Below are 288,358 nucleotides of genomic sequence, written 5' to 3' on the forward strand. Positions count from 1 at the left end.
AATAATGTAAAGCACTAACGAATGTTGTAGAACGTATTCTGGTTCCAATCAGTGCTAGCTTTATCTTCCAAGACATTCTTTCCTGCCTCATATGAAAGTTCTTCACTTGTATTCTTTCTATTCTCACAGTGATTTCCTTTGAATATTCATATGCCTTTTCTCGAAGAAGTAATTTGTACCTTTCTACCTGTGGTCTGCTGTACCTCAGGTTAAAATTACCAATGGAGTATGCGTGATGAAAATAGTAATTTTATGGACGGTAATGTTAAGATATCTAGCTTTAAATAATGCGTGCAGTTTCAGCATAAAGAGTACAACTGAAATGCAATGCACTTCCCTGATATTAAGATAAAGTTTCAGAAGTTCCTTCCCGATTTATTCAAAGGACAGGGGTTCTTTCGTCATTGGGGCTGTAAAATCTTTACGAAAGTGTGCAAAGGTGAGATTTATGTCAAGCGATAGACAATATATTCCTGAATGAATTGAAATATGAAGTAAAATCACAGATCATAGGTTTACAGAAAATTGTTAAAAATTATTTTATAGCTCCAAAAGTATGCCGTTCGTTGCCACTAATAATTGGTATCTTTTAATCTAGTGATAATTTGCATACTCCATGGGGATTTGCATGAGAAAAAGATATATGTTGTTATTTGTTTCTTTAACCGTAACATACCTAATTCTAACAATAATATATACACTTGTAACACTTCTATGCAAATTATATATAATCATTAGAGAATTAAACAGGAAAAGCAAGTAAGATTAAGTTAATGAAAATGAACTTGTTTTACCATTTCTTGGCGTGGTTTCGTGGTAAGCATACCATATTTCAATGATGCAGGTTAAGATTTAAATTGTGTTATATCAATCTTTATTTTAAGTTTTGTTTTTCCATTTGGGAACAGTATTGTAGAAAAGTTAATAGATATCGCGAGTTATCATCAAAAACTACCATCAAAGTAATGATTTTGCTATCTTATATAAGTAACGATTATGTTTCAGACATATAGCTACAGCTTTGATCCACATAGAGTCCTTATTTGAAAAATTGGAAAGTTCCGATTAAAATATTTCTGTAGATAATTCACCATACTTCAAGGGTAAACATGTGTGGGCTGACAAAGTATATTTGGTAAGTTCGTGAAGGATTCCAATCCGACTTATCCCCATCAAAGATTAGGGCTGGAGGAATGCGCCTCTTCAAATTACACTTACAACCTGCATTACTGCTACGTTTTATACAGATATTTTTTTATTCATACTTATCAAGTTACCCCTCTTGTATACCTAATAAATCAACTAGAGTATTTGATGACATTGTAACAAAGAAATTTAACTAACTTTAGTTTTATTTCTGAACATCAAGCTTATTCGTATCACTTCCGGAAAAATAACCAATACCTTGATTGGTATTTATTGCGGCAAGACTAGACGAATTGTTCTATAAATGGATTTTTTGAAACCATTTTTTAAATTTATAGCCTGATCAATAGAATGAAGAGATTAGGAAATATGTGCTACTAAAAATCGCCAATGTACAAAAATTGGAAATATCTGAGTTCCAGTGTACCATACAGCGTTTAGATGTGGGACTTGATGCGATCTCGAATGTGTTGAAGCGCATTAAAAAGTACGTTGTAGTGAAATATGCATCTTTTCAGTCACTTACCAGTGCAAATTCAGATTTCACACGCTATTTATATGAATTCAGAATAGTAAATAGCTTCACTGATTGATACCTACGTCCCCTTTCTGGATACTGCTCACTTATTCACTTGACCCATCCTGCGTGAGAATTCAATACATTCCTTTCATTCACACTGCGAAAATAACGAAATGGTACTTTGCATACTGGTCGCAGACAACGTCCTTCCTTCTCCAATCTTTTCTCCCTCCCCAATTATTCGGCCAATGCGATTGCCGAGCGTTTCAAACGTTATGAGGTAACATGAATATAGCTGTCGAAAGCCCATAAATTAAATTCCCAATTCCATACTCTCATGTATAATTCTTACTGCTGTAATGTATTTTTAAAGTAACAACGTAGCAAACTTATTACTTTAATTTAGCATTATTTGTTTGATATTAGCATTTCACAATATCTTGTACGTCTAAACTTTCCACTCTAATTTAATATTCTTCCCGAACGTAGTATCAAAGAAGAAAAGTAATTTTGGCTAGAATTCGAATTCTCTATTGTGCAGAAATTCGTAAGCTAACCATCAAACTGTGTTAATAATGCAGAGAAGAATTTCGTTGTGCTACCCTTCACCCCTCTCTCTTTTTTCCCGTATGAATTTTTGATATGCTGAAGTAATGTGTGTTTAACTATTAGAAGCATGTGTACTGTCAGTGAAAGAACAAACAATAGTGAATTATTAAATCTGATTTATCAACTCATCACTTGCAAGAATTGCTATAATTTAAGGTAAAACATTGCGATAAATGTCGCCAAGGCTGCTTGATAGCTTTGCCTTCCATGTGGTTGCTAACTTCTCTGATTCAATACAATATTGTTATCCAAGTTTCGACTTAAATTCGTTGTATCTGTGAGCTTGCAGTAGATTGTTCATTTCTTCTTAATATCTCATTCAACAATTGTTATCGATATTGTTCTCTTTAAACATACAAATTTATATATCTCTCTTTAGATTACATGAAGTAACAACAGGGTTATTTACTTTATATGTCATTTTTCCTCATGACAAGAGAGATACGATAAAAACTAAATTTCATTTCAGATCAGTACTATCGAATTTAATCGCTGAGTAGTAACACGCATTAACATGCCAAAGAAATTATTTAGGTTAGTCAAAAGTACAGTGTGCTTACTTGCTGAGAGAATGGCTGTTTCGATTGAGGATGGTTATACGTAGTGTGGTTAGAAAGTTATAATACAAGACCCGCCATTGCTCAATAGGAGAAGGTAGGTTTTCCATTGTTATGAAAGACTACATTTATACCATCCTTGGAACGTCCTGCAAGAATCATCGCTATATCTATGTTCAGAAGAGATGGCAACCAATAGTGAAGATAACTATTTTTTTCGGTGGATTAGTGATGTAAAATCGATGAAAAACGAGAATATGTGGAAATATTGTTTTAAATTAGCAAATCAACTTAGAAGCCGTATGAACACAATTAGCTTTATGTGATAAATGGCCGAGATGATGAAATGTCTATCTGGTGCAACAAGCTCAAAGATGACCCCCGATCACGAAAGACTTCCGCTCAGGGAAAAAACGAAAACGTTGTAAAAGTTGGTGATGTATTCGCTCTGATCAAAAATCTATAATAAGGAAGATGGTTTCTGAATTTAATTTTGAATATGGTTCAATCAATTTTAGCTGAATATTTGAACATGTATTTAGTGTCCACGAAATGCATTCTGAAGTTATTTGACAGACCAACTGAAACAACACCTACTTGAAATGGCCAAGAACTGCTTAATTGGACCGAAACTGAAAACTATTTGACAAATTACATGCTACCAATCAGAGGTATGGAAATGACCAAGAGACAATGACAATGATCATAGTGAAGGGATCCAGTTCTTCTCGTGCGAAATAAAAAGCAAAAACGTTGGTCGAGCATGAAGTCATTATTGTTGTATTTTTCGATTGTGACTATGAATTTGTCAGAAAGAGACATATATTTCATTCTATAAGGATACCTTAGAAACCTAATTAGGAATACTATTAAAATATCATTTGGTACTTGCGCAAAAGTGTGTGAAAGGAAATGCATGCAGTGGGTGCATACTTGTCGTGGTCAGAATTCATGGTCATAGAATTTTGTTAAATTTCAAGTTCCTGTGCTATCGCCAGCTCCTTATTGCTCTTAAGTAGCCCCTTCCGACGTCTACGTGTTTACAAAATTAAAATCGTATTTGGAAGAAAACACTTTGACTCCATTGAAGATATTCAGGCAAATAAGGAAAAGGTTCTGCAGAGTCTTAGGATTTTTTTTTCAAAATTCCTTTCAAAAGTGGAATGATTATTGAAGACAATTCGTTGAGTCGGGAGGGAAATGCATTGAAGAGTGTCCATCGAAATAGATTGGCAGCACCGTCATTTTAAATGTGAAATCCCCAATGTTAGAACCTTCTAATTATACGACGTATGGCTCTGAAAATTACAGTCTGTTTAGTAGGTTACACTTGTACCTTTTCAAACATTGGTAATAGTTTATACAAAAACAATTGTTTGATAAAGACATTAATGTTGTGTTGAATGTATTTTCGCTACATTCTTCAGTACAGAGTTTCGTAGATATTCTAAACTTATGAACAATGATGTGAAAATAAAAAAAAATCCTGAAGAGGACGGGAGAGCCATCGTTTCAGAAAACTATAGAAAGGACAGCTTAACATTCCGCTGTGGTCGTAAATCGAATAACTGTGCAAGATTCAGAATTTGGAAGAAGGCACTAGCAGATGGAAACTAGCTATGAGTTGAAGATCGTACGCTCTGCTTTAATATTAAATACAGAGAAAAATGGTCAGCCCATAAATATAAGTTTTTTTTTTCAGAAACCAAAAGACTTTGAATGCGGCTTTGGATATACCATATGTTTATCTACATAATTGTGATAAAAATATATCCACCTTATTCCTAGTGATTTCAGAGATTGTTTCGATGAGCACCTGCATACGCGGATGTACCACAAATGCATTTTTATGAGCTTCCGTTATTAAAAAGACCATTTTATCGTCCAGATCCGCACACACTCAAGAGGTGTTTGAAAGCATATATAGAGAAATGAACAGCGCTAATTAAATTGTGCTTGAATATGTCATCCTTTAATGGAAATTAAGATGAGGGTATAGCTGACAGAAGTGGTTTGGACATCTAGAACAAAACGCTAGTGACGTCGCACTATTTCCAAGGCTTATAAGGATGTTGTATTCATTATCGCAAGCTTGACACATGTTTCTGATCAGTCATGAATTTTATTCTTATATTTACCAACTCTACAGCGTATAAAAAATGTATTTAAAATAACCAGTACTGGCCAATTAACAATATTCTGTTTGTAGTATAAAATTACTTAGCACGTGTATGTAATTTTATGCAGTATTTTATAGGAAAAAAAGCGCTTAAATAAACATGTGGTATGAATTGTATACAAATTGTAGTCAAAACTTTCTTTACTGTTACATAAAATATGGTAAGTCAATGAGTGATTCTAATCATGGGATGGGGCCACACGGATTCGTGTTAGAGGATCAAAACATGAGCCAGTTCCCTTCTTCTGTCTAACAAGTAAATCTTACGTTTGGGTGAATCGAGTTGCTGACTGAGACACATATGAGAAAGTAGTACTAGATGTGGTCAGTATTTCAGTGAAGTTATAGGTGCGAAGCTCCAGGGGTTTAGGAGATATAGCTACCAGAACATCACATCGAAGTATAGAATAGTCTTCATACAGTTGGAGGTAAAAGCTCTGTAAGACCTCTTGTAACGACAAAAGGTGAATAAAAAATATATGGGTACATATTAGGACTTGGTGGAAGTCATATAGTAAGGGTATCCTTGACGGCGGCCATCTTGAAATCCGCCATTTTGAATTAAGGTTAAGTTTTTAAAATAGGAATAGGGTCATGTGATACATGATTTAAGGCGCAAATTTAATCAGAAGAACAATGGTGACGTTAATTTCGATTTACGCGCAATTGGTAAAAAGTTACAGGGAAATTAAATATTGCTGTAGCATATGTATTAGATCTTTACCCCACCTTGTAAATTTTGTGTTAATAATAATAATTAAATAAAAAGCAGGTGGATAAATATTAGGTCTATGGTAAGAGTTGCCTTGATGGCGGCCATGTTCAAATCCACCATTTTGAATCAGACAAAAATGTTAAACAAAACGCATAACAGTGACATCTTATTAATAGCAAGTTTTACCATAACTCCAACAGTATAACCATTTTTGCTTTATCATTAACCAGCACAAAATTAAATGGATCGCTCCTTACGACTACTGCTTTGACAGACATGTTAACGACAAATGTGTCAAGTGTAACTCGATTGCCTTTGTCAGGTGTGCTCACTGTGAGCAGAGCATTTGTGCAAGTCATGCACTCTTTTCTGAACTATATATTAATTGTACTAATTGAGGACTTTTCTGGAAAAAAGACCCAAGTTCAATTATGACTCAATTCCACTTTGGTCATTTTTCCTTAAATTAGCAACTTGTTTATGCGATAACAAATGCTGGTTAATGATAAAGCAAAAATGGTTATACCATTGGATTTATGGTAAAATTTGCTATTAATAAGGTGTCAATTTTATGTGTTCAGTTTAAAACTTTTGTCTGATTCAAAATGGCGGATTTGAACATGGCCGCCATCAAAGCAACTCTTACCATAGACCTAATATTTATCCCCCTGCTTTTTATTTAATTATTATCATTAACACAAAATTTACAAGGTGAGGTAAAGGACTAATACATATGCTGCAACAATATTTAATTTCCCTGTAACTCTTTACCAATTGCGCGTAAATCGAAATTAACGTCACCATTGTTCTTCTGATTAAATTTGCGCCTTAAATCATGTATCACATGACCCTATTCCTATTTTAAAAACTTAACCTTAATTAAAATGGCGGATTTCAAGATGGCCGCCGTCAAGGATACCCTTACTATATGACTTCCACCTAGTCCTAATATGTACCCATATATTTTTTATTCACCTTTTGTCGTTACAAGAGGTCTTACAGAGCTTTTACCTCCAACTGTATGAAGACTATTCTGTACTTCGATGTGATGTTCTGGTAGCTATATCTCCTAAACCCCTGGAGCTTCGCACCTATAACTTCACTGAAATACTGACCACATCTAGTACTACTTTCTCATATGTGTCTCAGTCAGCAACTCGATTCACCCAAACGTAAGGTTTACTTGTAAGTATAACAGATTAATTTTAGATTACTTTCTTGTTAACTAAACTACTCTTAAAAATCATCACGTTCATAGATTTAAAACTTGGTAGCTAAATAAAAAAAACTACCAACAAGATGTAAGTATATTTCCTGTGGTAAATATAATTCACAAAATCAGATGAAACGTTGGCTTTGAGATATCATTAAGGATCTGATGCAAGTTTTCTGACAATCGAAATTGCAAAATAATATGAAATAAGATGAGAGGTTTGAGGTGTAATGTAAAAAAGAACATTCTACATTAAATAAAGTCCTAAGGAAATTAAGTTTGCTTCAGAGTATTGAAACCTTCTGAAGATTCCAATATCCTACTTCATTTCTAGAGATTTGTTTTGTGTTCGTTAAGTAAGGACAATACATGTAGCTCTCTTTCATTGTCAGACTATGCCACATCTTTATTATCGAGAATACAGTAAATGTATGTCTTTATGCATTTTCATTTAAGGATTTACTTATTTTTTAATATCTGAAAATAGTAGAGTCTGACGTTATCTGACTTACTGACGTTCGAAGTGTGCACTTCTTAACACCTTCCTATAGATAACAGACTTGAATGCTGTTGACGTCAGTGATTATACTTACGTTGGATAGCAAAATTATTTTGATTTAAGTTGTAAGAAACTGACAATAATTATGTTTCTAAATTGATTTAATTAAATTTGGTAAACTTTCTTAATTTCTTAGAATCTGGATATACTATCGTGATAACCGCCAATTTACAAGCGTGTACAAGCATCACATATGCATATTCTAATACGTTGTTATGTCCAATTGTAGCGTTGAGGAAACTCTCTGGCTTTGGTGCCAGGGTTTCTGAGTTGGATTACCGGTGGGGTCACTCAGTTGAGAAGGTATAACATCGCATTCAGTCCAAGCATCATGAGTGAGCTTTTTCTTTTTTCCCCAGTCACACCATTCTAATACCCGGATGATAACTATCATACAAGTCTGAGACTGGTTTCTTCTTTGTTAATTCCTCTCTTCCTTCCTCTTCCTTGAATAGTTTGCACGCCGAGTTATATCATACTTTCAGTGTGATAGGTTTAAGGCTACACATGCCGGTAATGTTCTGAAATATGTATAAATAAGTCAATTAAATGTCAAGGAAAGCACGAACCAGTCTTGTTCACAGAAGAATAGATTGCTCTCAGATATTGGAAAGAATGGTTGAATCTCACGTTGATAATACATACTTAGTTAAGAATCTAAATATTTTGACATGTTTACATAGTCATCATATAGTTTAGAATTTAATAATTTCTGTTATATGTATCACTGTCTTGCTTTAACTGTATTATATAAACGTACATAAAGGGTTTCCAATGTGTTGTAGATATGAATAACATGTAACCAGTAATTCGACTATTCTTGGTGGTTGGTTATTTTAAATTTTAGTACCAAGAATATTGTAATTACAAATGTATGTTAGGTTGATATAATTTCAAAGAGAAAAGGAAGATGAAAATCAAATCTTAAAATTGAACAAAATTTAGGAAAATATAGTCTAATTATAATAGAACATACTCAAGATACCATATCGTCAGAAACAGGATTAAGAGAGGTTCCATTTATGAACAGTCTTAACCAAAATTATTATTCGTAGTCTTTAGACCCAATTTCACCATTAATATCAGAATAGTTTTCGTCTCTCCTATTGTCCATCATTTGTAGGTAGTTTTAATTAATTAGTTAGTAGAAAATTTACATGCATACACACATGACAAAAGATATAACTAATCACACCTCTAGTGCAAACTTTACCGTTTTTTAATAATATTTTTGCGTTCAGATGCCAAACCGAATATCTCTATCCTTCCTTCAGTAGAGACTTTTCAGTAGAGAACATTTAAGTAACTTAGATACAACGTGTTTAATTGAGAGTGGTCAGAACGTTTACCCGCCTTAGTGGCAAATTGTTAAACTATGGAGTTAATCGAGTTTGTTTGCGGAAACAACATCTTTCCAAGTCAAAAATGTAGAGAACTAAACAAAACTACAAAAACTGGAGTTAATTGGTATGGCTTTTGAATTTTGAAGGAATCACACCTCAATATCCGTTGAATTTCAAGAGAAAATAACATGGACTTGAAAATATGGAACACAAATTCTGTATAAAATATGTTATTTTCCTTTCTATCGGCTGTACAAGTATATATATATACTTGAAAACGGAAGTGTATCCTGAATGTTTGTCTTCTACTCTGCGATAACAAATTAAAGCTGAGATCTTTTTCACTCGAGTAATCAAAGTTGAAATAAAGAATGACAAATGTAATACTAGTGTAGTTTCAACAATATACTTTTACTTCAAAGCGTCATACAATGAATTCTACTATACAAAGGTGATTACTTTTTTCTTACTTAATTACAACTGTTGGAATTCAATATTGATAATAATCATCTACAGGCTCGGTCACAATAGCTGTGACTGTGACATCGGGAATGTTTCCATCTGGGCAGTTAGCTGTAAAGACTCCATCTGCGAAATCACTTGTTAGACGATGCGATCCGCCAAATTCGTCTGCACAATAAACTCTTGTTACCCTAGAAAAAGAGAAATGATACTTTTTAATTTGGAATTGAAATGATGGTGCTTTATTCATATTAACCACTTTGTGATTATAATGCTCCAGTAGAATTTTGTACCATAATTGTGTTTTACTCATGCGAGTAAAACAAAACTCAATAGTGTTTTGTTTATTTAAATTCTATAGCATAAAACAAAGTTAATTGAAACATTGGGACAGTGTTCATACACTTAGTACAACTGTACCAAATTTAGCCTTTTTTGTTATTCACGGCCAGTTGGTACCACGCTGGCATTTTCAGCCCCTTTTGTGAAAAAGTTGGTACAATTCTACCCAATTCAGCACCGTTTATCAAATACTTGTCATATTTTTAAAAATGTTAGTAAGACTTTTCCTACACATCACGTTACTCATACTGTGTGTTGAAGTTAAAAAATGCTGTTGAACATTCTTTCTTTGAAGTTAGAAATAATGGATACCATTGTGACTTAAATTATTAATAATATGTTGTGATGGGTTTCAGGGAAGGTTCTAAGACCCTGGACCGGTTTTACCTTTTTTACAAATGCCAGTTTATTTACCTTATATTCTTATAACCGTCTATTAACCTCCTTCATTGTGAAATAAGCGATAGTAAGGTGCAATAATTTCAATTTTAATATTTCATTATAACGTACTGTTTACACACGAACTCGGACATGATTGATTTGTTCATCATTTCATATATTTTCTTATATATAGCCATAATATAATTTAGGTTTATTGGTCACTTTGAAAAAGAAGCGCATTTGGTTTCCTTCCAACACATACGAAAGATAACTGTTTTCCCTTTTAATTTGCGCGCTCTGCTAAACTTCCTATGTGCGAGAAAACTTTCGTTTACTTTCATGGTTGTTCGGGTCCTATTTGGATGTTTTTAAAACATGTAATTTTTAGAAAGAACACTTTTTTGATTAGGACTCTTGGAAGAGCGGGGAGTGTTCTAGAATTTTATCTCTTTTAGTTTCGTATTCGTGTTATAGATCCATGTACTACACTGGGATAAAATATTTAATTCAGCCATTTTTTCAATTTGGTACTATTTTTCACCCTATTCTACAACTAGGACTGTGGTAACACTGCATTTGGATGTAGAATATAGGAGCATGGCATTAAAATAACCAATCTTCGCGTACCAGTCTTTCACTTAGTAAAACTAACTTAAAATATAGTGCTGATAGATGTACTTCCTATTTACGCTTTTCATTTGATGGGGCCTTGAATACATTTTAACTGTGGTATTATTAAAACGAGCGTTAGTGAACCTTCTATATTTGACTTGGTAGAACTTGTGTCTCTCTCCATTTTTCAACAATAACACTCATTTTTTGGACTTTAATGAAATTTGGAATGAACCTACAAGAAAATATGGTGCATATAACACTCCTAGATCGAAATGGTTTCGTTAAATTCGGGTTCCAAAAGGTGTCATATTATAACTTTGTAAAATGGAATTCGAGAGGGAGTGACAAAATATTAAGTTTTCCCAGTCAACTATGGACAGAGGTGAAGAAACAAGACCAAAATTGCACGTAATATTAAATTTCAGACGTACCTTTATTTTTCCACATAATTACGACGTGCGTTGTGACATTTGTCATACCGATCTAAAAACTTGAAAAATGCTTCGAGTAAATATTCAGGGCTCTATACACGAAATAAGTGTCGAACACCTTCTGTGACTTCAGCATTGCTTCCAAAGTGCCTGCCGCCTAGAGCCTTTTTCAAAGCGAGAAACATATGGAAGTGATTAGGAGCGAGATCAGGACTGTATCGCACTCCTACAAAAGAGTTAGAATACGGTTTTGCGTTGCGGTGCTGAGTTCGGACTCGCATCATCATCCAACAGCAGGAAGGGATCAGTTGGTCTTGTTTTTGCGCATGCGCAGTAGCGTCACTGTTCCGGCTACAGTTACGGTTCCGATTCTAATTCCACTTAGAGTTACAATCCCGATTTCGACTCCGGTTTCAGGTCCGGTTCCGACTCCCTTTCCCATTTAGTGGAAATTACATATTCTGGGGAGTGTACTCGTTGTCTTTTACAAACCCTATTTAGTATATGATAGATTACACAAAAAAGTTATAAGCATTGTTTTATCAATATTTAACATAGAAGAGAATGCCTAAGTGTATTAACACATATTCCAATTCCTATTAAACATAACAGAAATTTCACACAATTTAGAAATTCTATGACTACATGTAGAAATTACATAATAAAGAATATAGCATTTTTCCTCGACTATTTAACATAGTAGAAATTTTGAAAGACTATGCCATGGCTTTAACCGCTATTTAATATAGCAGAAATTACATAAGAAAGGCTACAAGCATTATTCCCAACCCCTATATAGCGAAGCAGTAATTAAAGACTACGAACACATATTCCAACATAGCAACCTTTCAACCTCGACTGGACACATAGGGGTGTACTCGTTCTATTTTTCGGTATCTTTTTCGCAGCCTTATTTAACATAACAGAAATTATAGAAGACTCTGTTCTTTTCATTCAACGACTATTACCAAAAGCTACAAGCAGTGGTATTTAACCCTATGTAACATAGTAGAGCTAATAAAAGATAATGATTTACTTTTTAGCCCCTACATAAGAAATGCTATGACCAACATTTTATCCCCTATAACAAAGACTGTAATCACCTTTTCACCCCTTACGTGCCGAATTTCGCAAATAAGAACTTGTTCCTTTTTTCCAACCTCTATTTAGCATAGCAATAGTGAATTCATACGGCTACTGTATATTTTCGAAATTCCTATTTAATATAGCATAAATTAAAGAGTACGAACATATATTCCAACCCGTATTCAAAGGAGTTTCTGTAAAGTATATTTTGTAGAGCTTATAAAAGAGGCTTATAGTTTTTTTAATTAGCTATATAATTTTTGCTATGTTACATAGAGGTCGTTAGAAGGGTCGTAGTGTTCCATGTGAAATTTCTACTGTAATCAATAAAAGTCTACAAAGAGGCTATACAAGGCCACATGTGCCCTCACTCTACGGTAATGTTTGCCTTTCCTGCTATGTTAAATAAGAAAAGACAAAGCTATCATTCTCTTATAACAAATGACTTACGGTCACTGCATTCTTCACATAAACTATTTGCTGTTATTATACTGGAAACTGCAAACAGAATTTCAATATGTTGTACTGTTTACAACGTACGCTTTTTGACCTTTGTCTTGAAGTTACAAATTCTTTCGTCGATATCCCATTGCTAACTGTGAAAACATAATTTTAGTATTTTATTCAATTTACAAGTTGTACACGGTTAAATATTTGATCTTTGATCCCGAGGTGACCAAATGTTCTCAAATTTTTGCGTGTAAGGTGTTGAAAGTTTTACAGTTCCTTTACATATGGGCTGCAAAAATATGCGTGTAAGAGGTTGAAAGGTGCTCATAGTCTTTTATTAGACTGCGCGTTATTCCTGCATATATAGTGTCGAGAAAGTAGTCATATATTTTTTATGTAAGATGTAATGTTATATACGTGTTGGAATATGTATTCGTACTATTGATTTCTGGTATTATAAATAGGAATTCTGCAAATATGCCGTAGCCTCATGCATTCACTGCTAGTACGGTAAATAGGAGTTGAAAGAAGAATTTCGTATGTGCGAAAGTCCACGTGAAAGAAGTTAAAAGGTAATTATAGCCCTTCTTACATTGAAATTGTAGTTTTTGCTATGTTGCATAGGGGTTAAAAAGTTAGTCATAGTATTTTCTATGTAGACGTTAAAAATGAATCATTCTCTTTTATTAGTTCTGCTTTGTTACATAGGGATTTCGCAAGGTATTAGTGCACATTTAAAGTGTTAAACTGGGAGAGCGCAATAGCCCGAAATACAGGGTGTCCAATATACAACGCAACCCTGAGTTTAGGATAGTACAATTTTTGCACCTGAAATAATACAAAAATAATGGTTATACCAAAATGAAGCCTTGCTTATTTATATATTTTTAAACTGGTAAGCAACGATTGAAGTTTACTAACAACCGCAGAGTGTTGCCAGATGTAACCGAAGGTGTAAATCAATTTATTTGCAGAACGCGGATATTGACTAAGAAAAAAGTATGTTCTGTCGTTAATTTTCAGTTTGTTTAGTTGGAGGAGCTTGTAAAATCCTTATAACTTGCTTACTTCTTAATTTTAATATATATATATATATATATATATATATATATATATATATATATATATGTGTGTGTGTGTGTGTGTGTGTGTGTGTGGAAATATGTGTCTCCTGCATATTTCCAAGAAAACATGTGACAATTTGGATCATAAGAAAGAGAGCTATTCTCATTTGTGTAATTTCTAAAGTCATGCGACATTAATTCTGGACAGAAATGTCTAGAGAGATCTGTGCCTCTCTCAACCGTTTTTTCCAGGAATGTACGAAGCATGTATTAACTTATTTTACGCCTACAATATCTCTGCACATTCTCATTGACTTCGTTCCACTTCGTCTTGCCTTTCAGCTGTCAACTTTCAATTCTGGAAACCGTGGCCATTGAAGAAAGCCGTGCCGTTCAATAGTAATTGATCGTGGTTTCTAGTAGAAAATTACAAGACTGAAATTGTAAATATACAAAACGACTGCCATGAGGAGAGTGCACACTTGTTTCACAACAACAACTATAGATGTCCGTATTCTCATACACTTTCGGGTCCTGTAATACTGCACATTAACATTCAATGCAAATGAGACCAGCTTCAATATAGCAATAAATTTTCTCTTTCGGTGCAGGTGTCAACGGATGATCATCTCCGGGTAAGAAGATTACAATTCGCCCAGCAACAAGCAGGAAAGCACCGTGATTATTGGAACAATTTTGTTTGGAGTGACGAAAAAGTATTTTGTACGGACGAAAGTGGTTCGCTTTTCGTCTGGCGACCAGGCAACGTAAGATTATTCCCTGGACATTGTTTGCAACAACATAGACAAGTAAGAATGGAGTCAGAGAATTGATCATAACAACTCCAAGGATGAATGCCGAGGAATACACATCAAACCTGGAAACACATTTACTTCATAGTTTTAGAACAATACATCCCCGAGAAGAAGTACCCACACTTCATTTTGTTCATGACAAGTCCAGTGTACGCACTGCGCATCACACTAGCAAGTGGTAATTACAACATCCAGAAATCGAAGTTTAGCTGCTGCCATCAAAAACATCTGACCTAAACCCCATTGAAAATCTTTGGGCCATAATGATTAGAGATTGGGATCCAGGTCAAAGACAAACAAGGGCGGGATTGGTACACGTGTTTGACGCTTGGGAATCGCTGCGACGTCGTCCCGAAATATGCAGCAGGCTAGTTGGCAGCATGCGTCAGCGACTTCAAGACGTTTTCGACAACGATGGGTAGTATAACATTACTAAGTGGGGTACGTATGAAACATCTTTGTTAGTCTTTTCATCTGTTGAAAGTAAACATTCAATCCTCCGATGTCTGTACACAAACTGAAAACAAAGGTAAATGAACAGAAAACAAGTAGGCATTTCGTAGAAATTAGAAAATTTCTTTTAATATGCACAGCATGTGATATTTATACAAATGTACAGAAAGTTTCATAATATTGTAGTTTGTATTTTTAATATTTTTTTTTATTTCACGTCCCATTTTTTGTTAAGTAGTTCAAGTTTGGGTGATCAGAGAATAAAGGTGATTGACGGAAATAACTATATTGATATGGAAATGTATAATAATAAAAATAACAACTACAACAAATGATTACCCTGACATATATTTCTACTGTTCCAATGAACCACTTAATAATGTCTTGAGTGGACAATTATTCAATTATTAGGGTCTAGGTCAAAACCCCCACAGCCAAAACCCCCACACTGAAGAAATGTCAAAACGCCCACACGATCGGTCATAACTCCCACACAAATGGACAAATCCCCCAAACGCAAGAACGGTCAAAACCCCCACAGCCAAAACCCCCCACACTCAAGAAATGTCAAAACGCCCACATGATCGGTCATAACTCCCACACAAATGGACAAATCTCCCAAACGCACGAACGGTCAAAACCCCTACAGCCAAAACCCCCACACTCAAGAAATGTCAAAACGCCCACACGATCGGTCATAACTCCCACACAAATGGACAAATCCCCCAAACGCACGAACGGTCAAAACCCCCACACCCAAAACCCCCACACTCAAGAAATGTCAAAACGCCCACAAAATCGGTCAAAACTCCCACACAAATGGACAAAACTCCCACACATAGCAACGGTCACAATCCCCACATAAATGGACAAAACCCCCACACAAACGGACAAAACTTCTACATGCAGAAATTGTCACAGCTGCCACACAAATGGACAAAACCCCCACACAATCGAACAAATCACCCACACTCTGAAATGAACGTGATTGCACGTCTTTGTTTAGTATTACCGCCCACTTTAGTGTTTCTGTCATTACAAAACAGTGCAAGAAGAATAGTTGCATTATCAGTTTAAGTGGAATAAAAAGTGTTATTAAAAAGTACAAGGGCAATATACAACCAGGCTCATTTCAGAGTGTGGGAGATTTGTCCGATTGTTTGGGGTTTTTGTCCATTTGTGTGGCAGTTGTGACAATTTCTGCACGTGGGTGTTTTGTCCATTTGTGTGGGGGTTTTGTCATTTATGTGGGGATTGTGACCGTTGCTATGTGTGGCTGTTTTGTCCATTTGTGTGGGTGTTAAGACCGTTGGAGGTTATGACCGATTACCAGTGTGGGGGTTTTGGCTTGGGGGTTATGACCGTTCGTGTATTTGGTAGATTTGACCATTTGTGTGGGGGTTATGACCAATCGTGTGGGCGTTGTGACATTTCTTAAGTGTGGGGGTTTTGGCTGTGGGGGTTATGACCGTTCGTGTGTTTGGGAGATTTGTCCATTTGTGTGGGGGTTATGACCGTTTGTGTGGGCGTTTTGATATTTCTTGAGTGTGGGTGTTTTGGCTGTGGGGGTTTTGACCGGTTCCCAATTATTATACGGTATGATACTACGGTAAGGCTCAGCAAGAGAGAATAACTAATAAGGGTATTATTATTATTATTATTATTATTATTCGCCCGAGACCAGGTTTCTTCTATTGCCACCGTCATTCATAAAACCAATCAGTAGTTTCATAGTGAACAAGAATGAGATTGAACACAAAATACTTCATGTCAGGTTACTATTTTCTTTGTGAAATCAATGGAAATATACAGGATGCACGAATTCACAGAGCACTGCAATTACATCGTTGTGAATGAATAACATTACTCTTATTTTAAAAACAATTTGTGATGTGGTGCTGCAACCAGGCGTTTCATGCTGAAACTATGTGTCTGCTGGTGATAGGACTGCTGTTGGTCCGTGATTGGTGGTGTGAGTGTTACCAAATGGCGACGAAAAACAACCGGTGTTGGCAGGTAGTTATTGCTCTTTTTTGTGTTTTCGTGCATATGTATTGTGAAAATGTGTCGGGAGAATGGGATTAACACTCAGTGAGACTACTGCGAAATCTATTGTGGTTCGTTACACACAACAGGAACCTCTTGCGAAACACTCACCCACAAAAACCTACAACAGAAGGGCTGCAATCAGAGTGACACCCATAGAGTTAATCCGTCGATTGACATGACCAGAGAATTAAATCAACATGATATGGGTCAATAATTTCACCTCGCTCCGTCAACTGTGAACAAAACAATTCCCAAGGGACTCCGGTTGAAGTGTGTGTGTGAATAGATACCTGACGGGTTCCAAATGGAAGAAAGTCGTCACAGTGGATAAATCTTTTGTACATCTCACTGCACAGTGTTCAAAATAGCCATCTGTTCACCATGGATGATCTATGGAATTCTTTTGGGAAGGAGTGGAACAGAATTCCCATGCTTGTACTGCACCAGTGGTATTTGCAGTGCAAACGGAGATGCCTTGCGATAGTCCACAATGCTAGGAGTTCCATAGAACATGATGGGCTGTGGCAGCACGGTATATCTAAGGGTGAGTACCTGTCAAAATGGTCGGACATAAAGCGAACAACCTTCTGTACTATACTCGTTTCATCAACGGCATTTGGGCAATGTTTTAAAACTAGGGGTAATGACTTGGCAGAATTGCCGAGGTATGTTCGTTGTTTTCTTATTCTCAAACAATTATTATGTCGCCCTGAAAGTTGTAGGTTGCTCAAACTTCGTATACTAGCTGTATTTTCTTGTGATTAATTTGCACTCAGATATAAAGCAGTTGTATAACCAGGTACTGGGCAATAAGAGAGAGTGTGTGTGTGTGTGTGTGAGAGAGAAGGCTTCTTGTACGAATCTGACGTTACCCGAATTAGAACCCAGCATGAAAGAGACCTGAAAAGGGCTACAAGAGAGCAGCCGATACCGGGTGAGGCATTTAAAACTGTTTTTGGAAATATCTGGAAAACCACAAATCTGATTTTAAAAAAGGTGTAACAAAAGTTGTTCGTCTTAAAGGGGACATCCAATGATACCACACTCGACCCCCTACACCCACCCCCGGGGGCGGGAGGGGGGTCAACTTTGAAATTTTAAATAGAAACCACCATTTTTTATTGCATGTTCTGATTTTCCGTGAAAAAATACGTAAGTTTTATTTCGAACATTTTTTCGTTGTGTGATAGATGGCGTTGTAATCGACAAAAATCAAAATGGCTTACAAACGAAAAATGAGGCATTTAAAACTGTTTTTCAGAATATCAGGAAAACTACAAATCGGATTTTAAAAAAGTTGTAATAAAAGTTGTTCGTCTCGAAAAGTGACACCCAATGATACCACACTCGACCCCCTACCCTCAAGCCCCGGGGGTGAAAGGGGGGTCAACTTTGAAATCTTAATGAGAAACCACCATTTTTTATTGCATATTCTGATTCTCCGTGAAAAAATACGTAACTTTTGTTTCAAACATTTTTTTCGTTGCGTGATAGATGGCGCTGTAATCGACAAAAATCAAAATGGCTTACAAATCCGTACTATGCGATTTAGTTTCGGAAGAAATAAATTAAGATATATGTAATAAGGACATGTAATTTGTGTTAAAAAAAAACGTTTTTTTCTTAACGTTTAGTTATTTTAAAAATGTGACTTAAAGTGTATACAACACTAAACATATTTTCATTTTTGCATTTTCTTTTTCCGTAATAAATTATTAAAACGAATGTTACAAAACATAGGAAATGTTTATTAAGTAATGAATAAGAGCTGTTTTTGGAATAAAAATCAAGTTTTTAATGCTATGGGTGGGTGTTTCAGGAAGTGAGTATTTATTGAATGCTTTTTTGCTATTCGATCTGCCCATTAGGCCGGATAGTTGAAACTATTGTATTAACAGAAAGTTATTTCAGATTTCATAAAAATAGGCACTAGCTATTCATTGAAATAGGAGGAGTGGTCCAAATAAAATTTACTGTAGGCAGCTTGTGACACCCCAAACTAAACTTCTGTCGTTTATAATATATCTAACATAAAGGAACGATATTGATCGAGTTGGCAGTTTATTGATGCACTTCGAAGGACAGAAAAAAGAACTCAGTGTACGAGGCAATGCTTCGAGAAGAAACCTTTCCATGGAAAGATGAAAATATATTCGGGCAGATGAAAAATTCGTACTGTTGTACAGAAATTTTGAAACTGTTGATATTGTAGAATACCGTAAGTCACTTTGCACAAAATATGAAGAGTTTCACAGTTCTCTGCCGGCAAAAAATGAACAGAAAACAGAAAGTTTCAACTGGTACCGTAAGATAGAACATCTAACTGTATTTTGGCTATAATGTTGGTGGTTAACATCAGTTCCAATTACCGAGAGGGTTCATTGTTGTAGAGGTATGGAAAGCAGTCACTGTAAAGGCCGCCAAAATTTGAAAGATATCACGTACAAGATTTTCCGTCAAAGTTAAGTCAGTTTCGTAGAACACTACCGTGTATAATGGAACTTTGATGCAATAGTTGAAATTAAAATGTGAAACACTTTAAAGTCATAAAAAAAGTAAAATTGGGAGAAGGGAGTTTCAGTCTGTACTCGGGGTTACTTTGCACCGGTCCAAAATACCGCTTAGATAGGAAATTATTACTACTGGAACCTCCTGCATTCTAAATTTAGGTAAATATCCTATTGAGGAAGATGCTGGAATGAATTTCTTGTTGGAAAATAAATTATGAACAATGGCGGATCCAGGAAAGTAGTTTGAGAGAGGCTTTACTCACAAATACTCCGTTTTTTTTTTGTTTTTTTTAATGACTAGGATTTCAGCTTATACCCATAGGAATGACTAACATTAGATTTTTAAAAAAAGAAATCGTGCAATTTGGGTGGGTTTCAACCTGAAAGTCCCAAATCCCGTAAATCTCCCACTAATTTTCTTTAAAATAGCTTAAATCTTGTGCAAAGTAGCCCCGTCTTACGGTACTTGCTGGGTTTGGCCCATAATTCCGTCATGCAATGATAATGTTATGGTAAATGTAACATAAGATTTTTTCCTTCTGAATTAGGCATATACAACAATTTACTAGAACAAAACTAGGCCTAAGCATTTGATGCAACTGAGACTGTTTACCATAGGGCATATTGTATTAACGTAACGAAAATTACTTTTTGAAGATTTTTTTTTTTTTTTTTTTTTGAAAATTGATGTCAAATTTCATCTTGCTGAATTTCTTATGTTGTGTAGTTATTTTTTATGACAGAGTATTTGTGATATTAGTGTCTATTTTCAAGGTTTTTAGTGCGAAAACATCCGTGTTCTCGTTATGAAATACATTATAATTATAGCCTATTTAAGTAGATTAACCTATTTAGATATACGGCTTTGAGCCAAACATCTTGCGCCGAAACGGCCTTACGCCCAAACGCCCTGCTCCGGATGGTGAGAGGCAAGGGAACTCATAAAATAAACGCATCCCGAAGGTAACAAATTATTACTACATCCACGTCGTTGTTCCTGAGAAACGCTAAAACTAGATTTTAATACATTGATAAAAACAAACCTTAAGTGTTTCCAAATGCTCTCTCTTTAAGTGACATCTGTGACAGAAATTACACTAACAATGTGGACATAGTAATGTATTAAGTTCTGGAGGATCAAGTGTTTTTGCTATAAAACACCGGTTTATCATTACAGATTTTAGAATAACTGCCTTTCTAATATGAGATTGTAGAGGGAGAATCAACTATGGTGTAATTTGGTAGTATTTCCGAAAATATCACAAGTACTAACTTTTCTAATCTGATGTGTATTTTGTAAATTACTTTAATTTTGCCGTGTGTTTGTAACCCATCTTTATTTTGTACATTACAACACCATCTATCACGCAACGAAAAAATGTTCAATACAAAGATTACGTATATTTTCACGGAGAATCAGAATATGCAATGAAAAATGGTGGTTCCTATTCAAGATTTCAAAGTTGACGCCCCTGCCGCCCCCGGGGCTTGGGGTAAGGGGTCGAGTGTGGTATCATTGGATGTCCCGCTTCGAGGCGAACAACTTTTATTACAACTCTTTTTTAAATCCGATTTGTAGTTTTCCTGATATTCTGAAAAACAGTTTTAAATGCCTCATTTTTTGTTTGTAAGCCATTTTGATTTTTGTCGATTACAGCGCCATCTATCACGCTACAAAAAAAAATGTTCGAAACAAAAGTTACATATTTTTTCACGGAGAATCAGAATATGCAATAGAAAATGGTGGTTCCTATTTAACATTTCAAAATTTACCTCCTCCCGCCCCCGGGAGGTGGGGGTAAGGGTCGAGTGTGGTATCATTGGATGTCCCCCTTCGAGGCGAACAACTTTTATTACAACTTTTTTAAAATCCGATTTGTAGTTTACCTGATATTCTGAAAAACAATTTTAAATTCCTCATTTTTCGTGTTTGTAAGCCATTTTGATTTTTGTCGATTACAACGCCATCTATCACGCAACGAAAAAATGTTCAATACATAAGTTACGTATTTTTTCACGGAGAATCAGAATATGCAATAAAAAATGGTGGTTTCTATTTAAGATTTCAAAGTTGACGCCCCTGTCGCCCCCGGGGCTTGGGGTAAGGGGTCGAGTGTGGTATCATTGGATGTCCCGCTTCGAGGCGAACAACTTTTATTACAACTCTTTTTTAAATCCGATTTGTAGTTTTCCTGATATTCTGAAAAACAGTTTTAAATGCCTCATTTTTTGTTTGTAAGCCATTTTGATTTTTGTCGATTACAGCGCCATATATCACGCTACAAAAAAAAATGTTCGAAACAAAAGTTACATATTTTTTCACGGAGAATCAGAATATGCAATAAAAAATGGTGGTTTCTATTTAAGATTTCAAAGTTGACCCCCCTCCGGCCCAAGGGTTGGGGGTAGGGGGTCAAGTGTGGTATCATTGGATGTCCCCCTTCGAGATGAACAACTTTTATTACAACTTTTTTCAAACTCCGATTTGTGGTTTTCCAGATATTTACAAAAACAGTTTTAAATGCCTCACCCGGTATATATATATATATATATATATATATATATATATATATATATATATATATATATATATATATATATATATATATATATATATATCATTTACTGTACTTACATTTATGGGTAATGCAAACAGTCACGAGTGTTGGACACGAACTTTTTAATGCAAAATGCACCATCATCACTTACGCGTTCGCAACGCAAATTTACTACAATGACGGACTGATGAAATTATTTCAAACTATATGGGTAATATTGTTTACAACAAACTGTCCAATAACTTTTCTTCAAAGAAAACATGGACAAATAAATGACGTGAAACTACTGTTTCCCTCTGGTCGTTTTATTGGTGAGATCAGTGGAAAGGAAGCCACTAACAGCTCACTCAGATATGTCGGTAAGATGTATGAAATGCCTTATAATCGAATTCAGCTTGCACACTATCGTTGTTGAATAGGACACTTCTGAATCCTGCATTGTTATTTTTTGCATGGAACTGACGGATGTCTACGTTGCAGCTATTTTCAAGAAGGATGTCTTTTTGTGAGGAAAAAATTGAAGCTACACTACTGTAGATTTGCACCCGAGTCAGCCGAGCGGGATTTATGTTGTTTAACCAGTACACTATACACATGTTGTGTTGAGCTGGGAGAAGCTTCGCTACTGTTTCTTTACCGCTGTTTCGTTTTTTTCTCTCGCAACAGATTTCAGTGTTCTAACAGAACGCTAGTATGATAAAATAGCTAACATAAAATTGCTAACAAGGTGATTGTATTACATATTATGAATGTTAGTGCTCAATAAACAAAATGATTCCTCACTGTTACGTGTAATAGATAATTTTGTGGTTCGAAATAATTGAATACGCACGTTCCAAAGTAGTTGTCTCTTAGTCGTGTGATTAGAGTGGCTGTCTCAAGTTTCGAAGGTGCTAGGTTCTGTGAAGTGTCTTTCTGCTTTTTTCTAATCGTCAGACATTTCTGACATTGTTCATGTTCGTGAGAAAAAATATTATACGTTTCCACGTGAATTGCAATTCGGAAGGAAGAAATCGTGTGATTATGTTTGTGGGAAAGTTGTACGCTATTTTTTTCAAAATGTAAAGAATATAAATTAAATGTGTCTCGGACTGTCGTAATGGCGTATTGGAAAACTCCTTGCTTTCCAATCAGCAGACCCGCGTTTGAGTTTCATTCTATTATTATATTCTTTTTTCAATTGAGTGATAAAATTATACTTGGTTTTACTGTGATGCAGATTTCTGTCTCATGAAACTCAATGGAAAATGAATTAGGAAGTATGGTCACTGAAATTGCTTTTTGAGAAACGTGACGAAATCTAAGTTACGAATACACAGACTTTGACGCACATAATACTTAATATAAAATGAAATCTTGCAGGTTTACGTCCCATGATTATCCAGAGTAGAATAAGGGAGATAGTGACGATGAAAAGAATGAAATGGTGAAATCAAAAGGGTGGGAGGAAACAGTATAACCGCAAGAAAACCTAACAGATCGTGTTTGTCTACTACAGAGAGCACTTGGTATGAGATGGGATCGCACTAAGGACTCCACTTAGAAGAGGTGATAGCTCTATCATTGCGCCATAGCGGCCTCGTAATACTTAATATAAAATAGCTATTATTTACGCACATTATACAACTACAGTAAATAATTTCAATACTATAGTATGTAAGTGAATCTACGCAATGTTTTGACACATATCTGGAAAGAACAGAAATTGTTTTTCAAATCGATAGTGGGGGCAACTTCTACCCCTGTCCTCGCTGTTTGTTGATTTTAGAAAGGCTTACGACTCGGTTAGAAGAGAAACATCATACAACATTCTTACAAAAGTTGGAATACGGAAGGGTCGCGGTGGCTCAGTGCTAGAGCGAAACTTAAAATATACAAAAAATAATCATGTCTGTTGTTCTCTATGGTTGCGAAACATGGTCGCTTGCTCCGAAGAACCTAGACTGAAAATATTTGAAGGATCCTGGGGAAGAAACTGATAAGTCCAAAAATCGACATTTTTTGTTTTTGGTACAGTGTTTTCCCCTCGGACGTTTCTGTTGATTTAATGACGAGGGGAACACTATGATAAGTCCGAAAATATTTACCAGTAAAGAAAACCCATCCTGGGGAAGAATATGTTAAGTCCAGACCTTCTGGGGAAAACGCTGTTAAGTCCAGGTTATTGTTGTGTTGTACAACTGGCAGCATTGATATCAGCCATTTACGAAATTACTTGTTCACAGTCTGCGTTCAGAAACGTGCTCTAGTTACGTGAAGTTTACAATAAAACGTGGGTTTCTTTAGCTGTTGTTGTCAGTGGTAATGATCAACAAAGCATGGATGATTTCCTGAGTGAAGAAGAATCTGCTCCACTTTCAACTTCTAAGAAAAAAACCTTCATATGGAAGAATTCGAAATGTAATGCAAAACTCAAACGACAGAGCCATGAGACCGGCCCACAGGGCACCTGCAAATGACGTTTTGAGAAGGTTAATGATGTAGGAAAACAAGAAATCATTAGAAGAATGAACGAAATGGTGTCAAATGATGAAATTAACATATACCTGTGAGGCCTAATTGTAATAGTACCTGTGCAGAGACGTAGGCCTAGGAAAAACGAGAGTGAAGCGTCTTATTGTGATGCATCATATTCATACCGACTGCGGGTGGTACAAGAAGAATAGACAGAGTAGGTCACTGTTTGTAAAGCTGCATTCTCTTCACCTCACGGTATTGGTCGCGGGAAAGTTGATGATCTTACGAAACATTTGAAAAATACTAGTAATCCTCGGTCTATGGTGGTAAGTTTTCACGTATTACACGTTACAAAATAACTAACGTAACCTACTCTAACGTAAACTAGCCTACAAATGTTTAACTTAGCTTATAAACAGTGCTCTTAATCGGGTCGATTCCGTTTCAAGCCGGTCCAGCTATTTTTGGGCCACTGGTTGGGGCAGCTCGAGTCATGAGTAGATTCAACTAGGGTCGTGTTACGGGTCGGTCGAGTCAGCTCAGGTCAGGTTAGGTCAAACATTTTTTTTTTTGTGTCGGTTCAAGTTGACCCAAAATCCGACCGGAACCTTACCCGAAACAAAAATTTTCGAACCAACCTGACACGTGACCGGATCCGAACTGACTCGACTGACCCGTAACACGACCTTGGCTGACTATCCATGACCCGAGCTGAGCAACCAGTGACTTGAGAAGAGCTGGGGGGCCGCGGTGGTTCAATGGTAAAGCGTTCACCTCTGGTGCTTGGGGCCTGGGTACGATTCCAGCCCACGCCAAGTGAACTTTGTAGTGGACAAACACCGTGTGCATGGGTTTTCTCAGGGTTCTCCCGTTTCCTCCCACTTTCTTCATTCCACCATTTCATTCATCACTCATCATCACCGTCTCCTTTAGCCTAACCGGCATAAGCGTGGGACGTAAAACTCAAAGATTTCATTTTTCATTTTTGAAAAGAGCTGACCCGATTCAGGTCAGAATCGACCCGATTCACAGCACTACTTCTATATGCTGTCTTTAACCTATCTTGTTTTCACCTCAACTAATTTTAAGAGCACAACTCATCTAGGCCTATCATTTTTTAGGGTTCCTGGAGATATCTCAAGAAAAATATGCACATTTGCAGTCACTGAAAAACTATTGCTCTTTAAAGGCAGTGGAGTACTACAAAAACCTTCCAAAGGCACAGTAAATCAACAAACCACCATTGAAAAAACTTCATAATATGTACAAGTGTTACAAAGATGTGTTTTTCTTATATTTCTTACATCTATCTTGTAAATAAAATAATCATCAGTGTCAGGACAGTACTGATTGTTTGGGGAAAACTCTGATACGTCTGATAAACAGAGCACAGTATTTACTTTTTTATTGTTAAAAAAGTATTGCTTTTATATTATTTTTCATACTTTATAATATCCAATCACAATAAGATATAAGTAAAATAAATGTTAATAATAATAAGCATTGCATTGTAATGACATTTTGAAAAATATATAACTTCAAACTTTAAATTTGTTCTACTGTAAAATTTGCAAAATGTGACATATCATATTGTTCCCCTGGACACTTCATTTGAGAACAAGATCCTGAGACGAATATTCGGATCCAAGGGGAGCGGGAATGAGAAATAGCGGAAACTTCACAACGAGGAACTACATAATTAATACGGTTTACCAAACAATGTTAGAGTCATCAAGTCTAGGAGGCTTAGGTGGGCAGGTCATGTAGCTAGGATGAAAGAAAGTAGAAACGCATTCAAAGTTTTGACTGGAAGAACAATCGGAAAACGACCATTAGGTAGACCTAGGAGAAGATGGGAGAACAATATTAAGATGGATCTCACAGAGATGGGAATCCAAAGTAGAAACTGGATCCAGTTGGCTAAGGTTGGAAGTCATTGAAGACTTTTGTGAACGCGGCATTGAACCTCCGGGTTCCATAAGCCATATAGTTAGTTAGCTATTCTTTATGTCTGATTATTTGTCAATAGTGTTTAGCGGACGGTTCTTCCAAATGAAACTTAACTAACACAGTAGTAACCAAGGTTTTGTTTACTGATTTTCTAGAGGGGAAATAACTTAAACTCTTGACAACTTAAAAATTGCAGCTCCTCCTGCTGGACCAGAAGTGATGATTACTCAAAGTGCTTGGGCGAAATTTCTCCCACATTTATCTTTGTCCTCCTCCCCACCAGAAAAAGAGTGCCTAAATTGTGATCGAAATTTCTCCCCTCCTCTAATGAATTCCACACTGATTTGTGTGTCACATACATAGGAGAGCAGAGACGTAACCAGCATTTGATTTTGGGGAGTCTGTTGTTAAACGGTCATTTGTGGGGAGGTTGGTGTCAACCCCGGGAAAGAATTAAAAAACCGAAATCTTAAGATAGAGACATTCATGAGAGACCTCGCGATCGAGGTCGAGGTTTAAGTGGTGATCCCTACCTCGATGTCTGGTTCTAGGTGGATGAAGGGCGCACATAGCAAAGAGGTCGAACCCTTGCTATAAATCCTCAATTTGAGGAGAAACATTACTGTAACGCGTCTGAAATGATTGTATAAAAGTAATTGCTAAACACCATTTGGAAACTGAAAGAACTAAGCAGTTTATAAAGAGATGGATGCCAGACGAGACATGAGAATTACTAAAGCCTTGTTTCTTGTTTCGCAAAAATACTTGAGTGTCATCTCTGGTCCATCTCTATCAATAAACCAAAGATTTTTTTTTTCATTTTTTTAATTTTCTGTGAAAAAAATGATCTCATTCAGCACTCAGGCGAGAAATAATTTTCCAGTATTTTTTCTTAAAAGATACAGGGATTTATTCAGTTTTCGATTTGGAGGCGGTATTAACTTCAGCAAATGAAGTTTCGCCGCTGCGATTCCATTATTCGATATTTCCGCCCTATGGGTATATGCCTGTCTTTACATGTATTTCTTTACCTTATATCAGTAACGAATTTAGATGAAACCCTTTTTTAAAATTAATCTCGGAATTAGAGGGAGGACTAGAGTTTTTAAGCGTAGATATAAGGATGAACAGTAGCTTCTTTTTTTTTAGAATTTCTACATATTACGGACTTCAGCCTCAAAGCCCTATCGCTGTAACCGCCACTGCCTTATATAATAATAAGCTACAGTATAATTCTCAAATAAATATGAATAACGTATCTAACATTCACATTGCAGTTGCTGTTTTCTTCCATTCTCTATCTAAAACCTTTCTAATATGATGTTTTTTGTGTTTCATATCCCATATTGCTGGAACATTCCTCACTAGTTCTATTAATATGTCTTTCATAATCAAATTCAGTATTGCAGCAAAAGGTCTCGAGTATAGACATACAGAATCCTCTCCAGACGAAATTCTAAAGAAATGAGGACTTTATTCCCCGCAGCGCTTCAGGGAGAAGCAAAGAGAACACGTGCGAAAGCGACGCTTCCGCTGAACACCGATGTAGGAACAAACTCGGTTGTTTATCATCGCGACCACTAATTCACCCTCGGGGTCCACCTCTAGATCGAGATGTAGCGTACAGCTACGGCATGCGCATACCCATCTGAGTCCCTGTTTTTGTGCCAGTATCGAGGGTGCGACCGCGACTTAAACATCGACATCGATCGCAAGGTCTCTTCGGTATGTTTCTACACTTAGGCCTTATTTTAACAGCTTATACAAACGTCGGAGGTTCTATACCTCCTGGCTACGCCACTGCTTCGTAGTATCTCTTGTTCCTAAACATAATCAATCTTGGTTTCCATCTTCAGCCATAATTCTTTCAAGCCAAAGAAATTAGATTCGTTTTCCTTAGGATTTGGCGTTTTTAAAATAAAACTATTGTATAATTAAGTGTGCGATTTTGCTATTTTGAATGTAAATATATGTACGTTGCCCCCCAAAACAAGTCTCATGGGTTCAACGTGCTTCCTCAAGCCTGTGTGTATGCTCCCCTGGTTCCAAATAGAAAAACTTGAATTTGAATATTTTATGCAAGATTATATTCCATACAATGTACATCTGTTTGCTTGGTACTGGAATTAATAGAACTGGTGGTAATTGTTTTGTGTAAGCGTAATTGTGCAGAAGAGCCATGAATAAATGTCTGGTGCTGCAAAAATGTGAAACTTGTTAGGAAAATTTCTAGAGGGATGGAAAATATTCTTTCCAGGCTGGGACAACAGTAATTAAGTTGGTGTCTCTGAAAGAACAACTAGAGACGAGGAATTTCCCTAGCTTTTCCCCTTACAGATAGACGTTTTGTGTCCGACGTGTGAGTACCTATCGTTCTGTGTGGCTCCGTGGATAAATGAGTAGAGTCGTTGTTTTGTAACCGTGAGGTTCATGGATTGAATCCCGTCCAGGAGAGTTGAATTTTTTTCATTCTTTGTTTCCCATATTTTAAGATGTTTCTCCTTCCCCATAAATCTTCTGATGCTCTTAAATGAGTTCTCGACTTGAATTCAACAATTGGCAGTGGGATGCTCAAGGTTGGGGAGAGCTTTTACATGTCTACTTACAAAATCAAAATTTGCGACAAAATATGGATGCTATCCGATCATTTTGTCTCAAGTTCTAAATTTGCACATGTGACTGTATATCCCTTTCATCATATTTGCATCTTTCGTTCTCCAATGTCATCAGCTACGACATAAGACGGCTTGGGAGCAAAACTTGAAATTATAAGAGCGCTTTACCAATGTACTTACTCTCAGTAAGCATTCGATTAAATGTATGGGTTTTCACATTGTAGGAGGGGGGTATTCGTTGTTCCTACCCTCCTGAAGTGACAATATTTATTCAGGCTTTGCAAAGTCATTTGAGATCAAACGCCTGAAATAGTGTTCATTCCAACAGCAACAGAATTGGACTCTAACTTTTTATTGCACTTTAACTTCAAGAATAAGACAAACATGAAGTAATATGTTTGCCATTAGAACTACGCGTCTGAGATTCGTCTCATTTTGGAGAAATGCTGCTGTAGACGGTAGTGGGAACTTCGCACAAGTGTACGGGAATTTTCAGTGCCTGGTGATTATGCCACGAACCTTCCTGTAAAGCTAATTCCGTTGCAATACTTCCCGGCAAGTGCTTCGGACTCAACTGGTGGAACACTTTTGCCGTAAATCTCCATATGACTGTACTATCCAGAAGTGCCCCTTACTGTACAGTATATTTAAAAATTTAGGTCTGAGAAATATGGTTGTGTATTTAATAATTTACTGCCCGAGCCCGACGTTCGGGCCGGTTCGTGCTTATTCTCGAAGGTTCCTATCGAGCCTGTGCAGACCTCTAATAACTGCGTGCCATTTTACAGAGAATGTCTACAATGAGAACTACTTCTGACGCCTAATGGTGTCAATGGCACACAGCAATAAGTATGAATGACGCCATATTGCGACAAATGGCAGCGAACGAGCTAAAGCAGAACCAAGTTGACTCGAACGGGAATCGAACCTAGGACTCTTTGCACGTGAGTGGTAGATGCACCTTACTCTGCCACGTAGTCACTTAATAACTTTACGCGTCGTATCGTATATGTGTCGAGTCGGAAAATTTAAGACACTTTTCCTCCAGTATTTCTGGCTATTGTGCTCCCTCATTTTGTAATGTTAATACTTTAAATCTGCACTATGAACTAGCGAAAGATGACTACGAAATTCGTTTACCAGAATGTGCTTTCCCCTTGTTAGATGTAACACAATCTAGTTCTGTATTTTTTCTGAGAATAGAAACTACAATACTTAACAATTACCTATCATACTTTCGTCTGCAAAATAACATGTTTTCAATACTACATAGATGAAGTGCCCTGTAATATTTGGCCCCTCAAATTTCCCATTCTTTCCAACAAAACTTTCTGTTTGAATATCTGAAGGTAACTAGATTTGCTAGTAAGATCTCTCAAGCTTTGCTTCAGATACTTGTTCGGTTTCCTTGCATTGTCATCGGTAAAACTTGGACGGTTACCTACGTTACTTCTTTTCTCATTAGTTTCAAAGCATGTAAGCCGATATGATAACAGTTCTCTCAAACTTGCATATATACACACATGTATAAAGCATTGAACACAACAAGTTTTTCAGATTTATGTCACTTTTCCTGTTGACTATATATTTTCTTCAAATCACTTACCCATTTGGTGGAGTCACACGCACAGTTTTAACTGCCGGATATTCTCCGTTTGTTGATTCAAACCTCAGCGCTACACTGACTACATTTCCAAGTAGTTCATCATTGGTCACCTTCACACTATAATTATTGTGTGCATCATAGGAGCCAGGTTCCCTTGAAAATATGAAACATACTATCATATTACGTTCATTTTAACTTATTTTGTAATTAATAGAATAGTAATTGTGTTGAAGGACATAAACATGGTTTGAAGACATCTGTACATTTACTTTTGAGAAAATCACTTTAAAAAATCTTATATATTTAACATATCCTGTGTAATTAATTATTGGGTACCGATTCTGTAGAAGAAAGGGCACAAATTTTAAAATTAAACTAAAACCAAATCACTAATTAAGATATGTAATGAAAGCCTATTACCAGTGCACCATTCAAATGTACAGCGTATTAGTTACTGAAATCATTTCTCTATTTACAGATTGTAAAGGCAGGTAAGCATATATCAGCTTCATGAAGAAACATAATTTTCACAACGGATAATGTATTTGAAAATTTGGAGACATCTGTCAATTAGTACGCAATGTTTTATTCTCAAATTAAGAGGCTGACAAACGAACCAACGATAGAAACTATAGCCAGACTTCGAATGGATGAGCACATGAAAATGGTTCGAAATGTATATAACAGAGAGTTTACCTTAATATGAGATGTATCCCTTACCGCTAGGATAATGGCTAATGCGTGCGTGCTTGATACATATGGTCGCAGGTTCGATTCCCGGTAGGAGACATTTTAATTCTAATGCATAATGATGGTTCAAGTTAGAGCTTAAATTGCACTTCTCATATTGTTTTAGGGGTGAAAAACGCTTAACTTCGAGAAACAAGCAATCAAGACATTTAAAGTCCTCTGTTTAACATGGGAAAAGACCCAGCCTGCTACTGTCCCGACAGAAGGACGTGTTAAGATGCCCGATCATTTTGGTATTTCCGTACCTCCTATGTGATGTGAAGGCACACTGAAGAAAAATCTCAAATTGAAAATATGAGACACCTCATCGAATAACCGAATCTTCTTTGGAAATTAATGGAATTCAATTAAACTGCAAACTTTAATCAACTTTAACTCCTCTGTCCCCGTCATAGATTTTCTTATACTGTTTTTTCGGGCTCAAAAAATCTCGCGTCGACTCAACGTATCTATCAGTGTTTGCTTCATTGGCCGCAGACAGTGGCGCTCTCTCCCGGTGGCGCTCTCTACCTCGAGCTGAGTGTAACTTTGTTCCGCAAGAGTCGTTGAAGTGGAAGCACTGTTACGGTGATATGTTTGGTGTTTCTATTCCGAAATGGACTCAAGCGAAGCAACCGAAGAACAACAGAAGCGGAAGGGACGCAAAAGAAAGGAAAATTGTCAACTTTGGCAAAGGATTGTTTGAAGGAGCCCTCACCTTCAGGACAAAAAAATGGTGGAAAAACTGTGCAAAAAACACGTTTGTTTTCAGTTTTATTTATTTTTGAGAATGTTGCCACCACTTTCAGGCCCTGAAAGAAAATGTATGTTGTACCTAAGGGTATAACAAATTTTTAACCAAAAAATCAGCGACGTGTCCCCCGTAAAATGTTTTCCTACAATGTTTTGAAATTTTCAACATGCAAAAAAATATGAAAATACCCATCTATGATTTTGAAAAAAAATGCACACTTACATCTAAAAAGAAATAATATCTACAATCTGTGAAACTTTCAAAATTTTTCGATCACCCTCACCAAAAAAAAAAAAATCAATTTTGAGCATGTATGATACGATAATTCGGTAAGGGGAGGGGATGGTGGTCAAAATTTTTTTGAGATAGTTTTAGGTCAAGGGTAACCTTTTGGATCAATAGCGACCCAATTTGTATCAAGGGCCGATTTCACTATCTTATTAGGAAAGACCCTTTAAAATTTCGCGACACACTCTATCGGACTGTGTGAACAGACCAGTGCGTTACGGAATACCACATACTGTGCTATGGGACTGTTTGAGCACACTAGAGTACCGTGATTTGCTTTTTCAACAGCCTGGCCTAATATCTAACCTACTGCTAGCTTAGCCGTTAACATATGTCATTCAGCGATGAATTTGATTAGGTTTGCATCTCTCAGATGTCGGGAGCTCTCTCCTTCAACCCGATCTCCATGTTTATTGCCATTTTCTTCAGTTATCAGTACCATAACCATTAGGTTTACCACCTTTCCAAAGCAAAATATCAAAACTTGTACTATTCGCATGCATGGGGAAGTGTACCAGCGTATCTTATTTCTATAATAGTGTAATACATTTCTTTCTAGAGTGACCAGCGAATAATATGAATATAATAGATAAATGGAAAGTCAGAAATTTTAAATCATATAGATCCTAAAAAAATGTATAATGAATAATGGCCGATTTCAATAATACAAGCCTATATAGCAGTCATCGTGTTATTTAGGTAAATACAAGCAAATTAAAATATAGAAATAGTTAACATTCCAACAGATCAACATAAAGTTTGCTGTACGTAGGAGTAGTACCGTTTATTATTACTTCTTCAGCTGCTGCCAGTCTTAATTCTGTTGATGCTCGAACATGAAATATATATTTCTGGGTATTTCTTGATACCTTGAGAAGTCGATTTTAAAACGAACAAAGTAAACTTAGACTTTCTGTTATTAACCACATTGCTACCTGCTTCCTCGAGTTGTTATGATGTTTCTTCTTATTTGAAGACAGCATAATAATGTGGAAAGTGAGTTCCAATAATAATAGGAAGGATAACAGCTACCAATTTGATCAATAAATATAGGATTCAGACCTTTTTAAGATCTCAAAAAGAGTCACACCGGGATGTGGGACATTTTATCCAAAATCGAGATATCCGATTAGACGCTGGACGGATGGTGACCCTACTGATGACAAAAGAAAAAGTGTAGTACATGATGAACAATTGTAGCTATCAAGTACAAAAAAAAATAAGATTTTAAACAATGATTTTAATTATTTTAAACAACTACAGCCACAGAAACACTGTTTTCAATTAAGCCTTGTGGTTTACTCAGGGATGGATAAGTTTACCCTTCCCCTAAAACGAGCTATTATAATTTTGTAAACAGATGTTTCTCTAATCACTACAACGTGATTACTCAATCTAAGATATGGAAAGCAAGAAGCCTTCGTGTTGGTCCTTACCTTTTTATATTTCGGATGAAAGAATGTGATCATTTTCGGCTCTTTTTTTAAACCATATTATTCCAAAACTCGAAGTCACTTAGGTTGACCTTGGAATGCAGTTAATAAGAATCAATAAAATAATCCGTTATTGCGCCGTATGGAAATCAGGTACTGATTTCTACTGATATGTTTTCTTCCGTCACTTTACACAAATTTGAGATACAAACTGCGTACCTTAAGTTACAAATTGGCGTTATCTGTACCAGGATTTCGTCATATATAAATTCGTGGTTCCGCTCAGGACTTAGGAGATTTAGATTTGTCTGAAGATAAGTAAACAATCTCCTAGATAACTAGCTCCAGGATTGCAGATTGATTTTAAGGTTACGTAATAATTTTATTAAATATATCAAAGGAATATACTTTATGAGGGAGTGGAAGAAATTTTTTTAGAAACATCAAAATGAGTCTTCCTGGTATTGAAAATATTACTGAATCTAATGGTAACTGGGAGATGAACTTCTCTGACGTAACCGACCTCATTAAACAGCAGATTGGACAACTGAGGCAAGATTTTGGTGAGCGAATGAATCAACAAATGGAACAAATGAATCAGCAGATGGGACAATTAAGGTAAGATCCCGGTGAACAGATGAAACAACTCGACAGTAAAATCGACAGTAACAGTCAACATTTATCAGAACAAATTAATCAGACAAATCAACGAATTGAACAAAGTGACCTTAAAATCGAACAGATTAGACGTAGGTTTACCGAGGTGCGAAATTCCGTTGAAGTAATAAAAACTATAGTTGATGAAAACACCAGCCAAATAAGTGAACCAGAACCTTCCACAGAAACTACAGAGAATATAGATCCTGAGTTTGCATTGATGAAATTTGCTGATTGTTCGCAAAAACGTACTCCGGTATTGATTGAATTAGATTATTCAGATTTCTCTCTTTGTTCGAGTGTTTTTGATTGTCTTACTGATGCTGATGTAACGAAGATTTTAGTATGCATCAATATGCGAAAATTTATGGTCATTTTCGTCTATTGAATACTATTGGTTGCTTGTATTCACAGTACGTTCAACATATTAATTCTGGAGATTAAGTAATTGTAATAGAATCGTTTAATGGTATGTACACGACTTTGGTTCATGTAGCAGGAAGAATATTGATTCCAGTATTCGTGAAAGTCAGAAAGAGAACGTGTGTTCCCACCATTGGTTGTACTGATTGGTCGATTGAGTTGGAGCTGTTGAAATGTTCTCTCAACGAAAAGACCAAAATGATAATAGTGAACAATGCGATGGTGCTTTTACAGAACGTGATGCAATGCGTTGACTTCAATTATCTAGGTATGACATTGCAAAACATTGAAAGTTCATTAATGGTGCAATACAATACCAACCTGAACCAAACTAGCCTTAATCGGAACCAAGTTCGAAATATCCATGTGAGATTAAAGTGTGATTCCAATGTAAAAAGTAATGTTAAATTCACGTGTACAGTGAATTTAACCAAATCTAATCGTAGTAACAACTGTAATAGTAATCGTACTACACTTAGGAAAGATGTAATCATTAGATCTAATTTCCTCGAATTGGATTTCGTAGAAATTTCATAGGTGGCAAAAATTCTCAATATAAGAAACAAAGAACTGTAGAAAGTAATAACATGCAAGACTGTATTCCGATTTACGATTTTCAATTCAACTTAAACGAATTCGTTAGTCATGTAACCTAAGCTAATGTTGTGTTGTCCGAAAGAATATATTCAATTGATCCTTGCTTTATTTCACTGTAAATACCGTTATGATTTCGTTTGTTATTTGCACTTTATTTGAATTCTATGAAGATAGTATGAATAATAATAACACATTTAGGTATCAAACAAATTAGTCTTAGAGTTTTCGAACTTTGGGTTCACGCAATATTGATGAACTTAAGTTATGGCGTCCTTCAAAGTATGCTAAAAGTAAATGGATGCAATTAGTTAAAACATTAGTTTCCTCTGGCTGATTATCTTGTTTTGTTCTAGATATTGTCGATATTTCAATTTTAATTTGTATTTTGTTTGAATTTATCATATATTTGATCCTTAATTGTTTAAAAGAACAATCATGTAAATGTCATAATGATATCGTTTTCACAATCTTCTTAGTTTTGCCCGATAAAATAATATAGATTTAGTTAACCTTCAACTTGTAGTACGTATCAATGGCTCCAAAAGGACCTAAAATTAAACAACTTCTATGCCGTTATCTGAATGTACCTTTTTTTTATCGACATTGAGGTGTATAAATATTTGAAATGAAATTAATTAAGAGAATTAAGATAAAATATGAAAATAATATTGATTAAAAATAAATATGATATATGCGTATATGAAATGTAATTTTTATATATATACGAGGGTCATTCAGAAACTTAAGTAATTAGTATGTAATAGTTAACGGTCCAGGACTTCTCTTTTTTTATTTATTTTTAGAGAAAAAGGTCCTATTGTCCAGGCCCCACATACAATGATACTTCTATATTTTAAAACATCTTTATTTGTACTTATCGGCAAAATGTACTTTCAAAATATGGACAGGTTGTTCAAGAAAGAAGAAGAAGAATATGAAAAGAGAAAGAGAAGTAATTTATTTTCTATTGTTATGCGATGATATTTTGTTATGATAGTGTTTTGACGATGTGAGTTTAGTTTGTCATAGAAACGAAAATAAATAATATATAAACGAAGGATCCATGTCGTGAAAACTGTATGTACAATTTTTAAAAATGTGTAAATGTTTAACTGTTACGTACTACAATAAAAAGGTAATATAATACAGTGTTTGGATGTATTTTGATAAATCAGAATCTTGGTTCATATAAATATACAAACTGCGGACCTTACACTACAAATTGGCGTTGTCTGTACCAGGATTTCGTCACAAGGTTCCATCATATCTCTGCATGGAAGGCCATTTTGGGGGACCAGCTACTACCCATGGTCCAAATATTGTTGCCTGATGGTGATGGCGTCTACCAAGATCATTTGGCACCCTGTCATACTGCAAAAACGGTGAAATCATGATTTGAGGAGCATGACCAGAAGCCATCAAACCTCCCGTGGGTTCCAGAATCACCAGATCTGAACATCATTGAGCCATTGTGGTCTGAGTTAGAAAGGCGTGTTCGGTCTCATTACCCTCCACCAGTATCCCTTAAGGAACTGGAGCATGTTTTGGAGAAAGAATGGTACAACATTCCACACACCACGATTCATGAGCTGTACACGTCCATTCCATGTCGGATGTAAGCTGTTTTTGACGCTAACGGAGACCCAAAAGATACTAGGTACGATTTTCAGACTTTTGCAAACTTTTTAGATTTTTTGTCCAACCCCTATCCAAGCCAACTCATCTTGACGAACGAAAGTGGTCGGTAGCGAAAGGGGTTTATTTCTTCCAACTTTTTTTTTTTCGTACAGGGTTGGGTACTAGCGAGTTCGAGCGAGTTTTCTTTAAAACTCGACTCGACTGGAAGCAGACTCTTTGAGCTCGACTCTAAAACTCGGCTTGAAAACTTTCCTCCAACTCGATGAGAATTCGAGTCGAGTCGAATCAATTCGAGCTAAATCGTTTTTGTAGTTCCAAGTACTACTCTCGTAAAGTATCCTTCGTAGACAATATCATTATATTTAATACTACTACTACTACAACTACTGCTACCACTATTATTATTATTATTATTATTATTATTATTATTATTATTATTATTATTATTATTATTAGTAGTAGTAGTAGTAGTAGTAGTAGTAGTAGTAGTAGTAGTAGTAGTAGTATAGCAAGACCGTGTATAAACAGGGAACATAGGCGGTTTTTACCTAAAAACTAGTTGACTGACGATCTCGTCGTCGAGAATCCTTAGGGAGGCAAGGACATCGTTCACGAGGTTCTGGGTTTGAGTTCAGGATTAGCAGGTATTCGTGATCAAGCCAAAACTATTAAATGTTATAGGGTGCCGGCCAAACATGTTGAAAACTGCTCGACCCGGGTTTAGGGTTATCAACGACTCAAGAGGCTCTGCTCTCAGCTCATTCACTATCGAGCGAAACCAAGAAGTGAGCCGAGCCAACAGCTCACCCAACCGAGCCAGCTCGAAGCGATCACTCCCCGAGCGGAACCGAACCGAGCTGTTTGCTCACTCCAACCGAGCCGGTTGGAACCATTGGCTCAGTTGAGCTGACTCGAACCGAGTCGATGGACTCGTTTCAAGGGAGCTGGCTCGAGCCATCGGCTCCAATTGAGCCAAGTCGGTGACTTGTTCCTACTGAGCAGGCTCAAGTCATGGACTCAATTGAGCAAAGCCGATGGCTCATCCCGACGAAATCTTTCGTCCTCTCGTTATCGAGACGAGACGAGACACTAAAAGTACGAGACAAGATGCACCCCTGTCGAGAGCAACACTAGAAGTATTCCACATTACTGCTTACCTTTCTCATGGCTTTCGCTTTCCAGTATAATCAGGCTATGATTTTAAAACGAGTTAAAACGAGTTAAACGAGGAAGCTATTTATCAAACTGGGCTCGACCCAAAACTCTACTTCAATTTAGGGAGCTAAATATTAACAGAACGTATCCTAGCATTTTTTAAATTTCTTTTACAGGGGGACACTTTCTACACATGGGAACTGATAGTGGATAGATTTGTAAAACTAATCGAAAACAATCAATATTCGTTGAGAAACAAATTGAGTTTTTAGCATTATATATCCACTGCTTTCTACTGTAATAATTGCTGAAGCTTGTGTTTAGCGTTCAGAGCGCAAGAGAACCAAGCCATACAATTGTGAGAAAAATATAAATAAAATTTGTATTTAATTTAAGCTTAATTACATGGAATTTTTAAAGTTTGTACAGTACGCTTAATTATATGGAAAATTTTACACTTCTCTCCTTTACGTTGGTCTACTTTGATTTGGGTCTTTCAAATTTCATTTTTTGCGACTGAAAAGCATCTATAATTAAAGAAGGAAATTATCTATATAATGGAAGGCAGGGCGGAGCGAGGTACGTTACATAAATGGCTATGTAAGGGTAATAAAAATGACAAGTGAATGTTCAAAATGAAGTTAACATATTATTTGAAGTTTTACGTGCAAAGAGCTCCTGTAGTTGGTTAATGTGTGTGTGTTAATTAAGACGCGCACGCGATTATCGAAAGTAATGTTTTTACGAAGGGACGTGAATACACGGGGCACAATGGGGTGCATCGAATTAAGGCTGGCAGTACTTACAAACGCAAACTTCTTTGTTGTCGTCATTATGTACACATATACATGAATTATGTGACTTCAATTTGCACAGCATACATGCAATCCATCCCTAGTTGGATTTGGAATACCACCCAGTACAATAAAGGCGTGTACTTTCTTCTAATAAATAGCGCTCAATTTATTCTCTTTATTGCTCTGTGAGCTCTCCTCCATACCCAAGTGTGTGATCCATCCTCTTCGCCAGCTTCTCCTTGCCCTGCTGCTTCCTCTTCTTCCTTCTATCTTTTGTTTCCTCTTTCTTGACTCTTGTTTCTAATGTTGCTCTATACGTCGATGATGTGAATGTTGCTGTTTTTTTCTCGTCTTCTGGTCCGTGTCCAGCCACCAGTCTTAACTCTGGGTAAAGGTAAAATATCCTTCGAGGACATGTGTAAAAAGGTTGTCATATCTGGAATGTCTGTTCCTGTGGTTGATGTCGAATGTCCTCGAATGCATTCATCAAGGAATCTACTTCCTGAAAACCTAGTAACATCTGGGAGATGTGGTTCTGTGAATGACGTGAAGATCCTGGATTCGGTGCTGCATGGCGACAACTTCCTGGAACACTTTGTAGACATTTCTCATTGGTTTGTGTTTCTTCTGTTGGTTGTAATGTGATATTAGTAGCCCATTCCACCCCTACCCCGTTCCGCCCCGATACACATGTTGGTGCTTCATATAGTGTCAGCCGTAACTACGTGGGAATGTATCCATATTATAGTCACTAAAACTTACCACAACCATGATACTCTGAAACTATAATTAGGACTTCAGCATTCTGTTTATTCTTATTTGATATTACATGAGTTTTGTTTCCATTGATGTTGCAACAGGCGTCGAAAACAAGAGAGATAACTCTAAAACGATTCGTATGTACCACACGCCTTTTGCAATACTGACGCTGCTTGCTCAATGCATGGGTGGGGAGTCGACATTCAGTTTTCTGCTGCTTCTGCAAGGCTGCAGAACCATAGCTGGGAAATAGGAAGAGTACATTGTTCTGCCCCGCTTACCCGTTCTGCCCTGCTTTCCTCTAATCGAATTCAACGTAATTTGGTCCATGACAAACACTTTACCATTTTGTTTCGTAAAAGTCAGATCCAACGTTATTGTAATAGGGCGGTGCTTGAGCGATTAATCGTAGAAATTCGAACTCCAATGACTGATTTTTTCAAAGCCTTGTTTTATTACAACTGTAAACTCTTTAATTAGTAGAGAAGAGGGCGTGGATCATAGGTCAGAGTTGATGACGATGGGTTTTGTTGGTTTTGTGGGTCACAGTGGGTGAGAGTGGTTCAGGGTGGACGGTGGGTCGGAGTGGTTCATGTTGGATGGTGGGTCAGTTGGTCGTGGGTAAAGTTTTCATTGACCCACACATTCTCTGAACTACAGTGTTGAAAATTAATCAGTGAAATTGAATAGCAATTGATCAATCAGTTGAAAGTAATTGCTTTGGAAATCAATTCTAATTGAATTAATAGCCAATTAATTTCAATTGCAATTGAATACTGAATTCAATTTCAATTACTTTCCACTGCAATTAATTTCAATCGATTGATTAATTTCAATTGATTCTCATTTATTAATAGCCAACTGCAATTAACAATTAACCATTACTTATTTCAATTTTTAATTACAATTAACAATTAAATTTAGAGATTAATTGTTTATTGTTAATTCAATTGAAATTTGCCCAACAGTGTATGTGCTTAAGTTAACTTTTCGGTATTTTATTTACTTAGTTATAAGTCTCGTATACTTGTTGATCTTTGCCTAGGAGGTAGCAATTTCCGCCCTGATCCGCCGATCTTGGAATGCTGAAAGTTGTTCTCAATTCTTTACTTCGTGATAAACACAGATGAATGGTATGTCTTAACGTCATTTTACTTTTTCCGTAGTAATACGTGAAAGAATATAAATAAATAAAAAAACAAAAGCTAACATTGTAAAAATTTCAACCAATAATGACAACAGTAAACAAGTGTTACATTTTTTCACATTATGTTATGTGTGATATATTTCTTTATATAAACTGAAAGAACATTTGTTTGAAGTAGTAATGAAGGAATTTGATCAAACGACTTCAATACATGTTGTACTCATCTTAAAATAATAAGTTTCAAGATTTACTTTTCCGGGCGTCTACGTTTCCTTACTACGTGGGAATGTACAGCGTTTAAAATTGAACTAAATTAATTCAAAGCTGGATAAATTCATATAAATTCATATTCCCACGAGCAAACATGTTAACAGTAATCCGTTTTGCCCTTCATGATCCTGTAAATTAACAGTAGATGTTAAACTGGGCTTTCTCAACTTAGGGGTCGGGGCCCCTAAGGGAGTCAGGAGAGGAATTTATGAATATTGTCAACGGAGGTGAAAAAATAAACGTATGTTTTAAAGCAGAAAAATTAAAATGATTTTGAATTTCTGTTTGATAAGATTTATTTGTTTTCATACTTAAAGGTAGTGAAGTGCAGCTAATAACAGTAATTAAACAAAATATTAAATTGAAAAAAAAACTAGCAAAAATTAGAGAAATTACTGTAAATTCCTTATGCGGATTGCTGGCAGGACAGACTGATGAAAGGAGATTGTGACATAAAATAGGTTGGTAAATCTGATCTAAACTACTTAAATAAACAACAGAAATGAAAACAATAACAACACTTATTAGATTATAAATTCTTACGATTGTCCCAGATACAGAGCGCGATCTCCAGTCACATCAAAGTACAAAACGCCTTCAGCAGGAACGCCTGACGATAGATATGGTTCCAATTCGAAATGCAATGTGTAAGGGTAAGATCCTGTAATAAAAGTAAATTCTCACTTCAATATACATAAATGTATTACTTTTATGACTAGCATAGATTTGTGTTTGGTGGAGATATTTACCTCTTAAGCTCGAGAGGTTTTCAAAAAACCTGTACATCAACAAGCATTTGTGCATGCAATAGTAGAAAAAATACAGTATAACCTCGTTAACACGAACTCGCTTAAGCCGAACACTCGGTTAGGACGAACAAAATTTCGGTCCCGGCATCGCTGTGCGTTATCTTATAGGAAGTTTTATCGGTTAACACGAATTTCGGTTAGCACGAATTACGAACTAATTTTTAGTCCCTTGACTCAGTAAAAGTTTTCATTTAACACGAACACTTTCAATTTTTTTTGTTTATTTGTTTCTTTTTGGATTATTTTTCTTATTTCAGATTTCATTCCAGATCGTTTTTTGTCATACAGTATTTATACAGACGAAAATTGCCTTGTAAATAAGAGAAAAACCAGAAACAGGTATCTTTCCTCTCTTATGAGGTGTTGATTCTGTCCTCCGTCAAACGATGAACATGCAGGTGCTTGGCAGACGAGCTGCTGACGACAGCTCGAAACAAAACATATTCTTTCCCCTGTAACTCCAAACTGGTGACAGCAGTCATAAATACCTTTCCGTTACTAGCGGTACCCAACCTGCTAGCGAAGTTATCAATTTTATAACTTGACCTGGATTTTCTGCGAGGAAACTTTTTTTTTAAATCTTCGAAGATATAATAATAAACTTACTGTACTGTTTTCACTTTTCTCGATCTCGATCTTAACTCGAATTTGAGACCGAGTCGTGCTTTTCGAAATCGAGACGAGACCGAAACTGTCAGTCTCGTCTCGATACAATTCTGTGGATGGTATCAAGACGGAGAATAGTCTTGGTCTTGTCTCGAATTTGGAACCGAGAGGAGACCAAGACTACTCAGTCTCATCTCGATACTATCTCTAGTGTTTTCTATGACATACATAATAAACTGTAGTGGTATGTATAGTCTGTATACTGTAGTGCGTATGTATGGAGAAAATGTATTCGAATAATAAAATTTGCGTCCCCGGTTAACACGAATTTTTTTTAACACGAACTCCTGATTTTTCAGTCCCTTGGAATTCGTGTTAACGTGGGTTTACTGTATTTTAATCACACTACAGATGAACTACAGTATTTGTGTTAATAAGAAACAATTACAGGTATTAAATATATTTAGAATTTTATTACGCGTTTTAAAAAGAAAAGAAGTTACAAATAACCGTTGTTATTGTTGTAATTGACTATTAGTACTCAAATAACAAATGAATATATACAAAGAAATTAAGATTAACTGGAGACAGTGGCTTAACTACAATGAAGCGAATGGAGAAGTTGCTCCACGGCGCAAGAGCGAGAAAAAAGAATACGGAAAACCGTTCCTGATGCACAGAACGTTTTGTGAAGATATGTGTATTTGGACACATGGCAAAGTATCTTATTTGGAACAATGGGACATTTTATTTTAAAAGAACATTACAGTGAAAAGAATAACCATTCGTTTTAAGTTAAATCACCTTTCGACTTTTTTTTCTAAGTTCATTTGCCTTTGCTGTCTGTCATTTACTTCTACGTTTGTACTTTCTTAATTAATAAAATAACAGATTGCTTCCCCATCCGCATTCCTATCATCACCTTACCTTGGTTAATCTACGAGCACGCACTTTTTTTATCGAGACGCAAATCAGAGTGAATAACCGAGGATATGAAAGTATTGCAAAATGTATGTTACGACTATTACCAGTTAATTGGCAAAAAACGATACCGGAAGAGAATCGGTCTGAAACTTTTTAGATGGGGCGCAGGTCTGAAAATAAACTTGAGACATTTTTCGATATTGGGTTTGCTAACTAAAACTGTGGATAGCAGTTGCTTCATAATACGTATTTTTCTCCGCCCTTCTGAAGGTGGCATTGAAAAAATCCATGTTGTTCAACCGAGAGACTCCAGGATTATTATGAACTTGAAACGCACGCATTATCTGCAATGAGTTGAGAACGCACTCAGAATCTTCCTTTTGATAGAAATTTTCAAAATTTTTCCCACATGCTTTGAACAAGTACTTCATTAGGGAGTAATTCACTCCTCAGGGAGAGGCGCACGGGCATCGCGGCCCTTTTCTGGATCCCGTTAGGCGATACCGGACAATAGCGACAACTTACGAAAAAGATAAATACATATATGAAATGCGTGGGACAGGGGGTATGTGTAAATCGATGATCGATAGATCCAGAGCTCAGTAAAACTAGTTACGCCAGTGACTTGAGAATATAAATTAATAAAACTACATACGGGTGGAAAATGTAAAGTAATAATAATGCTAACATTTTTCTTAAACTACCAAATTTTACATTCTAGCTCATGGTAATGGAATTAGAATGGGAGTATTCCCTGGTTCACACGGACTGACCTACATTCTTTGAACATTCTTTAAGCATTCTGTTCGTCATAGAATGTTCAGAAAATGCTGATACTCAGCTGAAAGGAATATTGTATAGTTGTTCAGTTAGCATGGGCGATTGTCATCTTAAGGTAGTAGCGTACATAGGGCAGCAAATACTAAAGGGACGTAGAATGCCCTCTTTATCAAATTGACATGATAAATATTCAGATGGAAGTATGCATTACCTATATTCCAAAATTAATTAAAAACACTACTGCCATTCTAAACACATAACGTGCTGTACTTACATATAATGAAATCCAAATTTATAATCGAAAGTGGCATTTACCTATTCTTTTAATAAATAATTTTGAATAAGGTCAAATTTTAAAGATTGTAACTTTGTTCCTATTCATTCAAAAATGGTCCAATCATTCTCATAGTACTTAAGGTATTTTAGATGTGCATTTATCCATCTATACCACTTGCTTTATAACTATTGTACAGACCTACATTATGCAGATGTTGATGGCATCTTAACCTCCTTAGTATAAAACACCGTCCAGAATAAACAGCATTAAAACTATTCGTTTTAAATATATAACCTGAAGTAGTGATATTTGAAAAATGTAACTTTAATATAAGTTAGTAACACTGTTAAATTATTGGAATAGCATAGCCACAAACAGTAACCATCTGGCGACATTTAGGTAATTTCGTGTTGCGATACACACACCTCCCAGATGTATTTTATATGACCATAAACATGCATTAGTGAAACAACAGCTCTCTACGAGAACGTTAACCCGTGCCAACTTGACGACAAATCATGAAATGGCGTTTCCATATTATATCATTTAGAATTTCCAACCGTGATAACGGAGAAACTAAAAGAGACAGAGAAACAAAACTTTGCACGGAGCAACTAGAGAAAGGGCGACATCTGCTCTTGTGTTGACAAACACACCGGATGAATAGTGTTGCCAACCCAAGGGAAAGTTTTGTTTTGGTAAATAGAATGACCTAAATTTAACATCATCATTGGAAGCAGCGATGAAAATAAAGGCAAGAAAGATTGTAAAGGTAGATCAGTGTTGCAAACTTTTCGAGAAATAACGTGTAACATGTGTTGGCGCATACAGGGATTGAGGTACTAACGTTTTGTACACCTTCAATCAGATATTGATAAGAATTGCTTGCGTTGACTCGAAGTCTAGAAGAATACACTGAACAGTGTTGCCGCCAACAAAAGAGAAAAATGAGTTTTGAAGGGACACAATAACTCGGAAAATTTCACTAGTGCTCTATGCTTTAAAGCCTATAATGCAAAGCAGAAGAGCATCAGGAGTAGCCGTGGTTATGTGGGATTGATAACTCACGTACTGACATATATATTCGGTATCTTGTTAAAGCAGAGAACTAAGGTTTGTAAAAGATGGCAACGCTGCACAGCAGCGGCTTTTTTACTCTTGATTTTATCATGGTTATCAGCGTCCTCAAAATCCACGAGTACGTAAAGGAATGCAATTGAACTCTGTTTTTATATTTTAACCAGGTTATTGGGATTCCAACCCGCTGTGCAGCGTTGCCACCTTACACAAACCTTACTTGTCAGCTTTTACAAGATATCGTATATCTCAGTCAGTTATCGATCTCACATAACCACGATATATATATTCAGTGGCGTATTTGGGATTTTGTTTCGGGGAGGGTTACGAACAACAGGTGAATAGGAATTTATGTTTTCCATTTCGGTGCGGACAAATTTTAATGAAGTTTCGCATATAACAAATGTATTTCGGGGTGCTTGAGCCCGATAGCATATAACTGAAAGTTGGATCATCGATAATTGGTTCATCGCTGTGATGTTTCTAGCCTGCATAAAATGTAGTTAACTGGAAGATATATATATATATGTTTGACTTACTTTCGATTTTCAAATTTGGGCGACTTCGACAGATTAGATTTTATTTCGTTGTGATTATTAATACTGTGCATATCAAAAATAGTAAAATAGTATTTAATACATAGGGAAGACAATGTCTGAATCCTTTTTCGAGTGCAACATTGTTCGAAGTTACATACATAAACCATGAGACGCTCTAAGAATCTGAACACAATGGAAGCAGGTATAGAGGCCGTAAACGATGAAATCTCCTTGCCACTAAAGTGAGATTTTTTGAAGTACCTCGGAATACATTACGTGAGGGACTTTCCAAAATTAAATTGAATAAGCATTTACGTGGACACGTTGCATTTTCTGGAGAAAACCAGCATTCGTTAAGAGAAAGACGCGTATGGATTCAAATTTACACTTCGAGATTTCAGTCTTGTTACGTTTCAGTATCTGAAAAGTAAAACAAAAAGACTTAGCAAAGTAACGAAACTAGCAGGCTGAGATTGAGTCTACAATTCCATGAAACAATATTCAAATTTGATAATCAAGGAGGCATAGAATCTATTCTTTGCCAGGGGAAGAGGTTTGGGGAAAGAAGTTGTGGGTCAATTCTAATTTTAAGTTTTGTTCTACATGTGAAGAGATGTTTGGAAGAGTGAAACTTTGGAATAAACCTCAGCGGATTTTCAACTGCGATGAAATTGGTCTTCAAGTCACTTACAAATCAGGAAAAGGAATAACAGTGAAAGTGGAAAAGAATGCTTTTGTACAAGGAACACAGATAAAAAATAGACAGTTACCATTCTGGCTTGCTTAATTCCCTTCGGGCAATTAATTCCGTGATTTATTGTGATGAAGTGAAAGCGGATGAAAATAGAACTCTTGCAACTGACATGCCGTCAGGTTCGTCTGTTTCTTAACAGGTTGGCTGCAAAAGTGATTTGAGGGAACTCGTCCCACGAGGCCAATACAATTTCTGCTTACATTTGGGTCGAATTTGGATAGTTATATCACATTGTTGTCGCAATATTTTGTTTTTCCCGAAAATGTCGAAAATGTACCAATAGAAGCCTAGTACCATATGTGATGCTCATGTCTCCTGACACTAATTTTTGAAAATGACTATCATATATGATGCTCAAAAATCTTTTTGAGCATCATCTATGGTGCTCATGGTTCCACACAGAAAAAATATGAGCAGTATGCTAATGCCAGTCAACCTGTCAACCCGACTCTGATTACGTAGTATTAGACGCATTTGCTTCCTCCGTAAATCATTTTGCAAAACTTAAACGTCCAGAGGATGTTTTATTGCTTCTGCATGAACATGACCAATTGTGTCATTATCTTAACCTAAGATTTTAATGGTGGAATCCATCTCTTCTTCCTGCCACCATATTCCATGCATCGCTTTCACCACTAGATGTAGCTTCATTCAAACTATTGTAGCAGTATTATAATGCAATGTGACATTTATGGATGAAAGCATAATGAACGATGTCACTTACAAAGGTAACTTTAGGAAGTGGTTTCAAAGAAGCATAGGTAAGATCAGCGACTCCGCGAATCGCTCTAAATGGTTTTGAGGTCTGCGGTACTCTTCCGGTTGACCTAAACGAGATTGCTCCGTATTATTTACTCCCATCTTCACCATATTAAATTACATTTTTGAACAAAGCAGGCGAAGTTCATCCGAAGAGCAGCACACATTAAGACTCTAGAACCATTGGTGATTTCCACTTACAATACGCAGTAACTCGTGGTATGTCTTCTTGAGCTACTGTAGAATCTAAAAAGCGTCAAATATGAGGAAGAGAAGTAGTACTATTAAGAGGGAATTGTGACAAACAAATGATTGTTGAAAGAACGATTATAATCACTGAAAATATATTATAATAATGTAAAACAAATGGACAATAGTGCCAAGCTTTGAGTACCTACAACATTTATCGAATTTGTCATAGAAAAATATAGTAAAATATGAAACTTTAAAGGTTGTAAAACACAAAAGAATGTTCAGGTATGTGGAAAAATTTCGTACGCACAGTATAAAAATGAGAAAACTCATAAGCAAAATTATGGTGCTATCTGACGTGATCACTTTTGCGAGAGAAACGTTGCACAGATTGGGTGCAATGTATAATTTTGATTTAGTTGTTTCATTAGGGCTGTGTTCTTTATTCAGACCACTGTTTTATGTTTGAACATTGTAAAATCTGAGACAAACATGGGTAGAGTTTTTGTACTTTCCTACATATGAAGAGAACGCTAATATTTTAATGTTTCCCTATAAAGTGGATAACGTCACATTTAATATAAATTAACGAACATTTTTGTATGCTATGTGGAATTTTCATCTTCTCTCCACTACCCCGCATTAACCATTTTTTTTGTATAAAAAGTTCATGTTTCGTACATTTTATGTTACAACACTTTTTGTTGTTTCTCTCGTTTGTAATTCATTACAATTTTCATATATCTTTTAGTTATAAATAGCGGTATATTTTAACCCTAAACTTTCAGATTTCCGTATATCTATAAACTACATGAATAGTTCACGAACAGTAATATGTGTTGTGGAATTATTAATGACCTTCTCATAGCACGAAAGATGTACAAGTTTTATGTTGAAGTTGACCTAGTAACCTGTCTTCCCCACAGGGCTGAGAAAATCCGACTCTTCTCTATGGTTTGTTTTGATTGCGACTTCACAGCAACACGAATCTTTTATGTGACAATTGTGAATGACAAACATTTCATATAGTGCACATAATTGTATGCTATAATCGTTAGTTTAGTAATTTATTACTATATTTTTTGTAGTGCTATTGGCCTTAGAGTGTTGGTGTTGCCCCAATTAACACAATTTTAACGCCTATTCTGATGCTTGGGTTGGCAACGGTCAGACGGCGACAGTGCAGCTAGGATCTTTGTGGTGATGTATTAGGGCAAATATTGTACTACTTGACAAGCAATACAATGGCAATATGCAGTGAACTGAGCAGACTATTTTTGTATAAAACGGGAGATCTCTCTTATTTCCCAACAGGACAAATTAGTGGCGCTTGGTTATGTAAAGCGAGCGTGACCAAAGTACTAATGTATTGGGTATGTCGGGAGAGAAGGTGTCCAAGGTCATGACAGTCTATTAAATTCACACCAAAAGAACATCACCAAAGAGGAACAGTGGTCAGAAGAAAATCACAAGTGAAAGTTACCATAAAGAATTAAACTAAACTATAACTTACATTCGTCTTATAACTTTGGTGCAAATGATGGAGGAAGTTAAACAAAGCTTCCCACAGCTCATGTCGAAAATCACACTAAGATTCGAGTTATATATCATTGACATGAAGGGTCAGTTTGCAGGGAGAACCAGCTGATAATGGACCATATGTTTCAGGAGAACACCGATACTACCGCAAAGAAGCAATATGGATTCCTGATTAGTTGAAACGTTTGATATAGTCGTGTGAATCATCGTTCAATTTATTTTAAACTATGATCTTTATTTATGCGTGATGAACGGGCAAAGGAACGTATGATTGCAGCCTGTCGACCTATTTGCGAAACATGACAACGGATCCGTGATGTTGTGGGCTGCAATATTCTGGTATCCAATGAATCTTGAGCTGATGCTTGCGTGTCGCATCACTTCTGCCTGATTGTGTCGCATTTTATGGAACTATGTCCTCTTATGTTTCAGATGCTTTTTACACGAGAAATGACACCGTATTCAGAGGTGATAAAGCGTCCATTCACTTGCTGAAACCATGGCGATGTGATTTCAGCAACATTGGGAGTGGAGTTGATTACCTTGCTGGTCCACCTCAAACCTGGACCTAAACCTAGTCTCACGGAACTGAGTTATGTACACTGATCACGTATTATGAAAATCATACCTCCTGCCATTCAAGACCTGTACAACTTCATTCCTCTTTCCATCAGCATTGTCGTGATGGTGAAAAATTACTTCAAGTAATCTAATTAAGAGCATAAACATGAAAATTATGTCGGTTTCCTTGCTCTCCTGCTAATCATTTGGAAAATTGTGGTGGAAGAGGAAAGTACTTAACGAGTTATATGTCCCGAAAAAATTATAGTAAAATTATCACCTTAGTATCTTGAAACATAAAACTTGAAATTATTTATGAAATAAAGGAGCATTTCTAGTTATAGCGCATTCTACGCTTGATATAAGCTATCTAGATCTAGATGAATTACATTGTGCTATTTTGAATATGATGGTGAACTAGTAGCAGATTTCTGCGTTTCATTCCAAACATTACTCAGCATGATCAGCTAGAAGAGGCCGTGTTAACCATCAACAACACTAAATATTTGCTTATCAATAATCGTCATGGTAATCATTACAATATTTCTTCCAATATGACAGAAGCTTGCATAATATGATTACAGCAGAAAAGATGTAAATTCTGATAAGGAGTTCGTGGTGCCTTGCCTGTACACTCTTTAAATCTTGTGGAAAAGTCTGCTGGAGGAAGAAGTTTTCAAAGTGCTTAGATTTCTTTAATTTTACAGGAATTATATATATATTCATGAAGTATATATATATACATTTGCAACAACTGAAAGATTAGAAAGACTTAAATCAAACGAACCTGCAAATATTGCTCTAAAATGACTCTCGGAAACGAGACTATCAACGAGAGATGATGCTTGAAAGGTTTTGACTATGTCTTGCAAACCAATCTACAAACTTTGGCTTTCATTTGACAAACCTCTTGTGAACATAAATTGCTTTCATTGATCAAGACCATTGAAAGAATTGGAAAATTTGGAAACAGGGAATTGGCTATGTTTCGGTTTTCGATGCTGGAAATTTGGAATGCTGGATGTATCTTACTCACAAATTAAAAAAGAAATTACTTTTGAAAGTAAATAAAGAGAAGATGTCTTTCTCCGATGACAGCGAGGAAAACACGAGGAGGTATAAGAAGTTAAGAAACCTTGAAAAAGCAGTATTCCTTCGCACCATTGCAAAGCTGAGGACAAAAATTGATAGGGGTTGCTACTTTGAAACAATAATTTTCAAAACTTTTCTCTGTTTACAAGTATTTTTGAGTTACATACAGGTGCACTGAGTCAGTCAAAGATGCGGAATAACTTAGTATTATTACCCAGAGAACTTAGAAGAATTCCTTGTGGATGAGTCTTTCCATTTCTAAGCTCATCAGAAATCCGTGAATGTAAATCAGAATATTGAAATTACTCTGGCTACAGGAAAGAAGAAGAAATATGTCCAATAACAAAAGAAGGAAGCAAGCGAAAATAGTCCATGAACCATGCAAGATAAAGGGAACATCTCTTCGACTGCCAACATTAATGAAAGAAAAGGATTTTCAATCTATTTATCAAAAATGTTGGCACTGTTCTTGAGGTATTACTGATCACTGTTACTTCAAATGTGTCGGATTCTGTTTTAAAAAGAATAGAAAAGTATTCAAGACCCGCATTAACAGAAAACTATTTCAACAACTTAGTAATTTCGTATATTGAAGACGAAGTTACATCAAGTAATATAACAGTTTTGTTAGAAGATTTTCGAGAAACGATTCAAAATGTAAGTCTTAAGATGTGTTACTTAAACTTTAAGACCGAGGATTGAAATGTGATGTTTAGTATATAAATGTTAAGTATATTTGCAATTACGATCTTGTTCGTTTCGTAAATGTAACATTTTTCCCTTTCCTAAGTCACACTAAGGACCAATCAATCACAACCTTTGATTTTATATAATAATAATAAGTGCTACTGTAAATTAATTGATTAAGCTTAAAGTTTATCTGACTAAGAATAAAGCACTTACTACTTCTTTATCAGGGGCGTTAAATATGTGCTATGCCAATGTGCTCAAATTACATAAAACCCCCGTATATATAACGAACAAAGACTTTAAATTTAGACTATGCCAGTGGATAAATGTCAAATGATTTTATCTTCTAAAATGTGAAAAGCAAACCATATTGCCTCTTAAAGTATGAACTACTTGATAAACACAATTTGGTGTTGATTTTCTTACCATGGCTACCGCCGTTTCCGGCATCTGAAGTCTCTGTAGTAGGATTCTGATTACCATTATTATTATTATTTCCATCCCCGTTTCCATAATCATTACCATTATTGTTTCCGTTGTCGTTACCATTCGCATAATCGGCGTTGTCACCATCGTGATGATGATTTCTATTTTGCCAGTCTTTACTATCTTGCGAACCTTTATCACAGAATGGAGTGGACGCTCCCGTCATCAAATAGAATGTTTGATTTGTGTAGGCGTTATGTGGATACTCTGGGGCTGGATCGCCCATTGGCGCACACTGTGTATCATCATAGCAACCTACGCATATTCCCTACAATAGAAAATTCATTAAAATACAACTCTCTTTTATAGATATACATACATACATACATACACACACACACACACACACACACATACACACGTATATATATACTTTAACTTCCAATAGTAATACTTACCGAAAAAGCAAACTATTTCCGTTTCCTGAAGCAATCACAGTAAATAATAATTACGGACACTTTATTTATCTACACAACGATCATTTGAAACTAAAGCATGGGAAAACATTAATAGGCGAAAACCAACATAATGTAACAGAACACAAACACGTTTTTACGTAGCAATATCCATAACTTAATTTTGCACGATGGCGATTGACAAATTCTTTTAGAAGTTCAGATATCCATCTATCTTTTGATTGAGTCACTTCAGTTCAGTGTGATCTTTCGTTTAATGCAAGTCTGTGTACTCGGAAATTCAATGTGGTAGGTAGAAAGCTTAGGGTTTCTTTGGCTTCCATCCTCTTCAATAACAATCTCACAAGTGTCTACTATTTAAAAGAAAATCGAAAGTTGACAGAAATTATTATATTCTATACCATCAAGTACTGTCGTATCATGTTTATACCAACAGATACTAAAATTGATGCTATTATTGGAAATATATAAAGTTAAACTGGATTTTGATAGGGATAGTTATAATTGGGCTTATAAACTATAACCCTTACTCTTAAATCTCGATTTCGTTAAACAGCCTATATTGCTTAATCAGACCATTTTTACAACGTAACTTTCCAATATGTGATATATTGATAATTATACTCGTATCTTTTATATTAGGAAGTCACTTATGTACAAAATTTCTGATGTGGCTGAGCGAGTAAAGTTCCACAGAAGAATAGTTTATTGCTTTATTATTTCACACTTTTATTTCAGCTAAGATCAGCTACTCGAGTGGAATAAATATACAAAACTAAGGTAATGAGATCTAATATTACTAGATATGAGAGCCAAAACTGCTTCATGAAGAGGGCCACTTGAAACTCAAAATTTTGTCTGCTGTCGTTCAACTTGTTCTTGATTAGAGTCCATATAACCTCAGTGCTCGAAAAAACGCTAAACTTCAATCAATCGACAAATTACTTGGGAAACAAATGTTGAACTCTGGTTATTGGCACTTTTGTGAATATGTATAGTATCAAAATTACTGGAAGTCGTTACTTAGATTAGTGCTTACCTAATGCATATCTGTGTTGACAACGATAAGGCGAAGCTCACGGGACGGATTGCTGGTAGTGACTTAGGGCAAAGTTCCTACTACATGCAAAACGCTAGCACGCTGGAGTACAATGAAAAAAAGTGATAATGTACAATTGGTGACTTGTAATTTCTTAAGAGATTAAATAGCAGGTTCTCGGTTATTTAATATAAGCATGACGAAAGTTAAAAGTTGGGTTCGTTTCGCGAGGTTGATTGTACAAAATGATGACCATCTATTAAAATTGTACCAAAACTACATACGTAAAGAGGAACGGTGCTCAGAATTAAACTTCCAGTGACAGGTTCCATCGAATATTAAAGTGAATTGTCACTCAGAACCACAGCATGATTAAAATGCAAGGGAAGTAAGAACTAAAACCCTCTCGACGATCACAGTTCTCTGTGGCTTACATGGATGGAAAAACAGGTACGGATTACACAAGCGAAAGTAGTGATAACGGGTCATAAAACTTTTAAGACGCCAATGGTACCAGAAAAATACAACACGGACCTTTTGAAACATGTGATGTGGACGCACGAGTCATTGTTTAATTTCTTTCAAATCATGTGTTGCATTTTTGTCGGGTGCACGCCCATAAAAGTGTATGATCTGCAGTATATATTCAGAACTGTGAAACATGACTGCAATTTTATCGGGCCCATATCCTGGTTTTCACTGCTCGTTTTCTGTTAGTTACTAGGCGCATTACTATTGACGATTATACAGAAATTTATGTAATTACATGTGTCCTATACTCCAGATGTTTCCAAGCAATGACATATATTTCTAGTGGTGAGCGGAAAAGTCTTGGTCTTGCAGTTTTTGCAAGACTCTTGCAAAAACTGCAAGACCAAGACCAAGACCAAGACCAAGACCAAGACCAAGACCAAGACCAAGACCAAGACCAAGACCAAGACCAAGACCAAGACCAAGACCAAGGGGTGCAAGACCAAGACCAAGGCCAAGAGTCTTGCACAAGTACCAGGTCAGTGGTAGAGCGTTCACCTTTGGTGCTGGGGTCCCTGATTCGATCCCAGCTTGCACCATGTGACCTTCATTGGTGGATAGAGACCGTGTCGATAGGTTTTCTCGGGGTTTTCCCGTTTCCTCCTACTTTCTTCATTCCACCATTTCATTCATTTCACATCACCAAAATCTCTCTTACACGTGTTAACCTCGATGCATAACGTGGCACGTTAAACTAGATATTACATCATTTCAAAACATATTAGTGGTGTTCTTTTTCTAAAACTGAAGAGAAATGTACTATTGAACATCGGTAATTCTGTACACCATAGGTGTTGACTACATGGGTATGGCCTTGGCTCCAATGATCAAGCACCCGTTAGAAATTTTTAATATGTGCTCAAAAAATTAATATTAAAAAACATTTTCATGACATAAACTTGTGTATATGACCGCAAGTTTGATTTCACGGGCGAGTGCTTATACGTTGTATAATTGTTTTATAAGTACTTATAAAACAATTATAATAAGCACTAATAATATAAGTGCTTATACGTGTACTATCATCATTCCTACACGAAGGTAAACTATTTCATTTAGAAACATACATTGTATTTCCGTTACTATTGGCGCATTATAGAATTTATCCAGAGTATAATTTACGTATGAAAAGAATAAAATTTCTTAAAAGCAAAACTTGCAAGACTCTTGCAGCAAGACCAAGATCAAGACCATGACTGGGTGTGCAAGACCAACAGCATGACCAAGACCAAATTTTCCAGTGCAAGACCAAGGCCAAGACTAGATATGCAAGACCAAGACCAACCGGGTCTTGGTCTTGGTCTTGCATTTGTACATCACTATATATTTCAGACAATAATCCACACGCTCACACAGCTAAAGGTGTCGTATCGTGGTTACAAGAATATAGTGATAGAATCTTTCACCTGTCCAATATTTGAACATGAACCTGATTGAACATCGGTCGTTTGTTTTGAATAAACGATCTGATGAAGACATCCGCCTTCTTTTCATCTCATGAGACTACGTTATGCACTGTAGGTGGACTAATATTGTGAAGATATGTGTATTTGGACATATGGAAAAGTTTCTTATTTTGAACAATGGGACATTTTATTTTAAAAGAACATTTCAGTCAAAAGCATCATCATTCGTTTCAAATTAAATCACCTATCGACTTGTTTTTCTAAGTTCATTTGCCTTTGCTGTCTGCCATTCATTTCTTACGTTGTAAATTTTTCAATTAATAAAATAACAGATTGCTTCCCCGTCCGCATTCCTATCATCACTTTACCTTGGTTAATCTACGAGCATGCACTTTTTTCATCGAGACACAAATCAAAGTGAATAACCGAGGATATGAACCCGGAAGGAACGCCAGACAAAAGGGATTGAGAGACTATTGGAAGGGACAGTCGACATGGAGCGAGAGACGAGTTAGAATGTAGACCGCTAGCTTCATTTGAAATTTACGATTAATAGCCTTGCTCTGTCTTAGAGAGTACCTTTGATTCAACGACGATGTATTGCTTTTTAAGGAGAAGTTTTAAGTTTATCTAAAGTTGCGGACTTCGTGAAGTTGGTTACTCAGTCCGGGTTTCGCCGACTCTTAACCTTGGTTACTTGAACGACCAGCCAGCCAAACAGAGGGATGGACGGATGTCGGCCCGTTGGAGGAATCGTCGAGAGGACAACGATCAGATCAGCAAGTAAGTGCGAGTAGATTAACCTATCCCGAAAGTTACTCCCTTCTTGCCCCTTTTCACCCCCTTTAACATCACAATCTGTTTCTTTTATACTTGTCACATTTTATTTAAATGCAACCCAGGTTGGATCCCGTACCTCACATTTTGTTAAGTTCTATATTTACAAAATCCTGGGCGCAACTTGTCGGATCTGACATCCCCAAACACGTCAATTATTAAATCATCATCTGAGCTCTCACACCGACAAGGGGCAACTGCACATGGCGGAGATGTGGTTTTAACTTGTGTGAATGCACACATGTCTGCGACCCTCGATTCACTTTGCATTAATTTGTTTGCCGCCCACCGTTAGAATTTGATGAAATTCTATTTGGTTTACCACCCTCCCTCCACCCTCTCAATTTGTTGTGTTATTTTGTTTTATGGGCTTTTTAGTTACATTATTTAGATATATTTAGAGAAAATGGTGAATACTAGCATTATGGCACAAGCTCGACTTACGTCTCTAGATTCTATTGTGCGCCCCACATTTTTTCACGGCAAGTATGGGGAAGACGTCATTCGTTTTTTTGAGTATTTCGAATCTTACTCCGTCATTTATGAGTTCAATGCAGTAAAGAAGCGTCATTTGCTTCCATACCTATTAAGGGACGGAGCCTTAGCGTGGTTTCTAGCTTTAACTAGGACAGACGAATTTGTGAACTTGTCGTATGTAGACATAAAGAGACGAATGATCACATTATTTGGTGGTTTTGTGGTTAAGAAGGTGACGGAACACACCATTCGTTCTAGAGATCAAAAAGAAGGGGAACCTATTATGACATATATTTATGAGAAGCTAGATCTCATACTTAGTTTTGATAAAGCCATGCCTATTCTACAACAAATTAATTTCCTTATTGAAGGGTTATTGCCTCAGTATTTTAAGCTTACATGCAACAAATCGTTTCCATCTGTTGATGCGTTATGTGAGTTTTTATTACAAGAACAGTCAGCTGAGTTAATAGTAAATTACAAGACGCTCATTAAATCTAATTCGAAAGAACAAATCTTGCAGTATAGTACACCGGAATTTATCGCTAAGATAGCTGATGTTTCATTGCGCGATATATCTCATGTTTCATTTCCTCTCGAAGAACAACGGGAAAAAAAAGAAATGCTTGCACGTTTGCATTATGATATCTTATCCGCTGAGAAAGAATGCGGTGATCAACAGTCTGTAGATTCTATTCCGCCTCATCAACAGAAATGTAACTCTTTTTTTTTTCTTTTTGTTCCTCTGAATGTAAAAGTGCCGAGAATAATAATAATATGCATGATAGAATGGGCTCTGTGACGAATACTTCTGTTATTGCTAAGAACGAACAGAACAAGCGCAAACAGAATCATAGTACGTCTCACGTGAATAACAAAATACACTGTCCGGCCAAAGCATTAGAGTGCAACATGGCGCAAGTCAGGAGAAGTAATAATTGTAATGTTTTACATAGCGGAAATAGTTCAGGGAATGGTGAAAGACCTGTTTTTAAGACTCACACGATAACTACGCCTATTGTTAGGTATAGGATTCTGCCTTGTATCAAAATTAGTATTGGCAACAAAGAGTATAAAGCGTTGTTGGACTCTGGGAGTCAAATTTCAATTTGTACTAGAGAGCTCCTTCCTCCGAACACTAGACTTGTTAAAAGACGTACTATTATCCGTGGCATCTCGGGTAAAGGACTTGAAACTAACACGTTAGCTGTGCTGAAGTTCAAAATTGACGGCTATTCATTTACGCATACTTTTAGAGTTGTTGACAAATTTGCATCTTCTGTTTTGTTGGGAAATGATTGGTTACTTCCTCAACATGTCACTATTAACCAGGATATTCACGTAGTTCATATAGTTAGGTTTGGGAAGCCTACTGATCACGCTTTACCTGAAAGTCATGCTATAGGCACAATTTCTGAACAAACAGCGAACCTAATGCAAGCGTATTTCATAACGGCGAAATCTGTTACTTTGCCACCAAATTCCAGTGTTTCAGTACCTGTTCGTAAAATTAATGATTTAGTGGGACTTAAAAATGTTTTGCAACCCAATGAGAAAATCTGTTCTAAAGCCGAAATTTTTGTTAATGAGTGTAGAGTGGATCCTGTTAATCCTGTCATTAGAGTAGTCAACCCAACCAACAAAAAGTTGTGTTTAGAGAAAAATCTTCATTTAGGTGAAGCCATTGACATTAGGCCGGGTGCTCATTACCCAAATGATACAGATAGTGTTCAAAATAATGGTATTAACCAGTAAACAAGACAACAATAACTTTCCTGCTGGTTTTGATGTCAAGCGTGTGGACATTAACCCTCAACTTTCGGACGATCAGAAGCAAATGTTTTATTCTGTTATAGACGAGTATAAGGATTGTTTTTTCTTGGTCAGAGGATGATTTTGGAGTGGTCAAGGGCTACGTACATGAAATTAAAATGCTAGATAACGTCCCAGTTCACACCAATCAGTTTCCTATCCCCTTCCATTTAAGAGAAGAAGTTAAAAAACAGATTGATACTTTGCTCAAACAAAAGGTTATTAGGAGGTGCATCTCGAGTTATAACTCGCCTATTCTTCTCGTGAAAAACAAGTCTGGATCTTATAGATTTTGTTTGGATTGTAGAGCGATCAATTTACACATTGCACCAGACAGTTTTCCTGTACCGTCGATAGAAGACATTCTTTCGCGGCTTAGTAAGTGTCGCTACCTGTGCTGTTCGGACTTGCTCAGTGGTTTTTTTCAAGTGAAAATCGCGGAAGAATACCAACACGTCACTGCCTTTTCAATCCCAGGAGCGGGTTCTTTTTGTTTTACAGCAATTCCTCAAGGCCTTATCACTAGTTCCGCTGGTTTAAACAGATTAGTGAAAATGACATTGGAAGGATTAGAATCTGAACAAATTTTCGGGTACCTTGATGATTTTTTGGGGGTGGAAACACTTTTGAGGATGTTATCAATCTCACCAAGAAGTTATTTCAACGAATTAGAGAACGTGGTCTTAAACTTGCACCAGAAAAAACGAAATTGGCTTATTTTTCATTAACAGTTTTGGGACACAATATTTCGTACGATGGCTTGCGAATTTCCAAGAAAATAACTGACTCCATTAGTAATTATGAACGTCCGAAGACGAAAAAACATGTGAAAAATTTTCTAGGATTAGCTAGCTTTGTAAGACGATTCTTACCTAATTTTTCTGAAATTGCGGAGCCTTTGAATTCACTTCTCAGAAAGGATGTACCGTTTAAGTGGACACAAAAACAAGATGCTTTTGAGAAAATTAAAGATCTTATCATAAAATCGCCATATTTGATGCATTATAATCCGAAACACCCTGTATACTTGTTCTGTGATGCATCAACTCGCGGTCTGGCTGCCGTGCTCAAACAACCTATATCCTCTCCAGATGACCCAGAGTTAGCACCCATTGCTTATTGTAGCCGTAGCTTAAATAAAAGCGAGAAGTCTAGACACCCTTATGAACTTGAACTTTTGAGTATCATATATGCCTTTAGATCCTTTCGTTACTTTTTGCTAGGACGTCACTTTTTTTTGAAAACCGATTGTAAGAGTCTTTTGTTTTTAAAGCAGACAAAAAATGTAGGCAAATTTGCTAGGTGGCTTAGTTTTATTGAACAGTATAACTTTACTGTAACACACATATCTGGGGTATCTAACATAGAAGCCGATGCACTTTCACGTTTTTCTCGTGCCCCCAGGGACATTTCTGATGAGCAACAAAATGAGGAAGACCCTCGAGTATTTTCTTCCACTGTTACAGAGTGTAACAATATGCTAAGTGACGAGCCTTCTCTTAGAGATGAACAAATGAAGGACCCGTTTTATAAGGATATTTTTGATTGGTTAGAAAACAAGGAAAAGAAAAATCCCAAAATTGAAAGACAGGCATTTTATTTCACGGTTAAGGAAGGAATCTTGTATAGAAAACAAAAAACATCTAGTGGTATGAAATTTTTAGTTGCTGTACCTGTTTCATTACGCTATAAAGTTTTTGATGCGGCTCATACTTCTGCCATTGGTTCAAGTCACGGAGGCTTTTCTAAGACATATGATCTTTTAGTGAAATCTGTGTATTTTCCTAATATGAAACAATATATCTATCAGAAGTGCAAAGAATGTTTAATTTGCCAGTCCAGCAAAAATAAACCTGGTTCTGCTTATGGTACATTGCAAACGTATCCTCAAGTGCCGCCCTTCTATCGCATTTTCGTAGACATTGGAGGGGTGTACTTCTCGAGTAATATTTTGAGACACAAGTATTTGATTGTCGTAGTCGATGCAGCTACTCGGTATAGTATTTGTGGTTCATTAGCAGATATAACAACGTCTTCTGTAAGTAGTTTTCTTTATGAAAATGTAATTTTGAAATACGGTATTTTCAAAGAATTAGTCACAGACAAAGGTCCATGTTTTACAAGTAACCTATTCAAGGAGTTGTGTGCAATGATTGGAGCTAAGATTCGATTTGTAAATGTTCAAGCTCATTACGCTAACGGGACTGCTGAGATAGCTATCCGAAACATTGAACAGAGACTGAAATCTGCGTTGTGTAATAAAGATCAAGGAAAATGGGTCGAACTGCTGCCATCTATTGTGTTAGCCCACAATTTAACTGTTAACTTATCATCTGGATACAGCCCCTTTGAACGTTTGCATGGATTCAGATGTAGAATGCTACACGAAGCAATTTTGGACACCCCTTGTCAATTTCAGGACAATGCTGAACGTTTACAGCAACTTGGAGAAATACGAGACAAAGCCCATGATAAATGGTTCCAGAGATATAAGACGGCAACGAAATTTTATGACAAACGTCATTCGAAACCCAATTTCAAAGTCGGAGACAAGGTATGGATTTTGGACAGCACCATGAAGAAAGGATCCGCCAGAGCTTTCAGTGGACGTTATTTTGGTCCAGGAATCATTCAAGATATTGACCACCCAAATTCCTATTTTGTTAAGTTCAAGACTGCGCGAGGAAGATTCAAGGTTGATTCGATTGCAGTACAAAGATTGAAGAAGTACTACGAGAAACAGGAGAAGGAAAACGAGGGAGATGAAGAAGAAGATGATGTTGACTTGGATATACAAGACGTTGTCGAGGATGCTATTGCGAATGCCTGCTGTGCCGAAGAACAGGAAGGAAGAAATAAGAGAGAGAAAGAAAAAGAAGAACACTATGAAATTATTTTTAATCCTTCGGTAAACATGATAGAAAAAGAAGAAGATATTCCATCTGTGAATCTTCGTGAGGTTGTGATTGCCAACCAATTACCTACTTGGGCTGAAACAGGGAAGAATTGTTCCAGTTTGAAACCGAAGTTTGGTGCCAATTCTGCAATCAACAAGAAAATCAGTGTTTTTCGAGGAGATATCGCTATGATTAAAGCTGATGCCGTTGTCAATCCCACGAATGAATTACTTATTCCATTAGGAGGAGCAGATAGAAGTATCCAAGAAGCTGCAGGAGAAGAATTTCGTAAAGATTGTGAGAAAATACGTTCTTTAAAACCAGGACAAGTGAAGATTGCTCCAGGCTATAATCTCCCCGCTGATCATGTATTATTGACGTGTGGTCCCAGAGATGCGAACAAGAAGACTTTGGAGAATTGTTATAACAATTGTTTTGATTTTGTGTTGAAAAATCAGTTTTCAACTGTGGCTTTTCCTTGCATCGCTGCTGGTGCATTTCATTTCCCTAAGGAACCTGCTGCGAGAATTGCATTGTTGAGTACACGAAAATTTTTAGAGGATCATGTGGACAACGTAGACCGTATTGTATTGTGTATTTTCGACAAGGAGAATTGGGATCTCTATCAGCGTCTTTTACCTGTGTATTTTCCCTTGGAAGAAGGAAAAGAAGTGGAAGCTGTTTCTTTGCAATGAAGCTTTTTTTTAAAAAAAAAGAGGAAAAAAGAAGACGGTTCTCAAAGGAAGATTTGATGGATTAGGAACATCTGTGAAGTTGGTGACGAATTTTGTTTTGACACTGGCCATGTCATTATGGAATTTGTTTTGGTTTGTTTGTATTTCTAAGTCTTGCCGGCAATAACAATTACAACGAAGATAAGGAGAAAAAGGAGTACTCATATAGACATCATTGTTTTTTCAGTTACTTAGAACTGTTGGTTAACTTTGTAGAACACGTTCTTTTTCTTGGTCATCTAATCAACATCTTATTGATACATTATGTTTTGCAGAAGAAAACTGGGGAGATAGACGCAACTATGAATTGATATTTGTATACTATCTATGTTATGATAGTGATGAAGAAGGAATCCCTACGTTTTTTGCATTTTTCAAGATGCATTTTATAACCCAAATGTGGATGTAAAGAAGAATGAAGTTTTTCTTTCCCTGGATTTTTGATTCGATACTACGATTTGTTATTAGTTATTGAGAACATACTCAGTCAATGTATTCTTTTCAAAGGAATATACACTGTTATAACCTCTTGTGTGATTTTAGTGATCTTTTGGAATGATCATTTTTTCATCGTCTGCAGTGTATATAGTAAACTTGCGTATTTCATCATGAAGATGACTTGGGATTTATGTATGACGAAGATTTGTACTTATTTGATATATACTTTTGTATATTTGAAGATTTGATTTGATTCTACATTTTCCTGTGGGTATACGTACTTTTACTTTCATATAAGAAGAAAGAAGTTTCTTTTCTTTTAGCGCATAATTAGTTAGGGATTTAGGAATATGTTTGGTGATAGTCTGTCATGTTGATTTTTTCTTTAAGGTTTTAATAGCCAGTGCAGAGGGCTATAACTCTGCCAACACGTCGGTCATTGTGGAACTAAATTCTCCACAATTCGTTTTTCTAAAACCTGTAATCAACATTCTTTTGTGTTGTTTCATCAGTTTTTTCTATGGGTAGCTAGATTAATTTTTCTTCTACCGCGTAATGATTATTTTGATTATAGAGTTACAATTTTATTGGAATTGGAGTTTTTATTTAGTATATATAGATATATACGTATGGATTATGGTTTAGTTATTACTTTTGCTTTTTTCCCCCTGATTTTTCGTCGATTTTTATTCATTCCATCATTTTATCCAATTATTGTCCCTATTTTCGTATATTACGTGTTTTGGGCAGTCATTGACTGTATCCCTTAAATTTTGTGATGTTACTATCATATACCTGTCTACCCTACTCCTATAATCTACTTGTACTGAATGAACTTTCCAGTTATGTGATGTGTAAGGACATTGTACCTGAGATATCCAGACCTACATTTGTGCTTAGTGATGCTGTGTTTACAAGATCGACGTTGCTGTGCTTACGTCATTTGGCATTGACTGTTCTGCTGTCAACTGTGTTAGTGTGTGAACATTTCTGCTGTACTCATCATTTCTTATCATATGATTCTTTCCAGACTATATTTGCTGCTGTGTTTTTATCATGAACATTGAATGAAACTACAAAGATGCTTAAGCTTTTTTTTTTAAACAGAAATTCTAAAAAGTGATTTTTTTTGTTTGTCTCCGAAATGTTTTCATTCGGGACTTTGATTTCAGGGGGGGGGATGTGAAGATATGTGTATTTGGACATATGGAAAAGTTTCTTATTTCGAACAATGGGACATTTTATTTTAAAAGAACATTTCAGTCAAAAGCATCATCATTCGTTTCAAATTAAATCACCTATCGACTTGTTTTTCTAAGTTCATTTGCCTTTGCTGTCTGCCATTCATTTCTTACGTTGTAAATTTTTCAATTAATAAAATAACAGATTGCTTCCCCGTCCGCATTCCTATCATCACTTTACCTTGGTTAATCTACGAGCATGCACTTTTTTCATCGAGACACAAATCAAAGTGAATAACCGAGGATATGAACCCGGAAGGAACGCCAGACAAAAGGGATTGAGAGACTATTGGAAGGGACAGTCGACATGGAGCGAGAGACGAGTTAGAATGTAGACCGCTAGCTTCATTTGAAATTTACGATTAATAGCCTTGCTCTGTCTTAGAGAGTACCTTTGATTCAACGACGATGTATTGCTTTTTAAGGAGAAGTTTTAAGTTTATCTAAAGTTGCGGACTTCGTGAAGTTGGTTACTCAGTCCGGGTTTCGCCGACTCTTAACCTTGGTTACTTGAACGACCAGCCAGCCAAACAGAGGGATGGACGGATGTCGGCCCGTTGGAGGAATCGTCGAGAGGACAACGATCAGATCAGCAAGTAAGTGCGAGTAGATTAACCTATCCCGAAAGTTACTCCCTTCTTGCCCCTTTTCACCCCCTTTAACATCACAATCTGTTTCTTTTATACTTGTCACACTTTATTTAAATGCAACCCAGGTTGGATACCGTACCTCACATTTTGTTAAGTTCTATATTTACAAAATCCTGGGCGCAACTTGTCGGATCTGACATCCCCAAACACGTCAATTATTAAATCATCATCTGAGCTCTCAGACCGACAAGGGGCAACTGCACAATATAGTATTCCACTTCCACAATTCAATATATCATTAAATCTATTACACATCGCGTCAGTTATTCTTAGAGCGGAAGGTGGTCAATGCCAAATTAATGTGATAGATTGCACCTTTTTCACGTTTCTGCTAAATTAACACATAAGCATAAATCTCTGTCACTAGTGGTGTGACACTTTAGATATTACAAACGTAACACCTGTACGGAGTACTCACATCAAAATATGTTTCTAGCACCCTTGTTTGTGAGAAGGGATTTCAATAAATTGATATAGAATTTTATATAGAAGTAATACAGAATTTTAAAAATTTTAAAAATGGAGAATGCACCAATTTTTTTTCCCATTTTGTTCTCAAGCAATGATTAACTTGATCTCTTGTACGGTACATGAACTTGATAGATACTCGTAGTCGCTTGCCTATAATATTGAAAAATTTCCAGTCATATTATATCAAAAAATAATCTAACATATAATTATGCATAATAATAATAGTCTGTGATAGAATGAATATTGTGCTCAACTTCATGTGTGGAGACTTCATATTGCATATCTGGAGACTTTAATCCTAGAGATGAAACACTGTTCTCTCAGTGGGCGTTCTTTTTTTATTTCTATAATTCCTGGAGTTTTCCAAGTCTCCACATTGATACGTTTCACTCCGAGTTGTGTAACCTTGGATGCAATATTTATACATGCGTAATGTGCAGGCTTTACTTTCTTGAATTTAGGTTCCAAATTGATCACACTGAAGTTATTCTTTCATCTAATCTCGTAAGAGAATGGTGTAATATTGGTATTACTTAGAGCAAAGAGTCGTCTAGTTTTGCAAAGTGGTTTATTAATCACCATAGCTTATCATTTTCTTCCCAGAAGCAGGTAAGTGATTTGCACCATTGGTGCTACTTAATAAAACGTGGTATTATTACTGTATAAGGTGAGTGTATATAAGCTTATGCATTACTACAGTATCAAAATGTTAGAATTAATTTCGTTGTAAGAATTCTTGAACGCCATTACCCTTCAGAACCTCTCCAGTAAATGTCATTAACTTTGCCAACTCCGTATGTTTTGACCTGATCACTGTACTTGAAATCCAAGGAAACTACCAGTACCAAAAATGAAGCGTCTATCTCAAGAAATGGTTAGTTCAGACCGTCTATAAAATATGTTCAATTTTGAACTTTAAAGCTCGTAATTCAAAAACGCTTACGATCGGGATTTCTCAGTTTGAGTAATTGCTTCATATGCAAAAACGAGTCGACTGAGCATAGTATCTACATGAAGTCAGAGTAATGACCCGCCACCTTCTTTATATAGGATGAAGACAGTAAGTTCTGGCTCAGCGAGACAATAGTACCACCCATCTAGTAACTTGTAACTGATGCTTTAATGCGGATGAATCATTGAAATGTAGGTATATGTCAATGCATTAAATGATACAGTTGTAATCTCCAGCGGGCGGGGCAAGATGACTGAATGATTGAGAACTTAATTCTGGTGCGTGGGACCCTGGTTCAATCCTCGTCCAAGGAAGTAAGTGGTTGAAAACATCGTGTCCATGAGTTCTCTCAGGATTCTCAAGTTTCCTCAGACATTCTTCTTCCACCAATTATTCCATCATTCACTTCCTTAATCATCTGCCTCTCTTAGCCTAACGGGCATAAATGTTAGACATTAAACTGGTGATTTCAGTTGCATATTATTTTCTGAAATCCCGAGCAAAAATACATGGTGAACGAATATTATAGAATACTTGAGTACTTCAGTTGCATTATTCTGCTCCCAGTTATACGAAAACTCTTGTTTATCAGAGACATTACACAAAAGAATACCTTGCAAATTCCCTGTCCAGCTACGATCATTTGGATGTTGTAAAAATTCGATGAGCTAACATAGCTGCAGTAAATAATGGCAAATTCAAATTCCGTTTCAGTAATTCTTTTAACATAAAGACTATTTGGAAAGTAACGAAAATGTGTTATTGCATCTTCCCATGCTAATAAAAACCAAATAAATATCTACAATACGAACTAATGGAATCATCAAGTGACGGTTCAAGTGTTCCATCGTTTGAATCAACCGAATCAGATAAATCTAATACCACTAGGAATGATTCAGTTGCCAACATTAGTAGGCCTAGTAATGGCCATGCATCTACTACTACTAAATCTACGAATGTGTTACCATGTCCTCACTGTGGAAAACATTATGCGAATTCCAGAGGATTAGCTATACACCTAGGTAAAAAGCATCAGGTTATAAATGGGGACGAAGACTGTTGTCATGTCGATAATAATAGCTATCCTGATTATAAAACTACATGTACTAACATCTCTAACCGCAATAAAGGCACACAGAAATTATCGTTGTCTAACCTGGGCAAAATGTTAATATCGTTAAGGTCCTCAACACACATTTTAAGGCGTGTCTCTCGAGGTGCTCGAGCTGCAGTTGGTGATGCACTTGCCGATGTGCTACTTCAAGTAACTATTTCAAACGATGAAAAAGATTGGATCAACTTGTTTCTATTTCCATTAGTTGAACTAACTGCTCCCAAAAAATCAGAAAATGTAAAAAACCTTACCTCCTGGGTAAAACAAAGAGTTCGTCTTTGGTGTGATAAAGGTATTGACGCCTTAATCTGGCGTCCAAGGAAGATCAAGAAATCTCTTCCAAAACAGAATGTTTCCAATCTTAAGATTGTAGAAAACAAACTTGCAGATGGTGACATCCGTGGAGCAGTCCGCCTACTAATGACAGATGACCGTTCTTGACATAGTATATATGTTCAATACATATATACTATTTTCCATAGGCGTTCATCTGTCCACTCAGTCTATTTTGACTTTTCCAAAGCATTTGACAAGATTGATCATACAATACTATTGGATAAACTTGATAAATTTGGATTATGTTCACAATATATAAAACTCTTCCGATCGTACCTTACGGATCGAGTGCAATATGTGATGTACAAACAATTTAAGTCCGTAGAATATAGATGTAATACTGGAGTACCTCAAGGATCCAACCTTGGACCTCTTCTTTTTATATTATATATTAATGATATATTTAATACTGTTAAATATGCCAACTGCCTAATGTACGCAGATGATATTAAATTATTTATCGAAGTAAATAATCAAAGAGATAGCCTATATCTACAACAGGACATTGATGAATTGTATAACTGGTCAGTAAGAAATAGACTTCAATTTAATGTTAAGAAATGTAATTATATTGTGTTTAGTAATATTAAGCACAGCCCGGAAGTTCAATATACAATTAATAAACAGTTAGTTCAGAGGGTAAATTATGTTAAAGATTTGGGTGTAATATTAGATTCAAAACTTACGTTTAACAATCACCTGGATTATATAGTTAAATGTGCATACAAACAATTAGGTTTTATCATCAGAAACGCTGCAAACTTTAGAACTATTAATTCTAGTAAAGTTTTATTTAATAGTCTAGTAAGAAGTAAGTTGGAATACGGATCCTTAATATGGAAAACTTCTACATTCTCCCATTCCAATAAAATAGAAGCAGTTCAGAAACGTTTTCTACGTTATTTATATTTCCGGAAATACCACATCTCAGCTACAAGACATAGAATATCATACCAGCATTTGCTAAATGAATTTGATTATACTAAATTATCTAATAGACAAAAACTACATGAACAAATATTTTTATACAAACTGATTAAAGGTATATACGATAACAGTTCGTTTCTGGGACTATTAAAATTTAACACAAAAATGGCTAATACTCGACAGAGGTGCTTATTATTATATGATACACCTAGAACGGAGCATTACAGCAGTTCACCATTGATCCGAATGTGCAAAACATATAATATTATATCACAAAAATTGCCGTATTTAGATTTTAATATGTCATTTCGAACCTATTGTGAATTGTTGCGACAAAATGTTTTATGAATTCCTAAAAGCATATTCACATGTTTATGTATAAGCGTCTTAATTTCATGTATTTCTGCTACTGTAGCTATTTCACTTTTAAATAGTTTGTTACAAAATTAATTGTATATATTTATCTATATTCTTATTACTTTGTTTATTATTTTTCTTTTAAATCTATTACAATAGTAAACTTGTAAAATATATTGTACAGGTCTTCTGTAATTGGAGAATGTATTCTCTGTTGAAGACAATAAATAAATAAATAAATAAATAAATAAATGATACTGTTGCAACCCCGGAAATTACTGTGTTTGAGACGCTATTGGAGAAGCATTCAGCCCACCCTAGTGAATTTATTTTACCAAATCTTCCGGATGACCCAAAGAGCTGTCAAGGAGTTTCGATTAATGAAGTTAAGGTAGCTATTAATTCTTTTCCATCTGGTAGCGCGGGAGGTCTCGATGCTCTTCGCCCTTCGATTCTCAAAGATCTACTATCCTGTCAAGTACTTGAATCGAAGGAAAAGCTCTTAAAATCAATATGCGATCTGTTCAATTTAATTATTGCAGGAAAAGTCCCCTTGGAAGTTCGGCCATTGTTTTTCGGAACCAAACTTACTGCTCTTAAAAAGAAATATGGTGGAATTAGACATATCGCAGTTGGTAATGTCTGGCGCAGAACATCAGCCAAAATTATATGCTTCAGAACACGGGAGCATTTTAAGGACTTTTTGTCTCCCCACCAACTTGGTGTTTGTATCCCAAACGGAGCCGAAGCAGCTGTACACGCAACCCGAGTTTATTTTACCTCCATTCACAATGCTCCTAAAGCTATCTTAAAGCTAGATTTTCGCAACGCATTTAACGAGCTTCGCCGGGACTCCATGCTCACTACAGTGTTGAATGAATTTTCTTCAATCTATCCATATGTTTACCAATGTTACGCTCAATCCAGTGATCTATTCTTAGGTGAAGACACTATTTCATTCCAGAGAGAAGTACAACAAGGCGATCCCCTGGGCCCAGCACTCTTTGCTATGACCATTCATTCCTTAGTTAAATCAATCAACACTGATTTAAACATCTGGTACCTGGATGATGGGACTATCGCTGATGAACCTGATGTAGTTCTTTCAACTCTAGTACAAATAAATGAGAAGGCATGCGCACTTGGTCTACATTTGAATTTTTCAAAGTGTGAAGTCGGATTTCTTGGGTCAGATAAAGCCAAATTCGACCTATTATTTAAAAAATTTGACGAAGCTGCCCCAGGAATACGTCTTCCAACTAACTAAGGTACTTGTCTTCTAGGCGCCCCTTTCACACAGGAAGCACTTACCAATGTCCTGTTAAGCAAAATATCGAAGTTAGAATATTTTTTATCTCGTCTCGCCTCGATTTCTGTCCATACTGCTTCCTTTCTTCTACGTGCCTCTTTATCGATCCCTCGTTTAAACTACTTCTTAAGATGCTTTCCATCTTGGAATGAGACTCCACTACTGGAAAAATATGATCTTATCCTTAAAATGGGTCTGGAGTCAATTTTGAACTGCTCCTTGAGTGACGACTCTTGGATGCAAGCATCCTTACCTGTTGGGTTAGGAGATCTTGGTATTCGACGAACCGTTGACATGGCGATTCCTACCTTTTTAGCGTCCTACCACGGATCTCTTCGTTTAATCGAGGCTTTCCTTCCACAAGGTTACCACCTGGACCCAGATGAAATAGTTCAAGAAGTCTCAAGTAAATGGATAAATACAACATATACGGACCTTCCAGAAATCAGCAAAAGAGGTTTTCAGGCATCTTGGTACACACCAATAGCAGCACATTTTCATGAACTTCATTTACAATCCGTCACTGTTCCAGAGGATAAAGCTAGGCTTCTTGGTGCGTCATCTCCCCATGCTGGGGCATGGTTAAATGCGTTACCTTCCCACAAATTAGCTCTTCACATGTCTAATGAAACCTTTCGAATCGCAGCAGCTTTAAGACTAGGTTCAGATGTTTCTGAGCCACATCGCTGTCCAGCTTGCGGGGATCCAGTTACCCTACGCGACCTGCATGACCTCTCATGCATGAAGAGCATAGGCAGGAACACCAGACATTCATCTGTTAATGACATCATTTTGCGAGCCCTCACAACGGCAGGAATTCCTTCCATTCGTGAACCGTCAGGTTGTTGTCGTTCTGATGGTAAACAACCTGACGGCATGACATTAATACCTTGGATGAGAGGCAAATCACTAGTATGGGATTTTACATGTTCGGACACATTTGCCCATTCAAGCCTTCCATTTACTGTTATGAATGCTGGAAAATTTGCTAGACGTAGAGAGGCAGAAAAGGAAAGGAAATACAACAATCTCCTCGACAAATTTATTTTTCCTGCAATAGCTATCGAGACTATGGGGTATGGGGTTCTAGAAGCATTGATTTTATCAGAGAGGTAGGCAGACGCATATCTATCGTTTCTGGAGATGTTCGTTCAGTGTCCTCCTTAATGCAACATATATCCATTGCGGTCCAACGTGGCTACGTTTCGTCAGTTCTTGGTACGTTGCCGCCTGGAAAGGAACTGGAGGAGATATTTCTTCTCTAGTAGAGTAAAGCGGGGCAAAAGACAGCACTTAATGTTCAGCATGCTATTGCTGCTATACCAAAAACAATATTGAGATGATCCATAATATTATTTTTTCTCCAAAGCCATGTGAAATGAATCTTTTTATAAAGCATATACAAATATTCTAGAAAGTTAAAATGGCAAGTTGATTAGATATCAACCGAAGATAGTGTGTAAATTGTTATTTGCTAATGTATAATATATATATTGATATGTAAACTATTTAGTCCCTGGATCTAAGTATCGAAGACGACCCAATTGCATAATTAGGATTATTTACATTTGTTTTGATCTAAATATATATGTAGAACCAGCAACCAGACGAAGAGTGTACAATATTATGGAATCGTGTGTTTGTATGTATTAATACAATATTTTAGAATTCAAAAGTAAATTTCTACTTTGCGAATAAATTCGTTGACAAGGGGAAAATAAATTTTATTTAATTGATAGTCGAAAGACGAAAAGTAAACATAAACAAAGGTAATTAAAAGAAATATATAAGTATAACGAAACGTTATAAATAAAACTTAATATTACTGCAAAATTAGAAAACTAGAAAATATAGGTCGACAGAGCGGTGAGCAGGTCGTGCCCACAAGTGGAACTAACACCAAAAATAATTTCTCTTTCCAGCGGGGTTACCAACAGTAGAATATGTTTTAAAAACTGCGTCTCAAGTAAAATACAATCCACGTATTTTTGTTTGATCGAATGTCATGTGAAATGTACATAAATTGTGAAATATTATTCAGTACATTATTAATTTAATAATGTTGTACAATACCATTTAATATTGTATTTAGAGGGAATTTGAAAAATTTAACCGGATGGCTGCTAATTTATTTCGCCAGTAACATTGATTTATAATCTATAGTTCGTGGAACAATAGTTCTTACTATAAAGAGACGATTCTAGGAATTGAACCTAAGAATTCAGCAATTTTGAAACAAGGATGCCAAAAGCTATGTTTCACTTGTTCTACTTTGTTTACGCATACCGAGAACACAAAACACAACTCGATACGGATTACGGACACTAGTTACAATGAGATATCAACGCAGAGTTCACTAAGACTACACCACACGTTCCGTTTAATCACTCGTATAGTTTCACGCTCTGTCACTAGTATGGTAATTGTGCGAACCGGTTGATCTTACTGAAATTTCGAATGTTTTCACGAAAAAAATAGTATGACAAGGAGTTCTCAGGTGTTTCTAGTTCACTGAAATCTGGCGGTGCATGCATGCACCACCTGAACATTCCTCTCAACCTCTGCTTCATTCCTTATCTACCTGATTTATCTCCTTTGTTTCCGGAAAAGAACCAAAAATAAAAACAAAATCAGTCGGCAGCCAAGTCATAGTAAAATATGAGAGGTTTTCAAAAATGATACACTGCAGCATAACATTATACATGCGTTGGACAGAAGCATTTTTCGAACCCTGCATATTATAAAGAAATTAATTCCAATTTATTATGGCAATATAGAGCTAGCTGCTTACTAAATTCTTGCTCATTGCCTGTCGCCTATGTTAGGGGCCTAATATTACAAGAATAGATGATAAGTTTATCTCAAGGCACCATTATATGAACAAATCCGAATTCGTAATTGTTTGAATTTACATGGAATAGATAGGTCTTTATAAAATCAGTGTCAAATTGTAATTAGGCTTTTCGGATTTCTGAGACCCTGAGTCATTGCCCAGAACTTGCGACGTTACTGACACAACAAATGTATTTTTAAATAATAATAATAATAATAATAATAATAATAATAATAATAATAATAATAATAATAATAATAATAATAATAATAATAATAATAATAATAATAATAAAAAATATTTATTGTTTTCAACTGATCATGACTCTTTTTTAATATTAGAAGAAAGCGCAAGTTTTTTTTTTTTTATTTCTGAAATAATAATTCTTTCTGATGATCTTATTCCAATCGTTTAAGATAAGATAAGATACCAAGCACTAACAAGATGTATTATCTGCTATCGATAGCGCATCTTCCTCTAAATTGCTTTATGATTTTGTCTCTGATACTTTTACTTTCCTAACGCTTTAAGCCGTTATCAATTCTGTAAAATCACCGTCTGCTACCAAGCGATGCTAGCGGCATCGGTAAAAGGGAGCCAGCGCTTGGTCGCACTTTAACAAAAATTCAATGCTAGGGCAGAGCTTTATCATTTCGAATTAAGGAAAATGTGAGTAGCGAGAAGATTAAGGATTCATCTCAATGTCTTGGAGAGCAAATTTGTCTGCAAAAAAGAAGCGACAAAGAAACAAAATGCTGATCCAAAATCTTTTATTTTGGACGGAGGAAGAGAATGTAAGAAGAATGAACATATTTTATACATCTATATAATTTAAGATGGTTAAATGACCCCCCAATTAGGTCTTCACATGTCTAATGAAACCTTTCGAATCGTAGTAGCCTTAAGACTAGGTTCAGATGTTTGTGAGCCACATCGCTGTCCAGCTTGCGGTGATCAAGTTACCCAACGTGGCCTGCATGGCTTCTCATGCATGAAGAGCATTGGCAGAGACACCGGACATTCATTTGTTAATGACATTATTTTGCGAGCCCTCACAACAGCAGAAATTCCTTCCATTTGTGAACCGTCAGGCTGTCGTCGTTCTGATGGTAAACGACCTGACGGCATGACATTAATACCTTGGATGAGAGGCAAATCACTAGTATGGGATTTTACATGTTCGGATACATTTGCCCATTCAAGCCTTCCATTTACTGTTATGAATGCTGGAAAATTTGCTAGACGTAGAGAGGCAGAAAAGGAAAGGAAATACAATAATCTCCTCAATAAATTTATATTTGCTCCAATAGCCATCGAGACCAGTGGAGTATGCGGTTTTAGAAGTCTTGATTTTATCAGAGAGGTAGGCAGACGCAAATCTATCGTTTCTGGATATGATCGTCCAGCATCCTTCTTAATCCAACGTATATCCATTGCAGTCCAACGTTGCAACGTTTCGTCAGTTCTTGGTACGTTGCCGCCTGGAAGGGAACTGGACGAGATATTTCTTCTCTAGTAGAGTAAAGCGGGGCAAAAGTCCACACTTAATGTTCACCATGCTATTGGTGCTATACCCAAAAACAATATTGAGATGATCCATTTAAGATGCCTAAAACAATTTGATATATACATGCGTATATTAAGTTAAAAATTGAGTCACATTGAATTTATCTGTTAATGATTTTTATGGTTGTTTAGTCATGCTTTCCATACAGATTTATAGCAGCAATCACAAATTGGGATTTCTCATAATAGAAATTATTTTTGGTGAATATTATGGTTGTTTGGATGTAAATACAATATATTAAACAAACGTGTGTTAGAGAGAGAGACTTGACCAGGTATTAGACAGGTGAACAGCCATCATTTTAGCCTCTCAGACAAATCAAAATTGAAAATTTGTTTTCTCAATGTGTTTAGTGCTTTACATTTAATTTCTTTCTACCTAGGTAGATATTAAAATCGGAATTACTCTGTTTAACCACCCTTGTTTGCATTCTTGTGTTAAAAATGACTCTCAAATTGTCTGTTTTCCTCATTTCCTCGAGTTTATTTTCTCTGTATACGTAAATGTATACACGACTCCAAAAGTGCATTACCACCTGCAATTCTCCTTTTCCTGCAATAGCAGGCAACCCAAAAATCTCGGCGGTTGGGTTGGTTGCGAATTCAAAAGGCGTTGGACAAAACCTCAATTTAGTCACAAATATATCAGTGTGGCAAACTGCAAATAAGGGAATAAAATAAATTGTTAAGAATGACAATTTTATTATTGTGATGGAGTTGGATGACATCAAAAAAAAATGAAATTTTGAGTTTTACGTCCCACGGTTATGCCGGTTAGGCTAAAGGAGACGGTGATAATGAGTAATGAATGAAATGGTGGAATGAAGAAAGTGGGAGGAAACGGGAGAACCCCGAGAAAACCCATGCAACACGGGATGACATCAAAAGTTACAAAATGACTTACTTAAGCAGTTCAAACAAGATGAATGATAAGAAACAGATATCAGAAGAAAGCATTTCTCTCTTTCCCCCCGCCCCACCCAAAAAAAAAAAGAAACTCATAAAAAGAAAAAGTTACATAATATAAAAGTTTCATATAAAAGCCTAACAGCACAAAAACAAATATCTACACGAAACGAAAAAGAGACAAACACAGAATAGGGGACACCAGTGGCGTAGCAGACTTGCGGCCTTCCCATGCAAGATAAAGAGACAAGACCCTAGTTGTAAACCCCATTGTTATAATAATAATAATAATAATAATAATAATAATAATAATAATAATTATTATTATTATTATTATTATTATTATTATTATTAAAAAGTCGTTTCCTTTTCTAAATCTCTGACTCTGCCTGAGAGCATAAATGCATATAGCGATCATGTGTGCACCTTTTGTCAATTAGCGGTCCCAAAGGCCAAAAGGGATGGAAATCTCCAAGGAAGAGAAACAAAAAAACTTTCTTACGGTAAATTCTCGTTCAAAGTTCGAAGTACTTGCTTTTCCACGTGATTTTTTGTTTCTTTCTTCAGGGAACAAAAAAGTTTTAGCGCCTAAGAAATTACATCATATAATATTGCAAATTTGCAAGTGGATGTATTTACATTGCAATGTTTGGTAATAAAGATATTATGATGAGAAAACAATCTTGCAAAAAGTAAGTTTAATTTCTTCATCCATCGCAAGTCTTAGGGGACCTTTATACCTCGCATCCCCACTCCCCGAATATCGATATCAAAAATTTAGAATGATTATATTCATGTCCATATATTTGCGATATCGAATGTTGATATATGATAATATAGATATCGATAATAGCGATATATCGACATATCACAGGCTCAGATTCCGAGAAGTGATGCTTGAGATATACTGGAATCAACAATCAAATTCTAAATAAGTTTTTCATTTCCGTATCCAATGTTGAGGGGGAAGGGTGGGAGTCTACTTAGCTACAGAGGCCATATCAATTGTGTTCTCAAACCAGCCATTACAACAGCTATTATCAAAGTGTTAAGTCAGCCATTGTCTGCGAGTTACCCCAGTTCCATTTGAAGTTTGAATTGAAAACCTGAATTACAAAACATCCCAAGTCCACTCTTTTTCTTCGTATTTTTCGTTTTCTGTTTCTTATGTTAGCATCTATGTTTCAGGGCTATTCACTTGCATAATACGTAAGTCCAAGTCAAAACTTTTTTAAAAAATAAATCAAAATAATTTCAGCTAAACAGAATAGCATTCCAAGTATAATCTTCTTGTCTTTCTTCTAAAAACAAAAAAGTACTCCGGTGGACTTCGGATGTTCTGCAATTCAGATCTTCAATTTTATTTACGTTCTTAACCATCTTTAACTCGCAGGCTCCTTGCTTTCATAAAAAGCATTTGTTGTGTAGATTAAAATCAAAAATGAATTAATCTATATTCTTGGGAACTTATTGTTGCATCAACACATATATATACAGGGTGTAACAAAAAGATACGGCAAAATTTCAGAGGTGGATTCCTTATGGGTAGACAAGCAAAATCGTTCATATGACCATATGTCGGGAATTGTATCATTACAGAGTTACGGCCATTGAGCCGCCTAATGGTGGAAATAGTCATATTCTGGTCGCTCCTTAATGTGACTCAATTTAAACCTCAATAACTCAGACCCTAATTTACCTAGGAAGATATTTTTGATATCTATGTATTTCTAAAGGACGATGCTTTCCGCCTATATATATAGGGTGAGTCAAAAGTCTTGGACACCTGCATAAGTTTTAAAATCGACGGGAAAAGTAAAAAGTGATTATGGGAAAAGAGGTTTGATGAGGGGCTGCAACTTTTGGAGTGTATGACATTCATGGCCGCCATCTCGAAATCCGCCATTTTGGATTCAAGTCTTTTTTTATATGGGAAAGTGTATGTCACATCAAATAACACTAGCTTGAGCTCAGAAATTTAGTAGTGTAATTTGTTTTTTTCTATCTTGTACAGTTTAGAAGTTATTAATGTTCAAAAGCGGGAAATTACCTTGATACTGACCCAGTTCTCTCTGTTCCATATGATCTAAAATAGGTCTGACACGTGAACAGAAGATCGAAATCATCCTTATATCAGTGGAACGCAGCTACCGAACAATAGCAGCTGACTACAACCGACGGCACTCAGACAGAGAACCGGTATCGCACAGCACGGTGGCTCACGTGATCACCAAATTCCGAGAGACGGGCTCTGTTCAAGATAGGGCACGCAGTGGGCGACCAAAGACTGCCACCAATGACGAAACTGCAACGGCGGTTGTTGCGTCGTTTGTGAAAAGTCCTACACGAAGTACCCGTCGTGTGTCCCTAGCATGTCCAATAAGCCAATCCTCCGTTATCCGGATATAGCACACCAATTAGTGGCATCCTTACAAGCTGCACATGCAACATAAACTGAACGAGGATAACCCTGATCGCCGGTTGGAGTTCTGGACAACACTAGATGGACTTCGTGTGGGCTACTAAACAACACGAACTGGATCCTGCATTTGTCAAGGGCATACTGTTCAGTGACGAGGCGTATCTCACTTTGAACGGGGAGGTATATCGACATAATTGTCGAAACTGGTGTGGCGCAAATCCGATCTGGGTTGACCCGAGTCGAGAACATAGTCCAGCGAAGGTGATGGTTTGGTGTGGCATATGGGAAACCCGCATCATTGGGCCATTTTTCAGTTACAACACCTTAACTGCACCACAGTATCTGATGCTGTTGTAGGACTATTTATTCCCTGCCACACTGAACGCTGACGGCATTTTCCCATCTTATTTTCAGCACGATGGACCCCTCCACACTATAGACTTGATGTCCGTCAATGGTTGGATGAACAACTGCCACGGAAGTGAATTGGTCGCCGTGGTCCCGTGGAGTGGCTGCCCAGATCCCCTGACTTAACGCCCCTTGATTTTTATCTATGGGGACATCTTAAGCAGATAGTGTATGCTGAGACAACCCGTGATTTGAGACATCTGCAGGAACGCATCCAACAAGCCTGTGACCAAACATTAGGAGACATCTCCGTGTGAGACTCCAGTCAGAGAGGTTGCAGGGACTACAGTTGTGCATTGCACGAAATGGACAACACGTAGAACATGTGTTGTAGCATTCAGTATCAAGGTAATTTCCCGCTTTTGAACATTAATAACTTCTAAACTGTACTAGATAGGAAAAACAAATTACACCACTAAATTCCTGAGCTCAAGCTAGTGTTATTTGATGGGTCATACACCCCCTTCCCATTTAAAAAAATGACGTGAATCCAAAATGGCGGATTTCAAGATGACATACACTTCAAAAGTTGCGGCCCCTCATCAAACCCCTGTTCCCATCATTACTTTTTACTTTTCCTGTCGATTTTCACTTATGCAGGTGTCCAAGGACTTTTGACTCACCCTGTATATTTTATGTATGTGTGGGAGTACCACGGTGGACATGGGAGTGTAATTACTTGTTTTTCGTTTGATTTTTGCATCAGAATTTTGGAGATGGCATTCCTTGGGGATACACTCATAAAATGCATATCAGCGGAAAGCTTAATTTTTGCACAACACGTTGCTACTAAAATTACCTTCCTATCTTAATCAGAGTTTCATATATTGAGGTTTAAATTGAGACACATTAAGGAGCGACCAGAATGTGGCTATTTCACACTAGTAGTCAGCTCAAAGGCCGTGATTCCGGAACGATGCATTTCCCGACATATGGTCATCGGAACGTTTTTGCTTGTCTACCAATAAGGAATCCACCCATGAAGTTTTCTCGTACCTTTTAGTTACAACCTCTATATACAAAATCCGTTTTGTTGATTTACGAAATCACTCTTTTTTCCTCAAACAATTTACAAAAAGGGTCTTGAATGAGGTGGTCGCACTAGTAATGACATCCCATAGCGTCGTTACGTAACACACACAGTATAAATAAAGCTTCAAAACCACAAATTGCAAGTTCTGCCGCAGATTATTCGGTAAGGTGTCTGCTTGTTGAGTGGGCAACCCAGATTCTTATCACGGCTGGTACGGTTTGCTTTTTTTTCCTTTAAAAATACGTTTCTATATGTTTATATTTCTTCTTAATAATTACTTCCTTGCAATCTTAAATTAGTCGGGGTTAAGTAGTCAGAAGATTAAAATACATGTATGACTACTTTATCCGTGTGTGTGTGTACTCATATATGTATCTTTATATATTTGTTTCTTTCTTGGGTCCGCGGCGGATCAGTGGTAGAGCGTTCAACTTTGATGCTTGGGGTCCGGGTTCGATCCCAGTCCCCGACAAGTGAACTTTGTGGTGGACAAACACCGTGTGCGTGGGGTTTTCTCGGGGTTCTTCCGCTTTGTTCATTCCACCATTTCATTCATTACTCATCATCACCGTCTCCTTTAGCCTAACCGGCATAATCATGGGACGTAAAACCCAAAGATTTCATTAGTTTCTTTCTTTCAACTAGTGTTGCCACGAGACCAGACAGAAACGTTTGATACGAGACACGAGACGAGACTGACTACTTGTCCCGTCTCGTTTCCGAGACGAGACGAGACGTCTCTTGAAATGCCTCGTATCGTCTCATATTTCAAAAATGAAAAGACAGTTTTTGAAATTCTTTAAAAATTTATTAACTCGGAATAAATTATTGCCTTCGAAAGTATACCAGCATTTATTATTTCAAATGAGGACTATCCTAAAAGAACAAGGAAGACCTAAAGTTATTTTTTAAATGATTCTTACAAACAGCTTTCATTTCTATTTTCCAACCGATTCAAGTTTAAATATTTAGTGATACTGTTCCAGATTCAAGTAAAATGTTAAACCATTCTTTGAGATCAGTGTTTCAGAATATTTCATTCCGAGGGCTGGTGGTTATATCTATGTATTTATAAAAATCCTTTATAGAAATACAAGTTCTCTTAATGCCAGTTTCATCAGCAACTAACCATTGTTCATGAGTTTTCTCGTTCCGAACAAAGGCAGAAACGTGTAGGCCTTTTCCTGTACTGAGTTTAAAAGGATACTGGTTTGACAATAAAATTTAGTTTCGTTTTATTGTTTTATGATATTATTCGAACCAAAGTCATTTTTGAAATCAGAAAGTCACATGGGCCTTCTTATATTTTGAAGTGCCGCTAGAGGTTTTGAAAAAAGGATTTCAGAATAAGTGGGGAAGGCTTGCCTTTCGACTGTACCGACGATATTGACAAATATTCCTGTCGTAATAATTCATTACTGGAAACCATTGGCGCCCGAAGAATTATTAAGGGGGTCATCTCCTTGATTGCTATATTACGCCTGATATTTAATATACGTAGTTTGCTATATTACACATATATTTTCGTGAGCAAGGGCGGCCGGGCCCCTTCCCCCTCCCTTCCGGCGCCCGTGGTCGAAACTAAGTAGTCGTTTTTTTAAGCAGTGTTTCTTCGAGACATGTTTTTGGGGTGCTGCCCCCTGCAACTCTAAGAGTACCCCTCACGGGGAGACCAAAATAATACATCTATAATAGAATAATACCAGCAGTACCCCCGGAATCCTAAATATACCCTCCCAGGAACATTTTATCTGAAAGAAACACTGATTGGAAGATTGTAGTCGTGTTGTGTGTTGTGCTGATAACCAAACAAAAGTGGTTAAAAGCTGTAATTTTAACCACTTTGTATAACAGCTCCTTTTTGTGGGCCTCATCCGCTCTAGTGTTGCCACGAGACGAGACATTTCTCGTGTCTCGTCTCACGAGACTAGACAGCTTGAAGTCTTCTCTCGTCTCATCTCGTGGAAACACTACTTTCGACCATGTGGGTTACTGCCTCGATCTTGGAAATGTCTTCGAAGGGATTGTGCTATGAATAACATATTTTATTCGAACTAATTGACTGACTCCGATGCAACATTGTTCCAATTTCGCCTATTCGCAATGTAATGGAATAGACAAACATACGTTTATATGGTTACATGAAGGCGGTCCCGTGTTCGATTCCTGGTGGGGGCACTCGGTCGAAAAATTTAAAAGTTTTTCAGGCCAGTCACCTTGAATGAGATTTTCCTTGGTTTTCCACATTCACACCAGGAAGATGCCAGGGTGATACCTTAGGTTTCAGATCAATTCCTTTCTTCCCCAATCCTTTCTTCCTTCCCTTTCCCCGGAAAGTGTGTTCGCCTAGAGATGTCATCCCTAGAACGTGACGGGTTAAATGGTCTCAGATGCCGAAAGCACAGAAATCTAAATCCTAAATCCTAAATTTATAAAGTTACTTCTGGGAAACATTGTTCTTTCATAATATATTTCTATATATTGATATTTATTATTATTAATTGCTTTCTTGCATCTTTCGTACATTATTCTAGATTAGTTACCATCAGTTAGTTTAGTCACATTATGTATAGTTAAATACGGTTACGTATGTTTACCGTTTCTTTTCTTTTTTTCAAAATACATTCCTATTTGATCACATGTATTGTTAATAATTTATTTGTTGCATTTTCAATAATTTATTTCATACACACAACAGATAAAACAACTCATACATTTTAATTACACAGCACATAGTTCTTTGACATGGAGGGAAATCTCCTTTGGCTATAGGAGCATATAGTATTACCAATGGGGATTTCCCTCATCCCCCTTGTAATTCGCACATCGTCAACAGATATAGAACATTGTTGAACATTTCTTGAACCACTTCATCACACTCCTGGCCTTGTGACATGGTGCATTATTTTGTCGAAAAATGCCACTTCCGTTGGGAAACATGGTCGTCATCAAGGGGTGTGCGTAGTCTGCAAGCAGTGTGCGATACGCATCGGCCGTCATTGTGCCTTGCTCGAGCTATACTAGATACATGGTCACGTGTATGTCCCCCAGAGCATTATTATTATTATTATTATTATCATTATTATTATTATTATATTTGAAGTACAATCAAATATCACGACATTAATTATTAGTTTTAATTAACGGAATTGAGCTGAAAATTAAATCTTGATTTTGAAAGATTAACCATTAAGTTTATGCGTTCGGTACCTTTCTAAAGTAATAAATACTGGAATTGGTTTCAAGGCTGTTTCTGACTGAATACTTTCTTCAAAATAATATTGGGTCAGTCCATATATAATCATCGAAATTAGAAAAAAATCCCAAGTCGACCATTTGGGATTTTGATTAAATTTGACACACAGGTACCTACATCCCTTGTAAGAGAGCCAGTAAGTTTTTATTAAAAAATAAAACATTACAGACTTTCTTACGATGGATGTAGGTGCTTGTGTGCCAAATTTCATCAAAATCCCAGATGATCACCTGGGGAGTGTTCGACGATTTATAATGGAATAACCCTATTAGAAATTATAGAAAGATTTTCGACACATTCGAGTCGTGTCGAGATTTTTACGAAAAGTCTCGACTCAACTCGTGTCTCGGCTCGAAAATTAGAGTCGAGAAATAAATTTGTCTTGACTCGTCTCGAATTTTACAAAGTGTGTCAACTCGAATTTCAGTGCAGATTCGAGACATGTCTCGACTCGTGCACATCCCTAAATATTCATATTTTAAATGTGCAATACTACCTCGCGAAAAATGACCCCGAAGTTAATTTACCAAAGTCTACGTTCTTCTTGTTAGATTAGTGATCGTGGTTTAGGATAGATTATGTAAAGTCAGACATGGTTATGTATGTTTACAATTTCGTTTCTTTCTTTTAAAATGCATTCCTATCTGTTCCCATTTATTATTAATAATTTATTTCTTGCATTTATTAATAACTATCAGAAAAACCCATTATTCGCATGGTGGCTGTATTTGGAAGTCAACGCCTCTATAGTATCACCGTTGATTTCAGCGAGTGCGAAAACTTTGGATTTGACATTAATATCGACCATTTTGGATTATTTTTACATGTCAGTTATCATCTCCGGTACCTCGACCCTCAACTAAGTGGGGTTAATTCGGAAGTTAATGCAATCGGAGTTTCACCATTGATCTCAGCGACCGCCAAAACTTTGAATTCGACACTAATATCGGTTATCTTCTACTACTTTTACATGTCCCTGTAAACGTCTCCTGAGACTTCCTGGTTCGATTTAAAAAAAAAAACGCTTCGTCTTGATCCGGAACCTAGGCCAAGGTACCCAAGATCAAAATTTGGTAACTCTCGGTCCTCTTGTCTGGTCTCCAGGCAGCACACAGATACATACATACAGACAGACAGACACACAAACAAACTTTTTATTTTATTTATATTAGATTAGGTGTATTTCAAACAGTGCTTCTTCCAGAAGTGTTTTTAGAGGTACTGCCCGCCCGGAGCTCTGAGAGTGCCCCCCGGAAGAGACCAAAATAATACATCTATAATATAATAAAAAATAGAAAGTTATCGATAGTGCCCCCGGAATACGAAGTGTGCCCCCCCGGAACATAGTTTCTGAAAGAAACACTGATTTCAAACACAACAGATAGAACCAACGGCGCCGACTTTCCAAAATGTATGTGGGTGCATATAAATGGCGGGACAAGTTATATGTTTTCAGGGGAGTCTCGATTTTTTGATTGATTTCTTTTTAGTTAAAATCTTTTATGAACACTGTCATAAAGGGCTGTGCTGTGATAAAGTAAAATATACCGGTAATATAAGGATAAGTTGGGACTGTCCTAGCTCAGTCGGTAACACGGCTGACTTAAACGTAAAGAAACAGGTTTCAACCCGGGTTCAAGTTTAATTCCTGTAATGCATATTCCCAACATCTATAATCGTGGTACTTAGTGTAATATAGGGAGCTAGCTTTAATGCGAGGCTGAGGAATTCAGAGTTGGTTGACAGATGCCCCACCCACGTCACCACGAAACGGCCACTCGACGGTCTTGGGCAGGGTTGCCAGTTCGTTGTAAAAAAATCACCTAATACTCACTTAATTCAAAGAGTTCATGCAAATCATGCAATCGCTATCGAAAGGTTTTTTTTTTTTTAAACTCGTCATTTACAAATTTGCATAAGCAGTTACCGTATTTGGGTACATTTTGCATATTATTCACTTCTATATTTTATAGCCACTCGCGTGGCGGAGTGGTCTAGCATTTTAGTCTTCGATTCCAACATAAAGGAATCAATTCCGCTGGGGACAGCTGAATGGAATGGTTCAAATCCCACTTTATGCAAGAAAAAGTGTAGGTTCTACATTTAGAAGCTTCTAAGCTCGTTTAGAGCGTTAATTCTTATAAATAACTAATAATAATAATAATAATAGTAATTTTAATTCTTATTAATAATAATTATATCTAAGAATATTCCGCTCTTTCGAAGATATTTTGTTGGCTCTAAAAATAACATTGTCTTTGTATAATATACAGGGGCGGATCCAGGACGGACTTCTGGGGGGGCGGTCTGTAGTAATACTGCTACTTTTAAGAGCTCCAAACTTTTTATGGATGGGTTTATTTATATATAAAATAAGAAAGTTTCCTCTTCTGGGGGGAGGCGATTGCCCCGATCGCCCCCACCCTGGATCCGCCCCTGATAATATATCTATTTACAACCTAATCACAGAGCTTATATTTAACACTTGAAATAAATAAATTATATACATTCCTATTAACACGTAACAGTTTACAAGTGCAATGAAGAATATACCGGTATGTTTTATGTTTACGTTCAATTAATCATTATCACTAGAGACCAGATGTTTAGGCATTAAAAACCTGGAAAATAGGTAGGCAAATAGGCACTTAAAATTTATAAAATAGGCACTAAAATGTAACTCAAAATAATGAAGATACGTACTCAATACAATTAAAAATAAATTCAAGTCATAGATAATGTTTAAAGAATAGGATTTGATAATAAATGCTTCAGTTTTTTCTCCCTAGCTTCTTCGTCGCACTGCACTATGACCTTCCTTATTACTTCCCTAGCTTTGCTGTGTGTAGTTTGCCCTCTCTTACGCTGTGAAGCCATTGTCAAATGACTAATAAGCAATAAAACCGCAACCACAACAGCACTCAATAAATAATCAACTCTCACGAACTCTTCAGAATGACATTCACGTGACAATTTTCTACCCCTGGCAACGCTGACATATAGAAGGAAGGTAAGGGAGTGTCGCAAGAGTCAGGCAGAAAGCATGTTGGAATTTTTCCCCCTCTACCTCAGCCCCCGCTGGTAAACAAGCTAGCTCCCTATTATATATTTTCAACAACTTACATGATGCAAAATGAGTGCAAGAGGCAGTGATATTATCAAACGTTACTAAAAGAAAATACTACATTCATAGAAATTAAAATGAAAATTTCATCATAAAAGAAAATAATTTTAATGGTATTGCAAAAAGAACTTGCAAGTATTTTGAAAATGAAATCTTTGAGTCTTGCGTCCCACGGTTATGCCGGTTAGGCTAAAGGAGACGGTGATGATGAGAGATGAATGAAATGGTGGAATGAAGAAAGTGGTAGGAAACGGGAGTGCCCCGAGAAAACCCACGAGCACGGTGTTTGTCCACCACAAGGTTCACTTGGCGGGGACTGATCGAACCCGGGATCATAAGAAGCACCAGAGGTGAATATTCTACCACTGAGCCACCGCGCCCCCTGCAAGGATTTTGTTGTGGACATAAAGTATAAAGTGACTAACTTAGTGTGTTCCTTGGTTGCCTTTGGAAAAACACATTTGAAACAATCAATTATGTTTTAGAGGTTAGAAATTTTAACTCCCATCTCTATGTTTTAATTGTTTATTTTTTAATAGTGTCAAGGGAGAAATATTTATTTTATTATGTTTATTATGTTTCGAAACTAAAAATCTTGCCCGCAGCGCCCTGACAAGATTATTTGTGTGAGTGCTTTAACCAGGGAACACCAAGGAGGCGGCGCACATAGACAGAACAACCCCTCGCATTTCTTACACAGTACAACGTTGTTTGGCATATAACGTTGCTCCTGTACTAGCGAGTTCCAGCTAGTTAGGCCTTTTATTAACAGCCGGAGGCAGCATTCTGTTATATTGTTGTAGTGAGTGGCGTGTTAAAATACTCCTAGTATCAGTTTTTTCATTGTTCGATTGACCTTGAAGGACCAACAAATGCCTTTCGAGGAATACAAGTTCCCTTTAATTCATGAAGTTAATATAGAAATGACCTTCAAACCTATGCTGTGCATAAATGCTGGAAGTCTTATAAAACGGTTTTATCCGTGTGTCTGTAGACCAGAGCCCTGCAAAGCCAGGCCCGAAGACGGCCCAGATGGATCCGTATTCTGTGTCCGTCTCGACCCGATCCGGCCCGAATCTCGAGCCGGGCAGAGAATGGGCCGGACTCTAAACTGGCCGGGCACAAAGGAGCCAGGCTCTAAACGGGCCGGGCGTAACCGGCCTGAGAACAACCAAGTTGATAAATCAAGTCAATCCTTCAATATGTAATGGAAAATGAGAAATATGTCGTCATAATATTGCACTGTCTATTTGTCCTCAAATAGGAAAATCGTGTGAAAAGTTACCCAAGGTTTGTTTTTCTATATCCCTATACTGTCTGTCTATTTGTTATTTGTGCTTGCTCTGTCCAGCTATGTTTATTATACAATAATACAGATCATGGACGTAAAAGTCTTATACTACACTCATTAATGCATTACAAGTAACAGAGAAGATGTAAAACTTCTACACCGTATGTGATACTAATACTACAACTACTACTGCTAATACTATTATTACTATTGCGATTACGAATGCTAGTGCTAATTCCACTATTGCCGCCACTGCTACTACTGTTACTATTACAACTACTGCTACTACTTATTAGTATACTAATACGACAGCGAATACCACTACTGCTATTACTAGTAATACGAAAACAAAACAATGCAAATGAAATCTTTGAGTTTTACGTCCCACAGTTATGCCGGCTAGGCTAAAGGAGACGGTGATGATGGTGGAATAAATGAAATGAAATGGTGGAATTAATAAAGTGGGAGGAAACGGGAGAACGTCGAGAACCCACACACACGGTGTTTGTCCACCACAAATTTCATTTGGCGAGACCTGGGTCGAACCAGGGACCCCATCCTCCAGTGGTGAACGCTCAATCACTGAGCCACCGTTCCAGGAACACCTAATCCGCCCTGGCGTCTTGGTGATTTATTTTATCATAATATTTTGTTATATTTGTAGTATCATACTATGATATAAAGAATACAGGAACATGTAACATCATTTGGTATTTGGCTTGCTAATTGAACATAACTACAAATTGCACTGATCTTATGAGCACGCCAGTTCACGGTTTTGGCCTCCGTGGTTTAAAGGTAGCGTACCAAATTCTACTTAGTAGGTCAAGTACTTGACTTTGTCATACGTTCTTTAGGTAACTACGGCTCAGGCTGTATGGATGATGATGGGATGAATTGGTGGAATGAAAACAGTGGGAGGAAGCGGGACCACCCCGGAAACTCCCACGCACACGGTATTTGTCCACCACAAAGCTCACATAGCATCTGGGTGGTAGTTCTGTAGGATCCAATGAACTACGGAATAACGTAGCAGAAACTCCCTACTCTGTAAATATATACTGCTAATATTCGTAAGTTTCAAGCTTGTAAAAGAACGTAGCTGTTTTGTCTTTCTATTAAGGTTTACGATATTTCTATCGTATCTTGTCTGAGCTGCAAAACGAGAGGTAATACGCTTATCGATTTATGGTTAGGGATTGGTCCTTTAAAACATTTAATTAAATCGAGAGGTGATAGAAACATACTATCCCGCGAAAAACGTACATTTTCTTTTGTGACAGATGATAACACTACTTCAAGTTTCACTATTGAATTCATATTGTTTGGAAATCTTCGTTTCATACTGTGAAACGATACTCACTTCTTTTAGTTTGGTATTGGTACTGGTAACTCCTCTAATATATGCAACAAGTTGAAACTCTTAGTCATAGATTAAAAATGTAGAAATACAAGTTGAAAACGAGCTTGGCTAACTTCAGCTACTTCTTTTTTGAATAGGAATTGGTGGAAAGTATTCTTGGGATGCTGAATTCTTGGAGGAACATTTCCTTACGACTCTGATATATTTAAAAAAGCCGTATCTTGATATCTCCTATTGTTTTGATTCCTGGAAACAAGAATTGAAATAGGAAGTAATAGTTAATTTGAACCACTTCCTGTTCCGGTAGGGTGTTGACAATAATTATGGTATGTTGCCTAGAGACGGTAAATCGTTTGGACAAAACTGTTCTATCTGTTACTGTTTTTGCTCTATGGCGAGGAACGTTCAAACAGAATATGGCTAATTTTAACAAATTCTGCTTTGATCAAAGCTGCCACGGAAATGGAGGAGGCTATTCTTGAGACGATGAATCGATTGCAAAAAGCCACTTCTTAATATCTTTTACCATTTTTGCTCTACGGAAATCAGTATTGGAACAGGAAGTACTAGTAAATTTGAACAACTTCCAGTTTTAGTAGAGTTATATGGATAGTAACGATATGTTTGTTGAGAGGCTGAATCGTTTGCTTAAAACTGTTTCTAGCTATCTGCTGCCATTTTCATTCTATAGTGATAAACGTTGAAACCGTTATTGAAACCAGAAGTTATAATAAATTCTAACTACAGCCAAATTTAGTATTGTAGATATTTGTCTTTAGACTCTAAATCGTTTGCAGAAACCACTTCTCACTACCCGTTATCATTTTCTTTATATATCGACAAACGTTGAAATCGGAAATGGCTAATTTGAAGCAATTCCGGTTTGAGTAGAAGGTTAACGGAGGAAATAAAATATATTCTTTGGATACTGAATTAATTGCAAAAGACCACATCTTGAAGCATTTACTATTTCTATTAGGCGGAAATTGGAAATTGAAACCGGAAGTAATAGTAAATTTCAACCATTTATAATTTCGGTAGAATATTTTGTGTACCCATGATGTTGACTCTAGATGATAACTCGTTTTCAAAAATTAGTTCTCGCTATGTTACCGTTTTATGCTATGACGATGAAAGTTGAAACTGTTGTTGAAACCGGAAGTAATAATAAATTTAAACCATTTTCAATTTTAGTAGAGATTCTGAATGACCATGATATGTTGCCTATACACGCGCAATCGTTTACAAAAAAAAAAAAAAAACGTTTTCATGTATGTTACCGTTTTCATCTATGGGTTAAATGTTAGAACCGGAATTTGCTAATTTGAACCACTTCTGGGTTCAATATAAAGTTAACGGATGAGATGGAACCTATTCTATTCATTGGATGAAGAATCAATAGCAGAAAACCATTTCTCTATACAGGGGCGGATCCAGGACCGACTTCTGGGGGGGGCGGTGGGTTGTCATAATGCTACTTTTAAGGGTTCCAAACTCTGGGATGGATTTTATTTATATATAAAAAATAAGAAAGTTTCCTCTTCGCCCCCCTAGGATCCGCCCCTGTCTCTATATCACTTTCTGTCTTTGCTTTGGTATCTGTCAACAGACACACGGATGAAACCACTCTATAAGATTTCCGACTTTATGCACAGCACAGTTTGGTAGTTTAAAACCTGTCTTTGGTTCCATAAATATTATTAACACTAACATATCAATGATACTCTTGTGTATGATTCAAAAAGTTAGCCGTGAAATTTAATCTAGATTGGAAATAGTTGTGGAAAGGCCTCTTGCTATAACAGATTTGTGGGTGTTCAGATAAAACCAACATAATATTTCTATTTCACAACGGGTGAGTAATGCATAGGTCATTTCTACTGTATATCAACTTCACGGACCAAAGCGACTTGTGACTTGATGTGAAACCATTTGTTAGTTCTTCAAGGTCAATAACAACAAAATAGCTAATACTAGCACTACACGCGACCCATTACTTCGATAGGAGAGGCAGATTCAATAGACGTGTTTACGTATAAAAGAAGCCTTCCGGCACTTAGGCTGGGTGGAAGCAACAACATTCTACGCGAAAGAACGCTGTTTGTTCTATCTGTTCGAGTTTGCTTGTGTGTCTGTCTGTGTGCTGCCTGGGGATCAGACGAGTTGACAAAAAGTTACTAAATTTTAATAACGGATACTTTTGTCAAGGCCCCAGACCAGGACCAAGTGGTTTTTATTTTAAAAAATCGAACCAGGGGTCTCAGGGGAGGGCGACGTTTACCGAGCCATGTAATAATATTAGAAAATTGCCGATATTTGTGTCGAATTCATAGTTTTCACGGTCACTGAGATCAATGGTGACACTTCAATTAGCGATGACTTTCAAAATCAGCTACCATTGCGTGCGGGTCGGGGTTACCGGGAGGGGGGAGATGTACAGAAACACGTAAAAATAATTCAAAATGACCTATATTAGTATCAAATCCTTAGTTTTCACGGTCGCTGAGATGAATGGTGATTCTTACAGAGGCGTTGAATTCTAAATACAGCTCCCATCGCTTGGGAGCCAGATGCGTTCTTTTTAAATTTTGAACCAGGGGGTCTCAAGGGGCGTTTCCCGCGATATGTAAAAGTAGTAGAAAATTACCGATATATTTTCGTTTCGTTGTTCAGTTTGTTTACATAGATATTTTATCTGACCCATGCAAAAAGGGGTTATTTTCAGCTAGTTATTATTAAATGCAAGAAATAAATTATTAATAATATGCAGGGTGGCCCAAAAGTACGTATACAGTACCGTACTGATCAGCTCATTGCATTTTATATAATTTCTTATTTTTATCCATCAGGTACACTTAGTTTCTTTATTATTTGTTCTTAATATGTTTTTACTTACATCTTAAGCTCAGAAGAGCCGAAGCAAATAAACTCATACACTAGAATGTTATAGTTGATCAATACAGAGGTGTATGCCTACGTTTGGACTACGGGAACAGATAGGAGTGCATTTTGAAAGAAAGAAACGAAAATGTAAACATACATAACCGTATTTGACTTTACATAATCTATCCTAAACCGCGGTCACTAATCTAAGATAATGTAGGAAAAAATACAAAAAAGTATTTAATAATAATAATAAATATGAACATATAAAAATATATTTTGAAAGAAAAAAGTTCCCCTGGCAGAACTTGTTTACTCCAGACGCCGAAACGTTAACCAGAGTTGGAGTGGGTGAGTGGGTCAGTGGGTCGGTGGGTCGAGTTTTCTGTGTGGGACGTGGGTCAACAGCATGTGACCCACCACCCACCGTGACCCACTGCGACCCATCACCCACCATGACCCACTCTGCTCACTGCATTGTAAACAGCATTTTCTGAACAGCATATTTTTTTTCACCCTCGACTCTAGCCATAGAAAGTAAAAACTAAAAAGAAGAAGAACATTGAAGAAGCAGTTGAAGTTAAATTTATATCATGGCAGTAACGGTGGTTCATATCAAGGACTGCCTAATATCAATATTAGGCAGTCAACTAATATCGATCGTTTTCGATTATTTTTAGAAATCAATCCTATATATAGAAAATACCCCCCCCCCCAACAAAAGGGAGTTCTAAAAATGATATTGAGATTAGGGCCTAACTATGTATATGCCAAATGTAATTTCAGTTGACTTTGATGTTGATGATCACACATACATAGTTATATTAAATTTTTATATAATAATTCATACATTATAGGTGATTCAAAATAAAACAAGTAGTTAGCTCCTCTAAAAACTCTTAGGCTGTGTCTGAAAAGTCAAGAAGTAAGTCCTATTGCTATTATTACAATTGCAAATATGATCAATTTCCTAAAGTTCTGCAAGAGTGCCTGAAGTTCTTTCTTCAATAGAAACAAATGAAAAAGAAGAAAAAAGAAGGCCTTGAAAGTAAAACGTAGACAAATTCACCAGTGCTCAGAAGAAGCTGTCTACAATGCACCGAGCAGAATGGGTTGGTGAGTCACAGTAGTTCGGTGGGTCAGCTTGGGTCAGAACGGATTGTTTGGTCAAAGTGGGTCACGGTGGGTTGTGTGTCGCAGTGAGTCATATCCTGTTGACCCACAACCCACTTAAAAATTTTAATCCAATTGACCCACTGACACTCCATTATTTCAGTCATTTTTACCGAAATCCAGAATATCAACATTTTCGATTACTTTCCAAAATTGGCCCTGTAGTGGCGAAACGGTCAGTGAGTAGTGGTTGTGCCTATTAAATCCTTTTCTCAGAATCACAATACCTACAACATATCACAGTTTCAGTCATTTTTATCGAAATCCAGAATATCACCATCTTTGGTTACTTTCAAGTGGCCTGGTTGTGGCCAAACGGTCAGTAATTATTTGTTGTACCCATTAGGACATTTTCTCAGAATCACAATATCTACAACATATCACAGTTTCAGTCATTTTTACCTAAATGCGGAACATCACCATTGTAGCTTACTTTCAAAAAAGTCATCTCGTAGTGTCAAAACGGCCAGTGATTATTGGCTGTGCCCATTAAGACTTTCTCTCAGAATCACAATATCTACAACATGTCACAGTTTCAGTCGTTTTTACTGAAATCCATGACATCAATATTTTCGGTTACTTTCAAGAAAGTGTCCTGTAATGGCCAAACGGAAATTGATTAGTGTGTGTGCCCATTAAGACCTTTTCTCGGAATCACAAGATTTACAACATATCACAGTTTCAGTCACTTCTGTCGAAATCCAGAACATCACCATGTTCCGTTACAATCAAGAAAGTGGCCCGGTAGTGGCCAAACGGTCAGTAATTATTAGTTGTGCCCATTAGGACATTTTCTCAGAATCACAATATCTACAACATATCACAGTTTCAGTCATTTTTACCGAAATCCAGAAAATCAACATATTCGATTACTTTCCAAAAAGTGGCCCTGTAGTTACCAAACGTTGAGTGATTAGTGGTTGTGCCCTTTTCTCAGAATCACAAGATCTACAACATATCACAGTTTTATTTTTTCGAAATCCAGAACATCATCTTCGATTACTTTCAAGAAAGTGGCCTGGTTGTGGCCAAAGGTCAGTGATTAGTTTGTGTGCCCATGGAGACCTTACAAGATCTAAAACATATCACTTTTCAGTCATTTGTACTTAAATCCAGAACATCACCATGTTCCGTTACTTTAAAAAAGTGGCCCTGTAATGGCCAAACTGTCAGTGATTAGTGGGTATGCCCATTCAGACCTTTTCTCGGAATCACAAGATCTACAACATATCACAGTTCCAGTCATTTTTACCGAAATCCAGAACATAAACATTTTCGATTACTATCCAAAAAGTGGCCCTGTAGTGGCCAAACGGTTACTGATTAGGTGTTGTACCATTTTCTCAGAATTACAAGATCTACAACATATCACAGTTTCAGTCATTTTTACCAAAATCCAGAACATCACCATCCTCGCTTACTTTCAAGAAAGTGGCCTGGTTGTGGCCAAACGGTCAGTGATTAGTGGTTGTGCCTATTAAATCCTTTTCTCAGGATCACAATATCTACAACATATCACAGTTTCAGTCATTTTTACCGAAATCCAGAAAATCAATATTTTCGATTACTTTCCAAAATTGGCCCTGTAGTGGCGAAACGGTAAGTGAGTAGTGGTAGTGCCTAATAAATCCTTTTCTCAGAATCACAACATCTACAACATATCACAGTTTCAGTCATTTTTACCGAAATCTAGAATGTCACCATCTTTGGTTACTTTCAATTGGCCTGGTTGTGGCTAAACGGTCAATAAATTTTGGATGTTCCCATTAGGACATTTTCTCATAATCACAATATCTACAATATCTCACAGTTTTAGTCATTTTACCTAATTCCAGAACATCACCATTTTAGCTTACTTTAAAAAATGTGGTCTCGTAGTGTCCAAACGGCCAGTGATTATTGGCTGTACCCATTAAGACTTTTTCTCAGAATCACAATATCTACAACGTATCACAATTTCAGTCATTTTTACCGAAATCCAGGCCATCAATATTTTCGGTTCTTCCAAGAAAGCGGCCTGCTTCTGGCCAATGGTCAGCGATTAGTGGTTGTGCCTATTAGGACCTTCCCTCAGAATCAGCAATCTACAACATATCACAGTTTCGGTCATTTTTACCGAAATCCAGGACATCACCATCTTCGGTTACTTTCAAGAAAGTGGCCTGGTTGTTGCCAAACGGTCAGTGATTAGTGGGTGTGCCCACTGAGACCTTTTCTCGGAATCAGAAGATCTTCAACATATCACAGTTTCAGTCATTTTTACCGAAATCCAGAACATCACCATGTTCCGTTACTTTCAAAAAAGTGCCCCCGTATTGTCCAAACGGCCAGTGATGATTGGCTGTGCCCATTAAGACTTTTTCTCACAATCACAATGGTTACAACATATCGCAATTTCAGTCAATTTTACCGAAATACAGGCCATCAATATTTTCGGTTACTTTCAAGAAAGTGGCCTGGTTGTGGCCGAAGGTCAGTGACTAATGGTTGTGCCTATTAAGACCTTTTCTTAGAATCACCACATCTACAACATTTCACAATTTCAGTCATTTTTACCGAAATCCAGAACATCACCATGTTCCGTTACATTCAAAAAAGTCGCCCTGTAGTGGCCAAAGTTCAATGATTAATGGTTGTGCCTATTAAGACTTTTTCTTAGAATCACCACATCTAAAACATATCACAGTTTCAGTCATTTTTACCGAAATCCAGAACATCACCATGTTCCGTTACTTTCAAAAAAGTGGCCTAACGGTCAGTAATTATTGGTTGTGCCCATTAGGACATTTTCTCAGAATCACAATATCTACAACATATCACAGTTTTAGTCATTTTTACCGAAATCAAGAACATCGCCATCTTCGGTTACTTTCAAAATAGTGGCCTCGTTGTGGCCAAACGGTCATTGATTAGTGTTTGTGCCCATTAAGACCTTTTCTCAGAATCTCAATATCTACAACATATCACAGTTTTAGTCATTTTTACCGAAATCAAGAACATCGCCATCTTCGGTTACTTTCAAGAAAGTAGCCTCGTTGTGGCCAAACGGTCATTGATTAGTGTTTGTGCCCATTAAGACCTTTTCTCAGAATTACCACATCTACAACATATCACAGTTTCAGTCATTTTACCGAAATCCAGAAAGTGGCTATCTTCGGTTACTTTCAAAATAGTGGCCTCGTGGTGGCCAAACGATCAGTGATTAGTGGTTATCCTCGTTAAGACCTTTTCTCAGAATCACAAAATCTACAAAATATCACAGTTTCAGTGATTTTACCGAAATCCAGAACATGGCCATCTTCGGTTACTTTCAAGAAAGTGGCCTCGTTGTGGCCAAACGGTCATTGATTAGTGTTTGTGCCCATTAAGACCTTTTCTCAGAATCTCAATATCTACAACATATCACAGTTTTAGTCATTTTTACCAAAATCAAGAACATCGCCATCTTCGGTTACTTTCAAAACAGTGGCCTCGTAGTGGCCAAACGATCAGTGATTAGTGGTTGTGCTCATTAAGACCTTTTCCCAGAATCACAATATCTACTACATATCACCGTTTCAAGCAATTGCTATGAAATCCAAAATAACGTTAAGTTCTGCTGTTGGCAAAAATGTGGCTCTGTAGTTACCAAACGGTCAGTGATTCGTGGTTGTGCTTATTGAGACTTTTTCTCAGGATCACAACATCTACAACCCATCACAGTTTTACTGATTTTCATTGAAATCCAGAATATCACTATGTTTGGCTGTTTTCAAAAAAGTAGCCTTGTAGTGGCCAAATATCAGTGTTTGGTGGTTATGGCCATAAGGACCTTTTCGGAATCACAATATCTACAACATCACGGTTTTAGTATTTTTGTCCAAAATCTCGAATGTCGTTTTCTTCGGCTTTTTTTTTAAGAAAGTGGTCTCATGGTGGCCAAACGGCCAACGATTTTTGGTTGTGTCCATTGAGACTTTTTCTCAGGAACATAATATCTACAACATAACACGGTTCCAAGCAATTCCACCGAAATCCAATTTCCATAAAAATTGTTCGGGGTCCTTTCTCATTTCGAAGGAGCATTGCCTCTGCAAAACTTCTCTGTGAAAAACTTCAAAACCCGTATTTTGTACTTTGAAGTCATCTTTGCATCGGCAGAGTATCGTACCTTTAATTTGGTCCTTTTAAATCAAAGGTACCCTTTTTCAAAAGGGACCCTTTGCCTCCTTTAACCTGTTCTCCGTAAGAAACAAAACAAAAAAAAAAACATGTGTGCATTTATTTTCGGTCTAGTATATATGTGCCAAGTTTGAAGAAAATCAGATGAATAGAAATCCTTGTGAAGCTATCTCCTTTATAGTTTCACTTTTTGGACTTGACAAGTCGTTTGTCCCGAAGTCCTCAATTTCTTTATTACCTCAAATTGCATTGTAAATAAATGCACTTGCAAATTTGCAATATTATATACTGTAATTTCTTAGCCGATACAATTTTCTGTCCCCGAAAAACAAGAACGCCCCCGACAGAAGCAATTCCTCGAACTTTCCCCTAGAATTTATCATAAGAAAGTTTTTTGTTCCTCTCTCTCAGAGATTTGCATCCCTTTTACCTTTAGGGCCACTCATTGACAAAAGGTACTCACATGACCGCTATATACAGACATGCTCTTAGGTAGGTCAGAGATTGGGAAAGTAGACGATTTTTAATAATAATAATAATAATAATAATAATAATAATAATAATTATTATTATTATTATTATTATTATTATTATTATTATTATTATTATTATTATTATAACAATTAGGTTTACAACTAGGGTCCCATCTCTTTATCTTGTATGAGAGGCCCGCTAGTCAGCTAAGCCATTGGCGTTCCTTATTTGTGTTTCTCTCTCTTTCTGTGTCGTGTGGATGTTTGTTTTGGGGTGTTAGGCTTTTATATTAAACCTTTGCATTATATAATCTTTTTCTTTTTTACGAGATTTTCTTTTGAAAAAGGAAAGAAACTGCTTTCCTCTTATGTGTGTTTCTTACCATTCACCTTGTTTGAACTGCTTAGGTAAGATGATTTTGTAACTTTTATGTCATCCATTGCCATCACGATAATAAAATGGTAAGTCTTAACAATTTATTTTATTCTCTTATTTGCAGTTTGCCACACTGATATATTTGTAACAAAATTGAGGTTTGGTCCAACGCCTTTCGAATGTGCAACCAACCCAAGCGCTGAGCTTTTTGGGTTGCCTGCTATTGCAGGAAAGGGAGAATTGCAGGTGGTAATGCACTTTTGGAGTCGTGTAAACATATTTCCTTCCATTAGGAATAATAAATTGAATTGAATTGAAAGTGGCTTTATTCATGAGGCGAGGTTCAGCCGTAGGCTCTTTCTTCAATCTACTCTCGGAAACTTCAGACAAAGTCTTGAAAGTGAACAGAAGCAATTCATCGATGATACGCTCTGTATCACAACTTGTTTCTTCCCTAGATAGCATGAGGAAGCACATTATCATAGTGCGTCTTTCAGCACATAACTTAATGATGTTCAACTTGTAACATTTTTCAAATAACATGGGAACAATCAAACCTGCTATCCTCTTGAACTTCGAATAGAGAACTGAAATTAATAGCTTGAAACAAACCGCATTCATTCCATATCGATACGTGAGCAAAAACAAATTCAAAAAAGATTTGGTTTCGCCCCCGATTGCTGTAGCTATGCAAAAGTGCATGAAATTCAATTTCTCTAGCACAAACACATCACGTTCTAATTCTCTCGTTCAAACTTTTACATTATTCTCATTTTTCATATTTGATATAAGGATCATCCTCTTTTGAAACACAATCACAGGAGCCATTATTATTATTATTATTATTATTATTATTATTATTATTATTATTATTATTATTATTATTATTATTATTATTATTATTATTATTATTATTGTGTGGCTCAGTGGTAGAGCGTTCACCTCCGGTGCTTGGTTTCGATCCCAGCTCTCGCCGTGTGGACTTTGTGGTGGACAAACATAGTCCTCGTGGGTTTCATCAGGGTTCTCCTCGTAATCACCGTCTTCTTTAACCTGACGGGCATAACCTTGGGAAGTAAAACTTAAAGATTTCATTTCATTTTTCCAGTATCGAATTTAAAATGTTAATTCTCTTCTCGATTTTGTTTTGTTTAAGAAACGAAGTGAAAAATTCCTCTTCTCGTGGGCAACACTAAAGAAAACCTCAATATCTTTCCAAACGTCACGTGTACGCTTGTAATGATGTGACCTGAGCGATTATGAGCTTCTAACTTATCATCTTTAAGAGATAATAACAATAACAAATTTTATTATTATTTTCTCGTAATAATAGCGTTAATAATAATAATTATTACTATTATTATTATTAATGAAGTTTTGGTAATTCAAATATTGAAACTTCCAAATATTTAAAAATATCTTAAGATAAGAAAATGTGTGACATCGCTGACCAATCACAAATCAAAAAAAAAAAATCTAAAACAAAACTCCAGAATGCCAATGAAGCGCCTAGCCCACTGAATCGCGATAACAACGCGCTAACTGATTCATATTTAGTGTGTTTAATTTAGGTTACTTTCCGCGAAATTTCAACGTTATTTTTTCTTTGTTTGAAAACTTTTTTTTGTATATCATTTATGGTGATATAAGTCAATAATTTCTTTCATAGTTTATATTAATAACTTGCATTGTTCTTAAACCTTTATCTCCTATAACCGAACTACAGATATGACAGAGTTAATTCTCATACTGTGCAGTTTGTACAAAAGATTTGCCACTAACTGCTTTTAGTCCAGTTAATAGGTAATTTTAGATTGCATTAAGTGAGGTAGTTTTAGAAACTTGATAAAAGTGTGTATTAGGATGCTCTAAATAACATAATAAATCTGCAACCTCTTGAGATTTCCGCTAGTGCCGCCATCTTGGTAAAATGACGCCTGAAACAGAATCTTCCTAAAATAGCATTATATATATATATATAATGCTATTTTAGGAAGATTCTGTTTCAGGCGTCATTTTACCAAGATGGCGGCATATATACAAATAACTCGGCTCCCTTACATTCTAGCACAAAATAAGTTGTTATCTAAACCAAAGTGCATAACATTTGCTGCAATTCTGGTCCTATACATTTTTTTCGTAGAATCAATAATTTCGATGAAACAGCCATAGGAAATTAACATTTCTTTCTGCGTACCTATAAAAGGTATTTCTTTTTGTATTTATGTCGTTTGTTCTTAGTACTTTTACCACTTTGCACTCATGTCTTTAAAATTTTAATTTTATTTTGCCTTCAGTACACAATCTCGTGGCAGAAGATGCTTAACCACCTGGATAATTCTAACGGGTCTCCGTTGTGTCGAATTGCAGTATCCGTTCTGCTAACTCTTCAAAAGGGACCACAGATGCTTGAAAACCCAGAATCTATTTCTATTCGGTAATTCACAGTCATATATTGTAAGTGAAGAATTGTGATGATGATGACTTCTGAACAGTAGTGTTTTATTTGCGAATTTATCAGAAGGTCCTGCTTGTGTAGTGAAAGAGAAATGTTAAATTCTTTTCGAGCGTATTGTGCTAAGAGAGGTGATAAGAAGATACAATTATTCAGAGGATTAACTTCCGTAATCGTTCAAGATGCGTGCCCTAAGCAAAATACGGATGAAAAGTATGTCAGATCATTTAAGCGCAAGCTTAAAACCAGAGTTCCGTCTCCTTCGCTGTGATCTAGCGAAATTACATTTGACATTTAAAAATATGCTTCTTGTGTGCAAAGGAATTAACAGAATTCTTTTAAAAAAAAAAGAAAAACAATAAAAGCTAAAGTAATCACGAAGTTGTGTACGACGTGCGAAGTTTAACTGTTAAGGACATAATCTTAAAATCCGCGAGAAACTATAATGATGAACGGACTCGTAAAATTATTGAACGAGTTGAGTTTATGCTCAATCTAGTTGCAGCAGATGCAAACCTGTGCATGCAAAAATTATCTGGAGCCCCAAGAACTGTCAAGGGGAAACATCGTCCACCGGCTACAAACGTAGATGAAACTATGGAAGCTATATGAGAGTTCCTGCATGCAAACAGTGATGAATGTCAATTTATTTTAATAGAACTTATAGATGGAATCAAACGAGAATTTTGTCCGGATCCAAAAACAGTGAAAAATAGATTGTTACAGAAATATGGTGAGCATATTCTCGTTGTCCAAACTGCTCAAAATCTCCGGTTGTTTGCTTCCGCAGTACTCGGTGTAACGCAGTTACTGACGCATGGTACGTAAATAAGAAAAACAATGAAAATGAAAAGGGTCTGAGAATAGTCGAAGTAGCAGCAGCGATTCTTTTGGAGGATACCCGAAGCAAGGTATATGAAACAATGAAACATCAACATATCCTCCTCCTAATGATTTTCTGCACGTTGTAAATGACATTGTTCCGGAATCGTTAAACGTATTCTTACGGCGAATAATTTTAACAAAAAACAAAAACAAAACCGTGGATCTTTGGAAAAAAAGGAGACAAACTGATCGCCGCATCAAAACCTCGATCATTTCTGTCACCCTTGCAAATTGGTCTCGCTTTATTTCTATTTAAAAAATACGGATCTAAAAATCTAATCAACGTTGTTTCTTATATGGGATTCTACTACAATGAGACACGACTATTTCAAATATCTAGCATCATGTACCCACCGACTTCAATAAAGGAGTGTTTATTTTCGCAATTCACTTTTGATAACACCGAGGTTACCACTAACACTTTGGATGGTTACAATATCTTCCATGCTATGCGTGGCATACACTCTATCACTCCAAGCACAGCTATTGCTCCGGAAAAAGAATACTTTGACTTTCGACAATACCATCTGCAAAAGTAATGGGGCAATTTGGACCTGTTCCTTTAACCCTTATCCGGGCAACCGGGGCCTCCCAGACCCAGTAGCTTCATTTTTCTAAAATTTCTCAATAACCATACATATTTCGAAGACATAAAATACTGAATTCTTCTATCTTTCGTCGAAGTTAAAATCATAAACATATCGAGTTGGTAAATCTTTTTTGTAAAAAAAAAATTGAAAATCTTTTTCTGACGTAACCGGGCAACCGGGGCCTAGGATGCCCCGTATAACTTTAGTGAAATTCCTGTCAAATATTAGATCAAATTGTCACATAATTATATATTGAACACGTGACTATTGTAGCCTTTAGTCGGAACAGTATGCGGCAACAGACATTGAATTTTGAGTGTTCTGCACTTAAAATATATACTGGGCATGACAGGCCCCGGTTGCTTGTTTACGTTACAAAAATGTCTGCACCGGATTTGCTATTCTGCTTGGTCGGCTTACAAAAGCGTGACACGAAGTTTCGCTACTTCACAAAAATATATACCGGTACATTCTAGACTAGTCTGAACAGTAAGTGACAATAGGCATTGATTTTGTGTATTCTGCACTTAAAATATATACTGGGCCTCACAGGCCCCTGTTGCCCGTTTACGTTACAAAAATGTCTTGTCCGGATAAGGGTTAAAGATATTTTAGCAGCGTCAGGAATCTGGTCTGAAAAAGATTATGATGATAGATTTATAAGACATGAATACTGCTTCCGATGTTGTGATGCCTTCGCCTTCAGATTTGATCTGGTTATTTGGTAAATGGACCGAAATTCCTAATATTTGTTGTTCTAATGGGTTTATGGACGAGATGACCCAGTTAAATTCGTTTTCCAAGTCAAAAGTACTATGTCTGCCATTCTTTTCTTTTCCGCTAAATGATAATGATACTATTTACACATTTTTACTATTGGCCATTAAGAAATGTAAAGAATGAAAGAAACAGACATGCTTTGTGACTTTTGATCAGCCACTTTACATTAAAGCTCAGGATATCGTTTCTTCTGTGAAGGAAAAAGACTCTTCTTTTATGAACGTTATTGTCAGACTAGGCGGTTTTCATCTTCTGATGTCTTATATGGGAGCTATTGGCTTTGTCAGCTGAGCTATTGGAGGAAGTGGTTTGAAGGAGCTTGTAAGTGTCATATATGCGCCGAAGTCGATTAATAAGATGTTGGCAGGACATGCGTATGCTCTAGCGTTAAGAGGTCACTTGTTAACACATCTTGCTTTGGGACATATAATCCTGATGTGTTTGAATTTCTCAGAACATCAATTGGCCGTGGAGAATATTCTTTGTAATTCTGACAGGTCTAGAGTTCTCTCAGTGGATGACAGTGATTTTTACGAAGTGATTGCCAAGAAATTTGAGAATATGCTTGTAAAACTAGAAAAACATGGTTCAACAATGGGTATAACATTTCAATATGGTTACACTGATTAAGCAGTTTGTTGAAGCTGAAAGAGCCGCAAACTGAAAACTGAACTTGAAACTGTTCAGAAGGTGCTCCCTTATTTCCATGCTAGTGATCATATTCATTATGCTAACAAGGAAGGGTCACGCAGTGGCTCCGCTGAGATCCGTATGAGACAATTGTGTTTGCATTTGAAATGTTATAACTAGATGAATCCCAAAGTTATACGTGTCACCGGGAGGAATATCGTGAGTTACAACATATTTTGTAATGTAAGAACTACAAACAAATTACATGGCAGAATAGTTTGAACCGAGTCATTTGTTCGGAAACGGTTGGGTAAGTGGAAAACTCGACCAACACGCATCCCATCATTTTCAACGACAACCTTTTTGGGGTAAAAATAAACTTTGCCCCAGGGTCCCCCGCAGGGTCCCAGGTGGGGTCCAACTAAAAAATATCAAATGGCAAGAGAGGTAGGACATCGTTTGAAAGCTCTTGTTAAGAGAAAGAAGATGGAGCACGTCTCGACTTTCTACGACAACCCTGTCCAAAATTGCGGTGGGTCAAAATGTAAACAAAACTTAATTGAAAAGTCCGTGGTCACCCCTATAAATCGGAAATGGTGAGACTTGAAAATAGGAAGGGAGTCTGGCATTATGTTCAAAGTACAACAATTTAAGTGAAAACGTCTTGTCCCAGGGTACCCACAGGGTCCCAGGTGGGGTCCAACTAAAAAGTTTCAAATGGCAAGAGATGTTAAGAAGCTCATCGTTTGCAAGATCTTGTTAAATGAAAGTAGATGGAGCAAGTCTTGACTTTCTACGACAACCCTGTCCAAAATTGTGGCGGGTCAAAATGTAACAACATATATATGGTTTCTTCTTAATGCACATTCGTCACGGTTCTCTCGGCATTATTTACTTGAATATAACGAATATGCGATGAACACACAACTATGACTTCCTACTGATATTTAAAAAAAAAAAAAGTTGAATACCTTCGGGTATTTTTCTAATTTTGTCATACGTAGTTCATACAGAAAGAAGTTGCTGCACCAGTAAGTTGGGGGCTCTATTGTAACGTATTGGTGATGGTTACATTTGTATGTCATTCGTTGGTTTGATCTCAATACTTCAAACAATACCAAATAAAAAAAATCATTTGCAAAATTGGCAAGTAGTACCAAACATATGTAAGTCATTTCAGTACATCGAACTGCGTCAAACTTTGTTGGCTTGGTCACAGTATTCCAAGAAATAACATGTTTATATACAAACTCATTTTTCACGCTGGCAGCCATATTGGATTACAGATTATACTCTTTGATACTTTGTGGACTATTAACCATAAACGTTCACTTCTCCAACACCAGTGGTGTGAGCTGGATATGCGTTCGATACATAGTGCGGCATTTTGAACTCAAGATGTCGCGTTTTTGAACATTTTGCATATTTTAGTCACTTACTAATCAACATTAATGCCAAATTTGTTTTCCTAGCTTCAGCAGTTTGGTATGCTTATCCTTTCGATATAGGTTTTACGCGGCCATCTTGGATTGTTTTCCAATTTGTTTACATTTTGACCCACCGCAATTTTGGACAGGGTTGTCGTAGAAAGTCGAGACGTGCTCCATCTTCTTTCTCTTAACAAGAGCTTTCAAACGATGTCCTACCTCTCTTGCCATTTGATATTTTTTAGTTGGACCCCACCTGGGACCATGTGGGGACCTGGGACAAGACGTTTTCACTTAAATCGTTATACTTTGAAAATAATACCACACGTCCTTTTCTGTTTTCACATTTGTCTCACCATTTCCGATTTATAGGGGTGACCACGGACTTTTCACTTAAGTTTTTGTTTACACTTTGACCCGTCCCGTCGCCAATTTGCACAGGGTTGTTGTAGAGAGTCGAGACCTGCTGCATTTTCTTTCATTTTACAACAGCTTTCAAATGATGTGCCACTTAACCCCCCTTGCCATTTGAAAATTTTGAGTTGGACCCCGTCTGGGACCCTGCGGGGGACCCTGGGACAAAGTTTTTTTACTCCAAAAAGTTTGTCGTTGAAAATGATGGGATACGTGTTGGCTGAGTTTTCCACTTACCCAACCGTTTCCGAACAAATGACTCGGTTCAAACTATTCTGCCATGTAATTTGTTTGTAGTTCTTACATTACAAAATATGTTGTAACTCACGATATTCCTCCCGGTGGCACGTATAACTTTGGGATTCATCTAGTTATAGCATTTCAAATGCAAACACAATTGTCTCGTTCGGATCTCAGCGGAGCCACTGCGTGACCCTTCCTTGTAAGTTTGCTCACTTATATCTACCAGAAATGTATGGTTTACAAGACAGGATGACTAATGAGGAATACGGAAATTTCAAGACAGAAGAATTCTTTACCATTAGGCGTTCAGATAAAATTTGGTCTGGGATTTTGATGGACATGACCATTCAACAAACACTTATGACGATGATGAAATGGACTGGAGGGCTAACTCATGGCCGTGGAACTGCCGACAGTGCTTTAACAATGTGGACTTGGGACTTGTATCTACGCAGAACGTTTGCGACAGTGTGGAAAAATTTTGTGATGTTTAGTTCGCATCTTCGGAAAAATATGTGGATATGATGGCTTCTCTGATTGTTTGTGATAATACTGACATGCAAAAACTACTACCGTGGCTTTTACAACATGCTCTTTTTCCAAAGCTCTCTGAACTTATGTCTATAGCCACCGGATTCAGTGGAAGTGCAAATATCAACTGCCATATGTCACTAGAAATTGGTGCGACTTTATTGTCAAAGGTACATGACAACAACTTTCGTGACATTAAATTACAAGGCAAGGATATTATTTCTGTGGCTTGGATCTAAAATGGCTAATGCCATTTTTTTAAAAAAAATGAGATAATCTTCATTTTTAAGGTCTATAAATGGATATTTTTTGTATGCAAAAGAGCAAATGTCAACACAAAATAGTTTGGCATGTATCCTATTCATATTAACATTTGTCTTTCTTGCACAAGAAAATATCTATATATAGGCGTTAAAATTGACGAACATCTCATTTTTGCAAAAGAGTGACATTGGCCCCTTTAGATACAAACCACATATTTACTTCTATTTAAAAGCTTCAGTTTCATATAATGTTAAATATTTTCTACTTCGTTGACATAGTTACTATATTTGAATATTTTATATAATCCAAAATGTAAAGTATATAAATAAGTAAAATGTGCTTATCTTTGTATGAGTAAATTATTACCTGACCAAGATATTAGTGCGGCTTTTGGCGGAAGGCGCTGGTGTTGTGTTTACATCTGTTTCTAGGTAAGCGCGGTGGAATAGGGAAGTGTGGAAGTCCTCTCCATTGGTCCATTGGCTAGTGCGTGTGCCTTTGTTGTGCGTGGTTCTGCGTTGAAATGCCAGTGAGAGCACAAAAATTAATTTTACAATCTTTCTTTTTCATTAATCATCTATCTCTTCTAGCATAAAGAGCATTATCATGGGACGTTAAACTAAAGAAATTTCATTTCATTTCTTCGAAGAATGTGAACCCTTTGGGGGAAGAGGAAGTGAAGAAGAAATTTTCCTTCCTTTCTTAAAGGGCTATGGGATTGGATAGCTTGTCTTTCGGGACTGACTTCTAAAACCCGGTTACACTGCGTTCTTCTTTTAGGATTATTATCGTACTCCAGCAATGTGAAATAAAATAATTGATAAAACATCAGCATATGGGTAATCTAAACGTAGGTATTATTGCTCCAATACATAATAAACTCACAACTTTTATTTATAAGTACAGAAATTCCTCTTGAACTCCCTCTGGATTTCTTTCAGACTCTAAGTCTCAGATGGCAAAGAATTAATTTTACTGTTTGTTTTCATACACAATATAATTTTAAAACTTGCGAGCCTAATGTTACCTTTGTGTCTGTAATACATAGTCATTTGTCGATTGACTTCAGAGGACTGAGTTTAGCCTGTAAGTACAAGTTGCATATACTTCAAACATATCAGAGGTACGGCCTTGTTTAACAAAACTTGCCCCTCCTTACCTCTGCCTGGAAAAACACAATATTGTTTCCCCATGTGCAAAGACAAAAGCAATCATCTTCAAACAGTTGTATTTTTATTTCAAGTCTAAGTATTAAAATGTGCTGCGTATGGTTGCAAGAGGTCGGGTGGCTTTTTTTTTCCTTTTTTCGCTAATACTGAACTTAGATACATAACATTGGCACATCTTCTTCGTTATGAATTCATGTAAGAAGCTGCCGCGTGATTTACGCCAATTGTTTCATCACGTGTAAATTTCAACAATGAGATAACAATGGAAGACAAACTCCGTTCTTCAAACTTGATACTTTGAATAACTTATGCAAGTGGTTTTGTTATTCAAATACATATCTATTCATTCTAATCAGTTTCAGAAGTAACATTAATTTTATAATAACGTAATGCCTTTCAGAATTACCCTGAAAACGTATTTTGTATTTCTTTTTTTAATCACTGCCGCAAATCTCGAGGGGTTAAGGAGGATATGTCCTCTCCAATCTTGGAACTGGGGGGACTGTCCCCCCAATAATCCGATTTGATTTTTTTTTTTTTTTTTTTTTTTTTAGAAATGTGATGATTTGTGTCCGAGTGTTTCAAAAGAAGGTGAGGTGAACTTGATGTCCCCTCAGAATAAGCCCCAAAGCTGCCAGCCTCCCAATGTTGAAGACAACTCTGCTCCCCTGATCTTCAACAGCATTGTTTTTCAACTTCATAAATGTTTTGAACAGTGCTTTAAAAATATGGGAATGGTCTTCCCGCACCCCCCCCCCCCCGATAATGAACTTCGAGATTTTGTTAATACGAGAAGTAGGAATTCCTTACACTTGAATGCTGCGGTCTTAGTGTTTCTTTGTACAACACTAAGGTTAGTTGTTTGCAAGTTATTGCCAAATTCCTATGAAGGGGTTGTAGGTATTTTTCTTTCTGCAGTGCCTTAAATTGTTCTGGAAATAACTTGTATAACTTTTGGAATTATGTTTAGCTAACTTTGAACAGATGCGTGAATTGGTTTATTAGAAATAGGACAAAAAGAACTGTGATAGATTAATTGAAAGTAATCTGCTTACAAACACTGTTGTTTGTATTTTAGTTCCAAAACCGGCCACCCGCACTCGTTCGCTGGTCAGGTAATATATCAAAATAATGTTTCATATATTAAAGAAAAACATTTGACAGAAACTTTATATACTTTTCAAAATTGAAACTCCTGGAGGATATTAATATAAAAAAACTAATGTGATAATGAATTTTGCGCAGAATTTCGAAATATCATGAATTATTAAATATTAATGTTGACAGACAGTGTACACGTATATCATAGATGGGGCCCGACAGCATTATTCTAGCTTTACGAGAATAAATACACCATATATCTTCGACCAAAATATTTTGAAGAATTGATTTTGCACTGTTAAAATAAACTCCATTTTTAAATAAAGTACTGATGACAATAAAACTATTTTTTTTCTTTATAGAGTTTCATAGTTTTTTATACTATCGTAATGTTAAATGCTAAGCATAATGTGCAGAATGTAATATTCTAAATGTCGTAAGGGTTGCGATAGGAATTAGCATTTCAGATAATTGTGCATAATTCTAGCAAAATGTAATAATATTTACCTGATTATATGAGTCGTAGTTCGGACAAATTTTGCCAACGAAGTAACAGGTATCAATTGACACCACAAAGTAAGTCATTGCTCTCAAATGGTTACAGAGAGCTCCTCCCCTGGCATCCATATTGCGAAATATGCTACTAACCCACGCTTTCGGACTTTTAGGACACCCAGGTTGATTGAAACCTCCGTTGACATAGAAATCTAAGTGCCCAAGTTTGCGTTGGTACCCCAATCCTGAAATAGAATATTAGATTATATTAGGGTTTTAACCTACTAAATATTTGTCTGCACGTGCTTAAATTAGTTATCCTTTTGGAACTTATTCTTTACCCGAGCCAAGAATTTTATTAAAAGGTATGTGTTTAATTATTGATTTAACAAACAAATCTGCTTTCAGGTTATCATGGTACCCTTTAATATTTAATGATAATAAAATTACTAAAGAGTATAGTGAAATTATTAGTAACGTATCTCTGTTTGAAATCTCTAGATATTAAGAACTTGAATTTAAAAATATGATGGACGAACAGCACTGAGCTGAAAATAACTTCTTACATAATCACATAACAAAAATAGCAAATGCTTCGTTTCTGTTATAAGCAATAACTCAACACAAACATGGAAGTAAACAGTATTTGTTTCCTTGGTTTTGCGTTTCAACGACTTAGAGTGAATATAGCAAACAGCGTAGGTCGTAGACTCGAGTATAACTTATTTCAATTAGTGATCAAGTGACTAACGTCAAGCATATATGTACTACTGGTATTGGATTTAATGGCAGTTGGGAATGAGCCTTGAATACAGATCTGAATAGTGCTTCGTATTCCACTTAGAACAGTAGCTTTCATTTCATTAAAAGTCAGAAAAAATGTTGGTGTATTGCACGTTTTGTAAGTTTGCTCTTGTACAATAGCCGGGAGAGTGTTAGATTGGTTGTAATTAATTGGATAACGTTTCAATATGTTGAAAGAACAGTTGCATGCCGTTTGATCGAACAAAGTGGTAATGTATTAATGGAACAGTTGAAGGGCGTTACTTTAAGTTTGTTTAGATTTTCAGGATAATGTAAATGCTTTTACAACCAACAAGAACTTTTTTTTTTTTTTAGTTTTAGTAGTTATTGGGGATAGCAGATTATTCCCTTTGAATGAAAGTGTTCCTCTTCGACAACTTGGTCACATCCTGAGATAAATAACAATGTCAAATATTTGTATGGCAATATATGTGTCGAAACTTGGTGATAACCTGAAGATCTGTTTAAATGGTGTAAGCAGAGTTTTCAGTATATAAAAGTGCTTAAGTAATCAGATCAATGTTATATAATTGTACCAGAATTTGAGCTATATTATACTAGCAATAACTAATATTCTCAAAAATACATACAGATAATTGTTTCAATAGATTGTCAGACTGAAGCAGGGATTCATGCTTCAGATTAGTCGAATTGCATCTTTCGCTACTATCAAACCTTTAGATGTAGGTATCGGGAAATATGAAATTTAACAGAAAGATTCGAGCAACTTGCATTATCGTCCGTATAGCTAGAAGACAGGAATATGTCGATACTTTATCTCCAATGGGGTGATTTACATATGAGAAAATAAGGAATTTGGTCTGCCAAGCATGTCAGCGTAAAATCGTATGAAAAGTTCAAAGATCTAGTTATAGAGCACTATGGACAGAAAACTCATGAGATAGCAGAATGGTACAAGTTGCAGATTGAATACGAAAAGGTAGCTCAGTTTGTAATAGCACTTACAAATCACGCAGCGCCCACAACAATGTTCATGCATGTCTGGAACATTCTTTTGAGAGACCAGTTTGTTATTGATCTCAAGAATCATATTTCTAGAATGCAAATATTGGCAGTGGAAAAACGGACATTTTAGAAAGCAGTAGATATTGTTACGGCGGTAGAAATAACCGAAGAGCACATGAGCTTATTCAATATCTCATGAGTTCAACGATAGCAACTTCGTTAAATTGAAAAACATTTAGTGCAGTGGAAAAAGGAAGATAGTAAAACTAGTTATATCTCTGCAGGTCAGCCAGGATTGTTTTTCGAAAATCCTGCTATTCTTCTTCCTTTGATTCTACAATCAGAGAAAAGTGTAGCAACTATCAGCTTCAGTATTTGAAAGGTGAATGTCGTGCTAATGGGGTGCGCTGCCGTAAGTGCAATGTTCTTCAAACATTAGAAGCACAAAAGATGATCTCAGATTAAAACAATTTGATGTAAAATTTTGAAGCTGATTCTAAAAAGCAAGGCCCTGCTTTTGAAGACGGCTAATTTTGCGGATGAGCTGCTTGATCATCAGTTAAACGAAGAAAGATGGCTACGGTGGCTCAGTGCTTGAGCGGTCACCTCTGGTGAATGGGGTCCTTTGTTCGATACCAGCACGCGCCAAATAAGCTTTGTGGTGGACAAACACCGTGTGCTTGAGTTTTATCGGAGTTCTCCGGTTTCCATACACTTTCTTCATTCCACTATTTCATTCTTTTGTGATCTTCACCGTCTCCTTTAGCCCAGCCTGTATAATCGTGGGACGCAAAACTTAAAGAGTTCATATCATTTCATCTTTCGAATAACTTTCTACTCCAAATATTCGATTGCAGGTTCAGGTGGGAATCAAAGGCCGTCCACAGAATAAAATATATGAGCTCAGTGATTTGAATGGAGAGTAATCCCTATTGGAGGGGAAATTCAAATGGATTTCGGCGAGGTAGAGGCGAAAACTGAAAAAGCGATAGGCGAAAAGCACATATAAAGTACTCGTTGATCTAGAAGAAGAGGGAAGTTTAAAAAAAAAACGCTGAAGCAAAGAAAATGAACGGAATTAAGTAATAAAGATCAGCAATTCCAAGAGATGTTGGATAGAGTTTCGAAGATATCAGGGAAATTAGAAAAGCTGGACGTAAAGGGAAACGATAGGAGAAAAAGAAGAAAACAATGTGAAAAGTAAAAAAAAAAAAAAAAAGGAAATGTACGATAGTATCTGTTAATGATAATGTTTTGTAGGCGATGTAATAATGTTCCATTCAGTTTAGTTCGTGGCAGTATCCGGATAACATTAGGTTCTTGTATGTTTGTGTAAATTATGTTTTAAGCAACACGCGGGACAATCTTAGGCTGATTTTAATTATTTGGACAGTGTTAATATCGTTAGTAGAAGAATTGAAGGGTGCTTAATTGGACAAAGTGGTAACATATCAATGGAACAGTTGAATGATATTAACATGAGTTGGTATAGATATTTAGAGAAATGTAAATTGTTTTTGAAACAAGACTTTTATTAGTTATTGGGAACACCATATTGTTTTACTTGAATGTAGGGGGCATAATATGAATTAGTGACATCCTGAGGTAAATAAGATTTTAAATGTATTTGTTTGTTTGGCGAAATACATGTCGATGCTTATTGTAGTAGTTTTCTATCTAAATGTTGTAAACAGAGTTCTCAGCTTATAAAAGTATTTTAGTAATCCGATGAGTGTTAGATGATTGCGTTAGCAGTTGAACTATACATTTACTAGCAGTAATCAAAATTATCAGAACTACAGTTATAAAATTGTTTAAACAGAAGATTTAAACTGCAATAAAGGAATCCAGTCCCTCAAAAATCCATGACTGTTATATTTCTACATCTATTTGTTCCATTATTGTTACTTGTATAATTTAAAATTCTTTTTCAGACTACAGTACAATGTCATAAAGCAAATAGAAACATCATTGGCATCTATATAAGCTCACTTCCTGGTTTTCGTGAACAAAAAAGCCTTAAGGTTTGTCTTCTACTTCCTTCTTGATAAATTGAGTACCTGATAATTTAAATGTGGATATTACCTCTTAGAGTAGCAATTCTACAGATTTCAACTGCACTAAAGGTGCGTCGTTTTAAAATCAAAATAGATTGTGAACGAATAGTAAGGAACAAAATAGTGAATTAAATGAAATAGAATCAGAAGTTCCACAAAAATATTCACATTATCTGATAGCTGTAATAAGGAAGTAAACCTGAGATACCTAACAGAGGGCTAGTGATGTTGCCAAATGGAAAATATGTAGAAATGGTGTGTAGATAAGAACCTTGTAAGATAAACCCTGTAAGAAGAATGTGCTCCTTGCGAAAGAAACATAGTATATATAAACGCCTTGGAGATCCCAATTAGATTAGAAATTAACATGATAGAACTCAATAAGGAGATTGATTTGGTAGATAAACTACTACTAAGCCAAAGACTTATTTAGTGTATTCCTTACGTTGCAGCAATTCAGTAATTAGTTTTTCATAACGGGAATTTATATCTGATATGGAAAAATATCATTAAGCTACTATTATCTCGTTCTCGTTCACACAGAGATGTAGCACGCGATGTGTATATTAACAAGAAAACAACTCAGAATTTTCTCAAGTATCAATAATTTTAGTTAGCATAAAGATCATCACTAACCTGTATCAAATTCATGGTGTATATAAAATTTCAATATTTAACCTCTAACCATTTACGAGATATAGGGTACTAAAATGAACCAAAATCCCAACTTTGGTACTTATTCACCCATTAAAATTTATAAGATACTTGCAGTAAATATGGAAACTTGAAATTTAGTTCAAATGTAGGATTTATGAAATACGTAGAAAAAGGTCTGAAAACTGTAAAGTACTGAAAACTGAACAGACACAACTACTAAATTATATGTAATTAAGTAACTAATGACAACGATTTAAAACCTTTAGGAAAATTAAAAATTATAGGTACAGAAAATTAAAACTTGACACGGCAATAATTCATAACATGCTTCGCAAACTTAGAACTTCAAATATGGCTTAACTGTACGATACGAGTAACTTACAGGGAAATGGAAAATAAAAACTACACATTGTTACTTCACTCAGGGCAATGATTCAAAGCGCATAACATATTTTGTAAACATGAAATCTTCAAATATGCACAAATGTAGGATTTGTCAAACTTCGAGGAAAAAGACAAACGCTACACATTGTTTCTTTACTAATGGCAACAATTCGAAAGCCATAACAAACTTCATAAACATTATCAACAATATATTACCTCAAATATGACACAAATGTAGGATTCGTGGTAAACATTAAAATTTGTTTTCTCTCCCTCCATTTTTAGCATGTCAATTGTTTTCTGCTCGACCCAGCAAATTATTTCCATCCTTGTCCACACCCACATTCCGAAAGCTTCAGGTCGGTTTTCTTCCTTTTTAAGTAATGTTCAATTTTATGATTCATACAGCACAATATCCCCACAGGAAACATTTTATCTTTTGTTCTCAACTCTTTATTAAAGGTCCCACAAAATAGTATTTTCTTACTTTTATTCCTCCTAAAGGCTTCTTTTTTCATTCGTATTATTGCTTTTATTTCGTGTTCAGATTTCATATCATCACTAATAATACCACTTATTTATCGGAAAGTAGTCACTTGTTCTATTCTCTCCCCCTCCTACTTCTATATTTGATACCGATCCCTTCGTTCCAATCACCACAACTTTTGTCTTTCCATCTCATATTATTTTCATTTATTTTCATCTCATATTCTTCATCGCCCTTCCTCTTCAGATTCTGCAATAAGCGCCGCATCATCTGCAAATCATATACACCTAATCTCTGTACCACCATCTGAAATTCCATGTTCATTTTGTAGGCTCTTTTCATTATCTCTTGTATATGTTGAATTTCTATATTGACAAAACATAAATTGACATGTTAAATGTTGTGTTGAAACAAGTCTATCTCGTCCTCCTATAATTTCAGAAAGCCACACGTCCCGTAATATCTATGTTTTAAGCAAGTGTTATTTCTGATAGAAGTAGTTAGTTGCGTTTGAAATTTCAATACCTTGTTCTAAAATGTGACTAGGATGATACTCATTTTTATTATAGTATTATTAAAATGGTATTCTGCCCAATTGAAAATGCTGCAACCACATAACTGATTTTGCAAAAATGCACGTAAGGTCCGGGTTCTACTTTGTTAGGAGAACAAGTACTTATGTCGATAATCATAGTTCTACATTTCTTACTGCCCTGATGACGAGAAAGAAGGTTAAACTCCAATTCGATCAACCCAACAATGTTTAGAAAAATATATACAACTCGTACAATTAGAAAATGGAGTACAGCAGGAACAAATTCAACCTTTTATTGATTCAATGTCCTTAAGGGACCAATTGTTTAAATTTGCTAATAGTAGGTTTACTGCTTGTAATAAAATGTTTAAACACCAGAAATACATATACCAGTGTTTCGTATCAATTCCTTGTCGGATATTTCCTTACCACATCTTTTTCTCCTGAAAAATTATCGCCCATTAAGTATAGAAGTAACACTTTAACTTTTCAGCAGAGTAAATATTGTAGATAGAAAACACCATATTAAATATCTGATTCAAAGATGCAGAAAGTTTGAAGATTAATGTTTCAATGACGCATGAGGACAGCGGAGGAGGTTGCTTACAGGTCATAATATGAAACTTCCTGAATTATATACTGAATTTTCATTCTGTATAAGACCGTCAAGCTTCCACGTGCTCGTGATTAATTGTTTTAATTTCAAATAATCCTTTACGGCTATAAAGAGTTCTCTTACACATTCGGAATTTCCAGTTAGTCAAATGTCAAAGAGGTTTTGATTTCGAAGTTTGTATGAATAACATTATAACCTTCTGCTTTGACGTTCCGTAATTAGTTAATTTATTCAGTAGTTTGAGTCGAGTTTATTTAGGTCCGAGTATATTTCCGATATCCTTGAATTCTTGAGAAACAAATAACAGAGCTTTGTTTCATATTAAAACTAGGCAGTTTCAATAAATTCAATATCAAAACCGAAGATAAATATCTATAATCTCTGGTTGCTAGGTGTAAAATAAAAGATATTACTAGATATTCGGACATTGAATTCATATTAGACCTAGTTTCTCCCTTTCTTACCAAAATTACTATATATATAGGAGCAAATGTTGAAAGTGGATATGGTCAGTATGCCTTTAGTACTTTCCGTTTAAGTAGAAGAACATAGAACTGAAACATATATTATTGTTGTGATATTAAACCCATATCAAAAAGTCATTTTTTCTATCACTAGCAGTTTTCGGTCTATTAAGTACAAATGAAACAGATAATTATTTTAGATTTCTAAATGTTTTACTTACATTTTAGGAATAGGCCTATTTGTAACCTATTTAATTAAATGTGAATAAACACTAATTTTTACTCTGTGCTACATCTTTATCACTACGGAGGTCAACGTTGAAACCAAAATTCATAGATTTTCATAATTTGGCAGCTCGAATATAGACATACTGTTCAACATGAAACTTATTCTTGGATTGATGAATCATGGCACAAATTGAATTTCCATATGCAGTCATTTCATCGCCATCATCATTAGTATTCTGCTATTATTGGCAGGCCACTTGGTGCAGTTGAGAACCTTCTACGTCGGACGGTCTTCCGCTAACCTCTTCATCTTCAAGTACGATTTTTCTGTTTTGGCATCTTCCATCAGTTTTAGTCTCCTTCGCCCCTCCCACTAAAATGTCGTCATCATTTTGTACACGAGAGACAGCTTCCCTGTCGAACTAGCCTTTCAATTGCACTCTCCGTCGTCATTTCTGTCGTACTTCTCACACTTACTGATTAATAGATTTGTTATAAGTCTTCGACAAGTCTTCGATCATTCCATTCCAGCTCAACTTTCTTTAGACAATTTCCAATTTACAAGGTCAAAAGCCTTTACTAAATCAATACATACCACATACACCTTTTACCCTTTTTCTAGGTACCTTTATCGGATCACTCTTAATAATCTAATGTAATCTTTTTTGCCTTCACCTCTCCTGAATCCGAACTGTTCTTCCTCAACTTTTTCATTTGTAGAGTAAAAATGGTAAGGTGTACTCGTATATCTTATGGTTTTTGATCTAGGGAGATCTTGTGAAATCGGAATTGTCCTACCATTTCCGATTCCATTATTTGGAACTGACTTCATATTGAAATGAGCTCATCCCTATTTTTACTGCCTGTTTGTTATGGAGAAAAGTATTAAAACTGGAAATAGGTTTGTTTACCTCTGATTTGAATGGAAATTAAACCTCAACGTGACCATTATTCTTCCAATACTGAATCTGCTTCTTGAATACTGAATCTACTAAAAACTCTATCCTACATATATTTTACCACTTTTAACCATTTAGCTTAATATTGAAATGAGAAGTTTTAGCGAAGCTATAACACTCACTTTTATTCCAAAGCGAATGGTGGAGGCAAATGCTAGAAAAATGAATCTAACCATTGGTTACAGTCTTCTTTATGACAAAACACGTTAACAGGAAATTCGATTTTTCTATAATTTCATGTTTGAATAAACTAAAGAAAATATGATGAATTAACACTTCCTTAACATTTCTCATAGTTACAGATTTCATAGTTTAGAATTCAAGACCTAAAGTTATAAAATACCCTTTATACATTCTTGAAAATAAAAAGTCATTAACTAGAATCGTATCACTTAAATTGAACAGTGTAATACCACATATTAAAGCATGCTTTTTGATGAATTCTGTGTCATTAATTTGATTTGTTTAATTTTTTATACTAGTTTATAAGAAGACAACGAAATTTGGAATCTAACATTCGTTATAACTTACCATATCGTTTGTGAGGAACGTCAGTGTGAATCACATCCACAAACAAAGCATCAGTTACATCTAAGGAATTAACACTATCCGCATTACGGTAACCACGTCTATGAGGATCCAAACCTGAAAGAAAATAAATAAACTAAATTAGCCATTTAGTAAACATTTTCTCAAAAAGAATCAAGTAAACTCACTGTTAATTTTGAATGAAATGCATAAACCAATCAAATATTTACATATTTTAAATCTTTATCTGAACTATTCAATTATCAGCTGTTTTCAGTAGTGAAAATATCCCTCAATCTAGGGCCGGGGTGGCTGAGTCATAGAGGGTTCCCTCTGGTTTGTGTTCTCCCTGGTTCCATCCCAGCTCGCTCCAAATGTACTTTGTGCGTGGTTTTACTCAGGTTTCTCCTGTTTCTTCCCACTTTCTTCATTCCACCATTTCGTTCATTTCTCATCATCACCATCTCGTATAGCCTAGCCGGCATAATCGTGCAACGTAAACTCAAAGATTTATAGATTTCCCTCAATCTATACGAGTAACAATGCGAAATACAGTTTGCGATCATGTACAGTCACGAAAGAAAAAAATCTTCAGTTCACAAAATTTATTTTCCTAATAACTCAAGAATAAATTGATCTATTAGAGTATCGATTTTGGCAAGTTGTTAAATTATAACTGTTCTAAAGAAAACAACAAAGAGATCCAGATTAATTCATGTGTTTCCGAGTTCATGGAAAAAGAGAATTTGTCAACTGACGAATACTTTCTTTTCCGTGTGTGACGTACCTATTCTTTGCACGAAAAAACATGTTTCAGAAAATATTTCATACTCCTTCCCACTTATGATATGTATGTTAACAAAAGGTTTGCCCACTCTTACGTATTTCTATGAACCTCCATAGCGTCCGTAGAAGTAAACGCCATCGATTTTTGCACCATTCATCTCAGCGACCTCGAAAACTATAGATTTGACTAACGTTGATCGTTTTCGACTCTTTTACACGTGCTTCTAAACCACTCTTACGACGCCTCTAACTCGGAATTTGAATGAAACAATTGTCTTTTTCTGGGGCCTGGTCAATGGTACTAGTGAACCAATTTTTTTAACTCTCTGTATACTCGTCTGGTCCCCAGGCCGCACACACACAGACAGGCACAGAGGCACAGACAAAGAAACGCTTTATTTTATTCATACTAGGTTATATTCATGAGTACATTCTCGTATGTTTTCATACCACAGTAGTTCCTTAGTACAGCCAGCTTCACAATTACATTTCTGCACCTTTGAATTCGAAAATTATCAAACTAGAAAGTTGAAAAAAGTTTCTTGGAGCCGGTCAAATTTGGGTTGTTCAACATGGAACAAAGTAGTTTCGTAATCCGAGTTATACAATCTAAAGTCATGTCCCATATTTGTCTTCGAAGCAAAATTTATTAATTTAGAATTTAAAGCGTGATAGGAAATCTCTAAATCCAATTGATTTATAATATGGAACTCCTCTGTTTTTGTAGATGTAACTTATAGAACAAGATCATTGATGGAAACGTAGTTTTGATGAAATGAGATTGGTGATTTCTATTCACACTTTGAAAGTTAGAATCTGTATTCATAACTCTGGTTCTAAAATTATAGATGTAGTCGAATAGTCCAAAAGCTTTCATTTGTGACTCGAATAGTTGAAACCTGCATAAAGGTTGACGACTAACGGTGACACGTTTTTTCTTATCACAATTTTTCTCCTTATCACTATTTGCTTTGTTAAAGGATGTAGTTGTGCTTTTAAACTGAGCGTTTGTGTAGTACCTGAAGGTAATTATAAATATTGAATCCAATTAATATGCAACAAAATCAATTTCAATTTGGAAATTTACTTACAACTCATATTTAAAGTCATGCTTGTCGTTACCTGATTGGCAGATTCGCTTGAATATCTATTTACAATTCTTAAAAGGTTGAAATTTTTGTTTATTATTTTGCATGGTGCAACATTTTTAGTTTGGAAATTTCTGATTAATAGTATTGTAGTGAGTGTAGTTACGATTGATAATTTAAATTAATTGGTAGGTTATTGTTTACAGTACAATATTATTGATTCATGCATTGAAATCCTTGCTTATAATTTTTGATAGCTGTTGTTTTAAAACTCCCGACTAAGATTTGAATGTGCTTAAAATTTTTAGTTTGAAATTACTTGAACATTAAGATTACAGTTACAATTGCTAGTGTAAAGTCGTTTGTACAGTTTTGTTATTAGTTTTTTTCCATTAGCTGAACAGTTCTATATCTTTGGTTATCTTTTAAACTTTGAACTCGCTTATTTAAATTGTTTAGTTTGAAAAGTTCTTTGATCGATTTTTGATTTTTAAATATTTAAATTAAAATCTTTTGAAGCTTAGAATTGCAGGTACACCTTATGGTAAAAATATTAGGATTTGAAGTTTCATTTTCCAATTTTTAAATCTTTAAAATTCTATATATCATTAATTTAACAATTACGTCTTAAGATTTAGTTGGTAATTAATAAATCCTCTTACTAAGTAAAAGTAACAATTTTACTCTCTGGACTCTAGTAATAACTGGCTCCGCAAGGTTATCATAGAAAAGTTACTCTTCCTGAAATATGATTCGCTGAACACCTCCAAATCTCCGTTTAATTTTGTTTACAGACCTTTGAAACTGGTTGAAAATGTTTAGCTTAAAACTTCTTAAATTTTACTTTCAAACTCTGTTAATTAGAAAACTACCATTTTGTTTTGTTTCAAACTTTTTGCAATCACTGAAAAAAAATAACAAGTCTAACAAAAAGAATAGATTTTAAAACGTCGGAGGAGTATAGATGAAAAAGTCAGATAATACTGTAAGTGAAACAATTAAGAATTCCGTGAACTAAGTGCTAATTCAATTGAAATATATATATATATTTGACAAAACTGAACGCTAAACTTCATGAAATTCGCTCAAAGTATTCTTAGGTTTTTAAATATAAAGGTAACCAAAAAAAGTTATGTCGGTTTGTCAACTACCACCTTCCAGCATCGACATGTCACCTAAGGCATACCTGGAAGATCAAAAATAATCCCCACCAGCATGGACGACTTCTTGCCAAAGTTCTAGGAGGCAACGGGTTCTATCACGGTAGAATTTGCTGGGCCAGGAAGGGATAAAGGTATCAAGTGCATTTTACACCTCTACTAAGGATTTGAACTGGCGTCCTCTAAGGAGATTGTTCAAGAAACGGAAGAGGTGATAATTGGACTTTCCAATGTCCTGGAAATATGGCGAATGCAACAGTGTTTCCAATCCAAGATGTAGAATGGTGACTCGGGTCGTCCTAGCCACGTGAGGCTTAGTGCTGGCCTGTAATAGGAGACTCGCATTGCGATTGAGACGTGCTGGCTCCAGAGGTTTGAGTGAACACGGCTCAAGTGTTGGCAGTACGCAGTTGTATTGATTTTCTGTCCAGCTTGTAGCAGTTTTCAATTCACGAAGCCACGAGCAGTGCACCAAACACACAAGAGTACCTTCTGCGCAGTGCTGGCTTCGGCAGTTTGGACCCGTTTCAGATAATGCTAATCAATGATAACGGCGCTATTGAGCTATGTATAGGACCCACTTCCCATTATATGTCAACGTTCTGTCCAGAAATGGCTTCTTCCTCAGACTAGTCAGCAAAGAAAAACAGGTGTCTGCTCGCGTTGCCTTCTGGCCCGGAGTCAAATCATGTGGGACCCATCGACCCAACTTGTAGTTGCTCCCAATGTTAATGGAGTTGCTGCCGAATGGTTTCTCCACTCACACTGAACTGTAGTCCCAATTCCTCATATGTCTGACCATTGTTCGCCTAAATTGCTGCCTGAAAATCTTCATTTTGTACATTTGTTGGCCTTCCGGCATGTGTTGCGTCTTCGAGTGTTTCTTTATCATCCTTAAACTTGTTAAACTACCGCTGCACTGCCCGCGTATTCACGACACAATCATCCAAGGCCTGACATCCTTTTCGCCTCGCTGCAACGAATCTTGACCCCAGTTTAATCTCCTACAAGATACACGTCCTTATGACGCTATGTAAAGGTCCCATGTTCAATCTTTCTTTACGCAAGTTCAAGATATTGCTAAAGTTCCACAACCAGGCTGTATGTTGGATATGCCCACACCAATATCTGTTTTTAGCCTTATCTTCATTCGCATTTAATTTACAGTATGAGGGCCAATTGAACACAGACCTTCGCGACAAAAGATAGAACTTTCTTTGCTACCTTTATATCATTGAGAACAAGTCATTGTTGTCTTGCGTAGTGAATGCGGACAAATTTGAAGTCTCTTTGTTGGCCCGTCTCGTGAGTGTGATCCACGAATCTAAACTATTAAGAATGAAGCAATAATAATGAAAATTCAGTAAAGAGAAACGAGAATTATATGGCGTTATAGGAAAGAGTTCGACTTTCTCTCATCATACCAGAGTCTTCACCTGTAGTAACTAAAATAGCAACTTTAACTCATGAAAGAAAACTTGTGCCTTTTACATTTCATTATGGATTATTGGAATTAATCCATAATTCATCGTACTTCGTTGACAAAAAATAGTTGAATTTAGTAGTATATTGACCGACCACATTGACAATAAACAAAGATCCGCTCCAGAAATTCTACATTTACCATCAAGCCAATAAAGACAACGTGAAAAAGCGTATCTTGTAGTTTGTGTGAATAATCTCTTTATCATGTGAAAAAACCTTGACATCACGTGATATGACACCACAGAGATCGTTGGTATCTTCATTTAGAATGAATATCTTGGTAAATATTCGATAGATCGAAAGGATCCTTAAAGTTTAGAAATTGTCAAAACAAAAAGATCTGTAAAGTTGCATAGCACCAGCGTAAGTACCTCTACAAATTTGATTGGTTCATCTCGTAAATTGGGAAATAGTCAAATTCCAGAAGTTGCTGGCCCCTTACGTCTTCAGTTGATATGACTCCATTGTATTATGCGCATACATAAATGCGAACATGTGGCAATTTTCTTTTATAGCATGTGGCTAAATTGATTATTTCTTTTTTTAAATTTGTGTTGGATATATTCGTTCAAGCCCTATTTTTGAGAATTGTCAATCGATAGGCAAATAAATAGATATTGGTGCTACTTCTTCCCCTTTATGAATAGATTGTTGCCAGAAATTTAAATGTCGAAATATTTTATACCTATTATATCATCTTTGATCCTGTTTTATCATGTTACATGGTTATATTGTCTAGTAGAGTGCTTTCGTCTTCATAGGGCACGGATACATGACGTTTCTTTCCTAAACGTTAAGGAAAATACATTGACCCAACATTTACGAAAATTCATTAACATGTAATAATTACAAATCACGTTTAAACTCTAATAATAACTTAATCCAAGGTCATTCTCAGAAAGTTGTTTTTGGTACAACCAATTCACTGATCACATTGAAATGTCTGTTTGAAATTTTTTGAAAACTTTCATTTTTAAATGGTTAGCATTGTTCGAAAATTTTCATCTTGAAATATTTTAGTTTAAATTTTTGTTTAAAACCTTTCGTGTTAAAATTTTTAGTTTATCAATTCTTACGCTGATTAAAGTAATACATCCTCCTAGCTACTGTTTTATAACTTTTTCGAGCGGTACAACACCTTACAATCTTCTTTAGGTAACTGGTCTACAGTTTAACATGTTCGAAGAAATCTTCTGTCGTTCCACCTGTTTCATATCTTGCTTTCCAGGAAAGTATTACCTTCCCTGGTGCTCGTGGCAGAAACAGTCATTTTAGAAATCTCCTTTCGGTATATACCTATTCGTTTTTTATTACAGCTGTTACCATAAGTGCTGCATATAAATTTGCTACAAGATAATTATTTAATTTAAATTATTTAAGCTCATTTAACATCTGAGTATTTAAGTAAGCTCCAAAATTTGATTTTTTCTCCTCTCCTTCCTATGCACATTAAATACCCGCACCAAATTGATTCCTTATTTGATCGGTTTACGTGGGAATATTCCACGTTTCGCCTTCAATGGGGTATCTTATGTCTCATTTATTCTCTTCTTATTAGCGCGTATTATAAATGTTGAGGTCTTTATATGATCACAGATTATCAACGCATGAAAAATGCTAGGCATACCTCATGTGTCTTCCTGAAGTTTCAGTGTTGTATATACAGATTTTGGTCTGGCAATAATTCCATCCTTGCCCGTGTTTCTGCCTGAATTAGAGGTGCCAAGCGATCAGTATTCTACTGCTTCGATGCCTAAACGTCTTTGTTATATTCTACTATAGCATGAAACCGCATGCATTATTTTTATGCCGCCATGAACATAATCTCATCATTTGCCAACTATTTGGAACATTTATGCTTTTCATCTTCGACCAAAGTGAAGTATTGTTTAACTAATATCTGTTCTTATTGGTCGGACGAGGTCTCTGTCCAGATCGACACTCTTGAATAACTATATATAACAAGTTATATGCAAAGAAAACGGTATAGAAAACTGTGTGTACTTTCCTTTTATTAATTTACCTATATTTAAGGCTTTCTTTTGCCTTTTCCCATTCCTTATTCTCCTAACTTCCAGTGGTTTCTGCCTAAAACAATTAGCAGGCATTTGCTTTCTTGAAATCACTATATTGTTTGTAGATACTTATTGAATAATATGTACACATCATCTTCGTATAGCGTATTTGAACCACGTACACAAATAATATTTTATTTTTCTGCAAGAACGCCGCTGTTTGCTAGTTCGTGCAGGGATTGCTAGGTACTTAAACTTTATTCATACCTTTGTTATCACGCTATAATCTGAGTTTTCATTTTTACCTTTCATTATGCTCTAACAATGGTTTCCAAGTTCTATAAGAGTGGCTAAAGTTCTGAATTGCCGAACAGCAGGTCAGGGTATGAATCTTATCCATTCCAAGCATTTGTTTATGTCCGGTCTTATTATTGAAGTTAATTATTGAATAGTATAGGAAACGTCATACGCTTGAGAGGTATGACTAAATGCTAGAATCGAATGAATAGGTAACTGTTTCCTGGAGAGCGATCGATACACCGGTCTACATATATATTAGATCTATTAAAAAAAACTTCATTTGCTTAATATTCAAATCTACGTTCTATAAGATTTATATCTGTATGTGTTTATCTTCAGGATACATAAGTGAAACATTCAAAGTACATTTTTTGTTTGCTAAATAATGTTACTGCTTAACAACATGAAATCTGCCTTTCACATTCTCTGTTTGAATAATATAAAATTTACAGCAGTCTACAATTATATATTTACTGATTGATTTTGTTTTAAGAACAATGTCATGTTACGTTTGAATCCTAATAGTCTAAGTGATGTTTCTCAATAAGTTTAACACAGGTGCGTATTTTACAAAATTTAAAAAAAAATGAAATGAAATCTTTGAGTTTTACGTGGGAGGAAATGGGAGAACCCCGAGAAAATCCATGAGCGCGGTGTTTGTACACCACAAGGCCCACACGGTACACGCTGGGATCGAACCTGGGATCCAAACCTCCGGAGGTGAACGCTCTACCATTGAGCCACCGTGCACCTTTTACAAAATGAGTATGCATTAAAATCCAGCCTATACTTTTAAGGTGAAGCAAATCAGCTGTTTCTGAAATGAAAATATTTTATTACGTAATATTAATGAACACGCGAACTTTAGAAAAAAACTCGGTCTGCCTCATATCAACATCTCAGTGTCAACAATCGTCCGGATAAAACGCTTGTATTTAGCAGCTCTGACCTAGGAATGACAATTCTCAGCGCTTAAGAGAAAGTTACTTTTCCGAAAGATCAAAATCTTCATAAAAGTGTTTGTGGAAATTTACAAATATTTTTTCCAGCATAAATTAACGGTTATACGCTTTCTGAGACTTTACATTAAACCTATCTTGAAAATTCATTCCTAGTATACAGTGCGTCTCTAAAGTCCCCTGACACTTAGTAAAATTGCCATTAACTTGAACCCATAACACAAGTGAATGAAGTTACCGTTTTCTACGCTGGTCGATAACCAGCCCCTATTTCAAACACTAACCTCATTCACTTGTTTTGCTGATCCAGGTAAACATCAAAGATGCATTTTCATTTAATATTGGTCACATAAAGAGTTTACAGCCCAAACGATTCAGCTGATTTTTAAAAAATGCTTCACGTTAGATTGAAAACATCATATTTGGAGACGGCTTCCTCTCTTACAAGTAGCTTGTTAACCTAACTACGAGCGCATTTCCCTTCCACCCCCTAACTACCAAAAAATTATGAACCCGCAACTAACCATTACACTTTAACACAGAAGGAACCAGTTAATTATACAAAGTTACACGGCGCAAAGTATTCCCATAACTACAATGTTAAAGTGAGATTGAATATGGTTTTATGACATTTAAAATCATAAAACTTACATCTAAAATATTACAATGAAATCCTACACAAAATATATTTATTACATCTTAATTTCCAGTTTATAAGCTTTCATTTGACACTTGAATCATGAAAATCGGTTAAAAATTAGCTTTAAAAACTCAATGAGAAAGAATACATACAACTCTGGAACAGGTGATCTGTCACTGATTCATTTTGAACGATTCCACTACCAGAACAGGACCGTCCAATCCGATTCTCCTTCTTCTGAGTATGTAATAATAACAACACCAAAACTGTCCGTCCTGGCTGTCTGTCCAGGCTGTCTGTCACGGCTTCTTGTCAGTCCCGCTTTTTTCGATTCACGATCATCACTTTGAAGAAAATTCTTGATACAAAATCTGTCCGCAACTCTCTAGCTTTTATTACTCTGAAACATACCGCATGCAACACCATCTACTGAGTGAGTGAGTAACTTATTGATCATAGTCACCTAGGTGGTAAATATAGCTAAAACATTAATGTTCAAAAAAGAAAAAATCAGTGTATCCAACTCCATATATTTTTTCGGAACGTTCCAGGATTTTAATGTTTCAAGATATCGCTTTAAAACATATCGGGATGAATTCACCCCACTACTAATAAATATGATAATTGTTAAAAGTGAGTTGGCAACACTTACAGTGCCACCCCCAAATAACGTTATTAATTAATTCCTCGGCTCCTAATTAACCGATTTTCAAAATTCAAACGGCAAATGAATACTAATAACATAACCAATTTTCTAAAATGCATAAATGGTTGCATAACCCAAAGGATACTTTTTTAAAAATATCTCCACAAAATTTCAACAAATCGAAAAAATAAAAATACTACCATAATTAGAATAAAATTTTAAGACTTTTTAAAGAATAACGTTTTCCCTAAAACTCAAAAATAAACCCGTAAAAAATTCCCGAAAGTTTGAACTTGCTATAAAATCGTCAAATATTAACCGATTTTCAAAATTCAAACGACAATCAATAGACAAATAAATTTCCTATCTACTGAATGTCTTATAATTTACATAACTCTAAGGATATAATTACAAAAAACTCAAATAAATCCCTTATTTATACATGTATCTTTAAAATTCAAATGACATTTTGTTCTAGGTCTTAGTTTTTATAGTCTGATACTATAAAAAACACTTATACACTTAAAATTACAAGTTCAGATATTGATAATGAAATCATAAAAACACTTATACACTTAAAATTACAAGTTTTATTTTTTGGATTCATTTCTAAAGTAAAACTGATGTATTTTATAACCATTATCTAAATCTTTCAAACCTTCATACTTAACAAACAGCTTATACTTTTTCAAATCTTTCAATACTTGCTCAGATTCATCATTATATCTTTGTGGTAATAGCGTCTTATATTTCTCATCTAAATGTACTAAAACTCTTTGACCATAACGCTGTGTTTGAATCAATTTCCATAATGTTATCTCGTACGCTTTACCTTTTTCTAACTCATCTATGCGAAGGAATCTCAATGCTTTAACATCATTTTTTTATTCAAATAATTAGCCATAGTTTATTTATTATAAGGAAAATGCTCGTTTTATGAGAAATTCATAAAACCAATCCTCATTTACATACATAAAATTTACATAACATTTACATAGAGAACTCAACAGTTGGATAATTATCTTTTAAACCAGTGTATTTGATTTTTATTCCATCTTTAACGATCTCATCGATCATTTTATCTGTTAAGTGTTTTGTAAATCTAGGTGGAAGAAAAACCTTGAACTCCTCACACTCAATTAATATGCTCTTTCCAAACTTAATTTTAATCTTTTCCATTTTCACAATCTTATATTCTCTATTTAATTCTAATTCTCTTAATCCAATAACTTGTTTTTGTTCAAGACTTCCAAGTTTATTTAAAGCTCAATATGACTTGACATCGTATTTATTATATAGAAAATCAACGAACACTCTTCAATTTTTATCTTCACCAAAATATATTTAATCATTTTTTATCAATTTTGTTTATGGAAAAACTTTAATACATTTAACTATCTAAAACTCTTCTACTACTTTCTCATTCTTAGGGTCATATGTAAAGTTCTTTTGTCCAATTAAAATCGCATAACATATAGTATTAGCAGCCACAGCTTCCGCAAAGTCTACTACAATCTTTATGTTTGTTCTCTCACTTACCGATACATTCTTCCTCTTACTACAATTAATCACATACTTTGGTCTGTTATCTATAAACTCTTTAGGATCATAGTATATTTCGATATTGACACATGTTATTCTCTTAAATGCAGTATAATCTTCGTACATCTTAAAATAATTCTTGTTAGCAATATCTAAGTTTCTTGATTCTTTTGGAAATACCTCATTCCTTCCATTCTTAAGATAGATATTCTTTACCTTACAATGATCAAACTTACTTGCATCTGCTGTTTGTTTACCACTTCTATCAGTTTGGAACATTACAACTACGAAATCAGGCATATCAACTTGTCTAGAATTAAATTGAGTAGTAACATCAAACTCCAAGAAAGAACCTACAACAGTCTTTTGAACACATTGATAAGTATGGAATTAAAACATGATTTTAGGTTCTTTAAGAATATTCAACTTTAACTTGTTTTCATAATTAGATTCGTATTCAACAATAGGCATTCTTATCTCCATACTTTTTATTGTTATTTTTCCATCATGAGGAGCTGCTGCACCTGCTCCTGATCCAGTCCATTTATACAAGACATCGTTATTGTTGTTAGCTTTTGTAAATGTTATTCTCAATCCACCTTTCCACATAACCTCTTTATAATCACTTAAAAAGCCAGGAATTAATCTTAATGGATATAAAACACTAAAGTCCTTTCTTAGACCAAGTTTATCATTTGTTTCAAATCCTGCTTGTTTTAGATATTCAACTTCTGGTTTGGAAATCTTTAATGTTCCGATAGCTGTAGATGTTATTCCTGGTAGCTCAACCTTGTCTATAAGAACACCATGCTTTCTAACCTCAATTTGAGAAAAGAAGAATGGTAAGAAGTTATCTACAAGTTTTATAGTATCATTTGCACCAAATGTTCCTCCAACTGATGCACCAACAACTTCAAAAGTCATATGACAATCTGCTTTGTGTGGATGTATAAAGCCATCCCCCACATCGAAATCAAACTCAATATCTTTGTTAGCTTCATTCAAATTATTAAATGTTCTTGTGTTAACTTTAAAGCTTTGTAACTCGTAACTCTCAACACTATCCATTTATTATAAAGAAAATCTTGAAACAACGCTTTTATGGGATATACCCATAAAAGAATCATACATAATAACAATTAAAAACTTATAATCCCCATCCTAACTTAACCTTAGCATTCATAGCAGTACCAACCCCAAAAGCAGCTAATCGTTCACCAATTGACGCATCACTACTAAATGCTCTTTTCCATGCTTTAGTTTCTAGTTCCTTATCTGCAATATGTCTTGACTCTGTATCTTTATTATCTCTGTAGTATATATCATGTTCTTTACAAGCCTCATCTAATGGGTTAATACCTTCATCACCTCTCTCTAACCTTTCTTGAAGCTTCGTAAAAGGCCCGCAAAATCTGAAGCCTGGTATATGTAACTCTGGTATTCCCTTCATGTTTAAAATCTTATTCATTAGTCCTTTTCCAAGCTTCTCATCATTCCAGAATCGTGGTGGTAATGTATTTAAGATCTTAATCAAATAACCTATACCTTTTGGATCATTAGGAAAAAATTGTGAAAGCTTATTATTAATCATACTCACTATACCTACTTTCTCATTATAAAAGTTATTATTACCAGCCTTTTCTTCTCCATCTATAACTATTAACCGATCAATTAACTTTCTCACATCATCCATCCATATATATTCTTTAGGTATCTCCGTATATTGTTTAATTCCTTCACCAGTCCTTTTAGGAGTTGGAGGTAAAGATGGTTTAATATAATTATCCCAAATAGGCTTGATAATATTAATGTACTTAGAACCCCTATTAGATGCTACTTTTTTATCTCGATTATATTTTTGGAAGGCAGCATCTGATTCTATTATTATTTCCTTGTACTGTTCAAAATCATCATCATCATAATCTTCAATGGTTTTATTAGTATTCATCGTTAACAATTCCCATAGACCTTCTGTTCCCTTATAAGTTTTACCATTAATTATCAAATCATCACCATTCACTTTAACTTCAGAATTTCCTATTTTATTTATTATTTTTCCATCTTCTTCTACAGTTCTTATTCCAAACACACTATCATTTCTTTTACTATAATATTTCGTTGCAATCTTACCAAATGATTGTGCTGTTGTTAAAGGCTCTACTCCTTCAACTTTGTCTTTAATTTGTTTTCTCATTTGTTTTATTTCTCCCGTTATAGGCGTATCACTACTACTTGGGGAACTATCATAAGTTATCTTTTTAGGTGTTTCTAGTAGACTAGGATCTATTGAAACCGTTTTATGTACAACTGGAACAAGTTCAGTTATTAGATTTTTATTTTGTTCTGTTACTTCTTTGATCTCACTACCCAAGTTTTGAATAGCATCAATTACAGGTTGTTCTTGTGTCTTAAATTTATCATATATACCTGCTCTTTCTTTCTTCCAAGATTTGAAGCCCTTTATCAAGAACTCCTTTAACTTGATATTCTTATTAATATCTTTCTCATCCATTTATTATTTAGAAAACGAACAAACGTCAATAAACGTCAAAGAACATAAATAAACGTCAATAAACGTCAAAGAACATAAATAAACGTCAATAAACGTCAAAGAACATAAATAAACGTCAATAAACATCAAACGTTTAAGAAGTGTTTTATCTTTTTCCTATACTTACCATTGTTTACCTTCCTTGTCATATCAATTACTATAAAACCATAATCTTCTTGCCAACATTTTGAACATATCTCTTTAAATTTATCATAAGACATATCTCCTCCAACAAACTCATTATACACATGTTTAAGATTAGTATCATCTTGTCTGAATATGCATAGGAAGTTAACGTTATCTCTTATAAGCTGTTTAGGTACTTTTGAATATGTTTGTGCAAGATAGAAACAGTCTAAATGTCTATGCCTACCTCTTGTAAAGTAATTTCTAACAGTATCTTGATTTTCCAAAATGTAATCGTCAAACACTACTTCAGAGTATTTTTCACATTCATCAATAGGTACAATAGAATCATTACCGCTTAAGAACGTTGCTATTTGTTTCTTAAACTTTAGTTCTGCCTTTTCAAATCGATCTTCTAACTGCTCATACTTTGGCTGATTCATGCTTTTAGAATATATATAGAAGTAATTATTGTTTAACCAACCTGGCTGTAGTAAAAAATTAAATAACAAAAACATCTCACCACACCCCGATGAACCTACGATAAGACAACGAATATCATCAGGTATAAGCTCTCCATTTCTTTTCTTAACTGTTGTTTCTTTTATCATCTCTTTTACATCCCAATTAATAGTTTTCTTACTCATTTATTATAGAGAAAATCGACTCTTTTATCATCTTATATCTTTAAGTTGTTCTCTGATCTTAAGCAACGTATATTTTATATATTCGTTATCCATTTCACCATTTAATGTTATTATCATCTCTCACTGTTCTTTAAATGAGTTAATACAAGTGACAATGGTTTTATATTCGTCTTTTCTTTTGCTTATGTTTAACTTAGAAGACAAACCTGTTATTATAGCACTTCTAGTTGCAAGAGACGTTGTTAATATCGAGTAAATTGTTACAGGTATAAAAATATTAATAAACCCAGTTGTTGCAGAAAATATAACTGATAACGTGATCAAAGTGTAGTATGCATATTTAACAATTCGTAGTTTTCTCTTTTTCTTCTTTAAACTGTATTCTAACTTTTGAATAACATCTTCTATTAACTTGATTACTTTCTCTCTTGGAATATCTCTAGGTAAATCAAACTCATTCATTTATTATATAATAAATGGCTAAGGTATTTAAGTTAACGAGTGATACTTCTGTTTTAAAGAAGAAACTCCATTACGAATTAGACAACAGTAGCAACTATTTAAGTATAGGACTAGTTGGGTTTTACAGTACATATCTAACTCCAAACAAAACAACACAAAAAAACAGTTTCTCATATGGTGATAGACAAGTTTTTATACCAGAAGGGCAATATAATTTAAAATCACTTAATGAATATTTAAAATCTCAATCTATCAACATAACATTATCAGAAGATCATTTAAGAAATAGAGTTAAAATTGAAACTGATAGTAATGATGTTACAATTGGGAGTATAGGTACTGTTCTCGGGTTTAATGTTTTTGAAGTTTTAGAAAAGAACAAAACACATATTGGAAGTAAGTTACCAAAGTTTCATCCGTTTGATACTATAAATGTTCACTGTAATATAGCAGATGGCATGTTTGTTAAAGATACAGAATATACACATAGGGAAACAGGAATTTTAGCATCATTCAAAACAGATGCTGAGTTCAAACATGGTATTATTAAAAGAGCCTACTTATCCATTATTTTTCCCTATATCCAAAGACAAGGTTGACAATTTTGAGATAAGGATAACAGATGAGAATGATTCCTTAATTGATTTTGGTGGAGCAACAACAACTGCATTTTTACAAACTAAGATTTTCTCTTAAATAAATAGGAAGATGTGTTCTATTAAAGGTTGTATGTTTAGTGTTCCTTATAACGAACTAAAGGATTTAAATATTGATCATGTATTAACAAAGAAACAACTTAACGATAAATCTAAGAAAATTAAAGAAGGTAAAGGAATGGATTTAACTTTAACTACTGCACAAATGAAAAAGGTTAAGAAAGAGCATATGGGTGGTTTTATCTTTACAATTCCAGCCATTTTAGCAGCTTTAGGAGCAGTCGGTTCATTAGCAGGTGGTGCAGCAGCCATTACTAAAACTGTACTGGATGCTAAGAAGAATAAACAAGAACTTGAAGAACAAAAAAGACATAATATGGCTATGGAAGAAAAGCAAGGAGCAGGTAAACCAAAGAAGTCAAAAAACTAAAACCATTGACCAACTTCGATATAGAGAGGTTGGTTAAAGAATTAAAGATAAAACAATTTAGAGGCGTATTTATGAGTGATGAACTTCCACAAAAACCCTATATAAATGAATGTGGTGTAGTTAACTTTGATAAATCAGAAAACATTGGTACTCATTGGATATGCTATTGGAAAGATAACAACATAAAGTACGTGTTCGATTCTTATGGTGGTGTTCCTCCTAAACAACTAGTACAATATCTTGGTACCAAAAACTTATTTTACAATGACGAACGAATACAAGACTTTAGTTCAGTTATATGTGGTAATCTTTGTGTTAAGGTTTTAAATCTTCTAAATCAAGGGTATTCTTTTAGTGATGCTATGTATATGATTAAAAATGATTAAATATTATTACGTTTAAGTACTTTTATGGCTTATATTCATAAAAGTTTTGTTTAAGATAAATATGGAAGCTATACACAATAGATTTTTAGATTATTTTGAGAAGCATGAGGATGAACTAGATGCACTAGATAGATATAATTTTTATCAGTATTTTAAGTATGTTAGCGAGAGAGACTTAAAAGATAAAAACAATGTATATGATTTTATTGATTTTTGGAGAATGTTAATACCTAAATTTTTGTACACGGAAGAAGAGTTGGTAAAGATACGTCCAATAATTACCTTAAAGGAGTTGTTGAAAAATTATAGTTCTAGACCATTAAAATGCAGTAATTGTGGTAGTAAGTCATTAACAAAAGGTAGGGGTACATATATTTGTGATAATTGTTGTGTAGCGAATGGTTTTGTTTACAGTACTTGTGAAGGAATGAGAGCTTGCGTAAGAAAACCATGGTATGATACTATAAAAAGATTTAAGTTACAGTTATCTCGTTTACAAGCTTTACAGTATAGAATTATTCCTGAAGAGGTGTTCAAGGTGTTAAATGATGAATTTAGAGATATATCAAAACATTTAGTATCAACAAAAGATGTTTTAGAAGTATTAAAGGAAAACAAATACACAAAATATTATGATGATGTTTATTTAATACACTATCACCTTACCGATCAAAAAATATTAAACTTACAACATATGGAAGAAACACTTATAACCGACTTCGAAAACTTATACAAAACCTTTAAAGAACAGTATCCAAAAAGAGTATTGTTTATTAACTTAAAATGTGTATTGTACTATGTGTTGAAAAAGCACGATGTTCATGTTGATATTGATTTTAAACATTCATCTAAACAAATAGAGATGTTAAAGAAATGTTTTGAAAAATTAGGATGGACATTTTCTGTATAATAAATGAGTATGGATATATTTGGTAATGTTAAAGATAATGTTGATATTAGTGAAGAAAAATTAAAATTTTTGGAGAATTTAAATGATGTTGTTAGCGTAAGTCAACTTAGATCAATAGAAGCTCATTTAGAGAACGATAGAAAACGATTTGAAGATGCATTAGAAACGTTACAAGACACATACATAAAGAAAGAGGATTTTCAAAAGATTAGGATGGATACTACTAAATTGATTATGCAGAAAGAAACTGTACCTCTACTATATCGATTAAGAGCTAAAAACGTTAAGGAGCCAATCTTTAGAATATTTAATCTCTCTAACGGTTACAAATTTCTCTATAATGGGAAAATAATGCAAATGGAATTAAGTTTGGATAAATACTTTTTAGACATATATTTAGGTGATACTTTGATTGAAAATATACCTTTTGATTTTAAGAAGAATGGTATAATAACGATTAAACCAAATAAAAATTCAGCTATGGAAGAAGGTCAATTATTGTTTGTTGTGATGTACATAGAAAGAGAGCTTTCCTAAAGACGTTTGCTATATAATAAATATGGATATTTTTGGTAATGTATCTAATGCTATTGATAAACGAGATGTTGTAACATTAGAACAGCTTGAATCAGTGAAAAAAGAGTTTAATTTACTTACAAGAAAAGAAATTTTTGAAGTTCCATGTCGGTTGGCAGAAGATGATCTTGGGAAACCAGTCTTTTTTGTACATAATTTAGCTGCTGCCTACAAATTTCTTTATAGAGGTAGGTTAATGCATATAGAATCGAGTTTTAATAAACATCTTATTGACTTATTTTTAAATGACGTTTTAGTTGAAAGTTTTCCATTACACTTTAATATAAATGATCAGTTAGCAATTAGACCATCTAAAGATTCTGAATTGAAAGAAGGTAAGTTATTATTGATTATTATGTATGTAGAAATAGAAGATGAAAACGAATCAAGTGATGATGATGATGATAATGTTAAAAGTATAGTATTAGGTAATGAAAAATTTTAATTTTTTTGTTGATTTTCTATACAATAAATAATGATGATGTATTGTGTTAAGTGTAAGAAGTTAACAGATACGGACAAAGATACCATTAGAATTGAACAAACAAAGAATGGAAGATATTTAAAGAAAGGTATTTTTTCTGTATGTGGTGTTACTAAAACTCAATTCGTTAAAAAGCCCGATTGACTATATGAAGGTGAAGGTATTAGAGAAGATATTATAGAAGAAATTCATAAACCATCTAGAAAAAACTTTGACAGATTAAGTGTAGTTATAAAAGGTATCGATGATCTTTGGCAATCTGACCTTGTTGAAATGGATAGTGGAGTATTAAAAGGTGTTTCTAAATTAAATAAAGGTTATAAGTATCTGCTAACGATTATAGATGCGTTCTCGAAATATGCGTTTGCTGTTCCTGTTAAAGATAAAAGTGGGAAAAATGTTACAGAAGCATTCGAATCCATAATAAAAAGGAGAAAACCTAGCAACTTACAAACTGATCAAGGTAAAGAGTTTTACAATAAATAGTTTAAGAAGTTAATGGATGAAAATAAGATTAATCACTACTCAACCTATAGTGGTAAGAAAGCTTCTGTTGTTGAGAGATTTAATAGAACACTTAAACAAAACATGTGGAAAAGGTTCACAACACAAGGAAATTATAAATGGATAGAGATATTACCAACACTGGTTAGTGAGTATAATAATAGAGTACATAGAACAATTGGTTTAAAACCTATAGAAGTTAATAAGAAGAATGAGCGAACAATATTGGAAAAAGTGTATAAAAAAGAATATAGGCGTGTTAAACCCAAATACAAGTTAGGTGATCATGTTCGTATAAGTAAATCGAAAGGGTTATTTGAGAAAGGATATACACCTAATTGGTCAACAGAAGTATTTGTTATTAGTGAAGTTATTCCATCTAATCCACCTACATATAGAATTAAAGATTTAGAAGAAGAGGATGTACAAGGTAGATTTTACGAACCAGAACTATTAAAGACGAAACATAAAGATGAATACTTGGTGGAGAAAGTGTTGAGAAAGAAAGGTGATAAAGTATACGTTAAATGGTTAGGTTTTGATGATTCGCACAATAGCGGGATAGATAAGAGTAATGTTGTAGTGTAAAATATAAATGTTTGTCTTTTATGGTTATTATTACATAAAAGGATAGTTTAAGATTACATAAAATAGGCAATGGGGAACGATTCTACCAACCGCTCATTTGTGTGGGTAAAAACTCCAAAATGAAGTTAAAAATAAAGATTTTCTATATAATAAATATGAGTACTATTGATAATTCTCTTAGTTTAAATGATATTTGCTATGAACAGATTAAAGATGATTACTGGTATGGTTTGTTTGGTGACTTTAAACTGATTATAGATAAGAGTACAGGATATTTCAACGTTACTAAGTTGTGTAAGACTGGAGGCAAAAAACTCGAACATTGGCTTGAAAATATACGTTCCAAAAGACGAATGAGGTACTATGAGCAGAAAATTAATCATCGGAATTCCGAGGGTTTCAAACAAGCATCATATGAAGTCAAATTAGCAAGTAACAAGATCAATAACACCATATCAGGCACATACGTTTACAAGAAGATAATAATAGACATCGCCAATTGGTTATCAGATGATTTCTATGATAAGTGTTATGATATTATTGAAGACTACTTCACACAAGACTTTAAGCAGATTCAAGAAGATCAAAAAGAGTTGCAAAAAAAGTAGAAGAAATAGAACAAACAATGCAAAGATTAAAGATTCAAAACGAGGGATTAAAAGAAATCGCAGCACCATATACAAACGATAATTCAAAAGATAATTGTCTAATCATATATAAGAAGAACAAACCTAATGATCCTTTCCCTTATTATGCTATCAGATGTCAGAAGAGAAGCCTATATAAGCCTCTTAATGAAGCAGAAGGAAAATAAACGAATCATGTAATAATATATGAAAAGTTTAGAGATCCTAACAGTATTAAGCTATTCAACCTAATGCAGCAAGAACTAGATATTCGTAAAGGTAAGGGTAATGAGTTTTGGACGCCACTATCAGAAGAAGAATTGATTAAAGAAATTGATTGTTTATATGATAGGTTATTATCTGATAATTAAGGTTAATATTAAATAATTAAAGTTACAACTTTTATGATATAATAATCATAAAAGATATTTAAGGTTAATATCTAATAATTAAGATTACGACTTTTATGATATAATAGTCATAAAAGGTAATTAGTTAAACATTAAACAAACCATCTTCTGTAACATTAAATGCTAAATTCAATATACCACCTAAATCAGGATTATTACTTTATTTTCTTATTATAACTCTCCAATCTACATAATGTCTAAATAAATATATAAACTCTACAGAGAGGTGTTGAAAAATTGAAATGTTATGCCAATGAACTCTGTCTTTAAACTCTGCAATAAATCCTTCTGTTAAATTTTGAAACAATGAAATTATTTCCCAATCTACTTTGTCAGCGTAATCTCTTATAAGGTTTTCTGATAATTGTTGAGTTCCAGATAAGCGCCACCAAGAAACTTTATCTGCATGTTTTCGTATAAAGGCTTCAGAGAGTTTGCTTCCATAAGATATAGCATCAAAATCAACTTTTTCTATAAACTCATTAATAAATTCTTCAGATAGCTTTTGGTTATACGATACTTCCTTCCAATCAACTCTATTTGCAAATTCTCTTATAAAGTCTTCTGATAAGTCTTGGCTTCCTGAAATAATCTCCCAATCAACTTTATCAGCTAATTCTCTTATAAACTCTTCCGATAAGTTTTTCCATAAACATATTTCGTTCAAATTAACTTTCTGCAGATATTTACGTATGAAGTCTTCTGTAATGTGATCATAGTTATATTCCTCCTCATAATCATCATAACCTATAGATAACCATTGTTCATTAGTCAGTGAATCTAATATCTCATCAGACAAATCCATAACGTTTGCATAGAGAATGTTTTGTATAAGAAATGAGTTGTTTTCTTTAGTGGCTTTCTTGAACAAATGATCTAACATACCTATGGTAAAGAAAAGGGAATCAAAAGATATTCCCGATTAAGAAAAGCAGAACTAATAAACCTTCTTAAACAATATGATGATGAACAAAGCAGAAGACAGATTAGAGATATATTCCCATTTAAACAAGAAGTATTTGAAGAATCAAAAGTAAAATCTGAATCAGTACCAATTGATGTAAAACTTAAAGAAACGACAATGAAATCAAGATTAGAAACATGGGAATTTACAACAGATTACAAACCACAAGATCCACTTGAACAATATATTACTGCAACATCTAAAGCTATATTAAAAAGATTACAAATTAGCTTAAGTAAACACAGTTCATTGAAAGCTAATCTTTATATAAGTTGTACATATAAGAAAGGTAAAGAAACTCAAAACTTCTATTTTAACACAGAAAACCAAGAAATATATCAATCAAGTAATTTAAAAGAAGAAATAACTAAGATGAAACAAAGATTAAGAACAAGAATGGATGAGTTCCAAGCTAGAGGTTCTGGCTGGGCTCTTATAAACATTAACTTTTTACAACTAGCAATCGTCAAATATACACCGTATAGAGGATCAACATACATAGATCTACCTGATAAAATTAAAAATAAACAAGCAATCATAAATGTAAAGAACGAAGATGAAAAATGTTTCTTATATTCAATTTGTTCTGCACTATACCCACTATACCCACTATATGCACTTAATAAAGATCCACAACGACCTTCCAAGTACAAGCAAGCTGTTAAATACTTACAAGAAAAATTAAAAAATATTCATTTCCCTGTAAAACTATGTGATATTCCAAGAGCTGAAAAATTACTTAGTATTTCTATAAATGTTTATGCATATGATAAAGACTATTCAATCTATATACTACATCACACACAAAACAAGCAAGAAAATCATGTCAATTTATTATATATAAAAGAACAAAATGAAGACCAAGTTAAAACACACTATTGTTGGATTAAGGATTTAAGCAGGCTAGTATGTGCACAGTTAACTAAATGGAGAGCTCGAAAATATTTATGTGATAGATGTTTGTTATACTTTTACTCACAAAACGCTTTAAATAAACATGAGCAAGATTGTTCGTTAAATGATCCAGTAAAAATAATAATGCCTGAAAAAGGTAAATGTGTTGAATTTAAAAACTATCAATACACAATGAAAATGCCATTTTTGATTTATGCTGATTTTGAATGTTTGCTACATAAAGTTATGGGTTGTGAAGAATGTTATCCGGATAATGAATCATATACGAAAAAATATCAACAACATAAGCCATCTGGATTTTGTTATTATGTAGTAAAGAGCGATGGAAGTAAAACTAATCTTGTTTTGTATAGAGGTAAGAACGCTGCTAATAAATTTATAAAACTAATAACAAAAGAAGCCAAACACATATCGAACATCTACAAACAAAATAACGAATTGCCATTAACAAAAAGTCAGAGAAAAGAGTTCAATGAATCTAAATGTTGTTATTACTGTAAGCAGGAGTATACTAAAGAAAATTATAAAGTTAAGCATCACGATCATATAACAGGAAAATTTATAGCACCACTATGTAATAACTGCAATTTAAAAGTTAAAGTACCAAAGTTTGTACCAGTGATCATACATAACTTAACAGGATATGACTCTCACTTGTTTATAAAAGAGCTTGGATGTAATAAAGAAGAAATAGATCTAATACCCAATAATGAAGAAAGATACATATCATTCAGTAAAAAGGTTGGAACTATTAAATTGAAATTTGTAGATTCATTTAGATTTATGGCTTCTAGTTTAGACAAATTATCATCGAACTTGAAACCTGAGCAAATGATACATACCCAACACTTTTATCCTAATCAAGAACAGTTTCAACTTGTAATAAGAAAAGGTGTTTATCCATATGATTATGTTAACAATTGGGATAGGTTTAGAGAAAGAAAATTACCGTTAAAGGAAGCATTCTTCAACAAGCTTATGAACACACATATAAGTGATGAAGATTATGAACATGCAAAGAAAGTATGGGGAACATTTGACATTAAGAATCTCGGACAATACCATGATTTATATTTGAAAACAGATGTATTATTGTTAGCAGATATGTTTAAGAACTTTAGAGAAACAAGTCTTAAAGCTTATGATCTTGATCCTGCTTGGTATATGACGGCACCAGGATTAGCTTGGGATGCAATGTTAAAGATGACAAATATAAAATTAGAATTGTTGTGGGATTATGATATGGTATTAATGGTAGAGAAAGGTATAAGAGGTGGGATTAGTCAATGCTCAAAAAGATATGTAAAAGCAAACAATAAGTATATGGAAGATTATGATCAGAATAAAGAAGATTCTTACTTAATGTATCTAGATGCTAATAACTTGTATGGGTGGGCAATGAGCCAATATTTACCGTATAAGGGATTTAGATGGTTAAGTGAAGATGAGATTGAAGAAATAGATTTTACAAGTATAACTGATGATTCTGATACCGGTTATATATTAGAAGTTGATCTTGAATATCCTAAAGAATTACATGACTATCACAAAGACTATCCATTAGCTCCTCAAAATATATGTCCGCCTGGTTCAAAACAATCGAAGCTATTAACAACCCTATATGATAAAGAAAAATATGTAATTCACTATCGAAACCTAAAACAATGTCTTTCACTTGGATTAAAACTTAACAAGATACATCGAGTAATAGAGTTCGAACAATCAGATTGCTTAAATAAATATATTGATTTAAACACACAGATGAGAACGAAAGCAACAAATGATTTTGAAAAACACTTTTATAAGCTCATGAATAATTCAGTATTTGGGAAAACTATGGAAAATATTAGAAAGAGAGTTAATATTAAACTTGTAAGTGATGAGAGAAAATACGAGAAGCTTGTAGCAAAACCGAATTATAAGAGTACTACAGTTTTTACGGAAAATTTAGTAGCAGTTCACATGAACAAGGTTAAAGTGCAATTTAACAAACCAATTTATGTTGGTATGTCAATTCTAGATTTGTCAAAATATTTAATGTACGATTTCCATTATAATGTGATGAAACCAAAATATCAAGACAAAATAGAAGTATGTTATACAGATACCGATAGTTATATATACCATATCCAAACAGAAGATGTGTACTAGGATATGAAAAATTATATTGATTACTTCGACACGAGTGATTACCCTAAAGATAACAAATATAAGATACCACAAATCAATAAGAAAATACTTGGTAAGATGAAAGATGAAATTAAAGGCACAATCATAGAAGAGTTTGTGGGTTTAAGAAGTAAGATGTACAGTATAAAAGCACCTCAAATAGATTTAACAGATAAAGACTTTAAAGGTAAGTTCGATAAAGAAAAGTGTTGTAAGAAAGCTAAAGGTGTTAGGAAGAGTGTTGTGTATAAAGAACTTACATTTAACGAATATAAGGACTGTTTGATTAGCCAAAAAGAATATTATAAGAAGATGAATTTGATTAGAAGTTATAAGCACGATTTGTACAGTATAGAAGTAAATAAGTTAGCTTTAAGTTGCGTGGATGATAAGAGATGTGTTTTAAAGGATGGGATCTATACCCTACCATGGGGTCATTATAAGTTAGAAGAGTTGTAGTTTTAGATGTAAGATTTTTAAATTGTAAGTTTCTTAGATGTAAGTTTTTATGATTTTAAATGTCATAAAAGCATATGCGATCTCACTTTGGGTTATGCAACTTAGTATTAGTTTCAAAGGGATAATATAAAAATGAAATTTAAATTTAAAAATTATTATATTTTACAAACATGAATAAGACACTTTGTGAACCATGTAACAAATACTTACTAGATATAGAAAAACATAATAAGACTAAAACACATAAAGAAAATAGTAAAACTAAAATTTGTAAGAAATGTAAAAAAGAAAAATATAAAGCTCAGTTTAGATATATAGAAAAAGATTTTCTTTGTCGTGAATGTCTGTATGAAACATTACCACCCAAAACATGTTTAATGTGTCAAAAAGAATTTAAAATAAACCCAAGATGTGTAAATGCTAAAAAATGCATAGAATGTAGAAAAAATAAACCAGACTTTAAATATACTATAATTAAAGGTACTCATTTAGAAGGGCTACAAGATATTTTTGATTATATAATTATTAATGGAGAAATTTATGCTGTTTTATCACCTAAAGAAGAGGAAGAAAAAACTTTATTAAAACTACCATCTAGATATGAAAAGCACTATGATCATCTTAAAAAAAATATTAAAAATGGAAAATTACATATATACCAGAATGAATATAATCGAAATTGTTATAGAATTATATTTATTAACTCCAAGTCTTTATGTGGTAATGAGGATTGTTTAAATTGTAAATGTATTTTCTAATCATTAAAACTTTATGGTTATAACATTATAAAGTCCTATTCAATCTCACTTTAACATTGTAGTTATGGGAATACTTTGCGCCGTGTAACTTTGTATAATTAACTGGTTCCTTCTGTGTTAAAGTGTAATGGTTAATGGCGGGTTCATAATTTTTTGGTAGTTAGGGGAAATGCGCTCGTAGTTAGGTTAACAAGCTACTCTTACATTTTGTTGTAACTCTAATAATAAAATAGTTATCCTATGTCAGGGGACTTCTGAGACATCCTATATATATAACTAAAATATTTTCTTACCTGTTATCCTGCCAATATCGTTAACAATTAACTTGGTGTAAGATGGCATATGTGCACCCACACCTTCTCCTATAATATGCACATTCGCACTGTCCAGACCATGATTATTCTAAAATTAAAGACAAGAATCTCAATTCTATCAATAGTATAATAAAATTATAAACTTCCTTTACAGTATTGAAATTTTCCTTTTAAACAAATTAGGAAAATGATTTTCCAACCATTACCAATGTATTCTTTGCTGGTAATTGAGAAAAATGTAATATATCAGAACGTGTTCTTATTAACGACTTCAAATAAAAGTGTATTCTTATTTTTAATACTTCACAATTTTGTAAATATCAAAATCATAGTACGTAATTTGAAATATTTTAGATATATCAGGGATTTTATTACTTATGTTTTAATATGAGTACGAAATACAAATACGAAAATTAGAATGAGTAAAATAAAATGTTACTAAATGGACAAGTAAGTTTTATTTACCTTTTATTGTTCTTATTTACTGATCTTTTGACATGCAAATTGCCACATACATGTCTTTGCCGATTACACACATATTAACATTATAAGAAATACCGTGCGAATTCGTTATTAAATTATATTCCTACAACAACATATTTATAGACATGCGACAGTAATTTTGGACATGAGTGTACATATGAATAATTATAAAAGCAACATCAGATCTAATAAAAATGTTACGTGATTTCTAAGATTTGAGTGTAAATGAATTTCGCTTGGAAGAACAACAGGGAGATTCCTTCGATGAAGACACCAGTAATAGTGGGACTGCAGTTCATGCGGATAAAAGTGAGTTGCAGTGTCTGAAGCTACTTTTTCGAATAAAAGAGAGGAAACAGATACAGACGCTTCCAGAAGAGATTAATCAAATATCTTTATAGCAGCTGATGGGACACTATGGAGTAAAATGGACAGAGAACAATGTTGGGCGTACTGCCTCACGAGACATCCTTCACGAGAAACTTGGTTGGAAAATTATGCGTTACATCATATTGAAGAAGTTGATTTTATTAGTGCTTTTCGCTTGTTCAAAGACAAGCGAAACAATGTTTAGAAATATTCGGATATGCACTATTATTGAAGCTCATAGACAGCGTGAGGATTCTCTTTAGCCGCTGTCAGTTGCAAACTCGTTTCATTTCTAGCAATATTGATATTTCGTGAAGTTTCATAAATACCCATAGAGGAACTATGGAACGAAAGCTATGGTCCAGTGTTTTACAGAATGATTATGAGAAAGAAGATACTTTTTGAAATAATGAAGCATCATCGATTTGATGGAATGTGCTCTGGCTCTTCAAGGCTGAAAGCGGACATTTTTTTGGGGGGGGGCATCATCTGTGTAGAACGTATTCATCGAGAATTGTATCAGGCACTATAAACCCCATGAAGGTGGTTGTGTGATGAACAGGTATTCCCTATTAAGATGAGAGGCAAATTCATACAATATGTGCCTGGATTCAAATTTTGGCTGCTTGCAGTTGTAAAAGCAGAATATGTACTAAATGGCATTTCCGACCTGGGAAAGTAGCAAGAACAACATCGGGACTTACAGTTAGTGATTGTATTGTTCTGAAGACGATGGATCCTTTTCTCAACAGAGAACTGAATGTTACTTGGGATACTTTTCTTGTAAGTTGAAACTTAGTCGAAACTTTGATAAAGAAACAAACGACCTTGATTGGTAGTATGCTTCCAAATAGAAGAAAACTTGCCAACATGTACTTGAATCAGAAAGAAAATGATATGCTCTCTACAAACGTATATGAGGATAAAATGTGAAATCCAGTCACAGCACAGAAATGTAAGCGCGAGAGAAATGTTGTATTGAGTTCAATACATACAAGTTGAAATAATAATGTATTGATAGAGTAAATTCATTTTCATGTAATAAAAAGTTCAAAATAAAAATAACTATTTTGGTGTATTATACACAACGTCTGTTATTAAAAAATAGCCAAGCAAGGTCTTCAGGGCAGGTAGGGTGATCAAGTGACTGGTAAAAAAGAATTACATACGTATCAATGTACGTATTTTTCCTTTATTTTAATTTTTCATGCAACTGACCTGTGGGCGAACTTACTATATTAATATTATATTTAATATATTGGCGGGGTTTCGTGGGCCACCCTGTACTATATCGCGAGAAATGCATGAAACATAAGGTAGTCTCTTAATCATATTAAATTACATCTAAAAGAACAGAAATATAAAGAAAAATTTTATATATATATATATATATATATATATATATATATATATATATATATGTATGTATATATCTTGCAAATAAATAGCCGTCAACGTGACGGCTCGGTACTTTTAGGGAGGTAAGAATTTTGGTCCTCCTAGTGTTTAGCTAACTACGAATCCAGTCGTAACATTTGCGCACTGGGAATTTCAGATAGAGATAATAGATTCATAGACACATACCAAAAAATTTGCATTTTCAATAATTTCATCTACGTCCACTTATAAAACTGGAGAAGCTCTCATAAGAGTGCCACGTGGTCGTTCTTTGACAAATTAGTGTTGCATATGGGGAATATATGGAAATAAATCATATATGTGTTCTCTTTTTAGTTGCCACTCGTCGTGGTTGGGTGTAATGCAGATTCTGGATAGTACATAAAGGTATCAGAGAATGAAAAGATGACTTCTTTTTTCAATGGTACACTTCTTCAAAATTTAATTACATATTTAACCCCTTTTGGACGAGTATCGCGAATTCGCGACATACGTCTTATGCTTGCTTCTACGAACCGTGGATACCGATTGCACGGATACTTCTAGACGCAGATACCGATTGCATCGAATACTCGACGTACCAGTCAACTCATCTTTGCTTACAAGGGAACACAGTAAATTGATAGTAGCATTGCCCAAGCAAACAATACGCACTCGATAGAGGGGCGAAAAAAAGTGAGAAATCCAAAGTTTTACGGGCAAATACCCAGAAACGCAGGAGATACAGAAGAAAGAAGGATCTAGAATCATGTGAAGATAGCAATTCAAAAGATACACCGACACAGAAAGAACATCAAAATGATTAAATTAATCAAAATGACATTTACACAACAGTATAGTAAACATACACATCCTCAAGGACATGCTCAATAACATCATACGTAATGCAGTTTGCCGACTGAGCACAAAATGAAGTTTTGTTAAATGGCACGAAACTAAAATTATAACATATTGAAAATATGATTAGAAGTAGAACCAAACCTGTGAAGTCTTTATGTACAGTGTTGCCAACGTTTGAGAATAGGCCTACATGAATGCCTATATGAATCTTGAATGTAGAAGAGTACATTGAGGGCACAATTCAAACCCATTGAAATTAAAATGTGAGACCACGAACAAAAATGTAATCACAAAAATACAAATATAACGGACGAAACATAGTGTTGAAGCATTGTTGCCAATGGAAAACGTCAGACTAATAGCTAAACACAGCACATAACCACTTGGTCATCAAAAGGCATGGATCATTTCAGATTATGTGCTGTGATTAGGTATTATTCTGACATTTTCCTCTGGCAACAATGCTTCAACAGTATGCTTCGTCTGTTATTTTTGTATTTCAGTGATTATATAATTTTTGTGGTCTCATATTTTGGTTTCAATCGGTTCGAATCGTGTACTCTATGTACTCTTCTACATTCAGGACCCATATAGGCATTCATGTAGGCCTATCCTCAAACGTTGGCAACACTGTACATAAAGACTTCACAGGTATGGTTCTATTTCTAATTAGATTTTCTAGATGTTATAATTTTACTTCCGTGCCATTTAACAAAACTTCATTTTATGCTCAGTCGGCAAACTGCATTACATATGATGTTATTGAGCATGTCTCTGGATACACTGTTTACTTACTATACTGTTGTGCAAAATGCCGTTTGATTACATTAATCATTTTGAAGTTCCTTCTGTGTCATCTTTTGCATTGCTATGTACACACGATTCTAGATCCTTCTTTCTTCTGTATCTCCTGTGTTTCCGGGTGTTTCGTAAAGCTTTAGAATTCCCACTTTTTTTCACTCCTCTATCGAGTGCACATTGGTTAATTGGGCAATGCTACTATCAATATAATATGTTCCCTTGTTAGTATATCATATATCGATGATTTTGTGTGCTTCGGTGAGTGGGTGGATTTTGACGGTAGCAGAGGGAGGAGTTTTTGTGCTTTTGCAGTTTCCATCTTTTACTTTACTGCAAAACAGGTAAGTGCTTTTAATATAAAAACAGTATAACACATAAATATTCAATGCTTACAGGAATATAATATTCCACATTTCGCACGAAACGTTTCTCGAAATATTACAATAATATGGTATGTCGCTTTCGGCAGTGATGACTAACATTCTAGATGGTACTGACAAATACCACTAATGATTGTTGGATATGTGATAAATACAATTATATGCACGTAGAAATTGCATATACTGCATGTTTATGCTACCAAAAAAATATTTAAGAGAAACATCGACGGAGAGGAAGGTGAGAAGTCGTGGGAAAGAAGATTCTCCACGCTTCAATTTTTTCACCTTACAAATCCCTATAAGTCACTATTTTCTCATACATATATATGTTGTTGCTTCTCTTGCCTTTCTCTATGACAATTCCCTAGACTGTTTCAGGAGGGAGGAGTCGAAATCGCGACATATCAAAAATACATAGTAAAAATTATTTTCACAGATTTATCAGTTGATTCAACTTTAGTAATCCTAATCCATGTACAATGCCTAACTGAATATTTTTACGAACTATTTTAAGTAATTGAGGCGATAAAGTGGTTAATTTTTTCATGTCTATTGAAGTTGTCAGTGAGGCAACAACGCATTACCAACACATCTTGTTGTTTGCTGCATGAACTATTCCTCTCCATATTTTGTTACTAAATGCTAGTTTTAGAACAAATCAATATAATTGCAAATGAGGAAATCTGCTCTAGTTAAAGAAAATACACACGGTTTGCGACTAAAATGAAATCGTGAAAAACGAAGAAAAGTTTATGCATTTCATTAATTATCAACAACTGAAAGATAGCTCTACAGTTGCTTCGACAACAGCAGTTCAAATCTAAACATGGGGCACATATCTTCCTTTCTTGTGTGTGCTGTTATTTGTAACTGGTTTGTGGATTAGTGTAATTGAATTTCCTAAGTTACTAACTGTGCATTGCAAGTAATTTGTTCACTTGTGTGCAACAACATATTATATTTATTGATTATTCACCCTTACTTGTAATGTTAAGATTGTACATGAGTTTATGATGCCCAATATGCATACACATAACTTTGTAATCGTTGTCAAAAGCTTACGTCTCATCATATTCATGAATGAATCGAAGACCCTTCAAGTTAACTATTGACCAAGAGTTGAATATCGAAATGGGTTTTATTCCTAATCGTTTGTACACCAAGCCCTAGTAAAGTGTTCTGCAAACGCATTCTTGCCGGTACCAATGATGGAGTGAGTAATACTAATGCAAACAGTAACCCATTTATTTGACAAACTATTTTCTTGTTCTTTCCGACGGAAGGTAAGAAATTAATCAATTGAAATTTCGTGCAGAATAAATTGTATTGTAATTATAGCTTGAAAATATTATATTTTTTGAACAGAATTAAATATACAATTAATAAAATTCTTTGAAAACTATCTTATATCACTTCTTTATGCAGCATTTATGCGGATATATTACCTTTATACGTCTCTTGTCATGTCAATTTGTACGTATCTCAGCCCACGCCTTTACATCTAAATACCGTCTTCTCTCACTTCATATTGGAAGTTCGTTTTAATTCTTTAAAACAACTTTTAAGCGACTATAATAAGATTTGTGCTTTATGAATTTATGAACTGTCACAATGATTGCACCATTGATTGACATCTAACTATTCAGTTAGAATTGATTGTATTTGAATATCTCTTGAACATAATAGCATGTATGGACAGCATAACAAATTCGAGTGTACATCATTATTCCTTAGATAGCGTAACTTCAAGTGAGGGCAATTATTATTATAATTTATTCCATTACATTATGTATTGAACTAAGTTTCAATTAAGTAAATCTCACCTGCAGGTACCGTATAAGAATACCCATTGCCATGCCAACAACTCTTCCATCCGAAACAGCTTGTTCGTAACTATCATCTGTATTCCAGGTTACAAGAACCACATTATAATGAAATTTTGTTGTGTACTTTCTGGCAATTTCCTAAAATTAAACATGTTATCAATTGATATTAATATATTTTGAATAAGTGAAATTAAATCAAGAAAGCAGTTACAAATCTTATATATATTTTAAGCACAATGCATGAATTTTACAATCTAATACTATTTATGTATATACTACAACAGTATTTATTCGTATGACTCGTATTTACTCGTATATATAAAGAAAGAAAAAAGAAAGACAGAAAGTGAGTATAGTTAGAAATACTAGAATAGACTTCTAGAGATGAATCCTTAAATTAAATAAAATAAACCGTTCCAATGAACATGGGTCGAGTAATGTTGTCTACTTTCAGAGTTCTAAGCACCTGGAAATGCGAGTGATTGTGATTTAAAGGAACATATTGAAAAAATATCGTAAGCAATTGAAGGAATCCAAGGAACCAGTATTTATCCTATTTTGTAACAATGATTCACAACACCCCAGGTAGAGAAACTGTATAATGGGAGTTAAGACAGATGGATACGCTTTTCAGTGTTCAATGAGTATGAATTACAGTATTTTAGTATATAACTTTTAAAAATCATTTTATTTATCTGCTTGCAATCCACGTTATTATCATTTTGATTCTCATGTAACAGTCAATATTACTTTTAAGAGTTTTGCTATCCCAAGCAACTTCTGTTATCTTGAAAGAAATATCGTCAATAAAGCGAAATCAAATTTCAATATTAAAATAATATCTCATACCGTTTTAAAAGACGCATTACTTGATGTGTTTCTGTGTAATTATAAATGTTACAAAAGCACGTCAGATAGTAGAGTGCCACAATGTAGGAAAATATATGATCATTACTGATTGATAAGACCATGCGATTGGAATCTAGTTGTTTGATAGGAATTACAAATATATCACAAATGTGCAACTGGCATTGAATTGCTCCCATGTCTCTCAATTGCCAACACTTACGCTACTACTAAGGCATCAGAAAAAATATATCACTTCGGTAGGATTACGAAATTCCTTCCCGCGAATGTATATGTCAGGGAAATAACCCGGGAATATTCCCATTTTTATTATCATTCCCACCGGGAATATTCCCACTGCCCATCACTATCTATGACCAACTTTTTGCATAGGGTGCAAACTTGCATAGGGTGCATACAGACTTGGAACTTGTTGCAGATTGTTTGTTTTCGCAATACCTTTCAAGTAATACCTCACCCACCTTATCATTTGAAAGTTGTGAGGTGGACCATGCCTGGGACACTACGGGGGCCCCTGGGGCTATACATTTCATTCAACATGTTTTCACCCCTAAAATAATGGGATACGTGTGCGCCGTTGTTTCCATCCACTAAAACGTTTCCTCAAAAATGTCCCCGGGTCAGAATTTATAGACGCTCAGTCAGAATGGTATGCTCTTGCAAACGTTTACACCAGATTGCAAAAAAACGGACATTATTGTTTACTTCAGGGGTGCTAACATTACACATGCTTTCATATTTGTGCGTATTTGACCGTCAAGGAAAGTACGTGAGCTCGACCGAAAAAATACGCATAGAAATAAGAGTATGAATAGTATTAGTACCCCTAAAGTGATAGGTGATGTCAGTTTGTCTGCAAGATGGTGCAAATTTGCACCAGTAGATGGCGCTACCCAGGGTCAGAGAGAGCCCACCCCATGTCTTACGCTATAACACCTTCCAACAGTAAAGCTCCAAACGATAATTCTTCGCACAAGGAAAGGTTCAACGTGTACTGGGACGTCAAATGGCACGGAGAGGGGTGATAAATCCAATGAATTTAGTGTAATTGGTTGGAGAGAAAGTGTGACGCAAGGTACGTCATTAGGAAGGAATTAATCTGGAATATGAGGCATTTGCATGTTTTCTAGAATAATTAATGATGCAAAAGTATGAAAAACATTTAGAAACCGAAAGTTTTCAAACGTTATAACACAGTGGTGAAAATTCTGTAGAGAATGAAGAGGAAGAAATGAGAACGTAAAATGACACTCTAAGTCCTGCAAGGGACAATTAAAGTAGCCAAAGTGAATACGAACCGTCTCCGAAAAGGTGTAATGTCAAGAATGCGATCACACAGCTTACTGGTATCACACTAAAGAACATATTCAAGGATTATCATGTGCTCGGATTCAGTTCATATAAAAAAACTCTGGCAACGATACCCGAAAATGAAGACAAAAAGCAACATTAAATATGTGTTACAATATATAGCAAAGAAACGGCAAGGCGTGACTGCGTTGAAACGAAATCGTACACTACAGTTAAAGACAATAAAGCATTGCACCGTAGGAAAGTTTGATGAAGCGCGACCTATGTGAGCTAACGCTCTGTAAATATGGCACACGCTGTAGACTACTTTGCCCTGTTCTTGCGGACGTTTACACCATCTTGCAGAAAAACGGACATCATTGTTTACTTCTGGGATGCTAACATTACATATGCTATGCTTTTTGTGCGTATTCAACCGTTCGAGCCCAAGTACTTTCCTTGTCAGTATATTTTTATTAAAACCCAAAGTTAAGTATACACAAAATATACACTTAAATTCTTCCTTGAACCTTTATTCTTTACCTGTACCTTTCAGTACTCTGTATACTATACAATATTTATCCACAACTATATCAATCCTTTCGTATTTCATCAAACCATATCTTAAATCAATATCAACATAACCATAATCTTCATAATCTCGTCTTGATCTATATCTTGTTTATATTCACATGCTATAAACTACTCTCAAACAAACATATCAGCATGTGCCTCATTTACAAGCACTTTGTGCCTTGTTCAAATATCTAACAATTTTGATGTGAAGTGAATTATTGTGTGGGTAGTACAGAAGTGAAAACTCTTTTGAGACAATCTTGTAACTTGATATTAGTGAAATATTATAGTCCTTTATGTGAAAATTAATGTTCTGAATGTAAAGAGAAGAGGATGAAGAATGACTTAATTATTAAAAGCTTACATTGAGAAAGACTTTTTTGTATTTCTCAAATATTAATATTATTATGTTCCTTATCATTATTAATGTTTAGTTATTCTCATTATGAAATTTATTTCTGTCCATAATATATTTGTATATATCCTGCTCTTAATTAAACATCACTTATTATGTTCAATTTCTTAATTCATGTCCAACATTATGTTTTTTTACGTTGAATTAAAATATACATACGTTAATATTTCGAAAATCAATACTTAAATTCAACGTATCAATCACCACAGAAATAAATGCACATGTAAATTAAATAACGTTTTTTACAATTAGAAATGTTACTTGTATGTTTTTATAGTCCGAGATCTAGGTTATTTTTAGAAACAAATATGCCAACTAATTACTGTTAATACACACATAAAAATAGTAAAGTAAAAAACAAACATCGCATAATCTTTAATTCTATAAATATTTATTAAATAATTTTAAAATATGTAATGCATAACAAAAAATATACGTAAACAAATCTGAATGTTGTAATGTGTTGATAATGATCATAATAATGAAAAGTTTTGAATTCATAATGACTTTTATATTAATAATCATAATAACAACATAAACGCTAGCAGTCATACCAATAGTAATCATAATGAATATAGATAATGATGTGAGGATACTGTTATCGAAAATTTTATAAACGTAAAATATAACTCCTATACCAGTTCCGATTTACGAGAACATTGTATTCATTTTTGAAATTATATAATTACTATAGTTATGAGAATCAAACGAACGCAAACAGATTTTTACATTAAAACATTTGATTTTACTCTACTTTTATTGGTTGCACTAATACAATTTACTTTTATACTATACTATTCTTTTGCGTTATATTAATGTTATAGTTTATATCAATTTAATCTTTCACCCTTCTAACGCTATGTATTAGATGTCCCCAAGGATGTGTATATATTATTAAACGGTTCTCCCACTTTTCATCGACAGCGTTTTCTTTGCAGGTCATTTTGGTTTACATGTTTAGTCTTTCACCTTAATTTTTAACAACACTACTACGTGCATTTGCTCAGCAACACATGAGTGAATGCTACACAATCATTTTTATGTAATACGCTGGTGTTGTTGGTTTTTAGCAATAGTATTTATCACAATTCAAAATTATCATGAAGCACACTAGTCGAAGGTTTACAGTTTCTCCAATGTGTCTCACCAGTAATGTCTCCATCAAGTCATGTCAGGGGGCGTTGTGGCTCACTGATAGAGCGTCCGTTTCCGGTGCTTGGTGTCCCTGGTTCTATCCCAGTTCGAGCCGTGTGGACTTAGTGGTGGAAAATCACCGTACTCGTAGGTTTTCTCGGGGTTCTCCCGTTTCCTCCCACTTTCTTCATTTCACTATTCATCTCCGTCTTTTTTAGCCTAGCCGGAATAACCGTGGGACGTAAAACTTAAAAATTTCACTTCATTTTCAAATCAAATCATATCACTCATTTATAATTTAAGACACTGTGTCTCGAGAATCATAAGATATTCCTTTCTTTTCAATCGTCACCCAAATCTCTAGTGATAACTTCCTGGTTCATTATTTCTTGCAAGTAATTTAATAGAAAATTTTTCTATTTCATAACTGATAAAATACAAAGGAAACGTTATTAAATTGTCTAAAGTATCTCATTATGCAAATTTAACTTTACTACTGCATCAAATCCTCTTCTAGTGCGAATTACAGGCTCAAAATCATTCAATATAATAAATTTAATTTGCGTTTCCGTAAAATATAATTCATGTTGAGTATTCGGCTAATACTCCTTCTTACATACCACGGTTGATACACAACCACCGCAATTGATACACCAAAAACAATGGAATGGTAAACTGGAAATCGATTTTCTACTTGAAAAAACAGAATTGGATTTATTTAGTCATTTTCTTTCGCAACTATGACGCTATCAAGTTTTTAAATTACAAATCGTGTTTCTAATGTATTTTTAAATGAAAGTAACACTTCCTCTTTGGAATTACAATAAAAATATATCATTATTAAATTCATTACTTAACAGCATTTGCTCTCCTTCTTGTAATGGTGCATACGCCTTTTTATGTATAACGTTTAACTATGTTGCAATTCATTATTATTCATATAGCGACATAATATTAAGTTTTATTTTTATATTGAAAGTGAACACCAGCTATTGAAAGCGAACTACACATACACGCGTTCGCGCAACCATAGTTTCCAGCTCTGAGATCGTATGACCTCACTCCCTTTCATTCTGTATTTCTACACACAAGTCTTCACTTATGTACTTCGGCATATTGTGTTACCTTGAAATCATTTTGTCCTACCTATATTAACATCCATGAGCTCTACGTATAAAATTGTTCCCTCAGAGTAATTTGGTACTTTCAAGATACAATTCTGGTACTTTACATTACCTTACCATGCCACTACTATTGTGGCTCTTTCTCCTTAAAACCGCAATATTGAGAAAAACTAGATAATGTGGCTGTTTATTTCTGAGCAGGATTTCACATTCCATTCTTCATCTTCCCAACTTGAAGGACTTAAGATATATTGAATTTTTCACATAAATTATGACTCTTAAGATAGGCAAGTTAATCAAATCGGCATAGTAAAAACTTAGTGCAAGGTAACTAATAACCATATTTTAAAATTCATTCAAATCGTTCAACAATTTTTCCGTTATTCGATAACAGATAGCCTAATAAAGGTTTAAATTTTAAGTATTATATTAAATATTCCCAGTGGATGAAGTGTAACGGAAAAAATATAACAACTCTATAAATGTACTCTGAGTTTAAAAATTCAGTAAACCTTATTCAAACTACCTACCTGCATATGATTATTCAATAGCCCAGCATATGCTTGTCCTGCTTTTCCAACATAACCATGAACAACAAACTTTAACGGTAAGCTCCAGTCGACATCTGTTAAATAAGATGCAATTGGTTTTACTTCTTTCTGGAACGAGAAAAGTTGATTATTTTACATTAGCATATTTTACAACGATCAGTTCTAAGGAATGGAACTCAATTAATTAATTGAAAACCCGTTAAATAATTTTGTTTGAGCTGTCAATGGAAAGTCAAATGTGGGTGTAATTAAAAGAAGAATCCAAGAAATATACAAAACAACTTATTTTTTAATTTACATATTCTACTGTTGTATTTGTTATTTTATTTAATCATAGTCCCACTCCTTCCTGTTATTCAGAGAAACTAAAATTACCCTTATGATAGTTTACTTTTCAATTTTGAAACCATAATAATCTTAATACCTGTTAAGTATTTTTTTTAAATATTTTCTTATTAAAATAAAAAGCAAAATATACTTCATGAATCAATTTATTCGTGATTACTGTATATTTTTACTTGTTACATAGAGAAGAATTTTGTTGAGACTGTTCTGACATTTCAACAGTTTACATATTCGACAATTGTAAGGTAGCTGAATCTTCGTGGGCATGGGATTCTGCGTTCCATGTCAGATATATAACTAAATTTCGCCTTGAAATCTAGGAAGAACTCTAAGGCAAATTTCTAAGACATTAGTTTGCCTTGCAACATTCACAACATGTGCTAATGTTTCTTTAGAAACAAAACATATTTGTATGTCCAGATTTATTTATCTATACGTCCTGCTACATTATATGATATGATATATAAACAACTGCAATTATATTTATCCAAATAAGCGTGTTTGTTAAAACTTCATCTGCTTGTGGCTAATCGAAAATATTGTTCATTCACGCAAGAAAATGTGTTAATGATATGATACAGAAGCATCATAATTAGTCGATTTGATAAAGTGATAAGTTGGGGGTTACAAAATAGAACTTCCTAAACATATAATCGTAACATGACATATTTCTTTCTATTTTCATAACATTAACGTAGGTGTGTTATGTAGTAATATAAGGTGAATGTAATAATGTTACTGTAAAGTTCTAGGCAATAGATTTATAATTATGATACGTTACTACAATATTAGGAATACATGATAAGTAATAAAAGATGTAAGAAGAAGAAATATTGAACTTACATAATTTGGAAAAATATGTATGTAGTGTGTCATTGCTTTAGAAAATATTTATAAATGATAAATATGACTTGCTTATGGCGGGACATCATATCCTTAAAAACTTTTGTTATCTGAACCCATGTTATATAGTATATATATAAACTACCGTTCGAATTGTTCTCCATCCTTTCCTTGTGAGTGTACATTCAAAAAAGGAATTCCCCTTTACGAGATTATCTCTGACTTCTAAAAATTACATATATATAAGTACCCTTTTAAATTCACTGTTCCTAAATCGGCAAAATTACATTTTAATTGGTTTCCAGAGCTTAGTGTAGTCGCTAGTGCTCTTGTATTCAGTAAAAGCGGTCCTATGTAATATGGTCATATTGCTTACCTAGTAGATATTTTGATGCAATGTATACCCTTCATTTTTAACTGAATTATATATGTAATAATATATCATAATATACATATAGCATTAAAAAATAAGTAAAAGAAATAAAATTTTAAAAACAGTAATTTTTACGTACAAAGACATATTGATTATATTTCGGAGTCCATGGGACTCCACGTCGATGCTTACGTGAACAATTATGACGTCGGGGATTAAGGGTTAATTCGTAATGCAGCTTCATAGTAATTCCGTACCGTAAATACGTAGTATATTGCCTATAGTTCTATAGTTAACTATAACAGAGTACAAAGCGTGTTTAATAGTGCAAAGTTTGTTTTCGTACTACCAATGTCATCTCGTGTCGGGCTATGAACTACTCCCTGCTAGTGTTTTGCTACTCAGGAACTTAAGGATCTAGCTAACTTGAGAATTACCCATATTTTGTAATTATTGATGAATAAATAATAGTTCTGGTTAATATGAATAGAGATGTAGACGAATAACATTATAATTATACTTCTCTGAAAAGCACAATCATTTACATAGTACGGTAATCGAATAATTAGAAAATTTAAATTTGCATTTTTCCTTAAACTGAAGTTTGTCTACATGGCATTATTCTGTCAGGCTGCACTTTCAAATTCTCTCATTTTTTTACGTTCGATGAACGATTGCATTGTCGATAGTTTCAGAAAATATAATTGCATTTAGTTAAGAGGATAGTTAATGATATTGAATTTTCATTGTATAAAATAATATGAAGCCGTGAGTTAAACCTACTGTAGTTTGTACTGAAAGAATCTAGTGTTAGTTCATAAAAATTCACGCGTATTGATTAGTGTATTATAGTAATTTCTTGATTTTACTATATAATGAAACTGCTTTGAACAGTCTAGGGCAGAAAGGTAGAAAAGAGTGTCTATAAATTAGTTTATGTTATAAATGATAATAAATGTAAGTGAATAAAGATAGTGACGATATATATATATTGTAGCGAGTGTGAATAAATAAAAAGACGCCCCTCCATATATGTGCCCAGTTGTAACTTTGCCACAAGGTATTGATTGTATTTATATAATAATAAATGTTCAGTACACTAACCATTACTTCAGAATTGTGTGTACGGATAGTGTCATGCAGCAAACAATGGATTGTATTTCCATTTCGTGACTCAACGTTAAATATTAATCGGATATACTAACTGATCATCCAGCCTGATGATGCAAATAGTGGTCACGTAGCAAATGATTCCAAATAGTTTCCAAGTAATCAGAGAACATAATACCTGTTTGCATAATTAGTACAGTTTAAATATATGCGTTCAGCTTACATTGTGATACTACTCTGGAACTTTAATTTTATTCACGTCACCTGATTAAGCAAAGTTCACTACTGTTTGCAAAGGTGACGAAGAGGATAGAATCGAACAATATAGAAAATTTATTACACTACAATTTCGTTATATCTTACCAGGGCATCCTTGACGCCTCAAGTTTAGTGCCTTTGTTTACTGGTAGCGACTAGTAATATTTGACAGATAAATTACTAGTGCTAAATTTATTGTATTTATTTTTTTTAAATTTTGGCAAATCCCTGTTAGGATTTTCTTTATTTTATCGAGTTTATTCTAGTTGCCGTACTTCACTCGTAACTCTTCTTAGTTTCTCAGGTGTTGGATAATTGTTTATTTCGAAATTCTAAATTAGAGGCCACACTGGCCTTCGGGTAAGGCCGGGGTCCCCAAAGGTATTGACCGGCTACCTCTCATATAAGATTTCCATAAAGCCCTTGTCTTTGTGAAAATCTTATTTTGGGCACATATTTGTCTTTACTTGGGGATTTATGTTTAGGCCTCGTATATAGTAGGCCGGATGTTTTTCGGCGTATTAAAGTATATTTAGCTGTGAATTTTCATATGTCTAAATTCGACCACTTATCTTTGTAGTGTTCAGAAAAATGAAATGAAATTTTTGAGTTTTACGTCCCACGGTTATGCCGGTTAGGCTAAAGGAGACGGTGATGATGAGCGATGAATGAAATGGTGGAATGAAAACAGTGGGAGGAAACGGAAGAACTCCGAGAAAACCCACGCACACGGTGCTTTTCCACCACAAAGTTCACTTGGCGGGAGCAGGGTTTGAACCCGGGACCCCAAGCACCAGAGGTGAACGCTCTACTACTGAACCACCGCGGCCCGCTTGTAGTGTTCAGTGTTTAGTGAGTAGATAAATATGTGTAAAATGTCTTGTTACCTATCGCGAACGGTCGTTGGTTGCCATAGTTTTGAATTTTTTGACTAGTATGAAACGTGAATTCTAAAATACCGCCGCACTGTTATATATTCTTTTTAATCTTTGTATTATAATTAATTAGCATATATAAATGTGCACATGGTTTGTTACTACACTAACTGCATGTAGCATGGAATAAGGGCAGGTCAGCGTAACCCTAATGTATTATTAAATCTACCCAAAAGTTCATGAAACTGAAATCCTTCTTTGCAATTACATTTCAATTTCATCCATTATATACGAACCCTTAACCTCAACAGTGTTTCCATCTCAATAATCGTGGTATTGAGACAAAAAGGACCCAGAAAAATTCTCGTTTCTCTATATATTGTGCGATTAGAACTATAAATGTGTGCACCTTGTGATACAAGGCGACATGTTTTAAAGGTAGTCAATAAACGAAATGATAAATAGAATGACCAGAGAAGTGACGCAGTCACCGTGGAATTAGTTATGAAATTTTGTTCCTTTAATTCCAGAAATTGAAAAATGTATAAATAAAGACGTCAACTAGTCACTGAACTAAACAGTAAATGGAATGACGTGATAAGTGACGCAGTCACCGTTGAATTAGTGACGAAATTTTGTTCCTTTAATCCTACAAATTGAAAAATGTATACATAAAGTCGTCAACAGACTGAATATGTGTTATTCACAATTTATAAATATGATCTCATGTGTGTACATTTAAATAAAATGAAGTTAATAAATGGACTCCAAAAGGAAGCTTTACAAATACGTGTGACATAACAGATCATTGGAAAGTACGAGTAAAGACTCGTGGAATTATTCTTCCTTTTAATTTTTATGTGGTACAGACACAATTTCTAACCATCATTTTAAGTTTTTATATGAAATATTATAATAGATAATTAGATATTTTTTAAATGTACAGTCTATTTTAACAAAATTTATAGTAATTATTGTTTTCATTTGCCCGCTAATATCAAATATATATGTATATTTCCATTGATGTTGTCCGATATTATATGTGAAATAATACATTTATATACATACTTATTTGAATGTTCTTACCATTTTGTGTATAATTTCTCAATAGTTGTAATAAATGATCACTACCTGTAGTTAGATGATTGTTTCTTTTAAACTGCTTTACCTATATCAATACATTTTCCTCTATGTATGTGTGTGTGAGTGTGAATAATTGAAAAATTTAGCTTGAATTGATAGCATTTAATATTGATTTACAATGATAGTATTTATAACATGCGTGTAATATTATAGTATATGTACTGGTGTATGACAGGTCATGAAAAATAACTAACTCTGAATTACTCTAAATCGACTCTGGGAGGAAAGCCAAAACAACAGGATGAGTTTTAATAACGACAGTCTTTTCAAGAATCTCGAAAACGTCTATTTGTGGAAAATATTTAAATCACTTTGATATTTTTCCTTGGCTAGTTCAAATGTGTGTTCGATTTACACTGTGGATATTCGAATACTGGATAAAGTTATTCAACATTTGGAAATGACAGACAAATAATTAAATTAAGACTTCTCATCACCTGGGCTGGGTGAGGGCAATTCCCTCTTGTGCAATTGTCTGGATCCAGGTCAGGGTAGTATGAGGGAACATGTGTTTCTTGAGGAACACTTATGAATTATCCTCAAGCAATAACATTCAATTAGGAATCACTTTTTCTACAAGTATTCAAGTTTAATTGTCATATTCTCATCATTATCCAGGAATCCTTTATCTCTAGTTCCTTCTCCTTTCTCCTTTTCCTCTTCCTCTTTTCCTCCTTCTCTCGTGCCATCTTTTCTTATTTCTTATCCTTTCTTTTCCTATTTCTAATGAAACTGAGGAGGAGTCGTGACTCTGAGTTTTCGCTATAGACACGGTCATAAGATTCTTTTGATGTTTCTGGAAGTCCGGCATAAATTAACCATTAATTAAACATACATGCAAAACAAAATACATAAATTCATTTTAATTTATAGTTAATAAATCATCAAATTGAAGATTAAAATATAGCCACACGCCATTTCCCAATCATGACTTACGCTCGTCTTCAAGGAAAGGGAAGAAGGTTGCGTACAAAATACTAGGAAAAAATGAACAACTGCATCGAGAAATGGATATTGTCAACTACATAACATCATCTGCTGATTATGTGTAGCTGCTGGACAAAAAATGCCTTAGCATTATAAAGATGTACAAAGAAAAAATAAACCTGGTTTGTACAAGATTTTGCATGTACAAATATATTGTATCCAAAAAACACATTAGTGACACTTTGAACTTAGCAGTACTATCTCCAACAACAGCTGCTGCAAATCAGCATAGTCTCCATGTGTTCTATTAAGTTCAGCATTAGAAAAATCAAGAGATTACTCCAACTGAATCATGCTCGAGAATTTGTACCGATTGCCTTCTTCCTGTAACAACATTTGAACAACTTGCTCAAGAAGATTATTAAATTGTTTAGCATGCAACTGTCAGTCGAACTGCGGAAACATGGGAAGAAGTGGTGATCATGCTGTCACCAAAAATAACTTTTTTGAGAAGGAAGTTAACGAAACTTGTGGACATTCAACTTCAAAACGACATCGACAAAAGTAAGTCTCAAAGTACACTGGTATATATAGGACTTTTGTTTAAGTTCTTTTGTCTTCACAAGGCCTTTTACGGTGCCACATAAACTGATCAGCAGTTGAATTAGACATAGCAGGACAGTTGCAGAAATCGCCCTACAAAGGTTCATCCAGTGCATGTGAATAAAATGCATCTCGAGGGTGCTTCTGCCGTGTACTTTCTTTCCCCGCATCTGTGTCAGTGCAGTGAGTGATTGACTAGAAGTAGTGCCTGAGTGCAGTTGATCGTAGTGAAATCGCATGGGCCGGACGACTGGGTGGCTGGATTACGGAAGTGGCTATCGCAAACGGATATTCAGAAACAACTGTATCAAGCCTGTTCGTGAGTACCTGACTTCCGGTAAAATCGCACTCAGACGGGCAAACTGCCGCGGTCAGGGGTGTGTCAATGACACGAGTAGACCCCGAGTGGCCCGCATCGTAACAGCTGATAGACAGGCCACAATGCATCAAATCGTGGAGAGGTTCAATACAAGACAACAACGCCGTGTCAGCAGGCATACAATTCGCAACCTTGTGCTCGCCATGGAGTACAGAAGGCATCGACTCACGCGAGTTACCCTTCTAACAGCACAACACAGGAAATAACATCTAGTATGCGCAAATAAACACTTCCTTTGGACCGTGAAAATGATGAAAAAGGTGGCCTGAACAGTTTCACATTGGTACATGTAGATAAACCGGTAAGGGTGCGTCGCAAACCGCAAGAGGAAATGAATCCATCGCGACAGTGGAGAACTGAATAAGCCGATGGTAGTCGTATTCCCATCTGAGGCATGTTTCTGTGAAATGAAGTGGGTCCCCTAACACGTCTAACACACTCCGTCACAGGTACTCACGAACCGCGATATTCTGAATGATCATGTTATGCCATTTGCTCAGCTGCTACATCCAGGTGTTGACCTCATCTTGCAGCAGGACAATGCGCCAGCCCACTGCTCCAGGATGGCAGCAAATTGGTTTGGTGAGCACTCCTCTGATTTGGCAACACTTCCCTGGCAACACGGTCAACGGACCTCAGTCCGATCTAACACATCTGGGACGCCGTGGAACGACGCCTTCGGCTGTGGATCCTCTTCTAACTAATCTATAAGCTCTCTTTGAGACTTTGCAGCAAATATGAATTGAGATTCAATAACAACATTTCATGCACCTCGTGGAGTCCACGCCGCGGCGGGTAGCCGCCTTTATCAAAGCGAAAAGCGGTGTTACAAGCTATTATTTAGGCGTCTATAATTCAATTGGTGACCAGCGTATATTGTCTTCCGTTCTATAAATACAATACTTTTAAATTTAAAAGTTTAATAGATGCCCAGAAGAATCTAAGCACATTTACAAAAGTAGTACATATAGTGTAATAGCGACAATCATGAAACAAGATATGATTGCATTTCCTACAAATCGGATGCAAAATTATCTCAAATAATTCCAGTAAGTATATTTTCGCCTTTTTAAAATAATTAATCCCTTGTTTAAAGCACCATTTTTTTCCTAAATTTATATTTTCAAGCACTAATAGATAAAACTTTAAGGTATACTGAACTTTTGATAACGAGCAGGCACGTAACCAAGCGGGAAGTCCGTGGGGTACGAACCCCCCTTCGAAACCAGAAATGACACATAGGCCTACATACAGAATGATAGTGCGAAAGTCTCCTTTCAGGGTTCTTGCACACCTCCTGCCGACGCCACTTTTTACGAATTATTTATTAAACTAGCAGGACTTCGAAACTTGTTGATACTTTCCAGAAATTACAATGAAAAGCTGTCTCAAATCAGTAAATATTTTTTTCTTCATGTTAAATGATAATTCATACGTTTCTACAGAAATTGTATATATATATCGTTTACAAGTTTATGAAATTTCCAACAACTTTCATTCTAGCACTTTTTTTTTCATATTTTTACTCTGTTAAGTTGTATGAGACACTGAAAAAATATATCCCCTAATGCAGATCCCAATTCTTCATTTTACCTTAAAGTCATTCAAAGATAGTTTACTCGGAGAAAAGTGATAACTCCTTGTTACGTTATCTATAATATTAGAAGTATAACAAAGAAACAATTACCCTTCTACATTAATTAGTTTAGAAGTTATGTCGCATAAACTAAATGCATGTGAATAATCCAAGATGACAGATTATTTATTCAATGTGGCGGAAAACCCGCAACTAGATGTTTTGGGATTTTCTGGAGTTTAATGGGGAAAAGATCACGAAGAAATTCCAGAAGGTCCCACCTTTTCCATTCTAAATGTATACCTTAAACCTTATTTTGACTGCATTAAGCTACCTCTATAAAAATCATTGCGGAACTATCTCAGGATTCTGAAGCATGGCTATTTGGAAAGTGCTTATGCTAGTTGCTAGGTGAAGTCTTGATCCAAATACGATAGATCATGTAGTATTGGAGATATGGACCTTTAATGTTCATTTTGTCATATTTTCGGCAGCCTATAAGGAAACATTTGTGCACCCAGGTTGGACTATACTTTTTGTCTTATTTTGGTGTCAAGAATGTCCTCCCAAACGTTGTTGGTGTTTATTTGAAACACCCGATATACATGTGCTAAAAAAATTTCAATTTTAGACAAGTTCTAAACTTGTAGGTAATCGTTTGTAGCCATCCCAAAATGTAAGATGAGGGCATCGAAATACTTGCGTCGTATGAAGAAAAAAAGAAGATCCATCTGTACTCATGTATATATAGCTTCACCATTTCACATGATAAAACCAAATCAAAGAAGAAAATTAGATTAATAACCGATGATATGGTACATCGTATTCCTTACGTCCATGTCCTTGACAGTTTTTACTCATAGAAAAGGACAAGCAGGAGCATCAAATTTATAGAAATATATATTCCTATACATCTGCAAACTTCGTGTTTAGTTTAAACACTACGTTGGTAAATCTGGTCAACCGTCAACATGGTTCGGAGATAAAAGTAACCAATTCTAGCTAATTTTACGGTGCTGATAACGAATATGAAAATTAGTTTTTGAAGTTCGAGTTTCGAGAAAATACGTTATCACCGGATGTGCTTCGGTGGGCAAATTAAGAGTTCGTGGCAACAGGAGCTGTCTGCTTACTCAAATAAACTTCCATTGTTTGACGGTTAGTTTCATTGCTGTCCTCAAGGACTACGTAGGGGGTGTCCTGTGGATCTTAAGCCACCAAAATTCCGATTTTCTTGTAAATTTAGTCTAATTTCAGGTGCAATTTTACAAATTTAATATAATTTAGCCTCAAATTGTATTTGGACCCCCCGAAAAGCTTAGGACACCTCCCGAAATAAATTCCTGCTTATCTGCATGAAAACATCAGAATCCTCTGGAACAGTATATTCATTGGAAAGTGACATACTATGTTGTAACAATGTAAATGTAACTGGTCTTATGAATAAACTTAACCCTTATCCGGGCAAGACATTTTTGTAACGTAAACAAGCAACCGGGGCCTGTGAGGCCCAGTACATATTTTAAGTGCAGAATACACAAAATAAATGCCTATTGTCACTTACTGTTCAGACTAGTCTAGAATGTACCGGTATATATTTTTGTCAAGTAGCGAAACTTCGTGTCATGCTTTTGTAAGCCGACCAAGCAGAATAACAAATCCGGTCCAGACATTTTTGTAACGTAAACGGGCAACCGGGGCCTGTCAGGCCCAGTATATATTTTAAGTGTAGAACACTCAAAATTCAATGTCTGTTGCCGCATACTGTTCCGACTAAAGTTTACAATAGTCACGTGTTCAATATATAATTATGTGACAATTTGATCTAATATTTGACAGAAATTTCACTAAAGTTATACGGGGCCTCCCAGGCCCCGGTTGCCCGGTTACGTCAGGAAAAGATTTTCAAATTAAAAAAAAAAAACTTTACCAACTCGATATGTTCATGATTTTAACATCGACGAAAGATAGAAGAATTTAGTATTTTATGTCTTCGAAATATGTATGATTATTGAGAAATTTAAAAAAAATGAAGCTACTGGGCCTGGAAGTCCCGGTTGCCCGGATAAGGGTTAACATAGAAGATAATCCCGGAAGTGGTGGCTATTCATAGACGAATCAAAACTATTCTTCAAATATATTCTGCGTAAACCTCCAAAATTTGCTGATACTAAAATCACATATTGATCCTTATTGGCCCTCAAATTCACTAACTGCTCAATGATCTTGAATTAATGCATTGTTAGAAGATAAATAGAGGATTGCATGGGATTCTTTCCGAAAAGTGGTGACAAATGTTTTGGCAAACGGGCGATATCAGAACTATAAGGAAGTAATAGAACACCTAATATCTTCTACCAAATAATAGGATGTAATATGTCACTAAAAATACATATGTTGCACTCTCACATAAATTTCTTCCCAGAAAATTGCGGGGCAGTCAATGACGATCATGGGGAACATTTTTACCAACTTATATCTATGATCGAGAAACGATATCAGGGCCACTGGAGTAAGTCTCCGCTTGCCGATTGTTGTTGGACAATCACTAGAGATGTTTCAGAAAAAGCGACAAGCAAGCTATATTTTATCACTTTGATTTTATATAGTTTTAATTTCTTGTTGACGCTTTTATATTATTTGAACAAACGCTGTGCCAAGCACACACAATCATTTATCATACCCTATAACCTATATGTCAAGTGTTTTTTTGTTTCATATGCAGAGGGTCTAACGTCATAATGAAACGCGTTTTCTTCTCTTTACGTACGAACATCACTTTAGACATTTTTATTTTATATCTCACTTTTCCCTATATAAAATTTGGTATTGTCAAGCATGATTGAAAATACTTTTCCCTCATACTTATTGTAGATATTGCAATGGAACTTGGCATACGCATTGCGTATGAACCACAGTAGTTTCAAAGCTGGGGACACAGCAGGGTGCACTACATTTGAAGAAAGGGATTTTTGGACGAAAAATTCCCAATTTTACCACCAATTTTCCATTTTTTCGTACATCACATACACACAAACACACACACACACACACACACATTCTCATGGTACCATTTGAAAGACCGTTTTACTCAAAAGAGAATAATTTATAAATCGCGATACTCAAATAGATAATATTGTTTTGATTCATTTTACTTTGTATTTCGCATTTCCCTATATGAAATTTGGTACTATCAAGCAGAACTGAGAAATAGTTTTTCTTCTCATAACTATTGTAGATATAACAATGAAGCTTGGCACCTGTATTACGTATAAACTACAGTAGTTTTAAAGGTATATTATATTAGCGTACCTTTTGCCGGGGCCGTACCAGGAGGTGCTACATTTGAAGAAAGGGATATTTGGAAAGGAAATTCGCAATTTTACCTTAAATTTCCCTCCACTTATAAATCATGTACACATGTGCGTAGTACCATTTGCAAGCTTGGTTTATTCTAAAGCGAATGACATATGATCCACAATACTCGGATGAACAAAATTGAAGCAATAACTACTTACGTGAAAGGTCAAATAGAAAATTCACGATTCGAAAATTGTCAACATTACATAACGCATATTTCTGTCGATTACACTTAAACTCGAACCAATTCTGCATTGTTATTGTCATTTTCGTATTCAGCATCCTCATTTCAATAAGAAAATGTACTTTGCTTTTTCGAAACATTCCAACCTGTTATATATTTCTCGATAAAAATAACTTTATTCAAGACTGCCTTATTTATTCTGGCCCACCAAGTAGATCCCGTTAAGTTTGTCAAATGATATGGGGCACAGTGAAACAGGTATACATTTTGTGTCAGTGTTCCAATAGAGTACAGTACGAAATATATTCTAAATTATTTCCAGGGTATATACTGCCCTAAGTTATCTTTGTTTCACAACAATAGAACAATATTATTTATATACCTCTCGAGACTTATTTCAAAAACTTAATATAATCTCAAAACGCACACGCAACAATTTCTGTAAAACAATTTTTTCAAAGAATAGAAATCACGAATAACTTGCATGAAAACTGAAGTATTCTAGTAGTTTTTTGCAATTATATTTACCGTCAATAGGTATTTTATTAAGAAATAAATTTACTTACCACCACCTCTCCTCCAGCTTTGTGAAGCATAAATTTAATTTGTATATTGTCATACTTCCTAGGGTAATCTATATTGAGCCATCTATCACTCCAATCCGGAACACACTGACCCTCAAGCTCTGTAGGGCATTTACGGTCCCTTCCGTCGTCTGTAAAACAAACATCCACGTTCATATAATAGGGTCCCCGAACCAAAAGTACGAAAATTAAATAGCATACGACAGTTAGAATTATAGTTAATAAGTTATAATCATCTTTCAAATTAGTTTCGATGTATGCAACAACACAGAATTATACATGATGATCTTATCGATAACAAACATTAATAACTCAAGGTAATTAAAAGAAATATACATGAATAGAGAAAGAAAAATTCAAGAATACTTACAAGTAAACCTTACGTTTGGGTGAATCGAGTTGCTGACTGAGACACATATGAGAAAGTAGTAATAAATGTGGTCAGTATTTCAGTGAAGTTGTGGGTGCGAAGCTTCAGGGGTTTAGGAGATAGAGCTAACAGAAAATCACATGGAAGTACAGAATAGTCTTTGTACAGTTGGAGGTAAAAGCCCTGTAAGACCTCTTGTAACGACAAAAGGTGAATAAAAAAAATATAGGTATATATTAGGACTAGAGGGAAGTCATAAAGTAAAGGTATACCAGACGGCATCCATCTTGAAATCCGCCATTTTGAATTAAGGTTAAGTTTTAAAATAGGAATAGGGTCATGTGATACATGATTTAAGGCGCAAATTTAATCAGAAGAACAATGGTGAGATTAATTTTGATTTACGCGCAATTGGTAAAAAGTTACAGGGAAATTGAATATTATTGCAGCATATGTATTAGTCCTTTACCCCACCTTGTAAATTTTGTGTTAATGATAATAATTAAATAAAAAGCAGGTGGATAAATATTAGGTCTATGGTAAGAGTTGACTTGATGGCGGCCATGTTCAAATCCGTCATTTTGAATCAGACAAAAGTTTTAAACAAAACGCATAACACTGACACCTTATTAATAGCAAATTTTAACATAAATCCAACGGTATAACCATTTTTGCTTTTTCCTTAACCAGCATTTGTTATCGCATAAACAAGTTGCTAATTTAAGGAAAAATGACCAAAGTGGAATTGAGTCATAATAGAACTTCGGTCTTTGTTCCAGAAAAGTCCCCAATTAGTACAATCAATATGTAGTTCAGAAAAGAGTGCATGACTTGCACAAATCTTCTACCATTACATTTTCATTAAAGAAAAACAAAATCCCTTCTACCTACTTCATTGGAGATGATCCTATTGCTAAGGTCTCATCTCAGAAGGATCTCGGGGTTGTGTTCGACGAAAGACTTCTGTTTGCTGATCATATTGCTGCCATGACCAAGAGTGCTATGCGATTATTAGGTCTCCTGTACAGGTTTACAGAGATTAGGGATATTACAGCCTTAAGTATATTCTATAAAACGTTCATTTCAACCAAAATAGAGTACTGTTCCACCATTTGGAGTATGGCTAGCGTATCAACTCTCTCTCGCATTGACTCAGTTCTAAATTTCTTTCTTGCCATTGTCAGGAAAAGAATACCTTCTGTACGCTGTTTAAGTAAACCTGAAATGTTGACTGTTCTTGGCATCCGTACACCTTCATCTCGTCGCATGCTATTTGATATGATGTTTCTTCATAGAATTCTAAATGGGAAACTTAGAACTGAAGAACTAATCTCTAAATTTAATATTCGGGTACCTGCAAGAAGAACTAGAAATAGTGAACTACTTCATTGCAACACGCCTCGATTATCAATTATTCAGCGTTCTTTGTTCTATAGACTGGCTTCTGAATTTAACTCCATTGCTTCTGACGTGGATATTTTTAAACCTGAGAATGTTTTCCGACAGGAAATTATTGCTATACTTATGGAACCTTAGTTTTATTTCAATTTGTTATTGCTATACTTATGGACCTTTATATAACTTTTTGTTTATACTTGTTATTGTTAATTTTATATTCTATGTTATATAGTTTCAGTGTAAAATGGCTGCCTTGCTGTATCTGGAACTTTGGCAAATAAATAAATAAATAAATAAATAAATGCTCTGCTCACAGTGACAAAGGCAATCAAGTTACACTTGACATATTTGTTGTTAACAATTCCGTCAAAGCAGTAGTCGTAAGGAGCGATCCATCGTCCAGGTTCTTCATTCAAATACCCAGCCTGATTGAAAGCGAATCGAATCATATTGCGAAAACGAGGAGCACTGAACTGGTAAATTGTAAACGACTGAAGTTGTATGAACCTATCACGATGCCATATGTTCACGTCACTTTGTGTTACTGCTGTATCAGTAATGAAACGAATAAATGCAATGATAAAGGATAATGATAAAGCAAAAATGGTTATACCGTTGGATATATGGTAAAATTTGCTATTAATAAGGCCTTACTGTTATGCGTTTTGTTTAAAACTTTTGTCTGATTCAAAATGGCGGATTTGAACATGGCCGCCATCAAGTCAACTCTTACCATAGACCTAATATTTATCCACCTGCTTTTTATTTAATTATTATCATTAACATAAAATTTACAAGGTGAGGTAAAGGACTAATACATATGCAGCAACAATATTTAATTTCCCTGTAACTTTTTACCAATTGTGCGTAAATCAAAATTAATGTTACCATTGTTCTTCTGATTAAATTTGCTCCTTAAATCATGTATCACATGACCCTATTCCTATTTTAAAACTTAACCTTAATTCAAAATGGCGGATTTCAAGATGGCCGCCGTCAGGTATACCCTTATTTTATGACTTCCCCCTAGTCCTAATATGTACCCATATTTTTTTTATTCACCTTTTGTCGTTACAAGAGGTCTTACAGGGCTTTTACCTCCAACTGTACAAAGACTATTCTGTACTTCCATGTGATTTTCTGGTAGCTGTATCTCCTAAACCCCTGAAGCTTCGCACCTACAACTTCACTGAAATACTGACCACATTTATTACTACTTTCTCATATGTGTCTCAGTCAGCAACTCGATTCACCCAAACGTAAGGTTTACTTGTTAGTAGCTGATAAAGCGAGAGTAGTTACTTAATCCTCCATTGGTTAACAGTAACATATGATGGATGTAAATGAAAACAGAAAATCTTTTGAGTGCTATATTTCCATTTCTCAAATTTTTTACCAGTGTTTAACGGTGTTTTACGAGTAAACGTGGCAAAGATTCTTCAAGCGATACTATTCTTAAGTAGTACTCCGATTGCGGGTAGAGTTGATTTTGAGTTTAACGTCCCCTTCAACAGAGAGGCTATATGAGACTTGACTTACGGATTAACGTGGAATCCGAACCACACGAGCTCCCTTCGAGAATCGAACCCAAGTCTCCCATTTCATAGGCGCCTACAAATACTCCGTTTATGGGCAAGAGAATGCACCCAAACCTTCCAACTGTGTCCTGCGATCTTTTTAGATACCACTAAATGTTCAAGGTAATACACGTAAATTTCACATTGATCAGAAGTTTGTGTTCTGAGTAAATTCAAATCAGTTCAAGGCAAACGTATGAAGAGAGTGGTTGTGCTCTGGAGTCAATACGTCGTTCAGGAAAAACTGCTTTAGTTTGTGCTGGTGCAAGAAGTGACCCGACATCATTTGACGTTCATCATTTTGTAATAGAACACTTTAGCGCTCCGTTTATTTAGAAGTAGCTTTGTTTCTATTATGTTATACATGTGTTACAATGGCTTCCACTTTCAGCGAACAGTAAAATATTGATCACACACTGTTACAAAAGTTTATAGCTTCCGTTTTAAAGGAAGTAAGTGATGGAGATGAACAGGATGACAAAATTCAAATTTAATTCGGAACATGACACTGGAAGTGAAGAAGATTATAACAATGCTTTGGATTTAGCAGACAAGAACAACGTAGTGGACAGTCCTCAAACTCAAATGTGGTTTTATGGACGTTTCAGGATAAAAGTAAAAATCATCCGAACTACTTATGTATGTGACGAACAGTGTAGCATGTTTACGTCAGTTTCACAACAAATCCACACAATGCATGTGAGATCAAGCAGATAATGTTCAGATCAATCTGGGATTTTCTCCACTTTTTACTTTTCCTTGTCATTCATGGACATTTACTTTCACTTACGGAATTTTCTGAATTTTTGATATTTGTCATTATGGAAATCAATGTTCTAATGGAGGCTGTGTTTCACAAACTTGCACGTCGGGAGCTTCTGTGTTCGGTACACTACTATGTTATGATGGTTGAATATTTGATATTTGTTTTGCGTGCTCTTTAATTTATTTGGAGACTGAAAACATTTTCCTCGATAACATTATTTTACACCTTACCTTTCAAATTCTATTAGAAAAGAGTATAATACGAATTGGGAACGCAAAATATCATTGCTGCGATTAAAGTGTTAAGTGTATTGAATTGACTATGTCGATACTCGTAACATAAAATCCTTTAATAACTTTTTTTTTAACAAATAGAATATCCCAATTGTTTCTTGTTTCATTTTTTCTAATGGCAAAGTCATAATTCCTTTAGGAATTAATAAAAACATAATAATAAGTGTATTGTAAATATTAGCATGTATGTTACCTAATTCCTGTGGAATGCGTATCTCAGAATAAACGAGTACTTTCTCAAATTGCACTCTACAGTACCTAGGTAAGTCCCCTCTTATACAAGTCTAATTTAAGATTTGAATTGCATAACATCCGAATTCCACCGGAGTACTTTTATGATTTTAAAAGAAAGACAAAAAGATATGCTATTCTTGTCATGCTATCCTGTCTAGCTTATATTATTTTGTATTTTCTTTTTAATGTTTAGATTTTGATTTAAGTACCATGCAAGTAAATAGCCCTTGAAACATAGACGCTAACATAAAAACAATAAACAACAAAGTACAAAGAAAAATAGTAAAGTTGGGATGTTTGCAATTCACGTCTTTAATTCTGTAAAGGGACGTTATAACTCCGATTAATCAGGCATTCAATTAGCCCAACATAGTTACGAATGTAACACACCACATCGTAAAAAAGAAAAACAAAGAATAAAAGATAGAAAGGGAAAACAAAATAGTAGTAAGAGCAAGTACATGTAATATATACAGTAGTAATAGTAATTATATATAAGTTACTTTATTCTTATATAACATTTTTTGCTTAAATTTGTTGTTTTTACTAACTTTAGTTGCTTTTCTTCCTTTAAAATATGTAATTCAAAAGATTGTGTTAATGAATGGTGTGACGAGTTTTAAGATAGAAGCTTGAACATTAGAAGCTAGACTGTTAATCCGCTGTACTCTTATTGAAGAATATGTTCCCTTGTGCAAATCAAAACATGTAAAACTGCATATTCAATAGAGTCAATGTCAGAAAATATCTCAGGAAAGCCCCCTGCAGAGTTTAACGTATTATATATATTCAGAACCTCCAACTGAGAATTTTAAATTAATAGTATGTTGAAAGCAGTATTTCAAGTAACGTTATAAAACTTTTTAAAAATTAGAGAGAAGTATTTCGGCCAAGTGAAAGTTTAAATATATCTAGCTGACATTAAATTAAATATACTTCTGGTAAAGTTTTTGTGAATTAGTTATACGTACATTAAATTTTAAGGAGTTTAAACATTTTTCGTTGTAAAGGCTGCTTTTTCTGGGTGAATACGAGAGACTGTTCTTTTATCCATTTCTTTATGTTTCTACTCACTGTAGTGCACACGCTAGCGTCTAGCGGTAAAAGTCGTTGCATATCAAGTAGCATCTAATCATCGTCCCACCTGTAATTACGTCATTATAGTGAACTGAACTCACAAGTGCGCCAAACAAGGAAGTACACAAAAAGTTACGTTGCGTGATTTTTTCCGCGTGTTAGAACGGTAGAACACGAGACGCATCACGAACTTTGACAATAGTAAATTAAAATGTGTAATATATCTTACTCACTAAAAAATAAAGTTTTAACATGTTTTGCCTTGTTCAAAACAACTGTGAGCATACTTTGAATCAATAATATATACTCTTCCAATAGACAAATAATAGTTAGTTGTTTTGTGATTTCTTGCAGTTGCCCTTCTGTAAGTCCTCTTATGGTTTGCACATGGTTCACGAAGCAATAATATTCATAAATTTATATTACATGTTACTTTTCAGTATAATTAATCTCCCATCGAAGCTGAAAAATTTTTAAAGTTATTGTTAAGAGGTTACTGTTTGTATCTTGCTTATGTGTTGCCAATGGAAGAAGCTACTACGAGAGTGATAACTTGCTTCATCATCAACACTCGAGTAAACATTCGAATATTGGCTACATAATGTAATGTTTGCTCTCGTATATCCAATGGAGTAATTATTATCCAAGTTTTGCCAGTCTCGGTATGTCTGTTTTATTTCGGCTGTGCAAAATTTGCATCGGATGGTGTGTTGATCATGTATTTTTTTCAAATTGACAAACTGTAGATCTTGTTACACGATCCATTTTTTTCTTTAGGCTTCGAGCTGCCATTCATAACTTTCTACACCTAGGTACAGAGTTATGTTGATTTATGTCAATGAGTGCAGTTACAAAATTTGTAATGCTTGTCATTTTCTAATGTAATTAATATGGAATTTGATATATTAATGAGGATGAAAAGAAATGTAGCCCGTTACAATGTTGCTCCTGTTAATTGCATAATGCTGAATTTCAGTATTTTTTTATTACTTCATTGAAACTTTATATTTGCTATCTGAAAATGCAAGGGCATAATGTGTCATAACACAGCATGTGTTTTTAAGTGTTATTTCTTGTTTGACGTTCAACTTCGATAGCACTTAAATTAGCTCACATTCACACATTGGTAGTAAACATGCGTCGCGCTTTGTACATTGATATGCAAGCAGAACACTGAAATAACATGTTCAGATTTAGACATTATATTTACTAAGTTTTGCCCCACATTGCATGCAAGCAACTAGACTGACATTCCGATAGTACTAGGTTGCTCAGGCGGCCATTCAGAGACGAAGTGCTTCAATGAGTCTTGAAACGGGCATAGTACTGTTTTTTTTGCCTTAAACATGAGTAAATACCGAAATATAACTAGATTAATATCCAGTATGTTGATAGTGTATTGTGAAATTATGTTTCTTGAGTAAGAAAATCGAAATTTATGAAACAAACAAACGTATAAAGTAGCAATTCTACACTCAAAAGATAAAAACACTAACTAAAACATTATTGGTATGTGCTTTTATATGGAATAGTATTGAATTGAAATTAATATTTGTGAATTGAAATTGAAATAATGAATTCAAATTAATATTTGCAGTGCATTTCTAATATATGTACAATTTGCAGGAAAGTGTTTGTGCTTAAATTTATTTTTATTTGTTGCATCTTTACTTTATTTGTATTTTGTATTTTTATCTTTTCTCGTTTTGTCTGTAGCTTGCTTATTTTATTTTACTTTCTTGTCTATTTTATTTTAGAATAATGGTAACGTATTAAAATATTATGTTAATAAGGCTATTGTAGGATTGTAATCCTGTATGCCTTTTACAAAATAAATAAATAAATAAATTCTTTCCATACTCCAAGATATATTTTATGAAATCTATAATTATTCCACTAGACGTATACAAATAAATAATTATCGTTTCAAAAGCACTGATTAGAGGTAGTATCAGGTAGGTATTTAAAATATGAACCTTATTTAAGATACACTATTTTAATCTGTTTCAGGTTAAATTTATAAAACACATTCAATAAGAACTGTAGAAGCAAATTCCGATAACTAGTACAATTGAATGATTTGCCAATTTACAAAATAGTAATCTCACTCGTTTTCAAGATTTGTCATGTGAATGAAAACTGATTCAAAAATTAACTCTGGTTAGCATAAGTGCATTGAACTAACTAGATATCAGTTTCCACTAACAGTCACTTTAATGAATGTCTTCTTATAATCGGACACATTTTTCAATTCAGACTGTACAAGCATTAATTGCTTAATATATATCAATTACCTTACAAGTGTGTAGGAAATGACCCATACATGTTCAATTATGTTTAGGTCCAACAAATGGACGGCAAGATAGATGTTCAATCTCATCGCTATATGAATGAAACCTGCTTGAATACCGGAATTAACATCTTGGAAAATTGAGTCATTACCCGGCAATAATATTTGAACTATGGGATGCACATATTTTTATTTAAAATGGTGACATAACCCAGGGTAGTGACACAATCGGTAAATGCCAACACACGACCATATAAAAACAAGTATATTGTGTCCACAGTTTTCACGATTTGGCGAAGACATTGGATGAATCGCTTCTTTTAGTGTCTGCCATACGTAAGCGAGTACAGTTCTATGTGACTAACTCGAGTCGCACTGTGATTATGGACAGAGATTCTGTTAAATGATGTTTGAGTTCCTCCCTCATTTGTACCGGAGTTGCAGAAAGGTTCTGATGACAAGCCGCTTTAATACTCGGCTTGACATGTCATTGAAGGTTTTGTTCCGGCCATTGTTAGCTTAGTTAATGGGTGTTTGTCCATTACCTTCATAAGCCATTTGTACGTGCCGTTGTACACTTTTTCTCATTACACACCAAATACTCACCACTCTCGTAACGCATAACCAGGAGCCAATAATTTGTCCTCTGTGGAAATCAGAGTTCGGCCACTTTATAATATCAACCATATTGGTCTCCAGGTATTACGCTGTGTGTTGTAAGACATCATCACCAACAGACCAGCACTGTTGTCGAAGCTCGACTATTATCAAAGGATTAGTTTCCAACTCGAAGTTTTCCATTAAATTGGTAAGTATCTGTATTATTTTTATGGATTTTAATTACATGTTTTATTCCCATGTTAGTTTTCATTGCTCAGCAGATGCAATTTGTACTCGCCCATCATCGTGCATAAGCTATGGCAAGTTAACTCTTATTGTACTACTATGTGGTATATATGCTTAAGACTTACAGATTGTAATAAATGTTTCAAGATCATATTAACAATAATAACATGAGGCTGTGAGTATAGGAACGACTTCAATGACATTGGCCATTGTAACGACAATGTCAAAAGGTATCTGTTCGATAAGACATTTTTTACGCAAGTACACTGAAATAATTGAAAATTTAATTCCCAGACACATTCATTGCGCACATCTACAATATATTACATAATTAAGAGAAAATTATATTATGCATATACAATTATAAACATATATATTAAAATTATATATATGTTTATGCGTCTGCATAAACATCACACACATACAAATATATACATGGTGACTGGTAATTCAATGCATTCCTTGGAAGGGGATATTGTACAAGTACTATGGAACATTTTCATCCATATGAACTGGGGATCGCAAATCAATAGTTTTTGAGTACTTTGCACATGAGTGACTTCTTTGAAATTTGCAGATTAACGAGAGATGTGCGAGAAACTTTCACCCTGACTGTTCCACAAATCGTAGAGTGATGAAATTTTACATGCGTAATTCTGCGTAACTATGTAGTTAATGTGGTAACTCGTAACTCTGCACCGTTTTGTGTTATAGTTCCGAGCATTAAGTAAGGTGTAGTTGTAAAGATCCATAAATACACCTCAGTTAGCAAACGCGGTAATATCGCATAAGAACTTCCCACAAGGAAATGACTGAATGGTTGAGAAGAAGTAGAACGAAGGATGTGTGCGGTCAATAGAAAACGCGAACTATGATTGATTTCATACCCAGGGCTTGCATCTCTTTGGCCAACATTCGAACAGTGAACGGGTGCTTTGTTTTCTAGGAGGAGGACGCCTTTTGTCAGCATACCAAAGCTCAAGGACTTCACAGAATCCCAGAACTCACGCAGCTGTGAGGCATAGTATATCCTGGCAACTGTGGTGCCCTTTCCCTGGAAAGTAAGTAGTAATAACTAATGCTGGTTGCAAATAAAATAATTATCACTTTGGACTCTCAGAGTTGAACACGGACTTCCTTTGGTGGTGATACGTCAGCACGTTGTCTTTGATTTGGCTAGGCTTACCCTGGTTTTGTTCACTCACATGAGGCGAAGGTGGAGATGGTATCTTCTGGAAAGCGAGGGACAGTTTCTCCCCCAAATCGTAAACCCACATGAAAGACCGACATGACCCCGAATTTGGAGATCGGACACCTTCCTTGAGTCATTCCCTTGCATAAATACACAATTAAACCACGCCATAAAGAAACAAATAGCAATCGAATACATCTCTTTAATAACTCACAACAAAACTACGAATATTGCCGTACCAATTGCTACAATCAGAAACTAATGCTTCAAGTATTCTACAAAGGAAAAAAAGTAAACCTTGGAAAGTCATAACAAAATAACACATTTAGCACTGTAGCACTAACATAAGCTTGTGAAAAATAGAAATAAAGCGGCGTGACACGCTGACAAAGCGTGTCCGCCTTCTGGAAAACAACCTTTCAGCGCACGATATGTTGGCCCTGTGTATAAATCCGTCATAGTTCGCGTTTTGTGTTGACCGCACACCTTCTTCATTCCACCTCTTCCCAACCATGCAGTCATTTCCTTAGAGCTAGTTCTAATGCGATGTTGGCACTCTGCATTCTGAAGTGTAGTCATGGATTTTGAACCATTACTTCTTACTTCACGTTAGAACCTAGAACACAACAACGGTGCAGAGTTACGAACTACACGTTACCACGTGAACTACATCAGTATGCAGGATTACACATGGAAAATTTCTTCGCTCTACGATATGTTGAAGTGGGTAGGGTGAAAGTTTCTGACGCGTCTCTCATTAACCGGCAAATTCCAAAGAAATCACATATGTGCAAATTAATCAGAGATATTGATTTGCGATCACCGGTACATATGAGCAAAAATGTTCCAAAGTACTTGTGTAATATCCCCTTGCAAGGAATACAGATAATTACCAGTCACCGTATATATTTGTCTGTGTGTGTGATGTTTATGCAGACGCTCTTAGTTTATAATGTGAGCCAGTAATAAACATGCAAACCAACATTGAATTTGTTGCATTTCAAATTACTACAATTGTAACATCATCACATCGTTTCTTCGCAGAGCTCTTAAGTTCATATTCATTTCTGTATTAGTTAAGTCAAGGTTATTCCGCACCACGTACTTTAGCAAGACTTCCGCATATCACGTTGGTAACTGAAGGTTTTCTGTACATATTGCAATAAGCTTCAAATGCGTATCTTCGAACTTGCCATCGGGTGCAGTTTTCCTATTCGTTTTTTGTCAGGACTACTCTTGCAATCTGAGAAGCGGCATCAAGTCATATTGCAAAATCTGGGTACAACTATATCTACACGCGCTGAGATTCATATTCAACCAAAATTTTCGTCGAACGCTGACGTCCTACATGCAAGTAAAGGAACATTTTTGTGCTAATTTCGTCTTCTTTCTACCAAAAGAGCTAATTCGAAGTACCTTGTACAGACACTAGCATAAGCATCTCCCACCCTGAGTGCACTAATTCAATTACTTGGGGTCCGGATCCTTTACAGTTTGTAAAATGCCTGACAAATGCATCCCAAGTTACACATAACTTTTCTAAGCACTGACAGCAATTGGTAGCACTGAGTCAAGTCTTTATTTAAGTAAAATTGTAAGTAGACGACGCACGACGACAAACATTTCTCCATTTTGAGATGAATCTCCATGATTCATGTTGTCCATTGAATGCCATATATTGATTTCAATATTGCTGTGTATTTTACATATTATCTCATTATATGCCGATTTTCAAAGAAATAAAACACTAACCACGCATGAATCAGAAAATGCTTGAAAGTAGGAGAGAATATCAAATGTAGAACTACTGCTGCAAATAAATTCGTAAATCACTGCCTCCATTGACACAATATCTCCAATTCTCCTCATTCCAACGTCCTATTCTTTCTGGAGAGGAGAAAAATCTTGCTTGTCACACTGAGTATGCATTGAAATTAAAATTGAAACGTTTGAAAAAGTTTGAACCTTGCGGCGACTTGAACGCGGGCCTGCCCCATGGAAATTTAATGTGCTAACCATTTACCTACCACGTCATTTCATCTTCCACCCAGTTAAAATCATTTTGAGTGAGACAATACACAAGATATCAATGCCCTATATAGAGCATTGCTTATGTGACTGTAACAATGACTTACTCGACATTTCCCTCTTTAACTAAAACACAAGTTATATAGCCTTCATGAATGAATTAAAGATCACGAAATTTTCTTCAAGTTGAGGTTACCTCATCGTTTTAAAGATGGTCCCGATTTACATTACAATCCACCCTCACCTTAACTTCTAATTCCCAAAAAAGAAAAGACGAGAGGAATTATTTTCACATTCTTTGTATCCCATCAGCACGTGTAGAAATAGAAAGATATATATTTGTCGTCCGTAACTATTAGTATAATTTCTTTTCTTTGTATGAGTAATTTGTGGCGAAGTGTGAAAACAGGAAACTTAGCAGGGACCCGGGTTCCAATCTCTTCGTGGCAACTATATTTTACTTTATCGGAGGGAATTGTTGACGTAATTGGTACTGTAATTCTTTTTCCTTTATTATTATTATTATTATTATTATTATTATTATTATTATTATTATTATTATTATTATTATTATTATTATTATTATTATTATTAACGATAATTTATACTTTATTTTATTAAAAAAATAATTATTTCATAAAAATTATTTCTCTTAAACAAATTGGTCAGGCTCGAGCTTTGTTCACGATTACAAAGTTATCACATGTAGAGCCTAGTCTACTCCCCCTATACGAGCTCTGATACTTTTATCCTGAGAACACGAGACCCTATATCCTAGTGTAAGAAAAATACATGAGTTGGCTGTTACGGATCACTGAAGTTGTTAACTCTCACAATCTATGATAATTATGTAAATTATTTCAATAGACACAGTTCTATACGTGCATTCATTTTCAGTTGTTATATATATAAGATAGATAATAGATAATAGTTAATCATCTGTAGTTAATTAAGGAATGGGAATATTCCACATGCATTGCTATATATTGCAGTGGACTACCAAAATACATCAGAATATTTGGTTTGGCAGCATCGTTCCTTCCCAAGTTGAGTTCGAAAAACATCAATTTATATCGTCTGAAAGTACTTTCGTACATTTTGACACTTTTGTTTTGGATAATATTTCCATTTTCAGGATAATAGTGTCCCCATGCTTAAAAAGTACTAAATTCTATTCCGATAGTTCTGTTGCCTGGTTTCCGGAAAGGTCATGACGCATTTGATTTATTTTACAACATGTATTTCATAAACGAAAAATACATTTCAATCAATGACATATTACCTATTTTGTTCAACAATGTTCTGCCACCTTCCAGTATTCCAGGTTCATCGCAGGACCTGTCTTTATCTGAGAAGAACTAAGGAAGGTTCTGATCTACAGCCTTATTGGAATTCAATGTTTAACCACACAAGGACTGTTGAAGAACGCGGTGCAAGAGGGAGCCTGTTTTAGCAAGGTCGTACGAGTATGGTGGGTGTTGTAGCACATCTCATCCAAACTCCGAATGGTTTGGCGAATGACTAAACTTGTGTGTGGTTCGAGTTTTCTTGGTGGAGCATGACCTCTTTCCGATTAACGAGTTCTGGTCGTTTCCGGATGATGCCTTTATTCACACTGTTCAGTTACGGACAGTAGTCTTCGAAATCGATTGTCTTGTTATCAAGTAGAAGCTCAATGAGAACGATTTCTTTATAATCTCACAGCACTCAGAGTATAACCTGTCTCTGATGAATATCTGCTTTCAAAACCGTTTCAAGCAAACGCATTGTTCGGGACCGAAAACATTTGAGCACCACGATGTTTTACTTTCTATCAAACAATTAGAAGTATGTTTTCGCGTATCTGCCCGTTAATTCTATCGATGGTATCAAAATAAAATATTACATATTACTCAATATCATTTCGCCAGTAAATTCCTATTTTTCATAAGTTAGGACGACATTCTTGGACACTGTAACAAAAAAATTGCCTTTTCATACATTGTACGAAAAACACAAAGAATGAATGCAATAGAAATGAAACGAGGAAAAATATTCGATGTGAAGTGCTTTGCCTCTCTCGATAAATAATGCGTATAGGTGGTGTAATAGATAACAACGTGGTCTCTTTCATAAACGTATAAACAAATTTGACTTTGGTAGTCACATTAACGCAAAGTAATATCTCCTATTGCAAACCAAACTTTGGACATTGAGTTAGTGAAAAGCGTTCTTCGCTCTTTTTCTTTACAAATAATCCCTAGTGTGTTATCGTCGACAAAGCTGTACACTAGCGATCGCCAAACCGTCGTCGATCGCAAACTGCTAATTGCTCGCGGGGACATTGTTTATAGGTCGCGCTAACGCTTCGCTTGGCTAACCTGGAAGTGTGTATTGGTAGCATATATAACAAATATTTTTTAAAGAAAATTGGTAGGTTTTTTTTGTTGATAGCTTACTCTAAGATTTTAAAACTGTACGATAGATAATTGGCTTAATAAGTTTGGTGATCACTGCTGTAGACTACAGATTTTAAAGTCATACGTTTTTCACGAAAACAGTTTATGATGATTATTATTATTATTATTATTATTATTATTATTATTATTATTATTATTATTATTATTATTATTATTATTATTATTATTATTACAGTAAAGAAAGGGAAAAGTCACACCATTGAAGCTATTAAGAGGAACAGAAAACATATATGTCATATATTTCTTAGGTTTCCACATGAACGCAATAATATTATTACGATTATCAATTTACAGAAAGAATCATCATTTTATGACAACAACAAAGGAGTATAAAGAGCTGTTAGCTAAAAGAGTAATGAATTCTCGTTCACCCTTCTTCTAGGTAGAAAGATGAGGTGACACCTTCTTGCAACTATAGTTGTAAGTTGGATCACTATTTGCAATTTGTAGGCACATAGGACCAATTCCACAATTGTTAGGAAACAACAACGTTTAATCTTAGCTAGTAAAACTTTTGGCTCATACTAAAAGTAAAAATAAGCCTTATGTACTAATCAAGTGTTGAGTGTTACGTTACGTTCCCAGACAGTGCGAATCAAAGTTGATACTGATGACGTAATTTTGTGTTGTTGGTTTTACACCTATGAAGAAAGCTGTCTCACTTTAAGAACCAAAGAAATTGAGCATTTGTCATGTTAGTATACATTAGAAGTATCAATATTGCAAATGACAAAAAATTCTTAATTACCTCAGCGGTAATCAAACCGATGAGTCCAGCATTGGGAAACTGACGCTTAAGCCAGTATTCTAAGACATCTCTTCAGGGAGAACAAGAAAACTCGATATGCAGTGAATTCAGCGAATTCCACAATGACGACTCCAGTTTTTAATAATTACGAAATACACTGATTTCAGTCGTGATAAAATATTAGAAAGAATAGTCCAGAGAATCCAAATTTAAATTGAAAAATAAAAATTCATAAAAACAGGCAAGATCATAACGGAGAATCTCGTCTTTAGAGGGCTTTGAAACCTTAACAGGCATTTCTGTTAATGTGAACCTGCTATTCCAGAGCACTGGATTATTACATTTAAGGTTAATTAAACTAACGAACTTTCCTCAGAACCTATGTTTCCTACATTTATTTGTATTACTAAATTTTACGATACTCGTTTCACCTACTTTTGCAGTTCTTCCAGTAGCTCTTCATTACAAGCACGAGAACACAGAAATATTGAGGACAGTAAAATCACAAAGTTTCTTCGCGTGTTCTTCCCTTTCCTGAAGTAAATCAATAAAATATGGTGAAAGTCCTATTTTCGGTCTACCATTTTCTATGTGTTTGTGAAACTAAACCAAACACAAGAAGCTCAAATCATTTGCTACAAATGACGTAACAATTGTATGCATCATGAATAACCCTTTCACACCTGCAATTAGTAATTTTTAACCATTTACCAAAATGCGTGATGCCATTTCCGACAACCTGATGAATTAGATTTTAATACGCAAAATTCATTGATCTCGCATTTATCCACTTACTCTCCTATGATCATCGAAAATCTTATGGTACTTCAGGAAGGTGAAATGTACTATCCTGGCTTGGTTTAGAGTATCAAATAAAAAAACACGATATTTCCCCTCAACCTAACCCCTTACAATGGAGTGTGTTAATTCTTTGTCAAAAAGGCTTTAATTCCAATCAGAAACTTCATAAAATATAAAGAATGTAGCGAAGTCTTGACTTTGGAATAATAATAATAATAGTAATAATAATAATAATAATAATAATAATAATAATAATAATAATAATAATAATAATAACAGAATTACAAAACCAGTTACGTAAACAGTAACTTGCAATAAAGAAAGAAAACAGTCGCCACATCGAGTTTCGAACCTGGTTTCTGTGATAGCAGTTTCCTGCTTCACCACTCTGCCAAAAATTCCAGAAAGAAATGTCGAGTAGAAGTAAATGTCGAGTAGATCATTGTAACACTGACATAAGGAACGTTTCCTTATGCGAGAATTAGCATATTGTGTATAGTCTTATACGAAATAATCTTAAGTAAATAATAGGTTTGTTGGAAGTTGAAGTGACGTGGTAGGTAATGGTTAGCGCATTGAATTTCTATGCGGCGGGCCCCGGTTCAAGTCCCTGCAAGGTTCAAACTTCTTCAATTTTTTTTAATTTCAACGCATACTCAGTGTAATAAGAAAGATTTTCTCCTCTCCAGAAAGAGCAAGATATCGGAATTAGGAGAATTTTAATAGTTATTTCAATGTGATTTACAAACTATGATTTACAAACTTATTTCCAGCAGTTGTTCTAAATTTTATATTTTATTGTACTTTCAAGCATTTTCTGATTCATGCGTGGTCAATGTTTTTATTTCTTCGAGCATACATTATATAATGAAATAGTACATTAGATACAAAAGAATATGGACATTAATATAAGTAAAGAACGATCCGAACCATATAAATTCATCTTAGATTGGAGAGCTGTTTCGTTAGTCATCTATTCACAATTTTTCTTGCAAAATACCTGACTGAGAGCAACTAACAACTGCCAGTGCCGAAAAGGTTACGTGTGTGTTGGGTTCCATTTGTGCAGTCACTTTCACAACTGCAAATGATCTGGAAACCAAGCAATGTAATTAGAGCATCAGGGGAGTAGATACTTATGCTGGTGGCTGTACAAGGAAGTAACACAATGACAACTTGTTGTTAAGTAATATTGTTGTTTTCACAACATTTTACTACATATTCTTTTTCGTTGTTGTATTTTGTATACATGTTAGTCTTTTTGGAGATATTTTGAGGCGTGCAGTTTTTCCTTTGTTGCTTCTATACGTTAAAATTGTTTCTCATCAAGTAATGAAAGTAATGGAGCATTGTAAATTAATTGTAAAGTAGAGACTGTATATCAGAAGATTCTCCGGTATATATTTCGTCATGTCAAAAATTACAGACGAAGCTAATCAATTTCTTTCTGCTTCGGAACTTATGAATCTGAAGAACCTTGGTATGATTGAAGTGAAATCAAATATCTGGACGAGTTACCATTTACCACGCTTTATAACCGAATCGCAACACGTGACCACGGATATGCTGTTTATCAGTGTGAAGTCCTGAAGAGTGTACAATTGCTTTCCTAAGTATTTGTAAACGTACAGTGGCAAGTGTCACCTGTAGATGAAATCTATATAGCAAATATAATTTCGGGACTCTACACTGTTAGTGATGAACATAATGGTCCATTTTATTTCATTATATAAGTTTTATATTGTATGTACACAGATATACAATATGTACCCTCATGTCTAAAATTATTGTCGCATGTCTATAAATATGTTGTAGGAATATAATTTGGTAACGATTTCGCCCGGTATTTCTTATAATGTTAATATGTGTATAATCGGCAAAGACATATATGTTGCAAATTTCATGTCAAAAGAGCAGTAAATAAGAACAATAAAACAAAAATAAAACTTTCTTGTCCATTTATCAATATTTTGTTTTATTCATTCTAATTTCTGTATTTATATTCCTTTTACTATGAAATTTACCACAAATATATATTTTACGATTATACACATAGAATCAATATTAAAAGTACCCTGCAAAATCATTATCAAATTATATTCTTGCAACAAAGCAGTTATAGATATGCGACAATAAATTTGGACATGAGTGTACGTACCTTTCAGCTAAAATCAGATTCTATTACGTGCATACGAGTACAATGCATCACAATGCAATATTGTCGAAAACTGTACTTTACCGACCATTATCCATAGGGTGTACCATAGTAACACCAAGTACTAACCTATGTTGGTTTTATTATCACACAAAGTTTTCAATTCATCGTATTACACAAGAAATGAAATACACTTGAAGTGGTGTCACCTCTAGACTGAATTACAAATGCTAGATTCAAGTTATACCTCTTATAATTATAAAAATAATAGCGTTATCTCCTCTGAAAAACGGAAATAATTTGTATTGTTACTTTGACTAACTTTCGTGGACAAATTCAAGACCAGTGTCTTATTCATTTAAGATTTCTAATGCACAAAATTCTGTGAAGTATTTAAGCATACAACGTATACGTACAAGTTGGAACATATATGTTTCAACACATTGATGTTTTTTCTCCAATTTTTGTTTACATTTCTCTATCTGAACTCTATGGACGAATGTTCACAATTGAGCAAAGAATTATAACCTGCTAATAATTAACTTGTTGAACTTCTTAATTTCTCTAAAGTTATATTATGAATCTGAGAGTCTTACCTCCAAGCGGTTTATTTGGGCAAACTCCGCCGCATCCTGTATCTACTTCAAGATCAAATTCTTGTCCCACGTGTAATTTAAAACTACGTGGAAATAAACCTGATAATGAAGATAATTCATCAGATCTAAATCTTTTGTTTTGCATTCCTCGTTTTCTATATTGTCTTTATAATGCTTCTGATTCCTGTGGTCAAAAATTTAGTTCCGAGATATTGGACGAGTTAATGTGAAAGTATATACTTGAATAGATGTATTTGGGTTATATACATATATACACGTATACTTAGAAGTGCTGTGTTCATTTTCTACTCAAACCAAAAATTTGCTATAACATGTTCCAAAACAAAAATTGGCGATGGAAAAGGGCTATATTTGCTTATGTTCCAACCTGCATACATTTGTTGGAATGGAAAAATAATAATATAAAATGTAAAATAATATAAAATAAAATAAAATATAATAAAATAATAAAACAAAACTTTAAGCATGTTAAGATATAAAATATAAGTCTTTAGAAACATCAAATATAAAAAAAATTCCCAAAAGTAATATTTCCGATTTCCAACCCCTGTTAAATTATAAGAATGTAGCCTATTAAACAGATAAACTCAAAACAAATCACAATCCTTGGCTACTGGTAGAAGAAAGTTAGTTTTTTTTCTAAGTTTGTACTATTTTACCACTTTCTATCATTGTGCAATCCGAGCTACTTACACACAATAGTATTCCCAATTCCTTATTTCAAGTACTATGTATAGAAAAAGTGGTAGTATAGGACGGGGTTGGAAAATGGGACGAGTGTGTATGTCTGGAAGTACTTTCGCATTCTGTTAGTGATATTGTCTTACTTTTTATAAGGCTACCAGAAGGTCCTAGAAAGAATCTCGAGCAAGTTCGTTGACAAGGGCTGTTCTGGGTAGCCGCCAGTAATTTGTGCACGAGTAAAAACTTTTGTAGAGGAGGATTGCAACACAAATATACCTATTAATAGTAGCTGTAATAAATAATTCGTGTGTGTTTCTGTACTAAATAGTGGTGAGTTGAATGTAGTAGTAATGTGAATGCAATAATTCAATGGATATGTTAGGACTAATGTTGTAATCTGTTGTATATGTGAGGTGGTATTATAGGACACAGTGGTAGGAGATGTTCATATTATAACCCGTTCTTTTATTTCACAGGTTGCCACTTTGGTGTGTATCTGTGGATATGCCGATGGCTAAGTTAGGATCAGCGAATAAGGGAGTACGAAAGAATTGGATAGTAACCGATATGATAGTATCACTGTCAGGTCGGCCATAACAACTCATTTTTTTGACAAACGATACATTTTCACCGACTTCAAATTGTCATGCAAAGATAATATTTTTTGAAGTGAAACAAAAAGTTGTTTTCTTGATTTGCTCTGAACGCAGGTGAAAACTACTTTTCTTTGCACACAGGTGTCTTTTAGACGGAGTGTCGCAGTCAATAATACAAAGAGACTCTGCTTTATTGATTTAAATGTTTATTTCATTAGCGGAGCGCTTCGAAACAACAAACATTTTTTCTTTTCTTGTGTGAAGTTACCAACTCTCGATTTTGGCTACTAAAACTGTTCTGTACATACTTTTCATATAAATAATCATTAACGCTTCCAAACATTTTTAACCCGTAAGTGCTCGTTTGGGGGTCTCCTGGACCCCCAGCAAGTTTCCTTTGTGATTTTCTTGAAAATGGAGTTGGTTATACTGCTGCCACTTACAGCACCTTCCTGTGAAACATCAATATTTTGCCTTTTATTAATCACTGAGTCGAAAAGAAAGGTTATAAGGAATGTCTCTAGCAATTCTCACCGCAATATTTTAATTAACAGCTAAAAAAAGCACAAAAAATATGGGGGTCTTGGCACTTCCACGCGAGTATTTACGTTACAAAAAATGGCGCGACTACTTACGGGTTAAATACGAAATTGTTACATTCCGGACCAGGTGTAACTGCCGACACACTAACGCTTTATTATCTCAACTACAGTGGGAACTGTGGTTGTAATCTGTGGGAATTCCAGACAGAATTGCCCATCTCCACAATTGCCAATCTGTATTTATTTTTATTAAATTGTTTTATATTGGACTAACGTCTTAGATATACATTACTTATAGACTGAATTCTTAAAGTTGGTCTGCAACACTTATTTAATTTCAATCCCGAGTTCTCACTTTCCCACCAGAGTAAAAGCTGTGCTAACGGAACTACACAATACATCATAACCATATTTTCATTGATTATGAATAGAAAACTTGTGAAATTTCCATAGCAAATCCTAAGGGACACTGCCAACCAAACACATTGTATCGGGATCTTCCCGGAGGTTGATACAGGGTGGCGCGTATTGTATCTACCAGTTGCAGTTGGCAACCCTGATCAAATGCGCGTACGAATGCTGCGCATGCTTACGGCACTGAATAGCAGGGCCTCTGGCAATTAGTTTACCATGGAGCGGTGGTCTGTGCAGACGCGAATTGCGGCGGTGGAAGCCTTTATCCGAACCTGTTCTGTCAGTGAGGCTCAGCGGGCACTGCGACGAAACAGTGATGATCGCCATGTTGCTATACCCGAGAGACACAGTATTCTGAGATGGGTGAGACAGTGGCGGGCCACAGGTAGTGTTGTGAACCGGAAATCACCAGGTCGTGGACGAAGTGTTCGAACAAATGTAAACTTGGAACGAGTGCGCGTAGCGATGGAACGCAGTCCCAAACGTTCAGCACGGCGACATGCACGAACATTACATTTGACACGACGTTCATTGGGTCGTTTGCTGGGTGATTTGAAGTTCCATCCGTATAAACTGCAGGTGGTACAAGAGTTGAGAGCCATTGATAAGGAAAACAGACTCAATAACTGCCAGAACATTCTTGAGTTGATTAACCGAGATCCACTGTTCCTCCAACAACTTTTGATGTCCGATGAAGCAATCTTCCACCTGACTGGGTATGTTAATAAGCAAAACTTCCGGTATTGGTCTCAGGAGAATCCTCGTTCATTACATGAAAAGCCTCAAGGTAGCCCAAAAGTTGTGGTATGGTGTGCAGTTGGAATGTGTGGCATTATTGGTCCCTATTTTTTTGAAGATGACGCCGGACATGCAACAACTGTAAATTCCGACCGCTACTGCCATATGTTACAGACGTTTCTCATTCCGGAATTGCAGGAAAGGGGTGTGATCAATAACGTTTATTTCCAGCAAGACGGTGCTACGGCACACACGGCACGCCAAAGTATGTCTATACTCAGAGAAACATTTCCAAACCGCGTGATATCCCGATTTGGCGATGTCTCATGGCCATCCCGTTCCCCAGATTTAACAGCTCCTGATTACTTCCTCTGGGGATATGTTAAGGAAAGGGTCTTTGCCAATCGCGTGAAGACAATTGACGAACTGAAGACTGCCATTCGTCATGTGATAAGTTCCATTCCACAGTATACGTTAATGCGTGTGATGAATGCCTTCCCACGTCGCCTGCAGCAGTGCATCCAGGAAAAAGGCGGACATTTACAGGACGTTATTTTTAAAGTTTAGTGAGCTCCTTCGACAAGTGTTGTACAGTGTACAAATTGCCAGTCCATATACTTATATTCCATAACAGTTTTGCATTAAAACTTGCATAACACACCTTTGTATTTTCATTTGAAGTTGGTAGATACAATACGCGCCACCCTTTAGAAGCGAGGAATTCGCGCTTGGTGTTAACAAAGTAAGGTACGTAACAGCCTCCTTCGAACGAATGTACTTGTATATTGTAGTTCATATATGGCCTCGATTAAGTATTAAAAAACTATATAAGACTACAACTACAACATACAACAGAAGAAGTGGATAAATGTATTCCTTATAATTTTATAAAGTGCGTCATTCTTGAAATAACAAGACTTCGCTAAAAACTTCTTGCTTTACACAACCCCTCGTACTTACTGCTCCAGTTCTACAGTGAAAGCTTGACATCGAAGTGAACGGTGTTTTAGTACACGTAATAAAAAGTATAACAACAAGGGCTATATTCTAAGTTCTTTAATTTGCCATACATATACCTTTTCTTTATTGCTCTAATGTATCATATTTCTTAAGTCTGTGTGTAGTGTTGTTGGCTCAAGCATTCGTGCTTTATCAGGTGTGAATTAGTGTGTTATCAGTATCTTTTCTTTTACTATGCATATATATATATATATATATATATATATATATATATATACAGGGTGGGCCATTTTAATTAATCCACGGAAATATCTGAAAAATGATAAAACATAGAAGAAATGTTTCAAGTACGCGTTATATATTGCTAAGGGGGAAACCCAATTCCGCCAAAAGTACCCCTCCCCGCCCCCCCCTAAATGGGGGTAACGGGGGGTAACTTTGAAATGTCAAATGGGAACATGGGTCGAGTAATACCTCGTTCGAAAGGTCTTGGAAAACTAAGTAACGCTGTACCAAAAGATGTTCCATATTGTGCACCGGTTTCAAAATGGCCGCCATAATATGGTTCGGAAACTCCAGTACCCGTAGTGTGAAAACCATGGAAGGTAAATGAATGGAACAAAATTGAAATACGTAAATATCATAGGGCATATCGAACGGTGTGGTCCCTGTGATCCCAGTGGCCTCCCTAAAGGGGTCTTGGGGGCTAACTTCAAAATTTCAAATAGTAACATGAGTCGAGTGGTACCTCGTTCGATAAATCTTGCAAAATCTAACATATTGCAGGAGAAAACGATTGATGTGAAATGGCAGTGTTCTCAAAAGGCCGCCGAAACATAGTATCCGTGTCAGAGAAAAGGTTTAGTACCCGTAGTATAAAAGTGATTGGAGATAAATCAACAAAAGAAAAACTTTAGTAGCTAACTGACGTAAGGCACATCGAGAGGTGTTGTCGGAGTGACTCCAAGGGCCAACTGAAAGGTATCCGGGGCCAACTTGAAAATTTCAAATAGCACCTTGAAGCGAGTAATATCACGTTACATAGACAAATTAATATCAAACAGCTTCTGTAAGAAAATTTTCGACATGAGACACCGTTTTCAAAATGATCGCAAAGACATGGTGACTGTGTCTAAGAAAACGTCTAGTACCCATAGTATGAATACGGTTAGACATAAATGAAAATAACGAAAATTAAATAGGAAAACCACGGAGGCGTTCCAAGGCTCGAGAATAATAGAACAGAGATAAAAATATTAGAGTAAAATTGCCATAATGTATAGAGAGAAATCCAAGTCCTGCAAAATAATCTCTCCCTGCGCTCTGTATGTGAGTGGGGTGGAAAGTAAAGTGAAAGTTCAAACGAGAACTCTACTTTAATTCGTAAATTAAGGCTAACCTTACAAATAGGTATGGTGTGGTTGAAACATTTGTTTGTAAGGATGACGCTGTAATGACTAAAAAAAAGAGAAACTTTTATGCAATGCGTGCTGGTTATTCAGAAAGCATTTCGGGGATATACGTACACACCGTTTCGTCCCTCAAGCTCACAATATGACATGAATGCTAATAGTTAATCAAAATGTAACTGTGGCCATCCGCGTTAACTTAGTGCACCAATTCTCTATGCATGAAGTCTGCCTTCCAAACAGCGTTGGGTTGGTCAAGCGTACGCCCGAACCGTTGTCCGGTCGGACATTGAAATTTTGAAGTTAGCCCACAAGACCGCTTCAGGGAGGCCACTGGGATCACAGGGATTACATCATTCGATATGCCCTATGATATTTACGTATTTCAATTTTGTTCCATTCATTTACCTTCCATGGTTTTCATACTACGGGTACTGGAGTTTCCGAACCATATCATGGCGGCCATTTTGAAACTGGTGCGCAATATGAAACATCTTTTGGTACAGCGTTACTTAGTTTTCCAAGACCTTTCGAACGAGGTATTACTCGACCCATGTTCCCATTTGACATTTCAAAGTTACCCCCCGTTACCCCCATTTAGGGGGGGCGGGGAGGGGTACTTTTGGCGGAATTGGTTTTCCCCCTTAGCAATATATAACATGTACTTCAAAAATTTCTTCTATGTTTTATCATTTTTCAGATATTTCCGTGGATTAATTAAAATGGCCCACCCTGTATATATATATATATATATATCTGTGTGCATGTGTGAGTGTGTATGTATGAATGTGTGCAAAAGGAAAATACAGTCAAACCTCCATTTCCGAACCACTGGGGCAACCCATTCAGGTACAACTGAACATTGTAATCTATTATCAAGAAAAATAGAAAATAGTAGGATTTGTAATGCTTCTGATTGATGACAGAAAATCTTACCCTGACGAGAACATCATTTTCTCAACATTCGCGATTAGGTTCGATTTCAAAGCAATTTTTACTGTCAAAGTGATAACTCTAAAAAGGTTCAGCTGGGAACATAATACATGGAACAGCGGTAGTTAGAGGGGAGTAAAATCCCTGGTCGAATAGCTATCCTGCTTGTTCTAACAAACCAAATTTTGTATTTAAGCACACTAAAAGCGGGTATGCAATGTGATGTATTGACTCGTAATGTTCTGTCTTTCTATTAGTCCTGTCAGTATTCTCAAAAGCCAAAAAATGACTACCGTTTATATCACGTTTATAGGTCGAATGATATCCTATGAAACGTATTTTTCTCTAAAATCATATCATCTTCCGAGGTGACAATGGCATTCCGCCAGCCAATCTTTACAGATGTATTCTGTGAAGTATCATGATGTAATTCAACACTTTTCGTCGTATTCTTAAATATTAGACTTTCTCATTATTTATGTGGTAGTGTGCTGTGGGTCTTAAAGTCGTGAAGAAGCAATTCCCGCACTTGTTTTCTTTTCAATCATTGCTGACGTAAATGAGTCCTTTAATATATGAATAGTTAACTTTAATGCTAGCGTCCTCGATTTCATGCCACGCCACGTGAGTTTATAGTACATAAAATCGCAACCGTGGATTTTCTCTCGGGTCCCTGTGTTCTATTACATTTTTATTTCAATAATAATTTTCACAATCACAAAATCTTTTAACCATACCTCTCCTTTAGGATAAAGAGTATATCTCTACGATCTTAAATTTAAGATTTCCTTAATACCTCTCCTTTTCGCATAAATCATGGTCCAATGTTCTTCTGTAAATTATTTCTCATAAGCTATAAGCCTTAATACTTATAACAAATACACTTTATACTAGAGGGAAGAGATGTTAAGATTGCCCAGATCCATAATACACCGGTAAGTAGGTTTTATCTCTAGTATAATTTACATTAAAGTTCAATAATACGGAGAGAAACTTACCACAAATTAAGCGATAATATTTTGCAGATATGCACAGTCAATCTCAACGAAACTATAGTCATTCAGTTCAAATGCATCAGTAAGAACAAAATGAATGAATGTTTTTGAAAATGAGCCATGAAAGTGGTGAATGTCCGTCAACGATGCCTAGGCTACCTAAAAGTTTACAAAATACAAAACAAAAATATGGAATCCAATTCATTGACAGTCGTCAATTATCAAAACTAAGTGTGAAAGCACCTCCGAAAGTTGTACTAAATATAATTATATTTTGTAATAAAAGTGTATTTTTAAGATACATGATCGACAATGGCATTTTTGTGTTGTGTAGTTTCTTCAAATAAATTTAAATAGAAAAGTGTAATTATTATAGTATCAAAGCAATGAAATTCTTTAAAATTTCTTTCTTCTGTTATAACTGTTTCTTCTGTTAAATTTCTTTGTTCTGTTTCTTTCTTTGTTCTGTTATTTTTAAAAGGCTTTTTAGTCTCATGAAAAGTTTGTACGTAATACATTTTTCTGCAACTAGTGATACAATCTACCATTAAATGTGCTTTAAAATGCGAATATTTTTCTTTTCAAACAATATGTTATACTTAATATGTAATGAAAAATTTATTTTTAGTTTGCACTATTTAAGAAGAAATCATTTTCTTAATAATAATGAACTACTCCATCGCTTTCCTTCTACCTCACCTGTGCTTAATACAAGTGGCATATCTATCTTTCATATAAACCTTATTTGCAGCACATCGGCTGCAATAATTTAAATACACTTAAGAATATTCGATAGATCTGTCCCAATGGTCTTACGTGAAAAGATGGTAATGTAGTAGTCCCAGCATGGGGTAATACATAATGCTTAGACCTGGGGACTTAACAGGTCAGTGTAGGAAAAAGATTCCACCAAGTTTGGTTTCTTTAACGAAATGGGAAGATGGGGACAGCTCTGTAATACAGGGTTGCAAAGTATCTGAAATCTTTTGGAGAATTATTTCCGATGTCACAAATGTCTGACAAACAACTGTCTGACAAACAACAAGAAAAACTAGACATAAGAGAACATGTATTTTACTTTAATTTCCGTCTCCTAAAAAACTGTCCTCTTCTTATCTCTAAGCCTTTTTCTTCTGCAGTAGCCAAGGTGAAAAACAAAATGATAAAATGTGAATTTAAAATGATTGAGAGGTAATGTATAAACTTCAGTTGAACACCGTTCATAAATTTGTTTGTTAAAGTGCGTCTACAAAACAGTAATAAATCCGCACGAAAATAAAATTTAAAAAACTGTTTGTCGAAATATATATAAAAAATCTCGAAAAATTAAAATAATAGTTTAAATTAAAATAATAGACAAGTGTTTTAAAGAAAAAACTTGAAATCAATAAACAATCTCATTCCAGACGATAGCAATGGCGTCAAAAAGTAATGAAAAATTGTCATGATATTTTGCTTTTTATCAGTGCCTGCGTTATCCATATTATATATTAAGAGATGGTATATTCACTAATTGTAATTTGTAATCAGAAAACGACCACCCATTAACATAATATATGAAATGATGGTTTGATACCTTATAGAGTATTTGTTGTTACAGATGCAATTGCTATAGTCTTGACATACAAAATTCAATATGAATAAAATTAAAAAAATATACGTAAAACTAGAAAGGAAACAAAACACTACAGCTATCGTTTTGAAGGCCATCGGGATATTAAGAGGAAAAGAACCTTTATTTAAATTGCAGACTTTACGTCATCAGCAAATCAATTCAGCACTAAACGTGTAAGCATCAAAAGACAATATACAACAATTAGTACATAGATATATAAATATTAAGTAACAAAGAACAATACACTGTAATTTTAATTTTAGAACAATAAATTAATTACAAGTCATTGAACATAATAGTATATCATATGATATCTAACAAAAGAAAAGCCTATGTAAATGACATTATGCATCAAATAATATATAGCTACGTTTGCATGGAACTTATTTCCTAATATATTTTCCAATTCCAATGCAATATAATCCATATAGTGCTACGCGTCATTAAGCGTAAATATAAACATATTCTCAGTTAAATCAAAGAACAAATGATATAATTTTTACTGTAGAAATAATATAATTACCTAGTATAAAACAAATTTACCCAAAGAAACGGCTAGTCTACCTACCAAATGTAGGATGCTGTATCATACTCACATGCAACCATCTCATCACCTTCGGCGAACTACAGCTACAACCAACGAAACTAGTATCAATCCAGCAATTAATTTGTAATAGTAGCAGCTCCATATTACTACTAAAATTTCTCACTTATTTACTTGTACGTAAATTGCATAATTAAAGAAATAGTGTGCTCCTTCCTTTATACATGAACCAAAGTATTACTTACATTAATTTTCGCTAATAATATCAAAATGTTTGTCAGAATGGTGAAATGAAGTTGCATGCAACATTATTAAAGACCCGGAAATCAAGTTACTAGTAAAAATGCAAACTAACAAACTAACATTTATTCCTTCTGTTTGCAATCTGATGTTGTTTTATTTCATTAATTATAGGGATAGCCCAATAAACTGACTGAATTTAAGAGGTTCTAAGTGCATGAATATAATCTGATCAGTAATTTGAAACCAAAGATTTAAACGAGTATAATTATCTAATAATATTAACTGTCTCTTCATTACATGTTGTACTTTACCTTCTTATGCATTAAAGTTTATAAAAAAAATGTATTGTACACAATGTTCATAGTAGAAAGAAAGTAAGTATATATATTCTTTATTAATATAGAAAAAAATATTTAGAGCAGTAAGTTAGAGTGCTTTTATTAGAGAACTAAGCATAAGGCCTATAATAATATACATGCAATGAGAAATAAGAATGGAAACAGAAGAAAAATGAACGAAAAGTATCTTTGCAAAATAATTGCGTTAGACCAACATTATTCAGTACACACTTAGAAGAATTAGTTTGAAACGTCAACATATTGGTAAATTTTAATTAAGGATATTTCTATAATGCACTATTTTTCCCTTAGAAGTCATGACTTTCTTAGCAGAAGCGGAAACTGAAAATAAAATGAATATAGTAAATTCTATGAAAGGTGTTGAACTCTTGTTTACAAGAGAAAACTATTTCAATTTTAATTAAGTCAATTGTGTCAACAATAAAAATTCAATGCAACAAAACAGAAAAAGGTGAACAACATCAAAATGTTTTTAATATTATCTGCGAGCCAAACTTTTTGGCATTATCTTAGAAACAGTTTCAAATCAGAGAGATCTTATTTGCCAGCCGCTTTAGATAACTCCTTATTCCAAAACTTGGACGTCAATTCTATATGTTGGACATATTGCTCTATGTGTTGGAATCTGGGATATCATTAAGATATTTATACACTAGTTAGTGAAGACGATCTAGAATTAGATCAAAATCTAGTTAGCATAAATGCACGTAATTTTCCTGTATAACTAACACCAAATTAATTAGCAGTCGCAGACGAACATTCGAAGTTTTTAACCATCATGGTCACTGTTTCAAAACATTTACCTCTTGCTTATAACGTACCATAGATTCCATTATTGAAAATGATACCAGATAAATACAAAGGAATTGTCACTTAAATTCCAACACCAACTTTGGCTTTACACCTATCTGTCACTTAAATTCCAACACCTATCTTCGTAACTCTCTGCTATTAGTTGCGGAAATACGAGCCAAACTAAATAGGAATCGTCTTCAATTGCATTGTACTAAACTCTTAACAAAAATTAAATAACAGAATATAGAATGCATTAGGGCCATACAAATTTAAACTTGTAATCGGAAATCAAAACTTTCCTTAAAGATTAATCATTAATTCTAACTATTTCGCCGCAGAATAACTGCTTTATTATCTACACTTCAAAATATTCTCTTTGTTCACCGATAGCAATAGACTTTGTCGAATAGGCATAATGTCACAAATTACTAATTCTTATATTGTTATGATTTATAGCCATAAAAAGAATGCACCATTTCTCGGGATCAGTAAGAACATTTTACGCTTTTCAATCCGCAAGCAGTCAATTCCATGCATTTTGTTACTTCGGTTGAAGCTATCAGAATGCTTGTGCTCGTAACTCTATAGATTCATAATTAATTAAGATAAGCAAGGTTTTAAATGCTACATTCAAATTTGTCTTTTATGTAATATTTTAAATGATTTCCTAAATAAATGGAATCAATTTCAGCTTATGCTATCATACACTGCAGAAAAATCATTCTCTTGCCATATGTTAGTAGGAAAGTAAAATAATGAGGATTCTAAGTTTTATTGCAGCTTTCGGTATTATATTAACGAGTACCGCAACATTACAACGAGTACCGCAACGAGTACCTCTTTGAAGAGGCTAAAACATTGAGAACGTTTTGCCAAAAATATTACTCTTGGAAAGATGTGACACCTAGGCCTCTAATACAAGTTTCCACAGGTATAATTAGAGTATTTTACTTTCGTCTACCCCATAAAATCACACCTTTCATGTTGTACAATGATTCCATCAATTCATACTCAATAATAGTCACAGGAAGAGTATCACTAATGTTCTTTCATTTTGCTATTACGTTACGATCCATATATTGAAAATTCCATCATACATAATCACAATAACAGATACTGTCCAGATGATATGATAATTAATAAAACTTCCAAACATCTGTCATTGCGTCCTCGGACTTCAATGTTACGTTGACCTTCAAATCATATGGATCAAGAAGAGGCAAATGAAAATACAGCTAGTACATATCTCCAAAGCTATCAGGAATCTTAGCTAAGAAGATACCTCTTCAGAAAACAACCTGAGGAGAATATTATGAAGTATTGCTTTACTGTAAATTAACTTGTGCCCAGAACTTCAAAATAGAGCCAACATATATCAATTGCACTCAAAAGTTTCAACTGATTCTTAAATATGCCTTGCCTCTCCGCCCTTAAAAGAGTAAACTTGCAGCATTTATCCAAAAGGTTATGGTACCCATTTTATGAGACTATACATAATCTTCACTGATAACTTCCATAAAATGCGTGGGAGACCCGGGTTCGATTCCCGGCGGGAGTTCATGTTGTTGGGATTCCACGTTAATCAGTATGTCCACGTCTCATTAGCCTGGCTACTGAAAGGGACGTTAAACTCAAAATCAACTCAACTCACATCAACTTCCATAAAAAGTGCTACAATCACAGAAACATAATAGAAGAACGTGCTCCAAAAGTTGTTTTGTCTTACTGATGCAGATATATTGTTTTTGCTCCTGCAAACTTTGTTGCTGGTAACGAACAATGGATCAGAAACAGCGGAAAATAATTCAATCTTGTGTACCAATCTGGTTACAAACCTTTGCGTACCAACCATATTCACCCAAAGTGAACCTACCAACAATATTCTCCGTCCGATTACTTTTTTCTAATAAGAAGAAACATTTGCTATGGAGACGATTTGTGGAGAGACCATTAATGTGTGGGTTTTCTCAAACTCCGGATTGTTTTTTATACAGATGATGCAGTATTACCGGACTGAATAATAGATGTGATAAATATACGAAAATACGAGGTAAAATGTATAAAATAAATTGATTGAATATTTTTGTCTTTTAATACAGTTTTCAACGACGATTTTTACACCATGTAAAATTATGATGTTAGGTTGTTTATTTCACCTTCAAGATGTTGGGTAATTTTTGGCGCACTACTTTTCTACATTTTCAAAATATTTCGAAACTAAACATGGATCATAACATTTCTTTTTTTGATTATTTAATATTTGGAAAAGATCAATTGAAATAATTTATGTTTACCAATTTGTTCCTTATGATGAAAAAATAAATTTCCGTTTGATTTAATTTATTTTGTTTATTATTTATTTATTTACAAATGTTTTAGCTACAGTTCAATGTCCATTTTACATTGAAACAATGTAACAACGCATATACGAAATAATAAATTGATACACAATCATAGTCATACGTCATAAAATCATATTCACAGTCATAGTCACAGTCATATTCAGTCATAAAATCTGAAAAATAAACACACTGCTGAACAAGACTATACTTATTTAATAAAAGATATATTTACACGTGAAGTTTCGATCTTCTAGCCAAGACCCTCATCAGAGTGTACGTGTGATGAGGATCTTGGCTAGAAGATCAAAAAGTCACGTGTATTTGCGTTTTTTTTATTAAATAAGTGCAGTCTTGTTCAGCAGTGTGTTCATTTTTCTGAAATAACAAAATAGAAAGAAAAATATATAAAATAAACAATACAAAATATATTTATATATACATAGAATACGTACGATATTTACAGAGATTTTAACTTATAAAATGATTTCCAAAGTCAAACATATCAACATCTAACAAACTGTTGTACAATGATGCCAGCCTTAGGTATAAGGAAAGTTGTATAATTGTAAATCTGAGTGTTATATATGGATGTAACATATAACTGCAAGTAGGGCAAGAAGGTACGCAAAAATTGAGAACGGAGACCAACAATTAGGAGTTAATTTTCCCATTGATAATTTTATGGAGAAACAGAAGGCCCACCGCAATACGTTGAGCAAGTTAAGAACAAAGACAAAAAGGAATAAGTTTGAAGCAGAGGCCATATTCCATATCGGTGAGTATATTCAGTTTTAGGATATAGAAAAGCTTTGATAAAAATAGTGTGTGATTTGAGATTTCAGTAATCCTCACCATACTTTAAAGAATACTGTAAAGAATAAAGAATGGTCAGTATTTTCATAGCACTCTTCGCAGTAAAAGAGAAGTGATCAGTAAAGGTAAGTTTCTTATCGAATAATACTCGTTAATCTGTATCTGTCGCGACTCTTTCGATAGGATTGTTATAAATACAATATACATGGAAAATGTTATTTTTCTTGAAAGAAATTCGAAGAGTACACAATTTTTGAGGATTTAATTTTAAATTCCGAATCGCACACCAGACTCTAAGTTTACTAAGAACTAGCTGAAGTCGTAGGGCATCATCTATCGTAGAGACTTTATAAAAAGTTTTACAATAATCACAAAAGAGAAAAATGTTTGTAGATGGTAAAGACAGGAAGGAAGGGAGATCATCCATGTAAAGAAGAAATAGCCGTGGTCCTACAACACTATCCTGGGGAACTCCAGGAAGAACTGGATCAAATGTGGATTATGTATCTCGCGTAACAATACGTTGCATATGGTCAGTAAAATAATCCTTTAGTAGAGACAGGAATTTTCATGAAGATTAAATTTGTTCAATAGTTTGAAAAGAAACAGGCGTGTGTCAATTTTGTCCAAAGCTTTGGAGAAAAATAAGTATATTACGTCCAGTTGAGAGTTTTTCTGAAATACCGTTTATAGCATGAATAAGAAATTCTGATAGATTGGTGAGTTCATGCTTTCTGCTACACGAGGCCATGCTGTGTACTGTTCAAGTATGGGACTGTGAACTTGTAAAGTCTATTCTTAATGATTTTCTCGCAAAGAATCAGCAACGGAGAGAGAAGAGAAATGGGTCTATAGGAGCATGCATCAGTTTTAGTGCCAGCTTTATAGATTAGAATAATGTTAGCCTGTTTTCAAAGTTGAGGACAAGGCCTTCTGTAAAACATCTACTAAACACAAAAGCCACGGAATAAGCAATTGACGCACCTATGATGCGAAGGAACATTATATAATTATTGGCGGGTTCAAGAGCACGATAATCAGGTAGACCTGAGAAGAGTGACATAACTTCAGCGGGAGTAGTAAATTTCCATAATAGGGGATGTGAACATACAGCTCCAAGAGCAAGAAGATAATTTGGTCCCGTCTGTGTGATGAAATGTCTCTAGAAACAGTAATTGAATGATTTAGCTCTGAGTTCTCCAGCAACAGTACTCCCAGCATGCCTGGTTTATTGATTGATACATTTAAATAACGAATTAAACAAAACCGAAAAAACCTCTTAAAAACATTAGTTAGCATACTGAGTATTCTTTGAGTTGTTTAGAAAAATGCATATGAACGATATTTTTTTTAATTCTGAACTATATTAGATGGAACTGAGATAAACCTGTCACTCCAATACGCAAGTCATAGCTTGCTACAAACGAACTAATGTCAGTGTGTTTTTACATGCAAGTGGGATGGAAAGATTTGAAATTAATGGAAGCACGTGAAGAACGTGTAACTTGCCTGATTAATATGAGCTAAAGCAACTTTGTTCATCATAATAGTTCTATTGCGACGTGAAATGGAGTAATAGAGGTCACGAGTAGTATAAAGGGGAACATTATACTATTCTTTTTTGAGTATTATATTCTGTGAGAGAAGATGGATGTAGAAATTTCTGCCGCATTTGTATATTCGAAATGTTTCAAAGATGTTCAATAATGTTCAGGTTTGGGGATCGGGAGAGCCTGGGAAGCTGTTCAATTTCTCTTAAGGTTCCTCAAACCACATCACAGCAGCTTTCTCTGGCCTAATGGGTACATTAGCATATGGAATATAACGTCGTTGCCCTGAAATAGAGACTGAACCGTAGGCTGTATATGACGTATTAAAATTGTGATATAACCATTGGCAAGTGTTGTGAACCATAAACGTCAGTACAAAACACACTGAAAGTGAGGATATTCCAGTTTAGAGCATAAAACAACCGACACCATGTCTGACGGTTGGGCAGAAACACTGCATATGATATGCTTTTTCCGGGAGTCCGTCACGGCTCGTGTTCTGAATTAAAGTAAACGATGACAAATCCGATGTACCTCCGTTACCTGTCGCTTAGAAACCATAGCTTTAGATGCTATGATCATTGATAGAAAAATTTAGAAATTAAGAGAACATCTTACTTTCAACGAGTTAACTCTGTAGCTTCATGAGTGCCCAAAATATGAAACATTTTAAATGGAATGAATAGAATCAATGTTGAATAGAATGTGAGGTCAAATTAAATAAATTTTAAATGTAGCATAACTGCTCTTTCCCTTAAGAGTAGTCTGTACTTCACTTGACAAAAATAAAGTCCTCAAAGATGAACTTTGAACCATTACACTTCGTTTTAGATCTTATGTTTTACACTCTTTATTTTGATAGGTAGATTTCGTTTCGCTATGCTACGCTATTTCAAGCGTTGTTCTATAAGTACGTTTATAAAAAAAGGCGTTTCAATGGCAAAAACAAATAGTTATCGGGAAACAAAAATAATGAAAATTTACTTTTACCTGAGAGTTAATTGTGTCTTAATCTTGTACTTTCATTTGATAACTCAAAATTAAATAAGATATGTGTTTTAGTGTTTCTAAAATAAAGAATTAATCTGTTTGATGAGTGATTTCGACTAGTAATGCATTATGCTTAATCACGTAGCATTAACATAAAGTCAAGAGAAATGTAATAACAGTTGAACATTTTTTAATTAGGAAGAATTAGACTGATATCAGAGAAAAAATAGGCATCACCTAATGAACTGCTTGGGACACAAGATCACAAGCCCATTCTTTCTACATATCATAATAATATAAATTCTCAGCTTATACAGCAGCACTATATGTGATGTGAATATAACACTTAATTTCTGCCTGAAATTACATCGGCCTGTACAGTTAAACTATCGGAAATCCTACTCTGTCCTATGTCAGAATGACACGAGAATCTCAGTGCCAGGGAATAGCGCAGACGTCTTCGTAGAACCAATATATTAAACATAATTTACAAATAGAAATAATTAACCACGTAATTGCTGTTCTCATAATTACCAGAAGACATATAAAAGTTGATGTTCTAGTGCACGTAAGGCTTGAATTCGTTGCATAATATTAGTTCTAGCTAAACCTTCCACTCCTTGTACACTATAGATTGAAATTTTGCTTTATTAAACGGAGACGATGGACCAAATTTTATCACCCTACGTCCTTGGCTCAGGGTCTATTGTCCGTGTGTACATAAGGACACTCATTGGTGCGTAGGAGCACATTCCAACAAAATGGGTATCCCCATCTCATTCCCTTCCAAGAGTATAAAATTATTAAAATTAAAAATTTTGAAGGTTTTAGATCTATTATATCCTTTCTGATGAGGTCCTATTACGTTATGAATCATTGCAGGGGCTCACGGCAGGCGTATATTAATACCACTCTTGAGGGAAATTTAAAACTACCATCAAATTTGGAAATTTCTATGATATACTAGTACAGTACTATGGAATTACCTCGTGACGGGTAAAACCCTATGAAAATGTAAGGTTTCCGACTACAGGGATCCTCCTCTTCAACAGGACACCCGGGTTCGATTTCCGGCGGGAGCTCATGTGGTTCGAATTCCAGGTTAATCAGTAGGTCCACGTCTCATATAGCCTCGCTGCTGAAAGGGACGGTAAACTAAAATCACCTCATCTCACTTCCTCTTTAACATTGGTTTATTATGTTTTCGATAAGTATAGATATATGTTAAAAACACTGGACGGGAGTGTATCGATTTAGTATTAAATTTCGAAAATTGCCAAGTTCTTAAACTTGTTGTAGTACTATGTGTCTACAGCATCTACCGCGTGATTAATCTCGTTTCCTTTCATAAGTGTAAACATGTCAAAGTGGCAAGTTTCTGATCTCAAGGATCCTTCTCTCTAATATGTGTTTATTCCATTATGGATAAGTTAAAGTGTTAACAACTTATTTAATGTAAAGTCCCGGAGGGAAGTTTATCTTTCTGCCTTTAAAATGTAGATATTGCAAAATTTAAAACTCGTTAGCTTAGTATAGAATTACTGTATGTATCGCTGATTAATATCGTTCTTTTTTATGGATATAAAATTGCCAAAATCGAAGGCTAATGACCTCAAGGGTCTTCACTTTAAATTATAGTTTATTGCATCAACACTGAGTATAGAACACGTCTTCCAAAATTTCGAGAGGTGTTTATCGGCCATTATCCTTAATTTTTGGAAATTGCTGTGGTATGGAAGTATAATACTGCAACATGTACCTGGGAGCCATCTCATTTTTTAAGGATAGAAAGTTGCCAAAGGTATAAATTTGGAAGGTTATTGACATGAATGAGTACAGGAGTGCTCACAGCACATGAGTAAAGTATTGAGCTTCCTCCAATTCATGGGACATGGGATTCATTGACATACATTCCCTAAAAAATTGCGTTATGTGTGTACCCACGCCACATTAAATTTTAGAAATAGTTATGATATAGGATCATAATAAAGTTCTTGATTCATCTTCTTTCGTCTTTATGGGTGTCAAGAAATTAATTTTGCTGGGTGATAAGGTCAAGGTCATTTAAAAATATAACAAATATTTATGTCCTAAATTAGAACTAAACAGTTACCTATCTGGATTTGATTCCTCGTAGTAGTTTTGGGAAGTCCTAGATGAATTTCCTGTCGGAATAGACTGAATACGTGGAATCATTAAGGTACGTCACACATTTTCGTTCGTTTTACTCATAGGAGTTTTGTTTTTGTAAAATAGCAAAATGTGTTGTTACGAGAACTACAGTGCCTGAGTTAGTTCATTCATTTCATTTTACTACATCAGTACTTTCTCTCAGCTCATCCTAGTGAAGTGAATCGATTTGTTTTTAAACCTCAGCAATAAATACAAGATATATTGAATGTAACTTCATATCATCCGTAACAAATGTAATGAAAATATTTTTTCATAATACATTTCGATAAGTGGTACATTTTTGAATAGTATGATAACGACATTGCTTCAATAAGTGTCTATATAGGTCGGATAAAATGAAAACTTTATATTATTTTGTTATAAATCACTTTCAATGTCTTGATTTTAATGTTGTAATAAATGAAAGAAGGATATTTTTGTCAAAGATCTCGAGTCAAACGTTGAGCCCAGTCGAGGTATGTCATTATTTTAATAATTGATATGTATGCGGATAGGAATCTGGTAATAACTGATGTACCATATATATTGATAAAGATATATCGATTCAGAGAAATGATATTATTGCAAAATATTGAGGTGTAGATGACTTGACAAACGTATTTAACATCTGTATGAAAGCAGATCATGAACATGTTTCCGTTTGTGGTAACGTCACGAAACATATCGACCAAATCAAATTCCTTGCTATATGTCCTTTAGGTTTGTAATCAGTAAGGAAATGACATTATATTTCTACATTAAACGTTTCTCATTATTATGTAATATTTGTAAACTTTGTACAAGTTCTCAAAGACATTATTCATTAGCTTAGTTCTTCCCGATTGGTCGGTAACCAATAAAAAAATCGTATATTTCTCAAATTATAAACCAGTAAATTCTAATCAGGCTAATGATCTGACTCTCTGTGTATTTAACAGGGACTGTTCTTTATTTTAACACTGTGAATTTAAAAAATCAACTTATCGACTTATTCTTTTTTTGATTCAACGATAATAATTTGAAGTAATTTGAGGCAATTTTATTTTCAAGATATTTATATTGAAGTGTAGTATATGTGTAATTGCGTAGGAAAAAGAATTTTGAGATTTTGTGTTCGGGCAAGTTTATAATGTTATGTGATAAAAGTGTACAGCACACGGAGGGAATGAAAATTCATATTCGTAAGTTCTTATCCAAGCACAATTTGTCAATATATTGTTGTGGAACTCTATTTTATCCGACATACAGGAAAGAAGAGACCTACTATTGCTGATGATCAGTGAAGAGAGAGGACTGGGAATACACTATAGCACTCCGAAATGTGGAAACTTGTGGAGCCTAGTGAAACTGTGTACCAACTAGAGAATTGTGAAGTTTTAGTGAAACTACCACATATGCTCAGCTACCGAACATAAGCAGCGATAGTGAATGTCCAGTGTTTATAGTCTACCTTGCCACCTGCTGCTAAGCTTGTTGGTATTGTTTATCAGATACTATAACGTAAACGTTGGACTCTAGTACAAATAAGTGAGCTGCACACGTATTAAATTAGCACAAAAACTGCAAATGTTGCTTATTCGAATGTATTTATTGTGTAGTTATATCTAGGTTGCTTACAGCCATCTTACCACACTGTATTATCTAGTTGCTATCGATATGCAATCAACATTCTAAAATACAAAACATTTATATCTTTATATATATTTTTAAAATATATATAACTTCTTCTTATAACCTATATAAAATAATTAAATAGTTGACTAGGTTATAACACCTTTGATTAAAATATCTAAATGGTGCAGGTAAAGAATAATTCATGCATGCCGAATAATACATGCTGCCGAATGCTGTCGTTCTATCTTATGGCTCCCGACAGGACTTCTTGAAGTGATTTAGCACTTCTAGAAAGAATTCTGGACCGTATGACAACTTTACAAAGATAACTATACATTAATTATTGGATAGCCCTCGTATATACAAAATTCACAATACATATAAATACATATCTTTATATTAGGCCTACTTTTTATTTACTCTTTATACCAATAATATTCTTTTGTAATTAATTATACTTCAAATTTTTTACAACACCGTAGAGGACAATTAAACTATAAGATAACGTGGTTTAATATTGAATCACAACGGATTGAAATGAAATATCAGTTAACACAAATATTAAATTAACGTTGCTTATTCGAATGTATTTCATTAATTTTTAACATAATCCGCGCTGTGGAAAAGGTTTTTAGAAAAAGAAAATCATTTTTAGTGGAATCTATATCTAATTCTATATCATCATCGAATCCCCAAAATCAATTGACGATCGGTAAGTATTGATACATTGCATTATGATGCACAACTTTTAATTTAGTTTCATCCTCAATAGATTGATTAGATACACTTGACGCTGATGTAGTTTCAACCCAAGCCACATCATCACCATCTAGTTTAAATTAAAAGGATTAGTAAACTCCAATAAAGTACATTGTATTCCGCACTCTTCAGTATGTTCCGATCGATTACATAAAGATCCTGAATTTGAGTTCCTGCTACTGCAAACTTCTCCATCTAGGAATCTATTTTGTAACAAAGTACGCTGATTCGTATTGGGATTTCTAGTAAGATTCCTGTTATAGTTCCTGTAACTTCTGTTACCGTTATCGTATCTATGATTTGGTTGAGTTAAATTGCCGTTACTATTTTGATTATTTGTTCTAGTACCAAAATAACGGACATTATTTCCTGGAGAATTAACATTATCTTTATTTCGAATACTTAAGTTTCGAATATACGCATAATTAATATTATTACGACTAGAAGTAACCTGACTTTTTTCTGGATTTCAACTATTTCTTTGTGCTAGAAATTGGCTTTCGTAACTCTGAACTAACATGATTAAATGGTTGAAATTGACACATTGAGCCGTCATCAACATTTGCTGTAATCTAAATGGTAATAAAATACGGACAGAAGCTATTATACGTGATTCTGGTTGGTTTGGGTCAAGTGCTCTTAATTCATTATATGTGGCCACTACAAATTCGGTAACATTTTTATGTATCTTAGGGTCAAATGATTTCGTTCTTAGTAATGCGTCCCTATTTGCTAACATGAAATCGTTCTCATAGTTTGCCAATAACGCTTCTTTAAAATCATTAATGTTATTTCGGATTGCTTTGTACCAAGTCAAACATGGGGGCAATAAGACATGAGGAAGAAGTTTCATAAATTGTGGCTCTTTAATTCCCATTAATCACACTCGTCCTCAAATTTTTCTATAAACACCCTAGCTGGGATATCCTCAGGTACACCACTGAATTTTGTTAAGGATTTTATTTCACTGAATCGCAAAGGCGTATCAGTACTATAAGATTTAGAACACTTATAGCTACCGTGAGAGTTCTTACTCTTCCGCGTAGAACGCTTCGCTCTTCTTCCTGATTCGGTGCTCTCTTCACTATCATCCGATGATCCGCTCTCTTCAAAAATTGCTTGGGAATGAGGTGTTGGTTCTGTCCCATTATCAGGAGGTCAATTGATATTCCTAGGTCCATCATCGCGCTCCATCTCCTTAGCAGAAATATACTTTTCCTTGAAGTATGAAACTCCTCTTGAAGTCCTTTAATCCTATTAGAATGTTCGTTTACAACCGCGTCTATAACTTCGACGGCATTTTGTACTCCGGAGTAGATTTCAGCTACCTGTTCCATTTTCTGTTCGCATTTCTCGAATCTGGCATTAATTTGTACATTCATTTGGTTTTGCTGCTGATGTAACTGTTCCCATTTATGATCGTTTCTCTGCTGTAACTGTTCCAGCCGCTGATATATATTATCTTCTAGTTTGCGTTAGAATCGGTTCATGTTGTCATCAAATTATTCTTCCATTTTATGTTGCAAAGCATTCATTTTGTCATCCAACTGCTGTTGAGACATCAAATTTTCGTTGCAAGTCGTTCATTTGACGGGATATTTGTTTGAGTACATCTGCCAAATTGTCAGATGCACCAGTTTCACTTTGATTAGTCCTAATGTCGTTAACTTCACTATCTGATAAATCCATCTTAGTATTTCTATATATTAACTTTCCACTCCTCAAGATGGTATAATTATTAATCGACTCAATGATATATGTATTTAACTATATTTTCAAACAGTACACAATGAATAAAACAACTTCGTAGCACTCACTTGTGTTCTCTGCTAAACTTCGTTTACTAAACTTCTTACCAGTTTTTAGCTATTCCCGGTGTAAAGGCACCTGTATATAACGTAAACGTTGGTCTCTAGTACAAATAAGTGAGTTGCAGACGTATTAAATTAGCACAAAAACTGCAAATGTTGCTTATTCGAATGTATTTATTGTGTAGTTATATCTAGGTTGCTTACAGCCATCTTACCACACTGTATTATCTAGTTCCTATCGATACGCAATTAACATTCTAAAATACAAAACATTTATATCTTTATATTTTTTAAAAATATATATAACTTCTTCTTCTAACCTATATAAAATAATTAAATAGTTGACTAGTTTATAACACCTTTGATTAAAATATCTAAATGGTGCAGGTAAAGAATAATTCATGCATGCCGAATAATACATGCTGCCGAATGCTGTCGTTCTAATACTGAACAGCAAGCGGGCAAATATGGTACATTTAACAGTAGAATTGATCAAAGTGTACAACTCACACCAAGAAGGTGGACCCCAATCATCGATTGATATTTCCGTATTTAGCCGAAATAGAAGTGGAATACATCGAGGCAACAACTTAGAAGATGCGACAGTGACTTTGCTATAGTGTAGCCCGAAGTCTGTACTGGACATCAGGACTTGCATATATCTCCCTCTTTCTTTACGAATTAATGTGTTGAAGAAAGTGAAGAAAAGGACAGAACCATAGAAGATAGAAGTAGATGCCAGGAATGTCTGCAATAATAAATTCTTAATCACGAGGAATTATCTTTGTATCTTTTAATAATTAGTTAACTCCAAGTTAACTAATTGAAAAATGATGAATAAATTGATAATGTGATGAAACTACTATACAAACGTACAACGATATTGTATATCTGTGAATTACTTTCATTTTTATCTTGTAGATATTTTGGGCCACAGTGCTTAAAAGTGCATAATCTGTTGTGAAGAAGAACACAAAATGCATAAAATATATATCTACATCAAACAGATATTCAGGTAATAGTAGTTACAGTAACAAGATATAGTTATTTGTGTAAAAGTTGCTTTGACAATTGTGAAAAAATATTAATGGAGAGTTGAGAATAAAAAGGTATTTGTGATGTGTATTAGATGTGACTAATTTCCAGGTTATGCAATTGCTAGTTCTTGTAGTGCATGATAGTAGTGACTTATCTTATTATTTCGAGCTGTGGGCATAAATGTGACGTATAAAAGAGAGAATTACGTATAAGGTAAGAAAATATTATATTCTTCTGAACTTAGAACGTAATCAAGGCAAAGTGTTTGTGAACTTAATTTTCGGTTGTATAGATCGTCTGTCGTAAAGAAATTACGCTGTTATAATAACGCAAAATTTATCTATTTTAAACAAGAATTAAAGTAAGAAAATCAGTTGAAAATGTTTAATCTATTATTTCAGCGTTCTGAATTTATGTAAAGAAGTTTTGAGATTCCTGTAATAAACTTTTAGTGTCAGAAACTGGTGTCCGAAATAATGCCAAGTAAATCTAAATCAGTAACATCCCCTAATCGAAATATAACTGTCTGGCAGAGGAACATAACTTAATGCAGTGGAGAAATATCATAACGAGATATTGAAATTAAGAATCAATAGAGGAAAACAAGGTCATAGCAACATAAGTAAGGAACAGGAGTGCGAATATATATGTAACATTTCCCCGGTAGCGATTCCTGGATCTTAGCTCTAGGAATTATGGGACGCTAGAGACCGTGACATGGCTGATGACCAGTTCCCTGAACCAGAATGATAACCGTGATAAAATCTCTACAATATCTTGCGTAAGAGCAAAGCGAATTCTAAAACATCATTCATATTTTGTCCTTCTGATGTCCTGTGGAGATCGTCTGGTTAACAAATTCAGAAATGAAAAAAACTGAATCATAAGAATTGACGGAAACCGAATGAACCACCATCCAACAATGAATTGTGTCGAGGCATGAACAAGAAGGAAACCGCAAACTATAATTGGGTTGAGTCTATTAAGTATTTCTAGGATATGTCAAATAAAGTTTTGTAAACATTAATCATTGTCACATCACTTTCCAGCAAAACCAACTTGCATTTCTTTCTAATCTGTCTCTCCCAGAGGCGAATCAAAAAGGTAAAAAATTGAGGAGGGACAGCCAGACCCTTCACTATGATAGATAAATCATGAGTTTACTTCTAAATTATGAGTTAGAAATATATAAATAATAGCTTAAATAATTTTTGACAATCAAAAACTGAGGAGCCTATGCCTTCCCGTCCCAGGACTAGATCCGCCACTGTCCCCTCTCTCTTTCTCTTACATTCTTTTTACAAATGCCATGACAATTTTTTATGTGCAACTTTTCTGATGTATCTACTGATAATTACTGACGTCCATTGAACATTTAACCTCTGATCATATGTTATGTCAGCAAATTGGTTTATGTACTTCCTTATATATCAATAATTTGTTCTTTTTTCGGGTAAACAAAATTAAAATTGCCAACCATATTAAAATGTTTTATTTTTCCCTACAGAACTGTCTTCTGAGGCACCAGAAGATTAACACAGACACAGTTTTACCCCTTCATACGTACCAACAAAAGAAATAACCTCAAATTGAATGTACACTAATTTTTCTAAAAAAAAACGTTAAAATATACGTATTTTGTTTTGAAAATTTTGTGTTTTGTTTCACATACTGAAATTCAAGTACAGTTTTTATGGAATATATGTTACAGGAAAAAATTACATGTTCGGAAATTCGAATGCTATTTATTTTTCTGAATGAGAGTTTGCCGTATGCACTAAAAGTACGGAAACAGAATTTTGTTAAATCTGTGTTACGAAAATTGAAATATTGCTTCATATTTTCAATTCAGAAAATTCCAAATCTAGTTATTCGTACTTGAAAATCATCACTAAATTTCCAGGAAATAGACTTTTCTGAAATCTAACATTTTGTTCTAAAAATCTGGTAACCGTTTTAAGTTTTCAATTGAAAATTAATAGGTATATGTAAGAAAAAGCTCTTCTATCTGATATTTGAAAACTTGAGAACTGATTTTAATCACGAAATGCATCATGCGAGCAAAGGAAACAATTCATTCTGATAAAAAGACATTTTATAATTGACAACACTGACAAATACTGGTGACCACTTTTTAGTGATTCATTGTTGTGGACTTAGACTGTAGTATCAGAACGGCATTGACTGACAGCTTAACGTACAATCCAAACAATATGGATACTGCTAGGTCTAATCTTAGGTCTCTGACAAGAACCACACATTTTAGCCAAACTAATTGAATCTTTTAAAGTCTAGTAAGAATTTCAATTTACATACAGAAAGCATATAGTCATGTTTGTGTCAATCTTTCTACGTTTCAAATCCCATTGACTAATAAAATGTTTAGTATTGTAATGTAAGAATCATGTGGGATTAGCAAAATACAAAATGCTTTTCCTCAAAATCAAATCTTAGTAACCAGAAAGAAATTAAGATGATCCATATGAAAGTAGTTGTACAAAAAAAGGACAGAACTACACACTAAAAGATGATGCACAAATAGGATAATATAGATGACAAAAGAAACACAGAAATCTAAAAGAGAAATAATTAGATCATAAATGATTACGACCATTTTTAACGACATGGCTGCATGGGACATAAACCTATAATATAACTTGAGAACTGCTTTCACAGTAAATCGAACTAGAATTTTTCAAAAGCTACTACCAAAAATCTAAGCCACTGTTCTTCTCTTCTATTCATATCCAGGGTTCTTATTATTTATTTCCTTTAAAATACGTTCTAAATTGTTTCAAACATTCTTCTATAAAAAGACATTTATTTTAAATCTTGAAAGAACTTTTATTATTGTTTCAGATGGGCTGTTGGTGTATCATGACATAACTTCTAAAGCAGTGAGTAGCAATCTCTTTTAATCTAGCGCAAACTTTTACGAATCCTTCATAAACGAGTCCCTCCTTGCCGCTCGTTCGTCATTGTTCACCACTTTTGCAATTGCCTCGTCGTTCTCCTCTTTTCGGATGCAGCATTAGATTCTTGATCCGATAATAATAATAATAATAATAATTCTCGGTTTTGTTACCTTGGGTAATCTACTGCTAACGATTTTTCCTGTTTTGTGGTCAATTCCCGTCAATTGGAGTAACCTCCCTTTCTTTCAAGTACGTCAAAGTGTTTGACAATCCACATCTTCGGCTGGTGGATTTGGTTAACACTGAAAGCAGGCAGCCAAACGGTTATGTAACTAAATATTGCATGAATTATGTGTTGCTATTGAGCTCGTAGTAGCTGAACAATGTCAATTCCACAATTATCCGCGAATTCTATATCAAGGCCTTTTATTTAGGAAGGATCGGGATGTCTTTCTTCTTTTAGTTCCTCTGTCGAGAAGAGAGCTCAAAAGTTTTATTTTCTTTCTCTTGCTCGACTACATTCTGTTGGCCAGTCTGAGTGCTCCTATGCTTCTTTTTGATCTTACAATGTATTTTAGTTGTTTAAATAAATGCCACCTGCATTACATAATTCACTGATGTGAAAACAACCTGTTTATGGCAGACAAAAAAACTATAAATATATCATAAATGTCATATCAGTAAAAATCATATTTTATGTTTGGAAAGTAAAGAAAAACTCAAAATGTTTCTCAAATTTATAATTATAAATGTCATACTTGAAGAAACAAATCGAATATAATTAACAACCACACTTTGGATTTATATAAATCTGATTTATATAAATCCGTCTGAGAGCTTAAATTATAAACACAGAAGATTAGGCAATCAATTCGAGGTAGCAATCAATTTTACTAATCAATTCGCGACAGCATCAATTTCACCAATCAATCAAGAAGAATAAACATAATTTGTACACCTGGAACAATATTAGAGCAAATAATATATATTTTATTATATGTTTCGTCTTAGAAATACAACATGTTTTCTACCAGAGTACATCAAAATTGACTAAGTTAATAAATTTTAAACAAGATGTATATATGATGCATTTCATGCAGAACTACATCTGAATACTGTATATACAGATTTTTCTAGTGTTCCATAAAGTTAACTACAACATCCTACTACAAACAGATTCTAGTTTCGAAATGTCTAGTCAAATATTAAATGTTGTGGCCTAGCATCTTGGTAATAAGAAACAGTATGTATATGCAACAATGTGACGTACACTCGAGAGTTCTGCAAGGGTCTAATTTGAAACAACAGCTTTCCTTCTTGTTTATACCTAACAAAATTTAATGTTCAAAAGATCTGCTATATGCTGATAATAACAAAAGATATAAACAAATTAATATTCAAGCAGACAAGTTGATGCTACAAGATGATATAACTTCTATACATAATTGAAATGTAGATAATGACCTCCCATTGAATTTAAGGAAGTTCTACTACTTTCAGGCATGTCAGATAATGGAACATATGTGTATACAGTTAATGGTAATGATATCAAGAGTATATTCAAAACGAAAATTGGGAGTCATATTCAATTGTAATTTGTCGCTTCATTTCAACAAGTAAAATATTATAAAATATGTGTATAACCGATCAGAATTGTAATTAAAAATTGAAAATATTTCCGTAACTTTAGTACCATTATTGTGGTCTAGAATGCCATGGTAAGGTTAAACTTTAAAATATTGCTCTCTTATACGTACTTTGTATCAGAAAACTCTCCAAACCCAGCTTAAATAAATTCAAGGGATTTGTTTTAAAAATAATTTTTATTTCATGCCGTACTTTTGGTTGCACAGACAACACCACGGCTGCCTATGAACATAGAATATCTCATGTTGCAGTGCTGAATGAGTTTGGTTTTATATTGATATTTAATAGAAGAGAGCAGTTTGAAAAACTATTTTTACAAAGTCATAAATGGGATAATGCAAAACAGCCTTTGTATTCTAGAAATAATTGTTCTTACTGTAAAACATTATAATGAAAGAGGTACAAAATTATTTTACTGCAAGGTAGTCTGAACATAGACTTACAGAAATTCTCCACTTAATAAGACTGTATTAGAGGAACAGTGCAATAATTAAGATCAATAAAAAGAGTTTCAAGAATTATAAGAAGAAATTAGTAAAGGCGAACCAAATGGAAATATTTTATAATTGAATTGGTAAAATGTTTAATATGCAAATGAGTAGAGGACAGTCTTCTTAATATTTACTGAATTTTAATGTTATTTCATTCTCGTTTATGTTTTGTAGCAAATGAAGATATTGAAAAGTTACTTTTCTATAAATAATATGGAAAATTTAGTTTTCTTAAATACAATATTTATTAATTTATAATTGTGTATTACATTATGTATCATTGCATGTCATTTAAATCTCTTCTAATCTGAGTTGGTGCTGTATTGGAGGAAATAAATAAATACATTTCCACTTGAGTTGGAGATCCTTTCAAAACTAATAGAGGATTGCTTGAATAGCTTAGCGCGTTTATTTCTCCAGGAATATTAGGCCTGAAATGGCCATTATGAAAACAGAGAATACTATATTGATACAATTGATAGTTGGAAAAATATATCTAATAGCGGTATAATAATCTTAAGGGCTGCTGCAAAATCTAATGTTGAAATCGTGCCTGATGTAAGTCATCAGTGATATTATCATAGTATAGATTGTAATATCCAACATATCGACAATGTACTTTTGAATCCAATTCCTATGTCTAGGTCTCAGGTGATTTCAAAAATCATTAGCTAATTGTTAAACGTGTAGCAAATCGCTAAGTTCAAGCTCAAAGGAAGAAAGAACGAAACTTGCTGTTGGTTGTGGCACTAATAATTCTGAGTTAGTACCAAGATCGAGAAGAAAAGCCTTTTGCACCAAATTGGAAAATAAATAAAATGAAATAATACTCATTGTTTCATTTTGAGGTAATGAAACTGAGTCTCTCACAATAAACAATTCTCGAGTGTGGCATAGTGCTATTCTTATAAGACTTTCTTATGACAAATTAAGCAATCATTAGAAATTTACAGATACTACTGACTTTTATACTAAACATAACAAGTTTTAAGATATAGTATTGAAATGTGCTTAGATTGTAAACTAAGTTGCTGAATTTCCTTCTTCTGCTGCTGATTGTAAGTACAATATAATAGGAGTTGCTGAAAATCGGCTGACAGTTGTTTACAATGATTGTAATTATTTTCTGATATATAAGTTCTAGGGCAGATAAACTTCACTGCAAAGAAATGTGAAGCAGAGGTGAAATGCGAACTCTCTGCTGGAAATTAAAATGCTCGTATAGCATACCAAATATATGATTTAGATAAAGAATAAACAAATGGGTATGGGTGGAAGTAAAATCTAAATCAACCATGAATTTATTGTTATATTTTTATCTTCATCAAGGCTATTCTTCCCAAGATTTCGTTAAGTATGTTACTACGTTGCCAAAAGCATTTTTTCTGTTACGATATATTGATAATTAATGATTCTGATATTTCTGAAATTAATTGGACAAATAATGAGCCACTTCCTGTAATATTTTAATTTTCTAACATCAAATTTCGTTATTTTTGGACTTTTCTGGACATGAATTTGAGTGGATTCCTTTATCTCTGATTTGGAGTTGTTAATATCATATGGTAATGCTTTTCTTACCACAATTGTTAATGTATGGTATATTCAGACATATATCATGATCGTATTGAAATTGAGCACCTCCTTTATGTGAGATGTAAGTCGTACGAGATTTTTGGTCTTCTAAAATTAACAAGTGTTGATTATTATTTTCTGTATCCTCAGCTCTTTAGAATCGACTGATTTAATATTTTATTCAATAATAATATTAATGCTGTCTCTTATAAAGATACAGGATATCTTAATATCAACTATCATCCATCGTATTCCAGTGTTGAGGACAAGAAAATCTAAGTATTCCTTATGTTACTCTGAAAAACGTATTTCCTGATCAAATCAAAGAAAATTAAATCTGGTTACAATACAAATAAAAGAATTTCCTCCTGGGACGATTATACCGTTACTTTTCTTCGCTATGTTGTACAACCCTCAAATTACATTGTAGTAGAGTTGAAAAATACTTCAACAACTTTCCTTGTACATTTTTCAGACGTCTTAATTGTTTTAATGATAAATCATCAAGTATAATAAAAAAAAGTAATTAAATAATAGCTGACATTAAGTTATTAACTGACATAAGCTATCTGTTTCGTGTAATTTTTTCAGGTGCTTCGTGAAGCATATGTTTAAGGTCGTTTATTGTATAACACTTTTTGTGTTATAAAACCATTCTAAATCACTACTCAACAGGCATTTGAAACTGTTAAAGCACCGTATGTTAAATTAGTTGAGTTGAGTTGAATTTGAGTTTAACGTCCCTTTCTCCAGCTAGGATATATCGGACGGGACCTACTGATTAATGTGGAATCCGAACCACATGAGCTCCGCCGGGAATCTAACCCGGATCTCCCACGCCACCGGCACGTGTGCTAACGGCTTAGCCACGAAGGAGCTCCAGATTAAATTAGCTAGCGGTATTGATTGGTATTTTGGTTTTTATCCTGAAAGTAAAAACTGATATTACTGTTTTTTCTTGGTTTTCCTGATCAATTGGAGCCTAATGTTAGCATTTATCCGGACATCTGGAAAATTGTTGACATTAAATCCAATTTACAAATTTATGAGTAATTCCATTAATAACTTCAGAACAATAACTGCTCTTAATACCATTCCAAAAATCTTTGAAAAAATAACTTATACATATCTCTTAAAGACCCATGGGAGAATTGACATAGCTAAGCTAGTTTCATGAATGGCAAATCGAAGTAACGAACTTTTGATGTCTTATGCACAATATACTGCTTTTCTTTATAATGACACTCAGATGCAGTTTATCTCGAATTTGCTAAAGCGTTTTAAATGCTGCCTTATCATTTATTGTTGAAAAAATAGTTAAGCATTAACTGCATGACAGTATAATTGGTATACTTCATACGCGACGGGTAGGAAACTTGTCGTAAAATAGATATGACAATTTCTCTTCTGCTTTTGATATCAATTCTTGGGTGTCTAAGAGCTACAATTTGAATTATATGTTGTTTCAGTTGTGCATTAAAAATATATGAAACGGAATAACAGCTAAATACTTATTTCATGCTGACGATGCTTTTGTTACATTGTTTGTACTCTTTTGCACATGGTTGTGGTCATTCGTTACATGTGTCCCATAAATGAAGAAATCAATTAAAAATATATTATTTGTATCACTATTATTACTATATGAGGCGTTAACTGATCGCATGAGGCATTAACTGTTGCATACCAATAAGGATGCAACAACTGAGGCCAGGTTGAAATTGTGCGAGGGGATTCACTAAGAAACTGGGTAAACTAAAGGAATGTCACTAGTGGGATCGCATGATCGATATTGAAATGTGGCCAATGTGTGTGTGTGTGTGGATATCAACATGTAGGTAATGGACAAATGACATGTCCCACTACTGCTGGAACACCGCCTCAGATGCGAAAAATAGGAAAATAACGTTGTACATTCTGCTATTACATCTGGTGCACTTTTTTAGAACGTAACTAGAACACGATTCTATTAATGTCGCTCACAAACTTGTATCATGTCCCACGTCCTCTGGGACATATGACGTACTCGAAATATATGAAAATACCTCCAGAAATTCGTATCTTACACACAGTGCACATGCCAAAACAAAGACGAAAATAAACCAATTTGGCACATGTAACACTACTGCTGGAACACCATACATATGGAAAATAAAACGACATGAGAAATAGGAAGAAACGTCTTAAAGCTCTGATTGTTTACAACTGTGCAATAGAAGTAACAAAATGAAACATACAAGCATGTCGGGAGGCTGTACAAGAGCGCTTGCCAAACAAAGTGGGTACTCCTCAAAGAAATGAATACAGTGAAAGCGAGTGATGCCTCAGGGCTAGAGCGCTCGCTTTCGCTCGCGTGGTCGCAGTTTCCAGTCCTACTGGGAGCCCACGGCCTCAGATTCAAGACCCGAGTAGTTATTTTCCTATTTCTCGCACGTGGGGGACACATTGACATTTGTCCATTAGCTACATGTTGATATCCACACACACATTGGCCACATTTCAATATCGATCACGCGATCCCACTAGTGACATTCCTTTAGTTTACCCAGTTTCTTAGTGAACCCCTCGCACAATTTCAACCTGGCCTCAGTTGTTGCATCGTTATTGGTATGCAACCGTGCACATCATATTGCATCGGTTTGAGGGAATATTATTGGTGAATTGGCAATGGCTTTCATGTCCTTGATGCTATTCCCTACATTTCCGACGCTTTGAACTCACGTTTACTTAGTATGAGTGCATTTCTGGGCATTTTTTGTTAAGTGTTTCCACACGTGTAAATCAACCTGCTTCATCTGTTGTGCTCTACCGACATTCCAGATGTCTTTCTAGAGTATTTGAGTACAAATTCGCTACACTTAATACTCAGAACGTCACTGTTGGCCAGCATCCATACCTGGCGATTATGCATCCACACACAACAGGCATGAAGGTATCCGCCATTTTGTATTTGTTCCAGATATCGACTTAATATAAACGAATTATTGTTACCTGGTAGAAACCCTATCAATTCATATCCATTTAGACCAATTTTTATTTGGCAGATTAACCGGGACTCCCTACGTTCCTTTGGGGAATCCCTTGCGCGTGCATGGTAGGATTGTAAAACATGCAAAATTTAATACAGCAGGCATGACTTCTTCAGTACATTTTTTACCCGCCCTCTTTACGTTGGATACTTTCCGAACTATTGGCGTCCGAAAGTCATTTTCCCACGCTTTCGGCACCTTGTAGATCTGAAACTATGTCCGATAGCAGAAAGTTCAAGAGAACTTTTTTTCTTGTCTCAGTGACAGGAGTCACCTCCCAAGAGTTGTAACACTTATTTTGCAACAACCGATATATATATAATGTTTTAAACAAGGAAAGGAAGAAAACTTAGAAACATGGAGACAAAACGTGCTGGCCAGACAAATGTTTATATTTGTCTATATCTATATTTACATATCTATATCTATTTTTTATTTATCTACCTAGATAGATAGATAGATAGAAAGATAGGTAAATCGATTGATTGATTGATAGATACAGATATAATTTTTGTTCCGCCAGTATGTTTTTCTTTGCATGTTTCTAAGTTGTCTCCTTTTATTCTCAAATTGCTCATTGTCAACAGTTATTGTATATTTGTGTAACTTACTGTACTCGATTATGCTACCTATTACAGTATATTACTTATTACAGTTATTTTGTTTATATTACTTTTGCTATTACAGTATATTTTGTTATATTATTTATACTGCTCTGGGCATACTTGTAGCCACTCCCCATATGGGTCCAATAAATCAATTATAAAGAATTCATTATAATCATAATTATTATTAGTGATCCTGTGCAGTTTAGTAGCGAAAAATATTTTCCTTTACTCAATTAAACATTTAATGTTTGTAATCAAATCGCGAGAGGGTAGAAACTCCTCGCTGCTTTTTACTTGTAGTGATCACCTAGTAAAGATTGCTGTGAGATATTCGCACGGACATCTTTTTAAAATATAGAACATTGAATGTAAAGCTCTAACGACTGTGAACTCCTAAATTTAAACTACATCTTAAAATTTGTCATCCATAAACTACGATTTTGGAATATACTGAGAGTCGGTATTAAGGGGCATTTTATATGAAATAAATTTCTAAGGGGGCTCCTATTGTAAATTGGCACTACAATAAGTAATTCACCTTCTTTCTATAGCTAGGACAGGTTGGCGTAAGATTTTTGCATTTTTTGTATATATCCTATATTTTATTGCTAATACGATAGTAAAAATTTTGGCACTCCGAAGCAACGGAAGTGATTCACATAATACTTAATTACTTTTATTATATAAGTAAGAGGAATATCGGAAATTATTCCTTTCGGTAAACTTCATAGTGAAATCCGACATAGTTCATCCCATAGATTGAGAAATTTTTAAAGATAACTTAGTAAAAATCTCCCTTCCCTTGTGAAAATAAGCTTCTCAGTTATTCATGGATAAAACATAATATCCTCAAGTTTTTATGGTACAAAGCTTTCCCAATCTTTCAGTCTAACAGTGTGTACGAATGCAAGTTTTTACAACATGGAAGACTTATTACTTTATTCTTAATAGACTGCAATCCTAAACAAAAAGGTTAACTATGGAACTAAAAGGAAAACGTACAAATTTTCAGTAAAATTGGATATGTTTCACAAGAGGTATCGGCAAACAAACGGACAAACAGTAAAACGTGAATCGAGTGTACTAATAATAATAGTTCTCAACAATTTATGTTTTTCTGTATATCCTTGCAGTAAAATTTTATTGTTCTTAACGGATCAATAGATATTTCATATTTCTACGGTACTTTATTCAAACTTTTTTGTGACAACATTTTTAATATTTGCAGCTAGCTGAAATGGTCGTTCCTGCACGGGCAGAATATGTTTATTAAAAGTATTGGAACTCATCCTCTCTTTGGCATACATATTTCTGTGAAACCCGTAACACAAACTATTTGTAACATGCCTTTTTGAATCCTCTTAAATCAATTTAGGATTCACCTTTTGATGAAAGTTACATGATACAAATCCAGCTTGAAACATGTATTATGTTTCAGAATTCATTTCAAACTCTTCAGCCGTTCTTCCGTGATGTGATCACTAATATCAGACAATGTATATTTCAATCTACCGAAAACAATATATATAAAATGCCCAATTTTTACCCTAGAACGGGAATTTTCAAACACACAGGAGCACGTTTCAGTTTATTTATAATGAGCAACTTGTGTTCCGAGTTTTGTGCTCCTAACTTGAAATACTCATGACCATGTACTACACCCTCCAGTACTTTGTCGGATACGCGTTTTAAATTAATTCACATGGTGATAACACAGTTCGAAATAGGTGATAATTATATTCCTAAGTCCAATTTAAGTGTTCACACGTTTTCGTGGTTCTATTGTCCACACAATCAGTTACATATTTATATATTATAGCACAAATGGATTATATTCCTGTTAGTAACTCAAACTCCCTTGCTCGCTCTTAAACGCACCCAGGGTGCGTGCTCCCACTTTGGAAACAACTACAGTATTCTAAGGGAAAATATATTTGAAAAATCAATAGTAGATCAAAAATTAAACTTGTATTATCCTTAAACAAAAAGAATAGAGGTAGAAGTTCAAGTCGCAAGAGCAACGATAAGTTTTTGTGCTCCTTGCACTATACTTACTATTACATTACGTAAAATTAAGTTCTTTTGTTACTACCTGTAACACATAATTTCATTAACAGCTAAAATGTTATTAACAGAGTACATATATCCCAAATCATGAATTACGATTTTATATGGTTATATATATATTATTGGATTAATATTCGGAAATAATATTCTCAATTTTATGAATTCATTGCTTGAACTGAATGTTTGGTAATATATTTTAATTTAAACGAATATATAACACTTTACAACAGAACGTTGCTGTACTCACCTCCGATAATTCCAAAAATTGGAAGTGCATAAACTTCTGCGAATAATTGCATCAAAATCAAGGCAGCATTTAAAACGAAGAAGCGTCGACAGGTTGAACACAAGTTGCTGTTTCTCACTAATAACAGAAACGAACATAAAAGGAAATGACAATAATTTTTTCTTTGTCTTTACATCATAAACATTTAAAGTCATTACGAAGCTATATACGCATAAGCTACGATTCATTTGAAGCCTCGTTAGTACTTGTCTATTTATTTCAACGAACAGTTGTGTATGAGCTATTCAATCGTGTCGTATAATGGTGAAAGATGAGATGCAAGTCCGTGGTACGCAATTTAACTGTCTTCATTCAAATGAAGAAGTTGAATAGTGTGAAGAACACGTAGATACTATACAAGGCGGAAGTGAAATCAATCAGCTATTTTGAGAGAAGAGAGTTATTCTCTGCAAAAAAAAAAAAAAAAAAAAAAAACCCTCAGTGATCGGGCGGAAAACTGCGTCCAACTTTTGACAAATAGTCACAAAGTGTGTAAATATTTATGGAAAAATTTTGAATAATAAAATAAGCTCTTACTTGCTCGAATGAATTTTTTAAATGCCTCGCAGAAGGGATGGAAAAATTTAATTATAATTGTAATCTTTTTTTTTCTTTTTCCGATTCGTTGGATATAAGCACAAGAAATCCATCTTATTTTGATGATTTGTTACACAAAACATCAACATGTGACTTACTAGCATAAAGTTCGGAAATTCGAACCAGAAATATGGCCCGATTCTTAAATATTATTATATAAAGTTTGATTACTAATTTTTACGAAGAATACGATTAGAAAATTCACTTACTATGCTTTTAATTCCTCCTATCAAAATGGTGTTGTGAATCGTGTCTTATGTTTATCGGATAGAAAATATACGAAGTTTGATATACAGTGGTTTATTGATACACCAAGTACGTATCAATTTAGAACTCTAACTTTGGAAATTCCACTCAAGAAAAGGGTTAGAATTTAATTAGTATGGTATATTTAACTTGAATCCTAGGATATACAAGTGCCTTGTTTGATATATGACATTCGAAGGCTTTTAACCAAACATGAATGCAAACAGTCTCTTCTCAAGAAACTTCCCAAATTTTCATCCGGAAGGGATACAAAGTTCTCAAGTAATGAACACAAATACATGAAATATATATGAGTGTTTTGATATATAGAACTCGAAACTGTAGTTCCATTATATGAATAAAGTTCCCAATGGAAGAAACAATTCACAGCGAGATACTCATTATTCTTACATGAAAGGTTCAGTTTTATCAGCCTTTGGATGTAAATTTTGCGACTTTAATTTCTTTCTCTATATAGAATAGATCAATTCACTAATTTCGGAAATTTCGTCCGAAAAGAATGCATGAGATGTGAAGATTTAAAACATAATGATATTCCACCTTTCTGCTTTGATTATAATCTTATATTTTTTCGTTAATATATGCAATAAGTGATAACGTCCACTTCTACAATTTTTAATAGTGTTATCACAGAGAAATTTATTCTTCTTTTTAATTGAAGGCTTTAAGAGATTTGGAGAGATCCGATGGGTTTGAGGACTCATTAAATTTCTTAGAAATAGAACTTAGGTTGTTGCGAATATTTCTGAGTAATCGTGTCTCTTAATGGACAACATTCTGATATTTTAGCTAACAAATTATACAGTTTTGCAACATAAAATGGTTTATGTGTTTAGTATGCAAGTGTGAACACACGGAACTTTTGCATGTATCATAATCCTTACGAATATAAAGTAGATAACCAGTCTTTCCGAGACAGTAACGACTGATTACCAATATCGTACTCGTAATAGATGAAGCACTTTTAACCCAAGAAAGCTAACGTGTCGTAAATTTTACGAGCGAGTTGTATTATTTTGATGTTCACTCCCCCTTGCCCGGCGAAAATGGACTCGTCCGCTGAGTTCCGTAATATACTAAGCCTACATTGTTGGGCAGTATTTACTTTGCTTAGTTTCCGGCTGTATTTCTATATGAACTCGTTAGCCGCTCGTAAGATTTACGATACGTTAGGAATAACGCTTGGATTTTTGTATATTGTTTACTATTATTTTCTACTTCTAGAGTGAACTTACAGATACATTTTAGTGAAAGTGTTGTGTTTTTTTTATAGTATTTATTCAAGGAAAGTTTAAAAAAATGAATCGGACGGGTATTAATGACAGTGACCTTATCGAGACTTATAATGCAACGAAAGGAGGCGTTGATGCACTGGACCTAATGTGTTATCAGATGTCGTGCAGCCGTAAGACCAAACGATGACCCTTATGTGTCTTCTTTGGGATGATAAACATAACCCTTGTTAATGCCTACGTCATTTATGTTCACAACGTTGTGAAAATGGGACAAAAGCCTCTTTCTACAAGAAAATTCGCCATGAAAATTCACAGCAGTCTTATTGAGCCATGGCTCAAAGAACGGGTTCAATACTCAAATATGCCACGAAAACTCCGGCAATCCATTGCTTATATCCTGAAAATACCGGTGCCAGAGAAGAATTTTGTCCAGTAAAAAACCAGCCAAGCACAATTTGTGGCATTTGCCCATCAGCCAAGAGAAGAATGACGTCAATGTATTGCTGCCGCTGCAACAGGCCGATCTGCGGAGAACATCGTGGGAAATGCTGTGCGTACTGCGCGGAAAAAATTAACAACCAAACTGGCTGCAAAAATGTTCACTAGTATGTATTCTTACCAACTGCAGGCATTAAAGTCCCAGTTCTTAAAAAGATATGTATGTATTTAAGTTTCAGTAACCAGTCGTAAATTTTATGATACTTTAGCTTTAACGTAACTTTTTGAACATGTTAGCTTTCCAGGGTTAAGAGTATGAACATAAATAAATCTTAAATGTATCTTCAAGATTTTCTTGATTAATTAATTTCGGTTTACGTACCTTTTTGTCTATGGTAGCCAAGCTAGTTAAATGTTTTGATTACCGTCACTGACAGAACTATTTAGCCAGGTATATATTTTGACCCTTAAATTGTCATTACGATAAAAACAAAACTTATTTGAAAGAAACTTTCCAAATTGTGAACCTTTCGAAACATATTTGAAACGTCATTTGATAAATAAAATAATTATACTACTTTCTGTTATTATCCTTAATGTGGCATTATACATGCCAAAAGTAAGTTATGTTGCCTCAATGCAGCTAGGTTAGAGTCTTTCTATCTCAACTGTGCCCCTCCTGGCGCTACTGTAGATATTTGGTTTCCCGTACCTCCCTCGAAAAATGAGGGATAAGTTGCTGCGACCGACATCTTTCAATTGTTAGATGCGGAAGCGTTGCCACAATGAATTATTTCACGGGCTTTGCTGTGGTCTGTCTTATTAGCCACTCTAAGTAGCCTATGATCTTCACTCGTCAAGATAAAGTGACTGAATGACATATTGGCATCACAGCTGAGGTCATTCACTTCTTTTCCCTAAGGAAAGGGAGGGTCTCCTCCGTCACATGGCGGCAGTGGTTGGGTCGGAGTACAGTTTGCATAGTTTCTGAGGGCACAGGTGGAATAGACAGGCTCTATATAAATAAATATTGCACATATTTTTCTTTCCAACAACACTGCAATTACATAGTTTCTTCAATTTCATAGAAATTGGTACATGTGTATATCGAAACAATAAAATAAATTTTCCTGATTACTTAACAGAACTCATATTATGTTCCTTGTTATTTTTATTTCCATCATATTGTCTCCCAAAATACAAATTGCATACTTTACGCACTGTGTGTTATTGAAGGTAGAAAATGACAAATTAATTGAACAATTTAAATCTAATTTTCTCAGTCCAGGATGAATTAACTTACAACTTTGGGCACTGAGAAATTGAAATTGAAAACGAATAGCTATATAATATATTTTTGTTATAGAAATAGGAACTGGAATACGTGTAGACAGTGTATTAATTTTATTTGTAAAAGTTCCCTTAGTACCGTGTTTATTTTTTTACATTTTAACTGAAAACACAATTCGAAAATTATTTATATCGTTCAACTTCGATACTTATTTTCAATGCGAATTGAACCTGGCTAGTATATGAGAAATGTTACTTACACCTCATGTTGTCTGTGCAAGTGGAGCGAAGAGACTGATCTACTGTTATATTTATATATTTGAAAGAATACAAAAACTATGCATGTGAAACAGAGTAATAACTCATCAGTAATTAAAGTTTAATAACCCGGAAACAAAGTGAAAAAAGATTATAAGAATATGATCTTCATGGAGATATTGCTAGAAATAAACGAAGGACGTTACGGTTTACAAAATGTAAATGTTAATTATGCAGAAACACCGTTATTAGTGAAATAATTACCATTAAATTGTTTCTAATTGGTATCTACTTCAATCGTATTGATGCAACAGTTCTGTTGAAGTAATCTTTTAATGGAATCATCATTAGTTCATTAGCTATTGTATTATCTTATCACTGTACCTATCTGAGCGTAAAGTTTAAGAACGACATCTTACTTCAAGAATAAAATACTACTGACATGACACAAGACAATTTTCATAATCATTTTGTAGCCCTATAATCTACATATTGAGGTAATTTTAAAATTAGGAAACAACAAGTTTTCATACTCTCTCACTAAAATCTCGTTCTAATTTCCATTCCATTTATTACATTTTACCTTGCGTTCATTAATAACATTAAGTGTAGCCAGTGGCGTATTTACGATTTTGTATCGGGAGGGGCTTTGCTAACTTTCGGGGGGGGGGGCTTTGCCTGAAAATGTGAAAATTCTGCAACATATTTCATATACTTTACTATAGTAAATAAGATTTCGGGGAGGGCTTGAGCCCAGAAGCCCCGCCTTAAATACGCTACTGAGTGTAGCTCTGAACCGCATTCATTTACATAGAGAGTATCGCTATAGTAGTTCGCAGTCTTTTTTCTTCAAATTATGAGAAAATTGAAGACTTTGAGGCAAAAACAGGTTAAATCCAAAAAATGAAAATGTAAAGGAGGTAGCTTCAATAGGGTTTCTCATCTCCCGATTTTCCCCAAACTTAGCACATATATACTAGACCGAAAATAAATCAACATGCATTTTCTGTTTCTTTCGGAAAATAGGTTAAGGAGGCAAAGGCACCATTTTCAAAAAAGGGCTCCTTGATTAAAAGGGCCAATTTAAGGAAACGAAACTCTGCCGATGCAAAGATGACTTCAAAATAGGAAATACGGCTTTTGTGGTTTTTGCGAGAAAAGGGTTGCAGACGCTATGGCCCCGTTCGAAATGACACAGGACCCCGCACAATCCTTAAGGAAATTGGATTTCTGTCGAATTGCTTAAAACCATGTTATGTTGTAGATATGGTGTTCTTAAAAAAAGTTTCAATGACCACAACCATAAATCACTGACCGTTTGTCCACTATAGGGCCACTTTTTTGAAAACAGGCGAAAATAACAATATTCTGGATTTCGGTAAAAATGGCTAGACCCGTGATATGTTGTATATATTGTAATCCTGATAAGAAGTCTTAGTGAGGATAACCACCAATGACTGATCGTTTGGCCACTACAGAGCCACTTTTGTGAAAGCAGCCGAAGATAGTGATATTCTGGATTTCGATAAAATGACTGAAACTGTGATATGTTAAAGATGTTCTGATCCTGAGAGAAAGTCTCAACAGGCACAACCACCAATCATTGACCGTTTGGTAACTGCGGGGCCACAGTTTTGAAAACAGCAGAAGGTAACGTTATTCTGGATATAGGTGTAATTGCTTAAAACCGTTATATCTTGTAGATATTCTGATCCTGAGAAAAAGTCTGAAGAATCACTGAGCGCTTGGTCACTCTTTTAAACCGAACAAGAGGTAACGTTTTTTCTGGACTTTAGTGAAATTTGCTTGAAACTGTGATATGCTGTAGATGATGTGATCCTGAGAAATAATCTCAATGGACATAGCCACCAATCAGTGACCATTTGGCAACTACGGGGCCACATGTTTTAAAACGGCAAAAGGTAAGGATACTTCGGAATTTTGGTAAAATAGTATGAAACCCTCAAAAGTCTGATACCACAACCGGAAAAATGGATGGAAAGAGTAGCGGCCAACATCATTTAAGCACTGACAACATTTAGATGTTCATCTTGCAGGACAAAGGAAAACCTTTGAAAACGCTAGACAATTTTTCTCAGGGTCACATATACAAATATCACAGTTTCATTCGTTTACAACGAAATCAAAAATATCGTTATACCCGGCTGTTTTTTAAAAAAAAACCTGGACCTGTAGTGACAAAACAATCATAATTCAATGATTGTATCTATTAAGACATTTTCTCATGTTGAGAAGGTATTCAACATACCTTAGTTTTACTCAATCTTATCGAAATCCAGAATATCGTTATACTCAGCTGTTATAAGAAAGTAGCCCTGTAGTGACCAAACCATTAGTGGTTTGTGGTTACGTCCATTCCGTCTCTTTCTCAGGATGACAATATCTATAACATGTCAGGGTTTCAGTCATTTTCTCCGAAATCCAGAACATCACTATCTTCTGTTACTTTCATAAAAGTTGCCTCCTAGTGGCCAAACAGTCAGTGATAGGTGGCTATTCTCATTAAAACTTTTTCTCAGGATCACAATATCTAAAACATATAACCGTTTTAGTGATTTTACCGAAATCCAGAATGTTGTTATCTTCGGCTGTTTTAAAAACATTGGCCCTGTAGTGGCCAAAAAAGTCAGTAATTCGTGGTTGTGACTGTTGAGACATTTTCTCAGGAACAGAACATCTACGACATATCAGAGTTTCAGTCATTTTCATCGAAATCAAGAATATCGCTATGTTCGGCTGCTTTCAAAAAGTGGCCCTGTAGTGACCAAACGGTCACTGATTTATCGTTGAGCCTGTTGGAACTTTTTCTCAGGATCAGAACATCAACAACATATCATTTTCATCGAAATCTAGAATATCACAATCTTCGACTTCTTTAAAAAAAAGTGGCCCTGTAGTGGCCAAACGAACAGTGATTGGCGGTTATCCCCATTAAGACTTTTTCGCATCATCACAATATCTACAACATATAACAGTTTTCGTCGTTTTTACAAAAATCCAGAACATCATTATCTTCGTCTGTTTTCAAAAAAGTGACCCTGTAGTGGTCAAACGGTCAGTGATTTGTGGCTGTGCTCATTGAGACTTTTTCTCAGTAACACCATATCTACAACATAACATGGTATTAGGCAATTCCACAGAAATCCAATTTCCATAAGGATTGTGCGGGGTCCTTTGCCATTTCGAAAAGGACCATAGCCCCTGCAACTCTTTTCTCGCTAAACACAAAACCAACTTTGAAGTCATCTTTACATCGGCAGAGTTTCGTTTCTTTAATGTGTCCCTTTTAATCAAGAGGGCCGATTTTTGAAAAAGTACCCCTTAACCTCTTTTCGGAAAGAAACAAAAAATATGCGTCGATTTATTTTTGATTTACTATACATGTGCCAAGTTTGAAGGAAATCGGGCGACGAGAAACCCTCTTGAAGCTACCTCCTTTACATTTTCACTTTTTGGACTTAACCTGTTTTTGCCTTAAAGTCTCCAATTTCTCTGAATATTTTCTAATCATTAAAAAAAAGTACCATACTTGTTGTTGTACTTTAAAGATGGAAATATTGGAATTTACGAACATAAACCACACATAGATGTTACTCTTAAACTGGAAACTGGAGACTTGAAATAACTGGAGGAAATAATTTTATTTTAATAAGTATGAAATTGAAAATAGTGATATAAGTGATAAATAATACCTATGCTATTACAGATGAAATTTCTGCTAATGTCATTTTACATTATGCTTTTTGTTTGTTTTAGATTTCCAAAATATGCTATGACTAACTGTCAGAGGTCTGATAGAAAGACTATGTCTATCTGTCTCTCTGTCGACAGGTGCTAGAGACAAAACGGTAAAAGATATCAAGTAGCGTTTTTTTTTTCACTCAACTCAACACTCCAAGAATAGGTTCCACCTTTTACGCTAACACTTTATTCGAAACGGGTGTGATTGATATTATCAATTTTCTGTTTTAAAGCTTATTGCCATAGAGTAAAGTCGACAATAGAGAGTGTCAAGCCGTCTTTTGCAAATGATTAACGTCTCAAAGCAACTCATTATGAATATCTGCTGCACTCTATGCGAAACGTTCGTAGTTGAAATTTACCGGTTTCAAACTTGATTTTCACAGAGCAAAACCACTAATATATATCGAAAAGCTTTTTCTTGCCATCGACTCAGAGTTCAAGGAACAGGTTCCATCTCAGACTGTGTCATAAATCTGTCATTCTCGGTTTCGGCTCATCCCCATAGAGCAAATAGAGTAAACGATATATAGAAGTCCCATTCTTTGAGTTTGTCCAGCGTCCCAAGAACAGGTTTCATGTCCTCTGTTAGCCTTGTATTTAAATTTGAAATAGCAGAAATCAACCATTTCCGGTTACAAAGTTGATCCTCATAGAACGGAAACGGTGGTTGATTGCGACAATAATTCACAGCCTCAAGACAACAAAGCATCCTCAACAGCAACACTCTACGGAAATCAGAACAGGTTGAAATTTACCGTCCTAGCAAAGATTCTCTTTGCATATCTACTTCAAACGAAAGCTTTATAAATCAGTCATTTCCGATTTCATCATTAATCGACTTTGAACAAGAATGGTACTTGACAAAAATGAGAATTTAACAATAGATTCAACGTCTCAGGAAACTACTACCACCACCCATGATACTCTGCCAAAACCGGAAAGGATTGAAATGTACTAATATGTCCGGTTTCAGTACTTATTTCCGCAGTAGAAGACGAAGAGATTTCTAATAGCGGTTTACAGGCACAAATTCGGCGTCCCAAGAATTATTTTTTGTTGGCTTTTATCTATCTGTTGAAACCAGAAGTGGTGAGAATCTACGATTTTTCAACACCAACACTAGTTGTATTTTAGATGAAATAAAAATAAATAGTGACATGCATTTCTTAAACTGGAAGGAATACCGGAATGATCCTATATGTTTCATCTCTGAATTTACTCGTTTATTGCAACGGCCAATGGTAGGCACCGATTAGCCATTCCGGTTTCAGTCTTAAACTGAATAGAGCCAAAATAGTAGTATATCTTACAGATAGCAAGTAGTGGTCCTTTATTATTGATTCAGCTTCCGAGGAACAGGTTATATTGGTAACCTTTTTCCCGTATTGAAATATGTACTTTTACATGTACTACTTCAAGTTTTAGCATTATTTCACACTGTACTACCTAAGTTTCAAATTTGAGTACTGCTGTAGTTTGACACTATGAAGCGAAACAGATTTGGTTTAAAGAATAAAACACTCATGACTATTATTAATGGTAATAAATGTCTTCGAGTTATTTGATCATATGTCTAAGATGTAAAGTACTCGTCGATCGCTAAAATTGCGTAGTAGAGACTTCTGGACGAGAAGTCCTATTGTAAGAAAATACTGAGTGCCATAAAAAAGAAACAATTGAAACAGTATGCAGTGGAACCATCGAAGAGTAAGGCGGATAAATCTAAATTGATTGATTTACCAGAAAGTAGGATCTAATTTAAATCTTACGGTCCTTCGCTAAAAGTAAAACTCTTATTTCTTATCTTTATTATCCTAAAATGTATTACGAATAAAATTAATTCCTTGAAATGTGTAACTAAATGTTATGGATAGCGAAAGAAATGAATATCTATAAAGGTTTATCGATGAGAGTGAAGAAGAAAACGGTCTACCCTGAGGACTCTCACAGAAATGTTATTGTTCACTAAGACCATATATGCTAGTCTGAAACATAACCAAGACCACTTATCCAGAAAATGAGTGTATTATTCTACAAAGTCGAATGCCCATAGTCATCATATATCTCAAAAGTCATATGTAGTAACGCCATTTTGAAATGGAACGTTAAGAATAGTAAGGAACTTAAACCCTAGTCGACGATCAGAGCTGCAGATAATATAGTATAGTAGAAAATAAATATACGTAGACGAGTTTATTTACACAGTATAGTGTCCTATATTTTCTTATATTATCATTGACAAATTATTTTAATGTTGCTTACTTTTGTTAACATATCTCTTCTATACTTTATCAAACTACACCGTGACACACGAAAGTAGTTATTACTGTTTCTTCTAAAAAAAAAAAATAAAACTAAAATAAAACATAGGCACTACGCACTTGAGGTAGGTACAATATGGTATGTTCCAAGGCTGTTACACAAGAAGCTTACGTAAGTGATGGTGATCCGTGAGGCGTCACACACCTATTGTACAGGACGTTTAAAACCACACAGTGTTCTTTATAACAGTGCATGAAATAACTTCAGCGGCTACATAAGTCGATCTACAGGTAAGTAGTCGATGGTATATGTTGATGGTCGGTCTTGCATGAGATATTCCACGTTTGCGGTAAGTCTTGGCACAGATGGACAAAGGTCGTTGCTGGTCCCTGGCTTGGTGTTAGGCTCCGTCTCTGGTGTCATATACCTGCTGGGCTTACGTCTGGGTTGCAGGCTAGGATTAAAGTTGTATACCAAATACGGTGTGCTGTGTTACCTTAGAAGTATCAATACTCCTGTTATATCGATACAGGATGGTGTCCATCAAAGTGCACAGACATGGCCGAAGGACAAGATTGACAACGGAACAAATGTACTACTTAATAGTCATACTAACATAAACGAAAACTACAGACTACCGAGATGTGTACACTATTAATCCAACACAACAATGTCATGTATTTTTTAGTATGCGACTGCAAAAATACGAATGTTTCCTATCTATCTGAACCTCTACAAACAGGCACGAGGTCATTAGTCGGTACAGGACAGTAAAGACTGATTAACGCTACCCTCCGCTTGGAAGGGCACTGTGTCATTTCTTGAAAAAACCCAAAACGTTCCCGGCGATAAGCAGGTTCCTATAACTGCGCACGAAGAAAGCAAGAACGAGGCCGTTCGGTGTTCGTGAGCGAACGCACTTATCCATGCTTGCTCTGATCGTACTAATTGCATCTGTGGTATTCTCAAAGGGCATGTAAGCAAATTGGAAAACGTCTCTTGTGCGAACTGTTTGCCTACTTTAGCTCACACCAACTATCGTCCACTGATGCATCACAACGGACACGTGTGGTAGTCGTGCAGAACAACTACATCCGAATTCTTTTGGCCGTTCTATGCACCTACACTCAAAACTACTTAATTGGAGAACAGGCGTTGTCGTCGTCATCTGGCATTACAGACGTTAAGTGTGATCAACATACTGCACATTCTGCCACACAGTTACACAAGTCATATCCGTCTTACAAACATCAAACTTTTTTTTATAAAGTTTCATTTCTCCTAGCGACACAACGGTCAGTCTCTCTTCTAGTATGTTCTGTACTAGGATATCAAATGAACATCAGCATACTCTTAGCTGATACCATTTCTTTGTACAAGTGTCTCCAGAATCATCCGAGCTATACACGTTTTTCCTGAATGTATTTCCACTAGGGTTTATTTGTCTTTAAACTGTGAAAATGCATCTAAATCTTAACATACATTGGCATTTTGATGTATCGTTTAACATCATGGAACTCCTTTTAGTCTAAATTCCCAGGATTATGACCTTTAGGCTAAAGGAAAAGAATCATTAGACCAATTGAGTGATGATGGAATAATCTGTGGATGAGAAAACCTATGGACACAATTGTATACCACAAATTTACTTCGCCAGGGATCTAACCTGAGACCCCACACACCAGAGTTGAGCTCTCTACCACCGCGCCATCTGTATCGTCTGAGCATGAGGTTGTACGTCATTTTTGTAACCCTAAGAAGAAACATTATCCTTAATTGCATTTCACTTTAAGAAATTTTCCTTTATTGAAGAATTAAACCGATTTATTGATTAACAAAGAGAACTTTAGCAGTTTGAATCTTAATGAGAAGCAACGTGCCATTAAATCAGCCACAAGAACAATGCGAATAGATGGTAATCCTGTTGATAATTGAGCTCTGACATGTTTATGTATTGTGTAGTGTGAAACGAATGTAACGAATTATTTAATGTAAAGATCCGTCTGCTGGATGTTGCTAAGATTCAACATGAAAAATATTCAAAACAACATTTGCGTTATTTTAATTAATGTTTGAGGAAGAAATTAGATTTTATTAAAATTCATTCCATTATAGCAGTAGTATAGATTTGACGGTGGAGAAGGGAAAGACACTAGACCAACATTATTATATGTGTATGTTTATTTTCCATTACCTCAAACTTCGCTATTCTTCATACGTTATTTAATTATTATTCATAGCCTCAGACTAGTTACTATCATACAATATAATGACATTTAATTTAACTTTAAAAAGTGAATGAGTCTATGTCAATGAGTCTAGGTCAAATAGGTTGAAAAAAGATAATGAAATTGTTAAAAGAACAAGTCACGAAGATGCTATAATATGAGTGGAAGTCAGTATCAAATAGAAACAATCTTCTAGTTAAAGTCTGTTTAGAAGTAATATAGAACGACTGGCGATTAGCTTTTGTAATTACTTTTGTGTAGAATGAGATGAGAGAGATTGTATGGAATTGACGGGAAACCACTCCTCGGTAAGAAAATCGGTAAACAAGTTGATAGAAGATGCATGACAAAATTGGTGGCTAAGCCGATTGTGTTTGAATTCGGCGAAGAAATCGTTTGAAATAATTAACTGTTCTACAGGAATTGTGATTTGAAGGAAATGACTATTATTTCAAGATATAACGGGGGAAATTGTTAGGAGGTTAAACAGTAGAGATATCAGGTATTCTTATGGATATTTTTATTATGATGGATATTGTTATTAGGATGTGGGTGGATATTCTTACTACGATGGCAACAAGGTTTACTTCATATTCTTTTGTATTTTCCATTGAAATGAAGTTTAATACTTCAATTAGCTATTTTTGAATGTTTATGTTATATGGTTTGAACCAGGTTTGGAGATTATTTTCGTACAAGCTGAAATGCCTATTTATTTTAATACACCATTATTTCCATTGATTTACTAGGAAGAATTGGGTTATGGAGAATAGATTTCGGAGATATATTTAAGACCATTCTCCCAATCGCCTCGGATGCGAACCTGGACTATATGAAATGATTAAACCAGCTATTAACTATGTTCAAAATTTCATTTAAAACAGTGCAGCCTTACTTTTTCAAACAAATATAACCCCAAATACCTACTAGAATACTTATTTCAATCAAAGTGCAATTATAAAATCACAGGCCGACCTAGGTACTAATTATGGTCAATACTCATTGAAGACATTCGTTTTTTCACTTTCGGCATTTTGTGAATAGAAAATAGAGACTCAAAATGTGGAAATTTCTACGTTCCTTCATAAAAGCGACATTTTCTAAAACATCGGGTCACATGTATAATTGTTATCAAGAAATAATTTTATATACAGATCGTTATATTTAACTTATGAAGGACTCGTGAGGTACTTTGTTCTTTGAATAATTCTAAACATCTTCTTTTCACATAGGACAATACTTTAAATAAAAGTATCATGATAGAAAAAATAACAGTTCAAAGCGGGTACTATGTTAAAAATATTTGCATGTATAAGTGTATTTTGTTTATTCTAAGACTCTTTTTACATTTGTGGTAGTTGTACAGAAGTTACTTTTCTTTATACGATCCATTCCAGGTCTATTCCGGAATAATCCTAGCATTGCACATCTTACGGTGTAAGCCTTGCAGATATTATTATCATTGTTATTGTTATTATTAATATTAATATTATTTAAGTAAACCTTGCCTGCAATTAACTTTCTTCGTGCTTCAGTGGTGCAAAATAAATAATAAGGACTAGGTTCAATTTGCATTTGTCACGTCTCCAGCAGATAATCCAATGAAACTCATATATTTAAAAGTACTACGTGAGTTAATACGAAAAACAATGTTATTTTGGTCAAAGGGCAAACATAGAAGATAAAATGAAATTTGGAATTGCCATTATCGTCTTTGGGAAAGGAATAAAAATACGCGTAATGTTGTTTAAAAAACAGAATGTTGGGATTTCTATTATATATCACAATAATACTTAGTAACAACTTTAAAACGAGCCCAAACTTGCCTTGGAGAATGTAATATTGACAAGCTATGGTCAATCAAAGTTGTACAACATCGATTTTTTAAACATAAAAGCATACTAAAATTCCGCTATTTAGTATGCCTAGGTAGAATGTCGAGTAGTCAGCGCAGTTGGACTCCATGTCAAAGGTCTTATAGTTCGAATCCTATCCACTCCACAATTAATTTCTTTAAATACAATCGAGTCTAGAATTTGAAAGGTAAATAAAGTGTCAGTTATCTCATATGGCACTTAGTCTAATGGTCATCGCAGTCGGACTGCATGCTAAAAGTCTTGGGATCAAATCTGGATGACCCCTGAATTCCCAAAATCTTTTCGTGTGAGCTGTGCTATCACCTGAGCGTAGATTAGAGTTGGATTAGAATTTAGCTGTTATGTACTTGCTAGTTGGGGAGAACACAGAGGAATCAGCATCGGGAAATAGAATAGCCTTAAGATGTGCAGAAAATCTGAGCAGACTGTGTGGCCTTTTCATACAATCAATATCAAACGTTATCAATGTTTAACTTTTTAGAACAATAATTACATTTGAAACGGAAAAGCTTAATGCATGTCACATCCATTAGCGAACAATAGCTGAGGTAGCGAATGCGCTGAGATTTGATACTTGAGTCTTGGTTTAGATTCCAGGTTATACGTAAAACTAATTTCAATACTAGCTCAATACTCCTCCAAGGATCGCATAGGGCAAGTCCTGGTCTGATGCCATTACGGTAATGAATAACATTGGAGTCAAGGGCTGTTTTGGCTATTGAGAGACTTGTGAGATGTAATTGCTTGTGTTTCAGACAAGAAAAAGAACTTCCGTTCCGATACTGACCCGTTACAAGATCCTGGGTGGCATAGTTGTTGAGCTTTGTGTTAAATAGACCCAACTGCTTGGTGAATCAGTAAATCTCACTTGTGTTGCAGTTAGGACGACAAAGAGAACTCATTTTTTACTTGGCACATGAGTGCTTACATAGTAATAATGATAACTGAGATTTAGTGTCTATGTCAGTTGAGTTGTCTCATTTTTAAATCAAAAACGATCGATTGGTGTCTATCAAACTCTTTTCGATCGTATTGTTTGTTTACACATAAATCATATAAGTAATCGGTTGACTTGTATCCTGGAGTGCTGGTTCAGAGGATAACGTGTTCGAGTTTCATGAGTAATATTGGGTTCAAATCTCACAATTCTAGTGAGTTTCTTTAAATGTTATTTGCAAGTATTTAAAGTTCGTAATTACTAGTTTAACTGTGTTTATAATAAAGTGCCTTTATTGTTGGAAAACTATGTAAGAAGAGTAGAAGTAAGTAGTGTGTATCACAATTCTCATTGGCACATTCACATTGGCACATTGACTCATAAACAATTCAAATAAATATGCACAAAGGAATTTAGGATTTAAATCGTTTCAAAACATCTTTGTATTTCTCAACATACCAATGACTAGTGAGGGACCATTCATGGATATCTACGTGATGACCACCTAATACTTGAATGTTTATTAAATAATTTATTAACAGAAATATATTGGTTCATGGTAGAACAACCATTCCGATGCAAGCTCATTGCTGTCAAATGTATCTTAAAAAGGATGGCGAGGACTTTGCAAAATATGCTTATAATTAACTACTTGATACAACTACAGATGTCCAAATTTCTACAAATAAGGCTGTCCGGACAACGAATTTTTGTCAGTGCAGAAAAAATAATATTTCCTTTTAAATCCAATTAGTATATTTCTTTACGATCATGTGAAATTTTCGATAGCATTGCAAGGGGGTCTCCAGATCACTTTCCGAATGAACAAGCGGTCTGCGTTATCGGAAAGTTTGAGAACCACTGATCTAGTTTATAGGATTTCAGAAATGTGTAGCTCAATTGAAGAAAAGATTAAAATTCATAAATAGTCATTTCCCTCAAACATTATCTTAGTGTCAGTCGGAAAAAGACGAAAATGAATAGTGTTCATAGTATCATGGTATAGATTGATTAGAATAGTAAATATTTTATTCAAATGTAAATAGTACACACGTATTTGATTGAAGCGAAATTCAATTAACAAAGCAAATAAAACTTTCAGTTGTAAAAGACTTATATATAAACACAAATTTCAAAGTTATTTTGTTTGTGTAATACAAACAAAAGTTTAAACTATGTTGAAAATAGTTAAAGTCCGAATTTTATATTTACATTGACCATAGCTCAACAATGTTACATTTCCACAAGGCAGATATATGTTCATTTTAAAGGTCGTACTACGTATTATTGAAGTGAGGCGCCTACTCTCAAAAGCCGCAAAATCCATTTTTTTAAATACTGAAATTGAGTTATATATCGCTTGTTATATGTTAGATCTAAAGGAATTCCATGGAAACAGAATTTTGATTAAAACTTTAGTATTTCAGACAAAAAAACTAGTTCAAATATAGGACTTTGTACGACTGTATATGGAGCCTCACCGGACGTTATGCGAGATTACTCGAAACTAAGCGAAATGGATGTGGCGAATTTTGATACTAGGCGCCTCAAGTATTTAATTAAAATCGAAACATTGTGGTTTTAGGATGAAGTTATGCCTATTCATGTACTTTTCCCATAGACGATAATGTTAATTTCCAATTCAATTTTCACTCCTATGTATGCTTTATACGTAAACAAATACTTTTCGTGTTAACTCACGTACTATAATACTTTAACATATATGAATTTCATTGGGTTATCGTCTGGGAACAGGGCCTATGGAAAATGAATTTTATTCTTTATGGATGTGACATTTTCTTTCCTACATTTCCGAATACTAAAAACGTGTCTCAGGATATACCGTACATACGGAATTTGTAAAACATATTGGAATTTATTTTGAAGTACGAAAACCAATGGTGACTGTTCTCGTATTTCGAGAACCTTCAAGATTCTTTTTCCCAACTTAGAGTAAAATTACTTCTATGGAATAGCTTACAAATATTACATAAAATGATTGTAATCGATGCAGTTCACGACAAGAAGAGTAAATATACTTTCTAAATGGTTATACTGATCCAACAAACGTGAAAGATGAAATCATAATCGAAAATGAAACACTCAATTGCGTGTGAAGTGCTTTAGTTCATTAAACATAAGAACATTTTCTCTTTCAAATTATCAAACCACTGTTATCATTAACTCTACAGCGTATTAAATACTTCCATTTTAAACACACAGAGACTATATTCATCTTCAAACTTTAATATTCACAGTAAAGTCCACACACACACAATATATATATATATATATATATATATATATATATATATATATATATATATATATATATATATATATATATATATATATATATATATATGGAGAGAGAGAGATAGATAGTGTGTTACAAAAAGGTCGAGACTGAAATATCTCGAGGAATACACTAGCAAGTTTAAATTTACGAAACAGGTATCCAATATTTTAGAAAGATATATTCAGCTATTATAAGATGAAGTGGCCCTCCCATTCTCTAAGGAGGAAGGAGGGAACAAATTTGAAACTTAAAATGGAATCCCCCTTTTTTATTACAGATTCGGATCTGCCACCGAAAATACGCACATTTTTACTTGAAGTACTTTTCGTTATCCTCCTAGATGGGGCTGTAGTCGCAAAAAATGTGAGTACCATCGCACGTCACCTGGATTTGGTAATAAACTAAATATCTTGAGAAATACATTTGCAATTTAAAAGAACCCGAAATACCTGTCTAATAATGTTAAAGGATCTATTCAACTAACATAACATTAAGTTGTCTCATTCTTCTTTAAGAGGAAAGAGGGGACAACTTTGAAATTTCAGATAGAAACCTCTTATTTTTTGCAAGTTTGGATTCAGTGACCGAAAATACGCAACTCTTACTTGCACTACTTGTTTGTTAACCTTCAAGATGGCATCGTAATCGCGAACTGACAACTATCATCTTGTATCACCTGAGATAGATAAGAAATATTAGTTCAGGTACAGAACATGCAGTGTGCTGTTGTTGTCCAGACTTTTAAACAAGAAAAGATACGATCCTGTTTGTAATAATAATCTTCAAAATCAGATTTTTCTGTGTTATTGTTGATTCTATAAAATTTGGTTATCGTGACCTCTCCTTTATGTCATTAACGTTTCAGTTGAGCGGTCCTCACAGTGTCAAAAAAATTAAGTCACTCATTTTGTTGTTATGGTATTGTAGATGTATATAATGATGATTTGATTCAAATATAGACCATGTGGTTTAACCTGAGAAATGAAAATGAATGCGAATGTGTAAACTTGGTCGGTGGATCTATTAAAGTTTATGTAGGCATTATCACTTTCTTTTTATGGTTATGTAAATACATACAATTATCATTCTAAAGAAATAATAAACACTTCTGACCACAGTATATACACTTGTTTTATGATAATTGAGTAAATTTATTAAAATTATTGGACACGTATTTCGTGTTCATTTAAATTGTAAGTGTATTTTTCGAGATATTCCGAAGTCCCGATTTTTTTTACAAACTGCATATATAATTTATTAATATTTGCCTGTACACCCAGAAATTTAATTACAATTTAAATTTATTGACTGGATTTTAATGCATTGATAGATAGATAACAGTCCCCACTGTACAAACCTTATATATATATATATATATATATATATATATATATATATATAGAGAGAGAGAGAGAGAGAGAGAGAGACGCGCTTCCTGTAACCGCGAGGCGTCAGTGCTGTATTATGGACAAATTATGCATATTGAAGTTCTTAAATAACTCATACATATTGGATGAATTTGAGGTTATTTGTGGACAAAATCTAATAATAATAATAATAATAATAATAATAATAATAATAATAATAATAATAAATCTGTTCAATGCAATTAATTAGAGCTTTCGATTATGTACGACTTTAGCCTTTAGTCTACAGCGGCCTCGAGATTTGATTGAAATGCTATAATGATCGCAAGAAGTCATGAAGCTTGATGTAGTTCTATCGATTTCTACCCAGCAATACGACAGAATTGTTCCAGGAAATTGTTGGCGCAGTTTTGATTTTTGGCCTTTTCTCAAGTTTGTGTTCTGAAGACAGCTCCACACGAAACGTTTTCAAATTTTCGGAAGTAGTGTACGTGAAGCGAAAGAGTTTTGTGATTGATGTAAATAATAGGTTTTATAAGTCGTTGCTCTCACTATAGAGCCATTCCATGTCGAATCGCCTAATTTTAAATCACGACCGTGCTTTAATGTGTAAGATTATATTCATTTTTTTGGAACATAAATACCAATGAAATTATGCTAAATTACTTTTTTTCCGATTTTTTGGATGACAAATGGACTGGGGAGAAATTTTTGAAAAATGTGTATTTTGCTTGAATTTTACTATATGACACTGCATCACGGATCTAAATTACCATAACGTCCTTATTTTTGAAATTATTCGGCTCCTCCAGGTGTCAAATGAAGGCTTAATTCTCGCTATTTCAGCAGATCTTAAGTAGCCTTGCAAAAGACTACCTGTCAAACATAAATGGGCATACAAACATTTTTTTTTTTTTTTACAAATTTTGTTATTGCTCGAAAGTTACAATTATGAAATTTTTGAAACTTCTTTTCTACATTCACCTTTACACGTACATGGTATGGTTAAAAACTTAAGAGGGTGTTTTTTTGAAGTTTTGTAATTATTATTATTATTATTATTATTATTATTATTATTATTATTATTATTATTATTATTATTATTATTATTTTGTACGGAAATATTAAGTTTTGTTACAAATTGTAGGACATTGCTCGTAAGATACAACTATGAGAAACTTTTTAATAGAATTATCTTGGCACATAAATGATATGGTTAAAACATAAAAAGGGTGCTTCTGGTATATTTTTGTATTTTTTTTTATTTTACATGTACGTAAATTTACAGTTTTAAGTTTTGTTACAAATTGTGTCATTGCTCATAAGTTACAACTATGACACTTTTGAAGCTTATTTTTATAGAATCATTTATCACTGTATATGATATAGGTAAAAAATAAAAAGGAAGCTTTTGGTATTTTTCTAACTATTATTATTATTATTATTATTATTATTATTATTATTATTATTATTATTATTATTATTATTATTATTATTATTATTTGCTTTTTAAATTTAATAAAAACATAGTTTTACTGTTGTCAACAGATTATGCCTTTCCTCTGAAGTAGTGATGGCAAATTTCGGAATTTTTACTTTTCGGATTCCGGAAAGTAATATCGGAAAAATTTCGGAATTCGGAAAAATTCCGATTTAGGAAAAATCTGGAATTCGGAAATATTCCGGAATGTGAAATTTCCGATTTTGGTCATTCCTACTCTGAAGTGACAACTGTCCCACTTTAATTTTTTAAAAAAAAATAATTATCTTAGTAAACATTAGGTATGCTTAAAAATAGAACTGGTGTAATGTGTAGTTTCGGTATTACCATAATGTTATATTTCTGTACTTTAACTGTGAGTTTCAACTTTTCTCCCAATTGTATCATCGCTTGCAACTATCAAACTTTTGTAACTTTTTATAGGATTAGCTTGCATTTACTAGATATGATTAAATGACAAAAAAGGATACCTTTTTTGTAATAACCTTGCGGTTTTGTGAATGGAAAAGGTAGACCTAGCACTATAAGGGATTTGGTGTACAAACCGCATCAACAGAAATAAGAAATAATAGACTAATGTACATAGATGAAAACAATAAACATACATACCAGCAATATTTCATAAATTACATAGATTTACATACAAAATGTTGTGTCCTATATTTCACAGCTCATTGTTTTAACTGATATTGTGATTTCTTCTTTTAATTTTGCTTTTAGTTCCGTAAGTCCGGGCTGATTGGCTTGTAAGACATAGAACAGGAACTTCCCACATGATATTTTCGAAAGGTATCCAACAAAAGTCTTCATTTTCCCGCCAGTAGAATATAGAAGGCCCAGAGCAATTCATGAATTGCACTCTGACGTACAAAAATAATAGTTACAAAAATACCAAAACACCCTTTTTATTTTTTAACCGTATCATGTATGCGCTAAGATGATCCTATAAAAAAGGTTTCAAGAATTTCACAGTTGCAATTTACGACCAATGACACAATTTGTATCGAAACTTAAAACTGTATGTTTCCGTACATGTAAAATACCAAATAATAATAATAATAATAATAATAATAATAATAATAATAATAATAATAATAATAATAATAATAATAATAATAATAACACTGGTATACAAACTTTGATCAAAGTCGTGCTTATGTTTGTTTTTCGTCGGTTTCTTAATGATTTGCACCCACTGAACACGAGTATGGCAGTTATTTCCCCGTAATGTCAAAATTTGTGATTATATAAGCACATCAGATTTTATTAAAACAGTAACATATTATACAATTGTATCTTATGAGAACAATGAACTACAAGCATAACATACTTTTTAGTCGTGCTACTGTTGATTTTTCATTGGTTTCTTAATGATTTGCACCCGCTGAACACGAGTACGGCAATTATTTTCCCGTAATGTCAAAATTTGTAATGATATAAGCATATCAGATTTTACTCAAACAGTAATATATTATACAATTGTGTCTTATAGGAATATTGAACTACAAACATAATACACACATTTTGGACATCAAATTTCTGGATAACAAAAAGCTACATAACAATACATGAATACTAAAATATATGAATATTACATTTCTTATAAAAATATATACAAAAGTACTTGAGATTGGAGGAAAGTGTTCATCAGGTACTGGAATTCCATAGTCAAAAGTGAAGATTGGTGGTTCTTTTTCTTTTGTGGGAAACGTTCACTTCGTGACGGACTAACCCCAAGCATAATCACCCATTATTGCACAGTCCCACCTTCCTTGGTATCTGCTTTCTATTACCTGAATGTCGTTATGGAAACGTTCCCCGTGCTCTTCGCTGACATCTCCTTAATTATCCCTAAAGAAATCCAGGTGTGAATGAAGCATATGTAATTTTAAAGACATTCTATATCCCAAATGCTCGATATTGATCAATGAATGTCTTAACTTGGTGATCAAACGCTTCACTTCGGTTATGCACAAGAAATCTCGTCACCAATTTATAACAGGCTTCCCAAGGGTTTCTTTCCAACTCCGTCATTTTTTGTTTAAGTGTAGTACTATTAAGCATGACATAAATCTGAGGCCCTGTGAAAATACGAGGCCTTCGTACCAGCCAGAACTTTTGCCTCTGATAAAGGTGGAAACATTTGTTTGATACATTGTAGGGCAGGTGAATTGTGATCCAGAGCTTTCAGAAATTGTTTTGCCAATTCCAGCTTAGTATGTAATGTTGACATGAGAATCTTCTCCTTGGGCACTAATGCTTCATTTATCACATTATGTGTTCCTGGAATAAGCTCCATTCTTTCAGGACACACGGTTTTATCATAATGCTGGTTAGTTACCAGGCTGTCCCACAGACATAGGAAGCAGGAATATTTAGTATAACCACTTTGCAACCAAGAAGAAAACCAACAATTTTGAAATCTCCACACACGTTCCATTAATGTTCCTCATATTTAGTTTTCTCCAACATCAGCTTCACATTTGAATAACTCTATTTAATCAATTTACAATTCTGCTATGAATCTTTAGAATTTATATTCTCTATTTGCTACTCCAAACAATTATCTTTAATAACAAATGCGATAAAACCTAGCGAGTATCGAAATAAAAGCACGCAAATTGCTCTGCATAAATCAGTATAGGAGAAAAATAAAACATGCTTATATCATTGAAAATATTGACACTACATAAATATAAGTGCCAGATTCGTGTTCAGGGGGCCAAAATACATAAAAATTCATCAAGAAATAATCATAAGCAAAATGTTGTATACCAGTGTAATAATAATAATAATAATAATTACAAATATACCAAAAACACTCTTTTTATTTTTTAACAATATCATGTATGTGCTCAGATGATTCTATTTAAAAAAAGTCAAAATTTGATAGTTGTAACTTTTGAGCAATGGCACAATTTGTAAAAAAAAAAAAAAAAAAAAAAAAAAAAGTCCTAAAATTTGTTTGTATGTCCATTAATGTTTAACAGTGTAGCCTTTTGCAAGAATACTTAATATCTGCTAAAAGAGCAAAAATTAAGCTTTCATTTGGCACCTAGATGAGCAAAATAAATTTAAAAATGAGGAAGTTATGGTAATTTAGATCCATGATGCAGGGTGCCAAAAAGTGAAATTGAAGCAAAATTCACATATTTCAAAAAATTTCTCATCCGCCCATTTGTCATCCAAAAAATCGGAAAAAAGTATTTAGGAAAATTTCATTGGTATTTATGTACGAAAAAATTTTGAAGAGAATCTGAGACATTGAAGCACAGTGCTCTAAGTGATTTGACATTGAATGACCCTATAGTTTTACACTCTCTGAATGTGGCTATCTCATTGGCTGGTGTTAGTTACGGAACTACCTTTTACTGTCGTCTGGAGTCGTGTAAAGGTGCCATCATCATAAAGGTATTCTTTGTGAATATTTTGATTCGAGTTGTGTGATAAACCAAGATATATATATTTCAATATACATAAAAGTGTAAATTGTTTCTTAAATGTTACATGTTAAGTTTCTTTTTACACCTATATATGGTATTCATGAACACTAAAAGTTAGTGTTGCTATAATATTTCAATGCAAAAACTCATTACATATAACTGATGTACTTGAAACAAATAATGATTGGTTGTAGGAGGATCTAAAGTACGACGGAAATGAACATGAAACTTCTCGCACTAACGTTTGCTAACACTGCTAATATCCAACGCTAAATTAGTGTCGTCTGCAACACTTCTATGCAGCGTGTCATTCTTTTTCCCGACGAAAAATCGGGCAGGCCATCAATATGAACGATGAGTACATCATCACGAACCGGGAAGTAAGGTTGAGGTCATGGTTCGGAAATACTCGTAATCACCAAAAGTTAAGAGAAAACGTCAATCAGGAGCTAGTCATTGAAGAGGTGCAAAGTTGGTTACAGGTGCAACGCAAGAACTTTCTTCCGACGTTATCAAAAAAAGAAAAAAAAACTTGTTTGACGTTGAGAAAAGTGCGTTGAAGTGCAGGGAGATTATGTAGAAAATAATGTATATTTCAGTTTTCTGTCATTAGAATAAATGTACCTTTCCTCATTACGTCCCTTTCCTTTTTCCCCCCTCGTAATTAAGAAGTGTATTCTACACTTTGATGTACGGTATAAATGAAATTGACAAAGCTTGGTTAACGCCAGGATGTTATGGAGATTATACCTACGTAATAGTTTACTCGTCAGCGTATAGGGTGAATGTGCCAGTACTCAGCCTCCTAACTCAAATTTTAAGTTTGAATGTCAATTTTGATTTTAATTTTGAACAGAATGAGACTTCTTCATGAAATATGTATTCAATATTTAGTCTAGTTTACAATGAAAGGAGTGTTTTTAATGAAATGTTTAGGATTTTAACAATATTTATAAATTTCCTAAAAATGACGAAAAATACCAGTACTCAGCCACTACATTCTAGAAGTAAGCCATGCACGAACCAAAAGTCAGCCAACAAAATTCTAAACTACATGATAAGAACAAATACAATATCATGGAGCTTTTTTTTTTTTTATTTTGTTACATGACACAACAAGTATAACAGATTATATTATAGTTATCTAACAAAAAAAAAAACACATTATTTCTCGTAAAAACAAGAACAAAATTGTATTGAGCGGTCTCTTCGTAAACATATAAGCTAACATGAAACTGGGAATATTTCAAATAGAACTATAGTTGATACATCATAGCCAAATTTCATGATCAGTTTATCATAATATCATTTGAGCGCTCTTTTTAAAAGTTCAAAAAAAACTCACAAAAATATAAAATAAAATTAAATTATGTCTTCATAAAAATTCTACGCAGTTGGAATATTCCATACAGAATTGGACTGGAAATATATCACATCCACCAGTGTATCTTATTATTATTTGAACACCTTCGTTAAGTTAGAAAACGCAAATAAAACATTCACTTCTCACAAAAAATACAATAAAATTGTAATAGTTCTCTTCACAAAATATCCATGAAGTTGGGAATTTTTCGTATAAATCTAGAGTGGACACACATCACAGCCACCAGTTTATCACCATTATTATTTGAACACACACAAGTTAAAAAACAAACTCAGACAAGTTATTTCTCACAAAAAAAAAAAAAAAAAAACGAAGTTGCGTTGAATTGCTTCTTCGTAAGAAATGTCATGAAGTGAGGAACATTTTAAATGGTACCATCGTGAACATGTATCGCAACCAACATTCTTGTCCTCTTCCTCATCTGTGTCACTAAAAAGGTCTACTTCGCACGCAGCGCAGTGCTCTTTTACAGAAAGAATTGAGTCGTCTCCGTTATTCTGACTCAGGTCTTCATTCTGTGGTTTACTTATGGAATTGCATTTGCATTAAGCGTCCTTTTCTTCTGCTTTGGTCGTTCTTCTTTCCTTTTCTGTTTGGCTTCAATTGCTTTGTTCCGTTCGAAGATCTTGGCAGTCATTATATTTCTCCATTTATCTGATGATGCGGCACTTGGTAATTTATCTTTGCTTCGTTTCCTCTTTGAAATCTTCGCAATTGGTCCTGGCCAAAATAAATGATTTTCAAAATTTGGCGAGACTTGTCTACTGTCATTCTTATTCGAACTGCCTTCGGAAGTTTCTTCTGTTATGATTGTGTTCTCAATATCAACATTCGTGCTTTGAACTTTAAATAATGTACCATCTTCCAAAACATCGTATGTTCCTGGGTCTAAAATTACATCATGGGCCAATATTTCAGTACGATCTGCTTAACAAGGGAGAGCTGGTGCAGATGAGCAGGAGTGATGATCGGCGTTGCTTTCCTTTGATGTTTTACTAACAGTTGATAAATTCCCTTTTCTTTCAATAGAACTACGAATCGAAGCTTCCTCCTTGATAACACTTAACACTATTTCAACGTCTACACCTTTCTCTTCCAGTTTTTCTCTTACACATGAAATCACTAACTGAGCTGATTCAAAATGCTGTGAATTGATGTCAGCTGATACACTACAATCTTTATCCGAACGTCCTTTTTCTAGTCTATTTTGAATGCAGTTAGAGTACTTTACAGCATTTGCATTGAAAGGAAACAAGCCACATTTCCTGAAACCATTTCTAATTGAATCAGGGAGAGAAGAACGGTTTACTACCGTTGACAAAAGTGAACAGAAGTTAGATCTTGTTACACACTTATGATTTGGGGTTGGCTTTGCCAGTAATGAACTGACTTCTTCCATTCTGTCTTTAGGGGTTTGAAAACGCTAACATCTGCAGGCTGAAGAATGTGTGTTGTATTATGTGGTAAGGCATATAGAATTATTCCGTTTTCGCTGCAAAACACACTAAGTTTCATAGTTAGGTGTGTGCGATGTCCATCAACAAATAAAATTATTGGTCTTTTAACGTTATTTGTTTCCAGCCATTTGTGTACACAATTTACAATATACTCATAAAAAATGTCACTCCTCATCCAGCCTGATTATGATCTTCCCAAAAAAAACAGTCCTTTGGCATACTTTCTATGACGTCACGCGGTTGTCTAACATACGGGAAAATAACCATTGGAAATACAGTTTCATCGTTTGCAGAGAAAACTAGAAGAACAGTTATTGTTTCTTTGTCGTTCCCACGTCGGACTTCATAAACATTTTTCAAATCTTTCGGTACGTTAACTTTACCAGTTTTGGGGTAAAGGCTAAAACTGGTTTCATCACCATTAAAGATTCGGGTGGGATCTTGAAGAATATCGGATGCGCTAATGCTTTGGAGGTATTCTTCGAGTTCTTTAAACCACTTCCGAATAAATTCTTCGGTAGCAGTTGCTCTTGCCAAGGTAATTCCTTCGGGAACTCTGGAAACTAATTCTGCGTTTCCTCGCAAGAACAATTTATACCATTTATCTCCTGGATAACTGTCTTTAAAAGGTGTCTTTCTATCGTCACTTTTTACAATATTGTGTACTGTATTCAATATATCCGTTTTGTTTCGCCCAAATCCAACTTTGGCCATTTCAGTAATCCACTCAACTAGCTTCTTCGCTTCTGCTGGTGTTAACACTGGATCTGGTCCCATTTTTTTTCTTTTCATGTACTCGACCATGAATTCTATCTTGCATTGTACTGCGAGGAACATTGAGTGTTCTGCTAGCTTCACGTATAGTCATTCCATTTTCTACTGCCCTCAGTACATTGTACAGAGACTCTTCTGAGTACTGGTGAATTGGGCTCCGTTTTCCTTTCTGAACATCCATCTTCCTTCCGTTTTCACTCATTTATATTTGCTTAACTGAAATGAATAAGTGAAAACGTGACTTTAGCAATTTTGGATATTAATATTTGAAATTGCAATAAAATTACTAGCAGGGTTGACTTTTGGCTTTCGAGGCACCAGTACTCGGCCTTTGCATTTTTACCGGGGCTGACTACTGGAAAAACATAAATTTGTGAGTCATGCTGTATATTATTAGCAGAAGGATGTGATGGGCATGTGATGGACGAAATTACACACACATGCGATTATTCCAGTACTCAGTCCCGGGGGCTGACTATTAGAAAATCACTCATTTTTCAATTCCAGTACTCGGCCCCCTGTACAAACAAAATGCTCAGAATTTACAAAAATATTTTTTTTCTGTTTTCGTTTCCTTAATATATACAAATTCAAAAATAATAAGAACATTTATTATGTTTACATTAGATAACTCATACATACCTGTAACAAAAAGTCTTGTCTGTTATTCTTTACGTAGCAGATCCACGCGTTACAGCACAGCGTCTTCTTTGTCCACCTGTTGCTGCAACACTACATGGCATCTCGGTGTGACATGTGATCGACCGTGTACAGGATGAATGGCTAAAAGCTAAGATTCATCTTGATAAGGGTCAAAACGTAGCGTTTTCTTATTTTTGTTTCGACAATGCGTAAATGGCTGCCTACTGGTGAGGGGCTGACTAGTGGCACATTCACCCTATTTACTTTAAATCATGGATGTAATGAAGGGAATGAGTGGGTACGCTACACCTATGTTTTTGAAAACGGTTCAACATATATCTACCAATAATTCTGTAAGGATACAAAAAAGAGGAAGTTCGTGTAACAGAGATACTTTAATTCCTTATTATAAATAGTGTGCTCATCTCTATTACAATCTTTTTTCGCTCATATAAATACCCTTTTTAAAACAAGTCAATTTCAGTGGTCCTACGAGAAATAATTGTTCGTAAGTTACAATTCTTTCGCTAATTATGTCCTAATTCCCTCCGAACTCTTTCAATTACTTGACACTTTCCCATTACGTACATAAAGAATTATGATTTGACTGCATTTAGTAAACAACATGTTTAAAAAAAATTGAATGTCACAATTAAATAACTGGAAAACTGTATGCTTTCAAAACAATTATTTGTGATCAACGCGATCAAAAGATGTACTAGGTGGTCATAAGAAGCACTATTACAAGGTGAGAAACAATTATGGGTATACGCGTAAAGTAAAAAATATACTGGTAAATACTCAACTAACTTTCCAACGTGGGTATTATAGGCAGAACTTATATCTTTTCCATTCATAGCAGAGCGGACTATGAAAGCCGGGACGACACTTATCCGCGGAATAAAAGTGCGATTCGGGAGTGGGTATACGCATAAACTAAAACAATACCGCTGAGTGGTCACTAAAATAACTAAGTAACCACTGTTGTGACAACCCTTGGTGGAGCTTAGTATATAAAATGTCATCTATTAGCCATCAATTTAATTAACTTCGGACTCACGAAACTTTTAAAATCCTGCGGCTCGCGAACCACCAGGCCATTTAAACCGATTTCGTAGGGTTGGAAAAAAACGTAAAAATGTTAACTATGAATTACGACAGACACATGAAACAAAAATGTTTCGGTTATTTAATATCTCTACTTGAATTTCAGTTATTTACATATACGTAATTTTTTATTGCTTTCTTTATTGTTTGTATTGTTGTTACTGTAATGTTCCTTTTAAGAAATAAAACTAAAATCCCCCTCCACTCCTCCTCAAATATATTGATAGGATGAATATGTGTTTATTATTTGTTTAAATCCGTTATTTGAAAACACAATCCACGTAAACTTTCAGTTCTAATTCCAGTTTTTACTTTATAAAAAAAGTTTAAAAATTGTGTCGAAAAGTGATAATAACATGAGTTACAAACACTTTTATTATAGGCAAGCATAATTGAACAAGGAAAATAAAAAGGAAGGCAAACAATGTTGTCTACTCAGCTTTGCTTTCCACTGTGATTCACATGTTTAATGACTATATTTTGTGTTGTACGATACAACAGAGACACTCTCCGATGTGAATCTATGTTTTGCACCGTCTCGCACACATACAAATGGTCATTTGTCGCCGAAATTATCAAGAGTGTTTGAACTATAAACAACACTTTCAACCACTAGAAAAAAAAAGCCTTTCTGTTTTAATTTTGCCCCCTTCTAGCACTACTGTCCATGTGTTTCCTCGTAACTCTTTAGTTCCCCGTACAAGTTGCTGCGGCGGAGATCTTTCAATTGTTCGCTGCAGAAACATTGCTTTAATGAATTTTTTCACAGACTTCGCTGTGCACTAACTTGGTAGCCATTTTAAGTAACCTACGATCTTCACTAGTCAACAGCAAACGAGCAAATGACAAATTGGCAACACAGCTGAATTCATTCTGTTCTTTTCAGAAGCAAGGGGGGGTTCCTTTGTCAGAGGTTCAGGGTTGTGGCCGAAGTATATTTCGTATGTTTTTCGAGGTCACCTAACGAACACAAGCTGTAACACAACTATATGCCATGTGAGAACAAAGAGAATTTACGAGCAACGGTATCTGCAAAAACCACAACGAAGAAATAAAGGAAACAAAAATCAAACAAAAAAGGTGAACAAACAGCCCTCTTTTAATGTGTGGGTCATCTGGATCAAGTATTTGTGCAGAGGTGATATCAGACGAAATTCGATTTCTTCTCCTTGCAAGAAAAACAGGTTTGCTAGTGGTAAAAATGTTAGTTATTGCGTCGTTTTCGGTTTCACAAACGTCGTGTTTGAATGAAATCAGAAATATTTCGAAAACGTAGTGTTCGTGATTTATCGGTTCGATGAATACGTATTCAGTGCCTTGCGTCTCTCCATTTCTAACAGGTGTATCAAAAAATTTCAGGATTGAGTTGCTGTCCTTCTTTTATTCATCTGACTCAACAATTTGTTTCACGACGCTCATTGGACGCTGAAAAGTAAGATGCACCGAGAAGGAGGTAGGAATTAAACTTGTGGTCACGTGGGCGTGAATTCAATGATACAAAAACTCGTGTACAGAACCCTGCTAAGTGGTCACTAGAGACAGAATTTCTATATATTACAACCAGGGCAGGACGAGGTTGGTAGGTTCGGGCTGGAGTGCGTCGCCCTTCGGCACTCGCGCACAGACGGTCACGCGAGAACTTGCGCGCCGTCAAGACGACCGCTCTGTAAAATTTGAAATTAAGGAATGAATTATATAATTTTAAATGAATTGTATAATTTTTAATAGTTAAATAAAACATTTTTCTCACAAAATGTGTTACAGTACAGAGTATTTTTTGAATGGAAATTGGTTAAAGAAATTCAATAAGAAAGTAAGAATATTGTAAATGTGTTTGCAAAACATTCTTAAATATATAAAATAATAAGAACAAAACAAAATAAGAATATCTTCATAATACTAATATGTTCCTTTTATAATATCTTCTTTACTCATTGTCGTAATAGTCCGAATCTAAGCTCATTTCTTCATTCCTAGAAATATCTTTAATCACCATTCTCACTGTCCTCATTTGAGCTCATTTCGTCATTCTTAGAATTACATTGAACACATGTTGATGTTGCATGTTCTTTGCAGATATAACGTGAACATGGAGCACATTTTGTTTATGTTTTATGATTTTTCGTTCTGTCGCAGAAAGAGCAGCGTCTAGTATCACCTACAGCTTCAGAAATCTGACGTTCCCTACTTACTTGAATCCCTAAAATGGACCGTAGGTGCAGTTTGATGTTACGTGGAACACATTCAAATGACAAACGATGAATCATAAAATCCCTGCGCAGCATGTTGGAAAGTGTCTTCAAGAATTGCCGACGATTCGTGTTGCCTTTTTTGTCTCTCAATATAATATAGGCATTTATTCCTGATATGTTCAATAGCATATAAAATAGGGTCAAAGGCCAGCGATTGCTAATCCTAGAAAGAGAATATTCAGCCTTCATTGTGTCCACAACATCGACTCCTCCTTTTGTCAGATTGCAAAACGAAAGCATATCTGGTTTATTGGCCTCACCTGATTCTGGGTCAATACTATCATCATCGTGCATCGATGACAACAACACAACGTTTATATTTTTTAGGTACACTTATGTCCAAAATGATTGTCGCATATCTATAACTGTCTTCTTGTAAGAATATAATTTGATAATGATGTTGCAGGGCATTTTTAATACTGACACTGTGTATATAATCGGGAAATGTATATTTCTGGTAAATTTCATAGGAAAAGAATTATAAATACGAAAATTAGAAAGAGTAAAACAAAATCTTGCTAAATTTACAAGAAAATTTTATTTTCGTTTCATTGTTTTTATTTACTGCTCTTTTAACATGAAATTTGCCACATGCATGTCTTTGCCGATTGTACGTATACTAACATTATAAGAAATACCGGGCGAATTCGTTATCAAATTATATTCCTAGAACATTTATAGACATGCGACAATAATTTTGGACATGAGTGTACATAAGAAAAATCGCGGAAAGCAAACAGACTGGTACACTGCGGTCTGGTCTTTGTCTGTACAAAAACAGGAGGAATTTCACGTTTGTTTTTTCCCATCATACCTACGTGAGTTAGTTTATGATTTTTCAGGAGAGATTCTGATAGTAGCACGGAAGTGTACCAGTTATCAGTCGTCACGTTTCTGCAAGATCCTGAAATAGGCTGAACCAAACGTTTAACAATACTTTGTCCACTGTTATCTAGTTGATACGGTCCTTGAGGCTGTTTCCCTGCGTACACGTTCATGTTGTACGTATAAAATATTCGAGCATCTGCCATAGAGAATACCTTAATCCCGTATTTTTTTACCTTATTAGCAATATATTGTCTGAAAGGGCATCGCCCTCGAAAGCCTTCAAGCATCTATCTCATCGATTGTTACGTATTCACTCATAGAATAATGCCGGACACATCTCGACACAAACTCTTCAAAAATCTTCCTAAAATGTGTGAATTTGTCAAACTTTATTCTAATAGCTCTTGTATTTATGTTATCAAACCTGAGTGCTCGCAAAAGAAATTCGAACCTCGTTCTGGACATGGTCAAACGAAAAGCCTTAACTCATGTTCCATCTTTGCTCATCTTTTAGATTCAAATGTCTTCCTTTTAGTGTCCCTGCCAAAAATAACAGTCCAATTACTGCTTTTAGTTCAGTAATGTTAGTTTCTAAAGCATCATGTGGACGATTATAATTTACCTGCTGTTTCTCAATCCAAAAATTAATGTTTGTGACAATTTCTTCTAGAGAACTGTCCGAAAAAAAAAAACTTGCCAAACTTCCAAAGGTTTCTAAAGATTCTTAGCTTCCCTTATAGCCCTAGGTACGTGTGTTGGGTTTACTACATTACGTTTCATTATACGACCCCTGTTAGAAATAGAATGCATAAACCACTTTGTAGTTTGTCTTTACCTATTATAAATGGCGGCTCTTGTTCCGCATTTACACTTTGTGGTTAAATAACGTCAGGTATAGCATTTTGGTCATTTTCAGACTCACCAGATCCCTCGGTTCCAGTATCATGATCGCTTTCCTTGAGTATATCTTCACTCCCTGATAGTTCACCATCACTTACTATTCCATTATCATAATTACTACAGTCAAATTAAAAACGTCTAGTACTTTCATGTTCACGGCGTAGCACCTGATTGGCAGATTCCTCTTTCTCTACACTCAGAAGCGATTTTTCAATCCTTTCTTGTTCTTTCGAATCCATATTTCCCTCAAATCATAACTAGAACACTCACTAATAAGTTAATCGTATGTGTTATATTTACAGTATATCTCAAAAAATAGGAATAAACAAATTTGAAAGGAAAATATTAAGATAAAAAAATAAAATACGTGAGCACTCGCACTCGGAAGAAATGACCGCAATAAGCCTAAAGATCCAGTTGACAGATCACACAAAGCGCTGAGCACCAACTAACGCCAAAAGAATATAAGGAAATGCCAGAAGAGGTATAATCCCAAGAATGAGGCCTTTAATGGAGAGAAGAGATCCAATTGCGATGTATAGCGACAATGATTTCAAAAACCAGTTTGAGTTTTGTACAGAATCTTTTGAATCGCTGTTTGGTATGCTGGAGCCGTAACTGTAACATAATTCTGACAGGAACTGCTTTTTCTCCTAGCTGCAATTTCTTTTGCGGCATGCAAATATTTTGCACTGGTATATACTTATCAAATTGTAGTAGGGGATCTCGTTAACTGCTGGAAGAGCTTTTACCAGAGTGATAGACAGTTCTATTGCCTTAAAGCCACTGTATGTATCCATGCCACAGAACCAAGAAAATATATCAATGAACAAAAGGGAATCCTATCGAATTGGCGGATTGCCGGATGTCATAGGGATTATAGATTATATATATATATACTTTGTCTTTCTTTAGCACAAGTAGTACTATATAGAAATAGCAAAAATTTCTTTTCTATCAATACACAAATCATTTTTGATCCAATATGAAATTTTTGAACATGGTGAGCCGTTGGCTGGGTTCCACACATGATGCACGGATTTGGGACAATAGTTGAGTTGCTGTAGAATTTAATAATGGACAGTATGATGGGTTGCTTGTTATGGAGGCAGTGGACATGCTCTCTCCAAACATCTTATGACTCCTGTATTTCTACCCCACATAGGAACCGAAGGGCGCCAGACTAGAGCCCATATTGTTACAAGATGTGTAATAAAATGTACATTCGGTGTTGGAAGAAACGTTTCCAAATTCTTACTAAAACAATGCGATATACAGAAAACGTGTGGGAACCTTATTGTGGCTGCTGCAGTTCTACACTACTTTGGAATAGAACTGAAGGCGTGTTTCACCTTAATGCTATGGATGCGAATGACATCAACCAATATGCATTTCATACAGAAGCAGATGCTGCAAAGCAATCTGTCAGACGGTCTATTATACTTAATTATTTTTAATTAAAATTGTACCTAGTAAAATAAAGTTTCTAGTAAAATAAGTTAGTGTAAAGACTTTTCCTTCTTAAATGAATAAATAAGGCACTTCTTTTATTTACGTATAATTTTAGTTAGGTTTGTCTCTTTTTTCTTTTCTTTTCCTTTTTTCCTTTTTTGCAATTAGGGAATTAATTCTTTCATTTTATTTCTTACTTCAGTACACAAATTTATACAATAAAGGTGTTTTGATAAGTTCTTAGAAAAACAAGATGTCTACTTTTGTAATTTTGCTAACACAAATTAATATTAGAATGTGGAAATTCGAAAAATTGAATGTACTAATACTGAAATAATATACACAAATGTTATGTCGTGTGGAAAACAAAAACACATATACCACTAAAAGTATAAAGCAAATAAATTATGTTTTATACATATCAAACATATTTATATTTATTGACAAAAACATAAACTTCTCCAACATATTGCCTGAAGAACTGAAACCTGAAGTTTGCTCCATTTCATTCTTGAACTTTCCGTTTAAGGTTATGCTCTTCTTCCATGATTTGTCTTTGTCTTTCAATTAACAACATTTTTGCATTATATTCCTCTCGTATTAAACGCATTTTTAACTAATGAAGCTCGTTTGCTTTTCCAACAACGTTCTGCTCTTCACTATAACCGCCTTTCTTCATAGCCGCATCTTCCGATAAGCTTCAGCTGCCGACAGAAAACGAAATGCACGTTCCAGCAGTGTGAAGAAATGGCTTACTTCTTTAGTAAAAATGCGTTACTACTTTAGTTATAACTAAAGAAGTAAACTAAGTAGTCTAGACTAAAGAAGAAAGAGTTACTACAAAAGTAATTTATACTAGTTTGGTGCCCGCCACTCCTAGAATTATAATTAGTATGTTAAAGGTAACTTTTTTCAACACGTACGCGTAAAACATGAAATTGTAACCCATTAAGGCCCATGATCCCCATTTGGGGATCGGTGATTAAATATTTTTTTCTGTAATCCTCTTAACTTTATATCGTGTTTTGTTTGTTCCGGTCTGTAGTTAAATATTACAGTTAACATATGCAACCAATATTTGGCATTATTATACACAAAATAATAACTTACGTTCTAATAAATTAAAACAACTTCAAATTTTCGTTTTTGAAAATACACAATAAAATTATTTTATCAATAAGTTTACAATGAATGTAGATTTGGGTTTTAGTTTCACACTACGGTACATACAATGTTTCTACATTGCACTAAACTGAATATAATTGCTCGACAATCCTTACGATCTGAAATATATATGCAATTACATTGATCCCCATTTGGGGATCATGGGCCATAGTGTGTTGTTTTTTTACCCTATTTGTAAAGTTTAGGAAAGAGCAATATTTCCTTGAATTTTACTGTGAGTTTCCACCACTGTTTTGAAGATACGGTAGATTAACAGACAATTTCATCACAGATGGCAGCACCAGATAATAAGTTGTGTTGTAGGTGGCAGCACTTCCCAGATTTGTTTCATTTGGAGGGATAGACAGTGATTGTAAGCTAATGTTTGAAGTATGGACGTTATTTTCGTGCTTTTGTTTGTGTTTTCGTCTAATGTATCAGTAACCAAATCAGTTATCAGAATAGACTAGTGTGTTTTAGTTTTGATCAATTTCCTTGTGAACATTTTTAGAAAATGAGTCGAAAGTATTTGACACTCAAAGAAGTAGAAGACTTGCTTCTTGATCCTCGTTCCTTCGAAAATGAAGATTTAGAGGACGATTCTCCGATTTACATTTGCGAATTACATCCTGATAACGTAGACTCACTTTCTGATATTGAGGAGGGTGACGATGAAGAATTAGTTGATACAGCTCCGCGCGATGCACCCGGTTTTGTTGAGACTCATAACTCGGGCGGCACTCAGTTTAGTAGTGACGAAACTGAAAGTGTTCCAAACGATCAAGAAGTTCCTCGTAAGAAGCAAAAAACAAGTTCGTATAAACGTCGCTGGTTGAAGAAGGATGGTGAATATTCTTTTTTGTTTAAACAGACCAATACTTGGAATACTAATCGTGAGAAGCTCATATCTTGTCTACAAGGGAAAACTCCCGTGGAAGTGTTTGAACAATTTTTTAGCGATGAAGTCTTGGAGTATATTGTTCAAGAAAGTGTAAAGTACGCATTTCAGAGTAATGACCACGCTTTTTCTGTGTCATCTGACTGGATTCGTAAATTTTTTGGTATTCTTATTTTTAGTGGATATCACGTTCTCCCCCAACAACGGTTATATTGGTGCGAAGATGATGATATGACTGTAGGTATTGGAAAGTGCATGAGCAGAAACCGGTTTATGGATATTAAAAAGTACATTCATTTTAATGACAACGAAGATCTCGCTGCTATTCCACCTATTTGTCCACCAATAAAACTATATGTCATCATTTTACCTATCTTGTATATTTCCGATAGCTGCATATTTTATTGTTTAGGTACGTTTACATGAATGTATTTTTACATACAGTTTTGTTTGTAATTGCAGAGCTAACTGAGAAAAAATATATGTGTATCGTTTTCAACAAAAATATCTTTAGTAACAGAAAAATTTACCCGTATTGTTTTCAACAAAAATATCTATGCTAACAAAATATATTCACGGCATGTCCCATGATCCCCATTTGGGGATCGTACATAAATTGGAAGTTTTAATCAATAAAAAGGTTTGAAAAACTCTTATTCCTTTTTTTCTCATTAAAAACATTGAAACACGTCTACCAGACGAGTTTTATTTTTAAAAAATTTGGGCCTTAATGGGTTAACGTGAGATTCCAAAGTATATAATCTCATATCGGGAATAAACTTCAGGATTTCACACCGAATACTGGATTGGTAAGAATTTAAACACAACCAATCATGTATGGAATGTTACAATTGTTTGGTTTCTAAATATTCTCAAATATGAGTCCGCAGTGGATTCGTTGAACGAAATCATAATGTAGGGAAGGTGGAAGGACGTTTTCAGAATGTTGACGATATTTGCAGAGAACGCGGTCATATATTCCTAATTGAGTGTCCAGATATGAGAGAAGTACAAAACAAAACTTATTCTACATTATTTCAAGGCATGGTAATGCGAACTAAATCATTATTACGGATTGTTGGCAAGGTAATTCGTTTTTACACGGGATGTTACAACGATAACGTTGTATGTTTCGTTAGCAATCTGTGCTTATTTACAGAAAGGAATCAGAGGCGAATTATGTGAGCAGTATAATGTATAAAGAAAAGAAAGATATATTGAAATTTTGAGATATTATTTATGTAATCAGTAACAAAAATAAGTGTTGATGTTTCTATAGCAACGACATAAATAATTGTACTAATACGTAGACATCTTGATGAGTAAAGAAGTGAGTGTATGAAGGTCCATATAAATATTTTATTGTATGTGTAGAAAAGTCGATTATGTACGCTTTGCTTGATCAAATACTAAAAGCCAGATAAGAAAGTGTAAAACACGTTGAGAAGAATTATTTTTGAAGATTAATTACGAACCAGGTGACCCCTTACAAAAATTGGTGCCTCACCACGGGAGTTGTATAAGTGTCGTTTCGAAGATCAGTGAAAACGGCATTTCAACACGTTACAAAATTGCGAAGTGGAAAAATAATTAGGCGAAATATGGACATGAGTACTGAAAGTAATAACATGACTGGTGAACAGAATGTATATCTTAAATCAACTCCGAGTGACAATTTGGCTGACATCCTAAAAGATTTGGGCCAACAGATGAAAACTCAGGCTCAGCAAATGCAAAACCAGTACGAGCAAATCAATGATCAAATGCGACACCAGTCAGAACAGATGAAAAACCAATCTGAACAAATTCAAGAAAAATTGGACCAGAAATTAACCCAGTTAGCCCAGGACTTTGATGAAAAATTAGTGAAATTAAGCCAACGTAATGAAGATAGATGGGAGCAGGTGTATCATCAGCTAAATTAGATCAACCTGCAGGTGACGGAAAAAATCGAGAAATACGAAGAGAAGATAGAAAAGGTGGTACAAAGAAGTAGAGAAATAGAAGAATCCATGGATGTTTTAAAATCAACTATCAACGTCCATGATAATCACATTAAAGTACTGCGAGATGAAGTTAATTTCCTCAAATAAAAATGTATTTCCGGAACTTCATTCCAGGATACCGAAGGCGCGAGTCATCATATAGCCACAGGTTGGGTACTTGATCACCATCCAAGAATAACATTGGAATTAGAGGGATCATCCAGCGATGCAGAGAGTAGTGACACAGAAGAACAAGTGAGACAAATATCCAAGCGCCGACGTAGCTCCAGTAGAGGTTTGAAGACATCCACAGGTAATCGGTTACGGTTTAGCGAAGTAAAGTCGCTCACCAAGTTTAGTGGCGTGCCAGGAGATATACCTGCTAGGTCATTTCTCGAAAAATTCCAAGATGAATGCGAGCTCATCGGTGTAAATGAGTCTCAATACTTAAAATTATTACCGCATATCTTGTTGCCACCTTGCCTAACGTGGTTTAAGGCTATTAGAGGTAGTATTCATTCGTATTCAGATTTTAAAAATACTCTTTTGTCAAACTACGAAATAGATTTTATGGTAGCAAATAGAGATGCTGTTTTAAGAACGAACCACTACAATCCTAAGTTACACCGTAGTATTACCGAATGTGTAGTGTCGACATATCAAGAGCTAAGATCATTAAATCCTAACCATCCTGAATCACGAATTATAGCTTCAATTAGGATCTTATTGCCATTTAGACTACAACAGTTGCTAATGTCAGCTCAGTGCATTAATTTCAATCACTTAATTATGCTCACTCAAAGTTATGAGAGTCAATTTGCAATTCAAAATAACAATAAGATACAGGATAGAGGCCAGGGTAATTATACACGTAATGAAACACAATATGTATCTGTACGTAATGTAGATATACAACCTGCAAATGATTCTAATGTTCGTAGCCTGAATAATAGAATGAATAGTTATAATGGTACCGGAAATCAAACGCAACCTAACTATAGAAATGGAGCTAGGAATTTCAGAAACAACAACAGGAATTTCAGTAGGAATAATAGTTATCGTCGATTCTCACAAAATCAATTTGCAGATGGCAGGAATTTCGTAAACAGGAATCAAAATATCGTATCATCTTATGAAAGACAAGCACGTACACAAGATTGTGCTATACAATGTTCCTTAAATGAACCCTTCGAACGTATAACTTGAACTGACAAAAAGGCGTCCGACGGATTTGTATTAATTTGACCTGTGCTTACGTCTATGGTTAATGTGATCTTCAGTTTATTTATTATTAAAATGTTCGTTGAAAGTATATGTAATTATGAAATATCTTGTTAAATTTGCAAAAAGCAAATCATTTACGGAATTTTGAAGAAGTTAACTTATGGCAATCAATTGAAAATATTATTGAAATAATTCCTTATTGTTTTGTTGCAATTTCCTTTTTCTAGTATTAACTGAGAAGATGTTAATTCGTGTTTCATGATAAGAAATTATCTAAGAGCTTTATTGTAGGAAGCTATTATTGTTTTCGTCTTTTTATTTCATTCGGATTTCATTTGAATATTATGAATATTTGAAAGATCACAATTTTAATGTAAACGTATGAAAGTATTGACAGATATATAAGATAAATGCACCTTATTATATGGAAAGAATAAGAATAATGAATATCGAATCTCTTAATTTCTCAAAGTTTATTAATGTATTAAATGAGAACCATCAATGCGTTTATATATTCCAACTTTGTTGACTTCTGATCCTATCAATATTTAATATTATGAAGATCCTTTGTTTGTAAATAGTGTTATTTGTATATGAAGGAATAGTTAATTTTGTACCCTAGAAGAAAACTACCCGTTAGGTTTAATTTGTGAATATCCTTACTTATGATAATTGGTAATGCGTCGTTATTAATATTGAGATATATTGACAGATATGAAAATGTGTTATATTATAGTATATTATATATAAATGGAAAAGTAGAATATGTATATTAAAGGTGATATTATATATATGAGGGCTATTCGAAAGATAAATATTTCATGGGATTTAACCCAGGGTTCTTTCCTTCATAGCAAAACTATTATGGAAGTCCCGTTCGAGGCGACATCTACAACGATAACGATGTATGTTTCGTTAGCAATCTGTGCCTATTTACAGAAAGGAATTAGAGGCGAATTGTGTGAGCAGTATAATGTATAAAGAAAAGAAAGATATATTGAGATTTTGAGATATTATTTATGTAATCAGTAACAAAAATAAGTGTTGATGTTTCTATAGCAACGACATAAATAATTGTACTAATACGTAGACATCTTGATGAGTAAAGAAGTGAGTGTATGAAGGTCCATATAAATATTTTATTGTATGTGTAGAGAAGTCGATTATGTACGCTTCGCTTGATCAAATATTAAAAGCCAGATAAGAAAGTGTAAAACACGTTGAGAATTATTTTTGAAGATTAATTTAACGAACCAAGGACCTTACAATGTACTTGAACCTGAACCCACAAAGTGGGGCTGATGTATATATTTCCTGAAAGCTTGGGTCAAGGTAAGATTAAAACTATTTACCACGATTGGAGAGGTCTCAAGCATTCCGTTTGAGGGCAGCACGTTACTCATTTTTATTAATATCTTTAAGCGTGTATTAAGGTCCGCTGCAACCCCGAAAAATCTGAAACGGTGAGACAGATATGAAAACAGAAAAACATGTCTGTCATCATTTCAAAAGTATAACTTATCAAAGCAAAATAAATTGTCCCAGGGTCCCCTGCAGGGTACCAAACGGGGCCCAACTCAAAATTTTTAAATGGAGAGGGGGTCAACTTGCATATCGTATGAACGTAGGTGTTAAATAAAAGAAGATAAATAAAGTCACGACTCTCTACGGTAAGCCAGTGCAAAATAGCGGTGGTTCAAAATATCAACACAATCTTTGTTGCAAAGTCTATGATCACTCGTATATATCTGAAACAATGGAACAGGTGTAGAAACCAAAACACGGATATGTCATTATTTCAAAAGTATAATGATTCAAAGTAAAAAAAAAAAAAAAAAAGATGTTGCATGGTCCCAGACGGTGTCAAACTCAAAATGTTGAAATAGGAATGGGTTCAAATCGAGTATCGTATGAAAGCTTATGTTAAGTGAAAGAAGAGGAAGCAAGTCTCGACTCTTGATGAAAAGTCTATTGCCACTCTTATTAATCTCAAACGGTGAGACAGGTGTACAAACAGAACAAAACAAAAACTAGAATGTATCAAAGAAAAAAAGAAATATCCCAGTTTCCACTGCAGGATCCCAGACGGGGTCCAACTCAAAAGTTTCAAGTGCCAAGGGGGGTAAATAAGCACATCATGTGAAAGCTAGTGTTGAATGATACAGAATTGGATATTGGATAAGTCTCGACTGTCGATAAGCATTGCAAAATGGCACGAGTCATTTAATTTGATACATTCTAGTTTTTGTCTTGTTTTGTTTCGTATTTGCATCTGTCTCACCGCTTCAAATTAATAGGAGTGGCAATAGACTTTTACCTATGAAGCACTTATGTAATTTCGTTCATTGTACGAGTATTTCTAGGGCATGTATATACTGTATAATATTTGATAGACGCAAAATAATGATTACTTTCGGTGAAATTTGAAAAGCAATTTGAGCCGTACACATTGTTCAGAATAAATGCTGCTGCTGGTGAGCTGTTATTTCTGAGCAAAAAGGCATAAGCACATATGTTGACTTTTTGCTAAATCATGACTTTTGTATTTTTAAGCTTCTTGGGGTGAGATCTATATGTGACCAAAGTAATATATCTTTAATGTGCTTAGTTACGAAGATATAAGCCTTGGCATTTTCATATATGTTATATTTGCAAAATTCCCAAGATGCCAGAAATAGGTGTGTTATTTCAAACATTTTGGCTCTGTTTTTAAACATATTTTGCGTGCACAATATAGGATGCCAAAGTAATATATCTAATATATTTGGTTTTGCCCTCTGTAATTTAACAAACTGATTTTTTTTCTCAAAGTTGGCAATATAAGTTACGTTAACATATCTGCTTGTGCGTTTCAAAAAAAAAAAAAAAAAAAAAAAAAGCTATTTATGCCGAAAGGAAGTTGTTTTGTCAACATATCGTCAATTCCGCTCTTATGTTTTCTTTGTACCGGATCATAGCCGACTCTTATTCTTTACGGAAGGAATAGGAGACAGTTATGGCCAGATATTGTTGTTAAATGGTAGCTTTCCCGCCTTCGGCTTCCTGTCTTTATTGTTGAAATCTTTTCTTATACTGCTGATATTGTTTCAAGACCAGCAGTTTATTTGCAATTGAGGCGCTGACGTTTAAGGAGTGCTCTGACCATTTCTATTTATATGTACATTTCTTATCACATATTTGTAAACTTATAAGGCAATCAGGTTGTAATGCGAGGGATTTCAACGAATGCACTGAATCGAATGTGAATAAAGAATATTATCGATCTGACTCTCTGGATATAATTACGTCTTCTGAAAGTAGTCAGATTGTTTTGAGTAAAGATGTTCGATTGGTTGCCAAGGAGACAATCACAGATGTAGTTACTACAAGGACTGATGAGAATGATGCTAATGTTACTACTATTGAAGGTATTCAAGAAAGAAGACCCGAAACTATAGATTGTCTTGGAAAAGATAAGGAAACCGACAACTGGAGTGATGATTCGACTGTATTGATAAGTTGATTTTCTAACTCAATAATTTATTATTATTATTATTATTATTATTATTATTATTATTATTATTATTATTATTATTATTATTATTATTATTATTATTATTATTATTATTGTGCTGTAGTTAGTAATCTGAACAGCAATAATATAACGATTCCAGTAATATGTGAAAATGATGTTACTGAAGTAATATGTAAACTTCGGCCATTAGCATCTTCAGGACCTGGGAGCTTTCCAAATTATATCCTTAAAGCTTGTTCGAAAGAAATAGCTCCTGTCTTGTCAAAAATATACAATACCTCATTAAGAACAGGGTCATTCCCATCTAAATGGAAACATGTACATGTGGTACCGGTTAATGACAAGTTAAATCCGAACAACTACAGGCCGATAACCTTATTGAACATATTTTCTAAATTTTTTGAAACCATCATTCACAAACACTTGCTTTTTAATGTAAAAAATATATTGCAAAAATCACAGCATGGCTTTTATAAAGGGTAGTCAATTGTAACCAATCTTCGTGAAATAACGCATTTTATCTCCTATGCAATGAAAAGTAGATCACAAACTGATGTCATATACATTGACATGAGTAAAGCTTTCGATTCAGTTGACCATAGATTACTATCAAAAAAACTGTCAAATACAGGTGTAACACCCTTGTACCTAAAATTTTTTGAAAGCTATTTGACTGGCAGAACATACCAAATTAAAATTGGAAATGTCATGTCAGATTCAGCCAGTATTAGTAACGGTGTTCCTCAAGGTTCTCCTCTGTGCCCATTACTTTTCTCTATTTTTATTAATGAATTACCAACAATTTTAAATCATTCAAATGTTTTACTTTATGCTGATGACATTAAGTTTTTTAGTGTAGTAAATAGTATTGAGGACAACGATAGGCTACAAGATGACTTAAATAGAATCATTATGTGGTGCAAGGATAACGGTATGAGTATCAATTGTCTGAAAACTAAGTGCATGACCTACAGTAACAAATCACAATACTTTGTAAGTCAATACGAAATACAAGGTACTGTAATACAGAAAGTTGACACAATAAAGGATTCAGGTGTAACATTTGACAGGTCACTACGCTTTGGTGACCATATACAAAATGTATGTAATGAAGCAAGAAAAGTAATCGGTTACCTGTTTAATCAATGGCCTGCTTTCTGTCAATCAAATACATATGTACTCTTATATAAATTACTGGTAAGGTCGAAACTAGAATATGCATCAGTGACTTGGAACAGCCTAACAAAAACTCTCGTAAACAAACTCGAGATAGTGCAAAAGTGTTTTCTTAGAATACTTTGTTTTAAGTTAGGACTTGACTATTATTCTAGTAGGTATGAATATTGGATAACGTATTTTAATTTGGAATGACTGGCTGACAGGAGAAAATTGATTGAATCTGTATTTGTAGAAAAGTTACTTGACAACCAATATACCTCAGACTATATTTTTAAAAATGTTGATTTTAAAGTTCCAACATATGGTACAAGGGCAAAGATTTTATTGCAACCGCATAATAGAAAACAAATTTTAATCTGTAGGATTTTAGAAAGCTATAATGAATGCATATCTTAAAATATGACTTTACTTTAGAATTTTAAATATAACTTAGTAGTTTTTATTTTTTTACTTTTAATTTTTGACACTTCTTTGTTTTAATAATTGACGTACACTACACTGTTAGTATTTTTATAATTAATAATTTATGTTATAGATGTAATCATAATTTTATCACTAGTACTGTATATTCATTGCTAAAATAATGTAGAATAAGACAAAGTGCTGTATTTTTGCTGTTCTCAGCACGTAAAAAATAAAGTTTATTATTATTATTATTATTATTATTATTATTATTATTATTATTATTATTATTATTATTATTATTATTATTATTATTATTATTATTATTATTATTGCATGGTGTGGATTACTGAACTTAGAATTGGCAGTTAAATTGTCTTAAAATAATTTTGAAACCATATTGGCAATCCAGATACACGGTGTTTCATAATGAAGTATTTCTTTTTTTCACAATGAAGAAGGAAAATTGACCCTCTTTCTCATGTTGAGTTTTTTTGTAACAAGAATGCATTCCATAAAAATTTAAAACTTCTGGATTCATCAGGAATTACTAGAGACATACTCTGCCCTCAATAAAGCTCAAGCCTAGCCTTGATAAATCATTTCGTATGTTAAATAAAATGTAAAATGGCTATTGTTGTATTTTCATTTTTTATAATATATGCCTACATAAAAATAGACATGTGATGAATTAATTTGATATTGAATTCACTCATGTTGAGTTAAAGCAGATTTATTCTTTCACGTTTAAGAATAGCAGGTAAACAAAATAAATTTTGTATTTTACACTGTACAAAATTCGTCAGACCCCTTCACTTCAGGTTCTTATTAAAATCGACTGTACATTTATTTTCAGAATGATATTCTAAACCAATATGACTCGGATGCAGACCCAACTTGGAAACCTGAGAACGATGTTTCAAAGAGAGTTTATGAAAATCGTTCTACAGTAAGTGAAAATGAAATATAATTCAGAAACCTTGAAGGTACGTATGCGTTTTTGCTAAATGTTATATTGAAAAATGAAAGTACGAAATTCTGCTTTGGTCAACAGTTAATTTTAGTTTTATGCTACGAAAGATTAGTTTGAAATGAGTATTTTTCAACAATATGAAAATGTTACAATAGAAAACTCACATTTATTATTATGGATATTTTTGTGTTTTTTAACAATATTTTTTTCAAATACAAGCTTTTTTTTAACAAATATGTTATCTTCATGGTAGTAGGGACAGGGTTTCGTTCAAGCCTGACCAAGGTTAGACTAAGATTCTTATTTTTTATCAAGAACAATCATTGCCAGTAGGAAAAAATGAAATGAAATCTTTGAGTTTTACGTCCCACGGTTATGCCGGTGAGGCTAAAGGAGACGGCGATAATGAGAGATGAGTGAAATGGTGGAATGAAGAAAGTGGGAGGAAACGGGAGTACCCCGAGAAAACCCACGAGCACGGTGTTTGTCCACCACAAAGTTCACTTGGCGGGGGCTGGGATCGAACCTGGGACCCCAAGCACCAGAGGTGAACGCTCTACCACTGAGCCACCGCGCCCCCCTGCCAGTAGGAAAGATGACACAATAACTGTATTCTTTCCCTTTTAGCAAGTAGTATATTAGAAGAAGTCTCAGATAACGGTAATATTAATTTGAATCATTTTTAGTGACAAGCAGAGTTTACTATAATCTTTTTTTATCACAGTGAACAAGTAACGCTTCATGTCCTCTACTGGAAAGGTCTCAGCATAACTCCTTAGTGGTGATAGGTCGTAGCATCCTTTTATTGCACAATACTAACAGCCATAAACTCCTAAGTCTATTGGTTTATCACCTGGTTCAACAAATCATCGCAGCCTACTTTGTTAGTGCTCCGCCTAATATCCTGCTCGTGGCCGACTAATTAGGAATTCATGATTTTCCAGTGTACTGCAGCTGTGGCCATAAAATTACCGCAAGTACTTACAATATTTTTAATGCATATCTCTCGTTAGAAATCATCCTCATGCGGCTAAGATAATGAATATACGTTGCTCATTTGCCACTATCGATATACTGTGCAAAAATATGTTTCTTTCTTTGTTTTCTTTCAGATATCTCTAATGCGAAAAATCAATCGGAACAATGTCGTGGAATCTGTGTCAGCGAGCCAGCAAGTTTGCAGCATTCCTTAAATCAGAAGAGGAAATCAAGGATAGAAAAACGTAAAGAGGCGAAGGAGAAGACAGATATGGGCTTAGCATATACGAACAGGGAAGGTAAGAAGTTTGAAGCAAAACGCCTTTTACCTATGCAAAAGTGTTGCAAAAAGAACTGCTTTCAAAAATGTGGTGCAGGGGTGCAGGAAGAAATTTCCGTTAATTTTAGTGCAATAATCCCACAAACACAAGACCAGTACCTGTGTGACCACATGGAGATTATCGACAAGGTTCATGAATGTAAAGGAAGAGGGAAGAAGAATGGAACATCACATAATAGGATGATAGCGGTTATTTACATTATAAATGTGAGCATTCCGAAACTGGAAGTATGTAAAAGTTTTCTTATTCAAGTACATGGTGTAACTAAATCCAAGATCGATGTTCCAATGGAGCGTCTCCCAATGGGATTATTGAACCTGATGGCAGAGGTAGACATGAACCAGCAAATAAGCTTAGTGAGGAAAGGAAAACAATAATAGCCTTTATAGATAGGTATCCAAAGTATGTTAGTCATTATTCAAGAAGACAGTCAGCGGAAGCAATTTACTTGCCAAATCATTTAAACATTAGAAAGATATATGATAAATATGTGCAAGAAAAACAAATGAAATCAGAAAAATATGTAAGCTACGATACGTTTCGTAATGTTTTCTCCTTAACCGGTTACAAATTACGTAGATATCTGTAAAAAATGTGATCAATTCAAAACTCTGAAGAGGCATGCGTCTACGCCTGAAGAACGGGAAAACATTTCAGCGCGTCTCAACTCACATATATTTGAAGCACAGACGAATAGGGCGCATAGACGAGGGATACGAAAGTAAGCGTAAAGAAAGAAAAGAGAAAGACTGATTTGAATACAAGAGTAACCATTTTTGATCTCCAGCAAGTATTACCAGCACCATTCATTTCTACTGGTATGGCATACTACAAACGAGTGTTGTCTACATACAATCTCACATCCGCGATTGACATTTAACTAAGTCATCAACGTGCTTCATGCGGCATGAACTTGTAGCTAGTAGAGGATGTGATCAAATCGCCTCGTGTGTTCTATACAAGTTATTGCAACTCCCAAGTTTCGTAACACACGTTATTACATATTCAGATTCATGCGGTGGTCAGAATAGAAACATTAACCTGACTGTCATGTTCAGCTATGCAATTCTGAAGAGACTATCCATTAGCGTTATTGACCAAAAGTTTTTATTGCCAGGTCATACACGACTTGAATGTGACAGTGACCATGCTCGAATCGAAAAAGCCAAGAAGCAAATGGGGGATGAGTTTAAGATAATGGTTACAGGATACTGGTTCCAATTTGTGCGAATGATTAGAGGTAAAAAGTCATTCAATGTTGTTGAAATGACACAAGAAGATTTCTTAGCTTTCTCGAAACTTTTGACAGGCGTATTGGTGAAACGAAAATTAAAGAAGATGGGCATAAAGTACAGTGGCTGAACATAAAGTTGTTGAGATACACCGAAGAATTTGGCAAAGTGTACTTTAAGTACACTCTAGACGTAGAAGAACCGTTCAGAGTACTAAATTTGAGAAGAGGGAAAGCAAAAGGTAGACCAACGAATCTTACTAATATTGTTGTTACCGAAATTCTATAATGATCTATTAGGCATTAATCCTTTGAAGAAGAAAGGCCTGCTGTCTATACTAGATTTGATCGACCGTGATTGCCATGACTTCTATTGTAATCTTCCAGTTGAAGCTAGGTCTAGAGAATTTGACGAAGCGGATGACATTAATCAGCTGGATGAGGATAAGTAATGCTCTTATTATGATCATTGTTGTAATATTGTATAATTGAGGAGTTGGATGGAAAAAGGGTGCGAGTTCCATAATAAATGCATTAAACTTTTTCCATAAAATTCCTCAATTCTGACATTACAGTACATTATTATGCTGTTGTGGGAACTGATAAATTGTAAAATCTTTTGAATTACAAAAAAAAAAAAAAAAAAAAAAACACACAGTTACTATTTTGTCCCCATATTATGTATTGTGATGAGGCAAACAAACAGTTGAAAAAGGACAATAGTAAAATATGGCAAAGCAAGATATGTACAAAAATTCTCAAAATTCCAAAATGGTGGGACCAATCAATTTCAAATTTTATATAGTTGTAAAAGCAGTGTATCCAAAGATGATGATAAATAAAATCTGTTTCCTAGATTTTTTGTCTTATTTTCCAGAACACTTTAAACTTTAATTCCTTCTCCTTTAAAATTAGAAAATTAAACATATCTGCTTATGCCTTTTTCGCGCAGATTTATCTAGTAGGAAATTTAGTTCTGAGTATAGTAATGGGGAGAAATGTTTTGTATTCATGATATAAACTTCCAAACCAAATTTATCAAATTAAACTTTCAGGTGTTTATTTCAGTTTTTCTAATTACCTTTCTCATTGACTTCTTGAGGGATTGGAAGACTTGTCCACCTTCAGGTATGTAGTTTTACGTGCTGTTCGTACTGTTTGCCTATATTAGGGTTAGATTTTTATATTTGTTTATTGTAATAGTTACTCGAGGGTTAGGGGCTTGCCCTCCTTGTATGTATTGTTTAATGAGTGGTTAATATTTTTCATTCATTCAATTGTTGATTTTTTCTTTTTGTTTTTACTTCGACTTTTGTGTCTTCACAATTGCTTTCTATTTTCATATTGTCTAGTACAGTAGTTCTTAAAGTTTGCTCCGCGACGCATAAAATTTTGAAATGAGTTGCAATTAAATGGAACTCGCAGCTTTCAGTTACTTAAAAAAGGCAATTAGAAATTATATTTAAGTTTCTAAATTTAAATATTTTCCTACTTCACTAAATTTCTGCTCTGAAGCCCGTCAACCATTATATAGTACTACTTCAAATGAGATAAATTCCTTCTTTGTTAGGTCACTGTTTCAAAAGCAGTTGTACATTAACAGCACGAAGCCTCGGAATTTGAACGATTTCATCTTCAAGTGGCGGGAAGCTCGTACTACTACCATCAATTCTAGATTTTTAGAAAAGAAAAGTAAATGTGAGTCATTCCTATCCTTATAAACATCAAGCGTCCCCCAAATCTGGAATTTCTAGAAAAACGATGAGAAACCGCTCCCAAAATATGTTCCTAGACCCGTCACTGCGAATAACTCTTAACTAAAATTGCGTGCGGTTAATGTAAGATGTCTTGGAAGAAATGTGGCAACAGAAAAAAAGGAACGTTGCTTTGATTCAATCAATTTGTGAAAATATAAAAAAAGTATCAAAATGACATAGAGACGCAACATTGGTTTTCAACCGCTTCCTTTCCAGCAAAGGGAGAACTACTCTAAACATTAATATTGCACTACGCTTTCATTATTGTTAAAACAATAATAATAATAATCTTTAAGCCAAATTGTCTTAATGAAGAATCGGACCAAGATTGATGATCACAGACGTATTCTATATTTTAATGCAATAATGGAAAAAAAAAATTACTCCTCACGTTAGTGACCCCATATTTGAGGGCATTGTTTATCAGGTGAATTTCCTTTTTTAAAAAACATTGATTTTTAGTCTTGTAGTTTCTTTTAACAAAAGACACACTGACCAAAGCTTAAAACCCACTTTATTTTAAATTATAATTTGTTATATATAAATTAAATTATAATATAAATAATAACAAATTATAATTTAAAATAAAGTGGGTTTTAAGCATTGGTCAGTCTCTTTTGTTAAAACAATCAATCCAAAGCCATGAATAGTCTTACTATTGTAGTTTCTGTAGTTACTGTAGTTTCAATTGAAATTTCGTTCACTACGAAACAATCGAGTACTGCATTATTTTTCTTGATATTTTTTTTTTTGGGTAGTAATTCTAAGTAGTATATATATTTTTAGTACCATGTGAAATTTCAGATAGCATTTCAAGGGGGTCCGAAGATAACTTTTCGCATGAACAGGGGATCCGCGCTATCGGAAACTTTGAGAACTATTTCAGCAGTTGGGAAATATGTTTTTTTTTTATTTTTCTGTTATTATCTTATCCATTACATAAAACACATTTTGATAAAATGACCACTGTGTTACGACCTCAAGTTGGCATGGTTGTAAATATATCAGCATTTGAATAGGTAATGTTTAAAACAATTATAGAAACACTACACTCCGAACCAACAATTTTTCAAACTGATTCGATTCCTAAGGAACTTGTTTCTGGTGATATTTAACCAGTTTCTAACGAATCGATATATTGATCAATTTATGATCTGAAATGACTGAAGTAAAAGCTATGTCTCTGTTTTGTGTTTTGTTTATTATGTGATTAAATTTCGATTCTTGTTCTCGCTTGTAGCTAGTTGCGTAGTGCACACACACCCACGCACACACCCACACACACACACACACACACACACATATATATATATATATATATATATATATATATATATATATATATATATATATATATATATATATATAAAGGAGAGAATTATTTTTTCAAAGCAAACAATTACAGCTTAGATGAAAATGAAGCAATAGGCTACCTAATTTAAGTGCTCCTGCATCTCTCATTGTGAATGTGACAACACACACCAAAGTCTAGCTGAACAGAGAATTATTGCTCGATGCTACTGCAAAGGATTATTTGAAAGCGATTATTTGATTAGTAACAATTTTTAAAAGATGTAGTTATTTCGATCAGTCTCTTTTAGAAACATAACTTTCGTAAGGAGAGAATACTAGTTACAAGGGAGCTTGATGGGTTGGGATAATATAGACTTACAATAATTAAAAGAAGAAAGAAAAAAGGAAAACTTGATTAGGTGAGCTCGCGGTCAGTTACTGGAAAGCAAGGTCCCAAATTTTACAACCACCTATGACAAATACATGTATGCTTATACTTGCAATATAGAATATAAACTATTCTTTAGTAGGGTGGAGTGAAAAAAAACTTTTTTCATCAAGCAAAACGCCTGGGGTCCAAAAAGTTGCGTAGTGGCCTAGTGACAACGGGTGTAAGATATTTCCTTGATCGGTTGATATCTTCAGGTTGCGCATGTGCACTGAAGTTTGGTGAAAATGAGGAAAATTTGAAAAAATGGGATATTTTAATTTATTTTTTATTTTTTTGTCACCAAGCAAAACGCCTGGGGTCCAAAAAGTTGCGTAGTGGCCTGGTGACAAGGGGTGTAAGATATTTCCTTGATCGGTTGATATCTTCAGGTTGCGCATGTGCACTGAAGTTTGGCAAAAATGAGGAAAATTTGAAAAAATGGGATATTTTAATTAATTTTTTTATTTTTTTGTCACCAAGCAAAACCAAGGTAGAGTGAAAAAAACTTTTTTTCAACACGCAAAACGCCTGGGGTCCAAAAAGTTGTTCAGTGGCCTGGTGACAACGGGATATCTTCAGGTTGCGCATGCGCACTGAAGTTTGGCGTAAATGAGGAAAATTTGAATAAATTGGATATTTTAATTTATTTTTTTTGTCATCAAATGTGAAATGAAATAAAACTGTTACACCATATTTTTGTCTTTTCTCATTCATTATCGAAATATGTATATTTACTATTTTTCATTTATTTCTTATTTAAATATTTAACCTAATACGCATTTTTTCTTTGTTGCAGAGAGCGATTGTTGCCGTATAGTTAGCTGAGGAAGTGAAATGAACAAAGAGTTCACGCGTAACAGTCGCAGTTATGTTTCGAGACAGGTAGAAGGGTAAACGGATAATTACACAGTAAAAAAATGACTGAGAAAACTTAAAATCTTTCGAAAACAAGACGTCAGGTTGACTGCCCGGTTGTAGGGAGTGCCTTCCGCCTACCGGATGCAGTTCTTTCCACACATGTAGGTGTCCTGAAGTACGTGGAATTCAAGCGTGAAGAAAAGAAGCAGCTGAGCAAGGAAGACACGCCTCTGTCTTTCATCGCAGACGAAGTGGCCTGTCAGGTAGAGGAGGTATGTACTAAGGCATCGATTCCGACATTGAGTCACCAGAGAGTCGTGGAACTAATTTAGAAGGATCTGGAGAAAGTACAGAAGCTGAAGAAGTGTTCCTTAAGTCGAAGGAACGCCGACGCTTTCAAGAAATCGCTGGACTCATTTCTAGATGAAAATGGCAAGTTGTTCGACATCGCCGCTTGCAAATGTCAGAAATTTTCCCTCTGCCAGTGCGAGAAAGGGAAGAATTCATTGTCGACCAGAGAACAGCTCGGCAGATGTTCATTGGGAGACTGGACGTCAAAGTCACCAAGGCCATTCAGAAACGATTAAGTAGGAAGGAGTCCGAAGCAGCCAGAGCAGCAAGATCTTTCAAAAAGCGGAAGGAAGACCCCGGTTTGTTCCCAGTTTGACACGGAAGCTGACTATTCGGATTCCAACGATGGCGTCGATTGCGCGGAGTCTGCTAGTGCTGAGACAACTGACCAATCAGTAACCTTCGATACCCGGAAATGCACAAAGCAGTCGCCCTGTACCAGTCTCAAACTTTCCACGTTTGCGCAGGTGTTAGACAGATATCGGATTGCTGACAGGCCTGCCGCAGCGATTGCTTCCGCTATTCTGCACCACACAGCCCATCCGTCAGCTGAGAGTACGGTCATCGACAGAAGCAAAGTCAGGCGAGAGCGAGAGAAGATGAGGGAGGGTTTACAAGATCCGCCTCTCCAGCTCCAACCACTGCGGGCACTCTACTTCGACGGGAGAAATTACAAAACGATGTCTGTTGAAATGATGGCTGATGGAAAATTACACCGCAGTGAGATTGTGGAGGAACACGTGTCCCTAATCAGTGAACCAGAGTCTACATACTTACAGACACGTTACACCAAAATCCGGATCTGCTATAGCAATTACGAATGCAATCCTGGAATACGCAACCGTCGTGAACATGGAGTTGTCGGGTCTGCAGGCGATCGGCAGCGACGTTACTGCTGTCAACACAGGAAATGCGAAATGGGGTATTCATTGCCTGGATGTTCAGCTGGGCAAGCCATTGCAGTGGATAGTCTGTCAACTCCACTTCAATGAGTTTACCCTACGTCATCTAATCGAGTATCTAGAGGGACCTACGAGTAGCCCACGAGGGTATACGGGACCACTCGGAAAGAACCTTCATATTTACGAGAACCTTCCTGTCCTGGAGTTCCAGCCTATCCAAGGTAGTTTTCCAGACGTCGTCCCAGACCTCGGCACCGACCATCAGTATCTACTCGACATCTGTCGGGCTGTCGCAACCAGGCAATTTCCGCAATTGCTGGGAGGAAGAAGTCCTGGCATGTTGTCCCATTCACGATGGTTGACTACTGCAAATCGGATCTTGCGGCTGTATGTGGCGAGTGAAATCCCATCTGAAAACCTAGTCATTCTGTCCACGTTCGTGGTCCGCGTGTACGCTACAATGTGGTTCAATATCAAGCGCCATTGGAAGATCACGGATGCACCAAAGAATCTATGGCATTCCATGCAGTTGTCGCAGTACCTCAATCCGGAACTGAAGAAGGTCGTTTACGACACCATGCAGAAAAACGCCTTCGCCGCACATTCCGAAAACCTCCTACTGGCGATGTTGCATGACAAGAGACCTCATATTCGTACTTTGGCCAAGAAACGAATCCTGAAGGCAAGAGAGACTCCTCCTGGTCCTGGCGGCTCGATTCGAACCTTCAAAGTTCCGCCGTTGAACTTCAGCGCCAAGGATTACACAGACATCATCTTTTGGCAAGACCTCGCTGTCACCGAACCGCCACTCGTTATTGGACTGCCACAAGATAGCCTGGATCAAGATCAACTTCAAAATCTATGGTGGAAGGATCTACCGTGCCATACGCAAGCAGTCGAACGATGCATTCGTGTGGTGACAGAAGCTGCAACTCAAGTCTGTGGACAGGACAGGCGCGATGGTTTCATCCGGGCACGTCTTCTGAATCGGCTCGTGATGCCGAAGTTTGAAATTAAGAAAGACTTTCGCCCCTGTTAATCATTAATTAATTAATTAATAATTGACTAATTGCTTCTTAACTTACTCTTACAAACAATACATGAATGTTGCTAACAGAACTTCAGTGCACGAATTGGGCTTAATGGAATAATAGCATTTATTGGTAAAGCAAAAAAGGATGTTACTCCAGTGCGCATGCGCAACCTGAATATATCAACCGATCAAGGAAATATTTTACACCCGTTGTCAACTTTTTGGACCCCAAGCGTTTTTCTTGGTGACAAAAAAGTATAAAAATAAAATAAAATAAATTAAAATATCCCATTTTTTCAAATTTTCCTCATTTTCGCCAAACTTCAGTGCGCATGCGCAACCTGAAGATATCAACCGATCAAGGAAATATTTTACACCCGTTGTCAACAGGACACTACGCAACTTTTTGGACCCCAGGCGTTTTGCTTGGTGACAAAAAAATAAAAAATAAATTAAAATATCGCATTTTTTCAAATTTTCCTCATTTTCACCATACATCAGTGCGCATGCGCAACCTGAAGATATCAACCGATCAAGGAAATACTTTACACCCGTTGTCACCAGGCCACTACGCAACTTTTTGGACCCCAGGCGTTTTGCGTGTTGAAAAAAAGTTTTTTTCACTCTACCCTATTCTTTAGTATGCTGAAGCTGTGTCATCATCGATAACTTTCTTGCGATCATTGATAAGTTTCCTGTACCAAGAAAGCTCAGGGTGTTTTAAATTAGTAATTTCTCGTAGGGAAATAACTTGTAGACCTCATGAAAGAAAGTATGTATGTAAATCTGACAGGTTCTCCACTACATTAGCTGCACACACTTTCTAAATTGATGGCTCTTTAAAAGTTTGACTCATTTAAAGAAGGATCATAACTTATGTGAAAAATCAAATCGCATAATAATTACTGAAGCAATTGCAATTATACTTGGAATGATTGTAACCTGAGGATTTCCAAGGATCTTATTATATTTAACTCAATAAAACACATATCATCAGAGGGAGACTTAATCATACGTTTTACCAACAATTGAGTGATTACATGTAAAAATCATGTGCAACGTCCGACGTCAGTGTCGAGTCCATTGATTTCAGGGTTGCTGTGATGAACAGTGACACTCTACATCAACCTAATAGACTTAGGGAGAGACTGGTGGTTGGCGAACAGGCGTATTATCACGAAAATTTAATATTGAACTTTCATTTTGATGCGTATCCTAATGGGGAGGGATACAAATACTTTCCATAAGTTATTCTGCCTTTCCGCAAAGACTGCGTTTCAACTAGATAAAAGTACAAGCCCCACAAAAGTCTAGTCATTTACGATATATACGATAAGAAATGAAACGAACCAGGAGAACATTACGAAGCATTTCCTTGTCTGGAAGGAATGAGTAAAACATGAAAATACAATGATGCTTTAACAGTAGATCAACAACGTCTTGTTCGCATCTACAGCGTCATTACTATAACCATTGTGTAATCGAAAAACCAAACTGTAAAAATGAAACCGGATATGAGAAATACGGTGAAACCTTCAGTTTAACATCCCGTGGTAATTTCACTGAAGCAAAGGAAAACAATAATAATGCAAATAACTCATAATCAATGAAAGTGGTGGAATGATCAAATGGTAAGAAACAGGAGTACCCCGAGTAAGCCCACGATCAAGACGTTGGATCAGCATCAAATTTATATGATCAGTCACCGTACCTCCTATGAATGATCATGTCATCAGAAATGTTGCAACAAAACATCCGTATTAAAATTTAGTTTAATAACTCAGTATTGGTATTAGGGCCCGCAGACACTCCTGTATTTTTCCAATAAATGCAAAAAATTAAACATGATTATTATGATAGTACTGCCATACATCTAGTTTATGGATTTCTAGAACAACAAGTTTCCTGTATTGTCCTTTTCCTCCCACACTGTGGATCCTTATAGATGTTTCACTCTATTGAGAGAAGAAAATCATGTTGATTACGCAATGCAAACGAGTTTGGTGTGTTTTTGTAGTACCGCCTGGGCATGCCTTGGCGTACGCACAGCACTGGTATTGTGCATGGAAACAAACTACTTTTGATTTGGGAAATTCGGAGGAAGGGGTAGCAGCAAAATTTCCTCTAGGACATCAGCATAAAAATAGCTGCCTCTTCACCAGGGCACTGGAATTATTTTTCCTGGACCAGTGGGTGTTATGTAACCCTCGACGTGAGCCACAATTCATTCGAAGTACCCTATCTGCAGTGCATATTCAACATATACTTCGTCATGATTGACTAATCGAGAAACAAGTCTCCCTCGTCCTTCGGACAGAAATACTATCTTATCTTCCCTATATTTCGATATAATTAATTCTGCTCTCATTCTAATCGTATCGCCTGGTACGCTTCTCTGAGAAAGGTCTTTGTGACAGGACGACATTTCCACAAGCTGGCAGCTTCTATTTTGGCCATATTGTTTCCAGTGAACAGTCGATTTCTACAGCCTTGTCCCGCGAGACGAGTTTGTGGAGTACTAGATAATTTCTGACATCTTCTACCAGTACTTTGTCCTAAACTATTGTATTTCCTTTATGTCCACCTGGTCTGAAGGAAGATATTTTTCTATTTAACTCCGTATTCACCGTAATGACCTAAACATTTGCCAATATTTCGTCAGGCACAATCAAATGCTCTGGCAATTAGAAATCCATTCTGGCGTTGTGACCCCGTCCCCCAATTTCACTACTCTGAGCTACTGCTCTGACTCTAGTGATTAGGGATATTATGTGGCTTTATTCTCATAACAAATACTGTGGACGATATGTTGACAACACTAATGGCGGAACTACAAATATTTCTCTCCAATAGTTGTATTGTTCTCCCTTCCTTCATTCCCTAACTAAATATTTGTGTTTCCATTATCATACAAACTTATTTTACATTGTGAAAATTATATTATAAATGACAATTCCATTTCTATTTTGTTTAGATTATATTATTGAAACATTTGGCCTATCCAGAGTTGCAAAAATATTATTTTTAAGTTGTTTTTTTTTTTAGAAAAAATAGTAAGCTTAAATTACGATTGTTCTGACTTGTAGTCGGATGCTTGAATTATTAGATCAAAAACACTTCATCCTAAATGCGTTGTTATTGATGTCTTTAAGCTATTTGAATAACTTATCCTCACTTCAATTTATGATTGGTTTTGTAGAATCTTTAGTATTTCCTTTATATGTGTCTCACTAATAACTATTCATTATTTGTAATTACAATTTCTGCCCTTTTACGTAATGTATTCCAGACTTTTTGCCTCTTCCCACAAAAGTATAGCTTTGAATATTTTAATTCTCAAATCCTCCATACCAATCGGTGAAGAAATGCCAGACTCATAAACAGGAGCACATCTATTTCCTTGGCATATAATAAAATTAAAGGAGTTCATCTGTGGGAAAAATTAACAGATAATTCATTTCAGTATTAAATATATATTATTTATATTATAACTTATACAATTGGTTTTTCATACAACGTATGGATAAATCATATACATTCATGCTTCTACTGGTAGTTGGGATAGGCATACAGATAGTCTCCGCCGTTTCCACCACTGTTGATATTATCTAGAAAGAATAGAAAGGAAATTATTAGTATGAAGAAGAATGAGTTTGAGTAAAAATGACCAGCAGGATATGAAGGAATATTAATATATTGCAGCGTTATGAACTCTTCTCAAAACTGTGTTTTGTTATCTCATACTAAAATATGTACTTTTTTCTGCACATGGAGAATGATATATTTAGGACATAATGTTTTCGAGCTTTTCGTGTTGAAACTTGCTGTCCCTTTTCATTACACAGCAAAAAGTGAGGTGTTGAAATAACACAAAATGACTACCTCTTTAGCGTGTTACTTGTGTGTCAATTCAACACCAGCCACATCGCCTGCAGAGCATATCAGAAATACCTCGTTACTCTCTGTAAATATTTGCATTTTTTTATTCTTTGGTATGATCAAAATTTTGCGAAACATAGTTCGCATTTATGGCAAGTAACTAATAACATTCTAGTTTTCTGTAATCTTTTTTTTTTTTTTTTTTTTTTTTTTTTTTTTTTTTTTAGAGTGGTGGGTAGTAACACTACTTTACTTATTGAATTGAAAAGTGATGGACATCAATTTAAGTAAAACATTTGTTGATTGCTAAAGAACTTGGAATCAATGGGAGTAAAGAAACTTCCACTAGAGGGTTTCGCCCTCTCTCTTGGTCAGGGGTGTGGGAGCATCAATTATTTTTTATTCAACTCATAGTTGGTTAAGGAGCTGTGAAACAATCATTGTTATTATACACTAACAAAAAATCAAAAAATAAAGATATTAAACAACAATAACATTAATAATATATCAATAATAACAAACTAGTAATGAAAGGTGCACATGGAAAAAGATAACAAAAGGTGCGGAAAAAAAACTGAAACTAATGAATAACGTAGAAAATGCATAAATGGATAAATGATGATGAGGGAGGTGCTCGTAACGCCACAACACAACATATAGATGTTAGTACAAACAAACGCAGATTAATCTTCTGTCCTGGGGCGTCTCAGGACTGATGAGGAACATGGGGTAAGCCCAGATTAGTGTAGTACAGAGACAACTGCTATGATGGAAAAAGATGTGGAAGATGTTGACGGATGAATTGGTGACGGAAAAAGATGGCATGGTGATGATCTGCTGGAAGGGTGGGGATGTATATGGAAAGCAAAACTCTGAGTGGTGTATAGCAGTACTTAGATTGAGATTCTTGTTGTAAATCAGTAAATGTGGTGTCAAGAAAGATATCTTTACGGTCATGGAGACTGGTAGTTATGAACTTATGACGGAATTGTGCTGTGTTGAACAAGCGGAGGAAAGGTAATTTTTTCATACAAGTCACTATTATGATACGGAAGTTTGATCCTAAATGCAAGACGAATGGCATGTCTCTCTAGAATTTCAAGTCTATTGTAAAATATCTTGTAAAATATCCTGGAGGCGCTGGACACCAGGCTATGTGTCCAAATGTAAGTATACTCCGCATAAATGCTTTGTATGTGTTAAGCAATAATTTGGAATTTAGACCCCAGATCTGGCCAACAAGACGACGAAGAAGTTTTAAGAGGTTCTTTGCTTTGATAACAAGTTTCTGAAGGTGGGGTGTCCATCGCAACTTATCGTCAAAAATGATTCCTAAGTATGTTACGGTTTTAGTTGGCTGAAGAAAGTGATCTCCCACACGTATCTGTAGTAAATTTGGGTTTCGTCTAACTTTGCTGCGGCATTTAGGAGGTAAAATAACAAGTAATTGTGTTTTGTCTTCATTAACTGAAATTCTCCATTTACTACACCAATTCAGAAAGCTAGTAATTGTTGTCTGTAAGTTTGTATTAATCTGCTGTATCGTGTTTCCCAGTGTAAGAAAAGCTGTATCATCAGCATATTGAAAGAGATAAGTGTTCGGTGATGGAGATGGTAAATCGGAAGCATAGAGTATGTACAAAAGAGGAGATAGACTAGAGGCTTGCGGTACTCCTGTGTACGGGAAGACTGGATGTGATAATGAGTTGTTTATGCTGAAATAGGCTATTCGGTTGAGTAGAAAAGAAAATATGACTCGGAGGTATGTAACAGGAAGACCCAGTTTAAGAAGTTTATAAAATAATCCATAATGCCAAATCCGATCAAAAGCTTTTTCCAGATCCATTAAAACGAGACAGGACGGAAGAGACTTATTATAATGATTGGTAATAATGGTAGTTAGACGAAATAATTGATCATTTATGCTATAATGAGATCGAAATCCAGTTTGATGGGGAGGTAGAAGTTGTAGATCCATAATGTATGGGTGCAAACGAGATACGAGTATTTTTTCAAAGACTTTACCTAACGTGGAAGTTAACTGGATTGGACGATAGGACTGTACGGAATGTGGTGGTTTGTTGGGTTTCAGAAAATACAGACTTTAGATACCCTCCAATCAAGAGGATAGAAACCAGTTCTAAGCATAAATCAATATGGACATGCTCATTTAAATTAAGAGTAATATGATCGAAAAACTCAGCTTTATCACGGGCAGAGCGACTGTGAATATTAACGTCGGCTAATATGACAAGATGTTTAAAGTGGTGAAACAAATAGGTGAAGAAGGCAAGAGGAATGATATGATCTGGTCGAACGTATATTGTAGCTACTGTTAATATAAGGTGAGGAACGTAAACTGTTGTCACTATGTGTTCCGGTAACTGCATATGCTGCGGAACAGAGTTCCATCTATAAGTGAGTTTATTACGAACTCCAATTGCAGCGCCACCTTGGGCTCGTACGTTATTGTCTGCGTAATCGTAGCGAAGAAATTAATATCGAGGAAATCGGACATAAGTAGCAGGTTTGAGTGCAGTCTCATTTAGTACAAATAAATCGATATTTTCCTCTAACAGTAACTGCTCAAAGAGTATTCGGTGTTGCGCTAAAGCACGAATGTTCAGAAAAAGAAATGTAAGAGCCATATTCCTACACAAAATTGCGGAGTTAAACTGCTGTGTGTCGGGAAGCAATATGGAAATGAACGTATGGTCCAGAATATGTAGCATACAAGTTAACTATAGATATAGCGGAGGCTCTGCAATAACATGATCTAGTATAAGTTGACGTTGGAATGGGAAAATATTTTGTAATATGAGTGTTATGCAGCGGAGGAAGTTTTCCACAATAAGAGGAGAGGTGATAGACTGTGACAAAGACACGTTAGAATCTATGGTACGTAGCGGTACCGTCATCTCCGGGTGGTCAGGAGTTGGGTACGGTTTGCCTTTACATTTATAACTATACGTTGGGTGCTTGTCACTGGAACAGGTCGAGCATAGAGGTGGTTTTCCCGTTTTCGGACACTCTTTAGTATGATGGTTGCCAGCACAGTAGCCGCATTTTACGACATTTGGACACTTATCCGTTATATGTTGGTTATACACCTGGCACCTTTCACATCTAATTGGAAGAGGGAGGCTTGTTCGGGATGGTTCCACCCTATGACATTTCTTAAATATGTTTGCGTAATCTTGTAACAAGGCATCGATGGAGGATTGAGAAGTAGTCAGGACTCTCACCATATAGTATGTTGGACCGTTATTATTTCTGATACAAATACATTTGATCACTTCAATTCTCTCTGCTTTTAGCTCCTCAAGCATCTCACCATCTGTTATTTGAGGTAAAACTGAGGTAAAATAACTACGGAAATCATTGGTGTTCTCGAAGGTGGAGGAGTTTGCTTTATTTTGTCAGGAAGCTTAGACAGTTGTGCAGCTTTGCCAAAAATCTCGTAACTGGCCTTATTACGGAGAGTAATGCCAAACTTTTCGTCCTGATATTTAATAATAACACCGCCCCTTGTTAAAACTATCTGTTGGATACTGGCTAAGGAAGATACTTAATAATCTGATTAAAGATATGGCGGGTGTTAATGTACTTTGTATCGAAGTTAGTAAGAAGGAAAGAATGCAATTTAGGACGCGCAAGGGTGGCTGCATATGACGGTTGTAATCCAACAGTAGATGTGCTAGGATCCCCAGCGGCCGTCTGCATTGGTTCCGATTCTTCCGGTTTGCCAATGTAGGTAGGAGAGCGAGATCTGGAACGCTTATCAGCCGACTCTAAACTACCCTCCGAGAGCTGACGGGTACGTCTGTTGGTTCGAGGATCGCGTTTGGCATCAACCACTGCTTTATGTGTGGGACCTTGAACTAATCCCGGTAGCTTATGTATGGTGCGATAAAAAATATGCACTGCATAAACTGAAGTAAACAGCAGCCCTTTCAGATAGTGCTACAGGTAGCCCTAACAAAGCGACAAAAGAGTTGGTCAAAGTGTGATCACAAACAATGATCCTCAAATTTTAAGTTAAACCCTCCAGAAGATGAAAATCCTCTGTCAATCTTCTATGTAGGGTATCTGCACTGATCTCACAAGTACGTTTGCAATACTTGATCACTGGTTAGTACAGTAACTAACTATAAGAGGAGTTAGGTTCGTAGTAAGTATCTTCTGTAATCGGTAACAATAATATTGTTGTAAACCTGTGAATGATCTGACTACAGTTACACAGATAGCTGTGCATCCATTTGTTTTCTTTATCTGTTATTCTTGTGTCTTAGCATATATGAACACAAGATGGAAGAACTGTTGCCTATGTAACTGTGATCAGACGATTCAGAGGTTTACAACAATATTATTGTGACCGATTACAAAATATAGAACATTATTCGTTACTTGGCATAAGTGCCAAAGATATTTCGCAAAGCTTCTCTCATATTAAACAATAAATACCAATGCAAATTCTCTCAGGTAGTAACTAGTTATTTCTGATATGCTCGGAAGGCGAAATCTTGATGCTGAATTAACACACAAGTAACACGCTAAAGTGGTAGTCATTTTGTGTTGTTCCAACATCTCACTTTTTACAGTGTATCAACATTACATGAGAGGTGAATCAGTAGTTGAGAGTAAACTCGAAGCAAAGGAACAGATCTCCTGTTAAATATCGAACGATGAACCAAGTACATCAATTGCGAATTAAATCCCTTTGTAAAGTGATTTTTATCTACTTCATCCTCTGGCGGTTTTTCAAGGAAATCAATAGGCAAAAGTGGAAATTTTACCTGTTCCATCTAACGGAAGGAAAATTACCCATCACACAAATTGCTTCTATCTAAGTCAGCCATTTAATTTTTATACTTAACTTACTTAACCCAAAGATTGATTGCGTATATTTTTTGAACCAAGAACGATAAAGACCTGAGACTTGTAACAAACGGAAGCGTGTTCTATGCAGAAATTTGTGAGATCTTGATCTGTGTTGAAATTTGCAACGCTTTTGTGAAGTAACGAGACACAGCATCGAAAGTGTAAAACAATATTCAGTTACAGAAAACAGATTTTCTAGGGATGAATCCATGTGTATATGTGCAGTATGCATCAATATTTATCCATTAGTGGGAAGGTGTGACAATGTTGATGCCGAGTCCATGTACAAGGTTATTTAATGCAAGTCCATATTTTTAATAGAAACAAATTTTATAGCAAATTTTTGCATAGAAACTTACGTTCTAATTTATGTGCAAATTTTCATTGTTTATCACTAATTTATTTAAAAGACAAACGTTGCAGTAATTTTGCGACTAGTATTAGCAGGGGTCGCGTTTTTGTAAGAAAGAAGCACTAATTTTATGGACTTCCATTAACTAGCCTTTCTACATGGCAATACTGCATCAACAGTGTGACGCTTCAGAAAAAAAAGGATAAATGTTGAATTCATACTCCACATATACACGGGAATTCACCCGCAAGAAATCAGTTTTCTGCAATTAAACATTCATTTTCTTCATTTTTTAGATTTTTTGACTTTGGTACTTTCTTTCGTTACTACCCGAAAACGTTACAAGTTCCAACAATTGGTCATGATCTCGAAAATACATACATAGAACACACTTACATTTGTTTCAAGCCTCAGGCTTTAATTGTTCCTGGTTCAAAGGGTGCACACAATCAAACGTTGAGTTGCGCGTCTTTAAGCACACACTCTATATCTGTTAATCCCTAAAAAGATCTCCGAAACTGTTAGGGGTAAACACTGGAAACTTTTCATAAATATTCTCTTTGGAGCCTACGCTGTAGATATAAAAGGATCTTTGCAGAAATACAATCCCTAAGACTTATACATGTTTTCCTTGCAGAGAAGGATATAGATGACAGAAGTGTCCGAAACGTTATACCAAAAGAATGGGGATAGGTACGATCCTTTTTTGGCCTAAATCAGATTTCCGAAACTTCAGGTATATAACTTAATTTTTTTTTATTAAAAGGCTCAATATTAGATGGGATTATTTGAAATACAATCGGTACGAGGAGGAACAGGAATTTTAATTTTATTATTCTCTATACTTAGAAAAATCCGTTCTCCGGACAGCGGTATATTGTACAAATATACGGGATCATCTTGCTTACTATAAAAATCATTATGGAGCATACGTTTCCGTATGCTACATAGGCACTACCCTTAGATGTTAAATCGTGCCGTGTTACCTTCGTCAGCTATATGTTATATATATGTCCATTTGTATGTGAGATCCTGACGGCCTATATTGTTTCATATGGAAAGTGCATACAGATGGAACAACTATATCATGCGTTTTCAGTTAAAGGTTTCTTGTACATTAAGTACAAAACCTACAGAATTTACAAATGCAACATACGATTATGCGTGCGCCACATACATTTTTTCTCAGTGTAGAACCTAAAAACCATTGAGCGCACAACAATGAGATTGTATTCATTTTTTACTACTCAATATTGGCGATGAAGAGGAAACGAACGCAAGAAGAGAAATAAATTAAAATTTTTTGTGTGATAATACACT

The 288,358-nt window shown here is 34.8% G+C and overlaps 1 protein-coding gene across 1 annotated transcript; it reads right to left on the reverse strand.

Annotated features, from left to right (window-relative positions):
• Positions 1-9,280: 9,280 nt before the first annotated feature.
• LOC145669124 (pancreatic lipase-related protein 2-like) lies at positions 9,281-226,971 on the reverse strand. Its single transcript, XM_081737470.1, has 12 exons — positions 226,941-226,971; positions 222,815-222,931; positions 167,451-167,599; positions 154,888-155,016; positions 148,949-149,089; positions 142,834-142,942; positions 117,302-117,415; positions 108,626-108,858; positions 52,358-52,685; positions 41,876-41,993; positions 30,686-30,838; positions 9,281-9,494 (listed from the first exon to the last, which is right to left on the reverse strand). Exons 1-12 carry the CDS (start codon positions 226,945-226,947, stop codon positions 9,332-9,334), a joined length of 1,761 nt encoding a protein of 586 aa, XP_081593596.1. The 5' UTR covers positions 226,948-226,971; the 3' UTR covers positions 9,281-9,331.
• Between the last annotated feature and the right edge of the window lie 61,387 nt (positions 226,972-288,358).

Source organism: Thermobia domestica, chromosome 13, assembly GCF_964235325.1.
Source record: "Thermobia domestica chromosome 13, izTheDome1.hap1.1, whole genome shotgun sequence".
In the NCBI taxonomy this organism is placed as follows: domain Eukaryota; kingdom Metazoa; phylum Arthropoda; class Insecta; order Zygentoma; family Lepismatidae; genus Thermobia; species Thermobia domestica.

Coding starts and splice junctions, on each gene's coding strand:
- LOC145669124 (XM_081737470.1), bottom strand. Junction 30,839..41,875: donor GCTCTGTATCTGGGACAATC/GTAAGAATTTAT, acceptor CATATTTTCAAG/GGAACCTGGCTCCTATGATG. Junction 9,495..30,685: donor CGTGTGACTCCACCAAATGG/GTAAGTGATTTG, acceptor CTCTTTTTCTAG/GGTAACAAGAGTTTATTGTG.